The 282,320-nt window shown below is 51.6% G+C and overlaps 8 protein-coding genes and 1 non-coding gene across 16 annotated transcripts; 4 read left to right on the plus strand and 5 right to left on the minus strand.

Annotated features, from left to right (window-relative positions):
• The first annotated feature begins 4,122 nt into the window (after positions 1-4,122).
• On the plus strand, positions 4,123-12,622 carry Snai3 (snail family transcriptional repressor 3). Its single transcript, XM_005073127.4, has 3 exons — positions 4,123-4,282; positions 8,186-8,776; positions 9,848-12,622. Exons 1-3 carry the CDS (start codon positions 4,207-4,209, stop codon positions 10,027-10,029), a joined length of 849 nt encoding a protein of 282 aa, XP_005073184.1. The 5' UTR covers positions 4,123-4,206; the 3' UTR covers positions 10,030-12,622.
• An 11,419-nt stretch (positions 12,623-24,041) lies between these two features.
• Positions 24,042-33,333, plus strand: Mvd (mevalonate diphosphate decarboxylase). Its single transcript, XM_005073203.4, has 10 exons — positions 24,042-24,321; positions 27,490-27,560; positions 28,015-28,129; positions 28,366-28,512; positions 29,346-29,545; positions 29,867-29,941; positions 30,119-30,337; positions 30,760-30,875; positions 31,788-31,896; positions 32,703-33,333. The coding sequence occupies exons 1-10, from the start codon at positions 24,249-24,251 to the stop codon at positions 32,781-32,783; spliced, it is 1,206 nt and encodes a 401-aa protein (XP_005073260.1). The 5' UTR covers positions 24,042-24,248; the 3' UTR covers positions 32,784-33,333.
• A 619-nt stretch (positions 33,334-33,952) lies between these two features.
• LOC101822574 (cytochrome b-245 light chain) lies at positions 33,953-42,751 on the plus strand. The gene is made up of 6 exons (XM_005073125.4): positions 33,953-34,109; positions 39,464-39,533; positions 39,923-39,997; positions 40,170-40,253; positions 40,760-40,841; positions 42,447-42,751. Exons 1-6 carry the CDS (start codon positions 34,052-34,054, stop codon positions 42,654-42,656), a joined length of 579 nt encoding a protein of 192 aa, XP_005073182.2. The 5' UTR covers positions 33,953-34,051; the 3' UTR covers positions 42,657-42,751.
• Positions 42,752-43,419: 668 nt separating this feature from the next.
• On the minus strand, positions 43,420-45,272 carry Il17c (interleukin 17C). Its single transcript, XM_005073124.4, has 3 exons — positions 45,204-45,272; positions 44,658-44,977; positions 43,420-44,225 (listed from the first exon to the last, which is right to left on the minus strand). The coding sequence occupies exons 1-3, from the start codon at positions 45,240-45,242 to the stop codon at positions 43,964-43,966; spliced, it is 621 nt and encodes a 206-aa protein (XP_005073181.2). The 5' UTR covers positions 45,243-45,272; the 3' UTR covers positions 43,420-43,963.
• Positions 45,273-49,354: 4,082 nt separating this feature from the next.
• On the minus strand, positions 49,355-91,045 carry Zc3h18 (zinc finger CCCH-type containing 18). Of its 4 annotated transcripts, XM_021229002.2 has the most exons (20): positions 90,902-91,038; positions 89,956-90,021; positions 84,483-85,087; positions 82,654-82,738; positions 81,641-81,712; positions 69,959-70,107; positions 69,400-69,492; positions 68,542-68,699; positions 66,060-66,177; positions 64,379-64,647; positions 60,385-60,576; positions 59,217-59,342; positions 56,500-56,604; positions 56,052-56,195; positions 55,757-55,822; positions 54,002-54,162; positions 53,515-53,714; positions 52,949-53,042; positions 50,579-50,675; positions 49,355-50,272 (listed from the first exon to the last, which is right to left on the minus strand). In XM_021229002.2, the coding sequence occupies exons 3-20, from the start codon at positions 85,071-85,073 to the stop codon at positions 50,074-50,076; spliced, it is 2,919 nt and encodes a 972-aa protein (XP_021084661.1). In that variant the 5' UTR covers positions 85,074-85,087; positions 89,956-90,021; positions 90,902-91,038; the 3' UTR covers positions 49,355-50,073. The 4 variants fall into 4 exon arrangements, with proteins under 4 accessions (XP_021084661.1, XP_005073179.1, XP_040591466.1 ...); XM_005073122.4 differs by lacking the exon at positions 89,956-90,021 and having other exon boundaries at positions 90,902-91,044; XM_040735532.1 differs by lacking the exons at positions 56,500-56,604; positions 89,956-90,021 and having other exon boundaries at positions 90,902-91,045.
• A 55-nt stretch (positions 91,046-91,100) lies between these two features.
• On the plus strand, positions 91,101-110,144 carry LOC101844194 (thyrotropin-releasing hormone receptor). 2 transcript variants are annotated; one of them, XM_040735540.1, is made up of 6 exons: positions 91,101-91,481; positions 95,493-95,661; positions 99,412-99,556; positions 103,726-104,116; positions 105,547-105,940; positions 106,527-110,143. In XM_040735540.1, exons 1-6 carry the CDS (start codon positions 91,279-91,281, stop codon positions 106,920-106,922), a joined length of 1,698 nt encoding a protein of 565 aa, XP_040591474.1. In that variant the 5' UTR covers positions 91,101-91,278; the 3' UTR covers positions 106,923-110,143. The 2 variants fall into 2 exon arrangements, with proteins under 2 accessions (XP_040591474.1, XP_021084590.2); XM_021228931.2 differs by lacking the exons at positions 91,101-91,481; positions 95,493-95,661; positions 99,412-99,556 and adding an exon at positions 100,694-100,811 and having other exon boundaries at positions 106,527-110,144.
• Positions 110,145-128,721: 18,577 nt separating this feature from the next.
• Zfpm1 (zinc finger protein, FOG family member 1) lies at positions 128,722-186,916 on the minus strand. 4 transcript variants are annotated; one of them, XM_040735563.1, is made up of 10 exons: positions 186,761-186,916; positions 162,639-162,761; positions 159,567-159,716; positions 142,830-142,963; positions 134,009-134,108; positions 132,129-132,335; positions 131,339-131,569; positions 130,950-131,045; positions 130,718-130,864; positions 128,722-130,551 (listed from the first exon to the last, which is right to left on the minus strand). In XM_040735563.1, exons 2-10 carry the CDS (start codon positions 162,745-162,747, stop codon positions 128,786-128,788), a joined length of 2,940 nt encoding a protein of 979 aa, XP_040591497.1. In that variant the 5' UTR covers positions 162,748-162,761; positions 186,761-186,916; the 3' UTR covers positions 128,722-128,785. The 4 variants fall into 4 exon arrangements, with proteins under 4 accessions (XP_040591497.1, XP_012971177.1, XP_012971176.1 ...); XM_013115723.3 differs by lacking the exon at positions 186,761-186,916 and adding an exon at positions 186,089-186,181; XM_013115722.3 differs by lacking the exon at positions 186,761-186,916 and adding an exon at positions 185,511-185,709 and having other exon boundaries at positions 128,722-130,470.
• Positions 186,917-191,784: 4,868 nt separating this feature from the next.
• LOC121136670 lies at positions 191,785-191,851 on the minus strand. Its single transcript, XR_005873726.1, has one exon. It is a non-coding gene; the product is annotated as a small nucleolar RNA SNORD65 (small nucleolar RNA).
• A 4,315-nt stretch (positions 191,852-196,166) lies between these two features.
• Positions 196,167-237,840, minus strand: Znf469 (zinc finger protein 469). The gene is made up of 3 exons (XM_040735581.1): positions 237,672-237,840; positions 210,213-210,275; positions 196,167-208,952 (listed from the first exon to the last, which is right to left on the minus strand). The coding sequence occupies exon 3, from the start codon at positions 208,823-208,825 to the stop codon at positions 197,432-197,434; it is 11,394 nt and encodes a 3,797-aa protein (XP_040591515.1). The 5' UTR covers positions 208,826-208,952; positions 210,213-210,275; positions 237,672-237,840; the 3' UTR covers positions 196,167-197,431.
• Between the last annotated feature and the right edge of the window lie 44,480 nt (positions 237,841-282,320).

Below are 282,320 nucleotides of genomic sequence, written 5' to 3' on the forward strand. Positions count from 1 at the left end.
GTGTGGGCTCATTTAGCCCCTTGTACACTGTGGCATCTGGTCTTGTCCCCCAAGAGGCTTGTGGGAGAGGGAAAGGAAGAGCCACCTCCATCTACTGCTGTTGCTAGGAGCAGGAGCAAGGGGCAGGAAGGGATGGATCCCTTTCCTGTGTCCCATATGACTAGCTACTTTTTGAGTGCATGGTTCCCATTCTCTTGGATAGATGACATTTAAACCTACCACAGATTAGCAAGGTATGGTGGCCCACACCTTTACTTTCAGCACTTAAGAGGCAGAGGCAAGTAGATCCCTGTGAGTTTGAGGTCAGCCTGGTCTACAAAGTGAGTTCCAGAACAGCCAGGGGTATTACACAGAGAAACCCTGTCTCTAAAAACCAAAACCAACAACAAAAACCTAACCTACCACAGGCAGAGCAGTCCCTGAGTGAAAAGAAACAATAAAAAGTAGGTGTCAATCTCATCATTTGCACACACCTCCCCAAATGTGTCCATTTTTTCTAGAATATTCAACCCCATGATGAAGTTTAGCCCACATCCTCTTTTTCTGGACTTGTAGAACTCCTGATTCCTTTCTTTGATTTGGTTCATGGAAGCCCTAAAGTTTACCCTTCAAGGCTGTAGGATATGATGTGACAGCCACCTCCTGTGCCCAGAAGGACCTATACCCTTCTCAGCTCAGGGTTTTTAGGGTAGTTACCCCCTTAGCAAAGTCATGAAGTATCATCCACATGAAGATACTACCTCAGTCTTTTCCCCCCATTTGAGGTGAAGCAGTCTTAGATTCAGGAAGCAACCAACCATTCCCTTGTATTTTCTGAAGGAAAAAAAATAACTCTTTGGAGACAAGTAGCTAGAATCTGCAATACTAGTGGGGTACCCCTTAGAACAGAGGGGCCACAACCCTTCTTGAGAGTATTACAAACCTACTGCTGTATAGTCTGCCAGAGGGAGGGACGGAATAGTCTCCCCAGGCTAGGAGCAAAACTAGTGAGCACAATGTCTGCAAGCAGGTACCCTCGTCCTCTAGGCTGGAATTTCAGCAAGCTAGGGTCTTTCCCCACCTTGGACTGTTCTAGGAATAGTAGGAAGCCACCTGGGTCTCCCTTCACCCCCCGAAACACACACACACACACACATACACACACACACACACACACACACACACTCAACCATCCTCCCTCAGCCCATGCTGCTGTGCCCTGCAGCATCTAGGGCGTCAGAAGCCTGGGCGGGCAACAACATGCCCTTAGTTTCATGTTATGCAACAGCACCAGAAGCTAGCACCCTGCTTCCTAGAAAGCACCCTGATCACAGGTTCTGGACCTTCCCCTTAGGAAAGGGTCAGTTGGCCAACTAGAGGCAAAAATCAGAGCATGGGGAACCTCAGCCTCAGGCCTCTGAGGGACTGTCAGTGATCCCCACACCTGGGTCTTAGGAGATCTGTGTGCTCCCCCACAGCACCGGAACAAACACAGTGCTGTATGATTTTCAAGGCTCTAGCACTGTATGCCCCAGAACCTCACTTCTTAACCAAACAACCAGTGCTCCACCTACCTGGCTGCAGGAGTCTTGACTTCCCAGGACTGTTCAAGCACATCTGTATGGTGTGCTTGGCGCTCACCTACTTAGTGTAGGAACACCCTGATTTGAGCTCATGAGGCCTTGAAGAAACAATCAGAAACAACCATTGGATGAAAAGATTTTGGAGACCCTGTACCAAGCTTGTCCAGGAGAGGACGGAGTGAAGCCTTCCTGCTTCCTACTCAGCTCGCCTGGAAACCAAGGCATTGCAGAGGCCCCAGACCCTCAGCTGAGGACGTCATGCCTGGAGGGGATTGAGAAGGCTCCCTGTACATGAAACACCTGGGTGGGCCAGATCTGGGTGAGGGAGAGTAGCACAAAATCTGTCACTGAGTTGCCCTCCTCTTGGGCCCTCCTCTGCGAGATGCCAGCCCTCTCTGCCTTCTTTCCGAACATTGAAAACGCTGGAGAAAAAGGCTTCATCCACATGTGGTAGGTGTGGTTCAAGGCCAAAGAACGTCCCCAACTGGGATCTTTGGTAGTAAGTGACAAGACTGAGCCAACTCCCAACCCTCAGGCAAGAGCAAGGAGAAGAAGGGCTGGTGAGGCTGTACCTGGCACACCACACCTCCCTCGTGTAATCAATCCAGTTCTGAATGCCAGGAATGCTGGGAGACCACAGGGGAGGCTGTACCTGGGAGGATGAGGCACAGAGCAGGGAGCAGTAACAGCACTGCGTCCCCCACAAGCTCTCAGCAATGCACTGTGGAACTGAGGACTGCGATGTGCTCATCCACAGATCTGCCATGTGGCTGCAGGGCAGACCCAGCCTGCTGCTCCAACTTTTTCAGGATACCGTCTGTGCAAGTATCATGGGATGCTGGAACGGAATTCCACAAAGTGTATCAGTAACATCTGCAAAGACAGCATTTGAATCAAACCACACAGTTGTAGCCCATTTTACTGACAGTTCAACCCATAACACCCTCTATCGGCTCAGTCAATACATCAGAGACCAAGGCATGGACAAACCCTGACTTGTGGGCATGTTAGTGGGAGGCCCCAGTGAGGTAGCATTTGGAGTTAGTTGTCACTGTGATAAGGGGGTGAATGCCTCACTGTTGTCAGGGCTGCTGGTTTTCCTGTGACCTGTTCCACACATACTTCTTGGGGTTGCTGGGAGCTGTATGTGGACTTACAGAGCATGCTGAAGCCTGGGAGTTGGTTCCCAAACCTGGATCTCTGCTAAAGGAGGCAAATGACCAGCACAGCATGTAGACAATAGGTAAGGCCCAGATATCTAACCAGCATGCCTTGCTGAAGAGGCTTGTGCTGACTGAGGCAAGCTTCTCTCCCACTGGGGAGGCTTCCCACTGCAAGAGGCTTAGAATTTTAAACCTTAGTAATGGAGACAACTACTCCTTCTTCCTGGGGCTGCATGGGGCCCTGTGATTGTAACTGTGAGTCACAGCTGAAGAATGAGCTCGCACAGCTGTAAGGTGAGGGGACCTGTGAAGTGAGGGTCTCCAACTTCCTTCAGGGCAATGGCTCCTGAATGCCCAAAGCCCATTGACCCCACCTCAAAGGTGGGCTCAGAACTCTTCATGAGACTGGCAGTTCCCCTCAGATGGACCAGGTCATCCCTCACTAAGGGGGTTAGGAGATGCGCTTGGAGGATTGACCAAAGACCACACAATGGGTGGGTGGAAGCTGGTTCAGGAATCATGAGCCTTATCTATGCCTGGGAGGAGAGAGGTACAGAAGACTACAAATAAACTCTTACAAGTCCAAAGAACAGGCGAGTGGGCAGCCAGCAGGCACGTGTCCTCAGAGAGCCTCCCTACAGATGCCCTGTTTTCACACTTCCTTACAGAAGGACAAATGAGTACTCACAGCCACATCTAACCAGACAGAAGTGTGGGCCAGTCTCGGTTCTGTTGTCCACAGATGTCTCAGGAACTTGGTTTGCTCCTGTGTGAAGAAGAATGGAATGACTCCCTCCACCTACTGTGCCCTGAAATCCAGGGTGACTCAGTCCTATTTCCTCACTGTCTCCTACTCTGCAGACTCACCTTCTCATCCCCCATCAGCCCACAGATGCCAGGGAATGGTGTGTTACAGGGTAAAGCTCATTTCTGGCCAAACAGCCCTGCTACTCAGCCACAGGCACCCCCAAGTGGTGCTATGTCCACTACCCCACAGACTGTCCCACCGGACCCCTAAAGTCGTAAACATCCTCATAGACAATCTAAACAATCAGGGTTGTTCCAGTTGTCCGGGGCATGGATTAGAGGATGCTGCAAAGAATAGGGACTAGGCTTGTCCCAGTAGTTGGCTAGTCGCTGTCACCCAACCCTGAACTCTGCTCTTTCATCCATGGCAGGCCGATGGACAGCCCCCGCGGGGTCGGTGCGTGACCGCGGCCCGGGTCAGCCAAGTCCCGTGGGGCAGACACTGCCGACCACGCGGCGGGTTCCCCGCCCGCGCACCTGTCCCGGGAGTGGCTTCTCGGCCCCGCCCCGCCGTGCTCCGTTCTGGTTGGTCGAGGTAGTGCGCTATGCTAATGAACCTGACCCTTCTCGCACCTGCCGCCTGTGCTGCTCCCGGGCACAGTGCGGACGCTACAGCCCCTACAGCCCCTACCCCGCTGCAGGCTCCAGATCCTGCCACCTCTAGGGAGGAGACCATGCCGCGCTCCTTCCTGGTGAAAACGCACTCCAGTCACAGGGTCCCCAACTACGGGCAACTGGAGACACAGAGAGGTAGGGGCTGGCCGGATCTCCGTCTCCAGCTCTCTGTGCTGCGGGACAGGAGGCAACTGGGAAGTCCTTGGGAGCTGGGTCACACCTCTCCCAGGTGAGAGGGGAAGGGGTAAAGTTTTCCAGCATGATAGGGAACCAGGTTCCCTTCTGGGCTAAGACTGGAACTCCAAGTGGGATGTGCTTAGGGCAGCTTCTCTGTTTTCGGGAGACTTGGACCTTGAGGCTCTTCTCCTCCCTTGGAAGTTTCCTGAGCCCTGTGTCTCCCTGGAGCTCTCCCTGTGTACTGCCAACATTACAGCTCCAGCTAAGGAGACCCTGAAGGCCTCTCCGTGTAGGCCTGGAAGGGTCTAAATTTAAACATACGTTCCAGGCGCTGTATACACCCACCCAGGGAAGACCTCACTGACCACAAGCCATGAAATTTGTCCTACCCCCAGAGGGTGGCTGGTGAAAAAAGGCAGGACTCCCCCAGAGCATCCTACCTAGAGGTGGTGAGCTCACTGATAGAGCAAGCAGAACCTCTGGCGGCCTTCCCTCCTCCCAGAAACCCCCTTTCTCTCTCCTGGAGAAGTGATCAAGGCAGAGCCTCCACACACAGGCTCAGGTGTCCAACATTTCTGCTAGACTCAAGAGCTTGAGGTTTGAAGCATCTGGGACGAGAACCCTTAATCCTCAGAGGCAGTCTGCTGCCGTAGGTCAGAATCATCCCTACCCAGGAAAGACTCACTGGGGACTTGCCCAGTGCCTGGGGTACCTTGGGTCTCAGGGCTCAGGCCAGCACCCCTGACATATGTGAGTCTTACCCAGAACCCCAGTTGTAGGGAGAGGGGAGTTTCTTGAATCAGGCCCTATCACCCATGCTGCCACTAGAGGGTGCTACGTAGGACCCTGCTCTTCAGGGAACATTTTTAATTCAATTTAATGAGTCACCACCAGAAACTACTAGAGTGCCGTAAAAGCTTTCTTTTAGTTGGGTGGTGGGTCTCTTTACAGATGAGGTAAAACGTTCTATTTACAGTGAATGTAGTGTTTCTCTTGTACTGAGGATGCAATCAGTGCCCAATACGAGGCTTGACTACTGAACTGCTCATCTGGCCCCAAGCCATGGTTTTGCAAGTTTAAAACCTTAGGGTGCCCTCCTTCAGCACACCCCAGCTTAAAAGAGCAAACCAGGTGCCCTGCAGGGCTCTGGAAGGGGTTGCTCAGAACAGAACAGCCTTGATGCCCCTTAGAATTCCCTCTTGGTTTTCCCAGGACCCCATGGCCCCAGTGACTCTCTTCCTATCAGGATGTCACCCTAGAGTAGGACCTGAGGTGCTGAGGTTTGGGGCCCAGCCCTCCTCTTAAGTAAGTGCCTTTTGGGGGCCTCAGATTCCTTGAGCCAGGGTGCACTGAGGACCTCATCTCCCAGGACACCCCCGCCCCTCCAAATGGGTCCCTGTCCTCTGCTTGGGTCTCAGATTTGCCTGCAGACAGGACTCCAGTGAAACTTCCCAGGACGGTGGCCTCATTCTATTGTCCGGAACTCTATTGACAGTCTCTTAGCTCTCCCGCTCTCCTCCCCCAGCCAGAGTATTGTGGATTGTATATGCCGGCTATATAGTTAGGGAGAAATGTGTGAAAGAGCTCGGGTAGGGAGAGAGTAAATGGGTTTAGCTTTCTGGTTCTCCACATTCTTGTAGTATGGGGGGGGGTCTTAACATGGTTTTAGTTTACATTTTCTACTGTTCTAATGATACTGGGGTATTTTCTTGTGTGCTTATTGCCCACTTGTATATCCCTTTTAAAATGTTAGTCTTAAGCGCGGGGGTGGGGGGGTGGGGGGGGTTGGGGGTGTAGTGGCGCACAACTTTAATCCCAGCACTCGGGAGGTAGAGGCCAGCCTGGTCTACAGAGAGAGTTCCAGGACAGCCTCCAAAACAATACAGAGAAAACCTGTCTCCGAAAAAAAATATTAGTCTTTTGTTTTGTTTTTGTTTTTCAAGACAGGGTTTCTCTGTAGCTTTGGAGGCTGTCCTGGAACTCACTTTGTAGACCAGGCTGGCCTTGAACTCACAGAGATCCGCCTGCCTCTACCTCCCGAGTGCTGGGATTAAAGGTGTGCGCCACCAACGCCCGGCTAATATTAGTCTTTTTTAAATTAAGAAAACTATATTATTTATGGGTGGGTGTGGACGGGGGGGGGGTATCATGCAAGAGCTAGCTTTCCCCTTTTATCATATGGATTGGGGACAAAACTCAGGTTGTCAGAGTTGGCTGCAAGCGTGTTTACTTGCTGAGCCATCTTGTCAACCTCACTGTGTATTGTCTTTGGAAAAATAGATATTCCTATATCCCTCCCACTATTTTTAAGGGGGGATGTCCCATTATCCCAGGCTAACTTTGAACTCTGTGTAGCTGAGGATTACTTTCCCCTTCCGATCATCTTGCCTCCACTCCCCTAATTAGGATTACAAGTGTACAATGCACACCCAGTTTGGAGAAGGAGCCCAGAGTGCTAGGCAAGCACTCTACCACCGGAGCTATGGTCCCACCCTTCTGTACCTATTTTAAATTGTGCTACCAGACTTTTCGTCATGAAGCTGTAAGAACTTCTTTGTACATATACTAGTTTCTTTTTTTTTTTAATTTCATGTACTTTGGTTTGCCTGTATGAGGGTATTGGGTCCTTGGAACTGGAGTTACAGACAGTTGTGAGCTTCCATGTAGGTGCTGGAAATTGAACCCAGGTCCTCTGGAAGAGTAGCCAGTGCTCTTAAACACTGAGCCATCTCTCCAGCCCCCATATACTAGTTTCTAATTGAGTGTTTCATTTGGGAATATTCCCTCCCAACCCATGAACTGCCACTTCTGCCCAACACCTCGTCATCAAGGCAGAAACAAGGCTAGAGATTTGCCTGGCACATGTGGAAGAGGTGGCTGGAGGGCTGATTGGTGCTTCTGTCTTTGGGAATCCAAATTTTGCCTGGTCTCTTTGTGTGTGGGGAGAGATACGGCATTATTTGATTAACACATGAAATTCTGACCACAAATACAGGAGCCACAATCAAAAGACACACAAAGCCAGGACTAGATCTTATGCTGCCTGTTGGGCAGCTGCCAGCAGCTCCAGCCACTTTCCTGGCTGGTTGGACATGTTTGTGCATGTTGACAAGTAGCAAGTGCGTGCTGTCCCGTGGCCAGGGATGTGGCTGAGCACAGAGCATCATGACACACTCAAGGAGACGCCACAGGAGTGGGTGACCCTGTGGTGACTGGAGGCTAATTGCTGTGGGGGTGGGTGGCTGTTTTACCTTTTGTTCTGAGTTAATACTTCTGTGTAGGAGCCCAAGGGTGCTAACCCCAATTGCTGCCCACTATCCAGACATAGGACCAGCGCTCCTTAGACAAGCTTCCCAGACACAGACTCAGAGCAAGGACTCCTGTGAGGAGCTGATTCTTGGGGTGTCTTATGTAGCCTAGGCTGGCTCAGACTTGAAATCCTCCTGACTTAGTCTCCTGAGTGCTATGTTTGCAGGTGTGTACCGCCATGCCTGGCTATGCAGCTGCTTGTGTTCCTAAGCACTGGCGGCCCTGGAAGATACTTCCCTTTCCTCCTTTTAGACAAGGAAAGCCAGTCCACTTTCTAATGTGAGGACTTGTGTAGTTCATGCATTCCTCAGCTTCCACCTCCCATCATCACCACCTCGTAAAGGACCAGAACAGTGGGTGAAGATGAGAAAGCCTGACTGCTGTAGGTATGATGGGCTCACAGTAGGCGTTTGTAGCTCTGACTTCCTGCTGCCTGCTGATGACCTGTAAGATTGGCCAGACTGCAGTTAGATAAGTGAGCAGAGGTTTGTAAACCCAAGCATTGTGCCCTGATTCCTCACTATGTGTTCTCTCTCCCTTCCGCCCTTCTAGAAGCTGATGGGTCCTGCTCTGCCTGTGAGGAGCTGGCGGGATCCTGCCAGCGGCCTTTCTCTGCCAGTGACCCTCTGCAGCCCTGGGACAGCACCTCTGCCGTCACCTGCATCTCTCTGCCACTTCTGCCACGTCGTGAGGATGCTCTGGGAGCCTCTGGGCCAGAACCCCAGGAAACCAGCTGCACGGGCCCTCGGGCTGGCCAGGCCCCCAGTGTTCCCCTCAAAGACAGCTTCAATCTGCCCCCGCTGTTGGTGCTGCCCACACGGTGGCCGCCAATCCTGGGCCCAGATGGAGCTCTAGATAAACAACTAAGGGCTGAGGGAACATCTCGAGTCCCAGGTAGTTTTGAGTGCATCCACTGCCACAGACCCTACCATACACTGGCCGGCCTGGCCAGGCACCAGCAGCTGCACTGTCACCTGCCGGCTGGGCCCACCTTCACCTGCAGGTACTGTGACAAGGAGTATGCCAGCCTGGGTGCCCTCAAGATGCACATCCGCACCCACACACTGCCCTGCATCTGCAAGGTATGCGGCAAGGCCTTCTCCAGGCCCTGGCTGCTCCAGGGCCACATCCGCACCCATACAGGTAGGATGGGCAGGGCTGCAATCCCAGAAAAGGATCCAGGTTGGGGGAGGGGCTGGACCATGGGCAGAAGAAAGGAGAGGCTGGTCTCCACATTGGCAGGGTCCTGGCCTCTCCTGCAACTGCTGACAGACAGCCCCACAGATGGAGAGCACCACAGATATGTGCCCTCAAGGTCCTGAGGCCAGAAACCTGAAATTCAGGCGTGGCCAGGCCATATTCTTCCAGAAGACTGTAGGAATGACACTTCTTGCCTCTCTTATCTATCTCCTGGAAGCCACCCTACTCGTTGGCAATTGGCCACATATGTGTCTACCTCTGTCCTTCTAACACCTCCTCCCCATGTATCTGTATCTCCACTGTAAGGGGAGGGAGACCCCTGTAAGTCATAAAAATAGGCTCCACACAAATGACCTCAGCTTAACTCTGTCATCTTTGCAAAGGCCTCATTTCTGAGTAGGGTATCTGTCCGGAAGCATTTCTCTCTTGAAAGACCAGACTGAGGCCTGCAGGTCTCTAGTCGGGCCTATCTACCCACCTTTGGTGGCTTCAGGGCCAGCAAAGTGCTTGACGGTGAGGAAGCCTGGCCACTGTGGAGACCCCAGCAGAAAGGGCAGACTGTGGATCTGGAGAACCGTAACCAGATAGGATACAAATGCCCCTTGTGGACTACAGAACGAGGCAGACAACACTCAATGACCCCATCGCCTTCCATTTGGGAGGATTATCCTGGAAGCCAAGGTCCCAGCAGAAAGATTTTGTCCCAATCCTTAGTGGCCCTCATGGGCCAATATTATGGTAGCTCAATATTATGCTGGTCAGTGGCCAGGAAAGGCTGCCAGAGGCTCCCAGTACTTCTCCTGGTCACTGCCTTTGCCTCAGAAAGTCTCTGATACTGTGATCTTGCCCAGAGTGACATTCTGACTGTCCAAAGGGTTCTGACCTTGGGTGGTAGGACTGTGATGAGCCAGGGGCAAGTTATTCATTGACAGAAAGGACATTTCACCTTTGGCCACAGTCTGGGGTTTGTCCTAGCTGTGGTCCCTCACCTGACTTCTCATCTTCCCCCCTCAGGTGAGAAGCCCTACACTTGTCCTCACTGCAGCAGGGCCTTTGCTGACCGCTCTAACCTACGGGCTCATCTGCAGACCCACGCTGGTACCAAGAAGTACCGCTGTACTGTCTGCTCCAAAGCCTTCTCCCGAATGTCTCTCTTGGCGCGGCATGAGGAAGCTGGCTGCTGTCCTGGCCCCTAGAGGCACAGCAGTGTGGAGGGGCCAAGCCTGACAGTATTCTCAGTGGTTCTGTGTCATCCAGGGCAATCAGAGGAGGCAGGGGCCTAGCCCACTCTTGCCTGTGCCCATCAGAAGCAAGAAGCCCTGTGGAGCCTTTGGGCATCTTTCCCCAAGCCTACATTCAGTAGATTCACCACAAGACTCACCAAAACAAGAACCAACAGTTCTGTTTTCATCTTGGCCTGTCTGCTGGACCTATTCCAAAACAAGAGACACTACTGGGAAGTGACTGACACTGGACAAACCCCACCACAACACCAATGAGCCTAGCCAGCTGGGTTCCTTTGTGTGCAACTTGAAATGACCACTTTCACTTGAGGAGAGAGCCCTACGTGTGTATTACCTTGAGAAGCACAGCTACCCCTCGGCCAGTCTCACTTGCCTTTGCCCTGGGGTTGGAGACGCATTTTCTTCTGCCCCTGAGTGCACATGCATGTACAAACATGAACACACACACACCCTGGATCCTCCCCCAAAGATGAGGCAGGGTGGGGGAAGACTGGGCTGAAGCCAGGTCCTGCCGTGTCTGTGCCTCATCTCTGTCGTCCTGCTTGGAACTGGCCTCAGCAGCTCTTAACATCTCAGGAGAGCAGCTGTGGGGGTGACAAAGTCCTCCTGTCTTGAGCCTTGAAGTCTTGAGTCTTTACCAATACCCTGGATCTATGGAGAGGGAGACTTCTCTAGGGGCAATGGGATTCTGGATAAGCTGGGCCCTTCTGGGCATAAAGTAGACAGGACACCAAGTGAGGGCATTTTGCCAGAGCGTTTCAGAGCCCTGTGAGCAGGTGAGCCTGGGGCCTCCACTGGAAGAAATGGAACCTGAGAGAGGAGCTGCACGAGGTGGCTTGACCGGGAGAAATGAAGATGAGGGTACAAGTAACACCAGGGTTAAGGGCCCATGGAGGATGTGTGCATGGGACCAAGGCTGACAGCTGGGGCGTGACTGTGCAGCTGAGCAGTGTCCCGAGCACAGGACAGGACAGGATTGCTTCTTCCAGTATATATGACTGACTCTAGTTGGCATTTGGACAGAGAAAAGAGACTCACACAGTCCAGAGAGAAAATCCTTAGGAGCTTTTCTCTTTTTTCTTTTCTTTTTTTTTTTCATTTTTCAAGACAGGGTTTCTCTGTATTGCTTTGGAGCCTGTCCTGGCACTCACCTTATAGACCAGGGTAGCTTCGAACTTACAGAGATCCACCTGCTTCTGCCTCCCAACTGCTGGGATTAAAGGCATACACCACCACCGCCTGGCTAGAATTCTTGATGCATTTAGGTAAGAGGCCCAGGACAAGGGACATGACTCAGTATCCTTTGTCCAGGCCCAGTAGCAAAGGTTCCCAGCTTCTCCTGAGCTTCTGGAAGTCTTCTTGAAAGCCTATGAGTCATGCAAGTACCTTAGCCTCTGGTTTTGCAGCTGCTTCAGTCCAGACTGGTAGTGAGCATCTTGCTGTTGTTTGCTGGTGTGAGGATAGCTCTCTAAGAGGCCTTAGGGACTCCCAGAGGAAGCTTGACCTATTTGGAGAAAGTCTCAAACCGTCTCAGTCTATAACTCACACTGGCCTTGAGCTCATAGCAGTCTTCCTGCCTCAGTCTCCCAAGTGCTGGGATTATAGGCATCAGCACCATTCCTGGCTTAGAAACTTGACCTTGAGGTTTGGCTACTAGACCAGGAATAACCGCAAATGCATAAATACCACTCTAACTCCCATGAGCGAAATGGCTGCAGACGGACTGCACCAGACCTATGCCAGCGGGTGGAGGGACACACTTTTGAGACAGACATACTCATGTTTTCAGACCAAGACCACTGCCTCCCAGGGGAGTGGGGTGAGAACTGGACACAAGGGTGCCCTCTAATGGAAACGCACACACCAAAGGTTCTGGAGGCCAGAAGTCCCAGCTCAAAGGGACCTTCAAGGCAGGAGGTAGATGTTGTCCTTGGCTTGTAGGAGGAGTTCCTCCATTTCTGCCTCAGCCATCACACTGCCCCGTCCTTTGGGTCTCTCCAGAGTGACCTCATCTTCACATCTGCAAAGACCCACTTCTAAGATTGCATTCTAAAGTTCTAGGGGTTAGGACTTCAACATCCGAGAACATGTGTTTTGGCAAGTCACCTTCCCTGTGACTTGTCCTCACTCTTAGAGCAAGGCAAAGGGGTCTAAATGGTCCCTTCTCAAAATCTACACAGGACCATGGGATAGTCAATTACCTGAAATAGCCTCAAAGATTGGGTAGGAAACCCTTCTACCCACGCCTCTTCATTTCTCTGTCAAAGCAAAGGAAGGACTCTTGTCCCCAAATGTGTGGCCCTTCTGGAAGCAGGTCAAGACCCCCCAGGCAGAGGGACCCTCAGAACCCCAACCGACATGAGCCTGGATTCCTCACAGGAGTGTTCTTTTAAAATAGCATCCAGATGCCCAAAGGAAGCTATATTGTAGATTGTGTTCTATTTCTGGTTCCTCATGTCTAAATGGGGCTGTCGCACCTGTTGGATATGAAGCAGGGAATCTCACAGCCTAAAATAAAGTGGAATGTTTTCCCCCTTTGGTTCCAGCCCATGGAAAATGCTCTTGTATTTATATCTGGGCTGGTGGAAGGCTGAGGTAGCAGAGGGTGGGGTTGGCAGAAGGAGCACGAGGAGGGAACCTGCCAGGGGACTGATAGGGAATGAATGGAGGACACTTTCCACTTGGCAGGCCAGGCTGAAGTCAGGTCACAGTGGCTGAGCAGCCCTGCCTGCAGACACCTGTGCCTGCCCAACCAGCCTGGCACCCCATGGCTTCCTCCTTCGCTGTCCCTCCTTATTTCACACAGCAGAGCAAAGGGACTGGGGGTGTTTACTTCTCACTTGATTTCTGGGCCCAGTCCATTACCTGCAAAACGAGGGGCAGGAAGGGGGGTCCCATAACATGCTTGGCCAGCCTGTTTTCTGGGGGTTGTTTGCCTTTCCTGTCTGTTCCTCTTCAAAGTCCCCTTTCCTCCTCCTAAGGAGGGTCTTTTGAGAAAACTTCCAGGCATTGCATTTGAAGCCCTCTCCAAATCAGGAGACTTGGGCCCAGGAGAGTTGGAAAACAGGTGACTTAGTCAAGGCCCATTTGTGTCTATTGCAAGCAGAGGCTTGAAAGCTCAGTGATGGACAAGATAAATATATAAGCTATCACATCTATAAGCTGGCTGTTCTTCCAGGAGGGTGGGGCTTCTCCCAGGACAGGTACCTGCAGAGAGAACATCTCGGTCTGAGGGCCTCCACTGTTCTCCCACTCAGGCTTGGAAGCAAAGGCCATCCCTGGCTTTCTGGAAGCAGGTGTGTGGGGATAGCAGGCCTTTGGGTGACCCAGTGCTCCTCCCCACAGCCTGTTGAAGGAACCCTCTTCAGAAAGCCAAAGAGGCACTAAGGTTATGGCTTTTGCTTCCAAAAGCCCAGTGGATTCTATAAATATCATATTGGCCTGCAATATTCTAGGGGGTTCTCTAGATGCTTGAAATAGCCCACTTGTTACTATCTATACTCAGAGCATCCACTCCTGGCCACACCCACATGGCTAAGTATAGCTCACTGGCGGTGCTCGATGGAACACAAGTTTCCAGGCTGCCGTGACTGTGGAACATCCAAGGAGAGTGCATGGCTGCTGAGGCAAGCAGCCACACCCTTGCAGCCCAGTTCTGATCATCTGCTGAGTTAATCATATAGCTGCCTCCTCCATGTCTACAAGAACTGCTGGCGCTGGAGAGATGGCTTAACGGTTAAGACTGATACATCAGGCAACTTACAGCGTCTGTAACTCCAACTCCAGGGCTCCAATGCCCTCTTCTGGTCTCCATGAACACCCACACACATGTGGCATATAGACACACATGCATAAAAAAGTATCCTTAAAAAGAGAACCACGCGAAGTTCTATGTCAGAAGTAAGAGCACCAGGCATAAAGATCTTCAGCTACAGAATACATCTAAGGCCTGGGTTTAGTCTTGATTCTGAACTTTATATCTTATGTATGTGTCTCTGAACTGGGGACATGGTTTAGTGGTAGGAAACAGGCCTAGCATAACTGAAGACCCAGGGAAATAAAAGAAAGGGAAGTAAGAGAGGGAGGATAAATGGATTCTTAGGGCATTTAAAACACAGTATGACTGTACCTTAAACTGTTAGAATACAGTCCTGCCCCTTAAAGACAGTGGTCACTCTAACAGGCCAGATCCCATACCCGGAATAAATCAGGCTACATCCCCTGCAGCTCTCTTTGGGACAGAGTTAAGAAGTAGTCTGTTAGCTGGCACCAAATCTGCAAACACTCAGAGCTTAGCATCCTGTCATCTACGTGATAAAGCCTTTTTCCAGATGATGATCAAGCTAACACCCCAATGCAATGTCCTGGACCACTGTCCCATAATGATTAGTGGGGTTACAAAGATAACCCTGGTGAAGCACTCTGAAAGCCCATTGCAAGCGCTGGGTCATCATAGAAGTTCACGATTACTAAGATAGTAAGGTAAAACTTGAGCAAGGTCTAACAGCATGGTGACACTCCACCCATTAGACTCAGTCGCTTCCTCCATAGATCAAGGTTGGGTACAATTGCATGGATAGGAGGCACTAACTTCTTAGCTCTCCACAGTCCTCAGGCATTGTCTGAGCCCTTCTGCCTCTATTTGCTGAAACCATTCTGTGTGGCCTCCCTGTATTTCTCCACCCCTGATGAACTCAGTGGGGCTCAGCTCTAACCTGGGCTGAGTGGCCCTACCCACGCATTGCTCTCCCACGCATTGTTCTCTCCTGCTGCTCCTTCTGGGTCTAGAGGTTCTGCACCAGCACTGTGGCTGTAGCTGCAGCTGTTGCCTCCACCCACCACACCTGGCTACTGGAGGAGGTTGTGGCCTGGTAGACAGCCTTGACCCTTGTTCTGACTCTTTGCAGGAGAGATGTATACCCTGCTTAGTCAGGGGATAGAGAAATACCCACCCCTGGGATGGGCTTGCTCTTCTTCACCTGAACGGTTTTACCACGATGCTTCTATAAACTGCTCCTCATGTTCCAAAGCCTTCCAGTGGCTCCTTAGTACAGAATTTGTCTTTTTGTCAGTTTTTTTCCTTAGAACTCAGACAAATCTTGACTCATTTGCTCCGATTAATTCAGACCTCTCTCTCTCTCTCTCACACACACACACACACACTCACACACACACACACACTCACGCACACACACACACACACACACACACACACACACACACCTACCTCCTCTAGGCCACTCTCCCACTTGACTAACACCCTCTAGCCTAAGGGTTAGTTCATAACGATTCTATCTCATCAAGGGACCAGCAAAGCTCCAAGCCAGATTCAAGGTCCCTGCTGAATCCAGGTCTTCCTTAAGAATCAGTGAACACTCTCCTCTCAGGCCCTGTGTTCTGGATACCATACATTGCTTCCCTCATACCTGGTTCCCTAAGCTCTACCTAGCTCTATTCTCTATTGTCCTCTAGCCCTGATATCCACGAGGACCTCCATACTGATGACCAAGTGTCTTAGTTAGGGTTTCTATTGCTGCGATAAAACACTATGACCTGAAGCACCTTGGGAAGTAAAGGTTTTATTTGGCTTCAGAAGCCAAGGCAGGAACTCAAACCAGGCAGGCATTTGGAGGTTGGAACTGATTCAGAGGCCATGCCATGGAGGAGTGCAGCTTACTGGTTTTCCCCTTGTGATGGGGATGCCCCTCTGTGTGCTGTGAATATGTTTTATTACCATTGGTTAATAAAGAAGCTGATTTGCCCAAAGGCTAGGCAGAATTGAGCCAGGTGGGAAATCCAAACAGAGATAGGGAGAGAAAGAAGGGTGAGTTGGGGAGACACCATGAAGCCACCAGAGAAGCAAGATGTGAGGTAACAAGCCATGAGCATTGTGATAAAAAATAGACTAAGTGGGTTAATTTAATTGTGAGAGCTTGTCAGTAATCTGCCTGAACCATTGGCCAAATAATTATAGTTAATATTAAGCCTCTGAATGTTTATTCGGGACCTGGCAGGCAGGAGAGAAACCTCCATTTACATCCTTGTAGCTTGCTCAGCTTGCCTTCTAATAAAACCCAGGACCACCAGCCCAGGGGTGGCTCCACCCACAATGGAATTGCCCCTGCCCCCACCATCAATTGCTAATTAAGAAAATGTCCATAATTGGGTGTGTTAGCACACACCTTGAATCCCAGCACTCTGGAGGCAAAGGCAAACCAATCTCTGTGAGTTCAAGGCTAGCCTGGTCTACAGAGCAAGTTCCAGGACAGCCAGGGCTACAGAGAGAAGCCCTGTCTCGGAAAAAGAAGAGGAGGAGGTGAAAATACTGTAATGTTCTACAAGCTTGCCTGCCTTCAGCTCAATGGCTATAGCTCCCTCTTTTCATATGACTCTAGCTTGCGTCAGGTTGACACAAAACTATCTCTAACGTCTCCTATGAGTCAGTCCATCAGGGACAGAGTCCTCATGTGCAGCCTCGGGCATGCAGCTGGGTTTCGGGGATGAATGCGTGCTTACACTCTCACTTTCCTGCTTCTTCTTCTCACACTGATCCCACCTGCCCCGTAGCCCACAGCCTCACAAGCAGACTGCGAGATTCTTCTGTTACCTGTTTAAAGCTGTCCCCTAATGCAGCAGTCCCCGCACTGAATACTCTCTCATTACCGTGACCTCCCACATCAGACCTTTGCTAAGACCCTGTGTCTGTGCACACTGGATAGGAGCCTTTCCCTTTCTTTATGGAAGGTAGTGCTTGAAGGGCATCTTCTGTGGTCTCTATTTCCCTCTTCCTCTTCATCACCTGACTCCTCCGGTGAGTCCAGGCTGCAGGGTCCCAGGAGGGGCTTTTTATTGCAGTCTTCGAGTTAGGTTTCCTTTTCCCTTCGGCCTTCAAGCTCTGAGAAAAGGCCAGCTAACCCTGCATCTCCCCTCTCTTTTATCCAGCTTACTTTCTAGATTAGAGGCCAACACAGAGGGCGTGAGCTGGCCGTGACTTACTCCCTTTGCCCTGCAGTCTCCCTGCCTCTGGGCTGCCACCACAGCCTCAGATAGACCTTGTGTTACCCATAGCAGTGGCCAGGCTGCATCTGCAGCTGCTCCCTGACATCCCTGCCCCGGGGTTTGGGACGTCTGCTCCAGAACTTCGGCTGTTCTCAAAGCATCTCTATACTCCCTGGCAAACTCCATCCGTCAAACACTCATGCCACTTCATACCACCTAGATAAAACTGCTGTCACCACATTTCTCCCACAGATGCCCCCACTTAGGTGGCGTCACCTTATATGTCTCACTGCCCTCTGCACTGTACCGAAAGGCATATAACCACATGCCACATGGGATTGAAGGTCATGTCAGAATTTCCTCTTCACATGATCTGGTTTTGTTTTGGTTTTTGGGAGAGCGGGGTTCAAGACAAGGTTTCTCTGTGTAGCCCTGGCTTTCCTGAAACTCACTCTGTAGACCAGGCTGGCCTGGAACTCACAGAGATCCTCCTGCCTCTGCCTCTGAAGTGCTGGGATTAAAGGCACGCCATGTCGTCACCCCCACCCCACCGTGCAATGCTCTACCCTTCAGCACAGCTTCAACTGTCTCATTACCCATCTGAGAGACGATACCCCTGCTCTTCCTGCCTCGTCCTTGGTTTCCCTGTACCCTGCCTGCTGTGACTGTATGGATAGAGCCCCCACCCCTAGTCTTCCCCTCCATATACTCCAGCCCCTCTCCAAGAGGTAAAGCTACAGGCAAACTTGGCAGAATTGCATACAACTGGTTGGAAGGAGTGGTTGGGTACACGGATGAAGGCTCCACAATCTTTGGGAAGAAGGTCAGGTCTATCTCCTCAATATGGGGGAAGTTTGACTTAGAAGACAGTCCTTTATAACCAAAGGTCATGGCTAGACATGATGTGGCTGTGTCCAGTATAACTTGTTTCGTATATAAAAGAGCCATGGCAATTAATTTTATGCTTTGTAATTTGTATTTCAATTATCCCAGGTTGGCTTCCAATTTGCTATATAGTTGAGAATGACCTTGAACTCTTTTGTCTTAAAGATTTATTTATTGCCGGGCGTTGATGGCGCACGCCTTTAATCCCAGCACTCGGGAGGCAGAGGCAGGCGGATCTCTGTGAGTTCGAGGCCAGCCTGGTCTACAAAGTGAGTTCTAGGACGGCCTCCAAAGCCACAGAGAAACCCTGTCTCGAAAAACCAAAAAAAAAAAAAAAAAAAAAAAGATTTATTTATTATGTGTATAGTGTTCTGCCTGAATTAATGCTGCATGCCAGAAGAGGGCACCAGATCTCATTATGGATGGTTGTGAACCACTGTGTGGTTTCTGGGAATTGAACTCAGGAACTCTGGAAGAGCAGCTAGTGCCCTTAACCTCTGAACCTTCTCTTCAGCCTGACCTTGGACTCTTAATTCTCCTGTCTCCACCCCTGAAGTGCGGGGATTACAGATGTGTGCCAACACACCTTGTTTATCCAGTGCTGAGGATGGCATGTTAGGCAAGTGCTCTCTAGTAACCTAACCTGGTGTACGTATTTGGCCACAATTTAAAAAATTGAAGGAAGCCTTTGTGATGCCTGGGACAGACATGAGATTCACTCCAGGGTGTCAATGTAGGTGTATTGGAACAAGCTACTTCTGTTTTATTTGCTTCTTGTCTGAGGTTGCTGGCATTTCCTGCACACACAAATAGCATTTGCTCACTGGTCCCTTACAGGAAGAGTGGCGTGTTCTAAACGTAATGTTGGCTGTGGTCAGAGTTCAAACAAAGAAGAGCCTTTCGTGCAGGGGCCTGATTTGTCAGGGGCAAGGCTAGTGGCAGGGTACCAACACAGAACACAGGAGGGCCTGGTGACTAATCTGGCCTGGGCTAGTAAAGGCATTTTCTTCTTAAGGGAGAGTAAGGAAATTCCAGCCTGGGGCGTCCCCAACGTGTCTCCTTCCTTCTTTCCTTCATTGCTGCTCATTGCAACCCAACCTTTCTTCCTCCCGTGGTACTGTGCAGGCTCCGCCTCTACTCTAGGTCCCTTCCTACTTTAGCTCCTCCTAAGCACAATGATCGACTCCTGGCAACCTAGAGCCACCTGCCTGATTGTCTGCATGTGTTCAATCCTGCACTGTGCTGGTTTTCACAAGGCCCAGAAGCCCTGGATGAAACCGGCCTCTCTGCTAGTCTCTCCATTGCACAGGCCAAATGCTCTGGGAAGACTTTGACCTCTGAAGACTTCCCTGGGACCCGAGTTCAAAGGGACAAGGGGCAGGTACACAGAAGTCCACAAACAGAATCCTCCCCTTTTAGGTCACTTTCAGAGTTTTTGTTCCCATTGCCTGACCTGGAGAAAGGCCTGTCTGAAAATCACAGCCGCACTTTGGTCCCCTCTGCTGGCCTGTCCAGGCCAGCTCCAAGCTACAGATGGAGCTCAGCCTTGGGTGGGCTTGCCTCCCAGCCCAGTACTGGGCCGGACTCCCTCCCTTCTCTTTCTCTCCCCAAAGGACCTTCTTTCCTGTGTCTCATACATGTGTATCCCTGACCTAATAATGAACTTCACATATATGACAGACATTTTATAACATTTGATGAATAGAGAGATCACTTCTCATGAACTCTTAGCTTTAAGGCACACAGAGTTCCAGGATGATATCAAGTACTGGGGTCCTTCAGCCTATGAGGTGATCTTGGCCTCTGTGTCTGATGACAACATACAAGGCTTCCCTTGGGTGAAACTGTTCCTTCTGGAGTGAAGCATTCTCGTGTCTGTTTAACAAATACTTCCATTTTGTAGACAGGGTCTCACTGTATAGCCCTGGCTGGCCTTGAATTTGCTCTGTAGCCCTGGCTGGTCTTGAACTCACAGAGATCTACCTGTCCCTCCTATTCTTTTTATGGTTATTTTTTAGTTTATTTACTTACTTGTTTGTTTGTTTGTTTGTTTTAGTTTTTCGAGGCAGGATTTTTCTGTGGCTTTAGAGGATGTCCTGGAACTAACTCTTGTAGACCAGCTCAAACTCACAGAGATCCGCCTGCCTCTGTCTTCTGAGTGCTGGAATTAAAGGCTTGCACCATCGCTGCCTGGCTTGCTTGTTTTGAGACAGGCTTTCTCTGTGTAACCCTGGCTGTCCTGGAACTCACTCTATAGACCAGGCTGGCCTTGAACTCACAGATCTGACTGCCTCTGCCTCCCAAGTTCTGAGATTAAAGACAGCTGGAACTGGAGTTACAGACAGGTATGAATTACCTTGTGGGTGCTGAAAATCAAACCCAGGTCCTCTGCAAGAGCACTCTTTACTACTGAGCCATTTCTCCAGCCCATGGTGCAAGCCTTTAATCCTGGCCTTTGAGAGACAGAAGCAGGTGGATCTCTGTGAGTTCAAGACCAGCCAGGTCAACATCAAAAATTGCAGGCCAGACATGGTTATGTAACACCAAAACCCCAGAATAAAAAACAAGAGTTTTAGCTAGGTAGTAGTGGCACACACCTTTAATCCTAGCACTCAGGAGGCAGAGGCAGGTAGATCCTTGAGTTCATAGACCACCCTGGTCTACAGAGCGAGTTCCAGGACAGCTAGGGCTGTTACACAGAGAAACCCTGCTGTCTCAAAAAACAAAAAGGAGGAAGAGGAGAGGAAGAAGAAGAAGAAGAAGAAGAAGAAGAAGAAGAAGAAGAAGAAGAAGAAGAAGAAGAAGAAGAAGAGGTTTTTTTTTTTTTTGCATGCTAGGCAATCACACTATCAGCTGAACTACATCCCTAACCCCACAGGAGAGTTGCACACCAGCTCAACATTTTGTGATGATTTTAGACAGAAGGCAGACTTGGGGAAAGTGGCAGGCAGGATTAAAAGTGCACCACCACCACCCAGCAAGTAATTTGTGTGTGTGTGTGTGTATGTGTGTGTGCACATGCACATTCACATAGGTGCACATGTGTACACATGAGTACAGGTGCCCACAGCATCCAGAAGAGGTCATTAGATACTACTTGTGAGCCACCACATGTGGGTGCTAAGAACTGAACTCAGGTCCTTTGCAAAGGCAGTACATGCTCTTATTCACTGAGCCACCTCTACAACCAGAAATATTCTCTTCTGTCCAGGGGTGGTGATGCAGGCTATATAGTGAGTTCAAAGTCAACAGCGGGGTTATAGTCAACAGTTGACTTTGTGTTAAAATGCAAAGACGGGGGCTGGATAAATGGTTTCCTGTGTGTCCGATGTATACAAGTCAAAGGGAAGTATTCTGGGGTCTTGATGTTATATACTCATATCTGGCCTGCAACTTGAGACATTGACTAGACTAGTCTTGAACTCACAGAGATCCATCTGCTTCTGTCTCTCAAATGTTGGGACTAAAGGCTTGCACCGTGGGCTGGAGAGATAACTCAGTAGTAAAGAGTGCTTAGTACTCTTGCAGAGGGCCTGGGTTTGAGTCCCAGTGCCCATAAGGTGTCTCACATCTGTCTGCAATTCCAGTTCCAAGAGATCCATACATACAATATGTATGTATTTTGTTTGTGTGGGCATGCACATGCTGCGGCATACATGTGTAGATCAGAGGACAGCTTACAGGAGGCAGCTCTCTCTTTTTTTCTTTTGGTTTATTTGAGACAGGGTTTCTCTGTGTAACAGGCTTGGCTGTCCTGGAACTCATTCTTTAGACCAGGCTGGCCTCAAACTCAGAAATCTGCCTGCCTCTGCCTCCCGAGTGCTAGGATTAAAGGCATGGGCCACCACTGCCTGGCTGTGTTCACTAGCTTTACATCATGTAATACTATAATTCTAAACAGATGAGATACCCAGGGTCCCAGGTGTTCTCCTAGCTCAGTGTCTAACACAGAGGCTCGGTAGAAGTCTTCACTTCCTCACCACAAGCAGGCAAGGTGCATGGGTGTCCTCTCCATCCCTGCCACCAGGTAGCTCAGTGAAGGCACTGAGACTGGTGTCCCTCTGGAGCAACCAGACAGCACCTTTGGAGAAGTCTTAGGGGCTTTTTGTTTGTGTGTGAAGCAGAAAAGTGATTGCAATAGAAATTGAAAATAAGGTCGTCTGACGCACATCCAGGAAACAACAGGGAGACCCCACTGGTTAGCTGCAGCCTGAGTGACAGGCTGTCATCCACGGTGCTTCTCAAGGCCTGCTCACTCTCATACTCTGGTGGAGAGAGTCGAGCAATGGATCCAGCTTCCAAGATGGCAGCATGCCAGTGGCTATCAGCATTGCCTCAGGCACGTGTCTGCTTGGATGAGCCATTCACTTCCAGGAATCTTTCTACAGAAGCACACTTACACAAAATGCAAGGACAGCGTGGTCACGGCTTCAAAGGGGGACAGTCTGAACACATTTCAGATGATCTCGACAAACAAGCAAGCTGAAAATTGTTCAAGAAACAAACAGGAAAAGCAGGATATTAGAAAGAACAATTCCCTCCCACTGTGTATAAAATAGCAACCAAAGACTTTTAAAGAAGTGGTACCAGGGCTGGAGAGATGGCTCAGAGGTTAAGAGCACTGACTGCTCTTCCAGAGGTCCTGAGTTCAATTCCCAGCAACCACATGGTGATTCACAACCATCCATAATGAGATCTGGTGCCCTCTTCTGGCATGCAGACATACATGGAGGCAGAATGTTGTATTCATAATAAATAAATAAAATCTTAAAAAAAAAGAGTTTCTGTTGAAAAAAAGATATTTATATTTTAAAAAAAGAAGTGGTACCATCTATACACCTGGGAACAAAACTGGTGACCTGGGTATTTCATATCTCGCACTCTTGCATTTTCTGAAGCCTCAGCCATTTAAGAGCCACAAATTTTAAAAGAGATGATGGAACTGGGAAGTTGTATCTGTTTCTGTTGGAGAATGAATGAAAAGTTCTGGGAACTTTCCAGATGATGGTTATACCAAGGAAAGATACTAAGTATCACTCAACTGCAACTTAAAAAACAAAGGTTTGGGCTGGAGATATGCCTCAGCGGTTAAGAGCACTGACTGTTCTTCAGGAGGTCCTGAGTTCAATTCCTGGCAACCACATGCTGGCTCACAACCACTTTGAATGAAATCTGGTGCCCTCCACTGGCATGCAGGCAGAAGACTGTATATACGATAAACAAATAAAATATTTTTTTAAAAACTTAAAAAAACAAAACAAAGGTTTAACGCCAATTTTTTGCTATGAATATTTTGCCATAATAAAACTGGGTAGTAGCTGGGCGTTGGTGGCACAGGCCTTTAATCTCAGCACTCGGGAGGCAAGAGGCAGGCGGATCTCTGTGAGTTCAAGACCAGCCTGGTCTACCGAGCGAATTCCAGGGCAGGCTCCAAAACAATACAGAGAAAGCCTGCCTTGAAAAAACCAAACCAAACCAAACAAAAACTTGGTGGTAGTGGCACATGCCCTTAATCCCAGCACTCAGGAGCCAAAGGCAGGCAGATCTCTGAGTTTGAGGCCAGCCTGTTGTACAGAGTTCCAGGACATCCAGGGCTGTTACACGGAGAAACCCTCACTTGAAAAACCAAAATTAACAAATAAAAATGTGTTAATCCATTTCAGTTATGAAAAGTGACAAAATTCTGGCTTATGTAGAGCGTGGGAAAGAGGCATTTGAAAATGCCCATCTTGGATGCAGCATATCCAAGCTGGATGGCCCAGCAGGCTGTAGGACCCCAGATTGTGGGAGCAGAAGGATCCAGGATGCGGGTTCTGGCACGATCCTGAGTTGCGAATCAGGGGATCCTTCGCGATGCGCAATCCAGTGAGTTGTGTGCAGCGGAGAAGCCGGATGCACGCCCTTCATGAGCGCTGCTGTTCCAGCAGCAGGTGGCTCCACCGTGCTGACAGTCACTCTAGCGATCCTGAGGCGTGGCTGCCAGGAGGTCTTTCGCGCTTGCGCCGATTCCACCCACGCACAGGGCGCATGCGCATGTTCCACTCCCTGAGCAGACTCCGCCCCTCGCTGGAGGCCACGCGCTTGGGGCAGCGGAGGCGGGCTCAGTGTCGGCCGCACATCATTCGATTCTGTCCATAGGCTAAAAAGTGGATCATGGGCTCGGCCCACAGCCTATTGGACAGCACAGGAGCAGCCGGGTCCGTGGGCCAATCATATGGCAGCGCGTGAGATTGTGGACACCGGTCACCGGTGTTGGGCTCTGCATCTTTGACTACAGCCTTTCGGCCATGGCTTCGGAAAAGCCTCAGGACCTAGTCGTCACCTGCACCGCGCCGGTCAACATCGCGGTTATCAAGTACTGTGAGTGCTGGAGTCAGGGAAGTCACCCCGGCTGGGATCGGAGCGTAGGGCTGGAGGCCGGAGTTATCACGACTGGAATCAGGATCCCCTGGGCTGGAGGGCCGCGCTCCAGAGTAGCTGGGCTGGAGAACCGGGTCATCCCGGCTGGGGTGAGGGGTAGGCGAGGCACAGGGCTGGAGAGGAAGGTCACCACCTCTGGGATCGATGGGTACAATGCTAGAGGCGAGGGTTACTGCAACCGGGATTGGGGATCCTGAGGGGCTGGAGACAGGGGCCACAGCTGCCAGGATCGATGGGCAAAGGGCAGTAGATGAGGGTCACTATTCCCGCGATTAGGCTCCCAGGGCTGGAGGGGAAAGGCCCATGGCCCTGGTTTGGGCTAGAGACGGCTGAGAGGGGGCTCAGGGTTGAAGGGGGCGTCACCACGGCCGGGATCAGCCGGCGCTGAGCTAGGATCATCGCAACTGGGATCTCAGATCCCAGGGCTGGAGATGGGGAGTGTCATCACGGCGGGGATGGGGACTCGGGGTTGGAGGGTCATCGCGGCTGGGATTGGTTGGGCTCCGGGCTGGAGAGGGGCACACCACTGCGAGTTGGGGATGGAGAAATTAAGGCTTTTCGCTGCTAGGAAGAGGCGGGGCTCTCCGTGGACCAGCCTAGGCCTCACATGCTACGTATCTCAGGTCTGGTCTCTACTGTCACTCCTGAAGCTTTGCTGTTGACGGGTGCCACTGCACCTGCTGTTGAGAGGAGCAACCTCTTGCTCTTCCCCCTTCCCTGATGACCCTGTCAACTAGGGAGGAACCCCAGGGAGCAGCGCCCATCCCTCTAGCCTTACATCATTTAGAACTGGTGTAGGTGGATCCACACAGCCTGTAGATTCTTGAGTTTGACTCGTTTCACTCAGCATACCTTTCTGGAAGCTCATTCTGGTGGATGCAGCGAGGATTTATTGCCCACTGCCGCTGGGCCCTATGCCACAGCATAAGCAACCCCAGACTCTGCTGCCAGTGAAGCTGCTACCCCCGTTTATGGGCAGAAAGTTCATCCTTTAGAGGGAAAATGACCTGGAGCACCTTTGGGAGAATGAGTAGCAATTGTTCTTCATTCTGTTAAGGAACTGTGGGTTCTCCGGAGGTGGCTGCACCAGCACATATTCCTACTAGAGGTACACGGGCCATCATCTTGATTTCCATGTTCTGGTGCCCATGTCAGTGGAGTCCATTTTTCTTCACTTTAGTCTTTCTAACAGATAGGCCAACAGCTCAATGTAGTTTTAGCTTCCATTTCCCTGAGGGCCAGTGGTATGGCTCAAGAACGTCCACTGCCAACAGCCCCATCCTCTTACCTGATACAATGTTTTTCTCCCAACTGTAATCAGGCAAGAAAGGCAACCAAGGCACACAGATCCAAAGGAAGAAACTAAAGGAAGCTACTCCTAGTGGCAGAAGGCTTGTTTGTCTGCATAGACAATCTCAAAGAATCTACAAAAGTTCTCAGAAGGAAAGAGTGTGTTCAGTAACATTATAGAGCACAAGATCAGCACACACCTTCAATCCCAGCACTCGGGAGGCAGGGGCAGGCGGATCTCTGTGAGTTCGATACCAGCCTGGTCTACTGAGTGAGTTCCAGGACAGCCTCCAAAACAATACAGAGAAACCCTGTCTCAAAAAAAAAAAAAAAAAGAAAACAACAACAAAAGAAAGATACGTTGTATACATAAATGAAATTTTCAAAGAATAAATATCTTTTTAGATGCATGCTATTTTTCTTCTGCATGTAGCTGTGTGGGATGCTTTCCATTGACTGGTGTTTCTATGTCAGTCACCTTTCAGCTGGCTGCGTTTTTCCTGCCATCTGTTCATTTTAAGTTTGCCCCGAGCTTTCATTTCAGTTCCCGGCTCAACTCTCAGGTTTCCATTTCCTGCTTTATCATCTCTTTGCAGTTGTTTTCTTACTTGCTTCTGATCACTGGTGGCAGCATTTTCATGGTGGCTGCTTTAAAACCTTTGGCAGCAGTCATGGCATCTCTGACAATTGGTATGGCAAATGATTTTGGGTGAGATCTAATGGTTTTCTGTTGTGCTCTGAGACTCAAGTTCTGTGAAAACCTTTAGCTGGTGGAGGAGGGATGTTGTGTCTTTTCTGGCAGATAGAGAGCGTCCTCCCACATTGTATGGCACTTATTTTTGCTGGGGGGTCTGTAGGGTTCCTGCAGGAGCCGTTAGGCTTCCTCTGGAAACTTCCAGCAAGGCTAGAAGAAGCACGTGTTCAAGCAGCCCTGTGGATGTAGTCCAGGCTGCCAGCTGAGATGAAAGGGCAGCCTGCCACACTTTCAGGGCAGAAAGGATGGGGCCCCCATCTAGCCAGGCTCCCAGAGCTTTGGGAAGAGGGTGAGGCTGGAGCAAGCTGGAGCAAAAATTTTGTCTCACTCAGCTGCCCTTTGCTGGTCTCCTTGATGCTGGCCTGAGACCAGTGGGCAGAAAGAAACCCAGATGGTGCACCCTAGCCATGCCTTGAACCAAGGGCCCAGGGTCTTCCTTCCTCATTCAGTCTTAGAGGTTAGGACATCTGCTCCATCTTCCTCAAAGCGGTTCCATGACTCTAGGAGAGCTGTCTGTGTGCAGATGTCTGTAGATGGGGAAGGGTGGACAGGTCCACCCACCCAGTGCTAGTCTTTTGTTATCTTCTGCCCGAGCATCCCAAAATAATAGAGCATGTGCGGATGCTCAACAAAGACATGATACCGCCGGCTAAGTGTTGTGAGTGTTGTCGGTAGTGTTTCCTTTGGCTTTCTGGAGAGTCGACTGTGCTCTCTGTAATGGGTGGGACTTGGAGGACTGGGTAGAGAGGGGCCGTTCTATTGGCGCCATCTGAGACATGGTCAGGAACTGGGCTCCTGTGGGTGGACGAGCAGACCACTATCCACATGAGCACGTGGTACCTAGCAGACGCCCACGGCTGCTGGCTGTGGAGTGAAACAAAGATGGAGGAAGCATGAGGCAGGGGTGGGCTGGCCTCCAACTGTGCTGAGGTGTCCCTAGGGTGGTAGTACAGCCTGTGCAGTGAGAGCTGGGTGGAGATGGGGCTCTGCTACCGAGGGGTGAAGACAACTTTGGGGAGTGCCACTGGGGCACCAGGAACTCACTGTTTGGATTTTCGTTGCAGGGGGGAAGCGAGATGAAGCCCTGATCCTGCCCATCAACTCCTCTCTGAGTGTCACACTGCACCAGGACCAGGTGACTTTGCACCACGTAGACACTGAGCTCTGATGGATAGAATGGGGTGGGCTCTCCTGAGAGCCGGAGCTGACCTGTGTCCTAATTCCTTTCAGACTGCCCAGCACACAGTCTCTTTGTCTCCTCATCCACACACAAAGTCCCAATGCCACAGGGATAGATTTATACCTAGCTTCCTTACTCAAGAGGGACCAGGTACCCATGATCCAGCCGTGGGTGAAACAGATGTCACCTGCATAGTGAAGGCCAGGATAGTGTGGCCAGCCTGAGGGGCTTGCTGACTTCCTGCTGCCCAGCTAGGTCTGACCTTGGCAGCCCAGCCCCCTGACCTCCCACATGCTTGTCCCTGCCCAAGTGGGCCCCATGCTAACCATAGTTAGGAAAGGCCTCCTGGGCAGAAAGAGATGTTTTGTGGGCACCGGTCCTTAGCACTGGCCCCTGTTTTCCTTCCCAGCTAAAAACCATCACAACCGCTGCCATCAGCAAGGACTTCACAGAAGACCGCATCTGGCTCAATGGTCAAGAGGAGGATGTGGGGCAGCCACGGCTCCAGGCCTGCCTGAGGGAGAGTGAGTTGGGATGACAGCAACTCCTATTGTGCCCTTGTGGATGCTGAGTGCCTATAGGAAGCCTCTAGTAGCAGACAGAGAGGGGCTAGGGTGGGAGCACCCCAGGAGGAAGCCCATGTGGGAAGTCTGGGAGTCATTGCATCACAGATCTCAGCCCCAGGCAAATGAGGTGACAGAGGTAGATCCAGCGCATCTGCCACGTGGTAAGACCGCTCACTGTGCCCTCTCCCCTGCAGTTCGACGCCTGGCTCGGAAGCGGAGGAGCTCAGGAGACGGGGATGCTCTTCCCCTCAGCCTCAGCTATAAGGTGCATGTGGCCTCAGAGAACAACTTCCCCACTGCTGCAGGCTTGGCATCCTCAGCAGCGGGCTACGCCTGCCTAGGTGTGTGCTCACAGGGCCCAGGGGACCCAGGGTTCTGCTTTGTAGTAGGAGGGGTCCTCTGACTGTCAGCACCCAGGGCTCCCGTTGTCCAGCTCCCTGAGTTTGCCCTTTCCCAGAATGCAACTGACCACCAGACCCTCTCTGCACTTGTGCGAGGGCCCTCCATCTCCCAGGTGACACAAGTGACAGAAGCCACCTGAAGCTAGAAAATACCTGGAGGCGGGGGTGGGGGGGGTGGGGGGGTGGGGGGTGTTGTTCTTGGCTCCCTTGGGAATTGCCCAGCTTCAGGTCACTGTGTGTGTCATCCCCATCCCTGGCACAGGCAGTCCTCACAATGGTGAGCTCAGGCCACCCTTATCCCTTAGCTTCCTGGTCCAGCTGGTTCCTGCATCATCCCGAAGTGGAGGTGTAGGCAAGCCTGTCCTGGAGGCAGGATCACCTTCTTGAGATTGCTAGACTCAGAGAAGGCCCCAGGCTGACGCCTGCCATACGGTCTTCCCTCAGAGCCACCATTCTCTTCCTGGAGAAACATTACTCAGGCTTTCACCTTGGTCCCTGCTCCTGGTGACCTTCTGAATGCCACCCCTTCCCTTAATGCTCCACGTGGGTATAGCTCCTCAAGGAAACTTCCCCCAGCCCCGTCCGTCCCTAGGTGGGTTATGAGACTGAGGACATTTCCAAACTCAGTGGTGTGGAGCTGCTGGGCGATGCCGGAGCCCCTGCTCTGCCTCCTCAGAATCTCATTTCCTGTGCGGTGGGAACACCCAGCAGAGCTGAACTGTGTGGCACACTAACCCTCACGCTGCCTCCGTGTCTCTTTCCTGTACCTTCAGCCTATACCTTGGCGCGGGTTTACGGGGTTGAGGGGGATCTCTCGGAAGTGGCTCGGCGCGGCTCAGGCAGTGCCTGCCGCAGCCTTTATGGGGGCTTCGTGGAGTGGCAGATGGGGGAACAGGCAGATGGAAAGGACAGCATCGCCCGGCAGATAGCCCCAGAGTGGCACTGGCCTCAACTCCGAGTCCTCATCCTCGTGGTAAGTGGATGGGCAGCCAGCGGGAGGATGATTGCTTAGCCAGGGCTGGGCTAAGAATGGAAGGACCGTATTTATCTGGGATTCACCAGGTTCCTAGGCCAGTAGGGGCTAGAGAACAGACCAAGGCTGTTGGTGGTAGCTAGTAGGATCAGGAGTGTCCCCTGCACGGCAGGGCTGTGGCCCTTCCCCATGATAGACCCAGACCCACATCACCCCTCCCTAACCAGAAGCCCAGGGTTGATTTGACAGAGACCAGGGCCAAGTGATAGGGCTGTGCTGTGGGTTCCCTGTGGCCCGGGCCCAGTGCCGTCTCCCATTCAGGTGAGTGCCGAGAAGAAGCCGATGGGCAGCACCGTGGGCATGCAGACCAGTGTGGAGACCAGTACCCTGCTCAAGGTAGGACCTGCTGGGGAGGTAGAGACCAGAGCCCTGCTCTAGGTGAGTCTACTGGGGAGAGGGAAGTGTACTGCTCAAGTAGGGCTCCCCTGGTGGGGGAAGCTCTGGAGGTCCTATGCCAGACCTATCGGCAGAGAGTGTTGTATCCACTCACCCACTTGATCACTCACCTTGCAGTTCCGGGCTGAGTCCATTGTGCCTGAGCGCATGAAGGAGATGACCCGCTGCATCCAAGAGCGGGACTTCCAGGCCTTTGCACAGCTGACCATGAAGGACAGCAACCAGTTCCATGCCACCTGCCTGGATACCTTCCCACCCATCTCCTACCTCAATGACACCTCCAGGCGCATCATCCAACTAGTACACTGCTTTAACACACACCATGGGCAGACAAAGGTGACAGGGTGGGGGGGATGGAGTCAAGCAGAGGGTCCAGCCTCAGGGAGCATGGACAGATGACGGGGATGTGGTGTACATGGACAGACAAAGGTTATGGAGGTGGGTGGGGCTGTGAGTGGCCTCCCGGATGGGCCTGAAGACCATGGCAGACATGGCACAGACAAGCTCCACCCTGCAGTTCTGGGTTGTTCTGTGTTTTGTGTATTGCCTAATCCACACTGTGTGACCCTAGTAGCCTAGTAGCCTCTTCCTGAGCTCCAGACTGAGGTGACTTAACACCAGTGTGATTAGTTGCTACCTCTCCCTGGATTGGTTGCATGAGCCCTATTCAACTCTGGGAGACCCTAGGTCCCCCAGCAGGTAGAGGGTCAGAGCTCAGGGTACTGAGTGAACAGCTTGGGATACTCTCTGGGTTCCAGGTGGCATACACATTTGATGCGGGCCCCAATGCTGTGGTCTTCACCCTGGATGACACCGTGGCTGAGTTTGTGGCAGCCGTGAGGCACAGCTTCCCCCCTGCAACAAATGGAGACAAGTGAGTGTGTGTCCCTCTTCCCTGCCTTGAGATGTCCAGAGCACCATGCTAGGAACAAATGGTGGACCCAATACTAAGCCAGGAGATCAGAGACTCTGGCTGTCCTCCTGCAGGGACACAGCCACGGCACATGGCAGCATGGAAAGTCTCTCCTGATAGCCACACAGGTTGCAGATGTGTGAACAAATATCATATTCCTTTCTTAAGAAGGGATATCCCAGCTGGCCTAGGTGGCCTCACCTGGGATACCAGTGCTCAGGAGGCGAATTCAAACCCTATCTCAAACTATGATGGGTTTTTCAAAAGGAGAGAAATAATGTTCCTGGAAGGTCAGGGGCCCTCCCTCATCAAAACGTGTTATTTGTTTATTTAAAAATTTTTTTAGACTGAGTATTTTGCCTGTGTGAATGTCAGTACACCAGATTTGTGCAGTATCCTTGGAGGCCAGAAGAGGGCATCAGTTCTCTGGAACTGGAATTATAGATGGTTGTGAGGTGCTGTGTGGGTGCTGGGACCCTAACTCTAGTCCTCTGCAAGAGCAACAAGTGTTTTCAACCACTTAGCCACCTCTCCAGCCCAGATCTGAGTTTTATTTGGAAATGTATCAGTCATTCTGATGGGTGTGTTAAATACCTGATACTTTGAAGCATAGGATTCAAACAGGTTTGAGCCTATGCATGTGGTCCTTGGTCTCTTTGGGGCAGGTCTGCCTCCTGGACTGGTCTGACTGCTCTGTGCTGCTCTGCAAAATCTCTAATTTATAGTGTTTTCATCATCCCTAAAAGAAACCTCTTTCCTAGCAGGTCCCTGCCCTTCCCCCACCCTTGCTTCCGCAGCACCCCTGTCTCTGAAGAGGTGCCCACCTGGCCTTCTGCACTGGCGTAATGAAACCCTTCTGCTTCCTTTGCCTAGGTTCCTAAAGGGGCTGCCGGTGACGCCTGTTCTTCTCTCTGATGAGCTGAAAGCTGCGCTGGCTCTGGAGCCCAGCCCTGGTGCTGTCCAGTACATCATCGCCACTCAGGTGAGGCCCAGTACCTGGCAGGCACCTCTTTATCTGCTGGGGGTGCCCAGGCTCCCTCGTCCACTGTGTCTCAGGTAGGAAGCAGAAGCCAGCATCAACAGAAAGTAGTCACCTGCTGTTCTTTGGGCTCAGAGTCATCAGACACGGGCTACTCATTTCCTCTCAGTGGTCATTTAGGGACAGCTTGCACATAGAGGAGGAGAGTGGGGGCGTTTGGGATACAAAGGCTAGTAACTCTGGACCAAGAGAAACCAGGAAGACAAATAGTGGTCACTTTGCCAGGTGGTGGTGGTGCACACCTTTAATCCTAGCACTCAGGAGACAGAGGCAGGTGGATCTCTAGGTTCAAGGGCAGACTCATCTACAGAATGAGTTCCAGGACAGGCTCCAAAGCTACAGAGAAACCAAAAAAAAAAAAAAAAAAAGTGGTCACTTTTATCACCAGCATAGGTAGGTGTTGGGGTCCCCAATACTCTGCCCTCAGGGTGTTCCTAACCACAAGCAGGCCAGCATCCCTGTGTCTCCTGGTCCTGCTCAAAGTGGCTAACTCTAAATCGCTGCTTTCTATAGCAGTCATGTGCTGAGGGCCACAGAGATCCCCAGGATCTGGCCCAGCCAGCGTGAGGGGCACCTGGAAGCTCAGGTGGCTTAGCTTGGACAAGCTGGTGTGGATTTACCCGGAGGGACCCCTCCATCCCTCCCCCCCATTCTAATCCCACTTTAGAGTCACTGGCTTGTACGGTCCCTGGGGCAGTGGGTGGGGCTACTGCTGTTGCCCATCACTAGATGCTGATTTCCTCCCCCAGGTTGGACCAGGACCTCAAGTCCTAGACAACTCGCATGCTCATCTGCTAGGCCCAGATGGCCTGCCACAACAGGACCCCTGACCGCTTCCATGCCTGATGGATCCCTCGTGCTGATGTGGAAAGACTGGCTCACCGGGGCTACGGGAGCTGGTGTGCTGCCTGGCCACACCTGTGGGTTACTTGATGATGATGCTGTGTTGGGGGACATGGAATGGTGATGGGCAACTGTCTAGACAGCCAGGGGGTGGGGGGCGGGGTCCCCTCAAGTGCCTCACGTTCCCTGTGGTTTCCGAAGGGCTTGCTGAAACTCTCTGTGGACTTTCCTGTATTCCAGACAGGAGCTCATTAGGGAAGGGGTGTCTGTCTCTCCCACTGAAGAAGCTCCTAGGGCCTCAGTCCCCAGCTAAGCTTGGAGGATGGTGGCTACACAGCAGTGTCTCTACTGAGACTCAGGCTCCCAACTCAGGCCACACCGTGGACGGACTGTTTCTTTATAAAGACCTGTGACCCCTTCCCTTGAGGGTGGAGGCTGTTGAGCCCACAGGGTGGGGTCCATTGTGGGTGTGGGTGCATCATGAAGGTGCAGACGATGGACCCGATGACCCAGGAATAAAGTGTGCTGCTGCCTGCCTGCCTGCCTTGGCTGTGCGTTTTCCTCATAAACCATCTTTCTAGGGTTCATGATCGCCAGGTCAGTGACTGCTCAGGTCCCTACCTGCCATTGAGTTCAGTCTTGTTCATGTAGTAGAGAGGTGGGCCTGAAGTAGGTTCTGCTAGGATTGCGTCCCACTGCCCAGAAGCCAGCCCTCCTGTGAGTCTCCTGCCTCCATGTGAGCCTATGCCATACCCCAACATACATGCCACTGCTGCTGAGTTGATCCGGGCCAGAGGGGAGAGACAACAGAGCAGCAGTGTTCAGCCGCCCTGGCTTTTCTGGGTTTTCCCAGCCTTGCATATCATGTCCCCCTCCCTCCACTTAGTCATGTGATCCAGGCCACACCTGCCCCAGCTCACAGAGGGTCGGAAGTAACCTCATCCTTTAGGATCTGTCTGCCTTTGTCTGATAAGCATGGGGTGCTGTGTGAAATGACCTGCTCCAGTGGCACGAGTGTGTGTGGGGTAACCGTCACAAGTCACAGGCAATTCCTAAACAGCCGGGCACATTCCAGCTGGAGGTCGCCCATGGGGTGGCTGTTCCACCCACCAAGGCTCAAAGGGAAGGCGCAGAGGAGGCCTCTAGGGCACAGCCCGAAGGGGCGGAGCCTGAGCAGGGGGCGGGCCGATCCGTGAGGGTTTGTGGAGTGGGCTGCAAAGTTGAACCTGACGGCTGCGTGTTCAGGGTCCTCGCCATGGGGCAGATCGAGTGGGCCATGTGGGCCAATGAGCAGGCGCTGGCGTCTGGCCTGAGTGAGTGAGGCGGGCTGCGGGCGGAGGGCCGGTCAGGACCCTTGGGGCGCCGCGGGAGAAGCAGGGCTCCGGCTGGCGCTGCGGACCTCCCAGCGCGGGCTGCTGGGGCCCGGGGTGCGGAGCGGGCGGTGGCCGCTGCTGGCCTTGCCCTGCCGCCTGCTCTGCGACCCCGCCCTGCACCCTGCTCTGTCTGCCCTGGGACCTCCGAGGAGGAAGTTGCTCGCAGCTGGGGAAGAGGCATTCGCCTGGTGGTTTCCCGCCCGGTTAGGAAAACCCGCCGGAAGACCCTCTTCTATGCATAAACCACTTGGTCTGAAGTCGGGGCTCTAGGCTTGGGGGTAGCTAGGGCTCCGTCTTCTCCTGGATGGGCCTGGGATAGGAGCTGATCTCATCCTGGAGGAGCTGCGGGCTCCATCCTACAAGCGGTGTGTGCGCAGAAACAATTTCACAAGAGTCCAGACACCACTCTGAGTGATCTTAGCCCAGGGCTAAGGTGCTGGGCACTTAGCTTTGGTCAGAATGACGCTGGCTGTGCCTTGAACAATCCAGATAGCCTGGGAGCTCTGCCAAAGGGTAGTGGGATCCCTAGGTTTCACTGCACCAGGAAAGAAACCTAGTAGACCAGACCAGGAGCATCAGGCCTGAGACTATAGAAGAAACTGCAGACATGCTTCAAAGCCAAAACTAACCAGGAAAGACCTGCGAGGGCAGGGGTGACAGACTAGGCCCACCTCCACTCGCCTGAGAATAACGCATAGGGGAGGTGATGGAGAAATCTCCGCAGTCCACACTGGAAGCTCCATTCTGGGGTGGGAGGCTTTGCAGCTGAAGCCCTTTGAGAATGGTGAGCCAGACTCATCTCCCCTCCCCCCCTCCCCACCTGCCCGACAGTGGTGGACGGTGGACTGTGAACACTACTAGACCTCAGATTCCCTCCAGGAAGTGGAGGTGACAGAGACACAGCCCGGGGGGGGGAGACAGGGCCTCTACTCTGAGTGCCAGCGTGTCCTTACACGTGTGCTGTGTAAGGCCTCAGCTAATTGTCCACAGTCAGACTCTACTGTGTTGTTTAGAGACAATGGAGATCTAGAAAAGTCACCGGTGTGGCCACATTCCCCCATCAAGTGGGACTTCTCTGATGTTCCTTGTTTCTGGAAAGAACAGCTACCCTGGGAGGGTTCTGGATAATCTAGGTCTAACCTGCAGGAACACTTTTTTTTTTTTGGTTTTTTGAGACAGGGTGACAGGGTTTCTCTGTGGCTTTGGAGGTGTCCTGGAACTGGCTCTTGTAGACCAGGCTGGTCTCGAATTCGCAGAGATCCACTTGCCTCTGTCTCCCGAGTGCTGGGACTAAAGTCGTGTGCCACCAACCCCCGGTGAACACTTTTTTTTTTAACATTTTACTTTTCAAATTCTGTGAATGCGTGTATGTCTGTGTGGGGGCATGGTCGTGCAGACAGGCTAGCAGAGGGTGCTGGATCTCCTGGAGCTGGAGTTACAGGTGGTTCTAAGCTGCTGCTATGAATGCTGGGAATCAAACCCAGGGCCTCTGCAAGAGCAGTGAGCACTCTTAACCACTGAGCCATCTCTCTCCCAGCTTCTTTTTTTTTTTTTTTTTTTTTTTTTGGTTTTTCGAGACAGGGTTTCTCTGTGGCTTTGGAAGCTGTCCTGGAACTCACTTTGTAGACCAGGCTGGCCTCGAACTCACAGAGATCCGCCTGCCTCTGCCTCCCGAGTGCTGGGATTAAAGGCGTGCGCCACCAACGCCCGGCTCCCAGCTTCTTTTGTTTGTTGTTTGTTTTGCTTTTGAGACAGGGTTTCTCTGGTGTCCTGGAACTCACTCTATAGGCCAGGCTGGCCTCCCAAGTACTGGGATCAAAGGCATGTGCCACCACTGCCCGGCTGTTTTTTGTTGCTGTTGTTTGTTTTGTTTTTAAATCACAGGATATCTGGACACATCATCACCTGGCACTACATCAGGACCTATCTCTGTCTGCTGCCCCCCACCCGCTTGCCTCCTGGGCACTCTCCTGCCTCCTGTGCTGTACGGCTTCTTTTCTGCTTCTGAGTTTCCTGAATGTGCAACAGCTTTGCACAAACTGTTGCTACTGTAGCACCCAGAGCTAGCTGACACGTCCCTCCCCTGCTCTTCCCCTTAAGACTCGGATGCTGAGCTCAGAGGCATCCAACCGCATGTAGCCTGATTCCCTGGGGTGAGGACCCCTGTTAAAGTGTGTAACTGTCTTAAGTAAGCCAGGGGCTTTGGTCTTTATGTTATTTCAGGGTCCCGGTACACAGTAGTTGTTCTTGTTTGGGTTTAAGAATGAGTCTTTGGGTCTCCCTGGTGGATAAAGGGTGTCCCCTACCACTAATGGTGGCAGCAGAGCAGAAGCTCAGAATGACCATGACACCCTAAGGACCAGTGGATAGCAGACTGAGTGAATGTGTGACCAAAAGACCCTTCCCTCCTGCAGAGCACACCCTTAATGCTGACTGGCAGAACAGCAGAGTTAATATGTAGCTGAGCTACAAGCCAAACCTAAGAATAAACCAGTGCTATTTGAAGGTTGGGAGAGGAGCCTGAAGTCTGGGGATGTCTGGGACAATATGGCGGCTTTTCCTGAGGCCACTCTAGTGTCTCTGTGCTGGAGAAGGCAGGAGTCACCATCCAGGCAAGACTCACATAGGACATAAACTCGCAGCTGCCTTGAGCTGTTGTCGCCAGGGGGCAGATGGAGAAGATTATAACCAGTCAAAACCTGAGATCAGGGCCTGTGCAGGCTGCCGGAGTCAGGCTGCCTTCAGCCACCGATGCAGAGCTAGAGAAGCCCTCCGCTGGGCACACAGTACACTCTACTGGCACGAGCTCACTTTAGCTCACTGTTTGAGGAAGTGAACCCTGTGAGGAGTCAGCACCCATAGGGCAGGGCACCCATAGGGCAGGGATGCTGGTCCCACCGGAAAGAGAAAAAAGTGTATCTTGACTGCCAAAGGAGGTAAATGACCAACTGGATTTGAGAAAGTGAATTCCTGTGCGGTGTCTACAGATGCTCGCAGATCAAGTCTCAGTAGTGGACGCACTGAGGCTGCACAGCTCTGAAGAAGGAAACAGAAGGAAGTTGGGAGGAACCACACCAACATGGGGATTTCTACACAGAAGTTGTGTCATATGTTGTGCAGGAAGAGTAACATGTGAAACACTGAGGTTCCACAAGAGAGCATCCATAGTGTGGGGGAGGGTGATCTGCAGGCTGGGCAAACGTTTCCCAGAAATGACTTCAGGCTGAACGGGGTAAGAAGTTGTTTCCAGAACTAGTGAAAACAAATCCCTTCTTGATCATACCAAAATGAAGTTAGACAAGGAAAAAAATCTTGGGTTAATACCAGCTTATAAAGTTCTCAGATCAAACTATAGATGCCACAATAGTGTGTAGTGATGTTATAGATGCCAGAACAGTGTGTAATGATGTCATAGATGCCAGGAGACAGTGTGTAATGATGTCATAGATGCCAGGAGACAGTGTGTAATGATGTCATAGATGCCAGGAGGCAGTGTGTAATGATCTCAGGTGCTGAGAAAAGGACAAACCTCTCCACCTGCACTGTCCTGCTGAGTTTCGGTGCAAAGTGACTAGCGGATGTGCTTCAGCAAGAGGGAGGCCGAATCTGGAGAAGGGCTGGCACTGGAGAGAGAGGAAACTGCCGATGAACAACAAGTGAGGCAGTAAAAGTTCACCCGTGGCTAGGAAGAATTTTGCAGCAAGTAGCCACAAATATTTGGGAGAATTTATTTCCAAATGTCAGCACAGGAAATAGAATAAGTTGACCATGTGAATCTCAATTTGAAAAGTAGAAACTACACATCACTACTTTTGAAAAATGCTGGCTAGCTAGTTCCAGGACAGCTAGTACTGTTACAGAGAAACCCTGTCTCAATTCCCCCCCCCAAAATTTAAATGAGTAAAACTTACTACACACTTCTAGAATAGAGATAAAAAGAGAAAACTATTTTTTGAAATAGAGTCTTGACCTGAAGTCTATGATCCTTCTGTATAGCCCTGACTGTCCTGGAACTAGCTCTGTAGACCAGGCTGGCCTCGAACTCACAGAGATCCACCTGCTTCTGCCTCCTGAGTTAGTTCTGGGATTAAAAGCGAGCACCACCACCACCCAGCTATCCACAAAATATCTTTTATGTTTTGTTTTGTTTTTTGAGACAGTGTTTCTCTGTGGCTTTGGAGGCTGTCCTGGAACTAGCTCCTATAGACCAGGCTGGTCTCGAACTCACAGAGATCCACCTGCCTCTGCCTCCCTAGTGCTGGGATTAAAGGCGGGCGTCACCAACTCCCAGCCACAAAATATCTTAAATTCACTCTTACTATTGATTAAAAAAATAAAAACACAGCCACATAACCTTATCCATTGTAGCCATAGACTAGAAGACTCCAAATATCCCAAAAACAAAGATGAATTAGTAAATGCCAGCTGATTCAGAGACTAGCAAAGTAATCAATTAAAAAAAAAGAAAACAATAAAAAAAATTATGCCAGATGGTGGTGGCGCACACCTTTAGACCCAGCACTCCGAGGGAGAGGTGGGTGTGTCCCTGTGAGTTGGAGGTCAGCCTGTTCTACAGAGTGAGTTCCAGGACAGTCAGGGCTACACAGAGAAACCCTGTCTTGAAAAACCAAAAAGAAAAGCAGTAAGCAGTAGGGGTGTGGTGATCTGTGCTGCAACCCAAGTGCATGGGGACCAACATGTGTGTCCAGGCTTTCTCCAAACAACAACAACAAAAGAAGAGTGAGCTGCTAATCGCTTCATCTGAGCCAAAGACACAGACACAAGGACTTTCTGAAATGACGGGGGCTGTAAGTCATGTGATTCCTGGAGGAACTAAACTTCGCAGTTGTGTATTCTACTATAGTAAAGTCTTGAATGGGCTGGCTAGCTGAGATGACGGTGGGGCCATGGGATCGTGGCACAACCTTGTGCAGGTTTCTGGAGTTTTTGTTTGTTTTGTTTTTTCTGGGGATGGAACCCAGGTATGCACTACTTACAGACGGACCAAGAAGAAACAGCACAGCCGAAAAGAAGGGGCAGTAGCTGGCAGGCACACAGGATGCCAGCACTAGACAGCTGCCGTGGAGCTGAGGCAGGGCTGCCACCAGCGGGTTCAGCTCACCCTGGCCGTGTCTCTCTGCCCCATGCGCCCCCTGCAATACAGGCATTTCTTCCTGGGGCAGTGCCCTGCTCTAATGGGCAGAGAATGGAGGTGGTCCTAGCCCAGGGGCAAGCTCAAGTTGACTCACACCTACAGCAGGTGCCACCCCCTAACCACCTCCCTCCATCCTTAGTCCTTATCACAGGGGGCATCGTGGCTACTGCTGGACGCTTCACACAGTGGTACTTTGGTGCCTACTCTATGTATCCTTCTGCTGGGGACCAGGAAGGTGTGGTGATACAGCTGCTTCCAGGCCTAGCACTTCTACACACACCCTGTTTGGCCACAGCCTCAGGAAACAGGACCAGCTCTTGCTGCAGTTTTAGAAGTCAAGGCCCAGGGCTGGGGAACTACTTGCCAAAGGCCATAGAGAGGGTTCAGGCAAACATATAGCTGAGGCCCATGATCCCCGGGCTTGGATTGGAGTCCGCTGTCTCCTCCCTACCTGGCTGGACAATGGACCCTCTGGCCAGAACCTGAGGACAGATGAGGTAGCAGGCGGGTATGGGCCAGTGACTGTGCCTCCATTTACCTATCAGGAGAAGTGCACACTGGCTTAGGCCAAGCGTGGCTTTCCTTAACCACATGACAGCGCTGCAGGTGTGCTTATCTGTCTGCTGGAGTACCCCCGGGGGAAGAGGAAAAAGGGCTCTACCATGGAGCGGTGGTAAGTCCTTCCCACCTGAGTGACCAGGAGCCGGCTTGTTGGGAGCTTGCAGCCCAAGGCCTGCCAGCTGCTGGGCCCATGTGACCAGGGACAGGACCCTGGAAGGGGATGGATAGGGAGTCCTGGATGTGACTGGTGCTGACCCCCTGACCTGCCTTCCCTCTGCATCTAGTGGACAGAAGTACTTGACTACTGTGGTGAAGCTGTTTGGGCCCCTGACGAGAAATTACTATGTCCGGGCTGTCCTCCACTTCTTGTGAGTCCTCTGCTAATGCCCTGGGTAACAGGAGACTAGGAGATACCCCGTGGGTCTGTAGTCTAGACAGGAGGTTAGGGCTTAGCCCCTTCTTCATTGATGTTTGTCCGGAGAAGCCCAGCTTTTAGAGACGGCAGAAGGTCCTAAACCTGCACCTGCTGTCTGTTGTGAGACGCACACTGAACCTACCATCAAGATTCAGTTGTGCTGTTGGGTGGGTCTCCATGGGTCTGTTACACCTGTTGTTCTTCATGGTCTATGCTAAACCTGGATTGGGACACACCCATGTGGCCACACCCCAGCTCAAGCCTTTTCCCCAACCCGGTAGCTGGGGCTTGAATCAAAGGACACATCACTACAGAGAACAGTTTATAGCAAACCTAAGCTGGACCCAGGCAGAGCTCTTTCTAGGACCTTGGGAAGCAATCTCCAGTTGAGAGCTTGTGGCCAAGAGCTCAAGAGCCCCTCTAACTGTTGTCTATTCCCTTCCTCCTGTCACCCTCAAGGCTGTCAGTGCCTGCAGGCTTCCTTCTGGCCACTATCCTGGGGACAGTTTGCCTGGTCATTGCCAGTGTGATCTACCTGCTGGTAAGTGGCTGCCCTCTGTCCCAAGCCTCCTCCATCCCCTGCTCCCATGTTCTTGGTGCTCTGGGCCCTTGTGACAGCTGCGCTCACATCAGCTTCGTTAATGCCGTCTGGTGTGCACTGGACACTTCCCTGTTGAAGCTGCACTGTGGCTCTGTCGGGGAGGTGGCTGGCCCGGGTCCCACCTCCCAGCCTCAGTGTGGGGCCGTTGCTCATCAAAGCCTACCTGAGTTTGGGATGCTCATGACACAGATCTATCTTGTCTGTCTGTGTGTGTCTGTCTACCATCTACCCACCTACCTACCTATCTATTCTGAGAGGAAGAGAGGCTCTCAGGTAGCCCAGACTGGCCTCAAACTTGCTATGTAGTTAAATATGACCTTGAACTCCTGGTCCTCTCGCTTCCACCTTTGTGTGTGTGTGTGTGTGTGTGTGTGTGTGTGTGTGTGTGGTTTTTCTGTGTAACTTTAGAACCTGTCCTGGAACTCGCTTTGTAGACCACTGGACTCAAACTCAGAGATCCACCTGCCTCTGCCTTTGCCTCTGCCTCTGCCTCCCGAGTGCTGGAATTAAAGGAGTGAGCCACCACCACCCGGCTATTGCTTCCACCTCCTAATCTTAATGCTGGATGGCAGGCACTTGCTACTTCACCTAGCTTAGTTTGTGTTCATTAAAAGTCTTCCCCCACCCATTTTCTGAGGTCCTATGGATGTCTTTCTGATTCTCTTCTGCCAGCTCCATTCTTATCTTCTGTATACAATGTTCTAACTTATTAGTTAGAAGGTGTAGCCTCAGGTGTTTGAAGGTGTAGCCTCAGGTGTTTGAAGGTGTAGCCACAGGTGTTTGAAGGTGTAGCCCCAGGTGTTTGAAGGTGTAGCCACAAGTGTTTGAAGGTGTAGCCACAGGTGTCAGAGTTCCTCTCAATCATTGTGGGCTACTAACTTTATTTATAGCTTTTGTTTTTGTTTTTCGAGACAGGGTTTCTTTGCATAGCCTTGGCTGACCTGGAACTTCCTCTGTAAACCAGGCTGGCCTCCAACTCAGGGATATCCTCCTGCCTCTGCCTCCAGAATACTAGGATTAAAGGCGTGCATGGCTGCCACCATGGCTGCCGCCGCCGCCACCCTGCGGGATTACTAAATTTACATGCAGTTTCCAGATACACTGAGTCAGCGGCTGTGGGAGTGCATGTGGGGGTAGGGCTAGCAGCACTGTTTCCAGCAAGTACTCTGCTCTCATACTTTAGCACCCAGCCCACATGTTTTCTTTAGAATGCTTGACACCCCTGGGCAGGCCTTGTTGAAGATGGGTATCTCTTGGAGGGGACCTGGGAGTTGTGTGGATCATAGAATATGTACCTGGAAGTGTTTCTGGGAGTGTTATAGAAACCCAGGGCTCTATGCTCCCTCCATTGCAGGGCCCTCCTGGCATGGCCACATAGCTTGGGTTTGATGTCAGGCAGCACCAGATCCTGACTGTGTGGCCTTGGGCCAGTCAATTAATGTAAGCCATTCCCATTCTGCTTAGGGATTAAGACCCATGCCCACTTGGAGTCCCCTGTGACAGTAAGCAGCTTGAAGCATAACATAGTCCCTCTCTGCCCCTCAGGCAGCCATCCGGGGTGAGCAGTGGACCCCCATTGAGCCCAAACCCAAGGAGCGGCCACAGGTTGGAGGCACCATCAAGCAGCCACCCACCAACCCCCCGGCCCGGCCACCAGTGGAGGTCCGAAAGAAGCCAAGTGTGGATGAGGAGGAGGCAGCCTCGGCTGGAGGCCCCCAGGTCAACCCAATTCCAGTGACAGATGAGGTTGTGTGACCTTCAGTTGCTGTCTGCAGCTCCTGCTTGAGTTTTCCTGGAGCTGCCACCAGGGGGTGCTGATGCCCATTGTAATAAACATTGAATAGCTGGTATGGAGAGTGGCTCTTCCTGTGAGGCTGGGGGGAGGGGCTGTGATCGGCAGTAGATCTGACATGCACCCCATCCTGTGTGGTAACCTGAAGGTCAGTCAGGGAAGGCCTGGCAACTGCCCAATGGACCCTGGGTGGACTCATGCTTACAATTCCAGGTCTTCCCATAGTGGAAGCCACTGGCTCCCCTTTGCCAAAGGCACCCAATGGGTCCAGAGTACAGGATGCCATCCTGGTGGCTCCTGGACCTAGGCTGGAGTCTAGGTCTCCAGTTTGGCCTCACAGCCCTGGGTCTGGCTGGGTCATGCTGGAAAAGCCTGTTGTGGCAATGATTGCCTGCCTGTCTTGATGCAGAGGAGTGTTCCTGGGGGTTAACTTCAGACAGAGATAGTGTCCCCAAATGGCCAAAGTAATAATGAGGAGTGGAGAACACAATGTGAGCGTGAGAAGCCTATTCCCTGCCTAAGGCAGGAGCGCCCCCTGTAGGAAGGTGGAGACCCAGGCCTAATGGCTGTGTGTGTCCTGTTGAAGTCCCTCTGCACCCCAGCAGTACCTTCTCAACATGAACACCTTAGGAAAGGATTTTGGGGCTTTAGTAGCCTCTGAGCACCCACTGGGTGGACAGGGCCAAGAGGAAAAAAAGTAGACTTGCAGGAATAAATAGAGGAAGTGTTGAAATGTGTCCATTTAATAGCGGTTAGAATAAATAATTGTTTAAAAACAGCTGGAAGGGCTGCATTGGGCAAAACCAGGGCTCTGGGGTGACACAGAGCCAGCCCTTCATCTCCCCACCTGTCACTGTTGCTAGAGGTTCAGGGAGAGCTCCCCCCCCTCTCTTGAGACAGTCACTATTAGCCCTGGCTTTCCTGTCTGAGAACCTGAGGAGCCTCTGCGGAGGGCTGGGATTCCAGGTGTGGTTTATACCATGCCCAGTCTCCCCTCTGGTAACAGGGTAAGCTAAGGCTCGAGAGCCACTGGGAGTGACCCTTCTAGTCATGAGGATGCCTGGCCTCCCCAATCCTGAGACTAGCAGCCTGCATCTGGGCACTAGGCAGAGATTACTGGGCAAGGGCTGGGTAGAGCTCTGCTGCACTCTTGAGTCAATAAATAAGCAATAAATACACATAAATAAGAGGCATCCGCTGTGGGGATGCCTGGAATGTGTGGTCTCTCGAGAGGGCCTGCCGCATCACAGGGGGGCCACGACAGAAGCCGTCACTGTGCAGACCTGGGAAGGACGCAGGTGCAGCCAACAGGCACTCGGATGAACTCAGTGTGGAAGGTGAAGGATCCTGGTGTAGGGTCTGCTGTGCCGTCTTGGGAGCAGGGCTGTCGCCGCAGGACCAGCAGGCTCTGCAGCAGCTGCACGGAGTTCAGGGCTGCTGTCTCGCGGCCTGTCTTGGCGTTGATGCAGCCACGACACAAGCACTCTGCCACTGCCAACTTCTGTGGGTAGCGGTTCTTGTCTGTATCGACGCTGTGGGGACAGGAGCAGTGAATACTCACTCTGGTCCTATCGAGAGTTCATCTGAGCTTTCACGAGCAGCATGGTGGACACAGTATCGCTCCTCCCCTGCCTTGGAGCTCCACCCTCCCGTGGCTGCACCACTCGCTCTGGAATGGACAATTTGAGAGTTCAGGATTCGAACGCCACAGACAGAAAGGTGCAGGCACCAAGAAGACTGGCATTCAGCTGGTGCTCAATAAATGATGTTACCTACATTTAACCCATGCCCCCTGAGAACACAGAAGCAGGGACTTTATGGGGGCCCTGGTGCCACTTGGCCCAAGCTACAGCTTCTCAGGGAAGGAATGTGCTTTCAGAGAGTAGGTAGATGAAGACCTAGGGTTCCAGAGTGGGAATAAAGCCACCCAACCACCCCACCAGCGGGGACCCCATGACCCTCACCGATATTTCCATGGTGAGATGGAGCGCTGGTGGGTATCAGCTTCCAACACCTCCTCTGGCCGCAGCACGGGGCACTGTGTTCCTGCTTGAGGTCTTTCATGCTGTCTCCTGTGGCCTGTGGCCTCCAAAGTGGACACCAGGGCCACAGGGAGGGCCTGCTCCCACCTGGCACTTCGAGTTAGCAGGTGTGGGGGTGCCTGGCCATGAGACAGTTCCTCAGCAGAGTAGCACCTCTGGGTCCCATGGCTTCGGGTTTTACCCCGGAACTGGAGATCTTGGTGGGTCATCCCAGTAGGCAACCAGGCTAAAAGCAGGAGACACTGGGGAACAGACAGGTGTATGGTTAGGGGTAGCCCAGAGAACACCCCATTTCCTCCAAAGCTTGCCAGTTCTCACTGACAAGATGGGGTTAGACTTCCTTCCGTAGATGGGAAACAGGCTTAGCCTAAACGCATCCCAGTGCACCTATGCTCAGAGACAAGCCCCCAACATCCCCCCTGCTGGCACAGGCTGTCATTATAAGGCTGGGAAGTGGGCCAGGCTCACCATCACAATGGCTATGGCAGTGGCCATGGCAGCAGACATGGAGAGGCCTCACACCTGGCGATGGTCCCAGTGCTGCACCTGTGTGCTGTCTGTGTGCGTCTTTATACCTGGGGCCACACCTGGGGAAAATCCAGCACTGCTTCCTGCTCTGGGTCTGTCCCTTTACATCACGGATTTATCCCGGTAGGTCTGGAGCACAGCCACTGGGCCCTGTTCTGCCACACCCGCCCTGTCACAGATACTCAGGAGCCCCTTCCAGGCAACCTCTCTACCCAAGGGGACCCTACCCAGTGGAATGCCCATGAAAAGCCAGGGACTCTGACTGGTGGGTGGAACACTCTGGAACCACAGACTAGGAGTTTCAATCGAGCTGCTCAGAAGCTTGCTGGTTTAATTTGTGTCACTTTTGCTATTTGAGGTCACTGACTCTGCTGTTGGCACTGGGGTCTTAGTGTCACTTCCTGCCATGGGTCCATGAGGTCCAGACTCTGGTCCTGTGGATGGACTGAGGCTGTGCCTCTTGCCTATGGTGGTCACCATTTACCCATCCCCTGTAGAGGCAGGAGAGATGGTAGCTAGGGAATGTCCTTACATTTTAGCGAGGGTCCTACAGGTTTTTAATTGCTAAAAACTTTTATGTGGATGAATGTTTTGATTGCATGTGTGCCTGGTGCCCATGGAGGCCAGAAGAGGGCCTTGGATCGCCTGGATGGATCGATATAAGGCTGGTTGTAAGCCGCCATGTGGATGCTGGGAGCAGAACCTAGGTTTCCTTCAAGATTAGCCAGTGCTTTTAACTGCTGCGTCTTCTTTCCAGCCCCTCTCCTACAGCTTTATCCATGGTAAAAATCGTGGGACAGGGAAGGCAAGCCTAACAGAGAGGGGTGTAGTTATCGAAGGAAGCTTGTCTGAGCCGGCACCACTGAAGTGCCCCCTTCCCCAGCACAGCTGGCTAGGGTAGGCTGGGCACTGTGGGTACTTTTATCTGAAAAGAGGACACGTGGGAGCCAGATCTTGGGATGTTTTCAATGCCCAAGGTTTGGATGTCATCCTGGGAAGGCCCCTACCCTGGGGCCCCTTGGGGTTCTGGCCACCTCCAAAGCAGAAGGGCCTGTCCGTCCTGGTTTTTTCGGGAGTCTAGAATGTCCATCTGTGGGCAGGGCCAGGGAGTGTAGCCACAGATCCTTCTTCAGCCTCCACACTTGGAAGCAGCATCAAACTGAGGACAGGAGCTCAGGTGTGGCATCTGCTGTGGCTCAGTCCCAGAGCTGGGGCAGCACATCAGGATGCCCTGGGAGTGACATCCCAAAGGGATGGGGGGACAACTCTGCTCAGTGACTTAAAGGGCCTCCATGAGGGCAATGTCATGCTGCCAGCTGGAGGTCAGTTGAGCCACTAGAGGCTGTTGCTGTTACCAGATTCGAGGAGCACCAGGCTCCTGACCTGTTCCCAGGGCCTCTCGGAATCTGGTGTGGACATTCCCAGCCCCTCGCCTCACATATGACAATAGCAGAAGGGGGCTGAGACTGGTTAAGCACCCCAAGGAAGCCCTTTCTGAAATGTCCTTAAGGAGCCTGAAGCTGGGATTGAGATGTTTTGTGCAAAGCCCAGCCGTAGCCCCTCCCTCACCTGACCTGCTGACCTCGTTTCTCCCTGGTACATACATATGCCCAGCTACAAGCACAGAAACACCCACCTATCAGCTGTAGCTGCCGGGCTCCCGGCCCTGAAGAAGATCCTGGTGGACATGGGTGGGGATGCCCGGGCTACGAATTTTCGGCCTAACCAATGGGCACCCTGACATGATTCCCATGGCCTTTCTGCATTGTGAGTCTGTGAGTCACAAGACACAGGTGGGAAGGAGGTAGATTTAAGGTAAAGGGAGAGCTGGGCCAGCTACATCCTGGAAGAGAGGGCTAGTCAGTAGATTCCGGCCTCTGCTTGGGTTGGAGTCTTCTGTATATGATCTGCTTAACAGCACCCAGGATCCTGGGAAGAGCAGCAGCAGCAGAAAAGCCAGGGAAGGACAAGCAAGGTGTGTGTGTGTGTGAAGGGAGGGAGGGAGGGAACAAACGAGGAACATCAGGAAGGACCCACTTCAGAGTGCCCCACTCTAGACCAGCCATCTGCCCCTCCAGTGCTACCTCTCCCAGAGCAGAGCCCAGAGGGGCCACGTGACTCCTTAAGGAATGGTTTCTGTCAAGGCAGTACCCAGGAGGGATGCCCTCGCCTGCTACCTGTTCCACATTGTAGTCCAGGCCCAGGAGAAGACAGAGACATGAACAGTGGCTTTGGAGACATGTTCAACTACAGCCCTGTTTACATTCTTCAAGGAGCTTCAGCTTACCCCACTTCCCAAGCAGGAAAATTGAGGCCCAGGGTGGTAGCGATTTACCCCAGGCTGTACAGCAAATGGGTTTTAGCCATGATGGAATCAGCCTGCTCGGTGTCTGGTTTACTCTCGATGTACCTGTTTCCACCTCTGTTCTACTGGTGCAGATGAATTCTGAGGACAGTGGGAGGGAGGGCATTGTTGTGATTGGGTAGGGTCTGGGGTCGCAGGAGGCAAGAGTCCCATGTGCCTGCCAGGTACTTACTAGCCTGGGACTTCAAGGGGGCTGAGCTGGCCCAGCAGTTACTTCCAATGAGACTGTTCTACCTCCTCTGCCAGGTCCTAAGGCTGGGATCTGTGGACCTGTGTGCTATGACCATTTTCCAGATGGAACCCAGCAGAGTTTATTGGGGCTCCTGCCTTGACTGCTTGCTGGTCCTGTGCCCAGACAAGCCAATGCACAGATCCAGTCCATTCTGCCCAGCCCTTGAAATGCAGAGTACTCCTTGGCCAGGATGGCACCAGCATACTGGCCTCTGAGCTCCCATGTTCCATGGGTATACTGAGAGGGCAGCAGGACAAGCTTGGTCTCAGTGCCCAACTGTCTTCTCACGCAAAGCCTGTTTTGAATTTCATTTTAACCACTGGTGGCTGGATGGGCAGTCTGAGGGATCTGAACGCAGCTCTCCTGGGAGACACTGCCTAGGGCTTTATGAAGATGTGGGATGTGGAGGCCAGAACACATTCTGTAGGTGTTGGAGGCAGAAGGTAGGTAGCCTTGCTCCTGAGGTTCATTCGTAAGTCCCAGGTTAGGCAAGACTGGAAAAGCACCCAGGAAGGATGCTGAGCATGCCCTGGCTGGACAGGTCTGCCTGCCCACACCATGCTTCAGTGGCCCCTACACAGATCCTGCCTGCCCTGGCTATCTGTGTCAGGCAAGATCGGGAGGCCTGGAGATCTCAGGTTTCCAAGGGGACATAGGCAAGTGTTGCTGTTGGTCCATTTAGAGTTGCTAGGTGAGGCTGTACCTCCTGGTCTGGCTGTTCCTCTGACCCGGTGGTATTCCCAGTACTGGAATGTTTATACCGGACCATCCTGGGTTACTGAGATAGTGTAGCTGGAGGAGAGCTTGCCTTGCCAAGATGAAGAATCATAGAGTTCAGTACTCAGAATCCATGTAAAATGCTGCTTGTGCTGGGGAGGTAGAGACAGGCAGATCCCAAGGACTTAAGAGGACAGCCAGTACAGTCTAATCAGTGAGCTCCAGGCCAATGAGACCCTGTCTCAAAAGAGGTGGAAGGCATTACTGAGAAAGACACCTGAGGTTGTCCTTTACCCTCCTTTGGAGTTGGGGGCTTTGGAGCATTTTGCCTATCTGAAGCTGTCTGTACTGGGTAGGCCTTATGCTCTTATGAGAGTAGTAAATGCTATGGAGGACACTGGAATGTCCCAATCTTGTCTAGGCTTTGCATATCCTGGACCTAACACATGTGGGTCAGGGCCAGATGGTATGTTCAAACCAAGAGCAACAAGTACTTTATAGCTGGCCAGCCTGGGAGGTAGTTACCAACTCACTCCAAGAAGTCAGCCACAAGAGCTGGGCTGCTCTTCATTCAGCCACCGGACAGGACAACTGAGGCTTAACACTCCACTTAACACTACTGAAGATTCAAGTAGTTTGTGCCTGCTGGCTCCTGGTGGGTGACAGACATCATGTGCTCCAGGGCTAGGGTCTCTGCTGGAGTGCTTGATCCACTGAGCTAAAGAGGGGTGCCTAGTGGGGGAGGCAGCCCAGGCCCATGCAGACATCACCAGAAACTGCTTATCAAAATATTTTATTTTAGGAGATCGCTCAAAAAAGACCCTCCACATTGGACAGACACCCCAACAATACCCTTGGCCGTATTTTATTTTTTTGTCTTTTCTGCTTTTTCCTTTTTAATCAACTAAAACAATTTGATGCTTAAAATAAAAGACAGGAAATGTTTCCAATCAGACTTTAGTCAAGAATGAATGATATATATATATATATATATATATATATATATATATATATATATATAATTTCTGATCCAGGGGAGGGGAGGGACGGTGCTGCCTGTAGTCCAGTAAATATTCGGCTTTCCTGTTCCCAGAATAGAGTCTGCTGGAAACACGTAGCCCAGGAAACCACCTGGGAGAAATGAGGACGGAGGCAGAAGAGTTTGAGCCCAGCCCGGGTGCCTGAAGCTCTTAAGTTAAACAGAGCTGGTGCTCCCTGTCTCAGTGCTGACCTGTCCATCTGTCTGTCTGTCCGTGGAGACTATTCTGGAAGGAGCTGGTTCAGTCTGGTGGGAGGCTGGGATTCAGCGTCATCTTCATCTTGTGTGTGGCTTCTTTTCCAGCTGAGAAACTTTATTTTCTTTAATTTTTAAAAAGAATCACAGCCAAAATAAGACATTAACTGGAAAATCCAAAATGGCTGCGCTTACCCTATTTTTTTTTTTTTATATATATAAAAACATTTAAGAGTCTACTCCAGGGAGTGAGCTGGGCCCACTACACTTTCCCAGGGATCTTGGCCCGCTTGCGAGCGATGGCATCTTCAACAGCCTTGAGCTGTTTAAGGAGCTCCTCCCGTCGTGACAACGTGCTGGCTTTCCCTGACTTGGTGCCTGCGGCAGCAGTGTCAGTGGCTTTGCCAGGCACGCTGGTGACCTTGCTGGAGCTCTTAGACTGGGGTGACAGTGGACGCTTCCTGTAGGGTTGAAAAAATGTGAGGGAGTAGATGGGTAAAAGCCTATCCTGGTGTGAGCACCCAGGGATTCCCACTTCCTCTGTGGGAGCCCACAGTCTCTCCTAGTCACCCCACTATATGGCCGCCCTGAGACTCAGTGTCCCTTGTCTAGGGCTCTTTAACAAGGTGGATTGAGCATCGTGCTCAGGTTGAGCCTGAGGGCTCTTAAGAAGTGTGGGTTGGGACTGCTCTGTCTCCCATCTATTTGTCTCTTCTTCCCACGGTCTCCCATGTCTCCTACATTGTCCTGGACATAAGCAGACTTACCTGTCCGCTGGGGCAGCAGGGGCTTTAGCATTTTGACCTCTCTGCCTCTCTGGCTTTGGGGAGCCCATCTTTCCCCCTGATTTCCGGTCCCGAGAACCTGGCCAACAGGGCAGAGAGTTAAACCATTGTTCTGTACTTGGGGCCACCAGAGGACCCAGGTCCAAAGTGTCAAGGTGGCCAAGTATGATTTGCTATAATCATAACACCAGGCAGTATAGGAAGGAGGGTCAGGAGTTGAATATTGTTCTTAGTTACATAGTGAGTTTAAGGTTAGCCTGGGCCATCTTGGGCCTGCTCAAAAGGTCAAAGTGTCAGGTTGGCTGGTATACTTCTCCTTTATAAAAACAGGAAAAGCCCAGGAAACAGACAAGGTAAGCACTGCCTCAGAAAACAGAGCTCATGAAGCTGTGATGCAGGGCCTGTAGCTGGGTCCAGTTATTTTTGGGGGGGGGGTGGTATTCAAGACAGGGTTTCTCTGTGTAGACCTGGCTGTCCTGGAACTCACTTTGTAGACCAGGCTGGCTTCCAACTCAGAGAGGCCTCTGTCTTTCTTGACTGTTGGTATTAAGGCATGGGCCACTATCATTGGGTCCCGTTTCATGGAGTACATGGAAATGGGGTTACAGACAGTTTTGAGCTGCCATGTAGGTGCTGGGATTGAAACCAAATCTTCTGGAAAAGCAGTCAGTGCTCTTAACCTCTGAGCCCTGTCTCCAGTCCCCTGAAGTATACTTTCTAATGAGATGCTACTTATTTAGCACACAGGTCTGACAACATGGAAGAGCAGCAGAGCCTGACAGTTTACAATTGGAAGCCAACTCAAGAGTGGAATGCTCTATTCTACCAGTGGGAGACCGGCCCCAGACTTGGGTTAGTCAGCAGAGAGTGGAGAGCAGGGCCTAAGCATGCAAGGCAGGTGACCCAGTGTCCAAGACTCTGACGCTGGGCAAAGAAGTCCCTCCAGGGTGCAAAGACTTAGGGTCATGGGTACAGGGACCTGTCTGAAATGAGCCCCAGAACCCCAACTTTTAGGAACCAGCCTCCTTCAGAGAACATTGCTTTTTGTTCTTCCTATCAAAGATGGGATCCCCATCTTTCCTGTTGGACTTGAGATGGAGATCTAAGGTGGGGGTAGGGGTCTCTCCAATAAACAATGACTTGGAGATACTGTGCGCTTCTCAGATCCCAGTGACTTAAGATGTACAGAGACACAAGCTGATCAGTTTGGAGGTTTCACTGACTTTCGTTGCTGGGAATGCAGGCTAGTTTTTATGTCAACTTGATACAAACTAGAGTCCTCTGAGAGGTGAGAAAATGCCTAAGATTGTGCTGTTGGTAAGCCCATGGGGCATTTACTTAATAATTGATGGAGAGGGGCCCAGTCATTGTAGGTGGTGCTACAAGAAAGCAAATTCAGCAAGACAGTAAGCAGCAGCCCTCCACAGCCTCCACATCAGCTCCTGCCCATGATGAACAGCAATGTAGAAGTGTAAGCCAAATAAATAAGCTTTTTCCTTCCCAAGTTGCTTTTGGCCACGGTGTTTCATCCCAGCAGTGCAACCCTGACTAAGACTTTAGGTGTTAGCACTTGCCCAGAAAGAGCCAACACACTTGTATTCATTCGCTTGTTGCCCTGGACTTTTGTTTTGATGCTGTCTCATGTAATCCAGGATGTCTTGGAACTACATAAACCTCTCAAGTGCTGAGATTACAGATGTACACACCATACCATTTATGTGGTGCCTCCTGGAGATCTAATCCAGGGCTTTTGTGTAAGCACTCTACTAACTGAGCCACATACCCCCACCCTGACCCCCATTCTGTACTGGAAGGGTTGTTCACTATTAACAAATTGTGTGTGTCAACACAGAGGCTTACTATCAGTAACTTTTTTTTACGGTGCTCTACCACTGAGCTACTCCCTATACTATTATTTAAAATAAAGACTTAAAAACTTTCTTGGGCTGGAGAGGTGGCTCAGTGGTTAAGAGCACTGACTGCTCTTCCAGAGGACCCAGGTTCAATTCCCAGCACCCACATGGCAACTCACAACTGTCTGTAACTCCAGTATTCACTGCCCTCACATGCAGGCAAAACACACACACACACACACACACACACACACACACACACACACACACACACACACACACACACACACACACACACACACACACACACACACAAATCCTACAAATCCTAGCTGCAATCTCTAGTGCTATAGTATGGGTGTCAGAACACCTGCAGAGTTGTTCTTAGGGTCCTCCACAGTTTTCAGAGCAGATGTAGTGTCAAGGCCCTGCAGATGGGCCTTCTGACTTATTTGTGGCATCCAAGGTATGTCTCAGGCCCTGGACCTAGGAGGCTCACCTCGGTCTGGGGATAAGTTGGCCTTCTTGGCTGGAGGGCTCTGCCGGTCTTTGTCTGATGTCTCATAGCGCTTCCGGCTTCCTTTATCAGCCGCCTGAAACAGCACAGTACTGTGAGGGTGGTAGGGTCTGGGTAGTCATTAGGCAAGGACAAAGGTGATGGTGTATCTGAATGGTTCTTTGCTCCCATAGTCCTCATTCTGCCACTGCCACCGCTCCCCCCCAAAAGCAGTTCTGTGACCCTTGTGACCATGTGATGGGGTCCTTTGTGCTGCACAGGGAAGAGCCTTACAGGCACTCCAACATGTCAGGCCTTGGCCCTTCCAGACAGGTGTGGAGCTTTGAGGACAGAATCCAGGTTTGCCTGCTTGCTGTACCAGGGCTGCTGGGTGGGGAGCTAGACAGGCCGCAGGCACAGGCACATGAACCGTAACTCTGAGGCGCTAACCTTTGCACTGTACTGATGCATGCTTGAGGTCATCTGGGCCTCTCTCAGCCGAGGGCAGGGAGGAATCCCGAGCACCCAGGCCCCAGTGCAGCAATACTGGCCTGTCCCCTTGGTCTCACCTTATTCAGCAGTGTCAGCTTTATCTCCTTGTGGGCAACAAAGGAGCCCTGCTGAGGCTGCCCAGGGGCTGTCTGCTGAGGTGCCGCTGACTGCTGGGAGGACTTCCCACCTGCTGGAGCTTTGGAGGACTTGGGTGGCTGTGTGGACGGATCCCGTTTCCGCTTTTCCTCTCTCACTCCATCTTCTTTCCTAGATTTCCCTGTCAATGACAAACCCTCAGCCATGGGCTCCTGTGCACATGGACAGTGAAACAGTCTGTTCAAAGTTCACCCCCGGGGGCTGGAGAGATGGCTCAGCGGTTAAGAGCACTGACTGCTCTTCCAGAGGTCTTGAGTTCAAGTCCCAGCAACCACATGGTGGCTCACAACCTACTTCTGGCATGCAGGTATACATGCAGAGCACTCATTCATAAAACATAGAAATAAACTAAAAAAAAAAAAGCTCACGCCCCCAGCCTACAACCCCCAGGGCATGGGCCCTGCCTACCTCTCTCCTTCTTGGTTTGAGCAGGAGTGGGGGATCGAGAGCTGGCTGAGGACACAGGACTGGCCAGGTCTGCATACATGTCTTCTGAGTCCACACTGTGCACTGAGCTGCTACTTGAGGTGGCGCTGGACACCGAGGAGACGCTGCTCACACTCAGAGACCTAGACACACAAGCCCAGCTGTTCCCCTCAGCCCCATGCTGACTGCAAGATGGCTGGGCTGACAAGGGTTGTGGGGGAGGTTCATCTTTATCCAGTTTCCATGTTAATGGAATGCACATCAACAGAGTAAGAGATCTCGGAAGATTTTCAGAGGTACTATACAAGAAAGGGACAGCTATGTCATAAGCTGAGGTCTCTACTTCACTAACCCGGATGATAATATGGTGAGAAAGGAAATGTGACTGAGTCCTACCAATGGTGATAAGGATACTTTTTTTTTTTTTTTTTTAAAGAAAGGGTTTCTCTGTAGCTTTGGAGGCTGTCCTGGAACTAGCTCTGTAGACCAGGGTGGTCTTGAACTCAGAGATCCCCCTGCCTCTCTGCCTATCAAGTGCTGGGATTAAAGGAGTGTGCCACCACCACCCAGCTTAAAGACAGGCTTTTAAACTAGTTTTTGGTGCACAACAGCTACAATCCATATTCCCAGTAACTGGGGAGGGGAAGGCATATCTGTGGGTTTCAGGGTAGCCAGGGCTTAATAGTGAGACCCTATCTTAAAACACCAAAAACTGCACAAAAAAGTGACTGACAGCTGGCAGGTGTGCTGGGGCCCCTATGGCCCAGCTTCCTGGGAAAACTGATTAAGCCCAGGAGTTCAAGCTCATCTAGGCAACACAGGGAGTCTCCCAACCCAAAACCAAAACCCTGGAACTCAGTGGTAGAGCACTTGAGCAAAATGCAAAGCTCTGGGTTTCACGTTTAGTGCCACCACTACCAAAAAGAATTTGGATGACAGTAATTAAACAAATAGTGACAGTTTCACTGTCAGGGACAGTGAACATAGGGCGGGGTTGTGGCCAGGGGGTGGGGTAGGATGGAGAGAGTAGATGGGGATTCAGTTTTGGCAAAGTGCAGCACCATGACAGGCCTATCACAAACACCAAACAGCTTTTCCTAAGGTCATCAGAGGCAGGGTAAAGACAGAAGAGTCAAACATTTCCTAGCTTTAAAAACAAAGGGGGCTGGAGAGATGGCTCAGCGGTTAAGAGCACTGGCTGCTCTTCCAGAGGACCTGGTTTCAATTCCCAGCACGTACATGGCAGCTCACAACTGTCTGTAACTCCAGTTCCAGGGTGCCCAACATTTTCATACAGATATACATGCAGCCAAAGCACCAATGTGCATAAATAAAAATTAAAAAAAAAAAACAACAACAAAACCAAAAACCCCATAGACTGCTGAAGAGCTAAAATCCTGAAGCCTGAGGGGAGGGAAAATTGGGCAACAAGATTCCAAGAACACCAAGCTGACCTTATCTTCTAAATCCTTTCTGGTCTTTAAGGGCTTCTCCAATCTGTGTAGGAATCAGCAGGCCCACTGTCTATCCACAGAAGACGTGGACAGAGAACCTGGAACTGCCTTCATTTTGTCCAGCTGGGCTGTACCAGCCTAGGCCTCTTCCCCTAAGGTTCGATGCTCTTGTGCTGAGGGAGGCTACAGTCACTCTGAGTGGTATGTCCTTGGACACTGAGGAGCCCCTAACATGGTGGGTGAGAGAAAAAGGGTCAACATGGAGCAGGACCAAGCAACTGACCTGGATCGGGAACTGGAGCCACTGTAGCTGCTGCCGCTGCCGCTGCCACTGCCGCTGAGTGTCCGCCTGCAACACAAGCAGCACAATTCACCTCAGAGACAGTCCTTGCTGACACAGAACCTTTCTACACTAGGCTGGCCATGGGCCTGAGATGTGTTCTAGATTGGGCTTCTGCTCCCTAATGCTTCCCTGGTGATACACGCACCTCCTAGGCTCTAGTTTTCATCAGCATCTATTCCCTGGCAGCACCAAGGATAAGAACTGTACTAGGATTACTATAAGCCCATATGCTCACCTCCTTGGAGGAGTCCTCGTTTGCCGCTCCTTCCTCCTGGCTTCTCGAAGATCTCCTGGTTTGGCAGGCTCAGGTGCAGGAGCAGTAGTTTTGGTGGCCTGCGGTGGGGCTGGAGGTGGGGCTGGCTTCTTGACTGACTTCTCCCTGTGAGGCAAAGGCAGGGTCAAGGCAGGATAGGGCCAGGGTCCCTGCTCAATGCACCCATATCTCAGGGCTCTGCAGTTCAGACATGGCACATGACTGCCAAGGTCCATGCCACAGGGACCCAAGACTAGGTGCTGAGCCCGTGCCTCCGCCCACCTCCTGGGAGCCTTCTCTGCCGCCCTTTGGAGGCTGCTTCACCTCTAGTCCAAGCATGGGATGGGAAGAGATAGTAGAAGAGGCTGGAAGCCTTGGAGACCCAACCGAAGTGGAGCACCATAGCGACCTGAGGGGGCTCAGGACTCACCCTGCTTTCCCGGGAGGCGGGGCCGGCTCCCCCTTGGTTCTGACTGGAGGTCTGTGTGGGGAAGGTGTGGGAGACGGGGATGGGGACGAGGAGAAGGACCGGGACCTGGGGAACAAAGAGAGTGTGAGGAGGAAGTCTGGTGCTTGGTAGATTCCCTTACTGGCTGGAGCTGGCACATTCCTTGGACATGGTCCTGATCCACAGAGAACTTAGGCTCAAGCTCAGCTGCTCCACCATCTGATAAAACACACTCAAGAGGAAACAGGGAAGGGCAGCGTGCAGTCTCAGGAAAGAGTAGGTGCTTGTTGCAGGAGTGGGTGCTTGTATGCAAGAGAAGGCACACGGTTCAGTCTTAGCCAGGGGCCAAATGGGTGAATATGGCTGTGGCTAAGTGTGGGATCTGAGACACCTAGTATGTGGGAGGTGGCAGAACTGGTGAGGGTCCCAAGCACTGGGTGGCAGGCAAAGGCACAGGAACAGAGATCCCCAAGCAGTGACAGCATCACATAAGCAGGGAATGTACAGCTGGGAGGAGATTACGACCAGATATTTCCACACAAGTATTGGGTGTCAGCAAGGTAGACAAAGAGCCCGGGGAAAGGGGGCTGGGTCCAGGCGGAGTTTCCAGGATGGAGTTCTGACAGTGAGGTCACACTTCCGTCAAGAAGATGAAAAGGACTGGGTTGGCCCATGTTGCCTATTCAAAACTATCACACAGGATGCCCATTACTTCCAGCTGGGTGGTGTAAGCAGTGGGTAAGGTTCCTGTAGTTCTTCCTGCTTCCATGTTCAAAGGCAGGTAACCAGGAAACCTAGCGTTCACTTTTATGGCCGTACATTTGCTGCCTCGCCTCGTGGGCAACTACTATGGGAGAACCAGAAAAAGTACAACCCAAGGACCCTCTAGGACTGTCTGCCAGACTCCTCTCCCCTCTCAGCCTACTCTCCTGAGTGCAGCTTTGGGAGGGGATCCACTCACTTCAAAGGAGGACACCTAGACCTAAAGGTTAAAGGTCTCTAGGATAGTGCCAGGGGAGGCTAAGCTACTGAGAAACGCATGCCTACTGTAGTTTCTTTTAAAGAAGTTTATGGTCAATGGTGAGAAAATGATGAAGCTTTTGAGCAATTGGTGGGGTGGTGGAGCATCCCCAATGGTACCTCCCTGTAATGTCACCTCATACTTCCTGGGTTGACCTGAAAGACCCTCCCGTGTCCTGCCTGCTATGGGACCCACTCAACAACCCGCCTCCTGTGCTGGATTTACCAGTAAGAGTCAGAAACACAGGCAAAGTGAAACCTAGAGTCTTTTTCCCTCTCTATCCTGTTCCAGCTGCCTCCTTGACCTGAGTACTCCAACCTTAGGGCATGGGATAGGCACAGAGCTTTAAAAAAAAAAAAAAATCTCCTGTTACCTTCTGCCATATTGTCAGCTGCTTGCTCAGAGCAAAGATCACTTTTTCTCCACAGAGCCCAAAATTTCCAAAGGCCCAAATTGTATTCTCTAGTCTCATATTTTATATAGTGCCCTATATGACCTTTATCTGTCACAGAGGCCCCACCCTGAGTCCCATGGCCACTCCCCGTCCCCCCACTGGCAGAAGGAACCTGCCAATGTTTGTGCTCTTGGGCTGTGCCAGTAGCACACATATGGATGGCCTACACATACCTACAGAGAAAGGATACTTTTTTTATTTTTTTTGATACTTTTTTTCATCCTGGCTGCCTGCTATACTACAAGAGTTTCAATTTCCATGAAAATAGATCTACATGCAATTTATTCCACATCCCACAAAAGCATTAGTGAGCATCACATGAGACAGCATCAGCGACTTCTCAGAACTGCTGTCTAATCCCCTCTATCATCACATCTAAAGCAACATCAGTTGGATGTGATAGCATACTTCTTTATTCCCAGCACTTGGGAATCAGAGACAGGGGAGTTTAAGACCAGTCTGGTTTGATACATACATAGCAAGTTCCAGGTTAGCTATGGCTATATAGTAAGACCCTGTCCTCCAAAAGAGAATAAATCTCAAAATTTCCTTAAAAAATAAAAGCAAGACCATATGGGTTGCATATCTTTATGTGCACTAATTAATGACTAGGATGAAGATACTTCCACCCACACATGACCAGCTTTACTGAATGCCATGCCAAAGTTTTGACCCTTCTCAAGAACTTACAATGATGTCAATGCTGGGAGGGTCCACAATGCAGCATCAACTCAGTTCAGAGCTGGACCACTGAGCACTCCCCTGCCCCTCAAGCCAGTCTGACTGAGGAAAAGGGCACTTTTCATTGGCAGAGAGACCAAGCCATCATGTTTCCATGGGGCAGGTCAAGGTGAATGCAGAGTGAGTGTTATGTGCTGGTAGACTTTTGTCTATAAAGTTCTGGAAGTATCAATTTTCAATGGAGAAAATTCAACAAAAGCTTGCTTGACCCTCCTAGGGCTTTCCAGGACGATGGAATTGTGACATATTCACACCTGGACTCAGAGACACCTTATAAATGTTGGTCTTATGTCCAATACTTGCAGTGCATGCTGACTGGCATCTCAGTCCAAATTGCTTCGCAGTGTGCAATTTACCAAAACCAGTTTGGAAGAAGACACCCGGAAACCCTACCATGTTTTACAGAGAGAAACAGGTCCACTTGATCTGTCCAGAATCCTGTCCTCACTGTACCTGCTAGGAGCTAAGTAGGCTAGGACATACCTGGATCGGCTTCCTGAGAACGAGCTGTGTCTGGAAGAGCGGCTGGAATAGGAGCTGTAGGATGAGGATCGGGACCGGGACCGGGATGAGCCAGAGCCAGAGTAGGATGAAGACCGTGAAGATGATCTGTGGGCCAATGAACAGAGTAGAGGCAGTGAAAAGCTGACTTTCACTACTACCCACTGGGATGTGCCGAGCTACTGTTCTTTTAATTAATTAGCTAATTAATTAATTAATTAATCTATTTATTTTTTGTTTTTTTGAAAAAGGGCTTCTCTGTACAGCTCTGGAGCTTGTCCTGGAACTAGCTCTGTAGACCAGACTGGCCTCGAACTCACACAGATCTGCCTGCCTCTGCCACCATTGCCCGGCTGCCACTGTTCTTTTAGTGCAGTGAGATAGCACAGCTACACAGAGACATGGGCACATTCACAAACATGCACAGCAACACAGTAAGACACAGATGATCATGAGATATCTTTAGACACACTATAGAACCATCACCCCAGAGTGGAATGTTGTAGACACCAGGACTTGAAGGGGAAGGGATGGGCTGGGTATACCCATGGTTACTGGGTAAGCCTGAGACTAGTTTAAGTGTTAGACATGGCCACAGTGTGAGTTTTCAAGCTGACCCTACTGTATCTGTCTACATATACATAATCTGGTTTTTATGACCACCTCAGGTTCCTCAGGCAGGGAGATACAGCTCTTATCACCCACCACTTACTTCCTCATGCATTCACACTAGAGTTCAGAGCCACTAAACAAAATTCTGAGAAGCTGGGTGATCAGTTAATAGAGTGTGCCCTTTCCACAGGATATGAGAGGCTTCTCCCCTCCCTGAGTGAATGTATGACTCTGGTATCTAGCCAGAATAGTCTCTACACCATTTTGGGTCACCCATTCTATTTCCTTTTATATGTTCTGGGGGATGTGACATCTTACCAAAATTCTTGCTATCAGTCCCACATAATATCCTATTGACTTTGACTCACGCACGCACGCGCACTCGCACACACACACACACACACACACACACACACACACACACACACACACACACACACACACACACACACACACACACACACACACACGGAGGGAGGGAGGACTGGTAGCCAGTGGGCATCAACAAGCCACTTGTCTTTATAGGACCCCTCTGTACCTGGAGGAATTGGAAGCAGAAGCTGATGAGGCAGAGGTTTTGCGACGCCTTCGTGCCCGGCTTGGGGAGACTGACACACCAAGTTTCTTCTTGGGAGACTTGGATCGGCGCCAAGGATCCTTCCATTCATCGGCTCGCTTCACCTGTGGCCCCACAGAGGCGGTCTCTTTCTTTGGTGGCTCAGCTTGACGGCTGGAATCACAGAGGGGTTCTCAATGCTCTGGCTGCCACCCTTCCCTAGCAATGCCACTTCAAGAGACTAGAAAGTCAGAAAATTCAGTGACAGTTTATTTTAGGTATCTGAAAAAAAGCATCAGATAAAGAGGCAACACAGCACACCTTTTAATCTCAGTTCCCTCCAGAAATTGTCTTAACCTTAGTGCCATTTTTTTTCTGGGAACAACCCCATTTTCTGTTAAGTCTAATAGTAACACTTTTAGGGAGTACCACTATTTATTTCTATCTTTCTGACTGTACTGTTAGACAGGGATGGAGTCTACCTGGTTCAAACATGCTTATTTCTAGTGTTGGTACACAGTAGGTATGCAATATTCATGAAATTAAAGCAACAAAAACCACTGTTTTCAAGTACCTGTTAACAAGTGTGTGCCTTAAGCATTTTCTTTTTTCTTCTTCTTCTTTTTTTTTTTTTTTTTTTTTTTGGTTTTTCGAGACAGGGCTTCTCTGTATTGTTTTGGAGGCTGTCCTGGAACTCGCTCTGTAGACCAGGCTGGCCTCGAACTCACAGAGATCCGCCTGCCTCTGCCTCCCGAGTGCTGGGATTAAAGGCGTGCGCCACCAACGCCCGGCTTTTCTTTACATTTAAAGAGCCTGGTTCAACTGCAGCCAGGGAATTTCTTGATTAATAAGAATGAGTATTCCAGGCTCTCTTCCCTAACAGCACTGGTGTAAAGTCATCAGAGAGGTTACAGAAAAGGGCATCACAGAAGGCTGCACTACCACCAGGGAAATAAAAACCCTGTCTAGTTAGTCACCAGCCAATGGCAGGTATCAGGACTATTACCTGCTGAGGGGCCCACCCAGTGCTAAAGCCTATCCACAAGACACAAGAAATTCAGATTATACCACTGTTATCTGTCCTAACCCCTGAAGCTAATGTCCCAGGTATATCCGGTGCTGACTATAAGGCAAGGCAGGCAGGCAGGCAGGCAGGCAGGCCCTAACACAGCAGTTCCCTATCAGGGCTTTCATCTTTACACTTCTTAGATGGTCTCATTCTAAAAACTAAGACGAGGGGCTGGAGAGACTGTCAGCAGTTAAGAGCACTGGCGGCTCACAACTGTCTGTGACTCCAGTTCCAGAGTATTTGGTTGCTACAGCCACTGCACACATGTATTACACAGACATACATGCAGGCAAAATACCACACACATGAAATAAAATACAAAACAAAAAATCCAAACTGAGAGGGAAACATCACGGTAACCAGTCTCTCCACTGGTCGTCTGCCAGTGCAGCCTTTCCACACAGGAAGGAAACAGGAGGAACACCCTGGTAAGTGTAGAGTTCCTTCTTCAGATGCAACCAACTAAGTATTCAAATCCTCTCTGCAGGAAGAGTCCTTCACTATCTCTAGAGATAGACACTGGGTCCCACTGAGAACGGGTAGGCACCCTTCAGCAAGTGAAGGACAGAGCTGTGAATGGCCTCTGTAGTGTAAGCATCTGAACCTAGGCATTAGTGGTACCATCTTCATCTGAGCGGTTGGCTCAAGGCTCTCCAAGGAGGAGCGCCGTCCACCATGTCCATGTGTGAGAGGATGGTAATAGCATGCTGAGATCTGTTACTATAGACACCAACTATAGATATTATTATTCCAGTGACTCCATGAAGGACATGTTCTGTATTTGTTTTACAGCAATGATGTAAAACTTCCTTTTAAAGATATTTAAGAAGTTAGAGATGTAGCTTAGCTGTAGAGTACTTTCCTAGCATGTGTGTACCATGAGTTCAAGTGCCAGTAAAGGTATCGGAAGTTTAAAAAGCCAGAGTATGTAGGTAAGTAATACATGATTATCTGGACTAAATTATGGGGAAGGATGGAGGTGAAGTGAGGGCTTTTTATCCTCTGTCAGGGCTACAAATAATCAAGGTCAAATGAGAGGCTATGGGGATGAAACCATAGGAAATGCTAATGGCTTTAGACAGAAGTAAATAAGCCTCTTATTTACTGGTAGATCTTTGCAAGGAATGATTGGATGAACCATCATTAATCATTAAAGAATTCATTACTAAATTCACCCAAGAAAAATGCTCATATGACATTTAGAGGAAAAAGCTGCAAGACTGACAAGTTCATGCAGCAAGGTAGTCAAGCTTTTGAGCTGATAGGTCAACACCACCCAGATCGCTTATGAGTTGTACGGGTTCACACCTGGAATCTGCAGTATGCACCAAAGGGAGGAATGCTGATCAAGTTGCTGGACAAGGACAAACTTGCCATTTACAGATATTTCTAAAGAGGGGAAAAAATAACGGCAAAGGTGACCTCTGACCTTGACCTTCTGTGCAGCTCAGCACCCTCTTATCTCCCTGCAGCACATGACACACTCAAAGCTGCTGGAGCTTCTGCAGGGTAAGGGTCAGCTGTGCTGCCCCAGTCAAAGCTCAGGCTGGCAGCACACGAGTCAAGGGTGGCACAAGGAAGTAAACTACTGATGAGAAAAGTAGCCACCCGATGTGTCTGGAAACTCCAACCTGGACAACTGCCAAGTCTGGGGTCAAAGAATAAAGAGCAATGGATGGAAAGTCACTTCTAAAATCAGGAGGGATAAACATCTAATAAAGGCAGGAAGAGTGAACTCACAGCATGTGGGTTCTTCCCTTCATTCTTCCCTCCTACCTCAATCTGCCAACACCCAAGGAGCATGCACGTTGGCATATCTCCCAGGAAACTGTACAGATTTCCCCAGGGCTGTCCCATCTGGTCACAGTGCATACACTGTGCCCTCATCTCAGTGGGTGGTACCCACTGCACCTCTTCATGCCCACATATCATGTGAGTGTTTTCCACTACACATGGACTACTTCTATTGGCTTAAACAACACTCTAAACTCAGTAATTCCTTCTTCCCTCTGGAAGGTCCCAGGAATGGAAGTCCTATGTATTCTCCACCCCAGTTTACCATTACTTCTTATGGTATAGCCCTCTTCCCAATGTTGAATCTTGCTGTCTGGTCCTCAAAACACCAGACACCAGGGATGTAAATATTTCTTACTGACATTTCTCCACCCTGTGTTTTAAAGACAGGGAAGGCCAACACATGCCAATTGAATGAGACATCAACAAAGCCCAGGGCAGGTAGGGCATGGGGGCACATGCCTTTAACCCCAGCATTCTGGAGGCAGAGGCAGGCAGATCAGGCCAGCCTGGTCTACATACCTAGTTCCAGGACAGCCAGAGCCACACATTGAAGCACTATCTCAAAAAACCAAAACCAAAATAAAACAATGCTCTCCAAGCTGCCTTTGACTTTTCACCTTTCTACTCCCCACCCCTGCTGCCTTGCAGAGAACACAGAAGGGGAAGATACACCTTGATGTGACAGCACTATTGGCTGAGGGGCCAGGAAAAACAGAGAAAGTGGCTTGTTTGGAAAATGGTCTGGCAGATCCTCAGTTACTAAATGACCTAGCAGCTCCTTCCATAAGTAACCAAGAAGGAGGAAAACACCAATATTCACACACAAAAGTGCTCACAAATGTTCACACCTACAACTGCCAAAAAGTGCCAACAACCCAATGTCCACCAACAGACAGACAGGAAAAGCAACTAAGGCACAGTCATAGTGCTTTCTGCAAATATAATTTAAGAGAAAAAAATGGGACACAAAGCCCATAGCGTATGGTTCTACACCCACACTAAGTCCTACACAGACAGGCTGATTCAGGAAAGCAAGGAGCTGCTGCCTCAAGAGCTTAGGAAGAAGCCACAGGCCAGATGTGCTGATAGATGGGAACTGGGGTGGTCTACCTTGGTGGCTGTGGGGACCGCGGTTTCGGCTTCTCCTTGTCCTTTTCGCGGTCTTTGTCCCTGTCACGGTCTCGGTGCTGCCGGTCCTTCTCATCGCGCTTGGCTCGCTCTCTCTCCCACTCTTCTTTCCTCCGCTGCCGCTCCTTGTCTCGCTCTCGCTCCCGTTCTCGCTCACGCTCCCTCTGTCTGCGCTCACGCTCTCGGTCACGCTCCCGTTCCCGCTCCCGTTCTCGTTGTCTGTTCTCTCGTTCTCGTTCCCTTTCCCGTTCCTGGGTTAAAAAGCCAAATATAGATGCCCGAATTACACACTATTTGGTGGAAGTGCAGAGAAAACAGGGATCAGGAGGAGGACGCTCAGGAAGCCATTTTACTCCCAAGTATCTCCTTAAAACAAGTTAGCTGTGTCTGACAGCAAAGGCCTGCAACTAGGAGACCTAGGCAGGAGGATCTGAAATTCAAGGCAAGCCTGGGTCAAGCGAGAGAGAGCCTATCTGAACGCCACCAACCTAGTATGTCCAAAGGTTTAATTCCCAGTACAAGATACAATCAACACTAACACACTAGAAAATACATATTTAAAACAGGAATGCATTCAACTTGAGAGTGAGGTTACCTCAACCAAATAAATCCAGAACTTTGCCAACACCAGCCTGGTGTGAAGTCTACCACAGGCCCTCCCTAAGCTCATTCTTAGGATGGCAGGCCCACAACACAGTGCTTCATGAACAATGCCTCGAAGCAAGTGTGTACCTCCTAATGCAATACCCCACTGCTGACTTGTTTTCCTGCCTCAGTAGTCAACATTAAAACCTAAGAAGTTCAATCCTAGCACAGCCGACAGGCTCTGGGCCTTTGGGGATCTCAGGAGACACCATGCATACTCCTGTGCCTATTTCTACTACCTGTGTCACTAGACACAACAGAGAACAAGTACCTGTACCCTGATTTCTACCTCCAGGAGGATGCTGTACAGTTATGGTTCTGGGCTATGGGGTGGTCTGCACACCTATGGGCTTCTGGGGCTGCCACCTGCCTTTGATACTGTGACAGCTCAGGGCTGATATGTGAGTCACAGCACCGAACTGCTCAAGGGCTCCTAATAAGCCTTTCCTAGAGTAGACTTTCCAAGCAGGAAGTGAAGATGGAAAGGGCAGTCTGGAGCACACAGATCTTTATACACACTAGGTTCTAGGAAGTCTTCATCAGACCAATATGGCAAGGCCAGCCAAAGGCACGTCCTTAACCAGCAGGCTAGATGGGCAAGAATGGTGCTACAAATGAGGGCATTACTCTGGAAATTTTTAAGAGCAACACACTCACAAAGGTGATATAGTCACCTGAAAACTGACATTCATACCTTACAAGCAAATCTTACAAAACCATGGCAAAAACAGTAATTCCAAGAAAGGCCACTAGACGTCAGACCATCACGAACTTAGCCAGTGGCTCCCTACACGAACAACGTGGGCTCAAATTCAGGACTGTGGCTCAATACATTTTGTTAATTGAGTAAGCTCATAGGAAATACACCACAGGAAGGGTTGACTGCTGCCAGGTGAGGAGGCACACACCATTGCTTGTATGGCTAAGGCAGGAGGATTATGAACTTGAGTCTAGCCTAAGTTACATAGTTAGACCCCATCTAAGGGAAGAGGAGTTTTAACATGTGGATCATACTTACGCGATAGTTATGATATGGCTCTGCCTCTGTATACTGCACCCTGAAATTCTCGTACTGTCCACCACGCCAAAAACGCTCTATATCATAGTCATAATAAGGATCTGCATAAGGCTCAAGGCTGAAAAAAGAGCCAAAAAGAAGGAAATCATATCATTTAAGAATGCAAGAGCAAAAATTCTACATAAAAGAAAAGCTAATAGAATCCAACCCCACATGATGAAAATAACACACCATGACCAAGTGATATCTACAGCTGAGAACATCAGCATGAGGACACCTATTATCACTGCACATATCAGTTAATCCGGAGAGAAAAAGCCCTGGGATTATCATATGTGAAAACAAAGACAAACCTTCTGTACCCATTTCTGGAGAAAACAATCAACAAAATAGGAATTTGAATTTGTATTTCCTCGATGTGATAAAAACATATTCTTAAAAGTACTTTAAGGACTGTCAGGATGGCTGCATAAGCCTGATGATTTGAGTTTGGTCCAAGGAAACCATAAACATAAATTCCATAAAGCTGTCCTCTGAACCCCACACGTGTGCTATGGCACTCTAGCCCACACACCATACATCATTGCACACACACACAAAACAAAAACACAACAACAAGAGCAAAGCTGGAAAGAAGCAGCTCAGGATTCCCTGAGCATTAGGATACTGTGGGACCCATGACCAACTGCCAGTGTGTGCAGGTACTGATGGCAAGATTGGCAAGAGGAGTCCAGAGAAGTGAGAACACAGCAAAACTGTCTCCATTTGCCATCGGGTAACACTACACCTAAACAGCCCACGACGCCAATTCACACAGCTCCCTCCAGCTAATAAGGAGAAAGTATGCATAGAAGCCATTGACGACAGCAGAAGAAAGGTGCTTGGGAATGAACACATACTCAACCAGAAATGCAGATCTCACTCCAGAAAGTCACAAAGAGGCAACTAAGTGAGAAGCATGACAGGGTACTACTCCTCATCACCAGGCAGGTTCATCCTGAACTGGGATATAACCATACTCCAAATAAAAACCAATGGGTATATTCATGAGCTAGATAGATAATGATGACAGCCTGGTTCACACGAGAAAGAGACACAAGCCTAGCCAAGGAAACTCCACAACTATATGTTTCATTTAGTGCGGGAGGAAAACAGGCCTGGGGACACATATAGGGTGGCATCTCTCAGTGTCCCATTGAACAATGTGGATACCTGACTACTCTTACTTCAAAATCCTGCCACTATACTGGTGAGAAAGTTTACAAACTAGGTAAGGTATGCAACTAACTAAAAGTAAAATAAATGTAAAAATATAACTAAAGTCACCAAAATTTATAAGCTGCTTACTTTTAGAATTCTCATTCAGTATTTCTGAACTTGGTGACCCAAACCACAGACTTACAAACCTATGTCATACACCAAAATTTACCTCTTCACCCTCTAGAGATTCCCATGAGGAAACACATGGACCCAGCACCTGCCTTACCCAATGAAGAAAGAGTTCCAGGGTAGGCGGTGTGTGTGTGTGTGTGTGTGTGTGTGTGTGTGTGTGTGTTGGGGAGTAGGCAGTAGGCAGCTGTGGCTAGGCAATTGTGCTGATGCACAACTACTTATCCTTCTTTTCATACATCTTACCACCAAATAGCCAGAAATTGCAGATAAGGACTGAGAGAAGTGCTCCTACAAGACTAAGACATGATTCGACTGAATCACAACATGGATTATAACTCATCTTCATGTCCTAAGGCCCCACCTTATACCCTCAGAGGACAGAAATGTGGCTGGCCCATCACCTTCCCAATAAAGCTGGGAGTCCCCTGTGAAGAATCAGAGGAGTAGCCCCTCAGTTCCCCTGGATCTGACATTAGTCCTCAGCATCACATAACTCCTCTATTGAGGGTTTTTTGTTTCCTTTTTTTGAGATGGGGTTTCTCTGTGTAGCCCTAGCTGTCCTGGAACTCTCTCTGTAGACCAGGCTAGCCTCAAATTCAAGAGATCCATCTGCCTTTGCCTCCCTAGTGCTGGGATTAAAGGTGTGCACCACCACTCCCAGTTGTGTTGAGATTTTTAAAAGACCAGCATTAAATGTCTGAGGAGGGGACTGAAGAGGTAGCTCAGTGGTTTCAGAGCACTTGCTTGCTTTCTCCCAGAGGACATGAGTTTCTCAGCTCTCATGTTGGGCGGCTCTTAACAGCATGTAACTCCAGCTCTAGATCCAATACCCAATTCTGGCCTCCATGATACATACACATGGATCTTTTTAGAACCCTCATTCCCCAAGTAATCAAGGAAGAGGTGAGGAGACAAAGGCATAGACCGAGCCTGTAGGGACGTTGGGAGTGCACCCCAGAGGTAGTTTCCCAGCATGGAACTTAAGCATCTCCTCCACAGGAGTCAGAGTGATGGAGACAGTGCCCTAGGCACCTGTGTATGACTACTCCTGACAGAGCATGAATGGCCAGGGCAAGCAGAGGATCCTTACGTTGTGTCTCTGACGTCTCTTGGGACCCTAGAATTCCAATCTCGGAAAACTTCATTTTCCTTGTCAAACTCCCGGTCGTCTTCACCAATGGTTACTGTGAACCTTTTTTCTTCAAAGTCAGGTTCCTGCTCTTTCCGAATGGTTGCTTTTTTTAAAACCTAGCCCCAAAAGAAGATAGATATGAGTGTGAAATAAAGACCCCCAAAGTCACTAGGAGGAACACAGGGAACCTAAGACCTGAAGCAAAGCATAACACCAGTCCCAAAGAGTGTGGGCAAACACAGACTCCAGTCTTCTGCAGGCCTCAGAGGAGGCTGGTCTACACAGGTCTGCTGTGACTTATTTGCACAAGTGAACATCTGGGACTAGCAGGCCCCAGAAGGCATTAAGCAAAGCCTTTATTTCAATCTCCCTGAAGAGAGAACAACTTGGGTACCGATAAAACAAGGCTGGGTGTCAGCAGACACTGGTGCAAGGTGTGTATTGGGAGTCACGGTGGGCCTGAGAAAGCTAGTAAGAGCAGATACTGGGTCTCGAGGGGGCAGGGAGAAGGTCCTACAGGATGGCAGGGCTGTCTCACTGCCTGGGGTAATGGTCAGAGACATTTCAGTTTTTTGGGCTGTGTCCAGGGAGGGTCTCTGGTCTACTGAGATTTGCCTGTGACTGGGGCCTGACATGTAGAGATGGCTAAATATTATTTCTCCTTTCCTATTAAAGGAAGCCCAGAAATGTTCTCATAGCTTCTGAGGCTTCACAGAATTTCCACACTCTCTCTGAATCAAAGCTATGCTAGTTCTGCCAGGCCCCCTAGAGAGGCTACCACTATGCTTTTCCTCCCAGAGTGCAATGAACTCTTACCTCCTTTGCGTGTCTGAGTCCGCGTTCCCAGGCACTCTCTGTTGGGGGTTCTGGAGGGGGTGGAGGCAAAATTTCATCAACTACCGGTGCACCCTATTAAAAAGTGAGAAGGGAAATATTAAAGGAGTACTTAAAGACCTATTAAGATATAGGGCAAATTCAACTAGATGATGGGGCAGACTTAGTAGACTTCCTAGGGGAGGTCTTACCCTCTCAGTAGAGTAGATGAGGGAAGGGGGGGGGGTGGGAGGAGAGAAGGGAGGGGGAACTGGGATTGGGAATGTAAGAAAACAAATTAATAAAAAAACTGAAAACAAATAAAGACATAGGGCAAAACATTTAAAAGACAAACCAGCCAGCTACACACAACTGGCTCTCCTGCCCAACCACCTACATGCCCTAGAACATCCAAGGCTATTTCTACACAAGCACAAGAAGCCCTGAACAGCTCCTTGACTCTTAGGTACAAGATGCCTTTTCTATAAGGAGCACATTTGTCTTCGGCCTGAGATTCAGAACTCAGGTACCCCATCTGGTAGCAACTAAAGAGCTAACTCACCCAAGGGTTGGCAGGCATCAATGGGTGAGGTCCAAGAGGCGGGGCACCATTAGGTGGAAAAGGTTCAGTTTTGGTGATGAGGGAGTAGTTCCCCTTGTCATTCACTCCAGGGTGTATAAACCTACAGTTCATTCCCCAGGTGCAGTTCCCTAGGGAAACAAAAGTCCACTGAGAAAAGTCGTCAAGAGCCCAACTGTTGGAGCGCAGCAGCTGGGTGCTTACTGACAACTTAGGAAGCACCCACCAACCTATTCCTGCTCCCACAGGTCACTGGGCCTCTGTCTGGAGAGCCTGCAGCCAGTAACAGCCCAGTTTACCTCTCCTTCTGTGTACACAAGTGTCCCACAGTCCTACAGAGGTGAGCAGGGCAGGTCTGGGTCAATGGGTCAGCTAGGCACTTCCATGAGGTAACCATTCCCTTGATGAGAGCCCCTGCCTGGACTCCCAGGACCTATTCATAGTTACTTTGCTGATTCTATATTCATGGATTCACCACCCACAGATCAAAAATACTCTTTGTGTTGCACTGAACATGTAGACATTTTTGTGTCTCCACTTCTTAAATAATACAGTATAAAAAAAGATTTATTTACACTGTGTCAAGGATTATAAATCACCTAGAAAAGGTTTAAATTACAGGAGGATATATTACACCATCTTGTAATAGGGACTTGGATACCTTCAGATTTGGCACCCACGGACATTCTCTGGATCCAATCTCCCATGGATACCACGGGACAACTGGGCACATCAACCTTCTGAGCACTGATTAAAGCAAAGAAGCTGGAGTCTCTGGAGCGAAGGGCAGAGGCAACACTAGAGCCTTTAGGGAGCTTCAGCAGGTGCCTTAACATTTATTTTGACTCATGCTGAGGTAACAATCAATGGGAGGCACAAAAATATTATCAGATCTCTGTTGATTCTGTCCCAGGGTGGCCCTCTCCAAACCACTTCAGATTATTTCTGGTTCTTAAAAAAAATGTGTGCTAAAGGGGGCCTAGAGAGATGGCTCAGTGGTTAAGAGCCACTGACTGTTCTTCCAAAGGACCTGCGCTCAATTCCCAGCACTCACATGGCAGCTCAAAACTGTCTGTAACCCCATTTCCAGAGGATCTGACAACCTCACACAGACACACCACAGAATGCCAATGCACATAAAATAAAAATAAATCATTTAAAACAAAAATGTGTGATAAATTACTTATTGTATCAAATCAACCAAAATACAATCGAGCTTTTACACATACACAGAGTCCTATGTATACACCACTAGAAGCATCTAAGATTTAAATACACTTCTTAGCTTAACATATATACTCTTAAATAAAGACTATATTCAATCTGAAACATATTTCAGTTGAACATTTTTGCTAACAAATCTTTTATGTAGTTAAGTAGAAATAATCATTTAATACTTAGAAAAAAGGCAAGTTTCATCTTTAAATACCATGACTACTGAAGCCTGAGTTAAAACCAACTCAACATAAAGAGCATGCTGATATAAAGCACAAAATACACTCAAAATGTTTCTTTTTTCATTCCTGAAAGTATTTAATGATTCACATGTAAGCTAAATGAGGTTGGAGGCTTCACTGTACAGGAATCTGGACCTTTGAGCCCTGGAGCTTTAGGGAATGACTACTACAGCCAGGCATTTGAAGACAAAATGTAAACACCACCCACTTCTTCACGACCAATTCTCCACATCATGCACTTCTCAACCGTGTTTATGTAATTAAAATGTAACAAAAGGGGAACTGGGGAGATGGCTCAGCTATTAAGAGCACTGACTGCTCTTCCAGAGGTCCTGAGTTCAATTCCCAACAACCACATGATGGCTCACAATCATCTGTAAAGAGATCTGGCGCCCTCTTCTGGCATGCAGGCACACATGCAGGCAGAACACTATATACATAATAAATAAATCTTTAAAAAAGGAACAAAACCTCATAGAAAAGTCAGAAAATACAAAAAAGTATTAAATATATGGTTTATACCTAAAATGTATTTCAATTTAATAGATAAATAGGCATTTATTATTTGTTTTAAAATGTCAAAACAAAACAAATGCAAATCCAAAACCCAACCCTACTGTCAAATCTTTGGGCAGGAAGAAGAGTACATGCGTGGCAGGGAGAAACAAACAAGAGGAAAGGTAAGGAAGGGGGTGTAGAGTGCCATCCCCCAAAGTATCAGGATTTCAGAACCCAGCTCTCAAGGAGCTAAGTTAGGTCCCTGCTGAGAATGCTCTTAAACCTAGACCACCTAAGTAATGAGGAACATGACTCTAAAAACAGCCACCCCACCACACAGCCTGGGCAGATACCCTATAAAAGCTGGACAAATGATCCCATTTACTCAAGTAAACTACTTCCATGGGGGTGAGGCACATATACTATTACTGATGGACTGTGAAGAAATGCCTTCAAGGTACACTGTCCTCACCTGGTGCATGGAACTCAGGGCCTTGTACATACTAGGGAACTACATCCCTAGCCCTGTCCTTCACTTGCTCTACTGTCAGTAACTATTACAATGAAAGGAAGGAAGGAAGGAAGGAAGGAAAAGAAAACATGCCAGTGAGATGGCTTAGCAGGTTAAGTGCCCTGTCCACTTATCCTGATGATGAGTTTGGTCCCATAGTCCATGGCTATCGACTGTCCTGAGCTCCACATACAAGAGTTCTGCCCCCTACAAATTTAATTTTTTATTCTTTCTATCTTTCTTTTCTCTCTCTCTTTTTTTCATTTTGGTTTTTTTGAGACAGGGTTTCTCTGTGTAACAGCCCTAGCTGTCTTGGAACTAGCTCTAATAGACCAGGCTGGCCTTGAACTTACAGAGATCTGCCTGCCTCTGCCTCCTGAGTGCTGGGAATAAAGGTGTGTATCACCACTGCCCACCCAAACTTAATTTCTTAATTAGAAAACATGAAATAGAAGCAGAAATAAAGGTATTTTAGATTAGTTTGGTCACTTGCTTCTGAGTGTGCTAAGAAATAGAAGTGTGGAGACTCAGAGGCTGTGTGAGACAGTATAACTCCTGGGTTTTTTGTTTGTTTTGAGACAAGTTTTCACTATGCTGCCTTGACTGGCCTAGAACTTACTCTGTGTAGACAAGGCTGGCCTCAAACTCAGAGAGATAAACCTGCTTCTGTTTCTTGAATGCTGAGATAAAAGGTGTAGGCCATCCACACCCAGCTATTTCTGGGTTTCAGAGAGCTATCTGCACATGGGTTTTCAAAGGAAAGAAATGTTCTTTTTCTTAGCTAGATGGTCCATATCTCAGCAATTCTTTATGCTTGTATAGATTTAACATGAAAAATACTTTATAGTAAAACAAAAGTGGGAGTATATGTAAATAAAGAGTATGTTCTCTGAAGGACATATATGATGGGGGAAGTCCTGCGTATATGTCAATAAAGCTCTGTTGACCAATAGGGAAGCAAGATAGGTGGAACTAGGAGTCCAGGAGGACTCTGGGAAGGAGAAACACAGGGAGTCAAGATGTAACTGCCATAAGGATAAGAAGCCCGGAAACTTCTCCGGTAAGAGAAATACTTAGATTAACAATTATGGGATAAATACTTAAGTCAGAACTAGCCAGTAAGAAACAAGCAAGGCCAACAGCTTCATAATTAATACAGTGTCTTGTGTGTTATTTGGGACTACAACACGGCAGAGCCCAGGCGACTGGTGGGGAAAAAAACCAAAGCTGCTGGCAAGGAAAAGTCTTCTCTCTACAAATGGTGTCAGGAAAGGGATTGAGTTTCCACGTAGAATGACAAAAGCTTTAAAGGAATTTTAGAAACAAAAGAACAGAGAAAAGCATGAGTTCTTGGTAGCAGCATTTTCTCAGGTGAACTCTGTTTTGCTAGCGACAAGCAGAGACTCACGAGGCTCGCTTAAGAGAGTCTTCCTGACTCAGCATAAAATAAAAAACCAAAAACCAACAAGGTTCTTTTAAGAGGCTCTACTAACGATTGAAAGGTGTGTATGTACAGCTGGAAGTGGCAGTGACCACATCTCTAGGCCGGCAGCTTTTGCTGGATCTCAGCATAGACTGAGACAATGAGCTGGAATCACACTTACGCCCGCCATCTTGGAAAAACTGCAGTTTAAACAGCTGCAGTTGTACAGAAAACAAAGATTTACAGTAAAGTCAGACTTGGATGAAGAAAAACCTCTGAATGTTTACAGTGTGTTTAAAAATATATGTAAGGTTGAGAGAGAAAAAGAAACAACATAGTGGTAAATAAATAGAGAAGCTGGCTGTGGTGGCACATGCTGGTAGAAATTGCTCCAGAGGTAGAGGCAGGCGGATTTCCAAAGAGAAACCCTGTCCAGAGAAAAATAAATAAAAGTAAAAGAAATAAAGTAATAATAGATAAATAAATATGCCACATAAAGATGGAAAATACACAGAGAGTCTGGATACTGTACGCTATTGTGTTTTTCAGTTTTTTGATTGCTCAGGAAGAACAACTGGTAAAGTACACTTGATTATAAATGCTGCTAAATTAATCCAACTTCTATCTTTTAAAAATGCCTTGACTTCAAAATTTAAGTATAAGCATATGTTACTTTGGAAAAGAGTTTTTGTTTATGTTTCTACAGAAAATGAAAAGCTGAGGATTTCTTCTAGGCTTCTGTGGTTTGATGAACCAAGACCCCCAGAAGCAGTGGCCCAAGTGATTCAACATCTAAAACAGCTAAGATGATACAGCCTTAAAGACCATGAAAGTAAGGACTTATACATGTTTCTGAGTTTTGTCATGATCCCCATGGTATGAACAGCGCCCCCATCCAGCACGAAGCAGTTTGGAATAAGCAATGTCCAAATCCCCATATTGTTTATAAATCTTTGTTTTCATTTAAATGGGGTTGCTTAGAATTGGTTAATGATCACAACCAATCTCTTTTTAAAGGAAAAAGGGGATTATGGTATGGAAACAAGTACTTTGTATTGGTATGGTCTTTCATTTATTGATACAAATTCAAGGTCAATTTTGTGATGTGTATATTTCTCCACTTGATTAAGTATTGTGCTTATATTGAGCTTTAAAAACATAATGCATAATTAAATACAGACTATAGATAGTTACTCATAATAGTCAGAACTTATAGTTAGGTTAGTTAGGTTTTCTAGATATACAGAGATATATTTGAGATAGATAGACAGTCTTCAAACCTTTCAAAGACCTTCAGAAAATGGCATTTAAAATGGTTTAGGGTTTTTCTTGACAATGAGAAATGTCTGCTCCTGGCAGCACCAATTACGTCTGAAAGGAAGATGGGCATCGAAGAAACTCGTTATGGAATTTGCTTTCAACATGGCAAGATTAGCCATTTGGGCAAGAAACTGCTCTTGCCTAGACTGCTTGACTGTTGCTGTATAAAATGGACATGCAGGACCCACAGGAAATTGACTGCTGAACTCAAATAGTCTTACAGGGTTCCTGCTTCATGGAAGAGTCTATGAGACTTTCTGCAGGACACAGAAAAATGACTGACAGACTGCTGATGCAGATGGACAGTTTGAAATTTCCTGCTTTACTGAGAAGTCTTCTGGACACGCTGTGGTCTATGGGCTGAAGATGGATGCCCCAACATTACAGAGAAACTTCGGGTGACTGTCTAGGCAGCAAGATGTCTCTGTCAGTCCTAGTGTTTATATATTATCCTTCTGTGGTCTTTGATGGAGCTGAAGACAGATAGTTATAATTATAGTTTTTGGACTCACAAGGATGGGATGGATGATATTTTCTTTAAATTTTTCTAAATGTTCAAAATACTATAACTGTGTTCTTGCTTGATAACTGTTCTGTATATATATATCTGTTATATATAATTTGACTATGTTAAAGTTAAGACCTTTCTTTTTGTTTAAACAGAAAGAGGAGATGATGGGGGAAGTCCTGTGTATATGTCAATAAAGCTCTGTTGACCAATAGGGAAGCAAGATAGGTGGGACTAGGAGTCCAGGACGACTCTGGGAAGGAGAAACACAGGGAGTCAAGATGTAACCGCCTCCCAGCACTCAGGAGGCAGAGGCAGGCGGATCTTGTGAGTTTGCGGCCGGGCTGGACCGACAGCCTCCAAAACAATACAGAGAAACCCTGTCTCGTAAAACCAAAAAGATGTAACCGCCATAGGGATAAGAAGCCCGGAAACTTCTCCGGTAAGAGAAATACTTAGATTAACAATTATGGGATAAATACTTAAGTCAGAGCTAGCCAGTAAGAAACAAGCAAGGCCAACAGCTTCATGATTAATACAGCATCTTGTGCGTTATTTGGGGACTACAACACGGCAGGCGACTGGCGGGGGGGGGGACGACGACACGGGACGGGACACGGACACGACCAAGCTGCTGGCAAGGAAAAGGCTTCTCTCTACACATACAGCGGAGTGGGGAGTAACAGTGCAGACCTTTAATCACTCAAGAGAGTGGCATATAAAAGCTAACCTGGCTACACAGTACCCTATCTCTCCTACCCTATACCTCCAGAACCTTCTGTCAGAGGTGGTTACCAACTTAGGGGTGGTTGATAGTATAGTCATCAATCGTACACCCCCATTTTTTGTGACTATATTTATGATCTCTGCTACTCCCATCCCTAAACAACTTAAGAAAAAAAACGAACCTGTGTGATTAATAGCAGATCTAAACCCGCATTAGCAATACTGATACACGACCACCACAGATCTCTTAGCAGCACTCAAGGAAGCTAAACAGATGGCAGGAGGCGGCTGCCTCGTCACCTGCTGGCCATAGTCCCCATGTCCAATAGCCAAGGTTCAGCTCTGCTAACATGTGCAGACACCAGCAAGAGACTGGCTGTGGGCATGAACAAATTCATGTGTCTGTTAGGTTCAGAAATGAGCAGACTTTTAAGCTTGTGATTTGTTGGTTGGATTGGTTATCATCAGCTGCACAATCAGCACCACAGGCAAGACACCTGTCACAACGGCAAAGAAAATTTTACAATGTCCACTTTTTAAGCAAAACACTTGTTTCAGTCTAGAGCACACTTCTGACAAAGTGGCCCTCTCTCAGTATGCCTTGGTTTCCTTTTCAAGTAGTCTACGCAGCTGCAAACTGGCAACAAATACAGCCTGTGAATAAAAGTCAAAGTGCTTCACTGGTTTAAAAATCTTCCTTGAAGCCAGGCAATGGTGGCACATGCTTTTAATCCCAGCACCCAGGAGGCAGAGGCAGATAGATCTCTGTGAGTTCAAGGCCAGCCTGGTCTGCAGAGTGAGTTCCAGGACAGGCAGAAATACACAGAGAAACCCTGTCTTGAAAAAACAAAACTATCCTAGGTCACTCAAAAATACACAGCAATCAAGATTTTCTGGTCATCTAGCATTAGTGCAGAGGAAGGAATACCAAAGGGAATTTTTAAGTAGTCAGTCCTGCCAGGTGGTTGTGGCCTTTAATCTCAACACGGGGGTGGGAAGGGGTGCAGGTAGGCAGACAGATCTCTGTGAGTTCAAGGCCAGCTCGGTCTACAGAGTGAGTTCCAGGACAGCCAGGGCTACACAAAGAAACCTTTCTCGAAAAACCAGAAACAACAATGACAACAAAACCCAAACCCAACCTGTCAAAGCCAGGAATGGTGGTGCACATCTTTAACCCAGCACCTGGGGTATGTGTGTAGGTGTGACAGAGGCAGGCAGAGAACTGTGAGTTTGAGGTCAGCCTGGTCTACATGGTGAGACTGTCTCAAAAACAAGACAACAACAACAAAATCTGTCAAATTTAAGCTATTTCTTACTGACATAGGCAAGGCTAGCCTTTGCTTATGCATGCCACAGGAGTGTCTTACTTACCAATAGTTGTATGTAACTATGAAAACTGCCCTAATTTCAGAGTCCCTGAATGGTCTTTGGACTCCCAAAGACTATAGGCTACTCTGACGCATGATACTTCATAAACACAAAGAACATAGAGATCCAAAAGTGAGCAAACATAGCTAAGACATACAAATGGCTACAATAAGCAAATGAAAAGGATTCCCATCACCAAACATTAGAGAACCCAATGACTCAGACACCATCAGATACTGCTAGAAATGATACGAATAAAATGGCACAGCCACAGTAGAGCTCCTTAAAGAGTTTAGCTCAGTGGTCTTGTGCTGGGTGGTGGTGGCGGCAGTGGTGGCAGAGGCAGCGGCTCACACCTTTTAATCCCAGCACTATGGGAGGCAGAGGCAGGCAGATCTCTGAGTTTGAGGCCAGCCTGTTCTAAGAGCCAGTTCCAGGACAGCCAGAGCTACACAGAGAAACCCTGTCTTGAACTCCACCTCTTCCCTCAAAGAAATACAAAATGCAGTTTGAGGAGAAAAAGAACTTCAGGAAATTTAACATAAGAGCCAAGAGATAAGGAGAATGGGAATAAAGGATCTGTGCCCTCAGAGATCCCACAACCTGTGAAAAGAAAAGGCCTAAGGAGCTGGGCGTTGGTGGCACAGGCCTTTAATCCTAGCACTCGGGAGGCAGAGGCAGGCGGACCTCTGAGACCATCCTGGTCTACAAGAGCTAGTTACAGAACAGCCTCCAAAGCCACAGAGAAAACTCTGTCTCGAAAAACAAAAACAAACAAACAAACAAACAAACAAAACAACAAAAAGGCCTAAGGAATTATGTGTTCCTAAAGAGCAACAAATCAAAGTTTATGCAAATGTAACTCAAGGAGGGGACCAGGTTCCACCCCAAGCAGGCAATCAAACTTGACAGCATGGATTCTGGCTTTTAGAGTTAGGGAAGAGTGACTGAAGCCAGGCATGTGGTAGGTGAGCCTCTGCATGGAGGTTGGGAGAGGCCATTAAATGAAGCTATCAAAGTGAAGCCTGGATTGTGTTGGAGATCCCAGGATGCTGGAGGTACCAAAGCCTTGGGGCATCTGCCAAGGAGAGCTGACGCAGTCCGCATATCTGGAAGGACACAGCCAACTAAGCTCTTTGACTCAGACATACACTATGCAGTGGTTCTCAACCTTTCTAATGCTATAACCCCTTAAAACAGTTCCTCATGTTGTGGCGATCCCCAACCATAAGATTATTTTCATTGTTACTTAACTGTAATTTTGCTACTGTTATGAATTATGAATCATAATGTGAATATCTGTGTTTTCCTATGGTATTAGACAAACCCCAAGAAAGGGTTGTTTGACCCCAGGGGTCAAAACCCACAGGGTGAAAACTGCTGCTTTTAGACTGTTGAGACTATGAAAGACTACTGGGAACTTTTAAAATGGAAGTAAATGCATTTTGCATTATGATATGGCCACAAATCACGTAGGGCCAGATAGTGGACTGAATGAGGTGGTTTGAATAAGAATGACCCCCAAAGGCATGATACATTTGAATGCTTGGTCTCCAGTTAGTAGAACTGCTTGGGAAAGGTTAGGTGGTATGTCACTGTAACATTCCTGGTTAATGCCTTTCTCTTTTTCTGCCTTCTACTTGCAGATCAAGATGTAAACTCTTAGTTACTGTGATGGGGGATATCCTTCTGTATGCTGTGAATATGTTTCTCTTATTGGTTGATGAATGAAGCTATTTTGGCCAATGGATAGACAGGATGTAGCCAGGCAAGAAGTATAGGCAGGGCTACCAGACTAGGAGAAGGATGGAAAGAGGAGCACAGAGGAGTCTCAAGGGAGACGCCATATAGCCACTGAAGGAGTAACACGCTAGAGCATTACTGGTAAGACATAGCCTCATGGCAACAGTTTAATAGGAATGGGTTAATAATTAAAAGAGGCCTAGCAAATAGGAAGCCTGAGCCATTGGCCAAACAGTTTATAATTAATATAAGTTTCTGTGTGTTTATTTAGGACTAAAGGGATGCGGGACCAGAAGGAACAGAAACCTCTGACTACTTTACTGCTCCACAGCTATGCCTGTCTGCTGCCATTCTCTCTGCCATTAAGTTCATGGACTCATCCTCTCAAACTGTGAGCCCCAACAGACTCTTTTCTTCTATAAGCTGCCTTGGTCATGATATCTCATCACAGCAACTTAAAATTAACCAGGACACTTGCTGAGCTATACAGCCATTCTATTCGTTACCTTTTGAGGAACAGCTAAACTGTCTTACTTTCCTACCAGCAGCATGCAAGGGTTCTAGTACGTCCACATCCTTGCTAATACAGCAAGCTTTATATTTTATTTCTAAAGTAACTTATCTCATTACAGACAGGGTCTTTCTTTCTTGAGTCAGTATCTGTAGCTCTGGATGTCCTGGCATTCAACCAATCTGCCTGCTTGGCTTTCCAAGTGCTGGGATTAAGGGGGTACATCACCATGTCCAGCTAAAGATTTTGTGGGGTGGTGATGGGTGGTGCATATGTATGTGCATGCCAACATGTGAATGAAATACCTGCAGAGTCCAAAAGAGGGCATCAGATCCTCCTAAAGCTGGATTTATAGGCAGTTGTCAACTGTCTGACATGGGTGCTGGGGACTAAACCTGGGTCCTCCAAGAACCCCACCTGCTGTTAACCAACGATCTCTTTAGTCCTGCCATAAGTATGATAAATCAACTGATTTCAACTGAACACCAAGCTTATAACTTGTAGACAAACACAAAAATGTATCCAGATAAATTTCTTACAATGATGACAAAGACATCCCAGAGCAAGTTCCATCATTTTTTTTCCATTTGTATACCATAAACAGGATGAGAGAAAGGGAAGCACTGAAATGCTACTACCTCCAGGTTCCTACCCTTACTTCATTCAATAATGGACTATGAAGCAGAACCCCAAAACAGTGTAATCACAGGGTGCCCACTCAGTGTGATGATTAAGGCAACAATCCTATCTCAGTGTATGCAGATTCCTGAAGAGCTGGTTTGCATTTCCAATACATTTCATCTGTTCTGTGTTTGATAAATTCTGAGAACTAGGTCAGGGTGTGAGCCACTCTTGCTCCAGAGACTCCATGCTGATGTTGCCAGCTTCTGAGCTGCAAAGGTATTGTGCAGCATAGTCTGAGAGCAGTACTAATGAGAACCAAGTACAGATACATATTGTACGCAGATTTCTGTTGCCGTAATTTACACATCTGCAGGGAATGACTGCATTTAATCCTCATGCCATCGCTTCAAAAGGGTCTCCTGCTTGTACTTGTATTCTTGAAATACTAGCACTTTAAATATCAAAGTTTTTGAAGAACTAAGAATATAGTGCCACAGCCTTTCATTCTTAGGGTGCTTGGGTCAATGTCAAGTGAAAGTCACCTGCACACTGCCTTGCACCCCACCCCCAATATACAAGACTGTTTAACTTAGATCAGCCAACTATGTTCAGTTGGCATTCCAAGAGCATAATCCCAGAGAAGTGAGCCTACGTGGATTTTCACAAACGTCCCATCACCAGGGTATCTCTTGGCCTTACGGACAGGATTGTTTGTGGACCACTCTTGGACACAGGATTCCACTGCCCACCTGTGGAAGGAAGTTCCTGTTCTTCAAGTGCAGTGCCATGGCCTTAATCTGCATCTTCCCCCCAGCTCTAATGACACTAAGGAGGAAAGGGCCACAGCAGCTCTGCCCCTCAAGCCTCCTCCCTGTTGGCGTCCCAGCTGTGCTCTGAATCCAGGAGAAAGAAGTCTGGCCTCTGGCGCAGGGGACTTTAAGGCACAACAGAGAGTGAACACAGGATATTTTGTACCTTTAACCTGGCCTCTGAGTGGTATGGAATTTGGTATTGGTGGAAGAAGAGTGGATAATGGTGTCACAACATCTGGAAAAGAAGTACAGGAAGCTCTTGTGAACTTAGACTGCACACACAGGCTGGCCAGCGAGCAAAGACATCCACGCGCAAGAGAAAACACCTTCCTATCTGTTCAAGGAAACTGCTCAACAAGAAATATACTCAAAGCACTGAGGCACATCCAACCAAGCAAGTCTTGCAGATTGGAGACTCTTAATTCCATTTCTTTCTTTTTTTTTTTTTGTGGGGGGTGGTGGTCTGAGATAGGGTTTCTCTGTGTAATCACCCTAGCTGTCCAGGAACTCCCTCTACAGATCAGGCCTTGAACTCAGAGATCTGCCTGTCCCTAACTCCAGACCAAAGGCATACATATGTCACCACAGCCTGGCCTTAATTCCATTTCTAAATCCCTCCCAGGCTTTACAAAATCAGAGCATCACATTACTTGTAATATGGTCAGCCCAAATCAGTAAGCAAGACTCAAATGGCCCTGCTGAAGCTACTTAACTGCAACAGTCCTTTGTAGGAATGCCCCTCAGAGGCTCTCCCTTGCCTTTTCAATACCACCTCCCAAGAAGGACCTGCTTCTGAGCCCTCTTGTTAAAAGCGGTTCTTTCTTATAGAGGTGGGGAATGTTAACATTGGAACAGTTGGCCTTATAAAAGGACCACTCAGAAACTGCCACTGTCTGTTGCAGCCTTGGGTCTGTTGTGAACAGTGGGCCTGAAACCTGCAGGGTAAAAAATACCAGGTGGCTCTCCTCTAAGGCAGTTTTTAAAGTGAGGACAGGACCAAAAGGGTCTATTGCTTATCACCGATACCATCATCACTACCACCAACTCTTGCAGTCTAGTCCCATGAAGCCTCTCTGACATGAACAGTCTGCCCAGATGAGGATGAATTGCCACCATGGTCCCAGGAATGCAGAGGCTACATAGATGGCTGCAAAAAGGCTGGAGGCAAACAATTACCTTTCATGAAGAATCGGCAGGTGGGGCGAGGCCTCACCTTCCGATCACTGGGGTCTTTCACTTCGCCTTCCTCCAAGTCATCATCCTGGAACAGAGGACAGTCATCTGGAGGTGAACCAACCCACTCTTCCCCACACCTCTTCACCAAGCCAGAAGCACAGAACTGGGTGTGTCCTCACCAGCTCATCTCCAGTTTCCCAATCTTAAATACTCAGCTACACAACAGATGGTCTCCTGATCAACTACAACTTCAGAACAGTACTGTGGAAATGGTGGGCTCCACCAGACACTTCAGGGCAGATCTTTGGTCTGTTTCTATCAACTGTGAGCAGGCAATGGGCACTCTTTGGTCTTTACAATACTTTGTACACTAACAGCGCATAAACCTAGTACTCCATGCCCTTTGCAACTGAACACTACTTGCCTCTCATGAGGGAAGTTAGGTATACCTGATGGGCTTATGGCTCATTCTTCACCTCACCATCACTTTAGAGTGACCTAGAAACTTTACAGAGTTCAGAATCCAAGTTGGATTCCCAGGGTTCTCACAGACAGCCAAGATCTGACCACTGCTCTAGGTTCTCCCCAGCCACCCGTGCGCAGCAGCACCTGTCCCAACAGCCTTGTAGCTGAGACCCCTTGTAGTTACTGTTCTGTGTTCTCTGGGTACTCCTGGCATTAGGGGAAGAGGGAGAAAACTTGCTTCCTGCCTTGGCCTGCTGACCCCATAACACAAAAGCAGAACAAAGTCATGAACCAAGAATTGAAGGAGTAACCCCAAGTCAAATACCTATGGGTTTTTCCTAGTATTCTTCAGGTGAAATTAACCAGGGTGTCTGTCTCTGGGACACAAAAGCACTTTACAGGTCAGAGGGATCAGTAAGGATGCCCTTGTTTTCCTGAGGTGGCAGGGGAATGCTGTGCCACACCTGCTCTGCAGGACCCACTGTTCACTAAAGGCCAGCTGCCAGAAACATCAATGCCAACACATACCAATAAGCAAGTATCAGATGCAGTTGGCCCAGTCTAAATGCATGCATCCTGAACAGTTATATAGGGGCACTGTCTGAGAAATGCTCATCCTACAGGGAAGTCTGAAGATAAGTAGGCCTTTGGCTTAGGAGACTGTTCCCGAGGAGGGAGTCTGGTGATGCAGCAATTATCTGAGACTATGATAAGAACAATGCATGTACTAAGCAAGAATCACAGTGGAGGTCCATGAGCCTACAGAGGCAGCAACAAAGGCCAACATGCAAACAATATCATGGAGTAGGAGACAGAGATGGGTCCAGGAGAGGAGTTTCCAGGTAAAATGACTGCTGGCCTGGAGTCACTGTGTTCTCGTAGGCCCAAACTATCATTCACAGTGCCCACTGGCCTTCCTGCCCTGTTTTATCTTCAGCATGTTATTGTAAGCCTACTACATGTCTGGGAATTAGGGAATCCCCAGGTGGCTCATCTGTTCTGCCTCTCCCTCACCTGCTTTGAAGGCAACTGCTCTGAACTTTGGGCAAAATCTCTGATTCAACCTTATAACAGAATCATACGCAAAGAAAACTGGACATCCCCCACACACACTCATGATCCCACATGAAGGCCAGATTTAAAGAAGGCATCTTCTGGGGGCCACAGAAACTCTGCAGTCTACCAAGAAAAGCTTTCTAGTCTGAGGTTTTCTGTACAAGTCTACTTTCCATCCTCCACTGTGAGCATTTCCTTTCCTACATGTCTGGCCCAGCCCACCACTGACCATCTTTCTAGGAAGGAGCCTGAAAACCCTGCTGAGCCTGCTTCTCCTGAATCAGGTGTGTTTGCACTACCATACTCACATCTATCTCCCCATCATCAATCTCTCCATCGTCATCCTCCTTCTTCTTCTCCTTGGCAGCCTCTGTGGGTTCTTTTTCTCCCACACTTTGAACATCAGGTTTCCCTTCCTCTCCGGGAACACCTTCCCCCTTCTCTTCCTCATCCTCTGCCCCAGCTTTCTCAGCTTCCTCCTCCTGGGCAGCAGGAGCTGGCTCCTCGGGGACCTCCTCATCATAGTCTAGCTCGTGCTCATCCAGTTCCCGGGTTACTGAGGAGGCTTCATCCCTGAGGTCACTTGTCCGGTCTTCTTCAACATCATCCCCCTCCTCACACAGAGAGCCCGCTGGGCCCCTGCTCAGCTCATGAGCCTCTGAGTCCTGATCCTGGGACTTGGGCTCACTGGCACGGTCTTCCTCATCCGAGTGAGTCTCCTCCTGGCTTTGTACCCTAGTTGCATTTTCCTCATCCTCCAAATCAGAAGCCCTTTCCCCAGCTCCATCCAAATCTTGTTCAGAACCATTTTCCCTCAAAATGTCATCATCTGAGAGGGTCGGCTGCTCTTCATCCTCTGGAGAGCGAGGATCCAGTTCAGGGCTCTCAGCCACATCCATCAGGACCCGCGGATCTGCAAAAGACAGAGCACAGACTCAGCACGGGCATATCTTCCTAGCCTACAATGCCTTCTGCGCTGGGAAGGAGGAAAGACCCATTCTGCCCTTGCTCCATGCAGCCCCTCCAAAACCTACACAACTCCCTGTGGAGTGCCAGAACATAACTCCACTGGGTATGTCTGGCCTCCACTCAGTCCTTCCTCTTGCCGGCAGCCAGCACAGGTGAAGAGAAGTGAACAATAATAAGCCATGGACTGCAAAGGACAGCTACTGGGATTCATGGGAACTGACTTCTGAAGATAAGGTTTCTCTTGTGGAATGAGGTAGCACCCTAGGCCAGCAGAGGTTTTCAACTGAGTCTTTTTCTCTTACTCTGCCTCTCAAGCACAGTTTTTTGTCACCTCTTCAATCTCTCTCCTGTACTCTAAGATTCAAACTCCAAGACCTTGTTCAGACCTTCCACCCAGCCCCCAGCATGTTCTTCAAAGGCACTGCTCTGGGACCAGCGCCACCAGAGCACAACCAACCAAAGCTATCCAGTACAAATGGACTATGACAGCATTTTTAGATGTTTAAGTCAAATACTTATATAAAAGACCTTTTTCTTTTTAGAAGACTCACTTCTATTTCTACAAATCCAGATTTAATCACAGCAAATATTTTCTGGTTTTTCCACCTCCACAACTCATAGAAAGCATTTTGCTCTGCTGTGTGTAGAGGCACATGCCTGTAATCACAGCACTTGGGAGCTGGAGGTTATCCCACAATACATAGCAAAACCCCGACTCAATAAAAAAAAACACTGCTGCACTTGGTTTAAAATCTGGCCACCTAAGCTGGTATTAGAGAACACGTGCAGACGCCACATATAGCACTTAGTGGCCAGTACTTCTATCATACCAATAACCAATACCAACTTACAACATAAAGGAAAAAGAGTTTAAAATTTATCTGAGTCTATATTCTGAGGCTGGGAAGAAACACAGGCTGTTTGGTACCTAGCAAATACATTTATTCATTTTAGAATCACTATGTGTTTAGAGGTACCAAGCCATATACATTTATGTTCTTTATATATTGCATTTACATAACTTTATATTTATCTATTAAAAATGTATGTTTCAACTTATGTTGAGGGAGTACAGTGCTGAAGATTGAATTCAGGACCTTACACATGCCATGTAAGTACCCTATCATCAAGCTTCAGCTCAGACCCCAAATTTTACTTTTAAAAACCAGGCAGTGGTGGCACAAGCCTTTAATCCCAGTACCTTGGAGGCAGAGGCAGGCAGATCTCTGTGAGTTTAAGGCCAACCTGGTGGGGGCAAGTTCCAAGACAGCCTTCAAAGCTACAGAGTAACCTTGTCTCAAAAAACAAAACAAAACAAGTCAGTACTACCTGGGCATAGTAAACACATATCAGTTTGGAATCCTGGGATTTGTGAGATGAGTCAGAGAACTGTCCAAAGTTTGAGACCAACCTGGACTTCATAGTGAACTGCAACCCATCTGGGTTAAAAAGAGTGAGGCCAAAAAGCAGTAAGAACAAGTTCAGAAGCTATATGCACAGCCTCTGTGGAGCACTGTGAGGGTTCTGCAGTGCACAAAAGTGAATATCAATGTATGACAACAGCCAGATGGGGGTTTTGTGCTTTTCCACTGCCTAACAGAAAGTTGGTGCAAAACTCTAGTATGTGTGGTAGGTAGGGTTTTAGCAATTAAGTCAAGCTAATGCCAAAGACAACACCCCCAATATACCAACATTAAGGAACACATGAATTCCTTAGTGTGTAACATCTGATCCTTAGCTTTGCAGTTTTTATTACATTGTATATTTTTAAGAGGCCCAGGAACTTTTCATCTCTCCAGCTACCTAGGGGGTAGCACCTGGTACCCATAGAAGTCAGTCACACTGAACTGTTACCAAGTCTCATATGCCCTACTTGAAACCTGACAAATTCCTATTCTAGTATTTTATAGTTAAAGGTAACCTTGTAAACAAAGTTATCTTTTAAATCAATTGTTATGCAAAACCAAATGTCTTGTCTAATTTGGAAGTCATATAACCAATACAACAGAAAACAAAGCCCAAGCTCTAAAATATTACTGTCCTTGTAACATACTATCTTGTATATGGTTCACAAGACCTTCTTTTTTTTTTTTTTTTTTTTTTTTGGTTTTTCGACACAAGGTTTTTCTGTAGCTTTGGAGGCTGTCCTGGAACTCACTCTGTAGACCAGGCTGGCCTCGAACTCACAGAGATCTGCCTGCCTCTGCCTCCCGAGTGCTGGGATTAAAGGCGTGCACCACCAAAGCCCGGCTCACAAGACCTTCTTAACCTGAGTCAGAATTCTTTTCTGGGACCCTGCTGCAAGTTGGTTTGCTTTTGGTTTCAGTCAAAATTAGGTCTTACTGAGTTGTTTTTTTTTACATTCTCGAAAATCTTGAAATGAAATCCTAGTAAGAAGTAGAGACAGAGTGCCTAACTAAACATCTGAACTATAGCAAGAAGCAGGTTAATGAAATAGAGAAGGCTGTCTTTTATCTGACTACTATGTATGTCTCAGGACTGTCATTCAGACATTCTGAACTTGTGTTCCCAGGCCATAGATGGAATTAGTTCTATGCCCCAGCCACTGAAGTTTCTACTATACATTCTTTTTGGTATAGACCACAAGTAAACTATGGCCTCTACAAACCTGTGGGTTGTCCATTTCTTTTTTCCTCCCTCCAAATATCAATGCATTAGACACTTACCACAGGTATATCATTTTTACAAAAAGACACAGCCAGACTGACTAACTTGAGAAATCTGAAGGGCTGATGTGCAGTGTACATGCCCACTAGGTGAATTTAGTTACTTTAACTGCAAGGATTAAGTAGACTTCTGACTTGTGAAGACAGCCTTTGGCACATGTCATAAAGTAGTAGGGTGTAGCCGGGAGTTGATGGCGCACACCTTTAGTCTCAGCACTTGGGAGGCAGAAGCAGGCGGATCTCTGTGAGATGAGGCCAGCCTGCTCTGCGAAGCTACACAGAGACACCAGTCTCAGAAAACAAAACAAAACAAAACATCTTGGTCCCCAGAGATACACTACTAAAAGATACAGGAATCTTGGTGCAAGAATTTTTAACAGGTAAGGCCTAGTAGGAGTCCAGTCTTCTTTGCTCTCTGGCATTCAATGAGAGGTTAAGTGGTTTTCTACAATATACCAAACTGAGAGCCAAAATATACCTTTTCTTCTCACCCCCTTTTTCTTTCTTTTTGAGAGAGGATTTCTCTATGTATCCCTGGCTGTCTGGAACTCTCTATGTAGACCAGCTTATCCTCAAACTCAAGAGATCTGCCTCCTGTCTCCCGATTGTTGTGATTAAAGCTGTTTACCACTAAATCAACTTAAACCCTTTCTCTGTATGAGTTCATTACCTTAGGTATTTGTCACAGTGATGGAAAACATATACTCTTTCCAATCCTACAGAGAAAGGATGGAGACTCTCAAAGGGCTGGCACTCAGCAGCCTATACACCACACACTGTACTATCTGGCTGGGACACTTACTTCTGAGACTACAGTGGCCACAATTAGCATCCACAGGAGGCATAGCCAGGGATGCCATGGTGCAGAGTTACCTTGCAGAGGCCCTGAAAGGTTTTCTGAGGAAAGGCACTGCACTGTCTTCCTTCCCACGGGACCTCCTGGGATTGTACTACTGAAGGCCACATTCAGGTTAACATCTTTCAGAGACAACCACATATCTGTGTTTTTTAAAAAGCACTCTAAATACCGTTAGAGCAGGAAATCACACTAGTAATCAGGAGATGGCTTGATCTCCAGCCCTGCTCTAGGCAGGATCACTCTCTCTAGGAGCAAGTGTTCTGTTTTGAGGCAAATTTAGTGTGGTACCCTATGCTAGATGAAAGGAAATACATGGCTTATTAAGTGTAAACAATGAATTGAGGGTCCTTCAGTCCAGCTCAATACAATTCCATGTTTACAATCTTTGACCAACAGGTCTTAGCCAATTACTTAGTAATCTTTAGCCCTCCAATCCATAGTGGTGAACCTGTTCAGGGGATGGAATAACACAAGTCTTTCACTGTCGTGTCGTCCGTCCGTGCCCGTGCCCCTGCCCCCCCCCCAACTTGACATACATGAAAAATGCTTGTTAAATAATTGACAAAAAATCTCATTAAGCAAAGAACTACCTGTTGCATACTAGGAACAAAAAAGTTGCCTAATTTGTAAAAACACTATAACCAGAGCTCCAGAGCCGTGTATCTGCTCATCTCAGCAGCAGTTCTGGGAGGCAAACTGACTCCAAACACACTACTAATGGCAGAATAGTAATGTCATGTTCTCCTCACAGTTGGGTCACATTGAGGAGAGCCTGACCTGGTGAACTGCCAACCCAGATAAAACAACTCAATCTACATGCTTACTACTGAGAAAGGTGTTCCAAGTGGGCTTCAGCAAAGGTGGATCGGTAACAAGCACAGCTTCTGGGAAACTGCTTTCTCTAGAGACAGAGTCTCACAATGTAGTCCCGGCTGCCCTGGAACTCACTATGTATACTCAGCCAGCCTCCAATTCAGAGATCCTCTAGCCCCTGCTTCCCAAATGGGAGGATTAAAGGTGTGGTGTCCCATGCCCAGCTATGGGGAAACTACTTTTAGCAAAGCAGATCCTATGTTGATGTCTAAGTTCTATTATGCCTGCTTAAAATCCTCATTCATGGCTTCAATTATATAGCAAAAAATGTCAGCATTATTGATAAACACCACTCCAAAGTGACTTAAGCTCAACCCAAAACTCTGATAGGACCTTGAGATGGTCCGTAGATGACAAGTTATCTCTTTAAAAATGAGCAAGGCAAGAGCTTACCTGTTGAGTGTTCTGAAGTGAGTCCACAAAGTTCTCTTTAAATGTTTTAGTATTCCCCACCTACAACTGGAGAGAAGTTTCAGGCTTTGGGACATATTGAACTGGTTCCAGAACTGGCTGGGATTCATAAGTGCTCAGATCAAACGCATTCTCCTCTCAGGGGCTGGGAAACGGGAATTAGCCTAGGGGTTGAGAATCTCCACCCCTGCCTTGGGATAGGTTATGTGGAGATGAACCAAATGCCCTCTTTCATTATCCCCAAATAGGTCTGAAGAATTACCTACTCTTACAAGTAAGTGCTAAACAGAACTCATTTAAAGTTACTATTGTGTCCGGTAAACTCAGCTGTCAATGTATACGGGGAAAACTACATTTCCAGCAGTAGCGAGACTGTCTTAGTTTAACTTCTTTCCAGCACTACAATTGTTTGGCTATTTTACGCTAAAGACTCGGTGTCTCTGAGCTCACAGTTCAAGAGGTGAGGAGGTTATACTTCCTAAGAGATCGAGGCCTCTCGGGGCACAGTGGGTACGTCCAACCTGTGCATACTTGAAGTTGCGAGAGCATGTTGCAGGAGGCTCCAAAGAGCTCAAAGTTCCCCGTAGAGCCCGTCGACAGACAGTTCAGGCGAGCCTCCTTCCGAGCCAACCTGCGTACTTCACTCCCCTTTGTAGGCGGCGAACATGTGCCACGCCGAGTGGCCCGGAAGAGAAATGACAGCTTCAGAAAACCAACTTCACCGAGGCAGACCGCGGCGCGCTAAGGCGCCAGGACGTCCCAGGCCGCAGCGGGCTCGTGCCTGCCCGCTGTCCCGGGCCGCGCTTCGACCCGCGGCTGCGCACAGCCGGGGGCGCGCCCGAGCTCGGGAGGCGGCGCCGGGCTCCCGGGCCTCGCTCCCGCCGCCGCTGGGGCGGCCTCCTTCTTACCGCCCGCCGGCCCCGCTTACCTCAGCGCGAGGACGGGAGGCGGCCACGGCTCCGCTGGGATGGGAGCAGCGTGGACAGGACGTTCCTCGACCTTTCCGCTTCTCACTGGCTCTGGCTTCAGGCACGACGCGGGCGGAACAAACGGGCTCCACTACCCGCGGGGGCCGGCCATTGTGCGACGTCATCAGGTCGCGACGGCCGTACTGCGGGCCGGCGGGCTTCCCTCGCTAGCCCCGCCCTCCTCGCGCTTCCTTCCGGACTCTGGAGCTCCGCCTCCGTGGCGCGCGCTCACAAGTCTCCGCTACTGCGCACGCTCACCGAGGTCGGCCGACCTCCTAACGAGCCATCTAGCGGCGCGTGCGCAGACTCTCTGGATTTCTGGTGGTGGTTTCCCGGGATGGGGATAGGCTGGCAGCGGGCGGATCGTGACCCGAGTAGGGAAAGCCCTTTGAGGCTCTTGGTCTGCGCGTGTAGACACTCTAGTGCCTCAAAACTTGGGATACGTCTTTGTCAGGCGAGAATCTCCTGTCTTACTAACTGTCAGTGCTTGACCAAAAGTGTTTTGGAGTGTAGCTCTGAAGTAGAAACAGCACCTGGCAAGTATGCTCGAGGTCCTGGTATTCCCCCCACCCCTTCCCAAGGAATATTTGAAGATATCTGTAGAGTTTAGAGTGGCGCTAAATATTCTTGATTTCGTTAAACATGATTAACATGACCCAGTGGAATCCCCCTAGGGCGGATTTAAGCTGTTGAAACGTTTTTACTGTCCTCTACCTCCTTACTCAGCAGGGCTCTGTTGCTGCTGCTGGCTGAAACCCCCTCATCACTACTGACAAAGGGTAGCGAGGTCATTGAGTGCTGGCCCCCTGCAAATTTTGGAGCTGTTCTTGGGTTTACATGCTTGGGGGCTGCATGTCTTCCTCTGACAACCTCAAGGTGAAAACAGCCCAGATGCTCATAAAGAAACTGTTCTAACAGCGGAACATTAATTCAGCCACAGAAAGCAGTGAAGGTCTGACACATGCTATAAGCACAGAACCTTTAAAAGGTGCTTGAGAAAAGCCAGTCATGAAACCCAAGCGGCAGAGTGCTTGTGAGGGATTTTTCTTGATTGAATCATTTGAAGTGGGAAGACCCACCTTTAATCTGGGTCTTTTGAGATGAAAGGACCCGCCTTTAATCTGGATCTTTTGAGGTGAGGAGACCCACCTTTAATCTGGGTCTTTTGAGGTGAGGAGACCCACCTTTAATCTGAATCTTTTGAGGTGAAAGGACCCACCTTCAATATGGTTTTTTTTTTTTTTTTTTTTTTTTTTTTACACGAGACAGGGTTTCTCTGTATTGTTTTGGAGGCTGTCGGTCCAGCCCGGCCTCGAATTCACAGAGATCCGCCTGCCTCTGCCTCCCGAGTGCTGGGATTAAAGGCGTGCGCCACCACTGCCCAGCCTCAATCTGGGTTTTTTGAAGTGAGGAGACCCACCCTTCATCTGGGCCACACCTTTTGGTGGCAGCCTATGTAAAGGACATGGAGGAAGGAAGCCTGCTTGCCCTCACTCTGGCAAGTCCATTTGTTCACTGGCATTAGGGCCTACTTCAGGATTTCAGTGAATACTGACGACCAGTTGAGACATCCAGCCTTGTGGACTGAATCCAGCGCACTGGATTCTTGGACTTTCCATTGGTAGATAGCCATTGTTGAATTAGCTGGGCCACAGCATGCATGCATATATAGATCCAGATAGATCTTGAATTTCCCTACTGTTCTCTATGTTCACCCCACTTCTTGCCTGAATTAATACTAAAGATCCTCCTTCTCACTCCTGGGGACTGTCCTATGCAGTCAGAGCCACATTTTATAACTCAATTTCAGTCACCTCCTTGATGGCTTGAGACTTCTCCAGTGACTTCTTTAGCCATCAGATAAAACCTAAAGTAATGCACTACCTTTCCTATGACCCAGTGCTCCCAACCCATCTCTCTGGCACTCATGTCTTCTTTCCTGGCCCTTCAATTTGCAATCTAAATTTCTCTGTCCCCAGGTGTGCAGGACAGTTTTATGTCAACTTGACACAAGCTAGAGTCATCAGAGAGGAAGGAACCTCAACTGAGAAAATTCTACCATAAGACCCAGCTTCTCCTGGTGTTGGTGGCACAACCCTTTAATCCCAGCACTGGGGAGGCAGAGGCAGGAGGATCTCTGTGAATTTGAGGCCAGCCTGGTCTGGGGAGGGCCCAGCCCATGGTGAACAGTGCCATCACTGGGCTTATGGTCCTGGGTTCTATAAGAAATTCAGGCTGAGCAAGCCATGAGGAGCAAGCTAGCAACCAGCGCTCCTCCATGGCCTCTGCATCAGCTCCTGCCTCTGGTTTCCTGGTGTGTTTGAGTTCCTGTCCTGACTTCCTTCGATTGTGAATAGCAATATGGAAGTGTAAGTCAAATAAACCCTTTCCTCCCCACTTTGCTTTGGTCATGGCGTTTCTCTCAGCAATAGAAACCCTAAGACACCAAGTCTTTACATGGGCCTCTCTAACTACCTGAATTTCCTTTGCCTGATTGACATTTATTCATCCTTAGGTCTTAGTAAGACTGGTTTTCTTTCCAGACACACTGGGTCTAAGTGCCACCTGCATGTGCCTACCACTTAGTCCTGCCAATCAGGGTATGTGCTTGGCAGTGTGTTCCATGCCAGAAATACTGGAGGTCTCTGTTTAACAGGCCCAGGTGATTCTGATGTTCAGAGCATGTGAGGCTCCAATAGGCATGGACAAGAGTAGTCAGAGATCTTACATTCACAACTGGAAAAATAAAGGAAAAATCCTGGAAATGACCCAAGTATTTATCAAAAGACATTGCAATATTGTATCTAACATTATACACTACTTACAATGTTGCAATGATTAAAAATTATATGAATCTTGAATACATAAAGGTAATATTTGGAAGTAGGGGTGAGGCTCAAAAATGATATTGAACAGGAAAGAGCAGAAGCAGAGCCACTGGAGGTGCCACTTACTGGCTTGTTCCTATGGTCTGCTCATCCTCCTTCCTTATAGCACCCAAGACCACCTGCACAGGGTGGCACCTGTCTTGGTGAAATGAGCCCTCTCGAGTCAGCCATTAATCAAGAAAACCCAATACAAACTTGTCTACAATCTGATGGAGGCATTTTTTCAGCTGAAGTTCTTCTCAGATAACTCAAGCTTGTGTCAAGTTCACAAAAACAAAACCAATTAACTAGGACAATCATGTTCACATAAGATTAGAATCATGAATATTTTTGGAGTTGTGGAGCAAGTGAAACACACATACTGCCACTAGGGGTTAAATGGTCTAGCCATTTTGGAAGGCAAGAAACATCAGTATGAACAGGAACAGTGGTGCATGCCTATGATCCAAGTACTTGGGAGACTTCAGGAGGAAGATGAGTTCAAAGCCAGCCAGGAGTGAATCTCTTGCAAACAACACAGGAAAAATATCATAATGAATGCCAAGAAAAATGCCTGAAGCCAGGCGGTAGTGGCACACACTTTAATCCCAGCACTCTAGGCAGAGGCAGGTGGATCTCGGTGAGGTGGAGGCCAACCCGGTCTACATAATGAGTTCCAGGACAGCCAGGACTGTTACACAGAGAAACCCTTGGCCCCCCCCCCAGAAAGAAAGAAAGAGAAGGAAGGAAGGAGGGAAGAAAGGAAGATAGATGCCTGAAAAGGCAAAAGTGCTGACATAGTTGCCTCTTGAGAGTGGGAAGGAAGAGAGAGATATTGGTTTTTTTAAATTGTGGCCTATACTGTGACAATGTACAAGTGTATGAAGTGTACATTTTGAGTTTTGTCAATTGTACACCAAACAATCCCACCTGGCTGAAAATTGTTCAGCCTGTTGCCACGTGTGGCACACGTCTCAGGACATGAGGCATGGAGTCGGGAGCCTGGGTCTTGCCGGTCTAACAACATAGACTCAGCCACTCCCTCCTAACGGCCCAATTCAACAGACAGATGATAGTGAAGAGCAGAGAAAAAGATTTGTTTAATGTGGTTTGGAGTTCTACCTGTTGTCTACCTGAACCCCAAAGGAGGGAATGTTGGGAACTGTAGGACTCACTTCCTGCTCCCCTCACTCCAGGGTCATGGGCTCCCAGGCCTAAAATGTTTCTCTGTACATTCTCAAGACATGCATGGACATATCCATGAATGTTTGCCCAGCCCTTACTGAGTCTGTAATGTTAAGGGTATGTGAAAAGCATTTTTGTCAGAAGGTAGCATTTGAGAAATGACAGCTTTGCTGATTCTTCATATGGCCACCAGAGCGCACCAGAGTAGTACAATTCTGGTTATAGGGTTCTTGCCGGCCAGCTTGTTAAAAGGACTTACTCAGAATATGTGGGACCTCCACTTCTGAGGTAATGAGTAAGAGTCAGGCTGGATTAGCAGGGGGCCTGCTCTCTGAAGTGGATGGGTTTATCAGCTGTTAGCTTTAGGGCTTGGTCATCCTCTATGCCCAGCTGTGATCCCACCTACCCTTTACAAGGGTCTAACCCCAGGGAGGTTGGACAGAAGATTCCCCAGACCTCTAAGCTTCTGCTGACCTTTTCTCTCGCTTCTGCATTGCAGGGCTTCAGCCACTGGCTTGTGTGAGCCACTGACTGAGCAAAAGGACCTATGTTGGGCGACCTCCTACCCATATTCAGAAGTTTATCTATGCGGGTTTGCATGTAACGTAGCACATGCTGGCCTTGAACTCACCATGTTGCCAAACCTTAACAAGTTTCTGGGATTACAGGTATGTGCCAGCATACCTGTTCTTTTTTTATATAACGTATTTTTTTTTATTTTACTTGCATTGGTGTTTTGCCTGCATGCATATCTCTGTGAGGGTGTTAGACCTAGGAGTTACAAACAGTTGTGAGCTGCCATGTGGGTGCTGGGGCTTGAACCCAAATCCTCTGGAAGAACAGTCAGTGCTCCTAACTACTGAGCCACCTCTCCATCCCCCCAACATGCCTGTTCTAAATGGTCCTGGAGATTGAACTCAAGGCGTCAAGCATTCACTAGGCAAGCACTCTACCAAACTTAGCTGCATTCCCCCAGCTCCAAATAATTTCATAAAAATAAACTTGAGATTATCAGGAAATTACCTATATGTATATTTTTGTACCTACAAACCTGCGTCATATAAAATTTTCTTGTTCTGTCAGAAATCACAAGCAGAGTTTTAAAAGTTCCCTCTCCACCTCTCCATAGGCCCAAGACAAAGGGCTAGTGTCTGTCCCATAGCTCTGAGCGTTATGGCTGAGTCAGTGGCTATTTTCTGGGTAACAACTGTGAACATCTTCCCGGTCCATTTGGAAGTATGTTGTTGGAGGCTCCAGGTCAAATGCAGAAAGTGAATTGTAAGGATGTACTCACCAAGGCTCCAGTGATGGGCTACATAAGACAGATGCACACGGGGAAATAAAGTTGTCAGCATAGACACAAGGCAGACTGGCATGCTTAGAAACTTACATTTGGAGCCGGGTGGTGGTGGTTTACACCTTTTAATCCCAGCACCCGGGAGGCAGAGGCAGGTGGATCTCTATGAGTTTGAGGTCAGCCTGGTCTACTGAGAGAGTTCCAGGACAACCTCCAAAGCTACAAAGAAACCCTGTCTCGAAAAACAAACAAAAGAAACTTATATTTGGGTGGTGGCCGTATTAACAGAGATTGGGCTGACTTGTGGAGGAAGAATCTGTTGAAGACTCTGCAGTCAGCTGTAAACTGGTTTTGTGCTGTGTGTGGCCAGCTTCCCCAAAACACATCCCTGTTTCTCATTTTACTGTGGGCTGCTGGGCTCAGCAGGTGGCTCTTCTCCACATGATAAAGCCAGGATGTCTGTATGGGCCTTGGCCTGTCTGCGTGGCCTCTGCAGCAGAGTAGCTAGGCTCATAACGGCTCTTCTGGGTTCCAGAGAACACAGAAAGCTGCCAGGCTTTGAGGCTTATTACCATTTCCCCTACATTCGGGTGTTCTTGTGGAAGGGTGTGAGCACCACGGATAGGTTCACTGGACACCTATTGTTAAAATTCCTTCCTGGGAGAGATGTAAACAATGCTAGCCCCTCCCGCTAAGCTCTCAACATACTGAGTTATGATTACATTAAAGATCATTCTGGGGAACCAGTGAATTTACTAGGCTTCCTTTGAGAGCATAGATGACAGGCTATTTACTGGCATGTTAGTGCTTTTCCCTGTAAAAGGCCATGGCAGAAAGTCTGTCTAGCAGGGATGATGGATTTCCCATAGCTGCATTGATGGAGCACTCTCAGTCTTCACGCTGACAAACTCTAGTTTCTCCCTGAGGCCACATGCAATTTAGGGCAAAATTGCATATAATAGGCAGCATGGAGTGGCTGGACATTCAGGTGAGGGTCCCATGACCCTCCCTATAGGGAGAGATCACATACCTGCAGCACTGACCACACCCCTTTGGGTGTGGTCACAGGTACGGGGAGGGGGGAAATCAGGGATAAAAGAAGGTACAGGAGTGCCCCCACCCCTTGGATCCCAGCCGAGGTTCGGAGACCATGGAGCGCTGACCTGGTTCTCAGCTTCTCATGTAAGTGATTTCTCTCTCTCTCTCTAATAAAGCTTCTTAGACCTGTAGCCTGAGCTTCTGTCTCGCCAGGTCCTGCGGCCCTTCCGCCCCCAATAAGCACACAGAGACATATTAATTATTAAACTGCTTGGCCGTTGGCTAAAGCTTTTTACTGGCTAGCTGTCTCTTAATTATTAACCAATTTCTATTAATCTATGTATTTCTACCTGCTCTTGGCTTACCTGGTAATGCCCCGGGAATGTTACTCCTGCTCTACATGGCACCCCCTGGCAGCCTCTCTCTGCATCCTCTCTCCTGCACTCTCCTCATCTGGTAACCCCACCTATACTTTCTGTCTGGCTACTGGCCAATCAGTGTTTTATTCATCAACTAATATGAGAAACATACAGAAGGACATCCCCCATCATCTCCTCTTTTCTGTCTAAATAAAAAGAAAGGTTTTAACTTTAACATAGTAAAATTTTATATAACAAAACAGTTATCAAGTAAAAACTATAGTTAATAATATTTAGTTCATTAACATTTGGCAAAATTTAAAGAAAATATTCTATCTCATCTTTGTGAGTCTAATTTTTTGTTTGTTTTTTCTGAGACAGGGTTTCTCTGTGGCTTTGGAGGCTGTCCTGGAACTAGCTCTGCAGACAAGGCTGGTCTCCACTGCTACCAATGCTCCATACCATCCTCACAGTCCTTGCTGAATCCATTTCTTTCTTAGGTCTCCCGTGAGATAGTCTTGTCAGAGCCTGTGAACTGGGCACCCAGCACCACTTCCCCCATGCCCGGGTCCCTTAGAGGGGCATGGCCTTTCACTGTTTCCCAGTCCCTGACATTCAGGCAGACCGTAGATACCGAAAGATAACCAGACATCCCCAGTGGCTCCTATGAGTCAGTCCACCGGGGACTGATCCCCTCACATTGCCCTATATTGTGAAGCTTTTGTCTCAAGGAGGGATGGGTGGTCACCTTGCTCAGCTTCTGCTTCGGCAGCACTCAGGCTGATCTGTCTGCCCCATGTCCCACAGCCTCACAAAGCCACGTGACAAGGGGTTCCTGCATTGTTTGTTTGGAAGTCTCCCCTAGTTCCCACAGCTTGCTGTGGAATATTATTGTAACTAGGCAAAGACGTGTTACACTTGCTTGTGAAGCAGAATATTACTTTAACTATGTAAAGGTGTGTTACTTTTGTCTATGCTGCATTTGTTTAACTATGAAAAGAGGTGTTACGTTTGCTTTACCTTGCCTGCCTAAGAACCCTGATTGGTCTGATAAAAAGCCGAACGGCCAATAGCTAGGCAGGAGGATCAGCGGGGCTGCCAGGCAGAGAGCATAAACAGGAGAAGAACAAGAAGGAGACAATGAGGGACATGCCTGGGGCCAGAAGCCAGGCAGCCATCACCCAGCCAGCCAGACACAGAGACAGTAAGAAAGTAAGAAAAGGTGAGTCCTGAGACAAAGGGGGCTTTATATAAAGAGAAACAGGTTAATTTAAGTTGAAAGACATAGCCAGAAATGTGCCTAAGCTAGGCCGAGCATTCAAAACCAGTCTAGTGAGTGTCTATGTCAAGATTTTGGAGCTGGTTGGTAGCCCCCCCAGAAAAAGCCTGGTACAGTCATTCACTATTCTGATTCCCTTAGTCTTCCACATCTGACCATTGTTAAGGCTTCTGCACACCGGAGCACAGATTTTTTTCCTTTCGCTATATTGGGGGTTGGACCCAAGGAACGTCTTCTATCACTGTTAGGTTGTTCCCTCCCCACAGGTTCCAGGTTCCAGAGTTCCAGGAGAGGCACTGTATTGCTGGTTTAATATGGGCCTCTTCCCTCTGGCCCCTAACCATAAACACAAGGGACCAATATTATCCTTCTCTTTCATCTAACTTACTTGATAAGTCTCTGACCAACACTGCAGGGCCAGCCTCTTATCCCTTTCTCCCTCCAGGCTGCCACCTCAGCTTTGAGTAGATCTATGGGAGAGGCCAGGCTGCCTCTGCAGCTGTCTGCTGATATCTCCGTTCTTCATGGGCTTGTAATGCCTGTCCTCAGACCATCTCCACACTTCCTAGGTGACCCCCACCATCAAGCAGGTATGCCATTCCATACCACCTAGAAGACTACCGTCCTGAGATTTTCCCCACAGAACTCTCCATCACTTACACGGTTTCACCTTAGATGTCTCAATCTCCACCTTGTTGCCACTATCCTGCAAACCCTATATGGATATCTAACATGTCAAAATTTCCTGTGTAAACAACCTCTCCTCTCCTCCACATAACTTCATTTTTTTAGTTTGTCTCTTTCTCCTTCCCAGGGAGGAGAGGTAAACACTCCCCTCCTCTGAGGGTCCAGAGGATAAACTGAAGCACAATTCCACCAAAGCTCACTCTGGAGATCCAGTTTATTGGGCCTCCTTACAGAGCATAGGTGACTGGGTTATTTACTGGAATGTGGGTACTTTCTCCACCCCCAAGAGATTGTACTAGAAAGTCCTTACTCAGTTGGGATAATGGCTTTCTCAAAGTCATATAGATGGAGTCCTGCTCCTCCCACGGTCCCCCCAGGCCTATATACTCTAGCCCCTTCCCAGTCCACTTTCTCACAGACACTGCAGTTCATCCATGGGGCTCAGGTAGGAGCTGCAGTCCTATCTAGCCACTCCCCAGGTTCCTCTCTGGGCTCTTTGTCTTCTTCCTGTCAAATAGAGGATTGCTCTGCTGGCTAGTGGAGGTTTCTTGCCAGCCAGATAAATTCCTGGGACCACTCCCACCCAAGCTGAGCAGGAGACTGCATCCCTGCTTCCTCCTCCTGGGCCCCCTGCTGGAGAGGTCTAGGATGCTGATGTTGATGTAAACTGGCATTGGGGCTCTCAGCTCTGCAAAGGGAGGGTGAGAGGAGAGCTGAGGAGCCAGGAGAAGTTGGTAGAGCTGTGTGTGTGTGTGTGTGTGTGTGTGTGTGTGTGTGTGTGTGTGTGGTGCAGACCCGCATAATGTGTGATACTGCAGTCGGCAGAACATAAAACCTCCTTCCATGGAATGACTGAAGCTCAGGCATTCTCTCTCTCTCTCTCTCTCTCTCTCTCTCTCTCTCTCTCTCTCTCTCTCTCTCTCTCTCTCTCTCTCTCTCTCCTTCCTTCCTCCCTCTCTCTCCCCCTCCCTCCCTCCTTCCCTCTTTCCCTCCCTCTCCCTGTCTCTCCTCTCTCTCCATCTCTCCCTCTCTCTCTCTCTCCTTTCCCTCATTCTATGCTTCCTTCCTTTCCCTCTCCTCTCCTCCCTTTCTCCTTTCCCTCCTCCTCCCCATCCCTTCCTGACGTGAAAGAAGGAGAATGCATTGAGTCTTCGCTGGGTAAGTTCTCTGACCTTAGAAGTTTTCTTGGGGTGTAAGGGCTGCTGGAGGGGGCAGGGTCTGGCTGGGAGATGGCATACAGTGGCTCCCACGGAGGTTTCTGCAGAACAGGCATAGCAGTAGGTGACAGTCCTTGGAGACAAGGTGTCAGGAATGGACCTCTGCAGCTCTGGCTTCCACATCTGGAGGAGCTCTGTGAGGTCTCTGGATTCGGTCCTGGTTACCCGCTTCCTGATGACTGCAGAGAAAGAAGGATGCTGGGGTTGAAGCAGCTGCTAGGTCCTGCAGATCGTGTAGTGCTCTGCTTCAGCTAACAGGAAAGGGCTGGCTTTCAGTTTCCCAGCCATGTGGGGTAGACATGTCATGTATGTTTCCATGTGAGCATGTGAGAGTGAACAGTATATATGCCTAGACTGTGAAAAGTCAGCCTGTGGGGTGTGTGTGTGTGTGTGTGTGTGTGTGTCTGTCTGTCTGTCTGTCTGTCCTGTAATATGGGCACAGGGCATGCATGTCAGGGCTGAATGTCAAGTGTGTACACAGAGTGTGTATTGCACACACGTGTAAGGTTTGTAATGTCTGTATGGGCAGTCATTGTGGGTCAGGTACAATTTTTGGTTTGTATTTTTGTGTGTGCATGTGTATACCTGGATGTATGCTCAGCACAGGTGCATTGCATATGTGTGGGCACAGGAGCGTTGTGTGTGCATATGTATTGTGTGGGTACTGTGTGTATAGCTGTGTGTGACCTGCATCCCGTGTACAGCTGTGTATTGTGTGTGGGTAGCATCTGTGGAGGCACAGCTTCTTCATGAGTCCTGCCTTGTTCTGATGGGCTGGTCCCTGTCCTGGGGGTTGTCCCTGTCCTGGGGGCTGTAGTAGTGTTGTGGGGCTGTGCATCATGCTGAGCAGAAGTGGATAAGCACCTGGGTGAGGTGATCTGTTGCCTGCTCCAGGTCATTTCAGGGTTTATGCCATGCTGAGCTTTGCATGTGTTTGTATATCAATCACACTGAAAGGGAACAAGCGCTGAGGTGTGTGGGTGTGTAGGACTGAGTATGGTGCGTGATGTGTGTATATGTGTATCTGTTGAGTATGTTGTATTTTGTATACTGTGTGTGTAAGATGTGTTGTATATTATAAGGTGTGTGTGTCTGTTGTAGCTTGCCTTCTATTTGTATGTAGTGTGGTATTTGCCTGGAGTTTGCACTGTGTGTCACATGTGGCATGTATGTGTATGTGCACTCCAAGCTGAACCACATTTTGCTCCTGGGTTGGTGCCCACCCTATCTGGATCCCAGCACAACTCCTTTGTAGTCATCCCCAGGGAGCTGGTACTCCATGGTTCTCAGAACTCATACCACTTCCTCCACTTGGCCCTCTATGTCCTCAGCCTTAGACACTTGCATATCTGCAGGCAAACAGAGGTTCAAGGGCTGGTACAGCTGCTCTGGGCTTCAGGCTGGGCAGCTGAGCCCTCCCACACTCAATCGTAGGCTGGGACCACATCATGCGTTTTGGAACATTATAGAACTGCAGCAGCAGCAGCTGTACCCCAAGACAATTCTCCACATGGTGGCAGAACCATCCATCTCCCCATGCTGATGGCTGCTGTATTTCCACCTCCAGCCCTGACTCTGGAGCTGTCCTCGATGCTTCCCCATTCTGCACTGCAGTGGAGGGCAGTGCCTTAAACCCAGCCTCTAAATATGCATCCGCCTGACCCCTACATTGACTCCTTTCTTGGTTTTCCCATCTGAGCCCTGTTACAGCATCTCCCCACTCCCTATAGTCTGCCCTGATGCTATCTAACGCCCTGTCATGCTGTCTCCTGAGACCCTGATTTGTCCTTATCTCCTCCCCAGCTACTGCCTGGCTGAGCCCTGATCCCTCTTACCTGACTGTCAGCCTGCCTCCTCACCTCTGCCTGTGCCTCTACTGACTTTGCTGGGATCTGTGGGTCCTCTGAAACCCTTTTCAATCTGCATATTAGAGCACATTACTCCTTTGCTTAAAACCATTGGCAACTCCTACAAACAAACAAACCCTGGGCCTGTGAGACTCATGGGACTGTAGCTGGCCTTTTCCCTGCTTCCTCACTCAGCAGTGGTCACATAGTATTTATCCTGTAGCCATAATGCAATACATGCAACACTCTTCCCTGGAAAGAAGCTGCTGTTACCACCCACTAGACTGATGGGGAAACTGAGACTTAAGAGTTCTACACTATTTTTAAAGAGGGTTGGAAAAATGACTCAGCAGTTAAGAGCACTGGCTGCTCTTCCAGAGGACCAGGGTTCAATTCCAAGTACCCATATGACAGCTTAAAATTGTCTGTAACTCTAGTCCAGGGGATGTGATGCCCTCTTACAGCTTCCATGGGTATTAGGTACATGGTCATACATTCAGGGAAAACACACATGCACATAAAAAATAAAAAGGAAAAACTGAAATAATATTAAATAATAGACACAGATCATTTGCCAAGGTCAAGGCCGGGGACATTTTAGGCTTCACTGTTTCTACGCTCCTAGCATCCCTGAGAAGTAGGTGTCTGTCCTTCCTATCCACGGGTGGGTGTGCTGAGGCTTAGGGATGCTGCAGACTCAGCAGCGAAGCCTCCAGTTTTCTCAGCAGAGAGCCTGGCAGCGCATATAGTCCCCTCCAACTTCCATGGTGGGCTGTTTCCTGCATCCACACAGGAGAGGAAGCCTCATGGTGGCACCATTTACTGTTATTGGAGGAATGGCAACATACCATGCACACTCTATGACCTGCTCCAGTGAAGTTTCCATGCTACACAGCACCAGGTCTCTGAATGCAGTGTCCTGGACTGGTAGCTACAGATTCACAGATGCTATATAGTCCAGCCCAACCTCTGGCTGCCTCTCAGAGCTTCCTCTTCCTACCCCTCCAGGGCTGCAGGGCATCACAGAAAACGCCAGCAAGATGGACGGTCCCATTAATGTCTCACTGGTTCACGGGGATTCCACGCTGGGTCTGCCAGAGTACAAGGTGGTCTCAGTCTTCCTAGTGCTCCTAGTGTGCACTACGGGCATTGTGGGCAATGCCATGGTGGTCCTGGTGGTGCTGACCTCACGAGACATGCACACGCCCACCAACTGCTACCTGGTCAGCTTAGCTCTAGCTGACCTAATTGTGCTGGTGGCTGCGGGGCTGCCCAATGTCTCTGACAGCCTGGTAGGGCACTGGATCTATGGACATGCTGGCTGCTTGGGTATCACCTACTTCCAGTATCTAGGCATCAATGTCTCCTCCTGCTCCATCCTGGCATTTACTGTGGAGAGGTAAGTACCCACAGGTTACCCCATGTCTTCGTCCTTCCCATTGTCTTCCTGGATTCAAGCAGGGACTCCTGGTAAATTGAGGCTCCACTGAACATAAGGGGAGCTAAGCCAGTGTGGGGTTCCAGAAGAGCCAGCACACTGCTTCTGCCCTGCTTCTAGATTACTGTAGGGCACCAGGGAAAGTCTCTGACTTCCTCTGAGTCTGAATTTCCCATCTGGAACACAGGCACTTGGAAGGTCTTTCTCACCATCCCCCACTACTGGGCACTGAACCCTGGGTCTTCCACCCACTAGGCAAGCCATAGATCCAATCTTTTTTTTTTTTTTTTTTGGGTTTTCGAGGCAGGGTTTCTCTGTGGCTTTGGAGGCTGTCCTGGAACTAACTATTGTAGACCAGGCTGGTCTCGAACTCACAGAGATCCGCCTGCCTCTGCCTCCCAAGTGCTGGGATTAAAGGCGTTAGCCACCAACGCCCGGCCATAGCTCCAATCTTTAAAAAAAAAGTTAAACTTGAGACAGACTTGTTAAGGTTGACTATAAACTTGTGATCCTCCTGTCTCTGCCTCTCAAGAAACTGAAATAACAGGCCTGTGCTACTGTGCTCAGCAATGGTGTGTCTTTTGAGTCTTCTCCAGCTTGAATTTTTATTTGTTTGTTTGCTTGTTTGTTCATTTAATGAGACAGTGTTACACTATGAATACATACTTGGAATAGATACTTGAACTCTCTTTGTAGCTGAGGCTGACTCAAACTCATTGCAATCCTACTGCTTCGGCCTCCTGGGTTCTGGAATTCCAAGTGTGTACCACTATGTCTGGCTTAGCTCTGCTTGTAACACCCCAGAGACATGTTGATCCAAAGCCTGAATTTGGCATCAAACTCAGCTGCACCCATGGTAGGAGTTGAGGCTTTGGTTTCAGTAACTTGTTAGGGATAGCCAGAATCTGGACAGACCCCAGGTTTGTCATATCCAAACACTAGGTCTACTTCTACAATCCCCATCTGTGCTTGTTTGGGGATAAGTCAGCATGGGGATGTCTCATCTACACCATGTGATAGTCTCCCGGGGCCTAAGTATGAGCAATAAGGAGATCTGCCTGGAGAGCTGTATGGTATAACTCCTGCCTTTGGTAGAGCGTAGCAGAAAACACTTTGATAGCATGTGGTGGTCAAAGGCACCTTTGAGAGGCATGGAGTCACAGGACAGTACATTTCCAGGCTGCTTTCTGTTCCTCTTGGAAGGCTGACTTTCTTCTGCCTGTCCTTGAATTTTCCTCACCTTAAACCTTTGCAGTCTTCTACATCCATCCTTGTAAAGTACAGCTCAGCCACCATTACTCAGACAGGGCTCAGCTTGGGTCGGTGTCTCAGACATAAGAGAAGCAGTCCCATGACCTCTCGAACCAACATACCTTGCCTGTGCTCCTCAGGTATATCGCCATTTGCCACCCAATGAAAGCACAGACTGTGTGTACCGTGGCCCGGGCCAAACGGATCATCGCAGGCATTTGGGGGGTTACATCCCTCTATTGCCTACTCTGGTTCTTCTTGGTGGACCTCAACATCCATGACAATCAGCGCCTGGAATGTGGCTACAAGGTGTCCAGAGGCCTCTACCTGCCCATCTACCTGCTGGATTTTGCTGTCTTCTTCATCGCACCCTTGCTGGTGACCATTGTGCTGTATGGGTTCATTGGGAGGATCTTATTTCAGAGCCCATTGTCCCAGGAGGCCTGGCAAAAGGCAAGACACCCCGATGGGCAGGGCGAGGGTGCACCAGGCAGCTGCTCTAGGTCCAAGAGCTCCACGTCCTCCCGGAAGCAGGTTAGGAGTCCCCGTGGGTGCAGGTGGGGGTTGCATGTGGGGAGAATAATAGAGAGAGGCAAACATAAAACACATAGGACATGACCGGCAAAGCAGGTAAATGGAGCAGTCACTTGATCTTTCATTTGCCAGTCCATCCATACATCCCTACATCCACATATATCCATGCATCTATGCAATGCCTGCCCAGCCTTACATATGCCAGGTGGGTGCTAGGGCGCAGGGAGAACATGGAAACTCAGTCAGATGCCCTCCTTGAACTACAACAGTGGAACAAGTAAACACAACCCTGCCCAAGAACAGGAAGGAAGGAAACATAGGAACAAATGATGCTGCAGAGCAGGGGTTCAGGAGGCCTTGCTAAGAGGTGACGAATGGGCAGAGCTCTGATGTTGGCAGGGGAGAAAGTCAGGCTGGTGCAGGGAAGCATTCCAGGAAGAGGAACAGCCAAGCTTGAGGCTGAGGTGGCAACCTGAGTTCTGAGAGATGCCCCAAGTTGCTGGTCTTGGCATCCCTCCTGTCAGCTTGTCCCCATGCTTGGTGAGTGTGTCTCACAGCCATGCCCTCCTGCCTTTCCTCTCCACAGGCCACCAGGATGCTGGCAGTGGTTGTGTTCCTTTTTGCAGTGCTGTGGACCCCCTACCGCACACTGGTGCTGCTCAACTCTTTCTTGGCCCAGCCTTTTCTGGACCCCTGGGTCCTGCTATTCTGCCGCACCTGTGTCTATACCAACAGTGCCATCAACCCTGTCATCTACAGTCTTATGTCCCAGAAGTTCCGGGCAGCCTTCCTGAAGCTGTGCTGGTGCAAGGCAGCCGGGCCACAGAGGCGTGCAGCATGCGTCACTGCCAGCAGCTACAGTGATGTCCAGGAGACCCCACGAGGACCTGAGAAGATGCAGCTGGGCTCTGACGAGGTCTCACATCCCTCAGCAGCTGGGTCCCTGCATTGCCAGCAAGAGCCCCATTTCAGTGTGCTGTGAGGACCCCTGCCTGGCCCCTGGCTCCACTCTCTGTGTTGACTGGCTCACTGGTCTGGTTGATAACTGCTCTGAGCCCTGGTGGAGCGCCAGGAGAGGGACAGATAGCTCATTGTTTATGAGTCATCAGAGGTCCCTTTACCATGAAGGAGGACACTGGAATGTCCTCAGCTGGGTCCTGTGTGAGTAGTTCTCCACTCTGAGTGAGGCTGGTGGGAACAGGGAGGGGGCTGGAGGCTGGAGGTTCAGTCTCACCCCCCTGTATGCTCAAAACTTTTCATCTGTTTTCACTCAGTACTTTGTATCTTTTGGAGTTTATTTTGAAGGAATGTCCTTCCAAGCTTTGATCACTTCTGCCCCTTGGTGAATCCATGTGTACAGGTTTCACATGTGGTCACTGGACAGTGAGGGTTACATAGGATGGGTGTCCCACCCAGTCACACTGGAATCCAGGGCTGTTCCATGATGCTCATCACTGGCCCCGGTTCCCCTTCCAGTCTTCCGTTACAGTGGGAAGCCCTGTAAGAGAACCCGCCAAGCAAGCTCACCCACCACAGATGTTCTTGAAGGACACCATTTGTCTTCAGAACCAGCACCAAGAAACCACCTCTACCTCCTTGGCCCCAGATGTGCAAGCTTGGCTCTCTGGACCCACTCTGCCAGCTGCTGTCCCGCATGCTATGTCTCAAGAGATGTCAGAAAAAGCCTTGGCTGGGAGTCAGTCCCATCACTGCCTACAGGACTGGTGGCTGAGTCTGAGGACAGCAGGCCTCCATTCCCTACACTGTAAATGGGATCAGTGACCCTAACTTGGTCCTGGGACCCCAAAGCTGAGAGACACAGTAGCAAACATGTTTCAACAAGCAAGGGTGGCCACTCTGTGACTGGAGACCTCAATAAGACAAGAATTGGGGGATGCGTGTTGTGTGTGTGTGTGTGTGTCTCTGTGTGTGTGTAGAGTATGTAGTTGGACCAGGTGTGGTCCTAGTGACTCATTCTGCTCTGGGGACCTGGGGTACTCCAAAATAGATGTGGCTTTTTTAGGGGCTCTGATTGCTGAGTCTGATCTGGTGGGGTAGGACATTTAGAGACTCAGGGAGATGAAAGGGCCTTACTGGGGGAAAGCCAACACAATGGTTGGGGGCCACCCAGGGCATCTGGAGCCCTGCCTGAGGCCTCCCCTTGCCATGGCCTCCAGCCTGAGAGGCATGGGTTCTCTAGAAGCTCACACCAAGTTTGCTGCCCCAGGGCAGGACTTGCTCCGCCCTCTTCCTGAGCCAGCTGTTCCTGCCATCCTTTGAGTCCCTTTACCCTGTGTCTTAAGACCATGATGCCCTTTCTTACCACACCCATGTGACATGCAGGTGTCCCCTAGATGATGTGGCCAGACAAACATGATTCCCAGCTCTATTCTGTCTCCTGCACCATTGTCTGAGATCAGAGCTTATGTTCACTGCAAGAAGTCAAATGAGGGAACAAACATGGAGGGATGGCAGGTCAGGTCCAGCCATGGTCTCCCATGCTGCCCGGTCTGCCTGTGTGAGCTGCAGTCACTGCACAGCCCAGATGTGTGACCTCTTTCTATGACTATGGCCTGTACAAAACCTTGCTGGCATCAGACACACCAAACTCACCGTTCCTAGTTAACTGCTCCCTTGAAACGCAGCATTGTCACCAGCCTGGCTGCATGGCATCTGTTGCAGGGTGGAACAGCCATCGCCTCCCGTCACTACAGCTCACACTGGCCTGCACTTGAGTTAAGCCCACGATGCTGACAGCAGGTGGTGGGATCCGCAGGTGTGGCCAATGCCTGCTGACTCAACTCTGTACACTGTCCTTACCCCCATGCCTCCCAATGGCACCTGAGCACTGCCTCTGGCCCTTCCTGAAAACCTCTCTCCCCTAGTGTCACAGCAAGAGTTGGGCCCTTAATGCTTGTACCACCTCAGGAAAGAATTCAAGCAGCTCATGAATAGTAGTAGCAGAAGCTAAACCGAGCTGCGATCCCAGGCCCAGTGAAATTTCACCGAAAGAATGGAAAGCAGTCTAGACAGGAGTCATGAGGAGGGCATTTCCATTGTCCTAAACTTTTTCCTCCCAACCCTAAGGTGAAGTTCTGAAATTTGAAAACCCCAAGAGCCACGTGACTTGCTGTACATTGCACATGTCTCTGACTAGAAGTTACCTGCAAAGTCCATCAGGGGTCAGAGTGGCAATGCCGATGACATAGCTTAGAGGGCTGCAGTTCACTGGGGATAGGGTCTGTCTGGTTGAATCTAGTTCTTTCCTTGTTGTATGCATCAGAGGCAGTTGAAACATCCTTACTCATGAAGCTGTAAGTATAAAATGCTACAATCCCAGAATCCTGAATGTTAACTCCTTGTCCACTCTTGTCTAGCTAATCACTAACGTCACTGTGATTACGTACTTAATGTCACTGTGCATGGGGAAAGAACAGAGTTCCCATCATCTCCAAGTATGGGCAGAGCCACTGGCCATCAGTCTGTTGATGCCTAGTGCTGTGATTAAATGCATGTGTGCCACCATCACTCATCTCTTTTGTAGAGCATGAGATCAGTGGCCACTCCCACTCTTGGCTTGGAATGCTTTGTTTGGCACAATTGCTGGTTGATTGGTGAGTGCTGCCTAGGTGTATGGTGTCCTATTATACTGGGTTTTCTCTGTTAAGTAATGACCTCAGCTCTGATATGGGATGAAGCGGGCCAGCAGCCCCAGGATTGCACTCGTCATGTTTTTTGTTTTGTTTTGGTTTTTTGAAACAGGATTTCTCTGTGTAACTTTGGAGCCTGTCCTGGCACTCGCTCTGTAGACCAGGCTGGCCTTGAACTCACAGAGATCCACTTGCCTCTGTCTCCCGAGTGCTGGGATTAAAGGCATGTGCCCCAGGGTTGCACTGGTCTTATAAAGAATGTGTAGGTGTTTGGCCACTGTGGCCTCCTGCCTCAGAAACAGGCTGCCCAGGATATACTGAACACCCTGGAGAATAAAAACATGGAGTAGACTTCAAGGGTCTAATTGGCCCTGAATCAGAGTTTGCTTTATGCTCACAGCAAGAGCTCTGTCCTGGGAGGCAGCTGAGAACCCATGAATGGAAAGACTGCAGAGAAGGATACGGGAGACGTGAGCCTTCTTCAAGACTGCCTAATGACACACTGACATTTATAACTATATGTTTGCTCATGTGTAATATAAAGTCTTTTACATAAACTGAGCTATGCTTGTAACAAGATTGGACAACCTGTCTTAGGCATGCTTTCCCTGGGATGCCTGTTCCCAAATGTGGGCTCTGGAAGCTTCTCAGGTAACAGCATACTACAGACACCTTGTGTCTCTCCCATGCGACCCAGTCAGGTACATCTATTCAGTCACTAGTCACTCAGGGTCAGCCCTGAAAAATGCTGGTCAATTCTATGACATGATGGCCTTCTCCCCTGAGGAGACTAGGTGCTTGCTCTTCAGAACCATGGTCAAAAGCAGTGTCTGGCAAGAGCAGCTCATGAGTGGAACAGGGAGGGGCAGATGTTGAGGGCTGGAGTCAAGCACAGGAAATATACAAAGCTGAGGGCACCCAACCAGGTGGCCACCTGTGATCTAGTTTGCTGTCTCGGGGGGACGGGGACAGGAAGCCCAGTGCAGCTTGTGGAACATTGCTGGGACAGTGAAGATGACAGCTAAAGGCAGCCAAGGAAGGATACCCCAGGATGAAGCCCAGGGTAGAGGCTCACGGAGGAGAGGGCAGCAGCCCTGTACCAGCCACTAATATCGAAAGCAGATGGTGGTGTCTGGTTTGACTCCTCTAAAACCAACTGGAACGGAAGACAGAAACAGCTGCTGTTCTGGGAAGGTGATGATTTGATTTGGGAGGCAGGGAAGGAAGAAAAGTGAATAAAAGGTACAATACGGAGACAGTCACACCTGACTTGGTACCACTGGGGACCTTATGTACAGCTGTGAGGTTTGTCCTCTGCATCCTCCTCCCAAGGACAGATGCCATTTGCCATGATTCCCATTGGTTGATGACTGCCCTGGGTATCAAACCTCTATTCTTGTGACCTCCATCCTGTGGCAGAGAAGAACCAAGTGACTTAAGTTCTGGGCACCCACACATAGCAATGGGTTGGAGTGGGGTGGGGTAGGTGGTGGGGCACACAGAGAATCCACCACAGACATGGCATCATTGAGGCCCTCAGAGCACACTGTCCTTGATCTTCAGTGCAAGAGACAGGGAACTATGTGGACAAGACACCATGTTAGAACAGAAACTGTCCAGGTGGTGTCAGTGTGATGATGGCTGCTCAGGGAGTGAGGCCCTTAATGGGTGTCCCCTAAGCAGCTTGTGAGTTACGTGGATGCACCAGGAATAGAGGTTCAGCTCCCCTATACGGAGTATAGAAAGCTGGGCTCACATAAGTCAGGCCCACTAGAGGAGACCTACTGCATTGAAGACCGGCAGATCAAAGCTCCCATTTCTTTACTGGGAAACCCAGACCCCAGGAAGGGAGAGAACTTGCCTCTCTCTAATATATATAAATATAAATAATATAATACAAATTTAAATTAGAAACAATCTTGTTTTACATATCAATCCCAGTTCCCTCTCTCATCTTATTCCCCATCCACTCCCCAGGGAGGGTGAGGCCTCCCATGAGGGATCATTAAAGTCTGTCTCGTCATTTGGGGGAGGGCCTAGGCTCTCCTGTGTTGCTAGGCTGAGAGAGTATCCCTAATGGGAATGGGCTCCCAAAGTTCATTCGTGCACTAGGGATAAATACTGGTTCCACTGCCAGAGGTCTCATAGACTGCCCAGGCCTCCCAACACCCACCTTCAGGGGGCCTGGTTCAGTCCCACGCTGGTTCCCTAGCTGTCAGACTGGGGTCCGTGAGCTCCCACTTGCTCAGGTCAGCTGTTTCTGTGGGCTTTCCCAGCATGGTCCCAAACCCTCTGCACATCACTCCTCCCTCTCCACAACTGGACTCCAGGAGTTCAACTCAGTGCCCAGCTGTGGGTCTCTGCTTCTGCTTCCATCAGCCACTGGGTGAAGGCTATAGGATGACTTGCCTGTCTCTTAGCAATGCTGTCCTGGTTCCCATTGTTTGAAGCTTGGAAGAGTAACAGTCCATCATGGCCAGATCCCCAAGGGGCACAGAGGCTTCTCTGCTGGTCAAGTTGAAACTGCATCTACACAGCACTGTGGCAGGTTTTGTAACTCCTGAAAGTGATCAGGGTTCCCAGTCTCTGTAGGTGGTTACGGGAAAGATTCCACATCCTGTCCTGGCCCTGAAGGTGCCCTTGACCCAGGATGCAAAGGTCAAGGTGGGAGGAGCCCAAGGGTTCAGACACAGGATACCAGGAAGTACACTTCTAGTTCAAGTGAAAACCAGAAGTCAGACTGAGTGCGAGTTGCTCGTGCTGTCCTGCTGACTGGATTCAACACTGAAAAAGCCACTTAGGGGAGGCAGTGACCAGGGGACCCCACTTTAAAATAATAAGGAGGGGATGAGAAGAGGTGGGAAGGAGGGAGATGAACCAGGGATCCTCCAATAGGTTGAGGGATCAGGAGGTTGTGAGAAGCAGGAGTGACTGAGGGAGAAGGAGCCCTGCACACACACACACACACACACACACACACACACACACACACACACACACACACACACACATACACACACGGTACTGAAGAGCCACAGGCCTGGCATGTAAGCGTCCTCAGTTCTCACTTGTGTTCCTACCAACTGCTTGAGACACCAGCTGCCTGCCACCTCTAGACGCTGCTTTCATGTCTTTTTTATTAAGGATCTCTCACACAGTCCAGATAAAGGACAAAGAAACCACTTCTCACTTCCCACTGGGTGTTTGGTCCCCACCTACCTCCAATTGAGGCTTGAGTTTGTAGACTCTACTCTGCAGACCCCCCCCACTGACTCTGCCACACAACCTCTGCCTAAGCTACGGCCCAGCCCGCTGTTTCTCTGTTCCTCACAGCATTCCATTTCACATGCGCATAAATTATCTTTTAATTGAAAGTTTATAAGCTCTTTAATCTTGCTTATTGTAGCTGAGATGATGTGTGTTTGTACAGCTTTATTGAATAATGAATGTCCTTGCCTCTCAAATGCCCATTTAGTTTGCTTTGCAGTGGCTGTGTGGGAGGTGGGGTGGGGGTGGGGGTAAAAACTCTACATCTGCAATGCTTAAAAATTGTGGCTTTAGGGGCTAGGAGGATGGCTTAGTTGGTAAGATGCTTACCACACAAGCACAAGAAGCTCAGTTCAGATCCTCAGCACCCATGAAAAAGCTGGGCATGTTGGTGCATATCTGTAATCCCAGTTTTGGGGAGGGAGAGGCAGGAGGATTGCTGGAACTCACTGGCCAGCCAGCCTAGCTGAATCTGGGAACTCTAGATCTCAGTGAGAGTCTTTGTCACACACACACAAATAAGTCGGGGAGATCTGGAGAGCTAGCCCAGCCATGAAGAGCATTTATTGTTCTTGTAGAGGCTCTGGGTTCAGTTCCCAGCACTTGCAGAGAGGCTTGCTACCACTTATAACTTCAGTTCCAGAGAGTCTGATGCCCTCCTCTGACCTATGTGGGTATTGCATACACACATGCTCAGAAAAACATGTAGACAAAGCATTCATACATATAAAATAAAAATAAATCTTTTTTGTTTGTTTTTTGAGACAGGGTTTCTCTGTGTAGCTCTGGCTGTCCTGGAACTTGCTCTGTAGACCAGGTTGGCCTCAAATTCAAGGATCCACCTGCTTCTGCATCCTGAGTGCTAGGATTAAAGGTGTAGGCTACCACCACCCAGCAAAAAGAAATAAATCTTAAAGAAGAAAAAAAAAAAAGACTGGTTATGATGCAGGTAATGGTGGCGCACACCTTTAATCCCAGCTCTCAGGAGGCAGAGGCAGGCAAATCTCTGTGAGTCTATAGAGAGAGTTCCAGGACAGACTTCAAAGCTAGACAGAGAAACCTTGCCTTGAACAACAACAGCAACAAAAAAGTGGTTAATCCAGAATTTGCTTAAAATAAAAAAAACCCCACAAAACCCAGCAGGTGAGTAGTGATCATGGAAGACATCAGACTCCAGCTTCCACATGCAAACAACACAAAAGCAGTGATGACATTGTGAACATTCAGGGTTTGTCAAGATATTCTCTCACTCTCTGTTCTATGGGGTCTGCGGTAATCTACAGAGCTTGTCTGGACTGTCCTCCAGTGTTCTGTCTCTGGGAGCTCTGCCTCTGACACACAAGACAACGGCTCCACATGAACAACGGCAGTGCATGGTAGAAAACTCCAAAAACAAGACAAACAAACAAAAAAACCAGGAAAAAGCCAGATGGTGTGGCGCACATCTTTAATCCCAGCTCTCAGGAGGCAGAGGCAGATGGATCTCTGTGAGTTTGAGGCCAGCCTGGTCTTCAACGTGAGTGCCAGGATAGGCTCCAAAGCTACACAGAGAAACCCTGTTTTGAAAAACAAAACAAAACAACAAAGAACAAGGTGTACCAAGAGACAGCTGAGGTACATGGACTGGGTGATTCTCCTCTCACATTTCCCTGGTAGGACACTCCAGTGACCTTGGCTTACATTGCAGCTCTGGTTTCCAACCCTCTTTGGTAGGCTCAGGACTGAGGCCAGTTCTTTTGCCCCCTGTGGTGGTGTTTGGTGACCTCTGTTGGCACTTTGCCTCACTGAGACAAAATTGTGACAATGTGACTAGGACTTGTAAGATAATGGGTTGAAACATTAGCAATGTAGCAAATACTTCAGTTACTTTGTTTTACAGTGCTGGGGAGGAAACCCTGGGCCTTTGTGCTGTGTGGCAAGCACTGTAGCACTGAGTCACAAGGCAGCCCCCAGAAAACTTTGCAGAGGAAACCTCAGCTCATGAGCCGCTACCTAGGCAGCCTCTCTCATCTAAGCCGCACTCCCTGTTGTGCCAGGTATGAACAAGAGTGGTCACTTGACTGGGACCCAGCCTGTGAGAAATCCAGGTGTAGGATGCCAGCCCTGCTGTGTGGCTGTTCTCCTGGCTGAGCTCAATGTCACATGACTCTGGGCTGTCAGCAAGCTAAACAGGATAGGAGATGAATCCCAGGACCGCCTCTGAAGGTTACACCGGCTCTGAGAGGGCCAGCTCAGCTTTTTGCTGACCATTGCTAAGGACCACTGTCCCCTGCCTACCTTGTCCCAGGAATGAGCCGGAGGCCCTGCCCACTGCCTTTCAGGTAGGGTCAGAACTCCTGGCCCTGGGCCAACCTGAGCTGCTCTAAGGCATCATTGTCTGTGGATGTCAAGTGTGGGAGGTCAGATGGCTCTGAGAGACAGAGGAAGAAGCTGTCCACATCTGTGTCTAAGGTATAGAGATACTGAGCAAGGCTGTGCCTCAAGAGACTCGGTTGTGGTTCAGATAAAGCTTGGAGGGGGCAAGGAGTCTGGCCTCCAAGGAGCTACAGGTGAGATCATAGTGGTCAGTGTTGTGATAAAAGCTTTGGCCAGGGGTTGGTAGGGGACAGGTGAGGAGGGGAGGGAGAGGGAACTAGCATTGACATGTAAAAGAAGCTTGTTTTTAATTTAAATAAAAAAATCTGAAAGAAAAAAAGATTTGGCTGGGCATTGGCAAACCTTTAATCCCAGCCCTGGGGAGGCAGAGGCAGGTGGATCTCTGTGAGTTTGAGACCAGACTGGTTCCAGGACAGGACAGTCTCCAAAGCCACAAAGAAACCCTGTCTCAAAAAAAAAAAAAAAAAAAAAAAAAAAAAGCTTTGTCCCAGTCGCTGGCGTTCATATACACAAAGAGTCTAGGATGTTATGGTGGAAGTTCCACCCAAGCCCCCCTCCCCCATCTCCCTCCAAACCATGCTACATCTCACAAAGCTCACCAAATGATGACCCCTCCCCCAGAGATACTCAAGACCACTCTCACAGGGCATTTAAACTGCCCTTCAGAAACCAGACTTGTGGTTTTTCTGGTCTCCCTTTCCCGTCTCTTCTCTGGGGGGGCTGGAAGACCATCCAGGAGCATTGAATCCATTAAACATGGGCCTTTTCTTTCTTTTTTTCTGTTTTTTTTTTTTTTTTGGTTTTTACGAGACAGGGTTTCTCTGTTTTGGAGGCTGTCAGTCCAGCCTGGCCTCGAACTCACAGAGATTCGCCTGCCTCTGCCTCCCGAGTGCTGGGATTAAAGGCGTGCGCCACCAACGCCCGGCTAAACATGGGCCTTTTCTAATTTGGCTTGATTTGGTCCGATTTGGATTGCTGCATCAGTGGAGAGGCTTATCGAGGTGTAGAAATTTTTCACTCAGGGCTCCAAAGGCATGTGCACTTGCTTTCCTGGCATTCTGAGATTTTGGAGAGACCACAGGGTAGGTATGTATGAAAGTTCTTTGCCTTCTAATAGTGGGGTAGGGACTAGGAATCCAGGAACAGCAGCACAAGTTTGAGTGCACCAAGACTTGCAGTTATGTGTAAGGTGGTGGGCTGGCTCGGCCTTATCCCAGGTCCCCACTGAAGACTATCTTTGTGTCTAAAGGGGATAGGTCTCAACACCTCCAATATTCCCGGGTGGTGAAGGTTTCAGTCTTGCTATTTATTTTACTTATTTATATTTTTGTTTCTAGTGTGTGTGTGTGTGTGTGTGAGAGAGAGAGAGAGAGAGAGAGAGAGAGAGAGAGAGAGAGAGAGAGAGAGAGAGAGAGAGAGGGAGAGATCCTCCCGTCTCTGTCTCACTGCTGGCCTGGAACTCCTCATCCTCTGGTCTTCATCTCCCAAGTTCTGGATTATAGGTGTGGGCCACCATGCATAGCTAGTGTTGCCATTTAAGTGACTGCTCCCTGGGGACTAACCTACTGACACACACAGTAGTGACTTGCTTACTTAGGGAATCTCAGCAAAAAAGTTCAGACACTAGCTACTGAAGGGATCAGACCCTCACCCAGCCCCCTGCTTTGGCAGCTATGACAGGCTGCAGAAAAGACCCAGCAAGATGTAGGCCTCTGACTCAGCAGCATGTGCTGAGCTTCCTGACCTTGCCTGTTCTCCCAGTCACTAGGAGATCAGGTACCCTCCACGTGGCAAGGAACCAATCAGAAGTCAGCTGGCAGGTTCTGGATGTGCTTTAAGAAAAGTGGTTTAACAGTGACCTGCAGAGCATAGCAACCACCCTGGGAGGGCCTATAGGCCATAGCAATCAGTTGACCAATCAACACAGGACAGGTTGACCAAGCCCTAGACACTCCCCTTACTCTGCCCAATAAATCCCCTCCCCAGGTTCCCCTGGATCCTTCTCACTCCACCCCTCTTGATGAACAGAAGAAGGGACTGCATTAAGGCAGTTAACTTGTTAAGCAATAAAAGACTCTTTGCTTTTGCAAACGACCAAGATCCCAGAGCAGAATGCTGTTCACTCACGAACTGGAAGCACTGAGACCTGCCACAGCAGGCATGACCAGAGCTTCTGGTGCTCAGTCAAAGAAACCAGACCCAAGAGACCATTGTGTGTGTGCAGCAAGAGTCCCGATCCCCAAATTTGCAGAGCTAGAAGATTGGCTCACAGATGTTTAGAAAGATGTGTGGAGATCGTCAGTGCCATGTTTCTTTTGGGGGTGATGACATTGTTCTAAAGTTGAACATGGGGACCCATGTGCTGCTGTGAGTCCACTAGTAGCCAATGAACTGTGTGAATGCTGGGGGTGGCTGCATGTGTGAGAGCTTTGACCGAGTTCAGCTTCCTGGGACCTGGGGTGGCTGAGGCTCTGGGAAGGTTTGAGGTGCAGCCAGGTGTTTAGGGTGCAGCTCTTTTGTTCTACAGGTGATCGCAGAGTGGGGAACCTGCAGCCCCTGTCCTTCCCAGGTGTACCACATCCTACTCTACCCCACTGTGTGCAGGGGAGAAGGATCCCATTTTCCTTCACATAGGCAGCTATCCAGCCTGTCTCCCTCACTCTCTGCCTCCTACTGAGCACAGGGGTGGCTGGCAGATGACATAAGATGGTACAAGTGGAAGAAGCAACTCAGGTGACCTGTTTGCCCTGTGTAGGCAGGGGTCACTGTCCTCTGGGGACAGAGCTAAGAATAGAGCTCCAGGGAGCAGCTTTAATTATGGCGTGTGCACCCGCTTTCCCTTCTCTCTCCCCGCCCCTCCCTCCACCCCCTACCTTCTTCACCCCATAGCTCCTTTCTCTTTCTTCCCCCAATCTCTTCACAGGTCCTCCTGTTTTTGGAACCCTTTCTATTTTTCCCTTCCAAACCTGGGAAATGAGGACTAAACAAGTCAAGGTTAGTTCTAACAGAGGGTTCTGCTTGCTGGGTGTCTCTGCAGTCTTGTGAGGAGGGTGGGTGTGCACTGTGAGGTTCATAGGGATGTGGTGCTCATATACTCACAGGGACAAACCTGGATTCACTAGGTAGTGACCCCTTTACCCTGACGAGGCTGAGGACATAATCTTGTCACCTCACATCTACACCAGTAGCCCACCCGATCTGGTCTAGCCATCCCTTGAGCAGCTGGGGAGCACAGCATCTGGTGAGACTTCACGGATGCCCACTGCCATGTGGAGTAGACATAGTAGGGCTAATCTTGTTACTGGGGACATCCCCTGAGCTGCCTCTCCCATCCTGACCCCACAATCCATTGCACCTCCAGGGACCTCAGGGAACATTTGAAGACCTGGTATGATGCACACAGTGCTCCCGGGTTCTCATCACTGTTGTGGGGCTCTGTCCCACAAGGGATCTTTGTGATAGAGAAATTAATGTCTGTGTCCCTGTTTGGGATCTTGGGCCTGGAGTGGAGAATGTCCAACCCCAGCAGGTCTTGTGATCGTCCAGCTCTTAGCTTGGTCACGCTGTGAGCTGGGCTGACTTGGCCCAGTGTCCATTTGCAAAGGACATGTAGTCCTGCCGTGCAGAAAGAAGGCCTTTCTCGCCCAAAGCCTGTGAAGCTGGGCAGTGTACCCCAGGCACCACTTTCATCTACATCCCCAGGCTATTGCCTTTTTGACATTAAGGGCTTAGCAGGTAACTAAGGCAAGAGTGGATGTGGAGCGAAGACGGTGGGTTCTGTATCCTGAGGCTGTCAGGAGGCACCAGAGGGAGAATGAGGCGGGTAGAGACAGACAGTCCACACATATGGCGCTCCAAGAGTTGGGGGCAGGGACAGATTTTCTCTCAGGAACTGAGTCTCTGCAGAAGCCATAAGGTTAAGGGCATTGCAAGGGTGAACCTAATTCAGTTACTGATGTCCCTATAAAGAAGAGATTTGGAAAAATGGAGAGGTAGATACTCACAGGGAGAGATGACCATGTGTGAAGGAGACAGAGACAGGAGTGATGTGGCCACAGACCAAAGAAACTGGGTCTTCTGGGAGCTGGGAGAGGCAGGATGGAGGCCCCACTCCAGGGGGCACTCAAGGTGCACAGCTCTGACATACTTAGATTTTTCATTTCTGGTCTGCAGAGAAGCAGCCCAGTTTTCAGTCATTGGTTATAGGTATCTCAGGAAACTCATTGAGGGGGCTGAGTCTAGAGGGGCTGGTCTGTGACTCTAAGCCTGCACCACCTCCCTCAGTGTTTCTGTTGCTAATGGAGTCTCCAGCTTGTTCTCCACTCAGAGCAACTTCTGTCCCAAGGAAGCAGAGTCCCTGCTGTGTTGGCCATAAGTGCCAAGGGATACTTTTCTCCACCCAGACCCTCTGGTTTTTTGTGCCCACTACGAGTTTCCTGAATGACAGTGACTCCTTTTAGTAGTCCCTGCCAAACATGCTGATTTCATGCATGTTCACAGGGAGTCCCTGGCTTGATGGAACCACAGGAACAGGACACCTCAGCTAGGCCCCTTCCCAGGATGATGTTACTCCTGCCAACTCAACAGGATCCAGAGCCATGGAGGAGAGTTTCTCGGTTGCATTAACTGAGGTGAGGACATACACCCTAACAGCGCACCATGCACAGCTGGAGTCCTGGACTGAGTTTAAAGAAGAAAGTGAGCTGAGGACCAGTGTTTATCTCCTCCTGCTTCCTGTGACCAGCCACCTCACGTTTCCATCCCTATTCCTTCCTTATCAAATGGACTGCATTCCTTCTTAATTCATGGCTGATCTAGTTACCTTTGTCAACTTGGAAACAATCTAGAGTCATGTGAGAAGAAAACCTTAGTTAAGAAATTGGTAGATCAGATTGTCCTATGGGCATGTCTGTGGGGGGATTGTTTTGATTATTAATCAATGCTGTAGGGCCCAGCCTACCGTGGGTGGCACCGTTCCTAGGCAGGTGATCTTGGATTGTATAAGAATGTTAGCTAAATGAGCCAGAAAGTGAGCTAGCAAGCAGTGTTCCTGGTCTCCGGGTACCTGCCTTGGGTTCCTCAATGCTAGAAGTATAAGATGACTAAACCCTTTCCCCCCTAAGTAGCTTTTGTCCGTGGTGTTTATCACAGCAACAGAAAGGAAACTAGAATAGTGTCACAACATGTCTGTAATCCCAGAATTTGGGAGATATATGCAGAAGGTTTAAGAACTCAAGGCTAGCTTTGATTACACAGCAAGTTTGAGGCCAACCTGGGTTATATGAGACCCTTCCTCAGTGCCCAACCAAAACCAAAACTAAAACCCACTGTGAGCTAAAATAAGTACTTTGTCCCTCAAGTTGCTTTCCATCAAGTTTGCAGTTATAAAAATGACCAAAATCTCAAAAATATGGGAGCTTCAGATAGTTGTCAGCACATGACAACAGACCCAGTGCTCGTCTTTCTATGGTTAGATATGCAGATCTATGGATTTCACATTAGAATTCTTCAATGGAAAGAGGGAGTGTGGGGATGTGCGAGTAGCCACTTCTCCAAGTGCATGCTGTGTCAGGATGCTGCCTGAGAGTCAGATCTTGGGTATCTGAGTCAAATTGAGTCCTTTGTACAACACTGACACACTGGACTGATGTTCTCAGCTCTCTGGGAAGCTTTAGATGCTGGCTAATTTCTGGAAAATGCTAAAAATAATATTTGAACACAACGACTGTTAGGATTTTGGAGTGGTGTGTGTGTGTGACAGAACCCCATGCAACTGGGAGAATAGAGTTCTCAGAACCCTGCACAGTTGGGAGACGGGAGCGCCCAAGACTCCACGCAATTGGGAGAGTAGGGCTCCCAGGACCCTGTGCAGATGGAAGGATGGTGCACCTAGGACTTCATGTAGCTTGGAGACTGGTGCACCCGAGACCCCACCCAACTGGGAGATGTGCTCTCAGTACCCTGTGCAGATGGCAGGATGGTGCTCCTAGGCTCCATGTAGCTGGGAGGATGGGGCTCCCAGGACCCTGTTTACCTCAGAGAGTGGGGCTTCATCTGGAAGCTTCACAGTGCAGATGGAGAGTGGTAGGGCAGATGAGGTGTGGCAGAGCTGGAGAATCAGTATCCATCTCTGCTTGCATGGCTGTGAGGTGAGCCTCAGTCTTGAAAGAGGAGTTAGGGAGTGTGACAGGATCTCTCCCAGGAAGTATGGGTGGAACCCTGGTGACGGGGAGGGCGGGACTCTCAGTGCCAGTGGGGGCTCTGCTAGGGAAGCGGATTCCCGAGGCAGTCTTTCAGAACTGGAGTGGGCATCTGGGGTAACAGTGGGCATGGAAGGGCTGGGATTCAGGTCCTGTGCTATGGTACAAGCCAGCTCTGACTCAGGAACAGGAAGAGCAGGAGGCAGGTCTGTCTCTGCAGGGTCAGGCTCTTTGACTCCTTTTCTTACCTACCACCCATATGCATAGTCAGAGACCTGTTCACCCCAACGGATGCTCACAATACATCCCAACAAAGACCAGGATGACACAGCAACAAGCATGAGGCCCAGCCCTCACTTCAAGGGGCCATGTGTATCCACCACCCAGGCCCTGGAGTTTGGGGAGAGGTCTGTCTTTAGACAGCCAGTAATTTTCTCATGGAAACCCCCAGTTGCCTCCTAAGCCTAAGTCTTAGGATTCTGTTACTAATATATTTGATTAGACCGTAGGAAAATGCAGTTGTCCTCATTGACTCTGAATACTGAGGTGCTGTTTAAGGTGAGCTCAGCCTTGCTGCTGGCACTGCCTGGATGTGCTCAGATTCTCCGCCTCCAGCTCTCTGCAGAGAGAAGAGGGTGTTCCAGAAACACAATGTGGCTCCCTGTCCAGGGAGCATTCTTAGAGGGCTGAAGAGAGCCACGAATCTCTGTGATAGAACAGGCCAGGGGGAGCAGAGACACCCAGCTAGGTACACAGAGCTCTCTGGGGCTGTGTCCTGTGTGTTCAGATGGAAAGTCACCTTCCATAGTAAGCCAGCCATACCACAGTCCACTCCTGGGAGGTGCTTTCTGGACGAGTCTGACCTCATGTTGGGTAGGAAGGGAGCTGTCAGTACATACACAGTACATCATGCCTACACGTAGGCTGTGTTGGACACAGGGCTTGCCCCTGGGGAAGGGAATGGGGACTCCGTATGTTGGTTGCAGCACTCTCCAGTGGAGTGGGTGAAGTGGGTGTGCAGTCATCTGATAGGGTGCCTGGGCTTCACGGGGTGCCTCAGTTCAACCCTGCTGCCCCTGTGTAGCTGAGACTGTAACCCTGTGGCTGGGCTGGATTTTTTTTTTGGTTTCCAAGATGTGACCTTCACATTGCTTAGGGGCCTATGAGTCCAATGACAGGAGTTGGAAAGCAAATTTCTAATGTAACGAAGTAAAAGACTCTGAAGTCATTCTCCAGGTACCCTGCTGCAGCCCAGCTCCCGCAGCTGACGTGAATGCCATTTGTCATCCTGTACAAGGCAAGGTGGTGTTAGGCTCTGCATGAAACAGTCATTTGTGCTCCAGACAAGAACAGGAGAGCCATGAGTCAGCATTGGGAACTGTAGCAACAACACTGTTCGGGCCATGTGGGTGCCCAAATGCCCATTCTGCAGGGACTCAGACACAGCAGCAAACGTGTGTGTGGCAGAATGATCTCAAAGATGTCCATAACCCATCTTGGGTAAGAACTGGGTTGAACAGGAATAGATGTTCCTCCTTAGCTGACATGGGGATAACTGTCTTAGGCTTGTGGGTGTAACATGGTTCTTATCAGTAGGACAGGGAGACAGGAGAAATAACAGTCTTGGCTCTGAAGAGGGAGGGGATGATAGTTTAGTAATGTAGAAGCTTCTAGAGGCTGGAGAACTCAGGGAGAGGATTCTCCTTGGAGTCTTTGACAGGAACTGCTCTGCAGACCCTTTTTCTTCACTGTGACAGCATTGGGTCCCTGCACACCCCGACTATGACAGAATCCACATGTGCTGTCCAAGCCGCTAGCCTGGGGCCTCTGCCAAAGGAACCTCCCACAGAATTCCCATGCCACACGGGGGACAGAGGGCCTCCAGCAGCCAGGCTACAGGCACACAGGTCTGTGAGGGCTGCAGGAGTGTATGAGCGGGAGGTAGGCCTGTGCCTGCCCATACTGTCATCCGTTTTTTCCTGCAACCTTGTGAACAACAGTAGTAAAAATAAAATAACCATTCAGAACAGACTGAGAGAAATCTACATGGGGTGCTTTGCTACATGGGGAGCCAACCCGAGAAAATAATAGTTACGAAAGGGAAACAGACAAGACTAGGGAAGTCAGACCAATGACAGAGAGAAAACGGAGATGATACAGCTCGTCCGTGCAAAGCTCCACACGACATTAAAGCAGAGTTGGAGTGACATTGTGAGGTAAGCAGCTCTGCCAGTAGGGGGCAGGGTAGAGAAATGTTTCCTGTAGCAGCAAGAGGTCACAGAACCTGAGAGCCATCACAGTTCCCTAAATAGAAAGTGCAGATTGGCTGAGACAGGGCTGGGCTACTTGGAGGACGCAGCTCCATTGAGATTGAGATGGTAAAATAGCAATAAAGGATCTAACAGCAAAGCCAGCCCTCAGGAGGCTGAGGCAGCATTGTGAGTTCCAGGCCAGCCTGAGCGATGTAACAAGACTGCATTGTCTCAAAACAACACGAACACTATCAGCAGCAGTGAAAGAACATGCAGCTTATAGAGTCCAACCATCTATACCAACCACACCACAGTGTCGCTCACGCTGGAGATGTTCAGAGTCCTGTTCCAAAGGGGGTAGGCATTTAGGCTTTAGGATATAGTATCATGCAGCCAGAGTGTTAAAATGACCCCTACAGTAAAAAAAAAAAAATGGGACACAAAAATCCTAAATTAAACTGGCCATGGTGGCTCATGCCTTTAGTCCTATGACTAAGGAGCAGAGGCAGGCAGATAGATCTCTGTGAGTTTGAGGCCAGCCTGGTCTACAGAGCAAGTTCCAGGCTAACCAGGACTACATAATTATATCCTGTTCAAGAAAACAACAACAAAAACAACAAAACAGCATCTGGGGAGATGACTTAGTATTAAGATCACTGGCTGCTCTTTCAGAGGACACAGGTTTAGTTCTCAGCATTAAATAAACACTTAAAATCCAAGGAAGATGGTGGGGGAGAGGGAGAGGGGAGACCTAATGAGTCCCAAGAGAAATAGGAAAGTAAAACAGAGGTGCAAATAAGATAGGGTGTAAATAAAACAAGATGGTAGGAACTGAGTGGAGGTGGCGCACGCCTTTAATCCCAGCACTGGGAAGACAGAGGCAGAGACTCTCTGAGTTCAAGGCCAGCCTAGTCTATAAAGTTACTCAGAGAAACCTTGTCTCGAAAAACCAGCCAAACAAACAAAAAATAAAAAACCAAGATGGTAGGAACCACTTAACATGTGTCAATAGCTGACAAGCACCTAGCTCTAAAATGGACACCGGACACACTGAAGACAGGCAGATAGACACTGGGCCCGAGGCCTCACTACCCATACCTATGGGACCCATGGGGCTCCAAGGCGAAAGGAGTCTATGGAGTGGAAGTGAGGATGCAGGAAGAACACCCTGAAACACCTGGGAGCCCCACTATGGGTGGGAGAAGCAGGGCTCTGCCCCAGAATGGTTGCATGTGCCCTAGAATAGACCATTTGACTTTTGGGGAAGCCGGCTCTGCTAGTAGAGTCCAGAGTTTCAGAACGAAGTTGGGGTACAAGGTCTGCTCCAGTCCCTATTGACTGATTGCCTGGGGTTCAACCTGGAGCGATCGGAATGTACAGGCCACTCCCAGGACATCCAGGCTGTGACTCCCCCCTCCACCAATCTCTAGCCAACACACTCTGATCAGTTCCAGGACAAACCTTGTCCAGCTGTCCTCTGGTGTGCCTTAGTGGACCTGCTGCCTGGCTGCTCCGTGCAGGGTGTCCTGGGCTTGGCAAGCTTCTGGTACTCACACCCAGGATGAGTGAATGGCAGAACAGGCCAGAGTGGAGCTGCCACGTAAGGGGTCAGGTTTGCTTGGATGAAGTTTGTGTCTGCTCCACCTTCCCCAGGGGCTGAGGAAGTCTCTTCAGCAGCTGGGCCCCAGAACCTCCCATGAGGTTTTCAAGGAAGGTGCTAACACTGCACCTGTGCAGCTGTCAAGCCATGTGAACGCGGTCCCTGAGCAGGTCTGAATCCCTGTGTCTAGAAGCCCTGTGGCATGTGTGTGCTTAGGTGAACTGAGGCAGGCCGTGCAGAAGTGTGCTCTGGGGAATCTGCCCACCTCTGCCCCTCCCTCCTCTTCCTCAGCGGTCGTACATTTCATGATGGACAGGCAGCGCTAGCTAAGCATGGTGGCAGGCCAGCCAGATGCTTGCACGAGCCATCACTGCCCTCTACTGTCCTGAGTCTCCACTCGTGTTGAAATCAAAAGCAGGACTGGGGTGGGTAGGAGTGGTCTGCTGGGCGTGGGAGAAGGATCTAGATGGGATTCCTAGCAGATCCAATGGACGGTACATGAGGTCTTTGGAAGGGAAACATGCCAACACGACCTTTCCTGGTTAGCTGGGTGGACTTCTGCAGGGCTGAGCTCCATACAGGTCCTCTGGCAGGGGCTCAGCACCACTGAACCTTGGTGTCCCTACCCACGGAATAATCCCAGTGCATGGGGAATACAAGGGGTTGTACACCTGGCAGAGATGAGAGACTGGGAACAGTGCAGCTTCCTGTGTTGTCTCATAGACGTTCATGTGCCAAGTGTCGTGAGGTGGTGCAAGGACAGACGGACCCCAGCAAGCCTCAGTGACAGCACCTGGCCAGCACAGGCCTACAGCAGAGTGGAGCGTTGCGCAGGGAGCACAGAGGAGGTGGTGGAAGTCTGTCTTGCCTGCAGGGCACTGAGAGACGGATCATGGTGGTATGAGGCTGTCTCGAAGGCAGGAATGAAACAGGCAGGACTGAAGCCATCATGGCTTAGCAAACAGGCTCCCAGGCACTCAGTGGTGATCATTGTGGTGGCTATGATGTTGGTTGCACATACAACTATGTTTATGGTGGGTAGAGATGGCAGGCTGGGAACATGTTTGGTTAGAGGGTAACATGGGTGGTTTACTGGGGGGGGGCAGTAGACACAGGCAGACTAGTTGGGAGACTGATGGTAACCGACCTCGGGGTCTGTGATTGGGGACCAACTACTGGGTATGGAAAAAGGTGGCTAGTGAGTTTGCCTGGTGGCTATGAACTCAATGTATATGGGCCTCCTCTCAGGAACAGAGCAGACATCCAGGGTCAGGAGGGCTAGCAAAGAGCTGGTGATCTTGAGTAAACCAAGCTCATGAGGATGGGAGTCCTGTGGAGGCACTATGCAGAACAGGGCAGACTGAGCAGGCTTGGGCTTCTGACAGTGGGACCAGAGAAAGTCCCTGCTCCTCCTGCATTGGACCCCTACATGGTGAAAACTGGGGAGGGGAATCTACTCTTCAGGGGTGGAGAACGGGTTTATAGGGCAACTGAAGCCAGAGGCCAGACCTTGGAAGGTGAGAGTAAGAGAGGTCTGCTGGGGAGGTGTGTGAATGAGTCCCTTAAGAGAGACCTGGAGGAATGTTCCAGACTGGAAGTATGGGATGTAGATTGGGCCAACATTGAGTTACATCTACAGAAAGTGGGGCAGGTGGAGCTGGTCCCTTCACTGTAGCATGAGGGGCAGAGGTTCATGTGTGGGAGTGGAATATGCCCCAGGGAAACCTCATGGGTAATATCCCGGGGCAGGAAGTCAAGAATCTGAGGGAAGAGGCATGGCCAGACCCATGGCAAACTCGGGGAGGGGGCTTCCCAGCGCCCCCAGGCCCTGAAAATCTTTAAAGGGAGGCTGGGACAGGTCCCAGGTCTTGACTTTCCTGTAGACTCCAGCCCTCCAGGGAGCAGGGGACAGACACCCAGAGGAGGCATGTGATGTGTCAGATGGCCATCTTGCTATGGCAACTATCCCTGTAAGGGGCAGAGGCCTTGGAGCAGGTGCTGGGAAACCAAAGGGATCTCAGGGGGAGGAGGATGGGATATACACGAGGGTACACAGGCATTGTGGGCATCTGTGGAAGTATGCTAGGACTGAGTGAGTTCTAAGCATAGGCGTGGGTGGACTGAGCACGGGGTGAGGGTGAATAGCTGGTTCCTGTTTGTGGCCATAAACAGTGCAGGGTCCTGCATCCCACTGCAGGAGCCGTGTGAAGCCCACACTTCTGCTCAAAAGCCCCTTACCAGGCCACGGTAACACTCTCTTATAGCCCAAGGTGGGGACAGAGGATGGCAGGAGGGACCACCAGATGATGGTAAAGCCTGATGTGCAGCTCAGCCTGGGTGAGGTTCACAGGGTCCCCTCACTGAGTTCTCAGAAGGGATCGTAATCCTATCTTACAGGCATGGAAACTGAGGCAGGCCCAGATGATACAGTGAGCCTGTGGTACAGGACCTTGTTTATAGCTGTGTATGGGATATGGCTTAAGGGGAGGCCAGGGGCCACCTTGGGCCTTCTGTCATTCAAGCATCAATTACCCACCCATCCATCTTCCTGATGTTCCCCATAACCTTTAAATAACTTCAGGTACACACTGTAAAACTATATTCACACTGCTAGAGAGCAGTGTGTATAGACTTGGGAGGCATTTGTCTTCTATCAGGCTTTGAATGGAAACCAGAGCCTTTCATGTAAATTCACACCGGCTGCCTTTTGTGAAAAGGAGGCCCAAGAAAGACGCTGGCTGATTTCTCAGGTCCCTTTGCCAGCCAAATCCTGGGCTCCAGTTGACCTGGTGGTGTGTGGCAACTCTTACTGGAAAGGTGCAGCTTTTACGTACCCCAGTGGTAAGTTGGGTAGAGCTTGTGCATGACTCTCAGGAACATTTATTTTTGTGCAAACCCAGGCCCATTAGCAGATCACCTTAGAGGGCTGGGTGAGAAGCAAACCAGGCTAGGTTCTCAGAGTTACTTCCAGCCTCCATAGCTGCCACTTAAGACTTACAGGCATGTTTGCCATCTCAGGGGATCAAGTAAAGAAGAGGCCAAGGCAATGGCTAGGCCGAGGTTGTATGTGCTCTGCCAGGCATACTCCACAGCCAGTCAGTACAGACTACAGGTGGTGCCCCCAGTGCCAACTCAGTAGTCATAGGGACCCACCCAGGTTGTGACGGGAGGGGCCCTTTGGCACTTGGTGCCTTTCCTTGCAGACTCAGCAAGTACAAGGTTTCATCCTCCCTAGGGGCCGGCAGTTGGACACGCATGGTGGCAGGGCTGAGGGTGAGCTAGAAAGAGAGGAAACGAGCTCTGTATCGGGTGGGTTAGCCTTTGGAATGGGCTAGGTCCTGTAGGAAACGGTGGGGTACCCATTGCAGGGCTGCACAGGCTGGGGTATGGAATGAGGCCCACTGAATCTAAGACAACACGCCGGCCCATCAGCGAGTTTGTCACACCGAACGTTCTTTATTATTAAGTGCCAAGGGTCCAGGCGGTGCGGCCCCGCAGACTCACTTCACGTGCTCGGCGGCGTGAGAGGAGCAGTAATACTTCTTGTGTGCGATGAAGGTGGACAGGCTGCTGAACTTGATGTTGCACAGGCGGCAGTAGCGGTGGCCACCACCACCACCTGATGCAGGAGCAGACGCGGGCAGGCCCTTGGAGGGCGTCCGCACGCCTTGGTCTGCGGGGTCAGAAGGCGTGTTGTCGGGAACTGGGGATGGGGTACGTGGCGCCCGACTGTCGGGGCTGTCACGCGGAGCACGTTCGACCGGCGTGCGGGGCTCAACGCCTGGGTTGGCTGCCGGCTTGGCTACCTGCAGGCCGTGCGCCAGGCGCAAGTGCTCCACCAGGTCTCCGCGCACGTGCCCGTTGGGTGGGCAGTAGGGGCAGAGGGCGGCAGTGCGCAAAGGCGCAGCGGGGCACGAGTATTTCTTGTGAGCCAGGTAAGCTTCGAGGCTGTGGAAGCTTACGCGACATGCGGTACACTCATGGTAGTCGGCCAGCGCAGGCAGAGTGGCAGGTGCATCCGGAGTCTGGCGACGGGGCCTTTTGCTCAAGTCTATGGGCCCATCTGGCACCGGGCCTGGAGAGGGCGTGGGGGCGGGGCCGGCACTTGCGCTCGCGGGTCTCGGAGAGGCGGGCAGCTCAGCCGTGGGGGCGGGGACAACAGGCACAGGGGCGGGGCCTACTGCAGGAGGCGGAGCACCGGCTCCTGGCAGCTCATAGAGCTTGCGTCGCCTGCGCGTGCGCACAGGAGGAGCTGTCAGAGCAGGAACCGCCGATCCCGGAGCCGGCGTGGGTGCCGATGGCCGGCGCGGTGGCGGGTCGTGGCGCGAGGCGCAGTAGTAGCGCTTGTGTACAGTGTAGGTCTCGTGGCGGCTGAACCGGATGTTGCAGGCCTCGCACAGCGTGCGGCTGGGATCGTCCTCCGCGTCGTCCACCGAACTGCCTGGGCTCTGGCTGCCCTCGCTGCCCCGGCCAGCGGCCTCGGCCTCTGGAGTGGTCGCGCCACCCGCCTCTTCCTCTCGCGCCCCAGGCCCCGGCGACAAGCGCTGCAGATCTGCCTCTGCAGCTGCTCCTGCGGTCGCGCGGGCCGGCCCCGGGACCGCCTTGGGTCTGCGCACAGCAGGCGTGTCCTCTGGCACGCGGCGACCAGAGCAGTAAAGGCGCTTGTGCACATAAAAGTTGTTGATGTTATTGAAGGTGATCTCACACTCAAAGCACGTGGCGCCCTTAGTTCCTGGGAAGAGGCCGGTGGGCGTTCCCACTGCCCCGGAGCTCCCAGCACCCTGCTGCAGCCGGCTGTGCACCAACTCTGACATCTTGGCCAGGATCTCTGAGGCCTGTGGCGCTGCAGGGCCGGTGTTCGTGCCCGCGTCCGGACCAAACACATACTGTGGCAGGAAGAGCGTTCCTGCCATTGCTAGCTCTCCAGGACCCGGACTGGAGCCTGGTGTGGGGCTGGACAGTTCTGTCTTCACTCTGACTGGAGTGGGGCTGTGCGGTGAAGGTGTCCGAGAAGGAGCCTGGGGACCCGGCTCTCCCAGACCTGAGGCACGAGTCGCTTCAGGCTCTTCATCAGCCTCCACCTTGATGGTCCTGGGGGCTGCTGGGGATTCGCTGCTGCCCCCATTTTGGGGGGGCACCCTGGACTCTCCATTGGTGACTTCGGCCAAGGCCTTACTGTCCAGTCCTGAGGATGGGGTGGGTGCCTTGTCAGCCGGAGCCAGGGGCCCGTGCATCAGTGAGTGCTGTTGGAAGCCTGCCAGGCTGTCTAAAGAACACAGGACTGCAAGTCAGGCCTGAGACAGGCCCTATGTAGGATGGATTAGGCAGGATTTAGGACAAAGGCTGACAAAGACACCATGTGTTGTCTATGGACAAGCCCCCTCCCTTTCCACTTTTCAGAGGGTCAGTGAGGCCCCAGTATGGCTGCTTACCTGGAGGAAGTTTGGCTGCTGGGTGTCCAGCCCCTGGCGAGTAGATCTCACCTTTGGAGCCTGGCTGGCACACCATGTGGTTTGTCACCAGGTGGCTGTAGAGGATGTCCCTTGTGGTAGATATGAAGCCACAGTTGTGACAGACACCTGTAGGCCATGCTGTTGTGGTCAGGGTTCTGGAGCTGAGGTGTGGCCCCAGAGACCCCATCCCGACCCTCTCCAGCCCACCTACCGCTGAGCGTGTCCGTGTGCACCTTGAGGTGGCGCTCACAGTTGGCCTTGGTGGTGAAGGCGGACAGGCAGATGAGGCACACGAAGGGGCGCTCTCCTGAGACATGGAGATAAGAACTGTCTTAGATCCCAGTGACAAGAAAGGGATACTGGATGCTGGTCCTTTTTAGTTTCTTATCAGCCACATGTCTCCCAAGGTCCAGGCATAAATAAACCTAGCCCTGTATTACGTGTGCAGGTAGCCACAGGTAAGCCTTGTGTTAGGCTGTGGAGAGGGGCAGGAGAGCTGCCTGGGCGCACGGTAGCAGAGAGAGTTTCCCTAAGCACCTGTCTGGTGTGTAGTGCTTGGGCATGTCAGAGCAGTGAGGCCGGAAGGCACGGGGCACTTACCACTGTGGCTGCGCATGTGGATCTCCAGCGAGCTGGCACTGGGGCAGCTCTTCCGGCACTGGGGGAAGGGGCAGACACGCTCATTGGGGTAGGTCTCCTTGGGCTTTTCCTCAGTCGCCGAGGCAGGGGAGCCTGCACGCTGGCGGCTGGCGCAGTAGTAGAGCAGGTGGGCTTGCAGGTTCCGCTCACTACGGTACCAGATCCCGCAGTCTTTGCAGGGGAAGACGTCCTCTGGTGGGGGTGAAAGTGGGGATGAGGTGCAGACTGACAGTGGGTACCTGATAGTGGGGGCTGGCCTGTGACGCCAGCTTTTCATGACTCCAAGTTGAGGTGCTGGCTTTTGGTAAACCTGATGCCTAGGGTCCTACCAGGAATGGAGTCTCTAAGAGATTCCCAAAGGTCCCCCGCCCCACACAGTGACCTATTCATGAGACTTTTCCCACTGTAGGACTCACTCAGGTTCCTGTCCCTGCACTCGGAACTCGGCTCCCACTGTTGCCTTAGGGCAAACACACCCTCCCTTCTACTGCATGTTTCTCGTGGGACATGCACCCAGATCCCCTGGGGTTGAGCCCTCCTACCTTAGCAGGCCATGTGCAGCCTTCTAGCACTCAGGTCACCCTGCATTAGCTGAGTACTGTCCTTCCTCAGCTCAGTGTCTTACCGGGAGCATAATTCACCCCACACACAGTGTGTGTGTGTGTGTGTGTGTGTGCGTGTGTGCATGTGCCCCAGCCTTGATCTTTGACTTGTGTGTCACCAAGTTTGTCCCAAGGTGTCGTATACTTACTGTTGATGACTGCAGTAGCGAGGATGGATGCCATGCCAGCCTGCTGGGGCAGCAGCTGGATGTCTGTGTGTGCTGGGGCTGGGCCTCCAGGTTCTACTGGTTCCTTCACAGGGTGTCTGGGAGTACTGTGGGGCTCAGTCACAAGGAGCACATGTAGTAGTCCACCAGAAGGCACCACCTTGGTGACCCTGCACCAGAGGGCGTCATCTGTAGGGTACAGACATTTATGATGCTGGGATCAGTGATGCTGGGCTTACAGTGGGTCCTTCCCTTTGTCCCCCACATTGGGGCCCACTGTACTGCCCAGGATAAGTGAGGCCAGGCAAATGGCAGGAAGTGGCTTTGTTCAGGTTCAGGCTGGATTTGTGGGATGTTATCCTGCGTCTGAGCAAGGATTGGGGACATTCCATTTCCAGCAAAAGGCTGGGTATGGAACTGGCAGCAATAACTGAGGGGATCTTGTGTAGCCACTTGGTTGGAGTGGAGGGGTTTTCTGATGTAGGTTCTTCATCCTGTTGGGAATTGGCCAGCTGCTGTTCCTGTAGTGGCCTGTAGAGAGCAGCCTCAATCAACAAAAAACCTTTGTGTGCTGGGCCGGCATTTCTACCTCCTGGCCTGGAACCCTGAGGCTGTGCTTCCCTGAGCTGTGGGCAGGGTCACTGCTGGCCTCTGTCCCAAGCCTATGGCCACTCCAAGCAGAAAATGGGGGGGGGGGGAAAGGGGCCTATGTCTGTCCTAAGGCAGCAGTAGGAGCTGAGTTGCAGTGTAGAACCTGGGTAAGTCCCAATTTGGGGGCAAAGGTGATATAGGAAAAAAAAATCACTCATTAAAGACCATAGGATTTCTGGGGTCATTATGAACCTGTCTGCTTGGCTTCTGTTTCCCAAAGTGCAGGCCCTGCCCAGATCATGTCACTTTTTACCATCATCAGCCCTATAAGGAGCCTTGTCTTTTGTGGCTAGCACACTTGGGCAGACCTGTCATAGAAACCTATGGGCAGGGCAGACTTAGTGGTACAAACACATGACTGGCGATCTGATGTTGGGGCATATTCCTTTCTAGTACAGGCTGCATTCTGGCTACTCCCTTTGGTAGGGTGGGGAACATGGTCCCCTCTGCCCTGCAGATAGGGAACCTGAACACACACACACACACACACACACACACACACACACACACACACACACACACACACACACGGGATGAAGTGTTGGCACAGGTCCCACATAATTGACCCCGACTCTTACTACCTTTGGACCTTGGGAAGGGTGCTCTGCTTCTCCTGAGGGCCTACTCAGGAGTTGACTTCAAGGACAAAGCTTCCAGAACATTTTAGCTGAGGGAAGAGCCCCTTTGTGTCCCCCCCCCTACTTTTAGAAGGCTGGAGAGACGGGGGTGGGGGTCAAGTAGGATAAAATTATTTGACCACAGCCTTTTCCTGTTTTCTAGATGGAGCAACAACCTGGAAGGCCAGGGACTTAGCCAAGGTCCTACAGCTAGCAAGGGGTGGGTCTGAGTATGAACACAGTCAGTCTAACAGAACCCGGCTGGGCCTCAGGTTGCTGCCCTTCAGTGACCCCCAGAATCCCTCAGCAGTCAGTTTCTACCTAAGCCCAGGCGGAGAGGCAACAATCTCAGTGACTACAGAGGCTCAGTGCAGCTCATCTAAGTCATCAGTAGATATGATTTGCTCAGGACTTCAGCTCCTAAGATTGTCCATCGTCCTCTCAGATGGGGTTCTGGGTGCTCTCCCAAGCAGTTTGACTGTCGCTCTCACCCAGATAGGCTGGTGTCCCTTTAAGAGCTGGACCAGACACAGCCAAGTGGCCCCACCTTCTGAAAAACCTTAGAGGGGAGGGAGGCAGGCATGTGAGACAGACCCTTCCAGTAGATCTCAGAGTTGGCTTCAGCTTCAGTCTGGGCCTGGGGTAGCATCCTTAGCCAGCAGGCCTCATCCACCAGCAGGGTCACAGCTGGGCCCTAGGGAAGAGCAGGGACAGGAAAGGATCAGCCTACATAGGAATGCTGTGCAATGGTGGTCAGTGGCTGGGTAGCTGATATGGCTGGGATGTGGAGTCCAAACACTATGATTTGGAGGCACAGCAGGAAGCTGCTTTTTCCAAGGTTAGGCATTAGTCTCTCTTGGAAACAAAGGTCTAGAGAGATCAAGGTGCCCAAGGGCACACAGCTAGTGAGTCTAGAGCCTGTAGATCTGCTGTTCCCTCCCTTCGACAGTGGATGCCTGCAGGGAGTTACATGATACCAGTTCCTCCTGAGGGAGGGAGGGAGGTTGGTTCTGTGTCCCCCTACAATGGAGCTTTCCTCTCTAGTGCAGGGCAGAACTTTTATCCCTGTCTATTCATTGGCAGCACTGTCACTTCACTGTGGTAGGCCACCCCAGCCCAAGACCAGCTGTGTCGCTGAGGCTGAGTGTGTGTGGGGGTAGCTGCAGCCCTATGCCCTCTTCACCATCCTAAAGGCAAGGACGCTGAGGCCGAGTAAAGCACTGGGAGAAGAAGTTCCAGCCTAGGGCTGTGCCACACACTTCCTCTGCAGCTTGGTCTAGGCCTGGAAGGAAAGAGCTCTGGGATCAGCCCCCAGGCCACCAAAGCGGCTTGTTTCCTGCCCCTACACCCTGGCTCTCAGCCCAGCAGCAAAGGAAGTATACGTGGCCATGTCTCAGTGCAGCCCAGGCTGGAAGGCTGGGCTGGGATTTAGTCTCACATGAGACACAGCCCGTGACAGGCAGGCAGGGCAACAGAAGCCCTGTCCTGTTTGTCCTTGGAGGGTGTGTGACTTCTGCCACCCAGGGCATCCCCCCACTGTGGGGCTGAATCTCAGAGCCCCTGGACCTAGCCACCTGGGCCCATGCATTATTGTCAGCCACTCACTGTTTTATTCAAATACACGCCTTTTAACCAGAAACCTGTACCTCAGGAACTTTTAACTGAAGGTCCAGAGCCACTTCTCACTCTGCGGGTCTTAAGAACCCTGTGGTGTTCATGGCAGCTGGATCATTGGGTAGGAAAGATAAACAACTGGCCGGAGTAGGAGAAACAGGCTGCTGATTGGGTGGGGCACCACCCAGCTAGGGCTGTGCTTGGCTTGCCTTGTGTGTGGCGCTCATATAGACTCCAGAGACAAATATCAGGGTCTAATTCAGGCTTGACCTTCCTTGCGACTCCTGTGGACCCACTCTTCAGAGACCCCATTCACATGGCATACACAGAGCCAGCAAGGTAAGGCCTAGTAGCTGGGAACTCCCAGTGAGGTCAGGACAGCTTAACCGGGTGGCTTCCACGTCACCTACTTGCTGCCACGTGGCCTGTCATGGAGCAGAGAGTGGAGATAAGCTGGCTCTGAAGGGGAACCCTAGAGTCTCGGTAGGTGATACTTACTACACCTCTGGCCTCAGCAGAGTGAGGCCCACATGCTGTGAAGCTAGGTTGCTGAAAGCTCCTGCTGGCTGTGAACTCCTCCTTGTCCTGCCACCAGCTCTCAGGGGGGTTACAGGCAGGCAGTTCCACTCTCTATGGCACTTTCCTCCCTGGACCCTGATGAGTAATGGTATACAGAAAGCCCACGGAGCTGCACACACTGGCCACGGCTGCCTTAGCCTTTGCTTGAAGGATTACGTGAATAGGTATCTCTGGGCCCAGATACGAGCCTTAAAGGGTCCTGGACCAGGCTGGCAATCGCCAGATGTCCATTGAGGGAGTGTATTTTACCCAAAAGCCTGCTTCAGCTCTATTGGTGTCGGGGGGTGGCTCATTCTTAATGGGCACCTGGCTGACTCCCAGGAATGCAGTGGATAGGTATGGCTTCAAGGTCACAGTTGGGTAGCTTGGAGCATACCCGAGAGATAATGCAGTGCATGGGGTGTGGCACCCACATTGGGGACCTGTGACTCCCATAGCCTAGCTGTTCCAGGCCGGAGCAGATGGCTGTCAGTGAGGTGGCTGGGTCTGGCCCTCCCTGCCTCAGCCTTCCACATCTCTAATGAATATTAATGAGCAGAGGAGGGTAAGAAAATTAATCTGCCTGATCCTTTGATGGGTGCTGCGGTAACGATATGAAATCTAATTATTCGTCCCAATATTTCTAAACCCTCAAACTGAGACTGACAGCCTTGCGGTCGGTTTAACGCTTATCGCTCTCTGGAGCAGCATGTTCACGGCATGATAAAAACACGCGCGCACCACTTTGCTGACGCTGCACAAGCCACTCTTTCTGTGGAGGTCCCAGTGCAGGGAACACCATACCGCATCCCCCTCCTGCAGCACTGCGGCATGTGGTGCAACTTTGGGGAGCTAGGGCTGCCGTTCATAATCACATCAGCTCCCCAGGGAAACAGGTCATGAGACCCTGGCTGCCCCCAAACAGATGTCCTAGGCCTCCATCCATGGTCCTCCTCTGCTTCCAGGGGGCCGGTCTTCCCACTGTGTCAGGACAGGTTGCGGTTGGAGACGGGGATTGCATTCCCTCTTCTTCCTGTCTGGTCAGCTCCCACGTTGGCCCAGAACCTCCATGTCAGCCAGGGCCACTCTTTGATCTACTCTGGTGGTGGCTGGGGTGGCAGGACAGGTTAAGGTCCCTGTGTGTGGCTTGTTTCTTTCCTTTCTTTTAGTCTCTTATTTCTGAGCAGTTCTGGAATAGAAGCTCCTCTCTAGTGTTAAAGGCACCAGCCAAAGCCCCACAGGGTCCTGCCCCACCCATGGGCAGCAAAGAACAGGCCTGAAAAGGGTCTATTTTATTTTTCAGATGGGAGAGCTACCAGACAGGTTCTTCTGTAATCCAGGCTGGCCTTGAACTTGCTACATAGTCAAAGATGATTGTGAACTTCAACCTCTCGCTTCTACCCCTTGATTCCTGGGCTGACAGGTGTACCACCATGATTGGTTTATGTAATACTGGGGATTGAACCCAGGGCTTTGTGCATATTAGGCAAGTACTGTACCAGTCAAGCTGTATCTTCAGTATGGGGCTTATGTTTGATTCTCATAGCCTGGTCTTTTTGCAGAGACCAACAGAGGCATGATGCAACCATCTCTCTCCCTGGGCTCAGTGCCTCGCCCACTTGATCTGTATAGATGTGTCCAAGGTCAGAGAAGGGCCCTGGCATTCATTCCACTTGCTACCCCTCAAGTCACCATTTGTCTCTTCCTCCTGGCTCTAACTCATTCCCAGCCCACAGCCTAGGATGATGTCAACCACTTTAAATTCTCCCATGGATCTGAGCCTGCTACCACTCCCTCCAACAAAGAGGTCAGTGTCTCGACTCCATGGGCCAATAGCCATCAGAAACCATATCTGTGCACCATCTGCTACGACCACTTTATCTGAGGCTGCTCCCAAACCTTGCTGTCAAACTGTAAAGCCATTTATAGGGAAAACAAGCCCTTTCAGGTGGGCAGCTTGGCCCAGAAATGGCATCTCACACTGCTGCCGAGACTCTAGGTCTCTGTGGGCTGGAGAACCAGGGCTGAGACTGGGAGACTCCAATTCTAACTCCTCTCCTGATCCATCTGCCTGTGCTAAGAATTTACTGATCCACTCATCTTCCACAGTAGCGGCAGCCCAGGGCTCCTTTCTTTTCCCCCAGATGCCCGTTGCCCACTTCACATGTACAGGGCTAGAGTCTACCAAGGTGGCTATGCACACAGGATTAGAACCAAGGTCTGAGAAGCTCTGCCCCATCCCAGTCACCTTTCAGTCCTGTATTCACTCACTCATTCATTCATTCACCCCTCAGATAGTTGCTGAAATCCAGCTGTGTGCCAGGTGCTAGGGGCAGAGTAAACAGGAAGGAGGAAGGACTAGGGCCTGTTAAGGGTCAAGGACAATAGGAGACAAGGGACCAGAAATTGTCAGGTCTGGGCTTGCTGTTAACTGGGCTTTGTGTTAGAAGGCTAGACCGGGAGGGTGCTGGGCCATCACAGGCAGAGAAATGCAGTGACTCTGACCCAGGAGAGCAGTGATCACCTACAGGGAAGGTCCCAGGTGTATGGTTGATACCATCCTTGCCAGCTATCCCTCTGTTGGAATATCCCGCTGCTCACCTCCTGGTCACCAGCCTTTTATCTCAGGTGGCTTTGGGGCCCACAGATGAGGTAGCTGCAGGTGGGCCTGAGGCTATAGCTGCTCTAGCTCAGGAGCAGGTGGGAGAGCCTGAGCAGAGCCTGGAGCTGGTTATTTCCTAAGTTCCTACCACAGCAAAAGGTAAACTGAAGCATGGAGAAGAAGGCTGCCCAGGCCCCCACAAGGTCAGCAGAAAGCCTACACTAGAAGTTCACTTTCGCTTCTGCCTGGTGACCCAGCAAAATGATACTCCTGACTATGCCAGTCTCTGTGGAGTGGGCACAATGGTGGCTTCATAGATGTCACCAGAATTGTGAGAGTGATCTCACTTAGAGAAAGAGTCTTGCAAATCTGAGTTTAAAAATCTCAAAATGGAAATCTGAAGGTACCTGAAGCACAGCAGTCCTCGGCCCAATAACAAGTGGCCTAAAAAGGAGAAGAGGCAAGGGGAAATGGGAGCCACATGAAGTCAGCAGCAAACAGAGTGATGGCCAAGGGCCCTGGGGCCACCAGAGGCCTCAGGCAGACTCTGCCTCAGAGACTCACAGGGCCACCTCTGCCCCCTAGGATAGTGACCACTGTCTTCAAACATGACAGATGTAACTGAGACACCAAGACACCAGGTTGTAGCACTCAGGGGGCATCTATGGGGGGATCTGCCTGCTGTCAGAGTACACCAGACAGCTGTTTCAGGTCCCTGAGGCTGGAATACTGTCTCTTCTGAGCACTAGATGTTGAGATGGGGCTTGGAATGCCCTGGCAGGTCAGCGAAGCAGGACACAAACATAGTATATCCCTGTCTGGGTAAAGCAGCAGGAACACAGCTGGGCTGCATGTCCTGGAAAGGAGGCCTCTCCTTCCAGTTACACAGAGATGTGGCTGAAAACCAAGCTGTCTCAGCACTCTTAAAGTCCCCAGCTAGGATAGGGCCTGAGGTGAGCCTGGGCTTTGCTATGCTAACCTAGCTCAGTCGTCAGGTGATCGGTCGCCAGACCATTAGGGGTTGACCTAAAAGCCATTCCACATTTAAGTGAACACTTGCCCAAAGCCACATGGGAGGCTGGACCCAGATGGTCCCACTTCAGTCTCTCTAGCATCTTTCCCTGCTTAGCAGTCATGGGTCCTCCCCTGGCTTCACTGGTGTTATGGTGGGCTCCTGGCCAAAGTAAGTACGCTGAGGGAACAATGACAGGCAGAACTAGTAAGGCCAGGCTGGGGTGCATGGTTATGCACTCACCATTCATCTATCCATCCACTTAAATACCCATTCCTGTGTCTGTTCATCCACTCTTCCACCCTCCATTCACCCACCTATCTGTCCATCCACTTACCAACCATCTATCCACTTGTCTGTCCTTTCAATCTATCCATCTGTCCACCCACACATGTGCCCGTTTATAAATACATGTCTACACATTCACTTATCGATTGACCCACCCACTATTCGTTCCCCTACCCACCTATAATCCATCTACTCATCTATCCATCCATCTAAATAACCATGTATGCATCCATATCCACTCATCCATCCATCCATCCATCCACTTATCTCCACGTACTCTCATTTACCATCCACTCACCCACCCATCCATCGCCTTACATTCATCAACACACCCATCCACTTAGCACCCTCATCTCCTCCCTCTCCACTAACCCACCCTGAGCATTTGGGGAGTGGCGTACATTGTGGGGTTGGGACCCTAAGAAGCATTTTCAACTGTCCTCTTTTACAGGCAATGGAAACCACAGCTAGCCATAGATTCAAGACTACCAACCCCAGTCAGGGCTGTGTGACTCAGTTTCCTTCCTGGATACTAACCTTGGATATCTGGTGTGGGTGGGAGTGCTGGGGGGAATTTCCCTTTCAACATATCCCCATGGTGAGCAGCCCCCAGCCTAAGAGAAGCCCGGGAAAGGGGCCCCATATCTTCAGGCACTCCCTCCTCCTTCTCTAAGGGGAGAGGAGGAACTGCCTGGCGGCTGATAGGGCCATGGGGCAGGAGGTGACTTCTTCCTCAGGCTGTGGGGAGAACTGGGACCCATCAGCTGAACTTGATAAGAGCCCGCTGAATGTTAGCAAAAATATTTAGACAATAAACGAAGTATCGCAAAGGCACCCATATCTTTCAGAAATCAATCATCTGTACCGTGTGTCTGGACGCTTGGCGCCAAGGCGGAGATAGTGCCTTGCTGGGGAGATAAGGGTTAATCAAGGATTTAATTCTGTGAGATAGAGGGGGGTGAGGGAGGGGCTTCCTCCCTCTTCTAGGAGCCACAGAGGCACTGTGACTGCACTCCATTGGCCAGCATCTCACACCTGGGTGGGGAGTCCACATTCTTGCCACCTTCCCAGGCTGAGCTATTCCAGAAGACAAACTGGGAACAAAGGGTGGTAGGGACAGAGGCTCTTGTGAGGAGGGGTGGCTTGAGATGGCAGGAGAAGAGTCTGAGCACAGTTGGGCTAGGTTCTAGCTCACCCTCAGCTCTCTGGATCTTGGTGATTTAGGTAACAGCCCCAGAACCTTCTTAGCTTTGTCATCTATAAAATGGGGACATTTGGGGCTAAGGAGATGGGACAGTGGGCAAAGAGGTTTGCCTCTAAGGCTGGCAATATGGGTTCATTCTCCAGGACCCAAAACGTAGAAAGAACAAATTAACTCCTATAATCTGTGCCCCAACCTCCATATGTTATATGTTGGGATGTGTGGAAGGGACAGATGGACACAGAGAGAGGAGGGAGAGAATAAATTTTAAAAATTGGGGACAGTGGCCTTCCCTCTAGGGTTTGGGGAGGATGCCATGTAGAGTGTTCCTGGGGACATACTTATTTGTTCTAGCTTGGGTTGACCACCCCAAGGAATACAGAGGAGACTGACACAAGCACACCAGGACCTGGGTGCCAGTTCCTAGGCAAAGCTCCTGTTGCTACATAAGGGTTTTCCTGACTACAGTGTGGAGACAGGGGCCACCAGCTTCCTGGTTGCACACTGACTCCTTTTTGACTAACCTGTGCCAGAGGTCTCCAAGCCACTTGCTGTCTACTGCACACAATGATATGCTTACCCTGTAGAGCCACTCTGAATGCCCTGGCTTCCTTCCTACTGGACCTCAGTAAGCTGTGGTGTGCATCATGACATCCCTGGACCTTAGGCTAGTCTCCTTCCTCAGGCTGTACTGAATGTGTACAGGGTCAAGTACCACTCTAGGCCTATCTCGCTTACTCCTCGCAGCCGCCAGCAGGCAAGGGGATCGACTCCTACTTCACACAGCACAGCCTGACCTTATCTTCTATGCAGGCCTAGGCCTAAAGAAAGCCTCTAGGTTTCATGTGACCTGCCTGTGGTCCCAAGGGCTGAAGAAACTGTGGCTCTGAGCAGGAAGGGATCTGCCTGGGACATAGTAAACAGAAAACCCCAGGTGGACATGCTTAGTCCAGGACCAACTCCTTCCTGCTCTCACTGGATAGCTTGGGGCAAGTATACCTATCTTGGTGGCTGAAAGGTTATGTGACCAGGCCACAAGCCTCTGGAGGTAGATTATTTGAACCCAGTGAGCCTTTTCCAACATGAGAAAGGCTGTCCCAACATAGAGATTCTGAGTCACCACATAGGATGAGTGCAGAAGGGGCTGAGTGGTGATCTGTGCTAGGGACCTGCTTGCTGCTTCCCACCTGCCTATGGTCACTGTATCGGCAGTCTGTGCTTCTGTGATGTTTTTGAAGATGAGATTGTGCGTGCACATGTGTGTGCAGCATCCTGACCTCCAGATGCTGAGGAAATACAGCCCGCAGTCTCAGCCTCACCTGCAAAGGGCACTAAGAAGGCAGTCTTCAGACCGAGGGACCCAGCAGCATGCGGCACTGGCCGGCCAGTGAACATCTTGGATCAAGACACACCCAAATGTCCCATTATGAGACAGAGGGCCTACACCACAGTGCTGGCATAAAGACACCTTATCCTAGGCTTGACAGGGCTAGTCTAGGAGCTGTTGGGCCTCCCAGGCCTTTGCCACCGTATGTCTCTGAACACTGCACAAGCCCCTCCAGTTCCTGCTCATCAGTTGCCTACGCAGCTGCCCTGTGTTTGTACTCAGGCCTCTGTGTCCTGGTGTCCTTTTCCATCTTCAATGGCTTCAAAAGGAACCCACACATCCCAGCAGGAGGAAGCCAGGCCGACTTGCCACAACAGAAGCGGCCTCAGAAGCAAGTCCAAGACAAACGGCAGTGTAGCTGTGTGTCGGGAAGAAGGCTGCCTTACGAAATGTCTGCCCAGGCAGGGCTGCTACCGTGAGCAAGCTGAGTCAGTGCCGGAGAGCCATGCCTACCCCAGCACCTGTTTCTGTGTCAGAAGGAACTTATCTTCTGCAGCCGCCCCGTCACCCAAGCTACCTCTCCCTCCCAGCCTGATGGGCACCCTGTTCCTTGATGCTCACTCCCTTTGGACACCCTTCCTTTTCTCTACTCCTCTAGGAGGTCACCCTAGGGTCCCCAAATGCACAGTATCACCCCCTCAGAGGTCTCCCAGGAAGTCCCTCCTTTTTCCCCTTGGCTCTTTGGGTTCCACCAAAATTCCCCACGGGTAAAGGCAAGAGGTTTGACTGGCCAATTGGGGTTCAGCTCCTTACCGGTTCTTCCTGCTCAGGGGATAAGGCTCTGGTCTGGATGCTCCCATGGAATGGGCCCCAGGACAGGCCCTCAGTGAGGCTCAGTCGGGCCCGCACACACCTCTGCCCGTCTTGCAGTGCCAGCTCCAGTTCCTCTGAAGGGAAACATGGTGGGGTGAGGTGGCTGCTTGGTGACCCCCCAGCCCACTTCTGTCCCATAGGCCCCACTCCTGGCCTGGTCCTAGGGCCAGGCCATTGCCCTTTCTGAGGACACATTGAGTTGCAAAAACACCACAGAGAGGTGGACAGGCAGGTCACACCATGGCCTTGGTCACAGTCTGCAGAACCTGTGTGCCACACGCTACATGCAGAACCTTGTGCACGAGGTCAAATGGTAGCCCTTTACAAGACATCACCCGTAACCATGGATGTCCTGTGCATGTAGAGAAGGTCTGCAGGTGTGACTAAATTAAAGATCAAGAGATAAGATTGTCCTGGATTAGTAGGCGTTCTAAATAAAAGGCAGTGTCTTTAAGAAAGGCAGATGGAGAATACAGAGCCAGAGGGTGTGCCACATGAGGCTTCTAGAACTTCTGATGGATTGTGGCCTGCAGGATGGGACAAGGAGACCCTGGGTTGTACTAATTGGTGTTAGCTGTGGGACACATGGACACCTGGTCAGCCACCTGCCCTACTTTGAGCTTCTGTTTCTTTAAAGGAGGCAGGGGTGTGGTCATTCCCTCAAAGGACAGTACTTCCCTAGGCCACACACCCTCTGCCCTGTCTACCTGCTACCCAGGCTGCCAGCCTGTGGAGGCCTCACATGGCCTGGCCTGGTCCCCTGGCCAGAGTGCTGTGGCGGCCCCACTTCCTGGAGCCCCATCAGGCAGGCTGTGGCCTTAATGGGCTTGATCATCAGATAACTGGCCAGCTAATGGTGGAGATAAGGTGTAAATACGCCAGGAGGCCCCATGGAGAGCTGTAACTGGGCCTTTGTCTTCCCTGGGGCTGATAAGATGGCAGTGGACCAGGGCTGGAGGCCAAGGAGGCCCACACCCCTTTATCAGCCTGGGAGTGGGAGAGGGGCTGAGGGGCCAGAAGGCAGGCTCTACCCTTCATAAAAGCAACCAGTCCTCTGCAGCTCACCTGGGACACCGTTCTGGTACAGGGCTGTCCTACTGGCTCCCCCTCCCTCACCTTCCCTTGTCCCACAGGGCATGGCTCAAAGCTGACACCGGGATGGCCAGTACCATTTATAGGAGCAGGGACAAGGCCTGGGTAGCACTGTCCTAAGGGGGATACCGAGACTACTTCCTGTGAAGTTTATTTCCAGCCTAGATGAGGAAACTGACTACAGGGCTGGTTATCTGTTGTTGTGACAGGGACCTATCAGCTTCCCCTGTTTTTGGTACTTAAGTCTTTGGTCCCCACATAATGGCTGTCAGGACAGAAATGGAATTAGAGCAGAGAATTCTTTTGAGAGTCTGTGCTTAAAGCTTGGCCAACCAGGATCCCACCTAGGTGTCAGGAAGGGGGCAGAGGAATTCTCTCCTGAGAAGGGTGTACCTGGATCTTGAGACAGACAGCTGTCATCTACCCCACATGACTCCTATTCTGTCTTTAGAACATTCCTCAGGAGATGTGGCCTAGCCCCTGTGTCAGACAGGGATACCTTCATCTGAGGCTGTGTCCTCACGAATTGGGGCACAAGGTAGGGAGGCAGTTGATACAGGTCACCCTGAGGGTGTGGCATGGGCAGTCCCACAGCCACACCCATCCATGCTGCTACCTGTGGGAGCCCAGGCCCTCTTGGACAGCCCTGGGCTCCAGCTTGCCTCCAGCCCCCATGGGGAAGGAGGCAGTCGGTGCTACCCCCTCACTCACCCACCGACAAACGGCCCCACACCCTAATCAGAGTTCATGGCCATGGCTCAGCCTTCCAGATAAGAACATGGCTGGCATTTCCCACAGCAGCCACCCTATCCTCTGGGTATCACACTTTGCCAGAGAGGGCTGGTTGGTGATAAGGACTGTGGTCCCTATCCCGGGGACAGCAGCACCACTCTGTACTCAGGGACTGGGGGGGGGGGATGCACAACAATCACTATGGTAACACACCTCTCTGGTCCAGGGTCCAGGCCAGCCAGTCTGGGGCTGCCTTTTGAGGCAGATAGGTAAGGGCAAAGCAGCTGATCTCAGCTCACCCCAGCACCTTATACAATTGGGCTGCTATGCGAGAAGACCTAGTTCCTGCCCCAACCGCTTACAGCAAAAAAATGAGCTAGCACCCAGCAGAGATGCTCTCTTCGGAACTAAAACAGCAGCAGAAAAGTGGGGCTTGGAGAAGTGGTTCCTCTTCCAAGGACCCTGAGACCGAGAGCAAGAAAGCAAGCCCAGGGCCTAGGGATTGGACGCCACACTGGGGAGACTTGGCAGGTGAGGGGCTGGAAAGACGGCATTCTAGAAAAACTGGTGGTGACAGGAAACCTGGGCCAGATGTGGCTATGATCTACTCTCTGGGTTTGTGGCACACGCTCATTATCAGAGCCCTGAGGGGTTTCTGGGGGCAGGGTTTGGACCATAGCTTCTATTCTGGGAATTCTAGGAACAAGGTGCTGTCCAGATGCCCTCATGGGCACAGGCAGCTCTTATGGAGGGCTGCTATGGTGGGTCCCAGCCTGGTTCAGGCCTTGGTCACCTGTTCCCTCAGTTGAAGAAAGGAGAACACGCCTTTTGTCTCTTAAACTCTGCAATTGTAACATGAACTCTGGCCCCGTCTTCTGTGTGCCTTAGCCCAGCACCAGACAGGACTTAAGGGATTCCTCCTGACATACCTGGGAGACTGAGGCTCGAAGACGGTCAACAACCAGCTGCAGTGTGCATAGCAGACAGGCTGAGTTTGAGCCAGAGTCATCACACTTACAACCTCAGTACCCTTTTGAGGGATGACGTAGGAGGGAGAAGCTGGCTTCTTCCAGGGCTGAAATATTCTGGCTCTGGTCTCAGTTTCCCCAATGTTCTCTGGTGGACCCTTAACAGGAGCCAGGCTATCACTACAGGTCCAGCACTAGGCCAAGGGCTAATGTATTCAGGTAAACAACTATACACATTGCTTCTAGAACACGTGCTAGGACGTAATTGCATTCCCCAGAAGCATCATCGAGGAACCTAATGCATATTTATCTGTTTGCAATGTTAGTCATGTATGGCCCTCAGGGCACTCAGCCCCCAGGAACAGAAGCTCTGGATCCACCTCCTCAGCTGGAGCCTGGCTGGGGGTGGGGGTGGGGGTGGGAGTAGATCTGGCTATCCCCGGGGTGCTCTGAGTGGCAGAATTGTGTTCAAACCAACAGGCCAAGTCCTGACACTGCCCTAGTGGCCATATCCTGTCCTGCTGGAGCCACAGGTCACTGCTGTAGAAGAGGTGTCACAAGTCATCCTAAAGAGCCTGTGAGTGTAAGGCAAAAGGGCCATGTTTATTGCAGTGCTGAGAGTGGCCTCACAGGTGATGCCCTTGGCCGGGGAGCTCCTCAGACCTCACTTGAGGCCTCAGTTCCAGCTCTGCCATGAAATCTAAATGGCTTTCCTCAACAGCAAGCACAGCACTGCCCAGCACTGGCGTTGGCCTCCTCTTTGTGTATGTGACGGAGGCCCAGAGATCTTACATAAATTCCTCAAGGTCCCAAGTCGACCACTCCTTTTTCTTTCTTCCTTTCTTAATGTTTTATTTATAGTGTGTGTGAGTCTGTGTATAAGTATATCATGTGTGTATATAGGCTCACGCAGGCCAGGAGAAGGTGTCAGATCCCCTTGGAGTTGGAGCTTCCTGGTATGAGGATTGAAAACCAAACCTGGATCCCTGAAATAGCAACAAGTGCTCTTAATCACTGAACTATTTTTCTGGCTTCCCAAGTATGACCACTCTTTTTTTTTTTTTTCTTTTTTGAGACATGGTTTCAGGGTTTCTCTGTGTAACAGTCCTAGCTATCCTGGAGTTCACTTTGTAGACCAGGTTGGCCTCAAACTCACAGAGATCCACCTACCTCTGTCTCCCGAGTGCTGGGATTAAAGGTTACCACTGCCTGGCCCAAGTGTGGTCATTCTTAAGCCCTGATCTCAGAGTGACCATCTGATGAGATCCACGCCACCCCAGTTTCCCATGTGAGTAATGCCCCATCTGCTGGCATGCAACTCTAAAACAGAAGGCTGTGATGTATGGGAGTATCAGCAAGAGGCTTCCTCACCTCAAATGGGGCCAGACCCCCTTATGCCAATGGCCAGGGCCTCTAGAGTATCAAACCAACCACTCAAAGCCCCCACCATGCCCCGTGGAGTCTGTGGTTGGTATGTGGGTGCCCACCAGCTCACCACCAGTACCTACTTATCTAATCAGCCCATCGTTCCCTCTAACCCGCCCTGGGCTCCTACAGGGCAGCTGGGGAGCGGCCCCTATCACAAGGATCACCCTGTTTGCTTTTGATAAAAGTCACAGTAAAGGAAAGAAAAAGCACGAGCAAGAGGGAGGGAAGCCCCAGTCTGGTGGGGTCTAGAAGATTCGGCAGGTGAATATAAAACAGGGTAGGCAAACTGTATGGCCCAGAAGACATCTGCTCCTGTTAAAACCAAGGCCCAGAAAGGGCAAGTGACCCCCCCAAAGTCACAGAGCAGATGAAGGAGGGGTGACAGAGCATCTGGAACATGTTCTCTGGACCAAGCCACACTGAAAGACATTGTAAAAAGGGGCCTGTGAGTTATGCCTGCCCTTGCTTGGCTGTTGAGGCCTCAGATTCCCTGTCTGCTAAACAATTTTTAGGGAAGATGGGTGTGGGGGGGTCTAGGGAAGTTGGGGGCAGGAGGGGCACTGAAAGCAAGCTTGAACAGGTCAAGGAACTTTCCCAAGGCCATATTGCCAGTAGGGAAAGTTCAGCCAGTTCCCTCTGACCCCAAACTCATGACTCCAACTTGGGTGATGCTGACTCATTCATACCAAATCCCCTATATCAGGTAGCTGGGTATGCCAGCCTTAGCCACAAGATTTCCCATTGACAGATAGGAGTGTGAGCCGCAATAGGGGCAAAGAATGATCCTGAAAGCCCAATATGGTCCCAGTGCTCACTCGCAGGGACCTGGACAGGGAATCTCAAGCCTGTAGCCATTGGCACAGCCAAGATGGAAGGATTTTCTGCTAGGTATCTTACAGAGGGAGATGATGGCACCAAGCAGGTAAGCTTCAGAGTACCAAATACCGTGGACACAAGTTTGAGCACTATCTTCGGAAGCAGAGGCACCAAAGGCCAGGATGAGTTCCATGGGAAACGGCAGGGTCTCTGCCTTGCCCCTCAGGAGGCAGGGTATGACCTCGAAGAGCATCTGGGGCTGCTAGCCACCAGGGAAATCAGTCAGTTGGCTTCCTTAAAGTCTGATTTCTGACACAATTTCTGGTCAGGCTGGGGTGACAGGGGGCCACCAGAAAGCTGGGGTCAAGTCCTGGAAGGACGTGATCCACTCATGCCAAGAAGTGGTTCTTCTCTGAACCACATGTGTCCACCCTTGTGAAGACAGCAAAGGACATACGGATGCAGAGCAGTGTCTACAGCAGGTTAGGGTGGGCTGGTCCACGGGGCACTGCACCAGGACCCTGGGAAGCCTCATGCTGTATTCCCGAGGCCCCTCCCTCTCACCTCACTGTTCTCAGGGGCTCAAACCTCAGAGGAAACAGGTGTCTAGCTCCCTAGACTGCCAGCCCTCAGGGATAGTCCAGACATCATGTGTCCCAGACTCAGGAAGGTATTGTGCCTGGGAGAAGGGGCAGCTGGTCCCAGGGGGTGGAAGGGCACCACTGCTTCTGTCCCCTACTTCTGTGAGCTTTTTTGCCTGCCATCCAGTCTCCTCCTCAGGTCCTGTCACCACTCTGGTGGCCCTGGGGAGAAAAAGGTCAACCTCAAGCTTCCTGTCTACAAAAACCGTGCAGGGTGGTGTGTGTGTGTGTGTGTGTGTGTGTGTGTGTGTGTGTGTGTGTGTGTGTGTGGTTAGTTTGGCCTAGGGTCGGGGTCACTGGGAACCATGGCACAGAGTTGGAGGGCTGGTCCAGAGTGTCGAAGCCCGGCCCCTCCCAGCTAGCCCATGGCCCCTCCCTGGTCTCTGGGACTGTGCTTGTTGAGTATTGATTTTTTGACACGGAGCAACAGCCAGCCTTTATCGGCTGAACCCTGGCCCTTGCTAATGGCAGATCTGGGTTCACCTGGAAAGAGCAGGCTATGCAGGGTGGGGCTTTTCCTTTCTGGGATCTGTGGGGGCCTCTCACCACCTGGGGTAACTGAGCTTGTTCTGGGGAAGGGTTAGCTCTTGCAGAAGGTACATCTATTTATAGGTTGCAATGGAGCAAGGGATGCCTTCCTCCTCGACAGTGACCAGGTGGCTGTAACTTGCTCCTCCTAGGCCGCTGTATGGCTCAGAGCCAGGATTTTAGCTCTGATCACCCCTACTGAAAGGAGACAGGACTTCTTGAAGAGGGACACTACTTCAGGGCATAGCCAAAGCAGCCAGACCAGCAGGAAGTACCGTGGCAGCAGTGGCTTGAGTCCCCACTCCCCTGTCAACAGACAAACATATCCCTTTGTAGCTTGTGCCCCACACCCAGGCGAGGAGCTCTTTCTTTCCTGCCTACCCTCACATGCCTGAGGAGGCTGAGAGTCATGGCTTCCAGGTTGCCTTGAAGTGCAGATATGTCTTTACTAGGTTTCTTTAAGAGCCCCATGCTAGATGCTCCACCACCTTCCTCCAAGGATGAGAACAGAGGAAGGCCCATCAGTGTAGCCCCCACCCCCACCCCAAGACAGTGTTTCTCTGTAGTCCTGGTTGTCCTAGAACTTGCTTTGTAGACCAGACTGGCCTTGAACTCCCAGAGATCCACCTGCCTCTGCCTCCCAAGTGCTGTGATTAAAGGCGTGCGCCACCACTGCCTGGCTCTTGTAGATAGTTTTTTAAGGGTCAAATGCTCTCTGGCTTGACTACAATAGCCATCCTCATTGCCCTTCAGTTCTCATGCATGATCTTTCTGGATAAATTCCCAGGGCTCCATCAAGTCCCTGCTTGTGCAGCAAAGAGCCGTGGCAGGCCTTGGTTAGAGCGTTCCAATACACCCCACAGCACCACTCTTATGGGGGGGACACGGAGGTTCAGTGGATTAAAGAACGAATTCAAGGGCCATGGTGACTCTAGGGGACATGGATAGTCCAGCTGGGGGCAGGGCCGAGTGGGTAGGGCCCCCACGAGACACAATAAGGTGTGATAGCATCTCGCCTCATCTCAGGCCGCGCTGGGCCCTTGCGTGCAGGATATGACCAGCCCTCGAGCCGACGGCGGCCCCTTTGTCCCATCTCTAGGGACCGATCTTATCGGCTGCGTCCACCGCCTCTATAATGGAAAAAAATGCAGTGAGGAAATCAAAAGTTACGCATAGAGATAGAGGGGAAATAAATAAATAAATAAATAAATAAATAAATAAATAAATAAATAAATAGCCATCGTGGCTATGGGGAAGGGGCGCCTCTCAAAGAACAGTGATCTGTCACAGGGCTCACAGGGAGTGGGTGGGGGTTGCTTCCTGGCTCCCATCTTGGGTCTGGGTAAGTCTTAGCAGCATGCTGGGTCTCACAGGGATGGGGGTGGGGTCTCATAAATGCTGCTCATATGAGGGCAGTGCCACCCACAACTAAGCAGAGCTGTCTCAGTTTCCCTACTAGGGCAGGATAAGACGAAAGAGGAAGGAACATGTCCCAGTACCCGTGAGTCACAGTAGTGTGCCTTGGACCCTGGACCTGTGTGGACTCCAGTCGTGGGTATAGGGAGCACAAATTTGCCACACTTCTGCTTCTTTGCTCTATCCTGTCCATATCCTAGAGAGAAAGGACAGCTTTGTGGATGAGGCCATCACTGCTACCAGTAAAAAACGAGAGGAATGAGGACGGAGACCCAAGGTCACCTCATGTTCCCGGCTTATTTCTACCAGGTCCTTGTGGTCATGGTAGAAACAGCTGTTGCCGATGTGGCTCTGGCCAGGATGGAACATGACAGCCAGAGGAGAGAGAGAGCTAACTGGCAGTCACTGGCTTACTTCTGTGGTTATGGTGCTAGCAAGAGTGATTTGTCAGTGATGGTCACAGTGCTAGGGGCACTGCTATTCAGGGCACCTGTGGCTGGTAAGCCAGTGGGGGTGCTAAAGACAGTAGCAACACCGGGGTTCAGAGCAACAGCAGTGCCCACACAGGTGCCACCATCAACCATGGACCAGTAACAACAGCTGTCCCCTGCCACACACACCGCTTACCAAGAGCAGTCTATCCTTCATGAGTCCCGAGGCAGACCTGTGGCCACCATTCTAAAGAGACCAGGACTCTTAGGGTTGAAATGACATGTAGACCCTATAACCAATGAGGGAACAGGAGGGAAATTGCTGGAAGGCAGCAGGTGAAGCTTCCCTGGAAGGCTAGGACCTGCCTTGCTGATGTCTAGGCTAGCTGTGGGGCTGCTAGCTGGGCAGGAAGCCGGTGGGAGGGTGGAGAAGGAAGCGACTTGATTAGCGCCGCCACTGAGATAGCTTGCCCTGGCCACAGACAGCAGGTCCCGGAAGGGGGTGAGGTCAGTAGGCCACATGCAGTGGGCAGCCAGGCCTGAGGCTCCTTCTAGGACTCTACCTGTATTTCCCACTGGATGTCCTGTTGTCTGTCCACCTACCCTCTGCTTCCAGTGCCTACTGAGATCCCCTTGTGCTGAGACATCATGGTAGGTAATAGACACTCCCAAGAGTTCTTCCCAGAACTACCCATCTTGCTTGTATGCCTCAGTTTCTGCATCTGTAATGGGGTACCACAGTGCCTCCTGCTGCCTGGATAGTGTACTCTTATTTTGTTTGAAGTCTTTTTGGGGCTCTGTTTCTAACAATATAGCAGCCAGAGGGATCTTCTCCTAGAGCAGATCTACCTGATATGCTTGGTCCCCTACTGCTCCTGATGCCATTATACAAGCTGTACCTTAGGGGCCATCCATTAGATGTCATAAAGAGCTCTGTAAGAATCGTGGACCCTGGAGTGCATAGCCACTGGCCCTGCCCCCATGTCTCAGCTACATTTCTGTCCCTTGGTGACTGGCTGCCACTCTAGCTGCTGTTCAGATGGAGTCCTCAACCCTGAGATCTGTAACAGGTTAGCATGTACCCAATGCCCAGTGTATGGGAATCAATGAGGGAATGGGAGGCAGCATGGGGAGAAGGACAGTTTGATGGGTCCCCAGTGTAGTACTGTTAGTGAGACCCACCCCTCCTCTGCAGTTTGTAGGGTCCAATGCCTCAGAACAGGTCTCAAGGTGGAATCTGAGTCACAGCTGTCTCAAGACTCATGTGGGCAGGGCCAGCAGGCAGCCAAGGTGTCCATCTCCATATGTCAGCCATCCTCCCAAGGCCCATGCTGACCCAAGGCTATGACCTCTGAACCCTGTTTCCAGGACAACCATGTGCTTCCCACCATGGTCCCACCTTGGTGGGTCCTCTGCTACTGAGCCTCCTTTTCCTCACCCTGCATTTAGATTTAGCTGTGTACATTCAGCTCGGGCCTTTTACCATGGCTTCTGCCCCAACACACTGTTTTTGGGTAGCTGATGATTTATTGGCTCAGAAAGCCCCACTGTGACACCATTTAGAATCATCTCTGGCCTTAGACAAGGGGGTAGCAGTGTCGCCAATACATCCCAGGAGGGCAAGGCCCTCTCTGTGTCTTTCCAGTCCCTGAGAGTGTCTGCCCATGGAGGTACTCGGTAACTATGCAGGAAGAATATGTCTGACTGTAGAGACACAATTTCCTTAGGTCTTTTCATCCATATCCTAGCCTCAGATTGTTCATAGCAACCCTGGGGTCTCAGAAAAACATGAGTCTCCAAAGGGGCTCCAAACTGCCGGGCTGGTCTCTGAAGCTGACCCCAGAGTGACCCCTGTATCTACTAGTGCCCCCTCCCCCGCTGGCTAATCTAAGACAAATAGGCCTATCACCCGCCACGCCAGGCTCCATGATAACACAAAATAGCTGGAATGATTTTTCCCACCCACACATGCCAGCCAGTCAGTCGTGGGGAGGGGAGCATGGCCAGCTATCGGCCCATCTCCCAGGCTGTCCATCAGGACGAGCCGTCCTGCCTCAGCCACCAGATAACAGGCCTTGAGGTTCACACAGAAACCCCGCGCCTACGAGATTAGTTAGCCGGACACAGTCTAGATAACAAGCTACCGCTCCATGGGAGGGAGGGGCCCCCATCTCCTGCTTCCCTGGGACCCTGGGCAGATCTGACTGGGGCCTCCAACAGGAAATGGCCAACAACACCTCCTGTGGCCCCTTCCACCCTGAGACTGTGGGATGCTTTCACTCTGATCTATTCTTCCAGGCAGCTGATCAAATGTCTCCCAATGTCTTCCAGCATCTTTACTATGCGGCCAAAAAATTTTGGGATTGGGTGTGGCTCAGAGGTGGAGTGCTTTCCTAGTGTGTTTGAGGGCTGGGAATTTATCCCTAGTCCCATGACAAGAAAGGATGTGAGGGCTGTTCTCAAAGTCTATGGCTCATAACCTGGACCCTGACTCATCTGTGCCCAGCACTCTACCCATGCGCACCCTAGCCCTAAGGCTCCATGGTGCCACGCCCCCAATGTCTCAGGACCTTTGCCTATTCCAGCTCCTTGCCTGAATACCGCCCTCCACCCTAGTTTGCCTTTCCATCATCAGCCTAGAGACGGGGTCCTTCTCTAGTGCTGCCGTCTGCTCTCCACCTGGCCTTGACACTCAGGCACCCCCTTTGTTGATTGGCAGCGCTCAGGGACACGGCCAGCCTTCCTGGCCCTGCCTCAAGGAGCTGGGATGGGCTGCCTGGCTCTCACTCAGTTCACAGAAGCTCCTGGAAAGAGTTCTGGGCTCCAAGAAACTCTTGGTGGAAGAGACACAGTACTTTTTGACTTCTCTTTCCTTCACACTCTGCCCTAGTGGGGCAACCTGGCTTTGGGGCCTCAGCACACAGCTGGGCTTCCTCAGGCCAGAACGGTGGGGTCAGCTGAGCTCTATGATCTCAGCTGTAAGAAACCACAGGACTTCCCTTCCCTGCTCTATTTTGTCTTTTGAGTCTGGGGTGGGTTAACAGGTCTTAATCCTTCCCAAGGGTCATGTGCTCCAGTAAGAATTCTACAGTTACCTCCTTTCCAAACATGTTCATGGGAAGGTGCTGACCACGGTGCTGCCTCATTCCAGCCTGTGCTCTCCTCTTCCACATCCTCCCTGGGGCCTCAGGGTGCTGCCAGACCTCGACCTAGCACCTTGACCCTGTATGGGGAAGCTGCCCGACCCCCATGGCATATCTACTAATTCTCTCCATCCCTGGACCCCACCCCTGCTGACCTGTCTCTCTGTATAGACCCTCCCAGAAGGTCAGCCTGGGCCCCCATCCAATGTGTATTATTCTCACATGAACTCAGGGCAGTGAGCCTGTAGGAGCTCAGGAGGCTCTCCTGCTGCTTCTCCTTCATTCTAGGAGTTTCCAGAACTGAGAACTGGGTCCTCTGGGGATGGTTGAAGGGGTGGTCCTGGGTCACCTAGCATGTTTACCTAGCACCTAGCACACCTAGCATGGTGTGCTTGGTGTAGCCTTCCCAAGCCACCCTGAGGTCCTCTTGCCCTTCCCTTTATGGGCTGCCTCAACTTCAGGATCTGCCCCTGGATCCTGCTCTCAAGCAGTGGTGACCAGAATAAGCTCCAGACTCAAGCCACCCACAGGGCAGAACACTGCTGAAGTCCTGGTGGTTCCTGACCCCCAGCCACTGACAGCGGGTGCAACTCTCTGGGCCTCTACACTCACTTTACAGGAAAGCAGACTTCAGGTCATGGTTTGGGACCCCCACAGTGACTCAGTTTGCCTCCCATCCTAGTACTTGCTGGCCTCCAGACATTCAGATCAAGTGGGAGACTCATTGAGATGGAGTGCCACTCTGCTGGCACGGGCAGACATCGCACAGCTGGTGTACTAATGGCATGTATGCAGCCTTTGGGGAGCCTGGAAACGTCATGGTCCCTCTGGGTCCCAGATTCCCCCAGTTCTATGGAGTCTTGTGGAAGGAACTGGGTAGGCTATCAATTCCTTTGATGGAGGCATCCCAAGGAAGAGGACCCCACACCATGCTACCTGACTGACAGGAGCTTCTGAGCCTGTTTAGTTCTGCTCTTCTTCCAGACACTTGTTCAAGACTATGTCAGATAGGCCATGGGCACTAGGGCAGGGGGCAGACAGAGTTGGGTGGGACTTGTATCCTGACGGGGTTGGTATGTCTGCAAGCTACATCCTCCTGACTTTAAGGTAAGTGATAGGAGGAATGTGACACTGAAGGGCACCAGACACTGGGGACAAGTCTCCACATCCCACAGTAAGGCAGCTGTGCAAGGTTACAAACCTACTTTCAAGCCTTCTGCATACCTGGATTTGAAACAGCCATCATTCCTACAAACAAGGTGATTTCAAAGATGACAACTCAGACTCTCTCCCTTTCCATTCTTCTTCCCAATTAGAACTCAGCTGAGGACCACAGGAAGCCAGGGCTGGGTCTCAGCAAGGGTATCCCGAGCCCTGTACACAACTTCCCAGAGCTCTGGGTCCACATTATGATCTGTGGCCCCTTAGACCCAGAGTGTGTCCCTGCTAAGCCACAGGGACATGTAAGCTCTCTTGCTCTAATTCTCCGTGTTTTCCCCTCACCTGTTGGACTCAGGCCCAAATCTACAGGGCCCTGGACTGCAACCCCTGAGTCCACTCTTCCTTGGCTCATGGACTGCTAAGGCTACAAGTTCTCTGGGCCTTTGCATAGCCATTCCTTTCTTGTAAGCGCCCCTCTCTGGCATATACAAACCCCTCAGACAGCAAGACACAGCGTGGCTTAGAAGAACCATCTAGGCCACTCTCATTCTACAGAGCACCATCTGGTTTATTGGAGCACTGAGAGCAGGGCTTCCCTGTTTTGTGCATGTCTACCATGTGTGTCTGAAGGCACCTTCTTGGCATTTTCCTTGGGTCTTATAGTCTACATAGGACTACACCATCCCCATGGTTCAGAGAGGGTGCTGAGACCACACTGTGGGGTCAGTACAAAGTAGGACCCTGGGCAGTGTGCGGCCATCAGATCTGCGACAAAACATTACCAATTGTGTTGCTCAAGTGCAAATGTAATGCAAAATCAGCTGCTGGAGGGGTTTCTGAACCTGCTTGCACCCCGTGTGAGGGAAACCAGGGCATCTAGTAGGTGACAAGCTGGAGGGCCACAACTCTCCCCAACTCCAATACACAGAGGATGGAACTGAGGTCCAGAAGTCAGCAGCCTGCCCACAGACACTCAGCAAAGCTGGGCTCCTGCCTCTCACAGCAGCAGCATGGAAGAACTGAGTGGCCAGTGCCAGTATCTGACAAGACACAGAACTCTTGGCAAAAATGCCATTGTGCACTACCCAGACTGTGGAGTACTACAATCATTAAGTACCAGGCAGGGGCAGGAGGGAGCTAGGCGCAGTGACAGAACCAGGAGAAGATAGGGAATCATGACAGTGATGGTGATTTACACAACCTTGGGGCTGCACTCCAGTGTGTATAAAGCTCTTGAGCAAGTAAAACTATACTTGGGTCTGCAGCAGTCCAGTGACTGCTCCTGGGTATCACTGGCAGCATGGAAACGAGGAGGCCATATGGGGGTTTCCTCCGTGTGTGTGTGTGTGTGTGTGTGCGCGCGCGCGAGCGCGCGCTCGCGGGCCCAAGGTTGATGCTGGGAGTCATCCTTGATGACTCTTATTCTACCTTATTCACTGATGCAGGGACTCTCAAGCAGACAGAGGTCACTAATGGCCAGTACTGTTAACTAGCTTGCTCTGGGGATCCTCTGTCTCCGTCCAGAACTACAACATGTAGGCTGCCATGTCTACTTGGCATTTATGTGAAACACCATCTTCATGCTTATGTGGCAACCACTTTAATTGCTAAGTCATTTGCCAGTTTTTCCTGGAGGTCTTCTTTTCATCTGCTCCAGGCCTGGGCCATCACGAGATGAGCTGTCCCACACATGTATATCAGCTGTGAAGAAGCAGTAAGACCAGGGTCTGGGACAGCCACTTTCTGGGGCCTGTGTAAGTCCTATCTCATCTAGAGAGGAATCTGATGGGTGGCTCTGATACTTACACACATGTCACAACATCAGAAGGTGTCCAGTATGGGCACAGCCCTCTGGAGATCTCAGTTCTGACTGTCAGCTCTGTCTTAGGTCCAGTGACCACCTCACTTCAGATAGAGCAGATGGGAATGGGCTCAGGTCTAGGCACTTCTCTGAGCCAGACAGAGCCAGAGGAAGACTTAAGAGTCTAAGCCAGCTCTATATCTTCTCTCCAGAGAGGAACAGTAGAAGATGCCTCTCAGGCAGTGTCCCTAGCACAGGTTCCCAGATCTTCTGCAGTGGGGCTACAGCCCAGAGGTCAGAAAAAGTCAAAGGCAACCAGCAAGGCAAAAGTGGCCACTTGGTCTGTCACCAGACTGGGCACTGCCTTCAGGCCTTAACCCTACAACCCCATCACAGACTTGGGCAGCCCTGGAGATAAGAGCCCCCTGGGCCTCTTCAGCAGCTTCCCCACTGGGTGATAAGCAGGGCCTGTGTGGGAGCTGATAGGCAATAGCTATCATGGCGGTTGGCCAGCGGCCACTTATCAACCCCATCGCTGCCCACTATACAGAATTCCTATCTGTGGGAGCCGATAGGGTACTGCCTGGCCTCTGAGGATGCAAATAACTCGGGAAGCTGGGGTGCACCCTGACCCCAAACCACAGCCCAGGATCATGGCCTTCACAGGGGGCAGGGCAGGCTGAAAACTACAAGGGCCTTGCTTCTCTATCTAAAAAAATGAAGTAATAACACTTATGTGGATCAGGACAGTGAGTTCAACATTGATGTTGATGACTTGGCCTCCATAGCAAGACACAGTTCCCACCCAGTGATGTGACCTGCCCTTCCCTGGCCTGCACTGAAGAGGGTATGACACTGTGCTGGCCCCATGGGGCTGATGTAAGGATCATCTATGCCTTCTACAGGCTCAGTGGCCACTGAAGTCCATAGACACACATGGCCTTTGACATCCCCAGAAGGCATTGCCCACTTTATGCTTGTGAGCATGGAACAGGGACACACAGGGACTCCTGGTGCTAAGTCAGTACTCATAGACACCCTTCTAGCTGGAGAAACTGAGTCAGCACAGGGCTGGTTAGAAGCTGGGCAATATGAACACAAGCCTCTGCCCAGTTCCATTGCTTTGGGCATGTCAGTAGAAAAGGCTGACCTGTGAGTGGAAAAGCTCCTGGCACCCAGGTGATCAAGGATGAAATGCAATTACTCCCATCATGGTACTGTGATCTGGGGACACTGGCCTCAACTGAGATAGGACCCTAGGTCAGTGATCAACTCCCATCATGTACCTCCAGAGAAGTAGACATCTTTGCCATACATTTCTGCTAGGTCATCCAGAGCCTCGAGAGGTGCTAAGCATCAATATACTAAGGAGTGGCAGAGGGGAGTGCTCCAGGACACTAGCCATGGGGCATTCTGTGAGTAGACTTAATTTCCATACACCATATGGGTCCCCATTCTGGCTGTGGCCTTTTGGGTCAACCTTCCCTCTCTGGTCTCAGGCTGTTATTCCTTGTACATCCCTCAGCCACACCTGTCACTCATCTTCCTTTGTACTGGTGGCAGACATCACCAACTGACTCCTGCACCCATATGTTCAGTTATGAATCCAGCTAAAAGTCTACCGTTTTCTAATTTGGATCCCAAGGTCCCTGGGAGGAGGAACAGGGTCTCCGCCCTGGGAAAGCCTTCTCTGATCCCTTAGCAAGACAAGACCCTTGGCATGCCTTCTATCCACTGATAGGAATCTGGTTGTGATAATACCTACACAGTTGACACTCAATAACTGCACACATATGTTGTCCACCCACATGCTTGGCCTACAAACTCCTCCATCATGGATATACAACTTATACATAGAACACTTATCTGACTTCACCTACTTGCCCTGCACAGTGGTTCTCAGCCCTCAATAAGAACCCTGGGAATCACTGACACCATCACTGTGATCCTGGACCATGGCATCTGTTTATCAGAAACAAGGGTGCCATGACTGCCACATTCTGTGAGAGCTGAGATCCAGCTGCCAATTCTAGCTTAGCATGTGGCCAGCAGCACTCATTGTCTGAAGATGTGCAAAGGTACAGGCCTGATTGGCTTGTGGAGCAGATGGCAACTAGGAAGCTCAAACGGCTGCAACCCCCAGGAAGAGTAGGTGCTCTCCTTCCCACACAAGCCTGAGCCCACCTGGGCACCAGCCAGCTTAGAATCCCAACCATCTGCTGTTTGGAAGACCCCAGATTGGCAGCTCTAGTCACATCCTCTAGACACCTCTCCAGGTGCCTGTCCCTACTGTCATCTCTCAGTCCTCATTCTCCAAATGCTTCTGCCTGCACCACAGGCTCAGGGTGTGGGCACTCTGAAGACCAACTCAGACCATATTGCTTGGGCCAGCTGCATAGACCTGGGCACCAGTGGTCTCCAAGAATCCAAGATAGCCTAGGCCCCAACTGGCACAGAAAACTGTAACAAGGCTACCGTGGGGACATAGTAATGCTGTACTGGGCTAGTCAGCTTGCTTACCGGGTCCACTCCAGGGACTGGCAATGGCTGCCTCTTCTTCCTCTTCCTCTTTCTCTTCATCCTGGGGCCCCATCTCCAACTCCTGCCCCTCCACATCCTCGGGACCTTCTGGGGACCCAGGGGGTGCTGGCACTGTGGATGGATTCATATCTGTAGAGAGAAAACACTGTCACATTCTTGCTGGGCTAGCCTGTGACCAGGAGGGAAACTGAGGCGGGGGGGGGGGGCATACAGTCACCTGTCCTCCTGCCTTATTTAACACTTCAGGTTTCCTCTTGGCCTTGTAAAGCCCTCAGCCCCTGCTGATCACAGCAATAATAATTATTCCTTAGCTGCTGTCTGTCATAGCCCAGTGCCCACCCAGTGTACCTAGGCCTGTGGCCTCTGGCTCACTGGTCTTTGTAACAGCTGGGCCCCTTCACTAGCCCCGCACCCAATTCCAGCCCAAAGGGCATGTTTGCCTTCCTGGCGAGCCAGATAACCAGTGTGGCCCCCGATCGATGCGCTTCTGTAGAGCCCCCTGGGTGACGTCATGGGAACAGCAGATTATTAATACCACGATAAGGACTGTGATTAACATCAAATAAATCAATCCCATGGTATAAAAGTCCTATTATTTTTGGCTATAAATCAAAGTGGCTGGCATCTGAGCTCCAGCCACCGCGAGGAGCCGTGCTGGACCCGCCTGAATGTCAGATATGCTCTTGCGCCGTTATCGCGCCCATCACTGCGTTATCACAGCCGCCGGTGCCAGGTGCAGGCCTGGCTGTTTGTCCCAGATCCTTCCCGGCCCCACCCGCCTACCCCCTCAGCAGCCCCAGCTCCCCAATCAGATAAAGGCCAGCTCCCCGGGAAGCCACGGGTCAAAGTCCAGTAGCCGCCAACCACTTGCCCTTTGGCAGCTGGGCCACAGCTGCCTTAGTGCAGCTCCTGATGGTAACCCTGATGGTGAAGGAGATAAGGTGACAAGCCTATGACCATGGCACCTGCTCTCCTGGAGGTCATCTGGTAGAAACTGAGGCTGAGAGGTGGTCTAGGGCCAGGCATCAGTACTGGATGCTGGCAAAAGCAAAGAAAACAGTCACAGTGACTAAGGTCCTGACTGGAGATTGGCCTGGCACAGGCCACCTCACTCCTGGGCAGGTGTCCCTGGAGAGCTGAGGGTGATGGAGTTAGGGCTTGACCCTGAGGGCTGTTGCCAAGGAAGGGCCAGAGCCTCAGGCTGGGTGCTGGGCCTGGTAAAAAGGAGGGAGATGGGAGGGTTCCTGGTCTGCAGCTGTTCAGTAAGGGACTCTGAGACACTGGCGGGGAGCACATGAGGAGTTCCCAGGGATGAAGGTCTGCAATTTCTGTTCCCTATTCAGACCCCTGAGTATCTCTCTGATGTCCCTTCTGCCCTCTGTGTCATCCCCTTTCTGTCATCTTATTGTCCTGTCATCATAGTACTTCTCCTTTCTCCTTGTTCTGTCCCACACTCCAACTCTACCCCGGCCCACCCCTCTCACTGTGTGCATGCGTGTGCGTGCGTGCGTGCGTGCGTGCGTGCGTGTGTGTGTGTGTGTGTACACGTGCGTGCCTTTCATGTGTGGTGCCCAGAGAACCACCTTGGAGGTCCTTCCTTAGTTGCTCTCTACCTGGTTTTTTGAGATATTGTCTGTCATTAGCCTAAGACCCACCCAATCTGTCTAGGCTGGCTGGCTAGTGAACCCCAGGGTCACACCTGTGTTCACTTTCCCAATGTTGAGATTTTAGAGATGCTGAGGTCCTCCAGCCTGTGTGCAAGCGTGTTATTGGCTGAGCCATTTCCCCAGGTCTTTGTCTTCTTTGTGGTGCCCCCTCTCCCCTCCCTGTTGTCCATCCCTGTGTTCCCTTATACACTTGCTGGCACTGCTGCCAGAGTACCAGCCCTCTTTGCATATGGTACAGGTGTTTCCTTGCGGATCTCTGCTTAAGGCCACTACCTGTCTCTCCTTTACTTCGGTCACATCACCAGTTGATTACCCTCCCAGTGGCACAGTAGCTACATTGTCCAATCAGAGGCTGGTGTGTGTCACAGTGGTACAGTGCTTACCTAACATACTTGAAGCCCTGGGCTTAATCTCTGGCACTGGGGTTGAGGTGGGAAGAGGCTATTGGAGGCTAATTCAGACTCTGCAAAGAGTAGTAGATATGGAATGGTATACCCTTGCGACTTGGGGCTGCAGGTGGAAAAAGGTTCACGGGTATGGAGTGAAGTGCTTCTGAAGCTCAGAGCTGGAGATAGACATGTCAAGGCTTTAGATCACAGTCAGGATACTGAGTCAGGATGCAAGTATCCCTTAGGTGCCTCTCTACCATCCCTCTAGAACTCAGTGGCCTCCAAAATGCAAGCAAAGTGCTGATCTCTCGAATACTCTGCCTCTGTGAGGTCCCTCTTCCCAGGACTTCAAGTCTCACTGTCCTACATCCAGCACCTAGCCTGAACCGGTCTCCTAGAGTTTGGGTGGTGTGGGTGTCTGTGGGGTTTCCTTCCATGGCCTGTCTTCAGCTTCAGAAATGCACTGACCGGGAAAACTGCAGCCAGGAGGCCCAGTAGCGTCTGAGGAGGTCAAGAGGGTGTGACTGTGGGATGATTCTAAACCCAGACTTAGGTCAGATCCTTGCTGGAGTATGAGCTGTGACCCCCAGACAAGCTTCTTAACCTCTCTGGGCCTCAAATCCTTCAGTTCAGCATATAAAGTATGTGTTTTGCCTCCTAAGAGCCTCACAGCTCTTCCTGGGTGCAGTTTGATGCTGTATATGGACCCCAAGCCACAGTCCTGCAGATCCTGTGGACACTGTTTCACAGTGTTAAACAGGCTGGGAGGGGCATGGCTTTCCTGAGGTCTAGCTCTGAACAGGATTTTCCCCACCCATGTCTCAATTATCTTAGCATGAGGTTGAACCTCCAACTCATGCCCAGCAGATACCCCTCTCCCCGATCTCTTTAGGTCCTGGGGACAACCACTGGAGGACACTAGGCATCAGCTACCTGCTGAGGCCCGCTCTCTGACCTCTCTGAGCTCTAGGCAGGACACTGATCTGCACACTTACCTTCTCTGGGTGGGCTTGGGGGCTCCTCTATGGCTGGGGCCTCAGGGGATGTGGCCTCTCGCTCCATGGGGCTGATGTCCATGGCCTGGGTTTCTTCTCTAGCCTCCATATCTCTGAGGGAACCTGTGGACATAAGCCCCAGAAAAATCATGAGGTGCTTCTGGGTAAGGCCACCAAAGCCTGCGTAGAGTGGCTGGCAGGACAAGGGCAAGGTCAGCCATCCTCTGAGGCAGAGGCTGTGACTCCTGGGTCTCCTGGCATCTAGTATGCTCATGATTTGTTTACCTCCCACCCTGCAACAATTCGTAAGCTATGGTGTCACTTGATGTATTTTCTATTCTTTTCCTTCATGTTGTCTGTCCTTCCTTAGGTACCCAACCACACAGCCCCAATAGAAGCCAACATGGGATCCTTTGGGGCTCAGATTGTGTCAGGTCATCCTGCCTCGCAGGCTCACACATAGACTCACAGGCTCACACACAGACTCACAGGCTCATACACAGACTCACAGGCTCACACACAGACTCACAGGTTCACTCACAGACTCATAGGCACACACACAGACTCCCAGGCACACACACAGACTCACAGGCACACACACAGACTCACAGGCTTACTCACAGACTCGCAGGCTCATACACAGACTCACAGGCTCACTCACAGACTCACAGGCTCACACACAGACTCACAGGCTCATACACAGACTCACAGGCTCACACACAGACTCACAGGCTCATACACAGACTCACAGGCTCACACACAGACTCACAGGCTCATACACAGACTCACAGGCTCATACACAGACTCACAGGCTCATACACAGACTCACAGGCTCACTCACAGACTCACAGGCTCACACACAGACTCACAGGCTCATACACAGACTCACAGGCTCACTCACAGACTCACAGGCTCACACACAGACTCACAGGCTCATACACAGACTCACAGGCACACACACACAGACTCACAGGCTCACACACAGACTCACCAGGTCACACAGACCGAGTCACACAGCAGACCTGTCTACTGTTTGCTTATGGCCTCCTGCAGGAAAACTCTCAGGTCCCGTATGTCAAGCCACCGCACACTTGGGGTTTGGTCCAGGGCTCCCTAATGGTGAGTTCTTGTGCTCACTACATTGGGCAAACACATGATGGACACAAACATAGCAGATGCTGGACTGGGTGAGGACACAGGTATCATTCACAGTGGGTGCTGGGCATCTTTGCTCTTCTCCCTCCAGATCAGTTGGGGGGCACCCACCTTGACGTGATAGATGGCAGGCTGGAATAAACACCCAAGATTCTACAATGACTCCCAGAGGACACCAAGTACAGGCCAGGAAGGATGCAACCTCTGAAGTCACCCCAGGGTATCAGTAACAGGAACAGAATTGAGGCCCAACTGAAACCCTTGCCCAGCCTTGCTCCAGTTCATGCTCTTAAGCCACAGCTTATAGGGAATACTTGTCCTGTTATTTTGCGGTCACTGAGGAGGGGAAGAGCCTGTGTCTTGGGCACACCCACTGGCATGGGAGGGGCCTTGAGTCTTAGAGCAGTGAAGCCTGAAGACACTAGAGAAAATAACCCAAAAGGCCATGTGTCACAGGGCCTGAGGATACTTGAGGGTGAGGTGTCTTCCTTAGGGTAGAGGGAGGGGCAGAAGGCATGTGTGAGCCATCTTTGGTTTTGTTTTGTTTTTCAGACAGGGCCTTGAACTTACTATGTCAGCGGTTCTCACACTGGGGATCACTCCTAAGACCATTGGAAAACACAGATATTTACATTAGGATTCATTACAGTAGCAAATCTACAGTTATGAAGTAGCAACATAGCAATTTCATGTTTGGAGGTCACCACAACAGGAGGAATTACTTATATTAAAGAGTTGCAGCATTAGGAAGGTTGAAAACCACTGTACTATGTGGTAGAGGTTCCTGAGTGCTGGGATTACACCTGGTATATGCACTGTGGGGCTCTAACCCAGGGCTTTGTGTATGGTAGACTAGTGCTCTACCAACTGAGCAATGGTCTTGCCACTTCAGAGCCATTTCTGGGGGTAGGCCAGTGTCTTCAGGCAGGGGCATGGTCTAGGATGCACCCCTTTGACACTTGGGGGCCCCCAGCCTTTCACAGCTAACGAAACCTGCTGCTTTCCAGGACAGCAGCTCAGGGCTGCTGCTTTTCAGGAGGGATGGGGGGTTCTGTGGAAGACCTGCAGGCCTATGGCAGGGTCATCAATACCAACACATGTTAACACACACCCAATACCTAAGCCACCGTGGAACCCATGGTACTGGGCATGTCAGTGGCATGGGGGCCTATGAAAATGGAATAGAGAGCCGGGCATTGGTGGCGCACGCCTTTAATCCCAGCACTCGGGAGGCAGAGGCAGGTGAATCTCTGTGAGTTCGAGGCCAGCCTGGTCTACAAAGTGAGTTCCAGGACAGCCTCCAAAGCCACAGAGAAACCCTGTCTCGAAAAACCAAAAAGAAAAAAAAGAAAAAAAAGAAAATGGAATAGAGGCCAGGCTGGGACCAGGTTTTTAAAACGATCTTTCAGACGGAATGGGGGACAGATTTCTGTGTCTGAAGGACTATGGTGGCTGTAATCCAGACCAGGCCATACTACTGGGGTAAGTGCCATCCTATTCACATGGGCCTCGAATGGCCAGCCACCATTCCAGAATGCAGGGGCCTTATGACATTGCATGTGGCTCCTGGGGGCAAGAAAAACCAAAGAACCACAGTGGGAGGGCCAGGAATGAGGGAGGGCAAGCGCGGGTGAGACCAGATGTGGTGTGTGCAAGAAGGCAGTTGCACCTGCAACAGAGTGTAGTGGGTGGAGTGAAAGCAGAGCCCCACCACATTGGCCTCTGAGATCTGGAAAGCAGGGACTCCATCTTCAGCCTGGGACACTGCAGTGACATCACAAGTCCCAGGAAGGGGGAATGAGACAAGTTTCCTAGCTGCAGTCCTGTGGGTGCTAGATCTGGACCCAGCCTCCCAGAGACAGGGCTGAGGCCCACAGTGGCAGCAGACACATGCCTTGACCCATATGGCCTTGAACTAGGGATGGAAAACACTGCTGTAATGGAGGGCCACCCTGAGCAGAGCCACCCTTCAGGACACTGGAGACAGCTCTGCTGAGGCTCAGCACCCATGCCTCTGTAGGAGCTCCATGCCTCTCCAGGGGCTGGAAGGCACCTGGAGTCTCAGTTGTCTGTTCCTGCAATGGGATGAAGCCTGCTGTCAGGGACTCTGGGACTGGCATTGAGCTGGGTCAATGAGAAGGCACAAGCAGAAACACCCTTCCCTAGTAGTGTCATGGAGCCCAGCCCAGTGCCCACCCAGGTGGATCCCCCACACCCAGGCGCCTGGAGCTGGGATGTTCCTCCATTTACAAGAACAAAGGCGAGCGCTCCTCACAAAGCCTGTGGATGAGCGTGAAGAAGAAGCCGGGCTGCGAGGCTGTTCATTCTGATGTTGTTAATTCAGTTCCAGAACAATTAAAATGGCTATGATAATGCAGGAGACAATCACCACTGGCAAACAGAGAGCCCATGGATGTGCTGTGGCACTTCTGCCTGGGGCTGCTATAGCTTTCTGAGCCCTCAGTTGGCTTCAACGGAGCCTAAGCTGGCACTGGGCCCTCTGGTGCACCTAGACCCACGAGGGCTGTAGAGAGTAGGAAAGGGGGAAATTGGCCTTGTATGTCAGGGGTATCCGTGAACCGTGGCTGGACATTGTCCCTCTCCAGGATGCCCTATGCTAGGGTCTCTCTGGGGACCTTCACTGTCTCCAACCAGGCAGAGTGACAGTTAAAACTGTGCCCTTGCTCTTTGACCTTGGGCAAGTCCTTGTACCTCTCTGTACTCCACCTCCTCAGCTATGAATGGAAACTCTCACAGCTGTAGCCTCCCAGGACAGCTTGCTGGCACTATTAAAGTGCAGCTTAGGGTGCTGGGGCTCAGTGCTTTGCAAACACCAGCTGTCACTGGTTACTGACACCAATGGCCCAGCAGGACCAGGAGACGGGGAAAACAGTCATTAAGCACAAGCTGTGTACAAGGGGCCTTGGCTCCCCACTTCACAAATGCCCTTCCTTAACCTCTCTCACTTTCACAGTCCAGTGAGGTCATCTTACAGTCCTGTCTCAGATGGGGAAACTAAGGCAAAGAAGGTTCATGCTGGGTTAGATGTTGGGAAGCCTGGGTTGCACCCACTTTATGAATGAGTAAATTGAGGCCCATCCAACTGAGGCAGAACAGCTTGCCCATGATCCTCAAGGAAAAGGCAAGGGGATGGTGCATGGAGAGAAAGGGACTTGGACAACATTATGACCTGACCAGATAGGCTGCATCTTCAGCACTGTCTTGAACCACACCTCCCATTGCCCATAGTGAGGCTGATGCTAGCCCTGTTGCTTGGCTACTGCCCAGGTTGGAGATGTCTGGGTACAAGACCGCATTTCTGCTAAGTGGCATCCACAGGCCACCATGGTGGTCACCCACAGCCAGAACAGCACTGGGAGCAGCCCCCATAGTGCCCCAAGCCCCTTGGTTATCACAAGGAGCAGATGCCCAAGCGCCCATCCGTCTCCTGCTCATTAAGCCGGACGCCGCTTGGGAATGAAAACATAATAGCTATTTGATTGGGGGTGAGATATTTTGCATATTGGCTCAGAGCTGATAGCGGAATTTCATCAACTCCCTTTTTCATGCTTTAAAACTGAATTATGGAGACAGGCTCTGTGTGGCAGGCTGATGCCCACTTCCTTCTAGGTCCCTGTGTATGTGAGGATGAGTACAGCTCTCTCTCAGCTTTGATGAGTTGCACTGAAGGGTGGTGGTGGTGATTTTGAAATCACCATGTGGAGGTCACTGCAGGTTCTGAGAGAGGGACAAAGTTCCCCAGTCTGTATCCCCCAGGCAGCAAGGTCATGGGTGAGACCCCTGCAGACCATCACATGGGTATGTGAACCACTGTAAGAACCAGAGCAGTAGAATTCACAGACCAAGGCCCACTGGAGCCTGCCTGGCACAGGGTCCTTTCTTTAGGATCACCCAGATAGTCTTTCCTCCCTTCCTATAGATGGAACAAAGATAATTGTGATAGCTGCCTGTACATCCTTGGGCAACAGAGCTCAGAAATGGATCCCAGATAATGACCCCCAGGGACCAGGCAGCCTCATCCCTAACAGCAGTTGTTTCATCTACTTACATACTCATTTATTCACTCATCAAACCTTTCCCATGCCTTTGTTGTGCCAGATTCAGGACCAGGAGCTAGAGACAAACCGGTGACCACATTTTTTTCCCCAAATGAAAAAAAGGTGCCAGCGTGCATGGCATGAGGGAGAGCAGAGGCGTTGTGAGGGGAGGATTCCTGGAGGAGGTGGCAAGGACTGACAAGAGAAGAGGCTCCCTGCCAGCGGGCCAGGGAAAAGGTAGTGGGGTAGAGGGACAACGTACACCAGGCGAAGTAGGGCCAGTCCCTCGTGGAAAATGAGGGGCAGCCACTTGTGGAGGCCGGAGTGCACACAGCCATGTGGGACAGTGGCTGGGGACACAGTCTGGGGCTATTGTGACAATTGATGTTCCTTTCAGGGCCAGGGAGGGCCATCAGGAGGAACAGGAAGCCCCCCCCACCTTGGCTGGTAGAGGCCTAGCCTCTTCACCTCAGTGGAATGGCTTGGCACTGCCAGGAAGGAGACCCTGGCCTCCAGTGGGACCCAGCTGCCAGATAAGGCCCCGATAGCAGAGAGAAAATAGCAACAGATACAGACTTTCCCACCACTGGGCAGCAGGCAACTAGGGCCATGGTGGGGATAGACAGGCGGCAAGATAGCCCTGCCCTCCCCGAGGAGCCGAATTTAGGGAGCTTAGCGTCGCAGGGCTCAGCCCAGTGGGGGACTGTGTCCAGACAGTCCAAGGACCTGCGTCTCAAGTCTAAGGTCTAAAGCCTTACTTCTTGGCTGGCAGACACCATGGCCTATGACAATGGGTCCTGGTCAGCAGGAGTAGGTGGAGTCGAGGCCCCATCTAAGTAGGGAATCTGATCCAGTCAATGCTGGGGCATGGAAACTGAGGCACATGGCATCCCAGAGCTACAGCCTGCTACACACTCCAGGCTCTTCAGACACACTTGAATTTTCTTTCAGTTCTAACAGAATGAGGATACCCCTATCAAAAAGCATTGATGGGGATGTGTTGAGGAACCTTGGAGATGTCTCTGACCCCATGGCCTCCAGTCCTCAGGATGGATTACCTCAGGCCATATTATGCACAGTGCATTGGGGGCAGGGCTCTCACAGTAGGGTCCCTGTCACCTCCAGCCATACTCCTTGGACATGGCCCAAAACCGCCTTGCCAGTAAGGGAAGGTCCAGGCCCCTCAGCATGTGCCCACCTTGTAGGCTTTCCATGTAGGTCATCTGTCCCCAAACCTGTCCTTGAGAGGCTGCTGCCCTCCCTCTGACACTCCTTAGCATATTTAAGGACTTTCCTCCTTCAGAGTCCCCACACCCAGTGGGGTTGTCTGTCTCCTCTGGCACCACCAACTTATTAGGTTGCACACTGTAAGGTCAGAGACCTGTGTGGCCCTCAAGGCTTAGTGGATGTTCAGCGTGCCTGGGAAGGGTGAAGGGCCACTTGAAGCTCAGTGTCTGTCTCAACCTTGACCTCAGATTCAACTCAGGATGGCCCTGGGGAGGTGCTGAAGAGAGAGCACAACAGTGGTGTTTGAGATGAGGATGCTGTTGGAGGTTCAGCATCACACAGAGCCCAGATGGGGCACTGCCCCTTGGGCAGTTGGTCAGATAGCATAGCTTGTTCACTGGAGTACAAACCCTGCTCCAGAAAGGGGGAGCATGTCTGCCTCCTGGGGCTCCCAAGATCACAGTCAGGCTGGGGCTTCAGCCAGAGTCCACCATCTTTGAGCGTGTGACCTGGACATTGACACTGTTCACTACATGGGTAGCATAGGGGTTGAACAGATATGGGATGGGACAGGTGGACTTTCTTACCCAGCATATCCCAGAGAGCACTCCCACAGACCCTGGGATGGGGGAGTACACAGGTCTTTCTGAGAAGTCTGAGCCCTATGACCTTCTGGGTCCTGCCTGATTCTCTCTATCCTGTTGTGGTTTTAGGTGGCTGGCCTGCTGACTGCTTCTGTGCACGGCCTACACCAACTGGCATGGACTTGAAGCTCAGGCCATTCTGGAAGGTGATATATACCTTCCTTATTCACTGGGCAGTCTTACAGAGGCACCAAGTAGGGGGTCTGATGGAGAGCCAGGACCCACATTCTAGTAAACACAGGTCCAGACAGACCTCAGCATTCAAACACTAAAAAGATCCTACTGAGATATCATTCACACACAATAAAATACAGGCTTTTCCTGCTGCTTGGCTTTTAAAGGCATAGATCTTTACTGGAAAAAAAAAACGGGTGTGTGGGGGCAACACACAGCCTAGATAAAATACAGGGCTCTATGTGACCCTGACTTGTGAAAAGAAACACACTCTGGTGACCTGAGGTCAAGTTGGTTCCAAAAACTTTAAAAGGAGTCACTGAAAATCTCTGACGTCAGTCACCTTCCCTTGCCTGTCCCCAGAGGACCCAGAGCTTCATGCAGCTGTGAAACACCTCCCTCCCTCCCCCCAGGGCATGGCTGGCCCAGTGGTCTCCACTCCTGGGAATCTTTTCCACTCCTGTTTCCAATACTCTAAGTAGACAGTTCTGACTTAATAGACAGAATGTGGTAGGCTTCACTACCCCAAGTCTTGGCCTGTTGCTGTTCTGGCTAGTCTGTGTGGGACCCAGGCACCCCAGGCATGTGCTGCCAGTGGCTTCACACAGTAACAGTAACTAGAGACAGTGCCAGGGACTCTGGTCAGGCCCTTGGGCTAAGGAAGGGCTGCTGGAGCTCTGAACATTCCAACTCCAGTGGCACTTGACTCTCCAGTTTGCTGTTACCCTGTCTTAAGTGTGGGAAACTGAGGCACAGAGTGACAGGGTCTCTCAACCAGAAGAACAGCAGCACCTGGTAAGGCCCTCAGAGTCCTGCCCTCCCCAATCCTGGTTTACAGTGAAGAGAAGCAGGGATGGCCTTGTCTAGAGTTACTGAGTAGGATTCCGATACAGGTTCATGAGAATCTCAGGACTGAGTCTTGCTTCTTCCTTTGTTTGGCTCAGTTTCCCTCATGATCCCACATCTTCCCGCTCATCTCTGCTTCTGTCCATCCCTGGTCCCTATGTCTGTTCCTGGAACCAGAGCCTGGGCTCTGTTAGCTGCTACTAGCATAGCTAGAGTGAACACCCTGTTTTGTGGGGATGCCCTCTGGCCACTCCTTGGTTGTCTGTAATCTTTAGAAGCTTTGGCTCCTTTATTCCAGATTCCTGTAGATTGCTCTCAATAGCTTCCTTGGGTCTTACCAGCACCACCTTGCAGGAATGTTGATTCCAAGGGCAGATGAGGAAACTGAGGCAGGAGGCAATCATCCTAGCCACCACTTGGCCTTAGGGTAGCTGCTTATACTGCTATTTGGGGACTTACATAATGAAAGGCTCTGGAGGGATCAGGAAGTTCCAGGCAGGTCCATCCCAGGCTGGGGACTGACTGTGCAGACAAGAGGGGGCATTCAGTCTGGAATGGCGACGGGGATATAGGCCTCTGTATTTCAGAGGATTGGTTCAGTCCAGAGGGGATGTGGAGGTACTGAGGCTTTAAGTTACGACTGAGAACACCCCAGGGAAGGCACTTAGGCAGTGTGTGCAGGAAGGCCTAGGGCCAGGAGGGGGCACAGAAAGTCCCAGTTGAACTCCGAGGGCTAAAAGCCTGGAAGAGAGCTAAGGTTTAATCTGGGTACTGTGAGCGGCACTGCTAGATGCCAAGCTTGAGGAGGCAGGGCCTGGTGGGTTGTGTACCGGGCCCTTGCTCCCGGAGGTTTCAACAGCTGCCTCTGTGGGCTCCCTCAGGATCTTCCCCTTGGCCTGAGCCTGGTTCCTCTCTTAGGCCAGGTCTAACTGGCAAGTTGGTCTCCTATCCTGTCCCCAGGGACAGGACAGGAGCCTGGGTGGGGCAAGGCTGAGAGAAAGGGAGGCTAGGAGGAGGGAAGAGGGCCGGGGGCCTGAGAAAGCCCAGCCGGGCTGATAGAGAGAGATTGGTTTCAGCCGGAGCCTCAGGCCTGCCAAGTCCACATCCTATCTACGGCCTGCGCTTACTCAACATTCATCACAGCTGAACTCAGAAACTTTATCAACGCTAAAGGTTGGCGCCATCTCTAGGCCCAGCCACTCCTGTCCCTCCCCTCGATGGGCCTGATAGCCACTGATAGATTACACAAGATTGTTTCCCTCCGGGAACCCATGGCCTATGCTTCTGGGGGAGGGGCTGCATGAGGGAGGGCCCAGGACACCTCAGGGGCTGGATTTGTGCATCCTGAGGATGGTCAGTGAGAGCACTGGGGGCCTTGTGCCAGGATGGGGCCTGGGGCTGTGGAGGCCACGTGCCAGGCAGGGGCGGCCAAGGCCACAGCTCAGAGCCTGGAGCAAGAGAGGAGGAAACAAAACGGTGAAGATGGGCGCCGAGGCCTGGGGCGATAGGAGCTGAGCATGCGAGCACACTTCACTAAAGGAGCCATCGCTGCATGGTACGCGTCAGAGGGATGAAGGAAGACGGCTGCTCGGGAGGAGGTGGCCCCTGTGTGACGAGCCGTCCACTCAGTAGGCTGCGTTGTGCCAGTCAGGCAGAGCACAGTGCCCTGTTCACCCATGAGACCCTGTGCTCCGTGTCTGTCACATCCTCACCAACACCATCAGTGCCCACGCCCCCCTCCCAAACCCAACCCAGCCCAACCCAACCCCACTCAGCATCCGCTCCTCCATCTCTGATTCAAGAATGCTCTCAACACTGTGGGGCTTCCACATCAGTGTCCCAGTCACGCTCCCTTCCCTGTCTCTATCAGGGACTCCTCAGTCTCCTTGTCTGTGGTAATGCCAGCATCTCAGGCTGACTGGACCCCTAGTTCCTCTCCTTCCTTTTCCTCCCAAGACAGACAAGGCTGATCTAGAAACCAAGCAGGTAGCCCTTATCCAGTAATAGACACCCTGTAATCCTGGGGGAAGGAGGTCCTTCAGCAGAGGCCGTGGCCGGTCCTGGAAGGCCTTGTGATGGTATAGGACAGGCATGTGCTCCCGACCCTCAAACCCATTTTATAAAAACAGATGACAGAGAGCCAGAGTGTGGGGGCCAAGACTGAGATCGTGAGGTCACTACTGACGCTACCTCCCTTGGGTCTCAGCCCAAGTGCTCTTGTGGACCTTATGTCACCACTATTTTGTACTTCCACATTTAAAAAGACAGCGCCACACCTGTGGCTTGACGGTGCAGTGGGAGTCAACACCAGACTCCCGCCTCCATGGGCTTTGAAAATAAACAGGTACAGAATGAGCAACTCTAGACACTGCTGCATCCAGAATAGCCTCGTCATGTGGGTGGGGGAAAATGAGGCCTGGGGCAGGGTAGAGGTCCAGAAACTATCCTGGCAGGGTGAGGGACTATGTTTCTTTCCCATTTTACAGATTAGGAGGCTGAGGTATGACAAATAGGAATCCCTGTCCTCACCAGAGCTTGGGGCCATAGAGGCCTAGACACAAGGTTCCTAGTGAATCACTGGGTAGCGGGGGGGGGTTGGGAGGGTGGGGTTGGGGGGTGGGGGTGAGGACAATAACATGCACAGGGCCTGGAGGAGACTGGGGGAGCTACCAGCCTTTGCTGCCTGTCTTTGCCCCACTTCTCACCTCCCCATTCCTATTTGGCACAGGAGCTGAATACACTGTTTGTGGAATGCCCAGGTCCTGGTGCCCAAGGGTGTGGCCTAGGCTTTGAGGTCAGCAGAGGTTACTCAAAGGCCAGCCTGTCCAAGGCAAACACAAGGATCCCCAAGAAGGATCAGAAGCCTGGAGGACTTCCACCCTGTGGGTCTAGGCTGAACAGGTGCAAACTCTTGTTTTAAGGTGAAGCTCCACCCCCTCCATGGAACTTCAGTCAATGCCTGAGCCTCAAGTCTGCTTATTTGCACTCTATTTTCATTGGCTGCTAGCATGGGTTGGACAGCGGTGGGAGGAACCTATGTTCTGTTCTGAGGGCAGGGGCTCAGTAGTGCTGTTCTTAGGAGCCCAGGAAGTTGAGACATCGAGAGGGCTTTGGGGTTTGTAGGGGTTAAGGAGCGGGAGGCAGAGGTAGGACTGAGTCTAGGGGGTGTTCTGGAAAGTGTTAGATTCTGTGTGACCCAAGGAAGACTCAGGCAGAAAGAAACTTTATGGGAAGGCTGGTTCATTCAGGCCCCACTATAACTATCCTGGGAACTTAAACCCATCCTGGGTACCTTAGAGGAAGATACTGACTCAAGGTCACACAGCCAATATGCAAGGGGTACCATGGGGACCTCTCCCAAATGGCACCCAGTCCAGGACACTCGACCCCTGCTGCCATGTCTCAGAATGGGCCATTTGTGTCTTCCCTTTGCAAAATGATGAGGGCGAGGAGCCCAACTTTTCCTTTAGATTTAGGGGCCATCTCTCCTGGTTGGGCCATGGGCTTGGCAGTATGTGTAAGTCTGCACCGCTTTTGTTCCTGGCATTTGGAGGGGTGAGATAAGGGAAAAGAACCGTGAGTGAGCAGGCAGATAGATGGGGCGATAGCGCTCCTCCACGCATGGTGCCTATCGCTCTTTTTATCAAGGTTCCCTTTCTTTCTTCTTTTTGTTGGGGGCCTGGGAGGGTGGAACACACCCACCCCATTCCCTCCCACACCCGTGGAGCTTAGGGAGCAGGCCTCCCTCTTTCAGGCACCAGCCAGAAAGGGAGACACAGGCCTAGAGGAGCACCTGGGAGGGTAGGGGACCTAAGGCACCTGTCTGCCAGGATTCCAGGCTTCCCTAGCTCTGTCTCATCAGCTCCTCACAAGGACCTGCAAGGACACTCACTGTCTTGTTTAATGGGTGAGGTAGCCATGCCTAGTGAAGTGAAGTGTCTGGCCAAGGCCATACAGCCAGGGCAGATGGAGCTGAGAGCCCAGCTACACCTCTCCGGCCTGGAGGCTAGCAACCTGGTTAAGATCTGGTGGTCAGTTAAGGGGCCCTGGGGTCCATGGGGTGGCCAGTGAACATGGCTAGAGGTTCTGCAGAGCAGGTCCAGGGCCTGTAGGATGTAATCTTAGCATTTTTAGCATCCACAGCCCTGTTCACAGATATAGAAACTGAGGCTCAGGATAGGGAGATACCCGAAGGATGAAGGGCAGGCTGGACCCTAACCCCCTCGTGTCCCTGGGTTGGCTGATTCTGTGCGTGACTCTTGTGACACTCCAGGTATGAAATTCTGGTGATTGGTGGTGGTGCTGGTGATAATGACCCAGGCTGACAAAGACAAACATTCTAGAAACATCTAGGTGGTGGTGATCAGAAACCCTAAGCCTGACACCTCAGCTCGGAGTCCTGTGGGAGCTATCTGTCCTAGAGGGCTATAGCAGCTCCCAGAGGCAGCGTATCTCAGCCTGGGAGCTACAGGTGCACACTACCATACCGGGCTCTTTTGTATGGGGCTATGGATCTGAACTCTGATCCCTGCACTTGTGCGGAGAGCACTTTGCTGACCGAGCTGCCTCTCCAGCCCCTCAAACCAACTTTCTCACCAAAGGAGCCTGTGGAGCAAATGACATGACTATAAGCAATAAGATATGCTAATTTAGCCAGGCATGGTGGTGCATGTCTTCAATCCCGGCACTCAGGAGGCAGACAGGAGGGTCTCTGACTTCAAGGTCAGCCAGACCAATTTGCACAGATTCAGGCATGGGGCTGGATAGTGCTGAGCATTTGTCTTCTCTGTGCCCACTCCTTCCCTTTAAAGTGGAGGGGCCTGGCCCCTTTACAGAGGTGAGCAGCTATAACTGCAAATACCCCAGAACCTCCAGGTAGATGGAGACTCAGATTGGGACAGAGCATCTGGGTCAGAGTGCCTCCTGTGCTGTGCAACCTTGGGCAATTTACTCAACCTCTCTGAGCCTGAGTCATTAGAAGAAAAAAGAGGGATAATGGGAGGACTCAATGTCATAGGCAGGATAAGCCCAAGGGTGTATACACAACTCAATCAAGATAGCTATCCTCAGTATGGCCACTATAGGGATCATCATACCTGGGAAGACCAGGACCTGTAGGAAAGCTCCTCCCTCCTCAGGCCTTCCCATCTCTGAGAGTCCAGTGTTTCAGTTCTCACGGCTGAGTTTATACACACAGGAGCGGGGCAGAGCTGAGTGCCCCATCACACTGGACCCAGCTGGGCTCCGCAGGGCTTTCTGGCCCCCACCCCAGGAGGTGTTGGGGCTGCAGGGCCTCGGTTGCTCTTCTCACGCAGCAGGTGCCTCACTCCTCCAAGGCTGCCTCACCTGTCCCTCACCAGGAGGATTAGCCTGGCGCAGCCCTAATCTTGGCGCATCACACCATCAGCGAGGATCTTGGATCAGCTGAAGGAGGCGGCTTTATCCAGACAAGCTTGCAGCGGCACCTGAGTCCCATCTGGGTGCCGCCCGTCACAAGTGGCAGCTGGGCCGAGCTGGGAGGCAGGATGGCTGAGGACAAACCTGGAGCCAACTGGGCCTCTGAGCTGCAGCGCAGAGCCCTCACAGCTGGTGGGCGTGGCTTTGCATGGGCACCTTGACTGAACTACCGACTGTCTAACCAGGCACTGCAGGGCAGCAGGGCACCCAGGCAAAGTTGCCTGGTGAGGCTGCAGAGGCAAACAGGCCACATTGGTGCAGAGATCTGCCCAAGGCTGTGTGTGTGCTGGGGGCTGCCATCGGTCTTCAAGGCTAGACCCTGTGGCCTGGAAGTCTGTGTACCAGCGTCTTCTCTGAGTGGGGCCTGCTGGACCTAACTGAGTCTGGCCACAGTTTCAGTAACTGGACATTTGGTGGCTAACAGCCTGGCCTAGAGGCTGGGAGAGCCATCTCCTTAGAGTCTGCCAAGGGCTCCCCTCTGGGGCCCCTTTCTCTCCACCCTCCTCCCTACCTTCCTTTTCAAAAACATAATTTATCTGTGTATTATCAAGAAATCCAGACACTTTAATCAGCGAGCTATGAAGTCAGAATTTCCATTCTTATCTGCGGGAGGAGTGGAAGGAGAGGAGATAGCGCGGATCGCTGGTGGGGAATGTTAATGGGCGGGAGCCCAGGCCGCTGGCCACCGAGACGTGGGTATCTCCTCCATTATCGAGCCGTATCTTGCCAACCATCTCAGTGCAGTAATGGGGCCAGTTCAACTTTCCGAGTTATCACAGGAGCTGAAACCTGCGCCGGAGGAGGCTGGGACCAGAGACAGTGCAGGGAGGACCAGGTTGCGGCTGCTCCAGGAGAGGGCTAGCTGGCCAACTGAGTAAAGGCCTGGTGTCCATGGACTGTTCAGGCTGCCCTGTCCCTGGGCAACTGTACTTGGTCAAGCTGGGTGTGGGACTCAATAGGGGAGACCAAGGAGGAGGTGCTGCGGTGGTCCAGGAAGCAGAAAGAGGCAAGTGGCATAAAGGCGGCAGAGGAGAGAAGCCTGATGAGTCTATGCAGCTCTGATCATTGCTAAAACCCTGGCCCAAAGTCATACAGTGGGGGGCAATGTTGACACCAGAGCTAGCTGTGGTTGAGACCCATTTGAGAGCCTCAGACTCTGGGCTTGAAAATGGGTGTGACTGCCCCCTCTTGACTAGCAACCAGTGGCCATTGCTCTCTCCCACCCCATACATCCAGAGAGTGGCTCTCCCAGGGATCTGATCTGCAGACTTTCTAAGCCTTTGTTTCCCCATGTGGGCCTGGAGCCCAGGTCTGTTCAGGCTGGTGGGAGCAGACATAAAGTTGGTCTGGGGCACACTCAGCATGTGCTTGCAGTGATCGCCGAAAGTTGAACTGAGCGTGGGAAGACTTGGTAGGTCAGCTGAGCCTCAGTTTCCCCTCCCACCACAAGTCTCTGTGTGGCAGAAACCAGAGGGGTCCTAGAGGGGTAGCTGTAGGCCCTGATCACCACTGGAGGCCAGTCCAGCAAGGTAGGGATAGAATCCTTGTCCCTAAACAGCAGAGGAAGTTCTGCAGGAAGGAGCTGGCCTCCTTCCTTCCTCCTGGGGTGAGTGTGGCAAGTGTAAGCCTAAGGGCAGATGGGAAAGCTATAGGGCTTGAAGTCAGATGTCAGGAGGAACTGGAAAGAAGATGTCTTAGGGAAGACAGAATTGCAGATACCTGGGAGCTGGCCATCAGCATAGGGGAAGAGACAATGACCCCCTTTCCCTCTTTACATGACTCCTCTGTCAGTTCTCTTTAATCCTTGTCTCCCACAAGGTAGACATCATAGTGCTATGTGTAGTAGGGAAACTGAGGCTCAGAGGGTTGGGACTCACATGAGGGCCCCAAAGGCCCTATAGTACACAACCTGTATGGTAGGAGGAGACAGGGGTGTGCATAGCATCCCAGGCAGACTATAGTAAGAACATCGTGCAGAGATGTGAAGGTACTGAGTACACAGGAGCACTCAGTGTGATGGGTGGCACCAGCTAGGTCTACTGCAGCCCTTGATCAAGGCATGGGAACCAGCCTGTCTATATCTCATTGGCTCAGATAGACTGCAGAGCACTGCAACCAACACTCATTTCACAGATGGAAAAGCTGAGGCTTAGAGGTCACTGCCATTTGGAGCAGGGAAAGGACAAGGGGTGCCTGAGATATGCGTGGGGGTTGCTGATGTGCCTACCCAATTCTGCATAAGGTCAGTGCCACATTCTTGCCTAGAGGGCTGCTGAGGAAGATGGGAAAAGTCAGCCTGCAGAGGCCCCAGAGAAATGCAAGATGGTGGGGTTGACACTGGTTTACAGATCTCTGCTCAGAAAATCTCCACTCTGGCCACAGACCCAGCTTCTGTGTTAGTTGGCCTTGAGCAAGGCCTTGATGTTCTCACCCAAAACAGTGGTGGGAAAAGGCCACCAGGGTGGTGTGCAACACATGGCACTCAGGCTTTTGGCATATGCCAACACCAAAGCCAGCAGGACCGGCAGTGTCCACAAGTCACCTGGTACTTCAGTGTGTACCTCCAAGCTCCCCCTATGGCCACAACAAGGAGGTGATCTTATTAGGGTCCTACTCTGCAAGTAGAAACTGAGACAAGAGAGGCCACTTACACACAGGTCTCCTGAGAAGCCAGGCTGAGCCTCTCTCCATGGGGGACCCATCTGTGGCTGTCTGGCTCTGGGCAAGGGCTTGCTTGTAGTCCAGAGTTCACAGGCAAGGGGAGTTATACCACCAAGGGTCCATTTGATTGAGTATACTCTGAATGGCACTGTTCCTCAAATACCCACTGTATACCACCCCGCCTAAGTGGTGACCACCACTGGACAGGGTAGGATCTGCTGTTTCCATTCCTCAGGTGAAAGAATTCAGACTGTCTGAGCATCGCGATGACACTGAACGAGGCCCCTGGGAAGAAGCTGGATCTGGGAGATGATTATCCTAAAGTGAGGGCCAAATACTAAGGATAAATGCACGACTGGAATGGGAAGGGTGGAGAAGGGTGATCACTGGCCTCTTGGAGACAGACCTCCCAGGGCTGACATGGGGACAGCCCTAGCCAGCACTGCAGACATCACCAACACCAACGCAGGCTGCTTCTGTTTGCCTAGGGTCTCAGCAGCTCCTGCGGTTTGTTGGTCAGGGCAGGTCTGAGCTCCTGGGGCTACACATCCTCACGTGAAGTTGAACAGGGGTGTTTTCCTGTTAGACCACATGACCTTGGCAAGTCCCATCCCTGTGGCTCACCATGCTCACGTGTCATTAGTGGGAAAGCCAGCTAATAGGTAAGAGCTCAGCTTCTGGCAAGTTATAAGTGTGTACACGGCCCCTCCATGGGGCAGCGGTGGCCAGCTGAGACATGGAGGGCTCGGCTCAGGCAGCTCTACGCACTGTGGACAGCTCCTTGACCTTCTCTATGCTGGTACCCACCCTCCCCCATTCTGCCCAAGCCTTCTCTTCATCACCAGACTACCAGCTCTTTTGCAGATGGGCACTAACCTGGGAGATCCCAGCGCATCCATTGGCTGCCTACAGAGCACAGAGGGAAGAAGGGGACAGAGGTATGTGAAGGAAGACCCTGGAAGGATCCACCCTTGTCCTCTCTGACAAGGGATCACTAGCTCACAGAAGGCAGTCACACAACAGGCTGTGCACAGTCCAGGTGTCCCTGTGACAAACCAGTGCCAATATGCAGGAGGGAGAGGCTGGTTGGTAATAAAGCAGGTACCAGGACCCCACGTCTATTCCACATCTATGTGTAAACATGCTGAGGTCTCATGGGAGCGAGCTTAGGAACAGGGATGTCCCATCTCAGACGGGCTGACCTGATCTGACCACTGAGCTGACCTGATCGTGAAGAGACTGGGGAAGAGCAGGGGAGGGCTACAGATGCTTTGGGAGACAGGCACTGTCTCCCCTACATTGTGGATGGGAAAGCGAGGTTCCTGCTCTTCTAAGAGGCCTTTCCCATGGTCCTATGGGCAATAAGGAGCGGGGGGGGGGCGGGGGCGGGCAGAATCTCCTAGACAATATCTGACTTTGGGGGGCCCAAGGAGTGGTACATGACTGAGTCAGGCTCCTCCTCAGAAGCCTGAGGAGCTGAGTGGCCGCAAAGATGTTCCAGAATGTGAAAGGCTGGGCGCTGGAGCAACCCTGTAAAAGCACTGAGGCTGAAGATGCTTGAATGCCCCCATGTCTCTGCTGGAACCCAGGCCCACTGTGCTGCCTCTGTCCCATTGAAGGGCCATACATATACTTGTATCTTACCTATGGGCTGGCTCCCCCACTAATAACACATGGTGAACATGGCAAGCCACACAGGGATAGGGCTTGCCAAGGTCACATGGCCTGACAATGGGAGTCGGAAGGTATGGATTACGTGATTCCTGAAGACCAGTGATGCTGCTGCCCCACACATGCCACACCTTCAGCCAGAAGAGGTCTGCAAGGCAATGTGTAGTTGTGTCAGTTTCCCCATCTGTGAAATGGGAACAGGGACCATAGGCACGTCCAGGAAGCCTCAGTGGGATGGTGGGCAGATGGACAGGAACCAGCCAGGGCCTGAGTATGGCAAGGCATTTCCATGTGGGCTGGGTCCATGGGTTTTGTGATATCAATCGGGAGGCAACAGCTGCCTCCATGAGGCCTGTCGATGGCAGATAGGCCAGCCTAGAGTATTATTCACGAGCCGTCAAGCCCCGGGACCGTCTGGTTGGCATAGAAACAGGAGATAAGGGGCACAATTAATGGCATCACATTCCTCCTCCTTTCTCCCCAACTGACCCACTTAAATCGGTGCCATACTGGGTTCCTGTGACCTCCGGGGAGGGGCCTGGGCCAGAGGGACTGGGTCTGGGGCTCAGGCCAGGGTAGGGCTGGGTGAGCTCCCCCAGGGCCTGCCCTTGAGTTGAAGCATCTCAAAGAGGGGCACCAGGATGGCAAGGGCAGCTACAAAAGACCGCTGAGGCCTCTACTCCTCCTATAGGCCCACTGTACAGATGTGAAAATTAAGGACTATTACTGAGAGCAGGCAAAAGCCAAAGGATGGTGAGATACTTTGATGGAGTTCCTGGTCCCAACAAAAAGGGGCAGCACCTATTTCATACTTCCAACTCTGGCTTCACTACTTTGTGGGATACAAAGTTCATTTTTTAGGACTCATTTCCCTGGAGGTACAACAATGTGAGCCCTGGGTCTGTGTTAGTTCATTCAGGCCTGGCACAGGTTAAGCACTTGGTTATCACCCATGACCAGTGATGCTGCTGTCTTCTGCCCATGCGGTCCATCTACTGTCCTATCAGGCTCCAGGGAGGTAGGAAACCCATGGGCAGGTGAGATCAGAAGGCCCAACAAGAACTGAGACCTCATGTGGGCTCCAGAGAGTCAGGAAGGGTTTCCCACAGAGTCCCTCCTCCCATGGACCTGCTCTGCACAGGCTCCAAGCTCTCGAGGACCATCAAGTACCAGGCCAGAGCGAATGACCAGGGTTTGGGATAGTTGGATCAAGGCTAGAGGAGACGGCTCACACTCATTGAGCCCTGGATGACAGACATTGTCACAAAGGGAAGACAAGGAGGCAGAGGAATCTCCAGGTGTCATGGGCCTGAGGGTCCTGACACAGGCACCAGCTAACTTACAAGGGGAGTAGGAAATACTCTCTGTAAACAGTCCCTCTGTGTCCATACAGTATAGCTAAACACCTAGCTCCTACTGGGGCTTCACCCTGGCTTTCCTGGGAATGGAGCTGTCCCCTGCTGTCAGCACCACTGTCCCTGTAGGTGGGTGTTAGGGGTTAGAGGGAGTTGGCAGATGGCTGTTGAGCATGGAGCAAATTAGTCATCCTGTGGCTACCAATAATTTGCTTAACTGAACTGTAAGAATGTGTGAAAACACCTCCTCAGAGACAGAGGGAGGCTGCACCAGGTGGATTCCTCCACCAAGCCTGTCCCCAGTGACTTAGGTCTTTTAGCATCTGGGATCATTAACTCCTGCCCTATTTTTCAAAGAGGGAAACTGAGGCCAGCCCTGTATGTCTGTACCTTCCTGATTTCATTCTCACTTACTAGCATTCGCCTTTCAGCTCTTCACAACCCCAAACAGACCAATTTTCCAAAGGAGAAAACTGATGCCAAGTTACTATCCATCAGAGTGCAACCATGGCTGGCCTATTCTTGGCAGTCTAGAGGCAGCTACTGAGAACTGACCCTGACCCCAGACTTCTCGCCCGCCTGTGCCTCCCCACTGCTCTCCCTTCCACATATTGTGAAGAGAGCTGAGTCAGCGCTTGTATACAGCAGGTACTCAATAAATACAGAACGGCGTACAACAGGAGCACAAAAACACTCCACTGCACACAGCATGCAATGAGCTCTCACAATAAACACTTTTCTGCTCAGGCAGATCTATACAGATCTCTCCTGGTGCGTACCTGCTGGTCTTCCCAAAGCAGTCAGGTCAGTGGAAACCACCTCGAGTTTTTAATAAAACTCCACTCGAGTCACACCTAAGACTTGCCAGGAACCAAGAGCAACCCAGCATGATTCAGGGGAAACCACCCTTCACAGGTGACAAACCGCCCCTGGCCTCTGAGTGCAACCTATTTGGAATGAGGGGAGGAGTGTCCTCTCTCTCTGTCTCTGTCTCTCTCTGTCTCTCTGTCTCTCTGTCTCTCTCTCTCTCTGTCTCTGTCTCTGTCTCTCTCTCTCTCTCTCTCTCCCCCCCCCCTCCCTCCTCCCCTCAGGCAGCACGAAGTCAGTTTTCTTTCATTTTGATGGACTGTACCACTGGCCACAGGGGGAAGATCAACTTCTTGCCAATTAAGAGTGTTTGGGGAAAGTGTCCCAGATGGACGCCCCCCCGTTGTTCCCTCTTTTGCTGCCTAGGCCCCCTGCTGCTGCCGGACGCCCCCACACTGCTATTGCTTCGAACACGGCAGGGCCTGGTGGCCGTAGATAAGGCCTCTTATCATTCTTGGCAATCGCCATTGGGCGGACTGGCCCGTGCTTAGGCCCCCACTTATCACAGCTTACATCGACTGGGCAGGGGGAGAACTGGCGGGCCGGGGCACCAGGGGTCCCGAGCTACACCCTGCCCCTCGCCCCCTCCAGGGGCCTGGTCTATCAAGTCAGCCATCTGGTCCGCTAAGGCCGCGCTCCTGCCTCGCCCTCCCCCATCTCCCACGTTTGAAGTTAATAAATGGAAGCGCTATCGCGACTGCCATCGGTTGCAAGCCTTATCAGCGCGGCACATCTATCTTTGCGCAGAACAAAAGGCGCACGGAGGCGCGGGCAGCTGCAACCCGGCTTTGGTGGGGGCGTGGAGGGTGGCGGTCCCTAGAGCTCACCCAGCTTTCCCTCCGCACCCTGAGATCCGCCACAGGTGAGGCCAGCGCAGCGGGCGTGCAGCTGCGAGGGCCTCACGCACGGCACGGCCTTGGGCAGAGAGCAAGCGGGCAGGCGCCGCCGCTTGGTGACAATCAACGTTCGCATCTTAACGCGTTCAGATCTGCTAGGGGAGAGGAGGAGCCCAGGCCACGAGTTGCACAGAGGGCTCCGGGCCCCGCCCCCGCCCCCCCAGGCCTGCTCTCTTCCTCTGCTCCAGTCATGGGGTACTGTGAGGGGGTCGGAGGGGTTCTTCTGCACAGTCCTGGTCCCAGTTCCCAGAGTGCGGGGTTTCGCTGACCCAAGTGGGTTGGGCTCTGTTGGGCTCCAGCGACCTTATCAGCGCTGGCGATCGGTTCCCAACCTGAGATCTCCCTGCCCTAGTTATCTGCATTTCTCATCAAGCTGAAACACACACACGCTCACGCACGCACACATACACGCGAGAACAGAACCCGGCAGAGGCGCACAGGGGAGGAGGGGAAAAAGAAACCAGAGAACCAGCACAGATCGGGACCTGTGGGTGGCTTTAATACTTGAGTTGACATGATAGGAGACTTTCGGAAAACAGGTCCGGCTCGAATTTGGGGAGTCAGATTACAGAACCCAGATTCCTGCCTTCGTCCCCCTCTCCCGAGACCTTAGTGGTGGGGACACTCTCACAGACTAGAATGCACATTGGGTCCTGGTGGCAGCGTCATGTGGGCAGAGGAGGCAGTCAGGCGTCTGGAGCTGGGAAGCCGGATGCCCCCCTCCCTTGTCACCTCGTGGGCAGCCCAGATGACTTGTTTCTCCCGCCAGGGGGAAGCTCCAGGGAGGAAGCCCCGCGCCCTGCCAGGAGAAGCGTGAAGTTATTATTGGTGTGGTGTGAGGAGGAGCTCTTCCTGTATGCTTACTCGTTCCAAGTGCAGCTAAGTGGCCCCGCAACCTAGTGGCCCAGAGAGCACAAGCCACTCCTATTGTAGGGGCATGGGTGATGTAAAAGTAGAGGGCCTGCCCTTCTGGGGAAAGTGCCCACAGGAGGACCTGCGAGAAACTTGGAAGCACCCAAGAACGACGCTCGAGTCCCTGAGGTCCCTGGCTGGTTCAGAATACCCCCTCGGATGCGGGGGTGAAAGCAGAGGTGTCCCTGGGCACACGGCACTATTTGCCCGCGTAGCGTTGTTAAGGAGCTGTGGGTGGGTCAGACCTCCATATATCCCCAAGCAGGCAGAGGTTAGATCGAAAACTCCAGAGTTGAGACAGATAAAGGGGGTTTGGTCAGCCAGTGCCGAGTGCCTGGGCTGCAGCAGCCTCCACTACCTCACCCCCGCAGCCACGCCGCTCTGCAGCCAACGGGCTGCGGTGGTGGGCGCCGACCCGGCTCGGCCCGGCTCGCCCCGCAGCCCTAGGTACCCCTTACTCCCAGGTCTTTCTCTTTCTGCCTCTAGATACAAAGCCTGGGAGAGTCAAGCGCGCCAGATAAGATCACAATTTCAGCCCGTCCCGACAGAGCGATCTTATCAGGATGGGACTTGCAGAATGGAATATTTTAAACTTTATCTGAGCCCAGATCAGGGCCGCCCTATCGCCGCACCATCTCTGAGATGCGGGGGAGGTGCAGGCCGCGAGGTGGCCGGGCTAAGCCGGAGCCGCGCCCCCAGCCACTCTCCTTCCGGCTCTCGGGACCCTCCACCCTCTGGGGCCCGGACCCCCTGGGTGCCCAAGTCGAGACGCGGGGGCCCTGCCCGCCGGCAGAGATTAGATTACGGCGCTCTTGGCACTCCGCGCGGGGGGCGCGGCGCGGGGTGAAGGTCGCGGGCGCAGCGGGGCTGGGCGACCGCACAGGGGTGGCGCAGAGAGGCCAGGCACTAGCGGGGGTCCGGCGGGCACCGCGGGCAAAGTTTGACTCACGCTTGATCTGCCGGGGATTGCTCTGTTTCCTCCTGGACATGTCTCCGGCACCGCGCACCCTCGCGGCGGCCGCCTCTAGCCCCTGGCGGGCGGCGGCGGGCGGCAGGGGCGCGGCGGGGCGACTCATGCCCCCGGTCCGTGGGCTCCACGGCTGCCTCGGCCCGCGCCCCCAGCCCGCCGCGCCGCGCGTGGGCCGCCGGCGCCGCCGCGGAGGCCAGAGGCCACGGCCCTGCGCTGGGGCGCGCGGACTGCCCGGCGGGCGGCGGGCTGGTGGCGGCTTCTCTGCTCCGGCGCAGACGCCGCCGCCGCCGCCGCTCGGCTTTTCTCAATGGAACCTGCGAGCCGCGAGCGGCGATCCCGCGGCCGCCGCCAGGGCGCTCCCGGCAGGCTGGCCATGAGGGCGGGGCCTTCGCGTAGCTGGAGGCCGCCCCGCCTCTCGCCACTCCCCGGACCGTCCTCCGCGGTCGCGGATTCCCGCCCCCGCTGGCCCCACCCCCAGACCGTCCTTCCCGCTAGCCCCGCCCCAAACCAGTGTGCATCCCTTTTCTGCTGGCTTGCCCCGGCTTCCGCGTACTCACCAAGCCTCCGCCTGTCTGTCTTTTCTCGCGCTGGCTCCACCACTCATCCGTCCTCTTCGCGTTGTCCCCGCCCCTCAGCCAATGCTTCACGCATTGATCCCACCCCGTCAGCGCGTCCTCCTCACCCTAGCCCCGCCCCCAGCCCATCCTCCTCGCTGTCCCTCAGCTATCTTATAACACTGACCCCGCCCATCAGCCGTCCTCCTCACATTGACCCTGTCCCTGAACCCGTCCTCCTAATGCTCTTGCCCCTCAGCTGTTCCCGCTCATTAGGCCGTCCTCCTCACATTGACCCTGTCCCGCATTCTGATCTCTTCACATTGACCCTGCCCCTCTGCTACTCTACTCACATTGACCCCGCCCCTCAGCGAGTCCACTTCACCAGAACACAGCCTCTGCTGTCCTCAAATTGACCCCGCCCCTTTGCTCGTCCTTCCCACCGGCCCCGCCCCTATGTTCCCCACCACCCCGTGCTGGCCCGGCCCCCAGCCCTTCCTTTCCTGTGCTGGCTCCGCCCATGTCTCGTCCTTCCTCGCCCTCGCCCCGCCTCAGCAGGCCCGCCCTTCTCCTTAGCCCCGCCCCTGCCCTGTAGTCCTTCGCTCAAGTCCGGTCCTTCCCCGCCCCCCACCCCAGCTTTGCCCACGTCTGCCCAGTCCTCAGCCCTGTCCTCACCTCCTGTGGGCTGGCCCCAGGTCGTGCTGGCCCTGTCCAGAATTCCCACCTTCGGTTCTTGGTAGACCTCTAGCCTCCTTCGCTAGTTCCAGTTCCCCGAGGCTATGTCCGCAGGCCTGCTTAGGACTTAGAGACCTGTTTTGTCCAGCAACCCCGTAGCACAGGCCCCGGGCTTGTCTGGCCCTACCTCTCCGCTCTGGAGCTCCGCCCCCATGGCCTGAGTTGTGCTGGTCTTTGCAGCTCTGCGTTGTAGGCAGCCTGCAGTGGGGTGCGAATGCCTGAGGCTTGGACACAGAATTTGTGTTGTTCAGGACTTGGAATGTGGCAGAGGTTGTGGTCTGGAAGGAGACTTCAGTATAACACTCCTGGAAGCCGCAACCCTGTGTTCTGCAGCTTCTGATGGTTCTGGTCTCCAGGGGTTCAGTCTTATGCCTAATGGGCTGGGGAACCTCAGGTCTTTCCCTCTTGAACTCACACCTGTCTAGAAATCCCGGAGGAGCCAGAGGTCAGTGGCCTTCTTGCTTAATTACAGCCGAGGTCACAGAGGACATCTGCCAAGGAGGTGCACCCACCCCAAACCTTCCCTTCGTACAACCCCAAGCAGGCAAGTTTGCAGTGCCCACACAGTCAAGATCATACCTCTTGTTCTTTGAGGACCTTGAGACGTGAGACATGCTCAAGATCACACAGCTGGGGATGGGATTCATGTCTTCATCCACACGAAACATCCAAATGGGTGTCGTTGATGTCTACTACCCCTCTTCCCAGCACACAGGGAAGCAGAAAGGTCTCCACAGAGCAGACACCTGGCCCCCACCAGGTAGACAGTCTTCAGCTGGCACAGCTGGCACCATTCATGTCCCCTTGGAAGTTGCCAGATGCCAGGTATCCGGTGTTCTAGGTATGAGACCTGCTTCCCTACAGTTTGTTACTGAGGCCCTTGAAAAGAAGGAGGGGAGTGGCTACCTTTTCCCTGCCACCGCTCTCACTCGGTGAAGGCCACTGTGCAAGGCTGCCCAGTGGGACAGGATGCTGTCCCCTCTCTATTGGTAACACAGGAACACCAAGGCCAGGATCCAAGATCTGCACATGGTTGCCCAGCTTCCCACCCCTTCCCAGAAGGAGCTGTCCGTCTACAGCTAGGAACCCCACATCTGCTAGGTCTCCTCAATCTAGGGGCCCCAAGATGTTCCAGCACTGGACAAGGCATTCATTCCTCTCATCTGTTTTCTTGGGTACTGCCCTTCTCAAGAAAGGGTGCTTTACAGGAAGAGGCTTAGGAGCTGGGAGTCCTGGGAGGTAGCGAGGGGCCTGCAGTGGTGAGAAGCTGGGTACTCAGTAAGAAACACCTAGGCTGGAGCTGCTGGACAAGATCTGTGGTAGAGCTGGGATCTGAGAATCATGAGAGAAAACTTGTTTTCGATTAGTAATGTCTGCCTGGGATGCAGGAGAGCTGGCATGTCTTGACCTGCTTTACTTGTATGATGCTATGCATACAGAGTCCAGGCTGGGAGAGAAGAAGGACATACTTAGGTCACTAGGCAACACAGAGTCTGTCGGCCAGGACGGGCAATATCATTTGTGGGGGCCAAAGAGAAATGAAAATATGGGATTCCTGTTTAAAAATGAAGAGTCCCAGTATGGTGATACCAGAGTGCTGAAGTCCTGCCACTGCCTAGGTTTGCAGCTTTCTGAGTGCTGTCCTCCCCTCTGTCTTCCATAGGCTCCCACTGTGGGCCCAATTTCCCATGCTTCTGAGTGTCTACTACTGGGAGTGGCAAGTTCGCAGCCAGAGTTAGCAGGGAAACAGGATTGCTTCAGCCAAGGGTTTTGTGGTCAACTCCCTGTAGAACAGGGGGACTCTGTCCAGAGCAAGGAAGTTCTGCTGTGGTTGCAAGAACTCCTGCTCTCCCGGGGACCTAAGGCTTAGTAATAGGTCCCCAGAAGCTTTGCTGAGCATCCACTATGGGCACACAGGACAGGGAGAAGGCTTTGGGACTGTCAGTATTCTCTGAGCCCCCTTTGGAGATGGGCTTGGGTTTTCTCCTGGGACCCTGTGTAGGTATCGAAGGGCTATGCCACGGAGGAGGGATCCAGGCAGAAAGCAGCAGAGTGGTCCTAGAACATAACGCTGCTGCTTTGATGATGGCCTGGGGATGTCACAGGTGCAGAAACTGAGGCTCCAACAGGCCCATATCCTTTCTAAGAACCCAGCTCAAGATACAGAGAGCCGGGATGTCACCTCAGGAAGCAACTTCAGAGTCCTCTGCCGAATTTTGAACTGGACACAGGTCCCACTGCCTTGGATCCTCTTCTGTTGTTTTGAAGGGTGGGACCCTGGCAAGGACTGTGGTTTCCTCCTGGTAGATAGAAGCGGGTTACAATTGCCTAGGGCTCCTCAGACCTCAGTCCCCATCCCCCACTCCTGAAGGTCTAGGTTTATGTCTTGTCTGGCCATGGTCCTCTACTCTATGTCTGGCTCCTCTGACTGGAGGGCATATTCTGTGCAGATTCACACACACACACACACACACACCCCGCACTGGCATTTGAACTATAACCATGAGACCAAGAGCATGCTGTAGAACCCTCTGCTAGACCTTGAAGGATAAAGAGGATGCTCAAAACAGAATCATGAGTGGCGTTAACACAGAAGCTGGGAGGCATGAGCATGTGCCCCACTATCTGAGGCCAAAATGGATGCGGGCAATGAGGCCTTTGGCCAGAGGTCAGTTTGCGCCGGTTCCTCCGTCTCTTCCCAAAACTCACTTGCTACTGCAGTCATCCAGGCTCTGTGGCTTCGTCTCCCGGTGGCTCAGATTCTCTAAGACTTAGCTTTCTCCCCATCTCCTCTAGACCCCTTTACTGTCATCCTGACCACACTCTCCGGCTCCAGCTGTTCCCTACAGTCACTCGCATCCCCATCAGAGACTGAAGCCAATAGAAGTCATGATGCCTTAACTTGTAAAGGTCCTTCGTGTGGGTCCCAAAGTCTTGCGGCCACAGGGTCTTTGTATTAGTTGTTTGGGTGCTGTGTACATACACCCTTCCCTCCTATTTCCTGGTTCATCCTGCTTACCTTTCCAGAAGGAATCCCTGTTCCTCTCTGTTCAAACTTGTAAGGCAGCTGCAGGTAGCCTTCAGCACTAGGCACTTAGTCATCTCTCACTAGCAATTGCAAAGCGAGGTATCATGGTATCAGCCTCCAAGCTGAGCACTGCCTTGCCCATGTATTGATCATAACAACTTTCTGAAGGAGGAACTAGTAGAATTACCATTTTCCAGGTGGATAAATGGAGGCTCAGAGAGGTGAAGTCACTTGCCTGGAGCCACACAGCGGTTAAGGACAGAGCTGGATTCCCCTGGAAAATGCCTACACTCTGCCTTAGAATGGATGCTGTGTGCTGCATTGGGGGAGAGGCCCAGACCTTCCCCCCATCCCTCGCCTGGGTCAGGCCTCTCTTCCTCTACTGCCAGTCATCCTGGGCCCTGGAGACACCAGGCAGCCGTGCCAAGGGCCCATCCCGACATTTGTCAGCGCCAGCTCCGTGAAGGGTTTAATTAACTTCCTGTTTCAATGGAGGATAATGAGTTTTAAACACCACGTGACTCCCTAAGGAGGTCAAATGGCAGCCAGGATGTCAAAATAAATTAAGTTAGGAACTGGGAGGCCACTGAAGGAGGCAAGTCTAGTGGTGCTGGCTCCCCAGTCCGGCAGTCCGTCTAGGCAGTGTGGGATGTTGCTCTGTTTTCCCTGGCTCTGACTGGCTCTGGGGCCAGGGCTCAGGCAGTCCTTGTCCCTGTTCGTGGCCACTGCAGAGGCCAGAAGACAGCAGAGGGATAAAGAGCTGGTTTGGGCTACCTGCATCACCTCCTCCAGGGTCATGTATACAGCTGAGGTCTCTAACTAGCCATGCCATCTGACAGCCAGGGGCCACAGGCGTATGCCTAGATGCTGTCATTGGATATTGTGAGCGTAAGCCAAGGCCCACCCTTCATGTTCCTCCTCCTGTGACTTCTATTCCCCCTCCAGGCAGGGGTGTGGGCAGAAACACAGCCTTCCCTGGACATCGCCTATGCCTGAGCTGGAGGTCAGGAGAACATGCCACTGGCAGGACCTGCTGCCTTCTGCATATTTACTGCTCCTGTTTGGTCCCTCCTTCCTCTCTCTCACTCTCACTTCCGTCTTTCCTTCCTTCTCTCCACGAAGGTGATGGGCCAAGTTGAGGCACTGGGATTAGGCAGTGAACACAGACATCCCTACCGTAGGGGAACAGGTTAGAGAAAGAGGGGGACAATAGACAGGAATAATCGGTGGTTTGGACCACATGGGAAGGTTAGACACAGTGGGGGGCAGAGGAGAGAAAGGGAGACTGTAATGTGGCGACGGAGGTAGACGGTGCTGGAAGGGCAGGTGTCTACTTCCATGAGAGCTCTTGAAGACTAAATGCAACGGGTGGGATATGTGTCCTGCTGGGAATCCGCTGTATCTGGGGTCCCATGGGGGTGCTGGAGTGCCGAGTCTCTCACCAATTCCTATATTGGAGTTTTTCTTATGTGGCAATGTTCAGGGGTGCTGAGACCTTACAAATTGTGTTTCAGTATAGGCCCTTTGGTTACTGGGATCTGCACTCAAGCAGACAGGGAGTCCCTATCTCCTCTTGATCTCTTTCTGCTCCTAATCAACAATGGAATTTTGTTTCTTCTATGATCTCTGGCCAGGGGTGTCCCCCCTACCCATTATCTTCCAGAAATGGGTGGATGCAGGTGCTTGCCCTGAACTCTGGAGCTATGAGCGAATTGGAGCCTTTCTTTCTTTTTCTTTTTTCTTTTTCTTTTTGTTTTGTTTTGTTCTTTTTTTTTTTTTTTTGCTTTTTGAGACAGGGTTTCTCTGTGGCTTTGGAGGCTGTCCTGGAACTAGCTCTTGTAGACCAGGTTGGTCTCGAACTCACAGAGATCTGCTCTGCCTCCCGAGTTCTGGGATTAAAGGCGTGCGCCACCTACGTCCCGATTCTTCTTTTTTTTTTAACCATAGGCTCACCACTACCAATCTGCCAGTAATTCCAGCTATTTTAGGTGATCTGATCACTTGATCTTTCTTTCTTTTTTTTGACTGCATGGTTGCCTCAGGTATTTTGTTGTAGTAAGGCAAAGCTGACTCACAGGCTTTCCTTAGCATAGCTGTGGCTAGAGGAGGCTAGTGATAAATTGACCAGAATAAAGACAGGAGGTAAGGGAGGAGCTGGATACCTAGGGGAGGCCAGGTGTAGGCTGAGCAGGCCACACTTACCAGCCCTCCTAGTTGCACTCACATTCTGGCCACAAGATCTGCTTTAGCCAATGGAAAGTCGGCAAGGATGATGACTGTGCAGGCTTCTCAACCCCTGGGGCAATGGACTGGCCTGAGGTAGACGTCGATAGGAAGGCTGCTTCGGTTTTCATCCCCCTCATCTGACTGCAGCTGCTGGCGTGAGGCCAGGGGAGGCAGAAGCAGGACCTGCTTAGTCAGTGCCCAGAGCCAACATCCATGTTGAATCCTTCCTGATCAGCATTGACTACTAGGGCCATAGTTAAGGGCAGCAATCACGTATTGAGTGGGGCACTCGGCACCAGCCATGGGCCAGCTGCAGATGAGGGCTGTGACGTGGCCTGGCTGGATATCCAGGGTCTTCAGCCATATTTTACACATGGGGACCTTGGGACACAAGGTGCCAAGGAACTCAAGTCACGGCCAGCTATAACCAGGTTGGATGTTAATATGCAGTGGCTCCTATATATGCTTATGACAAGAAGTCCAAGGAAGGCTGTGTATCTGCCTGTACCCCTTAGCAGAACTAAGGCAATACACAAGAACCCTGCTAGGCTAGGTTGGAAGATTGCCAGGTGCCAGAATATGCCACTCAAAGAGATGCCTTCACAACTGGTGTGACCATGAGGTCCTTTGAACAGTCCTTGGTGAAAATGAGAGCCAAGATTCTTGGGGTGGCTTCAGACATGGACAGAGGCCCCGTGTCCTCAGGGACTCTTGTAACCCTCAGTTGTGTTCAGATAGAGGGGAGGGAGGTCTGCCTGACACAGATGTCCTAGAGAAGCAGTGGACAGTCCATTTGGGATAGGACCTCAAGTGCAAAGCTGGACCCAGCCACCCCCATGTGGCTTAGTAGGGCTGGAAGAAGTTCAGTATCACCTGGCTGGATCTCAAAACTGCTCTTGGCTTGCTGCCTCTGTGTACTCTAGCCACCCCAGACTCCATAGAGGATCATCAGTGGCCTTTGTCTTATGTCCTGTTCCACAGCAAGGGCGGGGCCCCATCCTGGCCAGCTGGGGACTGTGGAAGCTACAGCGATGTCACTCTGGGGCCTGCAATAGGAGCAGTGTGGAGAACCCCAGCGGTGGTGTCTGCTTTCTCTTTGCAGTGAGTTCTTGTCATGGGGGCGAGCCCCGAACTCACAAACACCATTTCCTCCCAGCGACAGTCTCTCAGGAGATCTTACGGAGCCCATCTAAGCCCAGGACCTGGTCGTGAGCTCCCCATGTTCTGTGCCAGCCAGCCTTCCATCTGGGGTTGGGCTGAGGACAGAGCTGCTGAGTCCCAGGGCTCCAGGATGTGTGTTGAGCATGATACCCATTTAGGGCTGGAGGAAACAGGCAAATCTTGCTGTTCTCATCACCGCGGCAGTCACATGCTCTCTTCCTGGGGCCCCAGAAACAGCACTGGGGCTCTTGGACAATGGAGACCGAGGGGATGTTTATCCATTCTCAGTGAAACCCTGGGCCAAGGTGGACTACTCCCGCCTCTTCTCCCTGCCTTCACGGGACTGGAGACCGAGGTCTTGGGCTTCTTCACTCAAGGCCATGCCAGCAGCTTGGGAGGCAGACAGTGCTCTATGTGAAAGTGGCCTGTGACCTTGGGTTCCCTTGCATACCGGGAGGACAACAGTACAGGTCTTATTGTGTCTGCCTGACTATGATGTCCCACCCCCAGGGTATTGGGGATTGTGGCTTGGAGCAGGTCCCGTTTCACTCACCTCAGCTGCTGGAAGTTGGGAGAATCTGTAGGCTCCAACTGGGTCTGCCTGGCCCAAATGGACAAGTGTAGGTTTCCTGCAGCCTCTGGAACCTACAAGCCCCAATGCCTCATGGGAACACCACAAGGAACCCAGCCACAGGCACATAGCATTATACTGCACCCTCCCATACCTGGGCAGCTTCTATTCCCCTAAAGGAGAATTCCGGATCCTGTCCTCCCTCCCTCCCTCCCTCCCTCCCTCCCTCCCTCCCTCCCTCCCTCCCTCCCTCCCTCCCTCTCTCCTTCCTTTTTATTGTTGTCTGACAGTGCACGTGTGTGCAGGTCAGAGAACACCAGAGACACCAGAGTCGGCTCTCCTTCCACCTTTATGTGGACTCTGGGGACTGAACACAGGTCACCAGGCTTGCACAGTAGGTGCCTTTGTCGACAGAGCCAACTTCCTGGCTCAGTCCTGCCCTTCCCACAGGAGCACAGATTCTGCAAGGCCCCACAGCAAGTCAAGCAAAGGCGGTATTCAAAGCAGCCTGTGGGAAAGCAGGGGAAGGCCCGAGTGTTGTTGACATGGGCACATCCATGTCAAGACCTGAGGGAAACACAGAGCCTCCTCTTCCTGGCCACCTGTGGACATTGACAGTGTGTGTAGAAAATGGCCACCGTAGCTTTCTCCCCGTGGATGTTCAGTCTGAAGACTGTTTTCCTACAGAGACCACTTCTCCTGAGACTATCCTGCCTCCTCCATCCTGCTGTGCGCAATAAACCCCGCCCCTTTGTTCAGCTGTGTGCAGAAACCCTGCCTCTCTGTCCACCTCTATACAACAAGACACACTGAGCTTCCGGGGTGCTGTGTTTCTCCATCCGAGAATCTAGGCCACCAGAACCCAGTTCTTTCTGTGTCTGCCTTTTCTTCATTTCTTCATTGCCCCAGTCAGGTCCTTCCCTGGAGCCATGATAGACACGACAGCTGACATCTCCATGAACCTCCAGCCTCCACTCCCCAGAGATAATGGGCTCAACCCATAGAAATGCCACGTGCTACTCTCTATGCTGCTAGTGGCTCTCTTGAACCTCTGGCCCCCAGTTGAGACTCAAAGGTCCCACCTGTTGCCTGTCCTCCATCTGATCCTGGACATAGTCATCTCTCCTACCCTCCTCCCTAGGCAGGCTGAGATAGACTTAGGGACTTATAATAGATACTGTGGAAAGCTATAGTCTGTATACACCTCCCCTTGAGGCAGCTCCTGGGGGAGGGCATGGCAGCCAGGAGGGGCCTCAAAGCCTCGGGGGTGAAGTGGCCCTGCCTGACGACAAGGGAAAGGTTTTTTTGATAGTGGTTCTGATAATTCCCAGGGCTGGGGCTCTCTGCAGTCCCCCTTCAGGGTAGCTCACTGTTCCTTGACACTTATCTCAATGTATTCTTCAGGGAATCCTACCCAGGGCTCCTCTAGAGCCAGCTCCCTGACTGCCAGATGCATCCTAAATCATATACATCAGGGTATTTGCTGGGCAGGCAGTGGGCACCTGGATGTGTCCTAGAGGCTGAGCAGGTGCGCTTTCAGAGAGTGTCTGTACATATGTGAAAACGCATGTGTGGGGCCATGTGTGCAGTGTGTGCCCGTTGGTACAGACAGGGTACCTGTTGCCTGAATGCATTGGCATTTGGTAATCCCTAGCTCTGTCCACAGCACTTTGAGGCCCACTAGGTTCCTGAGGGCTGCCTTTGTGCTCTGGTGGCAAGTCAGGCTCCCTAGTTGGGTGCATGCTGCCACCTGGTGGTCAGGCTAGGGTTATACCCTCTGTGCGTCTATGGGTCACAGGATGGCATGCTCATGTCAAGCTTTGAGTACAACCTATGTCTCCAAGGAACTGCCCTTAAAGTCAGCTCTTGAGGGTGTGTGAGAGGGCAGAGTTCCACCAGTCTGTGACACTCAACCCTAACCCTAGGCTGCTGCTAACTAGGGTGTCCCTGAACCCTCCTGAGATGAAGGACAGGCCAGGCCAGGGGATCTTGTTGGTCTACTGGGTCTCCACTTGGGACCCTTCAAACCTTTTCAAAGATCCAAACCAGACAAGCCACTCCCCTGAGCACTGCTGGCCCAAACAATACTAGCAATGACCCTGTTTGGTCAAATCCCTTCCCTGCCCCTCCCTGGGCCTCTTTATGCCATTTATCCACTTCTCTGCTTTCCTAAATCCACCTTAGAGGATTCCTATTCCCCTTCAGTCCCTCTTGGGTCCTACCTTAAGTGTCCCCAACTCTGGCTTGGTTCATAGCACACAGTGGCCCCGGGGAATGACCATCAAAGCAAATGCTTCCTGAGCCACATATGGGCTCCAATGAGAAGCAGGAGCTACGAAAGATGCCACAGAGCCAAGAGATTTCTGCGAAAATAGTGGGATATATTTGAAAAGACGAGTTAGCTGTGGCTTTTACAGTATGACCTCAGGGGCCCCCTGCCCACGTCTGTATCCATGTGAAAGAGGCACTCTGAAAGACCCCAGCACCTTCTACAGAGGCAATTTGGGCCTGATTTGGTCTTGTTTAAAATGTCAAAATAAAACCTTTTGACACTCACATTGCACCCAAGCTAAGAACTACACAACAAAACAAGCCAGGAATCTCTGAGACTCCCTAGCAGAAATGGGAAGCGTCTCCTCCTGCCCATTTTGATACACAACGCTATCTTGGCAGGTGTGCAGCTGGCAGTCATGCCAGTGGACAAACCACACCCACAGCCCAGCCTTGAGGGTCCCTTCACTGCTAGGACCCTGGGACTGGAACTCAACTGGGGAGACCTGTGAGGCTCAAGGCCTGGGCTATAGCCTCCCTGGCTAGGTCTCCCCAATCTAATTATCCCATGGTTCAAATAAGACCAGGGAGCCTGTATTCACATTACAGCGTGGGAATAGCACCAGAACCTTTGGATCAGGCTTTCTGGGGCCTAAAGACAGAGCCCCATGGGGGAGGAAGGCACTAGGAATGGGCCATAGGGCTGAGGGATCCATTGGGCACTGGCCAAGGTGCGTCTTTCTCTGCATTCCTATAGGAACCCAGTCCCTGCGGGCAAGGTGCTGGGAACATCAGCAGTACAGTTGGAGGCCAGCATGACTTTGTGGTGGTGGGGGGAGGGGGATGGTCCTGTCGTGCTCTCAAGGACCAGATGGCTCAGAAATGGCCCAAGTAGAGAGCATGGTCCTCTCCCATGTGACTTCTAAGGTCATTTTGGAATCTTAGCAACAGCAGCAAGACGAGGCAGCTGCTACTGTCAGGCTGACTGTCTTGATGTGCTGGCCTGCTAGGAGATGGGGGACCCTGTGCAAACCTTTAAACACAAGTTTTACAGCACGAGGCACCCGGCACCAGGGCATGGTGGCAGTGATGGAATGTGAACTGTTTTCTCTAAGGACTTAGTGCCAAGGAAGGTGAACGATTTCAGGGGGGTTCAGGCTGGCCCTTCCCTCAACCCCAGTCTTCCAGCCCAGAGCCCTGCTTCCAGGAACACACTCAGTCCTCTAATCTGCTGGATAGTCTGTGGGAAGCCAGGCGCAGAGGAACAGAAGAGTGGTCTCAAACCGAGCTGCCTGGAACTCTGAAGGCCAGACAGGAGTCTATCAACTGGCCCCCAGGCACCCTCTCTTGTGGGTTACTGGGAATTGTCTTTCTTTAGAGGGATTTTGAAGCTGGTCAGTTTCTGTCCAAACAACTGGCTGAGGAGGTCGCTCTGGGCCTCTGCAGTCCGGTGGTCTCGGGGCTCCATGTGTTCAACACCATAGACAGCTCTGATCCTTTTATATGGCCTGGACAGGGGTCTTGCCTGGGGGAAGGAGCCCTTTTCGGAAGTGTGGCCCAGGTCCCCTTTCTTCTGTGCTGATGGCTGTGGCCTTGTCCTGCCACTCTGGTTACTGGGTCTGGACTTGACAGGGGGAACTCGGCTGGGAGTTGCTTGCTTTCGAGGGGCCCTAGATGACTTGTCAGGGGCTAGGGGGACCCTCCCCATGCTCCCCATGCTTCCATGCCTAGCCAGTCCCAGGGCCTTTCTCTTTTTTTCACTGTTTTCTCTTTTCTCCCTGGGACTTGAATGCACTTGGACCCCCTGATGTTCAGCTTCTCTGCCCCCCCTGATGCTGCCCTTGGTGTGGACTTGTGGTGGGGGCTGGTCAGGGGTGGAGCTCCCCCAGCTAGGACAGCTGGGCTCATTGGGGGTGGAGGCCATCTCACTTTGGAGCTGTCCACTGGTTGGCTGGGGTTGGCTGCCACCTCCTGTCTGAGTACCAGGCTGTAGACTTCCACTGACCTGAGAACTGGGTCTCAGTTTAGCTTTAGAAGTGTTGGGCTTTACCCTGTCCTCAGGACTCTGGCCCAGCTCTCCAGATGCTGGGGTCCCCATCCCTATAGGTTTTCTAGGTGGTGCTGGCAGCTTCAGCACTTTGCTGGGGGGCACTGCTGATCCGTGCTTGGAAAAACTCAAGCAGGCCCCTGGTTTGGTGGTACTTCCTTTCTGGGAGGGAACCTCTATTTTCCCCTCAGGTACCATGTGGTGTGTGGTCACTAGCCTCTCCTTCTGGAGCTGGGAGGGGTCTCCTGGGGAACAGCCAGGGGCACACTTGCCTCCGGTACCCAGGCTCCTATGTTTTCCTGAGAACAGGTGAAGAGACCTCTTTTCTCCTGGGGGAGTTTGCCACTTGCATGACTCAAGGCTGCCCGAGGAAGCCTCATTTTCTGATTTCTCCAAGGCTCTGTCAAGCTTGCAGTCACCTGTACCTTCAGCTGAGGCGGCCGGGAAAGGAGACAGAGACGGAGGTGGAAGGGCTTGTCCGGTCAACGGTGGGTTGTTCCCCTTGAGTGAGTGGTCTGTCTGGTCCACAGGCCTCTCTTGAGAACTGGGTTGGTCCAGGACGGGGCTAGGAGCTGTCTCTGAATGGATCAGGGGTAGAGCAGGGGGGCAGCCCTCAGTTGGAGCCGGGCTGCCTGTGGACAGGGCTCTGTCGGTGCTGGCGGGCACCACCACCCCATGCCGCTTGCTGGATAGCATATCCTGGGGGACCTGGGTCTTCTTCCCAGGAGCCCCTGGCCTCCTAACACTTCGGAGCGTGAAGGGCTGCTGGCCACTCCTCAGGTGCTTGTCCATGTGTCTGTCAAACTGCTCCTTTTTGGCAAAGGTGTAGTTGCAGGAGCTGCAGACAAAGGACCTCCTGATGACATGCATGACATTGGCACAGAGCTCACAGGCATAGAGAGGCATGTGTGGTAGTTCCCTCTCCTCTTTCACTCCATGGGTCAGGCCCAGGTGTACCCTCAGCTCCCAGTGCTCAGGGTAGACCTGTGGGCACTGGGGACACAGGTAGACACGCTGTGGGCTGTGCACCGCCAGGTGGCGCTGCAGCTTGAAGGGCTTGGGGAACTGCTTTCCACAGTGGTGGCAGTCACGGGAGGGGTCCTTGCAATCCTCGTGCACTGGGACCGCTTGGAGCGGGGACTCACTGTGGGACCAAGGGTCTGGGGAGGGAGTTGGGGGCGTCTTGGCAGAGAGAGAGCAGGTGGTCAGAACGGACGGGCTGCCTGCTTCCGTTGACGGGCTGAGTGATAGCGAAGCACCGTCTTGGCCGGAAGTGACCGTGGTGGGCACCTTTTGCTTCACCCTTCTCCTTGGGATTTTCTTCCCTGCTTCTCCTTGCTCCAGTGCCTCCCTGCCAGCCTTGACACCTGAGTGCTCAGTCCCCTGGGGTTTGGATGCTTGTTCCACAATGCTGTTCAGGAAGTGTGTGAGAGTACTCTCCCGTTCCGAGCACCCCGGCAGGTCTCCCAGGCCTCTCCGTGCCTGTCCGTTTCTGGCAAAGCGGGCTGCATGCTCCCGCAGATGCTGGTTGTACATCCAGACATCGGCCACCTCCTTCAGGCACATGCCGCAGGCCCACGGCCCTGCTTTGCCCTGCACGTGCTTCTCCCACAGGTGCTCCCGGAGAAGCTCCCGGGAGCTGAACCTGCGCTCCACACACATGTAGCAAGTAGGGGGTGGTGAGGGGCTGTGTGCCAGCTTGTGTAGATCCAGCTCACCCAGGCTGTGGAAGCGCTGGAAACACACCCTGCACTTGTAGGAGGCCCGCCTTCCCTTTACTGGCCGGTCTCTGCCTTTGCCTCCTTTGGCCCTGGCAGCTTGCTCTATCCTTTTGTTTGGAGGCCCCTGTGAATTTGCTGTGGCCTGGAAGTCTAAGATGCCTGGGCTGGGGAGGTCAGCAAGGTCATCACAGGGTCCTAGAAAGCACAGGTCTTGTATCTCTAGTTGGGTGCTGAGCACCTCAAAGTCTTTAATGTAAAGCGGGGGCAGGCTGGCATTACCGGAAAGCCTAACATCATGCTCTCTTTCCAGGTTAGGGGGCTCCGGGCTCATGTCTCCAAGGGAAGAGGGTGTTTCACAGGCAGGGCTACACAGTTCCAGGTCTCGCCAGGCTGCTGGGACCATGTGCAGCTGGGGGATGGCCTCCGACCACTCGTCCTGGTTCTCGGTAAAGCAGGAGGGCTCTTCCTCCATATAGCTGGCCTCCCTGTTGGATTCTGGGGCCCACAGGGTGAAGCTGGGGGCCCAGGGGTCAAGGCCAGGTGCCTTACTGCTTAGGAGCCCATCTAGGAGGAGGGACTCAGGCAAACTCAGGGCTTCATCATCCCACAGGTCCTCTTCCTCACGGGACAGGCACAGAGAGCCCGAGTCACTGAGATCTGTGGGCAAGCGTGTGGAGAAGAGCGGGGCATTGTCTACCACCTCCATGCTGGGTTCCTCCGGCGGTGGGCGCTCTGGCTTTTTGCAACGCTTCCCATAGACACGCAGGTTCTTCTTCCGAGTGAGGCGGCCATCCAGGGGGAAGAGCTGAGAGAAGGATACCTCGTCATCGAATAAGTCCAGAGGTTCCCTTGGACCTGGGCTGGAGGCTTCAGGAGTGGTGCCCTTGGGCTCCAGAACTCCACTCTGGGCTTCTGGGTCACTGATAGGACTCCGGGAGCAGCTGCTGACGGTGCTGTCCACTTCAAGACTGTGTGTGCTATCAGGGGAGTCAGATGTCCCCTTCCCAGTGCCTCCGTCTGACCTACCTTTGGCTCCTCTGCTGTCCTCTGCAGGCTGGCTCTCAACAGCCTGTGGCTGTTCTCCGCTGATGTCCAATGCCCTGGCCTTTCCTGGTCCCCAGAACCACTGTGCCCAGGCTGCCTTCTGTTCTTCTGAAAGTTCCCTTTCTATCGCCCCTTGGCAGACTCGCCACTCTGGGGAGGCCTTGAGTGCTGGCATCTCATCTGTACACAGAGCCTCTGTGCCCATGTCTGCAGCATCCTCCAGAGTTCTGGGTGCTTCTGTGGGAGATAGATCTGGTGGCCCGAGAGAGGTCCTGCATTCTCCCTCAGGCGAGAGGTTCATGTGGATGAGATGGTAGTCATATGTGGCTGGTGGGTCTGAGAGGTCCCTCTCTGAAGTCACATGGGCAGTGTCTCCAGGACCATGCCTCTCCCTCCTCTCTCTCAGCGTCCCCCCTTTCCTGTCTGACTTCCTCTCTGAGTGGCTGGGGGAATCAGCTGGCTCTCCATCTGGTCTCTGGCTCCCCATTTCTCCCTGGTTGGGGTGGAGCTGTTCTGCTTGCCACCCATCCAGTCTTCTTGGCTTTGAGGTCGGAACCTTTGTATCCTTTTTCTGCTGTATCAGGCCTGGGCTGTGTGGTTGCTGGTTGAGAGGATTGTTTGGTGCCTTGGGTCCCTCAGATTTCTCACTAGTCACCTTCAACATCTCAGGACCCATGGTGTCCTCTGGTGGTGTAGAGGCCTGGAGGGGAGGTGGCCCAGAAGAGTGGCCAGGGCCTGGGGGTGAGTGACTTGGTCTCCCTTTCCCAAGCACCTTACAGCTTTTCTTCCCAGGTGTCTGGCACGCTTGGATCATGGAATCTGGAGGTTGGCAAGCTGACAGGATCATGGGGCTCAGCTGGGAGCTAGCCTCCCTGTGTGGCCGGTGCTTCCTGGCTTTGTGCCTGCTTAGGCCTGCTCTGGAGAGGAAAGAGGCTGAGCAGAGTTCGCAGGTTATGAGTGGCCCGGCTAGGGTCTTCTCTGTCGGCTCTGGCTTTTTTGTCAAGCCTCGGGGCCTCCGTTTAGACTCTTGAGGGCTGAAAGGGTCCTTCTGGGGAGAATGATGAGAGATACTGATATGATGTTGAGGGGACTCAGACCTAAAGCCAGTGGCTGTGCAGCTCAGAGAGGCTGCTAGAGCCAAGCGGAGCCCTGTGGGCACGCCTTGCTTGTTGGTTCTGGGTACCTTTGGCACATTACGGTGTCTTGCCCCAAGTGTTTCTGGGTTGTCCTGCTCCTCCATACTGGTTGCTGCCTCATCCTGGCAGATCTGAGGGTCTGGTTCTGTAGTCCCCAGTGTGGAAAAGTCTGTGGGCACAGCTATGATGCTGTGGCTTTCCCTGTGGCCAGGGCAGGGTGTGCTGCTCTGGGGCCTTAAGGAAGGGTCCTTGCAGTATGTCCTTTCTGGGCTGCTGAGGGGTGGAACTACCATGCGGTGGGGGTCTGGCATCTCAAGTCTCTCATCCAAACCTAGGTCATCTTTGGTGGGAATGCCAGTCAGAGGGCCGGCTTTGATGGTTATTTTGGGGGAGCTGGGACCCCCTGGAGGAGGAGCAGTGGCATGGGCAGGAGATGTCCTCAGCTCCTCTTTCCCAGAATCTTCTAATGTTCTTACTGTGATGCCTTTGGGGCTGTCCCTGTCAAGTATTACAGGGTCTGAGAAACAGGTGGGGCCAAGTGGGCCCGAGAGAGGGTCTTTGGGACTGCTGGTCCCCAGGAGCGAATGGTGGGATAAAGTCTCTTCAGAGCCACAGTGACTTGTTATCAGTGATGTAGGGGTTGTTAGGGACCCAGCATCTTTGGTGGCTTGGCCACAACTAGCCATTCCCAGAGGTGCCAAGACAGCACAGGGTGGCTGATGGCAGGGCATGGGTAGGTCTCTGTAGGAGGAAGGTGCTGGTATCCCAGCAGTCTTGACTCTGGCCCCAGAGTCTTCCTGGGGCAGGGGCTCAAGGTCATTGGGAGTAGGTGTGGCTGGGGAGGTGGCTGAGAGGACACAAGTGCCCAGACCCCTACTGGAGGGAGCTGGGCTCGCCCGGCTAAACAGCAGTTGTGGGCTGGCTGCCTTCTCTGGGCTTCTCTCTGCAGGCTCCATCTGGAGAGGGAATGCTGTCAGGATGGAAATGGAGGATGTGCCACCAGGGTGGGTGGGACTTGTGCAGGGCAGTGCTTGTTTCCTATAGCCCCGGGCTGCTCTGTTCGCCTGATGATGTGCCCCTCTGCTCCTGACCGGCCTACCTTCCAAATGGGTCCTGACCTTGGTGCGTGTGTCTGGGTTCCCCAGGCTCCTCCAGTTATTTGGCCGAAGTCTGTTAGCGTGACCTCGGCTCTTGGTCTTTTTAGACTGACCTGGTGCACCCAGATGTCCATCTGCCTTGGATCCCAGCTGCTTTTGGATGTCTGTAGTTAGAGCTGACATCTTTACAGCCTCCGAGGAGCCCCCATTTACACTGGTCTCTGAGGGGTCCCCAGGCTGAAAGCCCTGGGTATTGTCTTCACTCTCGGCTCTAGCATCCAGGACCTGGAGCAGAGGAAAGGAGTTGCAGGCTGGTTCCTGGGGAGCACAAGTCACCCAGGAAGGGTCTGGCATGGGATGGGACCAAGCCTTGCCACTCTGGAGGGTGGATAGTGGAGAGGCCCCTGCAAGGACAGACTCACCCTTAAAGTCAGGGTCCTTTGCAGTGGGAGTGGTAAGCATAGTTCCCATGGGACTTCCTGCTTGGCCATCGAGGTGTCCCTTAGAGTCATGGCTGGGACTAACACTTGGAGGGGAGGTGACACCCTCATCACCCTTAAGCATCAAGTTGGGCTCTAGGTCCAGATAGGCACTGGGGCTGTTGAACCCTTCTAGTGCAGAGGAACTCGGGCAGGGCTCCTGGGCCTCACAAGGGTCTGGAGAATGCCCTCTTGTATGTTTATCAGGAAGCAGCAATGGGGCATTCTCCTGTGTTACAGAAGCTTCATTAGTTTTAGGAAACAAAAGCTCAGAGCTTGGGCTGTATTTGACTGAACTCTCAGCGTGGAGCAAGGGTGCCTGTTGCTTGTTGGAGTCAGGTAAACGGTCACTTACAGGGACCTGACAGTCTGTGCTGGAGATGCTGGCCTCCTGCAGCTGCCCAAAACTGAGGCAGAAACCTGCAGGACTGAGAGGAGTCCCGGAACCAGGGTCTTCCTGGGCACCTGCAGGAGGTGCTGCTTTGCCTGTGTGGCAAGAGGCTAGGTGGGACCATTGTTTTTGGGGGTTCCTGAGGGCCCCTTCCTGCTGTGAACTTGATCCCTCCAGGCCTGTGGGGTTGGCTGCTGAGAGGATGTCTCCGTGAGGTGAGGTGGCCTGAGGTGTAGGCAGCAGGGAGGCCTGCCTTGGACTTGCATCCATTCTGCCTTCATTTGCAACTTCCTGGGGCTCTCCCAAGGCCCCCTGTGTACTCCCTTTCCCTTGCAGTTGGCTTTCTAATTCAGTTACCAATCTTTTGATCTCTAGTTCATCTTCACATAGATTGCTCATAAGGGTAACACTACAGTCACTTCCCTTTTCAGACACAGGAGGAGAGCTGGGAGGTACCATCTGTTCAAAGGGACACTTCTTGCTGGGTGCTTTTCCCTGGGAGAGACCAGGAAAGGGGCCAGGAAGCACCGGAGAAGCTTCTTCCAGCAGCAAGAATGGTGGATACAGGGGATCTGTCAGAGGTTTCTTAGGGAGAGGATCAGTACACACCAGTGGTGCATGGGTGACCCTGTTTGCAGATAAGCTCTCATACAGTGGTGGGTCAAATCCATCCTCAGGCAGCTCTGCAAACAGGGATGTGGATTCCAAGGTCAGTGGTGAATGCACCTTGCCTGGGTCTGTTTCAACTGGGTAGGGTGAATTCTTTGGTGGTGTTGACTCAAGATTCTCCATACTATCCTGGCCAAGGTAGCAGCTGCTGGCAGGCACTGTGTCCCTAGCTAAAGGCTTGGAGCATGAATCTTCAGGGAAACAGTTAGCTAGGTCCTTGGATACAAGGAACAATTCACAGGGGGTATCACTGTTAGGCAGGGGACCTCTTTTGGCAGTTGGACACCCTATAGAGTTTCTGTCACAGTGGTCAGGTTCACAACCAGAACCAGAGTTCTTGAAAACCAGGATTCCAGATTCAGTGTAGAAAGCATCTGGTACCTTATCAATGGGTGCCAGGCACCCTCCAGGCTGGGGAACAGAGGAGTCCTCTCTGGTATGCAAACTGGGGGGCTTAATGCATTCAGGAGTACCCAGCAGACAGCCTGCATCTGTTGCGGGCATGCTTTTTCCTGATAGTGTTTCAGGGTGGCTTCCCAATGGCCTGGGGCTGCCAACCTGTGCTGGCACTGGAGCAGCAGGTCTGGGGCCTTCTCCACCGCAGCTAGCTGGACAACCAGACCTCTCTTTGAGTTCTGTGATGTCAGGGTGTAACTCAGCAACAGCTTCGGGCTCCTTGACCTCCTGGGGAAAGCTCAGGGCTGCTTCCTCTTGGGTCTTGGTGGTGGTGAGGACCTGTGGAGGATGTTCTGGGGCTACTGTGGGGTGATCAGTATGCTCAGGGCCTCTTTCCACAGGAACTTCTCCAGCATCCAAGCTCTGCAACAGGCTGTGTGTCCTCTTTGGAGTCAGGAAGCCTCTGTTTTCACCAGCCTCCTGCTTCATGACCTTTCTTGGGTCCTGGGCCAAATCTTCTTTCTTTCTCTTCTTGCCTTGGCGCCACCGTTGGCAGCTGTGGCGGGAACAGTCTTGGACAGGACCCCCTGAATCCCGCTGCTGCACACCGCCCTTCTCAGATTCGGAGGCACAGCCTTGCCCCTTGAGTCTACCCTTCTGGGTGCTAGGTGGTCTTGCAGGCAACAGAGAAGCATGGGAGACCTGGCCACTTGGTGCCTGCCGCCTGTGGCACCTGTTTTTCTGCTGTACTATCTTGTGGATGAGCTCCTTGCTCCAGGAGCCACCTCGCCCCCTCCTTTTTCTGGGGTCCTTCCCAGAGGGCAGTTGCAGGTGCTTGGAGCTCCTGGTCTCTTTAGAGGTGGCTCTGGGGATGCTGTGGTCTGCATGAGCATGGCCCTTGCGAGCCCGACTTCTACGGTTCTGGGGCCGGGACCGCTCAGCACTGTTACCTTTCTTCCTTGGCCTTAGGCAGATGGCTCTGGCAGGGTTGTTAGTGTCCTTGGTCACACCTGGCTCTTTCCGAAACAACTTGAATTGCTTCCCTCTCCTCTGCTGCCTGACCAGGGTGGTTGTATCTGCTTCTGCAGATGCCAAGCCTAGGGAGCGGGTTTTGGGCCTGTTTCGGGCTGGGCAACCTCTGTCTCCAGTGGAGGGCACTTGGGGTTCTGGCATGACAACTCTGGATGGAAGCTGGGGCTGGGTACCATTCTTGGGAGTTGTGCCCACCTGGGTGTTGAGGGACTGCCCAGCACTGGGCCCCCTGGAGCCTGAAGGTTCCTCATCAGCAAAGACATCAATGAAGCTGCTGTCTATCTCAGGGTTGTCTGATTGGTACTCCATGCCATTGAGTGCCTCGGTGATGAGCCTGTCCAGCTTGGCATCATCTTCCATGTCAAGATCCGAGGTAGGGAGTGGGAAGGGGGTGACAGCCAGGCCGGCAGGCAGAAAGCTTGTTCTCAGGGAGTCATCTTTACTGTCCCCCTGATCATCTCTGGTTAGCAGGAAGGGGGCAGCCTGGTTGTGTTCAGGCAAGCCTGAGTGTGCATCAGTGGCTGCCTTTGAGGTGGCAGTGGGTGCAGGGAGACCTGGGGGCTGCAGGGAGCCATCCTTGGCCTTGGCTAGCAGCAGGCTGCAGAATGGCCTGTGTTCCAGGAAGGCTCCTAGGCTGCTATAGTTGCGATCACACTGTCTGCAGGTTAGCAGTACATCTAGCTGGTCCAGGCTGGCGCTGCTCAGGGAGAAGTGCTGGGCAGAGTATGCCTGTGGCTCTGGGGGAAAGCCCTGCAAACTGTCTCTGCCCAATGAGGGGCTCTTGTGGGGGAATGGGACTCCCTCCAGGCTCTTGAAGGCATCCTCAGTTCCTGGCCCCTCTGTAGGGAGAGGGAAGGCTTTGGCCGACTCTGACTGGTAGCATGTGGGGAGAGTGTGTGAGGGCTCTGGGGAAGGGAAGGGGTTGCTGGTCTCCTGGGAGTGGGTGGTAGGCAGGAAGAAGGCTGAGGTCCTGAGGGGTCCAGGTTGCTGGCTATCCTCAGAGCTGGGGTTGGCTGGGCTACTGGATGGTGGTGACAGGGATGAACAGGTACTGCTGCTGGCTGTGTTGGTTGCAGGTGAGGGAAGAGGGGACTCACTGGGAGAGGCTCCCATCACCCTAGCTGGGGGCAGGCTGAGAGCCCCTTGGGGTGACATCTGGGGTTGGGTTCCCCCAAAGAACAGGGACTGGGTCCCAGGGTCCTTCAGCCCACCATAGACTAGCAGCTGCGGGGAACTGCTTGGCTGGCCTGGGCTGCTCTTGAGAGCTGACGGTGTCTCTCCAGGTCTGGAGATTGTATTTAAAGCATTCAGGCCCCCCTGGTTGTCCCCCTGCCACTCAGAAGTCCCCCCAGGGAATGCCAGTTGGCTCAGTAACCCCATTTGGTGGGAACTTGGCCTAGGATCCGTAAGCACGGGAGACCAGGGCAGGGAGGGACTCTGTGTAAGGCAGAGCTGCTGGTCTTCGAAGAAGGCCGTTCTGGCAGCAACTTCAGGACCCAGGGTGGATCTGGGGTAAGAAGCTGCTGAGGAATCCCACAGCTGGGGCAGATGGGTGGGTGGTGGCCCAGGGGTGGGCAGTTCTGTGTCCAGAGGCACTGGGCTGGTACCTGTCCCATTAGCTCCATACCCCTGCCCTGGAAAGTGCCTCTGAGGTGGAGGGTTTGGGGGACCCCTGGGGTTTCCCAGTCCATCATGAATAGGAGGGGGGCCTTCAGGAAGGCCTTTGGTCAGGCTCTTGTGCAAACTGTCATGGAAGGGGCTTGGGACCAAGTGAGCAGCTCCAGGAGGGGAGAGAGCACTTCCAAGATCACTGGGAGTGCTGGCTCCCCCAGACTGGCCTGGGTTGCAGGGCAGGGATGGGTAGGCAGGGTTTGTACCCAGGGCCTCCTCAGACCATGCTACCAGGGGCTGGTGGAAGGTATACAACACTGTCCTAGCTGCTTGCTCATGTTGGGCTGTTTCTACAGGGAAGGGGTAGCGGACAGAGACCCCCTGGGGGCTGCTAGGCTTGCTACCTTCAGGGAAGGGCTTGGGCTCTCCAGAGGGGACCCCAAAATTAGCACCTGGGAAGCTGTTTTCAGCAGCAGGAGGCCAGGGGTTGGTCCCAATGGCCTGGACGTTAGGGCCAGAAGCAGGCCTATGGGGGCTGGTGCCACTGCTCTGGGGGGTCCTCTGTGGCAAGGTCCCAGGGGTGGCACTTGGTGAGGTACAGTTGGTGGAGGTAAAGCTGGAAGGGGCCTCCTGAAAGCACCTTTGGGAGCCATTCTCTTCTGGGGAAGGCAGGGCCTCGCCCCTTGGAATGCTGGGTCTGCAGTGGGCTCTGGTCTTTTGAAGCCGAGGAGCCTTGGTCTCTGACACTTGGGGGGCTTCATGTTGTAGGTCCTTAGGTGGCTCACCCAGGATGCATCTGATCCTCGAAGTGCTTAGGTTGTGCAGCTGTGGGTGACTGCTCTCCATCCTGCTGGCCAGCCATGAGTAAGCTTGTACACAGCTCTGTCCCGCTGGGGCCTCCCTTCTCAGTAGCAGGTCCTCTGGCTTCACCTCTTTCGCCTGACTCAGCTGGGCTTCAGGGGAACCTTGGGCCTGGGCCTTGTTGCCTTCATCTCTCATGCCCTGCGTGGTCCTGCTGGCAGAGCTGTGGTCCTTGAGAGGGTGCTGAGAGGGCCCCCCTAGGCTGCTGGCAACTTGGCAGGGCTGCAAGTCTCTGGGCAGAGTTGGGGGCCGCTCTCCTGGCATGGCCCCACCGTCCCGAGTGCTAGGAGGATGCCGTGGTTGGCGGAGGAGCCCGGGTAATGGGCTGGGTGGCCATCCTCACCCCCTGGCGGGGCTCAGGGAAGCCTATACTCATTGTCCTGTGTGGAGCCTGCAAGTAAAGGGCACACATGAGTTGCAGATTTACTGTGACTGAATCTTGGGCCAGAAGCAGCAACCATTTGTGTGGCTATCACAGAAGTCCTTGTCTCAGAAAAGAGTGTGACTGTCTTGGACAGCAGGATCTCTGACAAAGAGAGCCAGGGATACTAGGGAGGTGTGGTGAAAAGGGAGGGAGAAAGTGGGAAAGGGGAGGGATTTGAACATCAGAGAAGACCACATCTCTCTGCAGAGGAGTCCCAATAGCTACCTGCTGGGCATGAAAAGCAGGCCCGTCCCAGAGCTTCAGGGTAGGAAAAGTTCCAGTGTTCACCAGCAGTGGGCAGCATACCATGCGTGCTGGGAAGCAACCACAGAAGACTAGAGATCTGGCTGACTTGGTTGGGGTGAGGGGGCAGGCAGGGGCAACGTGGGACTTCGTCTGCCACATCTAGTTTCCTCTCCAGCCTAACCACGTGGAGGAGGGCCTCCTTCCCTTCTCTGGTCCCCACTGTGATGGGCAACTGGATCCTTGGGGAAGACTTGTTTGTTGACTGATTATGTAATGGGGCTGATGGTGTTAATTCCAGCACCGAACTGCTGAATGTGACTCCTCTGTCCTCATGGGCTCAGACACTCAGAATTGCTTCTGTCACCTCTGATTATGAGTTAGGAACCCCAGCAACTTTCCCAAGGACTCCCTGCTAGTGAATGGAGTTGGCCCTCCAGAGGGGCACCTCCCAGTCTCTTGCAGAACTCAGCCATATCACATTGGGTCCAGAAGCTCTCAGGGACTAGGTGGCAGGGAACATAAACATCCAGGGTCCCCCATGAAGCCCCTACCTGGTGAGTGACACTACTGCATAAGAACAGGGGCCCTCGCTGAGGGCTGAGGAGGATGTGGGGCTCCTGATGAACTTCTTGGCTTCAGGAAGGCACCCTAGGGCAGAACTGAGCTCCCCTGGTGGGTGGGTGGTGCAGGTCAGTCTACTACAGCTGTGCCCTAGCCACTACAGACTGTAGGAGCTGTCAGAGCTGATGGTCTGTTAGGTCCCAGGTGAAGCTGCCATTTACCCTGCTCACAGCTACGGTTTCAAACTGCCTGTCAGATGGCCTGGCTCAGGAGAAGGCTAGCCAGCTGGCATCCCCAATTACTGTCTGAGGAGGGGACAAGAGCAGTATGCTGGGGTGGAGGGAGCCTGAGGGACAAGGCACCTCCTCCAGTCAGTGGTAGTGGCTCCCCATATGCATTCTAGCTGTACACATCACATACCTGGGGACCTGGAGCCCCTCACTGGGTTTCTGACCAATTGCTTAAGGAACAGGACCTTCTTGGCTGCAAAGAGAGAGGACAGTATGTTAAAATCTGGGGTGATGTTTCCCCCGGAGGATCTTTGGTGCATGAGAGAAGAGCCCTAAGAGAGTTACTGCCTCTCTCCAACGTGTCTCGAAGCAGAGACAGTAAGTGACAGCCACTGTGGGGTGGGAGGTGCAAGACACTCTGCCACAGCTGCGCTCTAGCTTCTACTGCACACCCCAGGAGCTGCCAGTCCCCAGGCTTCAAGCCTGCCCAGTGCCATGGTTTCAAACGACCTCGAGATCAGCATTCCCCCCTGTGTGCTCTGCTCCTGAGGGTGCCCCTGCTTGGCGTTTTGCTCCTCATTTGCTGTCACTGCACGTGAGCGCTGGTACACACTTACTCCAGGGCACTCCACATAAAGATCTCATTAGTCTACTCCTAAGTACCCCAACATGGCTGCCTCCAGGTCACGATCCCTCAGAGATGCTGGGCAGCCTCTTACTCAGGCTTCTGCACATGGCGAAGGTGACCTGAAGGGGCATCTTTCAGGATTCCTAATTTGGAGAGATGTTGTCTGTGTAGTTTTAAATATAGACAGGGACTGCCAAGATGGCTGATCAAGTAAGGGCATTGCCACCATGCCTGCTAACTCAAGTTTGATTCCTGTGACCCACATGGTGGAAGGAGAGAACTAACTCCTATAAAAGTTGTCCTCTGACCTTCACATATGTACTGTGGCATGTACTCCTCCCCAAACAAACAAACTAAATACATAAATGTAAAAAAAAACATGTAATAGTCATGTATCATTTGACCTCATCACTGCAGCCTAAACATTGCAACTTGCTAAGGGACAAATCCTGGTGGCAGTGAGTGTACTGGACTCTCCTGCACAGGCCATACCCCAGACTCTGACTGCACACTTGGGGAATGACATAGAGAGACCACCTGGAAAGAAAACATGGCAAGGAGCTGAGGCCTGCCATGTGAGCAACCACCTAGGTGGTGGGTTTGGCCTCAGCTGAGCCTCTAATGAGATTGTGACCACCAAGGACATTGGGTTGCAACCTGTGGGACACCAGATGCACCTACACTCCTGATTCTTGAGATAACCAGGCCCTAGGAACCTATCTCAGGCTGCTGTTGCTGAAGTGCCAACTGATGGCTGCTTGATGGTGCATGCCCAAGAGGGACACATGCCTCCTCACAGCTGCAGACTTGAGGGGATTGGCTGAGGCCTTTTTCTGAGAAGGGCAACAGAGGCTAGAAGAGGTGGAGACTGGCTGGGGGCCATGCAGAACTCTATTTACCCACCCAATATCCATCACCTATCATTCACCCACCTACCATTGATCCGCCCGTCTACCCACCATCCATCCACCCACCCACCCATCCATCCATCCATCCACCCATCCATCCATCTATTCACCCATCATCCTTCACCCATCCATCCATCCTCCTTCATCCTCCTTCATCCACTAGTCTGTCCCTGCATCAGATGCTGTGCCAGGCAGGCTTGAGGTGTGGCTGATTAGGGGCTTCCAGATTACTATAAAAATAGGAAGCAAACAGCTATAGATGGCAGAAATCAGGGCTCAGAGAGGTCTGTGACTTGCCTAAGATGACACAGTGGAAACACTATCAAGCAGTCATATAAATGCAGGCAGAATGTATCCTTCCTTTACTGTTTCTTACACCCAACAAAGCCTGGAGTCCCTGTCTCAGCACCTGATCCTTTCCCATCCTGGCTGGTCCCAGATTTTTTTTTTGTTTGTTTGTTTTACAAATTTTTAAAGATTTATTTATGTGTACAGTGTTCTGCCCACATGTTTGCTTGCATACCAGAAGAAGGCACCATATCTCATTACAGATGGTTGTGAGCCACCATGTGGTTGCTGGGAATTGAACTCAGGACCTCTGGAAGAGGAACCAGTGCTTCTAACCACTGAGCCACCTTTCCAAAACATGGTCCCAGGTCCACTTGTTCAGCCAGTGGCAAAACTCAATCTACACTGTCCTTGGTCTTTGTACCTATATTCTGCCATCAGCACCCTAGGGCTAGAGCACCAACCCTGACTCCCAAGTCCAGGTGCAAGAACCATAGGCAGCATGAGGATGGGTCTCCCCTGCCTGGGCTCCTGGCAAAGCCTCTGGGTGCTGTAGTGTTGGTGTGAGTTTCAGCAGACCAGGACCCTTTTGAACCAGAGGAGAGATTCAAGCCCCAGATCCCCAGCTGGCCCCAGCATCCCTGGAGGGGTGGGGCATTCCTTTTCTCTCAGCTGCCTGGGCTGCCCAGTGTCGGGGAGGGGGGGGGAGAGGGACTGTAGATGCAGTGCCTTGATGTTTCTTTCAGCGATTCCCCTTTCCTGTTTCTTCAAACGCTGCCGCTTTCCTTACAAACTGTTACCCGAGCACTCAGATAAACCTCTGCAGGTAAAATTATATCTGAGATGTGGCCCAGAGGGTATGCTTAAGAGTACGGTGCACATTATCGGCTGCATTTATCTTAATTACTCTGGGGAAAGTAGAGGCCTGCATTGGGAAGGGGCTGGGAAGCAGGGTCTGTGCTGCCTTATCAGGGTGCATATTTGAGATCCTTTAGCAGGAGGGAGATAAGGGAGTGTGTGAGGGGGACACAATAATGTTGTCCAAGATGACAAGGAGGAGCAGTGGGGAAGGCAAGATTCCTGCTTGAAGGCAGGACCACACTGCTGCCCAAATAGCTGAGAGCTGGCATAGGGCAAGGCCAGGTACCAGCCACCCTCTCCTCATCCCTTTGTGCTACACAGGCATGATGCTGGTCCTGAGAGTGGATGCTTTGCCCACCCAGAAGCCACACATCAGCTGTGCACCAGCCTGCTGGAACCTTACTCAGTGACTCTGCACCCAGGCTCCTCAGCTAACCACACAGCTTCCCAGGACCAGCCTTCAGATCAGGCACCAACATCTCTAGGAAGCCCTCTCTGACCAGAGTGAGCGCTGCAACAGCTTAAGGTCATGATTTGGCTCTCCAAGGCGCATGCCAGTCACTTATACTTCTTAGGCACCAGGAGCATAGGGTTAACCCTGTGTCTAGACGTACCCAATGGCAAGGAGCATGTGATTTGGCACACAGCTCACTTCTTACTGTCAATACCAAGCTTAGCCCCAACACCATTTCCCACTGCCATCTTGAAGATTCTCTGCCATGCAGAGGTGAGGTTGGGCTCAGTGGTCCCGGGAACTCCAAGTGAGGATCCTATAGTGGATCCTGCTCTAGGACAGCTGCTCATAGGGTCTGGTGTGGACATCTGTTCACTGAGGAGGCTACACCTGCCTTCCACAAGTCCAGCACCTGGTGTGACAGCCCAGGGTGCCTTCATACTGGCTGTGCTGCCTGGCTCTCCCAGTTGTCTTATCTGTGGTGATGAGACTAGAGCCCTAGGCTGGCTCTGGGAATGCAGTAGGAAGCCTGAATGATGCCACACACAGTCTCAGGATTTGGCGTGAGACACGGTGAAGAAGTGGGCATGGGGTGACCTGGGCTGTCTTCCCTCCTTCCTGGAGGCTTGAGACTTTATCCAAGCCAGGATAAAGGGGGCTGAGGGTACCTATGACAAATAACAGGGGACAGTATTTTCAGTCTCTAAGAGTCACCCCTCTGGAACAATGTAACCAGGTGATCATCTGTGCCTGTATACTTCCCGAGGTTCCCACTGGCAGTGTTTGGGCAAGGAAATGTGTCCCAAGGAATGAAGTTGACGTTCTCCCTGGGGATTGCCTATGGTTCTCCTGCTGCATCTCATTCCTGATCCTACCTACCACTTTCCGACTAAAAGTGATATAATTTTGTTGCCTGAGGATACGAGGGTCAGCAAGGGCTGGAAAAGGCTGAGTGGAGGCCAGGTTGGGGGGGGGCTGGCACTGCTTAGGGCTACATGCTTGCCCCAGCTCCAGGAAGGAAGCCCCTGAGTGCTGACTGTGTGAGGACAAACCCTCTCCAGGCAATCAGTCCAGGGAGCGACATGGTGTCCCTGTTGCAGCCACACTCCTGGAAGTAGGTGTCCATTCCTCAAGTACGGATAAGGAATCGAGGCACGGTAAGTGTGGGTTCCAGGTCATGAGGCTGTCACATGGGTTGTGCTCTCTCCAGCTGAATTCACTCTCAGGCTGCCATTGCTGCCTCTTGCTAGCCTGGTCTCAGAGGCTACCTGGACTGTGGCTGTGATCCCAGGGACTGTCTGCCCAGTGAGACCGAGGGGCTGGGAACACGAGGAAGGCCCTGATCTCCCATAGGAGACACGTCTGCACCCCTCCTCACAGCAGCATCCCAGCAAGCTCTGTGGTGCAGGCCCAGCTTAGGGGTCTTGGCCTCACTGTACTCAGCTCTAAAATGGGTCTGGTACCTCCCATGGCACAAGGTCCTCTGTATGGGAAGCTCTGAGCCACACCTATCTGCTACCCCTCTGTCCTCTGGGGCTGGCCCTGGCTGAGGTTTGAGAGGCCAAAGTGGGTGGGCCTAGGTTTGGCTGCCAACAGGAATTGTCCCTGTTCTTTGTCAAGGCTTTTGCCCAGCTGTAGCCACCAATGGCCCCAGGATATCTCTGGGCAGCTACCACACCCATTTTCTCTAACATTCTGCTGTTCCTCACTACTCAGGTGAGGAACAGGCTCAGGGCAAGTGACTCTTCCAAGGCCATAGAGCAGAGAATGAAGGCATCTGGGGACATGAACTTCCTCGTGGCTCAGAGTAGAAGCCTTCTCAATGGTAGCTATCTTCAAGGTTGTGAAGTCTCACTCAATCACTGGACAGCTGGAATCTAGAAGCCTGGATTGTTCCTCTAGACTGGCTGATCAATGACTAATGGGGACATCTAAGAGTGCCATTCTCAGCCAGGCATGGTGGCCCATGCCTTTAATCCCAGTACTTAGGAGACAGAGATAGACGGATGGATCTCTGTGAGTTCATCTCTGTGAGTTCAAGGCCAGCCTGGTCTACATAGTGAGTTCCAGGACAACCAGAGCTACATAGTGAGACTCTGTCTCCAGATAAACAAACAGAACAAAAATGGTCTCAAAAGACCATTTTGGTAGATGGAGGATGGTCAGAGGTAGCCCAGGCTTGGTCCCTGCCCTTTGCCAAGGCTTCTGCTCAGCTGTAACCAGCACTCATCTCAAGGCCCAGTAAGTCACACGTGCCCTCTTACTACAGTAGCCTGGGGAGGGGTGGCCCAGCACACCCTGACTCTGAATCACCTGCTCAGAGCTCCCAGAACGTCCTCCCAGATGGCCCACAACAGTGACAGGAGGCCACATTCTGGGAGAGCAAAGGAAGCCTTCTGGGCTCCCACAATGGTTGCTATTGCAGGGCCTGCCCATTGTCCTCTCCTAGTGGCCTCCTTGACTTCTGATCCTGCTGAGTCACATGGGTTTGTTCCTCATAGTCATAAGTGCTCCTGCCTACTGGCTATCAGATCCTCTCTTTGCTGTGTTCTTCCCGGCTCCTCCGGCTGCTCCGCTGTCTTCGATGGCCCACACTCACGTGCAGGAATCCATACCATGTGCTCTTATGGCTTCTTCTGCTGGGGTCTGAGGTCCCAGGGACCCCTCCCTCTCATAGACAGGGCTTTCCTAACTGCACAACAAATGCAGGCTGCCCTCTGCTCCCAGATACACTCCTCAGCTGAGTTGCTGACCCCGAGCCCCTTTCCTTATCCCAAATCCCCTCCACATCAGGTGCCACTACTGTGACCATAGCCTTGAGACTGCTCCTAATGCCATAGCCTGTTAACTGACCAAATGCTCACATACCTACAAATCTACCCCACCACTTCAGGATACCCCAAGACTTTGCCCCTAATATATGATTTTGCAGAGGCCTGGGCCTACAGGTGGATGGGGTGAGTTGTCACCATGTCATTTTCCCCAGGCCTAAGCAGGCTTCACAGTCTGGAGCTTCCTCTGTAAGCTTTTCTGGTCTACCACAGCCCTTCCCAGTGCTGCTGCCCCACCCAGCCTGTAATTTGCTGTCTGTGTGGCTCCTCTGCAACCTGGGGCTTGGAACCCTGAGCAGGCTAGATATCCCAGCAACCAAGGCTTGTAATGCCAAGAGCTACTGAGGGGCTGCAGTGGGGGAGATGGGTCTGTGTGGCTGGCTGTACACCGTCTCTTCCCATCCTTTGGGTCCCTATGTGAAAGTCACCTACTAAGCCCGCCCATCTCCAGGGACCCTCGCCTCCCTGGCACTGACCTTTTCTGGGTGACAGACATTTGCGGTCCCTTTCTTTCCGACTTAGAATTGTTTGTCTGTCTACCTGTTTTTCCACTGTGTTCTGAGGAATGGCATTTCTGTGTAGTATGCACAGCTGTGTCCTCCATTGCCAGGGACACTACTTGGGACAAAGGGATGTCCCACCTACCCCTGGGACTATGGAAGTGTCCAGGGTAGGCTCTCTGCATCTCTGGGTTTTCCCTTCCCAGGCCCTGCTTGGTCAGTGGGCACTGTGGCACCCAGGCTGCTGGTAGTTGTCAGGAAACTAAGGACAGGGCAGGCATCCTGATTGTTCAGGAAAAGTCTGAAATCCAAGTTTTAAAGTGAAATCTTCCCATTTTAAAACCTGGCAAAAGATTCACCTAAAACAAAGTAACCACTGTGTGGGCCGAAGCTGTCGTCTGGATTCAGCTTGTGGTTTGCTTAGTATGACCTTCCTTTGGGCACACAGGTCCAGCTGTCCTCACCTGAGCCGATTCAGACACATACATCCTCACTCACTCATTTATTCACACACCTACTCATTCACTTGTTCACACACTCACTCACTTATTCATTCATTCATTTACATATTCACATACCTATTCACTCACATACTCACGTACTCATTCATTCACATACTCACATACTCACCCATTCATTCATTCACATACTCACATACTCATTCACTCACATATTCATTCATTCATTCATTCATTCACATACTCACATACTCACCCATTCATCCATTCATTCACATACACACTCATTCATTCACATACTCACATACTCACCCATTCATTCACATACTCACATACCTGTGCTTTCTCACTTACTCACTCATTCATGCACCTAATCATTCACTCATTCATTCATTCACCTATACAATACACCCTCTTCAGGAATGGGACATTGTTGTGACTGGTCCCACTGGCCCAGCTGGGATACCCTCAGAGGTCTCCTGGCTTTTAAAGGGATGTCATATCCCGAAAAGTTCTAGTGACATTCACACCACTACTGGGGCAGGAAGTTCTTTACTGGGAAATCACTTTGTAGGCTGTCCATGCATTGGAGCTCAGAGGGACTCAGCATACAGAGAAGGCTGTAGAAAGGGCCCTTGAGGGTAAGCTCTGGGGATGTGACAGGGACTTGGGGTGGGGAGGCTGTGCAGACTTATAAGCCTGGATTTGGCCAAGCTGCCAGGAACTCAGGCTAAGCCTTTCACACAGCCAGTTAGCACCGAAGTCTGTGACTGCAGCCACGCAACCTGTGTATGCTCCTCCTGTTTCAACCAGCTCCGTCTCCAGGGCACTGGCTTCCTCCCCGTACCAAGGGATCGTATGCAAGACATGGGCGCATGACACATGTGCACGCAGCACACATGAAACCTAAAGCATATCATCTCCTGTACCCTGCTATGGTCGTCCACATGCTAAGCAGTGAGTACCCCCACACACACTGTGGGGTTTCCCTATTCCTTCTTCAGAGTTTCCATCTCCCTTCCCACCATGGGGTTTTCCTATTCCTACTATAAGGTCACTCCTCCCTATTGGGGTCTCCCCGCTGCCCCAGGATGGATGGGTCTCCAGCCTGCATCCTTGCCATGGGTCCTGCCAGAGTCACAGATTGTACAGCTGAGACCCGATCTTGCATGCCCACTCTGGTTCTGCTCTTCAAGACTCTGTCACCACCCCACTTTTGTAGATAAAGAAACTGAGGCACAATGAGGCCAGGAATGTCCTCACCCAGCACACTGACCTGAGTCTTCAGTCATGGGCCATGTGGCTCACTTATGCAGAGGGGCCTAGCAGGGATGCCCTTACTGGGCTCAGCCCCAGCTCCCAGCAGCCGGCTACAGAGGGGCCCATTTGAGGGAAATGGGGTGCTGCTGAATAAGGCTAACATTCATCTTACAGGCAGCTCCGTGGCCTATAGGCTTGTGTTGGCTGGGGCCAGCGGATCTCTTTCTTCCTCCTCCCTTTTCCCTCCTGTTCTGCCCCCTTTCTTCTCTGTGGTGTTTTCTTCTTCTAATGGGAGGGTGTTTGCTGAGCTGGGGTGCACAGAGGCCTGGGAGCTGGGTGAAGATGGTGGATCCCAGCTTGATCCCCCCACAGAAGGACCCAGGTAAGAGGGCAGGGCAGTCTCAGAAGCCCACAAGATTACGAGTAAGCTGAAAAGAGAGAGGGTTCTAGAAGGAGTGAGTTTATAGTTTAGTTCCATGCAGATGCCAGTGCTTTATTAATAACTGCAGGATGGATTTCTAGTCATCTGGCAATTTCGAGGCTTGTCTCCACAGTGGCCCACTGTGGCAGCTTTCCCCATGCTCCCTAATCCTCTCACCCCAACTCCATTTCTTCAAAAGCTCTCACACTCTCTGCCCAAAAGGTATCAAAGCAAGCTTAGTGCAGATGATCACAAGGTGCTCACAACACAAATGGGAAGAATACACCTTGGGAGGAGCTTCCTAACGACCAGGGCAAAAAGGGAATAAGTCACAGTGAACTTGTCTCTTCCATTTTCTGTCCAAAGGGAAGTGAGTACTGGAGAGAACTCTTCTAACCAATCTTGTCCTCACAGCACGTGGTGATCTAGAAGAGACACAGTGCATCGCACACGCACCAACACCAGGCACGCATGCTCAGTGGATCCCATGTCACAGGTGCAATAACAAATAGCCTGAGGCCTTCTCCTTTCCATGGTGCTGCCACATCTGACTAGATGCCCAGCTACCATGAGCCAAGGCATGACAAGTCACTCAGCTCAGACCCCTCCACAAACCTAGTGGGTAACCATAGAACTGTGGGAGGCCTCACCTGCCTGGATCCCTGGGACATCATACCCCAAGGCATGAGAGTCCAATGTAAGCAGTGGGGTAGGCACCTTGGGTAAAGGTGATCCCAGGGTGGTCTGTGCACCTATAGCCTTCAGGGCTTGCAGCCCTGGGGATCCAGAGCCGATCATGCTGGAGGGTAAGCCCCACTGGCCAAGAGGGCAGCCCTGGTAGCACATGTTCATGAACCCAGTCCCTGGAAGGTCTGGGATGCCATGTATTGACACAGACAGACACAGACCTGCCTGCAACTGACAGGTATGGTGCTGATGTCAGCCACGGCACTAAGTATAGGATAACCCAGAGAAGAGGGTTCTGGACCCATGCACTTGTGCCACTAATCTTTGGAAGGTGCTGGTTAAAGAACAGGCTCTGCACTTCCTGGCTGTGTGACCATAGACAACCGACTCAGCTTCTCTGAGCTTCATGTGCCTCCTGCAAACAGGTCTGAAAACTGTTCTGCTTCCTAGAGTTTGTGGGAGCACACTGTCCAGCAGGGGTGACACTTCTCAGTGATACTGGCTGTGGCTTCACCACTATATATTTATCTGCCCCAATTTGCACTAGGGTGGCAGAAATGGGTCACTTAAAAAGTGGATGTGGTGCGGGTGCTGGTGGTGTATGCCTTTAATCCCAGCACTCGGGAGACAGAGCAGGCAGATCTCTATGAGTTCGAGGCCAGCCTGGTCTACAGAGTAAGTTCCAGGACAGCCTCCAAAACAATACAGAGAAACCCTGTCTCAAAAAATAAAAAGTGGATGTGGTTACTTAAAAAGTAATTTGGGGGCCAGGGTGTAACCAGATAGTAAACTGTTTGCTTTGCATGATTGATGACCTGGGTTCCATCCCTAGAACTGGAGGGAAATTAAAGGGGGCGATTTAAAAACAGTTAAAGCCTGGGGCTGTAGCTCAGTTGGTAGAGTGCTTGCCTTTTGTGCATGAAGCCCTGGGCTTGATTCTCAGAACCTCATTAAAAAGCAAGCAAGCAAGCAAACAAACAAACAACAATAATAAAACCCAAAGCAAACCTCATGTGTGGGTTGGTGCATACCTGTGATGCCAGCACTCAATGGGTGAAGCTGGATCAGAAGTTCGAGGGAATTCTCAGATACATGAAACTCCCCCCCACTACACAGACACACATACAGACACACACACACACACACACACACACACACACACACACACACACACACACGAGTTTTCACTAAGTTCTGGAGCTGATCTGAACCTCCCTCTGCCTCAGTCTCCTGAGTGCTGGAATTATAGGTGTGTGTGCTGCCACATCCAGCTCCAATGAAAACATCCTTCCAAGACTCCCCTTTGCCATCAGAAAATATGGGTATGACAGCTTTCCTCAGCCCTGGCCATTCTGGACCTGGCTATGAAGCTGAGGCCTGGTCAGTGCTGCCTTTCTTAGACCTGGGGTTCCAGGGAGGCAGTCAAAGCCTCCTCTTGGCTCGGTGGGCATACGGCATTGCAATAAGAAAAGGGGAGACCCAGCTGGGTTGACACAGACAGAAGCTGCTGTGGTTAGGACCCTAAACACCACCATAGACTCGTGCTCTGAATGCTTGGTTCAGCTTTTTGAGAGGCTCTAGGAACTGCAAGAGTCAGGGCCTGGCTGGGTGGATTACTGATGCAGGCCGTGCAAGGCTGTACCTGCCACTGGTTCCTATTGTGCGCTCTGCTTCCTGGCTCGTGGTGATGTAAACAGCCTCTGCCACACACTCGCACTGCCATGAATGGAGTGGCCCGCCAGGCTCTCCCCACCACAAAGGGAGGGAGCCAACCATTTGCAAGGGCGAGTCAAAATAAGCCCTTCCTTTCTTTCTTTCTTTCTTCTTCCTTCCTTCCTTCCTTCCTTCCTTCCTTCCTTCCTTCCTCCTTTCCTCCCTCCCTCCTTTCCTCCCTCCCTCCTTTCCTCCCTCCTCCTCCCTCCCTCCCTCCCTTCCTTCCTTCTTTCCTTCTGCTCTCCCTCCTTCCCTCCCTCCCTCCATTTTTTTTCTTGTCAGATACTGTGGTCAGTGAAATGGGAAAGTAACCAACACAGACATCACTTCTGACGCCACAAAGACCAATCAGAACCCTCTGCTACCCAGGTGTGCACAGTTGGAGGCGATAGCGCCCATAGACCTGGAGGTCTTCTCACTACATTACACTCTCCGGGTGTAAGGGACACAGCAAGGGATCGCTTTAATAATGTCAAGACTCCCAAAGAGTCCTGTATGTTCTGCTGAACACCGCACTGGCTGACCAGGCTGACCAGGCTGGCCCTGACCCTGCGGGCAGCCATTCAGAGAAGGCTCCTGAATGGGAAGGAGGGTAGTACCCAACTGAGCAAATGCTGCAGGACACCCTTGGATAGAGGGTAAACTGAGGCACACACACAGGACCACCCTTAGAGTCACACATCCTATGAGTACACTTGTAAAGGGTCATGTGAGACACATGTACACACACATGCACACATGGACCTTAGGACATACCACACTGCTGCCCATTTCCTGTAGTCAGCCCCCTACTTGAGGAGGGCAATCCCTGCCAGTTTTACCTCTAGCTACGAGGCCTTTGTACCCTCCACATCCTGTGGAAAGGCCCCTGGCTCCCCACCTCCCAGTTCCCACATCTCAGCTGGTTTTCATTAATTTCCTTCAAAGTCCCCCAAAGCCATTCAGCCACGTTAGCCCGCTCCAGCTGCCAAGAGTTCTGGGGTGTGTCAGGGTGGGGGTCAGGAACACAGGGCCACATGGAGCTGCAGGGCTTCTCTGCTTCTGGGGCCAATAGCAGAGGGCAGGACTGGCCTGGGCAGTGGTGGAGTGGGGGAAGGGCTGGAAGGAAGGGCCTGGGACAGGTCAGATGAGGCAGTCCCCCACCATGGAGGTGCAGAGGGGCTGTCTTTGGGGTTGGTATTTCCTGGAGAGGGGACACTCTAAATTCCCCTGGAGTCTGCAGGCCCAGCTGTGCCTTGATCATGGTCAACAGTCTCATGTGCCTCAGTGCAGACGTCTGCACCCACTCCCTGGAAGCCATCTCTAGCAAGGTTCACTGGGCCATGATCCCTGGGTTCTGGGTGAGAGGGTAAATGAGGCAGGTCAGAAACAAGCAGTGCTGGAGACTCAGGACAATACGAGAACAGCTATCACACAGGTATCAGTGCCTAGTCCCACCCCATAGTTGCTCCCAAGCTCAGCCTGGACACTTCTCTCCTTCTACAAAAGACTGGGCAGTCTTGTGGGCTTGCAAGCATGTGCTGGGTGGGTGTGGTCCAGGCCACCAGTCTGCAGTCAGGGGCCTGAACTGGGGTCTTCTTACACTACCTTCTTTCCTCCCTGGCATATTCTCATGGCTGTAAAAGGCCCTATGTTGTGTCCATCCATCCCTTGTTCCCTCTCCCATGTCCTTGTTGCTTGGCAGCAATACTTCAAGTTTCCTCCTGGGAGTTGCCCAATCCCTCCTCTCAGTCCATGTTTGAGCACCTGGATTTAGCTACACCTGAAGGACTCCTCCATAGCCAGTCAGTTTGAGTCAATGGTATACTTTCTGCTAAGCTTACTTTGAGTTGTATGACTTTTTTCCCTGTGTCTAACTAACCTGAACTCATGTGGGGACTCACAGGGTGTCCTGCAGGGGACTCACTGCTGTGTCATGGGTCTATCACACATCCTCGGCTGTCATGGGGATTAAGCCTCCCGACCACACTAGACCTCATTTAACACCTGTTTGTCCCACCTTGGTTATCTGTACCTCCTTTCCATAGTGTCCCTTGGTGTCCATGCCCCACACCCACATTCACAAGGCCAGAAGGCTTAAGCGTTTGGTTATGCTTGGACCATGTGAGAGTGCTCAGGAACTCTTGTCTAGAAGATTCTAGGTAGTCACAGGGCCTGTCTTATAGCTGGGGCAGGGTCTCCTTGTGGTCCTCCCTCTCTCCAAGAGGCTGAGGAAAGGACACTAGGACACAGTCACCATGACACTGAGCTAGTTGAAACTGCACAGATGACCAACTCACACTGGTGGCTTGTCAACACTCCTGTCTCTCGTGCCTGTCACACCCTGAAGGGCACCTGCTGTTTTGGCAGAAGAATCTACAGTGATATGGCCTCCCTATAGCAGTATAGTCTGGCCTTGCTAATGTTCCTTAACCGTACAGAATGAGTGAGGAGCACAAGCAGATGGAGCCAGATGTCCCAGGGTTGCACTACCTATCTGACTGGTGGCTGGGTGTGAGGCATGTAATACCTCTATGGCTGCTTCTGTGAAAGGTTAAAAACAATCTACAGTAAAAACATGAGAACAACCATCACCGGGGATTCTGGCTGTTTCTGGAAGCAGTCAGAATTGCCTCAATCAAAAGCTACAGGTATGAAGGTGTAGACAGATCTCCCTGTCTCCCACTGCTCTTGAGACAGCAGCAGGTCTGCAGTTTGTGGGACAGGGGTCACCATGACCAGCCTGTCTGATTTCACTTCAGTTAAGATGTTCATGTGTAAGACCTGCCCAGAGGGTTTAGAGGCCATTGAACTGACTTAAAACAGGAAAGACGTAGCCAGCTAGGATGGGGCATCAGCGACTGTTCTAGGGCAACCATGACACACACTCACCCCATTGGGATACAGAGGAAAGCATCCACTTCAAATACAGGAGTGAACCCTTGGCTTACAATAGACTAGGGTGAATCTATACCAGGCCTGAAACTCTGGCGACAGGACCTTGTAGAGGGTCACCAGCTTGACCCTCAATTATGTTTTGGCCTCCTTTATCCTGTTGTCCCGCCTTGCCCCTCTCCTCTGTGAGCAAACTCAGCTTTTGTAGACTCTTATCTTCCCGGCTTTGTGTTCTCATATATGTGGCTGGTAGTTTCTGCTGCCATCTCCCTGGCGGGCAGTGCTTCCTGTTCTCAGCCACAGACAGCCACTGGTAAGCAGAGCCCTGGGATAGCTTAATAGAATCAGTGTCCCTGCAGCCTCAGTTTCCCCTCTGGTAAAACGAAGTGGTTAAGGGAGCCAGCCCATGGGGAGATGAAGCCGGCATGGTGCAGGCATAGACTCCATCAACTGCAAAGGAGTCAAAGCCGGGGTAAACATAAACCCACACAGGGTAAACTGAGACAGGGACACATCCATCTCTCTGGGGCTCTTCAGATGCAGCACAGCCATGTAGCACCCTCTCCCCACAGGCCCCTCCTCCCCAAAAGTCCTTCCTTGTACATTTGTGAATTTGTAGTCTGGCTGAAGTGTCTGCTCAGAATGCAAAGACCTCAGCATGGATAGGAGCAAGTCCTTAGCCCAAGAAGACCAGAGTGAATTTGCATCAGCAAGAAGCTCCAAGAGATAGGGCCTGGGACAGGGTCACTGCTATGCTGCTGGTGTTTGGTACAGTGCCCAGCAGATGGTTCTCACCTATCCACACATTCTTTACACACACACACACACACACACATATACCACACCACATATACACTTTTTTTTCTGTTTTAAAAGAGGTTGTGTGGAGTTGGTGACACCTACCCTCCTGATGCCAATGCTGTTTTCACAGCTAAGAGAAAGGGCTGCTCCAAAACAACCTGATCTCAGGCTCCCTGGCCTGGAGGTTCCATGACCCACAGCAGCCCAGATGGAGCTCCTTCCTGGCCTGGCTGGCAGGCAGGAGGATGATCCCAGGGAGACAGAGGCTGAGCCTGGGCCCTGGCCTGTCTGTGGGTCCATCTCTCTCACCCTTCCATCTGGAAGAGCAGCTGCTGTCCCTGCTGGCTAGTCCCTTAGCCTGGCTGTGAGCTGCTGGTCTGGGCGTGCACAGTTTTTTCTGGACTCCTGGTGGTGGGGTCATATAAATGTTAGGGCTCAGATGCTATGTCTCAGGACCACTCATTCATTATCCATCCATCGTATCACAGGATGGAAGTTCAGGGTCAACCCTTGGGTTGGGGTAGAACTAGAACCCAACTCAGGTCTGCAATCCCAGAAGGCTTTCTGTGGACTCTGGGCCTCAGCAATGGCTCTGGAACAAACGGATGGAAGTGTTTCCCCAGATGCTACCTGACCCCACATAAAGATGCCTCCTTGATGCCACCCTGACTCCAAGATCTGACTTTTGTATTAATTCTGGGGCAGCAATGATAAAAATCCCTGGGTTCCTGGAAAAGAATCTGGGTCCAGAGAAGTATAGGAGTAAGTTATGTAGTACACAGGTCACTGAGGCAGGGCCACCACGCTTCTGCCACCTGAAGCCAAAGCAGGGATGGAAGGTGTTCTCCCCACCACATCATTGTGTCCCAGACTCCTGTTTATCTGCTGAGCTCAGCATGGCAGAGTCCTGGGGAGGGGCGTGGAGAGAGGGGCTGCCGCCTAGGCTCCTGGCTCCGGCTTACCCATCCTGAGACTTCAGTGGGAGCAGCTGCTGTAGTTATCAGCACCCCCCCCCTGCCCTCACCAAGGCACTGAGTGGTAGATGCATAGATTCTGGGCAGTGTAGACATCATGGATGATTCAGACATCAGGTTCCTGTGTCCATGGAGCTCACTGGAGGGCAACCATCTCTGGCATGCCATGTCCCCTCACATATGCTCATGTATGCACGCACTCCCTGGTCATGTGTGGCTCCCAGACACCCACCGTAGGGAGCTTGTTTCAGTCTCTAGTGCTGCCATCTCCGAGGAACTGTCCTTGAAGTCTACTACAGGGGCTCTGTACCCACATCTGTCCCACTCCCAGATCCTTTGTCTCGGGTGCGAGAGCAGGGCTAGTGCTGAGGAGGACCCAGCGCCCGTTACCACTTCAGAGAGCTGGAGGCTACAGAGCTAGACCCCGAGTGCAGGATCACACACAGGTGTCAGAGCTAGGCCAAGCTGAGCACGGGGCCCTGCTCCTGTGTGTTCTTCCTAGACAAAGAGCGTCTGGCTCCTGTTTCATCTTTTCTCACAGGCTTTGTGCAGCTGCCTAATGAATGCCTCTGCCCACTCAGCTGCTGGGCACCCTGTGGACCTGCAACAGCCTCTGGCAGGGTGCATGAGGGAAGGTACAAAATTCTGATCTCCAGGGGCCTGTGCCCAATGGGAGGTGTGCACAGGCATCTGTACCACTGTTGATTTGGTGACAGTGCCCACACGCAGCTCCAACTGGTCTGTGGCACAGAGTCCCAGGCCTCTCCAGTGGGGTCCCTCAACTCTAAGGCCATGAAACCTTTGTTCAAATCTCTTAGGTCATAGAGTAGTACCCACCACAAAATGATTGTTTAAATCACCTATCCCTTTGTCATCTGTACATCTGTCAACGCTGTCTGTCTGTCTCTCTATGTACGCATCTATCTATCCATACATCTGTGTGATGTATGCCCCTGATGTCTCCCTCCCTACCACCTGCCTTCCTCATTGCTGTCCTTCAATTTGTCTACCTCACACACTGAAGACACACATTCCCATGTGTATGAATGCTAAATTCATGTCCACAGGATGCCAATATTGCTAGTTTAGCAGAGGCATGCCAAGAGACTGAAATTTACCACCCAGCCTCTCTTTGCTACCATTGTGTCTTCCATGGCAGCCATCTCAGTCAAGGCGACAGCCTTAGAGATTGTGGGACAAAGGGGTGCAGGGTGGGGAGGAAGGGCACTTGCACCCCGGAGCCCTGGGAGAACTACCGTACTGCAGGACTCAGGAATAGATGGCGCCTGGAGCTGGCTGCAGAAGAGCTTTATATAACAGATCAGGGCAATTGCTTGAGGTGTGTGGTCTCCGAGCTACCCTGAAGAGAGTCTCTAGAGACTGGAGCTAGAGTAGGTACACGCAGAGTCAAAGGACACAGCTGATTTTGACGGCACTGCTAAGGAACCTGGATACACCTCAGTCCAAACCCACTCAGTGCATGGATCTTGGGCTCACAAGATGGCAACTTCCCTTCTGTGGTGTCTGAATTGTATTTCTATTGTTCATACTTGAGTCCTGAATACAAGGACAGCCAACTAAAGAGCAGGATCATGGAGAGAAAGGAGACAGGGTCAAACGTACAGCAGGTCCTAGAAATGACAGATGAGCTTGGCGCTTGCTGAGAACCTCTGCCTACTGAGTGTGGGAACCTGAGGTCATGCCGCAGATGACCTCACTTGTCACTGCCATTTGAACAGTGTCAGCGGAGGGCCTCACTCTTCCCTGCCATTTGAACACTGTCAGTGGAGGGTCTCACTCTTCCCTGCCACGGTTAGCGGAGGGCCTCACTCTTCCCTGCCATTTGAACTCAGTCAGTGGAGGGCCTCACTCTTCCCTGCCATTTGAACTCAGTCAGTGGAGGGCCTCACTCTTCCCTGCCATTTGAACTCAGTCAGCGGAGGGCCTCACTCTTCCCTGCCATGGTCATCGGAGGGCCTCACTCTTCCCTGCCAAGGTCACCTGCACAGCCAGGGCTACAGCATTTGGGCACAGGTGCTGAAGACAAAGCAAGAGCTCTATGGATATGGCACCTGCTTCTAACTGATCCAAGCCAAGGACACCAGCTGACACATACTTTCGATCCGCCCCAGGTGTCAAGTACCTGTAGTTTCCCTGGGTTGTTGATGACCCGTGCAGAGTGCAGGAGACTGGCTTTAGAGCTTATGCATTGGTAGTCATCCTGAATGTCTGCGGGTTATGCAACCTGGAACATCTCACTTCAGTCTCTGATTCCCAAGTGGGAAGTGACATATTATTGTCACCTGCCACAGGACAGGCACCAAAAATCAGGGCAAAGTCCCACACAATGTATGATATAGTCAAGAATGGCATACTTAAACTCAATAACCCAAGTAATACATAAAAATATATAGTACACATACATGACAGTATGTATAGTTACATGTTATTTATGTAATAACATGCATAACATACAGCTATGTAAGTATACATGTTCAAAAGGATATATGAAATGTATGTATTTGCCTGCCCATTGGGCCCCCAATGGGCTCCCTATAGTCATAAGAGAAACTTTCTATTTGAAGCTCCCTCCAGGTGAAAGGTTGCTATAGACAACTCATTCCTGGGGGAACCATGGGAGGGATCCCAAAGCTGCAGGAGGCAAGCAGGCAGTAAAGTCTGGATCCTAGCCGGAATAGAAAGCTGGTACTAATAAAGATGCCGAGAGGTTGAGACGTAGTAAAGGTGCCTGTGGAATGGGAGGGAGGAAAGGCTGCTGAGAGGGTCGTGGCGGGTGCAGCAGACATGGGTGTCTGCAGGGATCACAGGCTGAGAGGCTCGTGGGTGCAGTAGACACAGATGTCTGCAGCGATCACAGGTTGCAAGAGGGGCTACACTGAACAGACTCTAGCATGTTCAGTGGGATTTAGGATCCTCTGACTCTGAACAACTGCTGTTTGCTGGTCTTTAGAACCAAGTTAATGACAATTCACAGCCAGCATCCTGGGAAACCACCCAGTGACAACGGTCCAAAGGGCCAGGGTTGGGCTATCTGTCCTGCGTCTTCCCAGGTCTGCCCCTCATTGCTCCCTGCCATGTGTGGCTCCCAAGATGCAACACACACAAACAGACCCTTGCCTCAAAGCTGGGAGTTCGTAGCTCAGATACTTAAAAATATAGATTCCATGTGGAATATAAGTGGTTTATTATAAATCTCACCCACCAAGGCCCTGCCACCCATCTCTTTCCTCATGTGGCCACTACAATTTCTGAAAGGACACTGGGTGTCACACCCATCTTGCACAGCTGGTGCAGGTGAGGATGTGGCCCCTCCTGCCTGAGGCCAACACTGCTCATGCTTTGGGAGCCCTGGTGATCTTGGCTAGACCCATGTCTCTATGACGCCCCTGAGAGAGTCTGGTGACATAGTAGAAGCTCTGCTTTTTGTGGGGTGCTAGTGTGAGCCTGCAGTGTGTAAATGCTGTTAGATCAGCTGCCAGCCTGAGCCTGTTCAAAAAAAGGCTGGGCCTGAGGTTCCAAGAGGTAATGTACTTCAACAAAGCTCACGGCTTTAGGGCTGACCCTACTCCAAGTCCCCTCCTGCCGAATGCTGACTGCTCAGCCTGGGCCAAACATACCTTCCCCCTTTCCCCAAGAGGGTCCCTGGCTCTGCCAGCACTGGTGCCCAGACCCTGGCCACCCAGGGCAGGCAGGCCCCTTGGAGACTTTAATTACTCCCCAGGCTCCAGCCTGGCATAAACACAGCCTAGACATCCAAGAAAAGCAGGCTGCCGGCACGGGAGCCTTTCCCCAAGCTAAATGCAGACGCCGGTGCTGGGCAGGCTGTGGGTACTCAGATAACAATCGGATGCTGTGAGCCCTGAGCTGACCCCAGGGTGGACATATTCCCACTCACCAGGAGTGACTGCCTGGCCAGGCACAAGGCCCCTGGCGGCCTGTCTTCCGCTGGGAGGGCACTTGGGGTGCGGAGGCAGGAATGAATGTGGGCTGGTTCAGTTCAGAATATATTTATAGACTGGTCACAGCTGCAGCCGAGTGGTGCCCACAAGGTCAGGTTCCTGCCGGGCCCTGTGGCCAGATGTTTACTGAGATTGTAGGGACCAACTTGTCCACCCACATCCCGACTCATCACACGTCCACACCCAGAGGCTCCTTTGTACCAGGTCCCCATTGGATCTGTAACTCGGAAGGGTGACAGCTCTTAACTGGTGTCATGGTCCAGGAATGTGAGAAAGAGGGCCAGTGTGAAAATCAAAAGGATCAACAAAGACATCAGCTACTCCTGTCATGTCCATTTGTTACCCACAGCTCTGTCTTTGGGTCACCTTAGCATACTATCCTGTGTTTTGAGCAGCTCTGACCAGAGCCTTCAGAGTGTTTGGACATTCTCAGAATTCCCAGATCAGCTGCCCATGCTCCAAAATGAGAGATTTCTCAGGGAAGCCTAGAGGTTGCTGTGATGCCCCTCCTACAAGGATGCAGACTCTTGGTTCTCTGCAGGCCCAGAAGCCTTCTCTCCAGTAAGTAGTGTCAGTCAGCCTGAAAAGCAGATCCTGGCCTCCTTCATGATCATGATGTCCCTAGGACAGCAATGGAGACAACACAATCTGGGAGGCTTCTCTTGGTCCACAGATACCTGGGCATGCTGTCCTAAGAGCTTTACCCAGACCAGGAATGCCAGAGCTGAGAGACATGGATGACTACATTCCCAGCACATGAATAAATCTAGAGCATCCTAAATTCCCATGGAATGACTTGGTGACTTTGACCGACAATACTTCTGATCCCCTTCATTGGTGCTAGGATGTCCCCTTGGGTCTCAGCATACACTCTGGACATCTTAGTTCTCCAAAAGTTGCTCCATCCTTCCTCTCTATTGAGAAGTTAAGGAAATAGGCTCTCAACAAGTGGGGCTTTGCTGGGGCTTCAGAGATAGTGGTAAAATGGGGTCCACAGCTCCATTCCATTCCATTTGCTAATTCCTGACAGCGACCCAGAGAAGAGATGGTGTGGACTGAGTTCTTGGGCAGTGGTGTGGGTACAGACAGGAGCTGCGCATGAATAGCTGTGGACAAGAAACACCAAGAGTTCAGGACGACCCATAGAGATGTATCTCTGGGTCTTTGCACAAGCTGCTTCCTTTGTTTGGATTCCTCCGTCCTATTACGAATGCTTCATGAACTTTCGTCATCCTTCAAAATGCAGCTCAGAGACCTATAGCTCCAGGGAACCTCTCCTGGGTACTCAGGCACTGAACTGTCTTCTTGGTCTCTGTTAGCTACCTGCTCCAAAGGGAATGGCAGTGTTACACCTCACCCTGCAGCAGGCCAACCAGCAGCTCAGGCGATTCCTGAGCAAAAACACGAAGAGGCAGACCCCTGGATGTTAGTCAGCAGGTGAAGGCACTGGAAACTCTCAGCACAAAGCCATGAGCCAACCAGGTATAACGACAAGTGGAGTCACAGATTTATAAGGAGAATGTATCATCCAGCACCAACACACAGAAAAGTAAAACTCTTTATCTATGTACAGCAGCCAAGATGAATGGCCAGGGCTGGGGCGATGACTTAGTCAAAAAGGTGCTCACGGTGTATGAGAACCTGACTTCCATCCTCAGGACACACAAGAAGTCAGGCATGGTTGTGCGTGCTGGTAAACCCAGCACTGGCGAGGCAGTGACAGGTGGAGTCCCTGTCAGCAAGCCCAGCTGAATCGGCCAATTCTGGGCCAGTAAGGGACCCTGTCTCAAAATAGCAAGGTGGATTGTAGCTGAGGAATAATACCTGAGGTTGACCTCTCTCTCTCTCTCTCTCTCTCTCTCTCTCTCTCTCTCTCTCTCTCTCTCTCTCTCTCTCTCTCTCTCTCTCTCTCTCTCTCTCTACACACACACACACACACCCCTACCTGCCATAGTAAGTAGACATTCATGCTTTTTGGATGAAGTATGTCCTGGCCACACAGTGTTCCGTTCTCAGGTTGGAACAGAGTAGGTATCACGGGCCTGGGCTGACACCCACAGAACAAGCCCTGGGTGACAAAGCGCAGCATGGATCTGGTGGCCTCACACTAGATCAGTTCCTACTGGAGCAGCACTTTACAGAGAAACTTTTTGTGCGAGCTTCTAAGAGCACCTGGGCCTTCCAGCTGCGCACACATGCACAGGTCCTGGGCTCCTGATGGCAGGCATCATGAATCTGTCTTGGCAAGTCCCTTCACCTTCCGTTCCTCAGTTTCCTCGCCTATAAAACAGGGCAATAGCAGCCTGCTCCTGGGGAGATGACCAACTCGTGTAGAGTCCCAGCGTCCCTGCAGGCCCTGGTCTCGGCACCTCCCCCTGGCCACTCTCTAGACCCTCAAGGTAGGGAAGCCCCTGCACTGGATCAGGCTCCAAAGGCTGTCATGTTCTTCCTGTATTTCCTAGAACTCCCTTGGAGTCTTTCTCCTCATCTTCCCCACTGAGGTGCTGGTTCCGTGCCTCCTCCCCAACCAACCTGTGTTCCTGTCACAGCACTTGTCTCAACAGTGCAGCCTGGCTTCCCGGCTCTCCCTAGATCGGTGCTTGGCACCAGCATTAGGGCTCTGTCATGTAAGCCTCAGACCTCTCCCTATCAAGCCCATATCCGCCTGGCATGGCTGCCCAGGCTATGTCAGCAGGAACACGTGGTGCAGTGCCAGTCTCCTGTCTGAGGCCCACAGGGTTTAGGCAGCCTGGCCTAGTCCCCTTGACCATCACTACTTATCACTGGGTAGCTTGGGGCAAATATCTCACCAAGAGCTGTGTGTATCCTGCCCACTTGGTCTGCCTCTCCTGAGTGCATTATCCAGGGCCAGGCCAAGATCTGCAAGATGGATCAAGGACCCGCTGGGATTGAGACAGGCTTGAACAGTCCACCTGACCTCTGACAGTCCCTGTCTAGGTGCAGTGCAAGCTCTTCCACACTCAATGGCAGTTCAGAGTGTCCCCCCCTCCGTCTGATAGCCGCTGTCTGTGACACACAGTGACCCTCGTCAGCTGTCAGGTCCCTTGAAGGAGGCTGCAAGAAGGATTGACAGGATGTGGTTTCTGATCATGTTCTAGTATCCCTCCTCAAGGCCCAGGCTCCTGGGTAGCTTGGGGTCTCATGAGAAAGTGGAGGCTCCAGCCTCTTAGGAGGGACAGGGTAGAGCCTCTTACAGGACAGAACTGTCTCTTAGATATGGCTCAGAGTTCTCTGAGTGCCTTAATGTCTCCATCTGGAGCTGACTGGGAATCCAACCCTGAACAATGCATTATTCACTAGAGTCCATGGCCCTCATCCTTAGAAAGGAGTAAATGGTTCCTACTGTTCACTGACTCGTGGGGATGTGACCAGGCACAGGCATGCTGGGAAACAAAGTTTGGTGGCTCTTCATGAGCAACCATGGGCCCAGTACCTTCACTAGGGACGACTCAAGAGAAATGAAAACATACGCCTACACAAACATCTGAACACAAATGTCCATAGCAATAGGATGCACAATGACCATGCATTTATTTACTGCAGTGACAGGCACATGCTACCCAAAGCAAGACACTGTCCAGCCGGACCCAGGCAGAAGCTCCGAGGGAGCCTCTCCAGCTCTCCATGAACACATGACATTCAATGAGGGAAGCCAGACACAGAAAGCCGCAGAGTACGAGTGTACGTACATGAAATGTCCAGAATAAGCAAATCCATAGAGTTAGAGAGATTAGCAATTGCTGGAGGCCGGGAGGAGTTGGGGGAGGGGATAGAATGTTCTAGAACTAGATCGTGATTGCACAGCTCTGTGAGCATACTAAAGTCCACAGAACTTTACACTCTGTGTGTTAAGTGAGGGGGTAAAAACCCTGCTTTGTAGGCTGCCCTGGACAGTGATGGTACCCATCACAGCTTGCACCCTACCCTCTGACAAAAGGGCTGTTTCTTCCAGGACCAGACCAGCAGCCTGGCTCCTGGCCTGGACAGCCACAGTCTCAGCACTCCAAGCTCCTGCTCCTGTGGTGCTCAGTGGCCACATCCAGGTCCTGCAGAGCAGCCTGTTTACACAAGGCCAATTGGCCCAGTGGCCCCCGAGGAATGTGGAAAATGCCGCTCAGGGGCGCTCCTAACGGTCACATTTTGCAGGGGCTGCAGTGCCCCAGCTGGTTGGGGCCTTGACTGCTGCTCATGAATGTTGACTCTGTTAGGTGGCTGGCTGAGATGCCAGCCCTGGAGCAGCCAAAGACAGGACAGACACTGTGAGAGGCAGCCAGGGGACGGAATGTCCCCCATTCTGCCATTGGCACTGGCACCAGCAGGAGGGGCTGGGATGGGGGAGCTTCCTCAGCCTGTCTCCTGGGCATCATCTCCAGCCACTCACATGTGAGGCCATTTACCATAGCTCTTACCTGCCTTTGGTCTCTCACAGTCAGTTAAACAGTCTGTTCAGTAAGGTAGCGTCCTAGGTCAGGGAGGGGGTAGGCAGAGTGGCCTCCCATTCCTGGCCACTTTTATGGAGTCCATGGCTCCAAGCTGTCCTGGTCTTGCATACTGCAAGGGCCAGGAGAAATGAAACTAGGCCTGGAGCTTGGAGGCCCCCAAGCTCAAATTCTTCTCACCCATGGGGCTTGCTCCTCTGATCTGGAAGAAACAGGACTGAGCAGGGTGGGGTGGAGGTGAGAGTCACCTAGAGGAAAAGAGGAGAACTGTGTTCCCAGTCCCAGCAGACAGACCCCTTTTCCTTTAAATGGAGGGTGATGGGGAGGTTTAGAATGGCTGGGTGTTGGGTGCATGGCCAATGTCTGTAGACAAGCCTCCCTGTAGCCTCTCCATGCTCATAAGAGAGCTTAGCTTGGGCGTTGCCTCCCTAGAGCAGGCTCCATTTAAACAACAGTGTAATTCCCAGAGACCACTTCAATCCTGCCAGGCTGGACATGGAAGCATAAGGTTTAAAGACAAGTCACAGCCCCCAGCTCCACTCTGCCAGGCACACTTGCTCCAGTTTGGACTCAGTACAAGCTTCTGCAGCAGCAGCAGAGACGGGCAGAGATCAGCTCTGAAGAGCATCTGGAGCAGGAACTCCTTGCTGACCACAGCCAGTCCAGGTCTGCAGCACCTCTGGCTGGGTGTGGGGAGCCTCACTGCCTGCCTCTCACCCTTCCCCACACCATGGGGAAAGAGATGTACACTAAAGACAACACCCAAGGAAGGAATCCCAAGGCGGAAATGATGGCTGCCTTGACTCTTTGGGTCTCTGGGAAGGGATGTCATTTCCCAATATGCACAATCGACTAGGCTGAGTGCAGTCCTTGGAAGCAAACACAGCCCCTCACATACAGCACAGACATCCCTGGGCCAACGTGGGGATTGGACATATAAGATGAAATACTCCTCTGGGAGGAAACAGTCTGGGGTGTGTAGAGTCTTGGTGACCAAAGCATCCTAGTGCAGTGAACAACCACGCAGTTGTACTTTTACCTTTCTGCCATTGAAGGTGGTAGACTGTTGGCAGACTTCATGATGGGACTGGAGGATTACACTAGACAGCTTCTACTGCCCCAGCCCCAGCCCCAGGGTGAATGAATGACAAGCATAAACAGAAAGCGGGAGGCCAAAGAAACCTCACCTCAACACAAAGCCCAGATCCCACTTGGTATCCCCTTCCTGCTATGCTTGGGTCAGAGTATGCTGGGTCAGCTCCACAAAGAATGGGGCTGGGGGTGTTGGTCATAGTCAGAGGGAGCAGAACATTATTTGGAAATGAGCTGGACCACGTTGGGAGTGTTGTTCCTTTGGGGGAGGGGACACCACTTCACCTGCTCTGGTGATGGTCAGTGCGGACAAGGACAGAATGGGAGTTGACCCAGGTAGGAAGGGAAATGAATGCCCTGAGGTTGGACCCCATGGCAGATGTGGGGGGTGGGGTCTGCACTGAGGGCGAGCTCACTGTCACCATTCTCTTTCACCCAGGAGTTCTGGAGGAAACGAGGTGAAGGTGGGCAGATGGAAGGCCGGTGATGAAGAGAAGACGCCGATACTGTTGTGTGTCCCTGGCTACTGGCCTCCATGTAGACCATCAGCTGGAACCTTACACCCTCACTGGTCTTTCCCATCATCCTTCTATCCAGGCCCAGAGAGGTTTGGTGACTTGCCCAAGGCCACACAACCTGTCACTAATGTTCCCATCCTGGGCACTCTTCTGAAGATATGCCCCTCCCCCGCCCCCACACTCGGTTACAGCTCTAAAGGAGGAAGCAGACACAGAAATGAAATTCTCAAGGGGTGTGGGAGGGCTCGGAAGCACAGGCTGCAGATGAGTGTCAGTAAGTGTGTGACTTGGCCTCTGCTTCCAGGCCACCCTGGTATTTAGCAAGGGTGAGGGGCATGCAGAGACCGAGGGCATGTCTCCTGAGGGCAGGTGGCAGGATGCTTCCTGGCCTGCAGTGCCAAGTCAGGAAAGTTACACATTCCAAAGACTTGGTAGGAAGTGACATACTATTAACTTCTTTCTCCAAGGGCAGCCCTGTGAATTAGCTTAATGTGCTGCCTGTCACTCCAGATGATTGACAGCTAGGAGCTCTGGACCAAACTTAAACAGATCCCCAACCAGTGGCAGGCCGGCGGACCCACACTGCAATGAGGAGTGAGATTCCATCACTGCAGGCCAATGACCTGGAGGGTGAGGTCTGGAGGAGACTAGAGCACTGATGAGGTCTGTAAGTTCATGACCCTAGAGTCCTCTTTGGCTTTGAAGTCCTGGGACTTGCTGACCTGCATAAGGCCCTGGGACACTGCCAGCTGGGAGTCCACTCACTGGCTCTCACCCGGGCCCCACCTCACAATGACCCTGGGCTGTTCTTCTCCCATTCACAATTCGGAAGACACACTCTGTTGGCTCTGTACAGTAGTCTGGGACCTGTCAGGCCAAGCTCCTGGCAGAAGAAGGCTGGCATCTTAAAGGAACTCTTGCCCAGCTCCTGCTCTCCCCAACTATCCCTGTCAATACGTCCAGGCATTTTACTTGCTTGTCTTGTTATTTTCCGGACTTGGGTGTTGGCTGAGCCAAGACAGTTGGAACAGTGCAGGAAGCAGAGGCCTCAACACACCTTTGTCCCTCTAACAGGCAGAACTGAACCAGAGTCAACTGGCAGTGTGGGTAGGCACTGTCAGCACCGCTGCTGCGTTCCAGCTGTGCGACACGGGCCACTCCGGCCCTCACTTTCTTCATCTAGAGCATGGGGTCCCACCCATCTCATGACTGAAGATTAAATGCAGTAGTAACACGTGGCATAGTCCCCATACAGTCCGGTCAGTCCAGCGGGCAGGGAAGCAGCCAATTGCCTCAGCTGGAGCCCGAGTCCCACTCCGCAGCCCAGCTGCCCCGTTTCCACCGTCTCCCGTGTGCATCTCTGTCTCCACCCCGGCCGGGATCCGGGGTACAGGACAGGGTCTGAGCGGCCACTGAAGTCGGGATGAATCCCGATACCCTCCCCTTCCCGCCATCGCCACGAGGGGCGCAGTGTCCCCGCGGTCGGCTTAGCTTAACTCTGTGGACTTCACTAGCGGAGCTGCCCCAAAGTAAAGGGTGGGTGGGGGCGCGATGGGCCTCCAGGCGGAAGCAACAGCGTGGCGACCCTCCAGTCCCCTAACAGGACCCCATCCCGCCCGCGGCATCGGACCTTAGGATGTCCCGAGCTGGCGGCGGTGGGGTCGCCGATGAACGGCTCCAGGGTGCAATGAATGAGCCACCGCATCACCTCCCATAGCCCCGTGGCTCCGACCCTCCAGGGCGCTGGCGACTCTGGCTCTGCGCTTCGCAACGCGCCGGCGACATTGTCAACCGCTCTCCCAGGGCCCCAGTCAGGCCGCCCCGTGTTCGGTGCTCGGCGCAAGCAGTCTCACTGCGAGTGGGGACCCGAGGCCGGCCGTGCGCCTTCAGCGCAGCGCGGTGACCGCGCCCGTCCCCGCAACTCCAGCGCCGCGGACTCACCTCCGCCAGGGCCACACGCAGCTCCAGCTCCCGGGACGCGCGGGGCGCCCGCGCCCGGCCCGCGCAGCCCTAGCGCTCATCTCCGCCCGCAGCGCCCCGGTCGCCCGCCCGCCCGCCGGGCACCGAGCCGCCGCGCTGCGCCTGGGGCGGGGTGCGAGGAGAGGGCCGCCTCCCGGGCCGGTCCGCGGGCAGCGCTCGCGCGGAGGCCGGACGCGTAGCCCGACAGCAGCGCCCCGGCTTGGGTTACACGCTTGCCCCCCGCCCCGCCCCGGCTATTTTTAGCGCGGCTTTTCCTAGGTGTTGGTTTCATGGGATCCACCTAGCCACGCCGGCCTGGTGGGAAACTCTCCGGCCACCAAACCCCCTCCACTCTCCTTGGCCAGTTCTACAGCTGGCACGACGCTGGGAGGAAAGCCTGGCTTCGGCGGCGCAACTTTGGCAACAGCTGCCACCATTCCACCGTGTGGCTTCCAGTGGCAGCTTTATCTGTCCCTCTGTCGTCCCAGTTCCTGGGCCACCAAAAGCAACTAAACCTCCTCCTCTGGCTTCTGGCTGGAAAGGTCAGGAGGTAGGGTCACAACTGACACCTGTTTAAGGGAAACTTCAGCTTGAGCAACCTCCGATCCCCCCACCCCCAAGTCTGGCACTCCACGGCGGCGCTGCTGGAGTAGATGTCCGGGGCTCTAGTCATGAAAATGGAGCTTGCAGTCCCCAATCCTGGTGGCTTCCTGCTGGGCCCTCATCCAGCCTTGGGCTGGGCACTTTGAAACAGCGGGGAGGGAAGGAACCATTTAGGTCCCTAGAGAGGGAGGGGTCCCTTTAAGACCATCTGACATCTAACACATGAACCTAAGCGTCACAGATCAGGGGCCTGACAGAGGCCACAAAGCTGGAAGACGTTATGTTAAGATGTTGAGCTCAGCATGAGGACGAAAGTTCGATGCCTCAGCAAGGTGTGATGCGTGTTTGTAATTCCAGTGCAGGGGAAGCAGAGCCAGGCAGAACCGTGGGGTTTGCTGGTCAGGCAGCCTAGTTTAATTGGTGAGCTCCAGGACAACAAGAAATGCTATCTCCCAAAACAAAGTGGACAGCATTTGACAAATGCCACGTGAGGCCCATCTCTGGTTTCCATAGGCAAGCACACACATACAAGATGTGAGCTCACAAACAAGGTGCAGAGAGAGACAGAACCATTGAGGTCACTCCCCACTTTAGATGATCCAGGTCGCTGGCGGTGGATTTGTGGGCTTCTAAATGGTAAATGACCAGCTGAAGGCTCTTCACAGAAAGAGACCCTGTTAGAGGAGGCCCTCCAACAGCCCCACCCCCACCCACACAGTGGGTCTAGCTGCCACTCAGAAGTTCCGGTTTCACGCCTCCTGGGAGCACCTTTATCATGCAAAGCAAGGCTCTGCACAGGCTTCCAGGCTGCTTCCTGGGAAACTCCTGGCCTTGGGCAGGTCCCAAGGCCTGTACTGAACAACTAACTCACCTGTGATATGCTATGAGCTCTAGTGAGCTGCAGAGCAAAGTCGATCTTCCTGGGACTTTTCGGCACGGCACCTGACAGAGAGCCAAAACTGGCTGCAAATGTGAATGGAACCTGAACTGGGGCTGAGAGGCTCCCACACTGCCCTGTACCCCAGGCCTGGGGCTCCCACACTGCCCTGTACCCCAGGCCTTGGGCTCCCCACACTGCCCTGTACCCCAGGCCTGGGGCTCCCACACTGCCCTGTACCCCAGGCCTGGGGCTCCCACACTACCCTGTACCCCAGGCCTGGGGCTCCCACACTGCCCTGTACCCCAGGCCTGGGGCTCCCCACACTGCCCTGTACCCCAGGCCTGGGGCTCCCACACTGCCCTGTACCCCAGGCCTGGGGCTCCCACACTGCCCTGTACCCCAGGCCTGGGGCTCCCACACTGCCCTGTACCCCAGGCCTGGGACTCCCACACTGCCCTGTACCCCAGGCCTGGGGCTCCCACACTGCCCTGTACCCCAGGCCTGGGGCTCCCACACTGCCCTGTACCCCAGGCCTGGGGCTCCGATCACATTTCTGCAGCATCATTCTGGGTCTGAGGACCCAGGATCCCCTGCTCCTCAGAAAACACCCGGAAAGGGTCTGAGCAACTGTGAGTGCAGGGGTGCCTCAGCAACAGAACTTCCTAGCTGCTACTGCTGGAGTCCCCACCCCAGAGACTTTGGATATTACCTTCTTTTCCTTTTGGTGTCTTTTTGGACTTTAAGAAAGGTCAGGATTTCAAAATACACCAGTGTGCTTGTGTGTGCACATGTATCTGTGCATATATATGCATGTATATGTGTACACATATATGTGTGTGCATATGTGTACATGTATTCATGCATGTATATGTATATGTGTGCATGCATGTAGTGTATGTATGTGTTTCTCTAGCTGTGTGCCTCTGGACACTGCCCAAGCTACAGACACAATAGACATAGTCATCGGTGTCCAAACCTGTTGCCATAGCCTTAACAGTGAATGGACCCTGTGCTTTCTGGGGCCAGGCAGGTATGAGGCCTACAACCCTACTCTGCTGCTCAGGAGGCCACAAGCATGGTTGGCCTCCTCTGTTCTGTGAGCTTCTGACCCTTTTCCAGGCTCCTGTGCTGCGTTCAGGCCTGTTTGGAGGTAGCCCATACCCTTTTCCACATCTGCCTGTGACTGACCAGTGATGTTAAGTCTGACACAAGTGGGACCAATGTGATGCTGTGAAGCCTCAGTGTGCTTGGGATGGCTGGGGCAAGGTCTCCTCCCACTATAGACATCAGTCGTGTGAGCACAATACTGTTATGTGGCTTTTCTGGGTGACAGGGTCCTCATGGATGCCTTGGGCTTACTTCCTCCTCAGTCCTGAACATGGGCCAGAGTTCCTGACAGTGTGACCTGTTTACCCTGGGAGGAGCTGCTGGGGGGTGGGTTGTGGTGGTGTTGGGAGAAAAAGAGGTTCCTGGGGATCATGGGACTCTCTGCTCCCACCTTTCACCACAGCATCAACTGGGAAGAGCTGAGAGCCCTGAACTTCCGCTCTCCAGGGCAATTATGGCCCAGCGATAGTGGCTAACTTGATTCTTCCAGTCACTTTGCTGGAGTTCAGGTCTCTTGACCAAGCCCATCTCAACCTAGCACTCAAGGCTGGTGCTGGCCACCCTTTGGCAGAGGCTTCCTGGCTCTGGGACAGTCAGGGAGCCAGCAGCGCTCCTGAGTCATTGCCTTAACTTCTGCCTGAAGCAGAAACAAACCACACCACCAGCACCAGAGGAGGGTAGGAGGGGCAGAAGCCTATGGCAGATTCCAGGACCACATTGTCACACTCCAGCAAGCTTGACCCCAGCTACCTCAGCCTGTGGTTGCAAGTCATACACACACACACACACACACACACACACACACACACACACTTTGACCCTGCTCCAGATGCCTACACCAGACACATCTGGGGCATCAGGACACTTACCCGAGTAAGTGATGAGAGGGTGATGCTCCACCCCATAGACCAGCCTCAATCAGAGGCCTGAGCAAGTGTATGCTGCTTGGATACCTTTGGGTACTTTCAAAGTCATTTGCTACAGTGGAGAAACTGAGGCTGGAAGGCCAGAGAAGCTCACCCAGACAGAGGCATGGGCGGTTGGTGGAGCACACCCGGCACAACCATCACACTACTTCGCTCAGCTTGCCTCCTCACTGAGGCTTTGGTAGAGTGGGAACAACCTGGGCTCCCCTTCCCTGACCAACTCAGCACCTCCTGTAAAAAGCACCTCATGAGAAGCCAAAGGGATGGTGGTGTTCCCACCAGGGGGTCCTGTGCCCGTTCCTCATCAGGATGCTCTGACAACTCTAGAGACCTCTCCAGGAGCCGCCATCAGGCCAGTGCAGAGTGGAGCATCTGTGGGGCTGGTGGGAAATGGAGCCATGTGTTCCACTAGGAGCACAGCCAGGATCTGTGGATCCCACTGGTCAGTTCAGAAGTTCAGGTCTGTTACCATCCAAGGAGTTCACTAGATGTCCTGGCTCCACCCTCTCCCATGCTTCCTGCCAGCTCTGTGTCCTTGGGTAAGTGAGCAACCTCTCTGAGTTTCCACTTGCTGTGGTTGGCAGCCATCTCAACATCCCCTGGTCAGGAGGGCCGAGCACAGGGCCTCGGTGCCTTTGTCCTCACATGCCTGCCACAGGCACGGCCCTGGGGTCAAGCACCTAGCAACTGCTGTCCAAGGCAGGAGGAACGTGTGGGCCTCTTAAAGATGTTGGGTACGGGACCTGGTAACAGTTTTCTGAGATCCCCAAGGTTACCCTGCTCCTGAGTGTCTGGTCAGAACTGGGGCCAAGTTTTCCCCTGGCATCAGAAAACAAAATACAGGCTCTGAGGTAGAGGAAGGAAATCAAATAGGAATGAATAGACCACAGTGCTGTTCTCAGCTCATCTCTCAACTCTGCACATTATAAGGGGCCCTGTTGTACCTCGAGTGGGAGCAGAGAGAGGGGAGGGAGGAGAAAAAGAGGATGTGGGGGGGCAGAGGGAATGATGGGAAGAGAGGAAGGAGAGGACAGTAGTGGAAAGGTTGAAGGGAAGGGAAGAGGGAGGGAGGGAGGGATGGGGAGGGAGGGATGGGGAGGGGACACAGAAAGGAGGGATGGGGAGGGGACACAGAAAGGAGGGATGGGGAGGGGACACAGAAAGGAGGGATGGGGAGGGGACACAGAAAGGAGGGATGGGGAGGGACACAGAAAGGAGGGATGGGGAGGGACACAGAAAGGAGGGTCTGTGGTCAAACCACCCTGACCTCATGATGTGGGAAGCTGCACTGGTCAGGCCCAGTTAGGGCGGGCTGAGTGTTGAGTGAATAGCTGCAGGGCTCTGCAGGGCCAGGAGACATTCCAGACAGACGGTGGCGCATGACTCAGAGCCCTGAGCCTGACTTTTTTCTGCTTAGCTTCCAAGTGGTCCCATTTTTTTTTTAAAAGAGGGATCAGGCAAAGATGTCCTTTCTGAGAGGGCTCACCCACCCACACCACTCAGCTGGTCAAGGTCACTGACCTTCGTTGGCAGAGGGTCTTCTGTGTGTGAGGCCCAGCAGCCTTTTTACCCCAACTCAAAGGGCCCCTCAGCTGACACCTCCTTCATGAAGCCCTCCCTCTTTGGTCCCATAGAGCTTCTCATGGGCACTGCTCCCTTGGGATTCAGGAAGACCTAATAGAAGTAGGTGTGGGAAGGTCCTGAACACCTGTCTGAGCCCCTGGAAAGTCCTCCTTAGGATTGGCTGAAGCTACATTGCTGTGAGCCAGGCCTGAGGCAGGCCCTCCATTCTCCCATCCCTGGTAAACATCACTCTTCCTGTGTGTAGGATGGGAGGCTGTGTCCCTAGAGGCTCTGGGCATGTCTGAAAGAAACCAGAGTCCTGTTGGGTGTGAGCATTCTTCTCATCAGGGTTCCCTGCCTTCTGGCTGCCTCTGAGCATCTCTGAGTGTCTGAGGTGCCATGGCAGATGGTGGCTTAAGCCTAAACCACTGCTACACCCTGAGGCCATGTGGCCTCAGTTTCCTCATCTGCCATCCAGTGAATGTGCTGGGATCTGTGGGTGGCTCTGTCGAGACATCCTCTCTGGAGCATCCCTGACTCAGCCAAGCATGGACCTTCAGGACTGGAGTTCTAATGAAAAGAAAACAGAGGCAGTGGGGAGCAGCGGCTGCAGTAACCCAAGCCAGCAGCCAGGGCATGAATGGGCCCTTTCATGAGTCACAACCAAGAGGGAGGCCAGGCTGAGGCACCAGGCTGGGTCCAAGGAGTGGCAGTTCCTTGGACAGGGAGGAGAGGGACAGCAGTCTGGGGCCAGCCTCCGTCCTTCCTCTGTATCCCGACCTGGCTTGTGAAGGAACTTGGATGTCCTCTTCCAAATCTTTAAGTTTTTATTTTAATATAATCCTGTCGATTGGCATGTCCTGGTCCATCATGCACTCGGGGTGCCAGGGAAGGTTTTCGAGAAAGGTTTGTGTAAAAGGCACTTTGAGGAGTGTTTTTGTTCATCTGCAGGATGCCCACTGAGTGTGCAGACAACTGGGCCTTTGAGGGTCTGTGGTGAGCAGCAGTGTCCTTCTCTCTGCCACCTGGGTCTGCGTCAGCACCCTGAATGGTCTCAGTGTGCCCAAGCTGTCTTTTTCATACCTGGCCACTGAGACTTCCAACATTCTTTTAGAAAAAAATGTGGCAAGGCTCCTGGGATCTTTCTCCAGATAACTAGGCCAGCTAGACTCAAGCCAGTGCCTCTTCCCTTTGGCGACACTAAAGAAAAAACCAAGCTTCCGTTTTGCCACCTGCTGCTGTGGCCTGAACAATGGTCCCCTCTGACTTTACACAGACAGGATAGCAGTCAGCAGACTTCCCTCTGTGTCACAGTGAGGGTTGATGGCCCCAGTCCAGCTAGTGGCAGTGACTACAGGACCCTGAGCATCCCTAGCATGTAGAATAGTTTGTATTTGATGAGCGAACACGTGAACAGAAACACAAAAATAGGCAGAAGGAAACCTGTGAGGAACAAATTGATCTTCAGGTAGGACGCATGGACTCCACTGAGGTAATAGTGTAACATGGTCCTTAGTGAGTTTTCAGAGACCTGGACTTGGGAGCTTGTACACCTCACTGCCAAAGGGCCACGAGTTTGAGAGACTCCAGGTTTAAATTTTAACACTGTCATGCCTCCCCTTGCCTCAGTTTCCCCAACCTTATCTCTGTGGGAACTAAGAGAAATCTGCTTTAAGCGTGCAGAGACTCCCACGGAAGGGTCTCATGGATGCTAACTCTTACTAGTCTTGGTGGCTTTCTGTGTATGGTGAGTGAGTGAGTGTGTGTGTGTGTGTGTGTGTGTGTGTGTGTGTGTGTGTGTTGTGTGTGCAGAGGTTGACATTGTGCGTCCTCTACTACATATAGTTTTATTTTAGGCAAGGCTTTTCAGTGAACCTGGGACTTGCCAGCTGAGTTAGACAGTCTGGCTGGAGCCCCAAGACTGAGAAGACCTGCACTGTGCCAGTATTTTCTCATGGGTGCTGGGGATCCAAACTCAAGTCCTCAGATTACTCAGTAAGTGTTTTACTGACTAAGCCATCTCTGTAGCTCTTTTGGTGGCTTTTGTAGGTGACTTGTTTTCTCTTCCACTGTCCCACATTTCTACACTGACCACAAATTATACTTCATTATCAATTAGAAGTCTAACGATGTCAATCACACACCACACGTCAGAGCCAGTTACAACACCAAGTCTGTTCTCACCATGCTGCCTGTCTGTGCACATAGCCCTGTTACTGTGGCAGATACAAGGTTCAATGCATGAGGCCACGCCTGCATCTGTGCTGTCAGGGTGTGGACTCCATGCAGTCTACAGGTGTCACTCGAGTGGTGTGAGTCTCGTGCTGGAGCAGCCCGCAGCTCATGCCATCAACACTCGAGCCGTGCTTTAATTGCTAATGGGGGCCACCGTCAATCAGACATTTGCAGGAATGTTTGATTCCATGGGCAAACTTTCTAAACCACAGACTGTGGTGCCATGTACCTCTCTGACGTACCATGTGGCTTTCTGGACCCCATAGCAAGGAATCCTATTCAGCTAAAGCCTCATGCCCTTAATGTGGCCTCAGGATCACTCTCCCTCACCCCAACTCATGCTGTCTGTCATCCCAGCCCTCCTTTGTCCCTTACCCCTCTACCACTCTGTATTTGATGTTCCTCTTTGTTGGAAAATTCCTTCATCCTGCAACCTCTGCCAGCTGGGAAAACTCTTACTCTTCAAGACCCACACAGGTCACTGTCTCATGCTGTGGTCTGTAACTGTCTATATAGCCGCCTCCTCTGCTGGAGCCCAGGTGGTGGGCCCTACTGTCTACCCCACTGCAGGGACGTGAGCCTGAGCGATGCTTGACTCATCCACGGCAGACAGGGTCCATCCCTCCACTCCATCACACTACTTACTCCCCAACATGGAATGCTCTCATCTTTGACACTAGAAGCTCTTTCTGTCCTTTCAGACCTTCTCAGAAAATCTGCACCTCTAGAAACCCCTCGTGCAGTCATGAGGAGACCAGGGCCAGAAGCTCCGGGGACACAGCTTGCTCTCAGCTTTTCAGAGACACAGGGACTGAGGTGAGGGAAGAAGAGATGTCACAGGGGCACAGGCAGGGTTCAGTCCCTGAAGGGGCTTTGTGCACTCTTTAGGCCAGAAGCCCAAAAATGCCACTTGCATGTCACCTGTCTGCCCCATAGAGGTAGTTCAGCATCCTGTCTTGATGACAACTCTGACACTCTGTTCCTTTTTGCTGGTTACCCTGCGCCCTCACTTATCTTACCACCTGAGCCAGCTTCCGTAGTCTCACTGCAAGAGGAAACACCCCCGAAGGTGGTCTGTGCAATGGTGGTCAGGGAGGAAGGTGACCCTGCCTGCTGCAGCTGTGGAACCTGGACAAGTTGCATCCTCCCTTCCCCCATAGGAATTTTTTTCATTTGAAAAGTAGAATTAATGAAATATAGAACATGCTTAAGAGGTACCTGGCCCAGAGTCATCAGACAATGTTGTCACCCCAATACAATGAGGGTGGTGAGGGGTGGAGATGATACTAGTGCTGACAGTAACAATGATGGTGAGGATAATGATGATCGTGATGATGATGATGATGATGTATTATAGTGGTGATGCGACGGTGATGGCAACAATGACAGTGATGCTGATGGGGGTGGTGACGACAGTTCTGATAGGGATGGGGATGATAGTGATTATGAGGACTGGGATCATGGTGATCATGCTGATTGATTATGGTAATGACAACAGTAACAATGCGATGGGATGATGGTGATGATGCTGTTACTGCTGGTAGTGGTGAGGATGATAGTGAGGAGGATCATAGAGATGCTGCAGTGATTGACAGTGACGATGTGATGGTGATGACAATGTTGCTGATGATAGTAGTGGTTAGGGTGAGGATAATGGCAGTGATGATGGCACTGATGATGATAGTGGTGATGTAATGATGCTGGTGATGATGGGGTTGAGGATGGTGTGAGGAGAACAGAAGTGAAGGGGATAGCAGTGATGAAAATGTTACAGAACAAGGCACCGAGATTTCCAGGATCCCAAACTGAGCATTGCAAATACAGAACAAGCAACAAGGAGCGTTCAGTCACCAGTGATGTCACTGAGAAAGAGCTGCACCAGCCACACATGCTCAGAGAATGAGTTTCAACGTGTTTTGTTGGCAGCATGGTGCTTTAACTTACTTGTGGGAGACCTGAGCTTGAGTCCTGCCTCTGCAGAGCACAGTGTGGGGGCCCAGAAGATCACCTCCCCTTGCAGGGATCATTTCACTGATGATCAGACCTAAAGGGCTTCTGTCAAGAGGTCTATGAACGTGTGCCAAGCTCGTTGTCAATCATCATGTTCTATATTGATGAGAGGAATGGGCACTTGGTTGTGTGAGGATCCTAGGGTGAGTCTGTGTCTCTGTGTTGGTCTTTCCTTCCCTGAAGAATAGAACCTGTTAAGTCCTTGTCTTGTATTCCTGCCTCAGGGGAAGACCAAGCAGCTCAGTCTCAGGACAGAAAAGTAATATCTGTATCTGATGCTGTAGCGGTTAGTCTTTGCTGCATAACAATCAATCCCACAAATGGCTAAAATACTGGCACTGAAGATTCACAAGGCACTGCTGTTCTTAGGTGTGGGCTGGCTAGGCTGCCTGGTGCCATCTTGGTGGGCCTGGGCTGTCCATGGCTGTCTTACATCAGTTGGGTATAGATGTTGCTGGACCCCAGGGATAAACGAGGTGAATTCGAACATTGCCTGCACTTGTGAGCACACGAGGCTGGCACACAGAGATGTGAGTAGGGCAGAGGGATGTCTGTGTTAAGTATGTTGCCCCCTGGAAGGAAAGGTTGACTTGTAGGTGGGGCCAGAGGAATCTCTGGTTTGAGGGTCCAGGAGAATTCACAGTGCCACACCCTGCCCAGAAGTCTCCACTTGCAGAGACCACTGCTCAGACCCCCTTCAGGGAACGAGGAACAATTGCAGCAGAGCCACAGTGGAGGCCACGCCCATATTATCTCCTTTTCCAAGACCACGCCTGCATCAATATCCTCCCTCCACACCAAGCCCTCTAGGTCTACACCTGCCGCCACACCTCCTTCCGGGCTGCTTGCAAGATTCAGCCAGGTGCTCAAGGAAAGAGGGCTGCACCGACCAGCTCTGCCTTCCTCAGAGGAGGCAAATCCTGTACTCAAGGTCAGGGCCATGTCCAAGCCCAGGAGGATCCCTAACATTGTCCAGCATGTGCTGGATTTTTTTTTTTTTTTGTCTATCCCTTGTTCCTCTTACCATGCATTCACATGGTTGTGACCTATTCTTGATCTATCCAGAAAGGTACTGCTCCTCGATGCCCAGCTCCCTTCCTGGGCAGAATTGGGGCTGTCAGCTGAGGGAACGGCTTGTTTGTGTTTGACATAAGCCCTGGATTGTTCTCTGCTCTCCGCGGCTATTATGCAAAGGCAAGTCCTAAAATAATATTGAATTTCCTCTCATAATTTGGAGGGAGGATAGTCATCCGGAATTAAGCTAGGATGGGGGATGCTTTCATCTGTGGGCACAGGGGACTTCTGCACGGACTCTGGCTAGGGGTAAGAATGCAGGTCTGTTTGCACCAGTCCAGGTCTACTGAGTTCATCGGAGTGGAGCTGCTTGGGAGAGCTGTGCTCTTGTTTTTTCATAACTATGTGTCTTGGAAAGCTAGACTCTTCATTGCATTGTTCTGAATTCCAGATGAGGACATGAGCCCTGGACCCCAGAGACCAGAGTCAGAGCCCAGCTGGTGGCCAGTGAGCTGTGTGTCAAGCCCAGGAAGGTGCCCCTGGGACCAGTAGTGCCTGCTGCATAGTGGGTGGTCGATGTGCTCCTATCAACCCCAACACAAAGAATGCTCACACAGCCTTCCATTGGTGACTGGGGCCACTTGCCCTGCGTTAGAAATGCCTGCTTGAGTTTACCATGCACGTTCCCTTCTGAAGCCATCCTAGATTTCCTGTCCCTTAGTATACAGATGTTACAGAGCAGAGGGCCTTCTCTCTAGACTTCTTCGGGAGACATGGCCAGGCTTCAGAGACAGCCAGAGCATGCTCAAATCCCAACACCATCACTAAATTTGGGAGCTTGAGCTTAAGCTCTCCAATGCCTTAATTTTTTTCTCATCCTTAAAGTGAACTTGAATACTCACTTTGAGAGTTCAGCATCTAACACATTTTTCCTATTATTAAAATACAGAACATGGAATTATTCCATTTATTTAAAAAACCTTAGCTAAGCACTCACATGCTTGTCTCTATGACAAGTTCTGAGGGAACAGAAGGGAGATGACATAGGTCTGGGCTTTGCTGGTGGTGGTGGTGGTGGTGGTGGTGGTGGTGGTGGTGGTAGTATTGATGGTGGGGATGATGGAAATGATGAAGGTGATGACAGTTATGATGAAGGTGATGATGGTGATGATGCTGATGGTGACAGTGACACATACAACTTGAATAACTTCATAGGATCTTTTGGTAGGCATGAATAAACTAATTTAAAATTGAGAGAGGAATGTAAAGAACCAAAAATATCTAAAGTGATATTGAAAAACAAGAACAGAGCTGTGGGCTCACCTCAGTGAGTTCAAGGCTTCATCTGAAGCTGCAGGAAGCAGATGTAGTGTTTTATCTATTCAGCAGTGTAACATACTTGGACAATCAACTCATTCTTTAAAAACTGTTCTACTTTCAGGGCAGGTGTAGCAGCACTCACTTTTATTTTTTTTTGTGATTGTAATTGCAAATTATTTGTTTATTTTGCACAAAGAGCCTGACTAAAATTAAGTATGTAAAATACTATCAGGAGAAAATAACATTGAAATGAAAAGACTTGATTATTAATAAAACAGTACCATCTGTACATATTGATAAGAGAAGACATGATATAAGACCCTACAAGGTAAGCAGTGGAGGACTGTGGAGCACAGAGTTGACATTGGGTTTCACAGATGCAGGAGAGTCCTAGGCTCACCACTCACTATATTTATGCCTTTCGTCAAGTGACCTGATTATATCGATTGCCTATCTTTTCACCTATAAAGTCTGGAGGGGATTTATCTCACAAGTTACACCATTTGAAAGTGACTTATGCAAATTGTGGCACTCACCTTTAATCCCAGAATTTGGGAAGCAGAGTCAAGTGCATCTCTGTGAGTTCAAGGCCAGCCAGGCCTACATAGTGAGTCCCAGGACATCCAGGGCTACACAAAGAAACCCTGTCTCAAAAAATCAAATCCAAACCAAAACAAACAAGAAAATCTACCTGCCACAAGAGGCTAGAACCGCTACATTTTGAACAATGAATTTTTATAAAAGGTGGATTCGTTTTGGCTCCCAGTTCCAGTCCACGGCTGGTAGTTCCACCACTTCCAGGCCCCAAGGCCAATGTAGCAACATGCAGGGGTGTGAAGTGTGTAGTATAGCTTAACTACTAAACTGATGCCAATGTAGCAACATGCAGGGGTGTGAAGTGTATAGTATAGCTTAACTATTAAACTGATGCCCAGGAAGCAAAAGACAGAGGAAGGACCTGGGCCCTACTTTCCCCTTCAGAGCATGGTCACCTGAAGCTCACCCTCTAGGCTTCACCTACTAAGGTTGCATGGCTTCCTAGTGGTGCCCAGCTATGACCAGGCCCCTTACACCTGGGCCTGAGGGATACTTTAGGTCCAGGTACAGAGCTGCACTAACAGAGGGGTTAGTAAGCAGATGGACAGGTGGACAACCTGGGATCACACTCACTTCTGGGATATTGATTTTCAAAAAGAAGTGCCCAAACCACCCAATGGGTAGATAGCTTTTCAGCAAATGGTGCTGGTACCACAGGGTTCCCCACACTCCAAAGAGAATGCAGATGGCTACGTTTCCCAGACCTAAAATCATGACACTTCTGGGGAGACAGCAATGCTTTCTTCCTTAGTAGAGCTAGGCTCATATTGGTCAGAATTCACCAAGGGCATTCAAATTTCTGATGAATTCCTCGGGTGTTATTCATCTTTTGTTTTTCTGAGACAGGGTCTCTCTCATTGTGCTGGAGCTCACTGCTTGTGGTTGGCTGGATGGCCGTCAAGTTCCAGTGATTCTCCTGTCTCCATGCCTCCCTCCCAAGAATAGCATGTACCACAATGCCCAGCTTTTTCATGTAGGTTTTGGGGCTCATGCTTCAGTGGACACTCAAGTCCTCATGCTTGAACAATAAGAGTTTTACTGAAGAGCTTTCTCTGCAGCATCTCCATCTTTCTTGTGAGAAATGGTCTCACTCTATACCCCAGGCTGGCCACAAACTCCTGACAATTCTCTTACCTTAGACTCTCAAGTGTTGAGAACTAAATCTCACTATGCAGTATTAGTGAAATCTGTTCATTGCATTTCACTGGAGAAAAACCAAGAACCAATGACAACAGCAACCTAGGGATATGTCAACGCTTTTATCCTTGTGTGCTGATACCTGCCACTATTGTTTATACATACATACATACATACATACATACATACATACATACATCATACACACACACACACACACACACACACACACACACACATTTTTTGAGGCAGGGTCTTATGTAGCCCAGGCTGGCCTAAAATTTGCTTTTATACCAAGTATAACCTTGAACTTCTGGTTCTCCTGTCTCCATCTCCTCTGTTCTGGGATCACAGATGTGAGACCCCAGGCCTGGGTTTATGCAGAACAGGGATGGAATCCAGGGTTTTTCATGTGTACTAGGCAAGCACTCTACCAACTGAGTTACATCTCCAGCTCTTACTACTTGCTTTAAAATGCATCCAAGGATTGTTGGACACACTGAAGGATCCAGAAGCCACAAAACAAGCATACTTGTGGTCAATTATGAAATCCAGGTGTCAGGCATGTAGGAGGCTAGTGTCAAATGCTTCCAAGCATTTTATATGCTTGAACATTTCACGATCAAATATTGGAGGCACACATGAACAATATTTAAGAAAATATTTGCAACATTTTTCTCCCACCCAAGGATGGTATCTAGATGGTTTTTAGATACTTCTAAAATTAACAGGAAAAAGCTCTCTTAGGCACATGAGCAAACACTTGGATTAGGTGATGTGGCACACTTCTATAATCCCATCACTCAGGGAGCTGAGGCAGGAGGTTCACACATTTGAGGTTATCCTGAGCTACATATCAGAACCCTATTCCACCAAACACACACACACACACACACACACACACACACACACACAGAGAGAGAGAGAGAGAGAGAGAGACAGAGACAGAGACAGAGACAGAGACAGAGGTGCACACATGTGCTCAATACACACACCCTACCTCAAAAAACTAAAAATGCTTGATATTCCAATAGCCAATAATATTTGAACAAGTTTGCAATGGCACAGTGTGAACTGAAACACAGTGCAGTTCCTTTCTGTACAGATTAGATTGACCTTCCTGAAAACATTGAAAACAGGAGACAGACCAAGACAATACTGAGTGTCTGTGCTGGGCTGTGGATGTCCCTGTGTTGGTGGTTAGATCTGTGTAGGTTAGTCTTGTGGAGCTTTCTGTAGATAAAGGACCTCATAGTCTTGGAGAATCTTGGCCCACAGGGATGCCCCGAGGCTAGGCAGGAAGGCCCTGTGGCCCTTCCAGCTGGGGAACCCCAGGATACAAGGTCAGAGCCCTTGGCACAAGGGAATGTCAGCCTCCGGGCCATCTGCTTGCCTAGCTGGCTCTCACAATGCTGCCTCTGTGCTCCCAGGATCTGAGGTCACATGCTGTGACGCACAGGGGAGAGCTATAGATGCGGAGGGGTGGTCCTGGGGGCAGCTCAGCATGATGGAATGTGTGCTTCAACGATCCCAGGTTGCCAGTTGGGGCTCCTTGACTCCCTATGTACACAGGTGATCTTGGTCACTCCACCTACTCCATGGCTTAGTTTCCCCTCTGTTGCCCTAGTGGGGGTGACAAGGTGACTTGTAGGGAAAAGGCTATTTGCTTCTGCCTCATTCATTCCAGTAGGCTCTGTTCTCACTGCTTGCTCCCCTCAGATCCCTGTCCATGTGTCACGGTCTGCAGAGTTCTTTATGGGCTACTGAAGGTGATGGGAATGCTCACCCTGGAGACAGTTGGCCCTGCTTGTGGTGACTTCCAAGGCTTTTTATGATATCTCTGTGGGGTTTTTATTATTCCCATTGTACAGGGACACACACACACACACACACAGGAGAGAGAGAGAGAGAGAGAGAGAGAGAGAGAGAGAGAGAGAGAGAGAGGAGAGAGAGGGAGGGAGGGAGGGAGGGAGGGAGGGAGAGAGGGAGGGAGGGAGGGAGGGAGGGAGGGAGAGAGAGAGGGAGGGAGGGAGGGAGAGGGAGAGAGAGGGAGGGAGGGAGAGAGAGAGAGAGAGAGAGAGAGAGAGAGCACACAAGAGAGACAGACACAGAGAGAGAGAGAGAGAACGAGAGAGCACATAAGTACCTGCAGGGACAGTAGCTGTGTCTTGGGGTCTGAAGAAGCAGGGGCCTGTCCTTGGTGTTCCTTCAGTGCTGTGGACCTCCCAGGCCCAGCCCTGAACCGTACAGCACATCACTAAGACCCACAGCTCCATTCTCTCTTCAGAGCAGAACACACCCAGAGTCTAGAAGCTTCTCCAAGGTTCCACAGCTATCAGCATGAGACCCAGGCCTCCATGAAATCCTGATGATCCTAGCTCATGCATCTTGCACTGCTTGTGTTTCCTATCCAAGGAGCTTCCTAAGAGCTACAAGCACCTGGCTGAGGTAGGGCCCCACATGCCAGGACCCCACGAGATGCTTCCTGTGTTTCCTTGCTTGTCCCACCCCAGTGGAAGGGAGCCTGGGGTGACAATGTCCCTGGTTAACCATGGACATAGTTTTGGATATATTTCTGTCAACACTGGGCAATGATGTCATAGCTGCTAGTTTATGTGAGTACACAGTCACATCGCAACCCCAAAATCATGTAATAATGCGCTCTCAGATGTCCAGTCTTTATGTGACTATGGTCTACATGTGCCCAGTCACACACTACAGGTAAACTGCCAACACAGACGCATTGACACAGGCACACTCCAGCAGTCACATGCCATCTCTGCTACCCGCAGGTACAAGTGTGTGTGCACACTCATGCATGCTTACACACACATTCACTAGGAGAAGCAGGCCCTCCCAGGGTCAGAGGTCAGACCTGGTTTGTGCACTGAACTGTGGGGTGGACAGGTCACTCCTGCGGAGGCCAGTGAGTGCACTGACAGCAGAGGGTACGGCTGGTGAGACGGAGGATGGAGCGAGGTTGGAATCTGACCCCAAAGCTTTGGATCCAGCTACTCCTCCGTGACTTCTCACTTCAACCACCAGCTCCCAAGGTTGGTTCCCTGCAACCAGGGGCATCGGTGCCATGTCCCGAGACCCTGGTCTTCCCTACCCTAACAGATGTGTCTGCTGGGAGCCGAGCAGTGCTAGGTTTATGAGGGTCAAACATTCAGACATGACTTTCATGGAAAGACAAAGAGTGGGGGAAACAGGGTCAGACACTCAGCTTTGAAAATGGCTGAGGAAGGACATGAGGGGCATTTGCTGGCTCCGGGGCCTCTGTCCTGAAAGTGGCATAGGTAATGAGGATCTCATCAGAAATATGCCAGCCAGGGCTCTTCCTGGCTTCTGCCTTTGTGAGAGTTGCTTGGGCTTGGAGTGGCCTAGAGGCAGGCTGGAAGGTATATTGGCAGCCACAGCCTGGCTGTATTTGCTGTGACTGTTCATGTGCCCCTTAGGCCCAGGCTGACATGCCTTTTGCACATCTCCTCAGCACCTGGGTAGCACTGTGGCCCAGCTCCATCTGGTGTCAGGGAATGAGATAGAAAGACTCTCTCCCCATGTGTACTGGGGCAATCTGCCCCAGGGCCTTGGCTTCCCATGGCTCTGGACACACCAGCAACATACAGGCAGCCTTCTGCTTATAGGCTGTGGCCAGCTGACATGAAGACCAACCTGAACCCTGGGACCTCACTTCAACTCCCCAGGAGCCTGGGGCCTGTGGCAGATCCACGCCAAGTTGGTTCAGGTTGGGCAGCTTGTATGTTTGTGGTTGGGGCAGTGGCTGGGGTGGGCAGGAGCTCTAGGCTCTAGGCTGTGTTTTCAGGGTTTTATCTAGCCAGGCAGGGAAGCACTAAAGAGCATCTGAGGCCATGACATTCAGGAATCACTTACAGTCCCCTGCTGGAGTCACCTGAGAAACCACTTTGTTGGTTCTCTGGGGGAGTTTCTGGCCCTCAGGAGGGTCCTGGCCTTGTTTAGAACAGAGAAGGGAAGGCAGGGGTGCAGATGGGGGTGGGCAGCTCAGCATGTGGCCCAGCCTCCACATCCGATGCCCTGTCCACACTCACCTGGAGCCTTATCCCTCTCATGACTATGGGCAAAGCACTGCGGTCCCTGCCCGGTGTAGACAGAAGCCCAGAGGGGATAAGCCAAGCTGGATGTAGCTCTCTGGTGGCTTCTACAAGGGCTCTGTGGACACAGCCAACCCAGTTTTCCCAGTGACTTCTCACTTTCACTCTGATGCCCACTGAATGCCAATCAGGCCCTTTAAGCCAAGGTTGTCTAGGGAGGACGGAAGAAAGTCTGCATACTGAAAGGAGGAACTTCTGGATCATGCTCTCCACCAAAGACTGGCCTGAGCAAGGAGATACCTATGAGGATGGGGCAGACAGACCTGTGCATGGTAACAACAGGTGCTCTGTATCTGTGTCTGTGCCAGGCCTGGGGCAAAGCGCTTCCACACTGGTCTCTGAGTCCTGGACACAGTGCTCTCGTCCCTGTTGGACAGGCAGGGAAACCAGAGTTGGCCAGTTTAGGCTGCTTGGCTGAGGTTGCATGGCTGGTGAGGGATCTTTGGAACCTGAGGTCATCACTGTTATGTACAGGCACGCCACGGCTGCATAGCCTCCATTACTGACCCCATACTCCAGTTTCAGAGAGCAGCCAGAGAACCAAGCACCAACTATCCTACAAGGAAGCCTGGGGACACGGTCCTACACACAGCTGTGTTCTGTGCTGGCAGTGGGCAGCAGACCGGGACGCGAGGCTTCGTCCCTGGCTTGCTATTGAACACAGGGGCTATCACATGGTTTGAATGCTGACTTCTGGCATTGAGTCTCTACTGAGAGGAGAACTTGGGTGAACAAGTAAGCACCTCAGGGATTCGGGTACTTTCACTGAGTTCTTTCAAGTGACTCTGACTGAGTGCCCAGTGTGTGCTGAATGGCATTCCTCCTGTCAGGACTGCTGCTCTGCTCTGCTGCCTGCCAACCTGCATCTGCCTCAGTGCCCACTGGAGCAGAGCTAGCCCTTGGCCCCATCTTCCTTCTCTTCAGACAGGGCCTGCCATGGGCAAGAGCTGAGAGGGTGGCTCTCTGTGGGAGGTGCCCAGGGGGTGGGCATACAGTGGGGTGGGGCATAAGCTGAGTTTGGCAGATCCCTGTGGTAAGAAGCTGCCTCAGAGGAAGAAGGGGAGAGAAGATGCTTAGAGATTCTTTCTGCCTTCTGGATTGCCACCACCTAGGGAGCAGTTGGGCTCTTTCCCATGGGAGGATCTATACCCAACCATCCCACGGCAGAGTCTTACAGACACACAACAGCCTCCATCTCTCTCCATAATACCACAAATGAAGTCAGCTGGAAGCTTGTAATCACTGGACACTCAGAGAAACCGAGGCTGGGTGGCTGCCTTGGACGGCACTCAGCCACAGTGCCCGGCCTGCTGGCACACGTGGGCACACAGGTTCGTGAGTGGGAGACCCTGAGCCACCCCTCAATGCTCCCACTGGGCCCTCTAATTTTCACTAATTTGTTTGTTTACTCACTTTTTAAACAGGGTCTCATGAAGCCCAGCTGGCTTTGAACACGCTATGTAGCTGAGGATGGCTCTGAACTCCTCACCGTCCTGTCTGTATCTCCTGAGTTCTGGGATTACAGGTTTGGGCCACCATGCTGGGTTTATACAGTGCAGGGATCAAACCTGTTTGTTTTGTTTTCTGCATGCTAGGCAAATACTCTGCCAACTGAGCTACATCCACCGGCTACTAAATTACTTGTAGAAAATGTGGTACACACCTATCATTCTAGCACTCAAAGGCCAAACCAGGAAAATCACAATCTGAAGTCGGCTTGGACTATACAGCGAGACCATATCTCAAAATTTTTGTTTATACAATGGTGGCGAAAGGTAGATGACAAAGAAGAGTCCCAAGTCCAGGGTTAGGCTTGCGGGAACTTCTAAATTGCCTGAGATTTACCGTGGGGTGGATGTTAAAGATCTGGGTTATGACGGACACATCAGTGATGGACACTTATCACCTCTACCAGCTCTGAGGAGTTTTAGTTCCCATTGGCAGCCACCTATGCCACACAGCCCCAGAAACAGTGGTCTATTCTCTCTCTGTGGGGTTGTCCCCTAACAGACATGTGACTGTGTGTCTGTGATGGCCTGTCATCGGCACCATGATCCAGGGTCCAAGCATGCTGTGGTAGGTCAGCACCTCTGTCCTCCAGTGCCATTTCACACGGGACACATGTTTATTAATGCCTCAATTGGAATGTCTGATTTTGAAACCCACTGAGCATGCCCAAATGAGACAGCACATGAAAGCCACATCACTCTGTCACCGTGCATCAGGGACAGCAGGGAAGAAGGGTAGGTGGAGGAAGAATGGGCTAGACCTGAGTCGGGAGTTCACTGGGACCTTTGGCTGGGATATCCACAGAAGTTACTCTGAGCATCCATAGAAGCTCCTGATAGCTTCTGGTGGGGGGAGTCCGGGGGGGGGGTGTTACAGATCCAGCAGAGGGCTGCCTGGATCCCAACCCTATAGTCCCATGAAGCCACCAGAATTCACTGGACTCTATAAACAGAAGTATGGGCCAACAGCTCCAGGGACTTTCTTGAGAGCAGTGGGGACATCATAGGTACTTCTGCTATTTGAGGACCCACAGGACTCCAGCTCCTAGAGGCCAGAGCCCTTTACAACAGTCCCAAAGCCAGGAGGAGTTGGATGGAGGAAGATCTTGGAAGAGTCACCATGTCTAATATCCTTCTTTTAGGTGACTATGGCCTAGGGTAGTCTGGCAACTTACTAACAGGCATCCTGTGTCACAGCAGGTAGATACATCCAAGTCTTTGACTGTCTCCCATGAGATCCAATCAGGGACAAGCTGCATACCACAGGACTTATCACTATGGCCCCAGTTTCCTAGAGTGAGTGCTGAGCACAATCTTTAGCCATCTGTTGATGACAAGGACACACCCTAGCAAGGTCATGACACTTGTATAAGGTCACACAGTCTCATCTGGGGGTGTTCAGGCACCTGTGGTTGATGCAGCAAACTGCCACACTCAATGACTTTAAAAACATGTTCATGGCTGGGTTATGTCTCAGTGGTAAGGGTTTGCTCAGCATGCCTAAGGCCCTGGGTCTGTCTCCAGTACTCCCACAAAAGAGGAAAAGCAAAACAAGCACATCCACTCTGGAAGCTTATGCTCAAGGTCATTCACTGACCTTCTACCTTCAGAGTCACCTCCTCTGGATGCCTCAGAGGTTATGATGGTTGTTATCTCTTGGTTTCTGTGGCAACCATATCCCTGGACTTGGGACTCTCCCTCCACCTTCAGAGCTATCAGGGTAGCCTCTGGGACTCCATGTCCATCCTCGTGGCTCCAGTTGACCAGAGGGGCAGCATTCTCACCTCAAAGGACCCTGTGATGACTTCTGGCTTCCTGGATGATCCTGGACATGCTCCCAAGTCAAGACCCGAACTAGGGCCTGAGCCTACCAGCAAAGTCCCTTTCACCATGGTAGGTCACAGGTTCATTTGTGTCACAATAGGGACAGTGACAGTGACTTTTCTATCTTTATTTCTTTGAGCCCCACCCACTGCAAAAGGCTGGGATTAAAGACATGGACCACCAACCAGCTTCACAGCGACTTTTCTATTGTTGTGACTAAACACTGTAGTCAAGGCAACTTATAAAAGAAAGCATTTAATTTGGGGTTTACAGTTCCAGAAACTAGAGTTCATGACTGTCATGGCAGAGAACACGGCAGCAGGTGTGCAGGCCTGACAGTGGAGCAGGAGCTGAGAGCTCACATCTGATCTACAAGCCTGAGGCAGAGAGAGAGCGCTAACTTGGAATGGCATGGCCTTTTGAGGTGTGTCCACCCCCAGTGACACACCTCCTCCAGCAAGGCCGCACCTCCTGATCATATATGAGCCTATAGGAGCCATTCACTTTCAAACCACCACACATAGGTTCCCTTTCGTCAAGGCAGATGTCACAGGACTGGGAAGTGGGCATCTTGAGGACGACTGTTCTGTCAAGCACAGGATACTCAGTCTTTCTCATTCTTAATTACATCTTACAGAAGGGGGACCAGGCTCAGGGAGGGGAGCTGATGAGGGACGTGGTGAGGTCAGGCTGTCTGCCCCTCCCTGGTGTTCTCTGTCAGAGCCTGCAGGTATCGGTGCTGGGACGCAGGCAAGCCGAGTCAACGCCGGATCCGGGCAGGTCCTTATGTGGCTGGAGATGAGAGGATGCTGCAGAAGAGGGCTGTGAGAGCCTAGAAGTGAGCTGCCTGGGGCATCTTCAGACATTAGCAACTCTGTGTTGAGGCCATCAACCCCTATGGGGATGGACAAGAAGGAATGTTACAGAATGTGGAGCTTGCCTGTGGTGAAGCTGCCTAGAAGATAGGTTGTTGGTAGCTGCTACCAGCTGTGGTCCATAGCTGAAATGGATGGGGGCATGTTTGAGTGCATGGTATGTACTCTGTGTGATGTATGGGTTGTGTATGAGATGCTTGTGAATATTCCTCTGTGTGTCACTAACATGGTGGACGGTATACATGTGTGCTTGTGTAGCATGTATGGTGTGGATTAGTACGCAGTGTATGCACCGTGTATGTGTATCATGCATACACATGCTGTGTGTGGTATGAGCACACATAGTATATGTGCCATATATGTTTGTGTGATGTGTGGATACAGCATGCATGAGTGTGCATGAGTGTAGCTGACTGGTATATGGGTACAACATGCATGTGTATATGTGTAGTGTACATGCTATCAACTTTCATGTGAGTATAGTGTGTGTGTGTGTGTGTGTGTGTGTGTGTGTGTGTGGTGTGCTACCAGCTGCTATGTGGGTACAGCATGCATGTGTGTAGTGTGTGTTGGCTGCTTTGTGGAAGAATGCTGGAAGTGAGACTTCTGTGGCTTCAAAGACTTGTCTCCTCTGTGGGCTTCAGCCCCCTCTATGTGGAGCTGCACTGCTTGCAGCCTGGGAATCTGAGTCGATTTGCTGGCAACAGGGAACATGCTGCTCACTGCTTCTCCACACTGCTGGAACCCTCTGCCTCCTGGCCAGAACTGTGCTGGCCTGTAGATCTTTCCGAGTGAAGCGATGGAAACTGGGGTTAGAGAACTGCATATACCCAGCCCACACAGCAGACAGGGTTACAGATTTACACAATGTTCTGCATGAGTCTATGCCAAGTCCTGACCTGAGCTCTCAGAGTTGTACACACACACACACACACACACACACACACACACACACGCACACACACTCGCACACCCGGATCTGCGATGGTGTGACCAGGTAAGAGGTCACGATGAGAAGGGTGTCCCAAGTCATGTGCCTGAGGGACACCTAAGGAGGAAAAAAGAGACTTGGAAAAAAACACAGAGCAAAGCCACATGAAAACAGAACAGAGATAGGATGGCATGGCCTAGCTAAGGCCACCAAGCCCTGCTGGTTCTCCAGGAGCCAACCAGCCACCAGGTTGGCCTGTAACGTGACAGTAAGCATGTCTGCTGTGCTGAGGCTGAGCTCGCAGACAGAGGACAGACTTAGCATACACAAAGCCCTGGATTCCATTCTCAGCCACATGAAACAGGATATAGTGGTATCCTGGCACTCCAGAGGTGGAAGCAGGAGGATCAGGAGTTCAAAGTCATCCTCAGCTACATAGTGAGCTTGATGCTAGCCCCCGTCTTAAAACAGCAAGCACAAAGCACCTCTGCTGTCTGAGACCCCAGACTGGGGTCCTTTGTCAGGGCCACTTGGGCATTCATGCAGATGAAGGGTGTCTTGAAAATGAACTTCTAGCCCCCATTCTGGGGCCAGAGGTCCCTCTGGGGCTTCCCAAGCCATGCCCAGTCCAGGCCAAAGGACAGAGGGGCAGGGCTGAGGACAAGGTAGGGACAGAGCCAGCTCCTTTGAGACTGAAGGGAGTGTTGGGTCCCAGGCTTTCTTCTTGTCCTGACTCCCTCTGTATGGGCCTGTGTCCCAGTCCAATTTCCCCCTTTAAAAGGACACCAGGCTCTGGCCTTGGGCCCATCCTCCTGACCGCATCCTTACTAGCTCTTCCCCCAAGGCCCTATTTACAAGAGTGGCCCTCACAGGTATATGAGAGGGACATTGACGCTGCCAACGTTACTGTGGGGGCTCATCCAGAGGATCAGAGGCCCCTGGACACTGCTTTGGAAGCTGGGGTGGAGCACAGGTTGCTGGTAGGCAGGAGACTGGGTGGGAGCAGGGCTTGTACCACAAAATATGAGCCAGACCCAGTGAGAACACCCCAAATCTGGACAGAACTCAGCCACATTGCCTGTTCACATGTGGACATGTTTGCATTTTCCCATGAATATATTTTACTTTTTTTTTTAGAACCAGGAAGAATCAGAATGTTTCTCCCGGTTCATGAGCTCACCCCTCAGAGAACCGAGGAGCAGCTTGGCAGCCACAGTGGTGGGAACTCCATGCCACCCTCACAGTGGGATGCCCTCTACTGCTGTGCCCCACCCTGTGGTCCCATGGACAGTCTGACAGTAGCTGGGACAGCATGAACACAACAGGGACAGGAGAGCTAAAAGCTGGTTTCTGGCTTGGGGCCAGCTGTCCGTCAAGGTGGCCATGGGACCTCGGACATGTAGCTGTCTGTCTTGTCACTTCTTAAAAGTGGACACAAAGGCCTCTGATTGGAAGGTGAGTTCTGTGGCTTCTAGTTATTCCATGTGAAGGTTCAAGCCAGAGTTCACAGGGAGGGGCTCTGAGGGAGCTGGCACTGTGTCCCTGAGAGGTCTGCCAGAGCTCAGCATCTCTGACCTGGAGATCAGTGAGCAAGGACAATGGGGTCCCACCCTCCATGGCCACAGCCTCTCTGGAGGCACCCTATAAATGATGAAACCAGAGCCCATGCACCGCCCTTTGCCCAGCTCCTGAAGCTGGCCTGTCCCTGCATTCAGAAGGCCAACTGGATGAAACCAAGAATTCTGGTCCCTGGAGATGTCAGCCTGGGCACCAACAAAGAAAGTAGAAATGGAATAAAAATTCTTTTTTAATGGTCTCGGCTGCTAAGTTCAGCATTTCAGCCAGAAATCTGAGTGGAGAGCCTACAACATAGCCTTCCAAAACTCCACCTCACACACCGCACTTCATCCAAGAATAATGGAAGCAGATGGAGTTGTTTTCCTGTACTCCGTCCAGGATGATGTGGAGCCAATCACCAGAGCGATGCTGGGCTGGGGGCAGATCAATGGGCGAATGGACCAGCGGAAGAAGGAGAAGGTCGGGAGAAGCAGGCCAGGGCACCTCTGTGACACAGATGCAGAGTCTAGTGAAACAGACGCTGGGCCTCAGGGGTCCTGCCGGCTGATGCTCCCCACTGAGATGACTGAGCATCCTGTGCAGCCCACTGTCCTTCCTTCCAGATCTCAGTGTCATCAATGTGAAAGGCCACCGGAGAAAGGTATTCGAAGAGGACTCTGTCATAATCTGTGAGGTTCCCTATAGAATGCACATGACACTAGAGTGTCCCCATGTGACTGAAGAAGGCAGCCTGCCCAGACCTAAGACACTCCATGGTCAGTCCTGAGAACTCATCTTGCTCTGATATAGAGCCTGAAGCCAAGAGGGACATGATGTGCCTAAGGACCATGCGAGTAGATGCACAGTCCTCCACTCAGCAATTCTTACCCCTAAGCCCTCGTCTCCTACAGCTGCACCCCCACGTCCTCCACTAACACAGGATTGCATGCAAGACACAAGCTTTCAGCAAGAAATCGCCTTTTTCTCATTGGCCCCTACAGAGTGATAGCACATCCTTGCCTAAGGAGGAGGATGACCTTAGTGAAAAGAATGTAGGTGGATGGGCTGGGCATGGTGGTACATGACTTTAATCCCAGCACTCGGGAGGCAGAGGCAGGAGGCTCTCTGTGAGTTCAAGACCACCTGGTCTACAAGAGCGAGTTCCAGGACAGCCTCCAAAGCCACAGAGAAACCCTGTCTCGAGAAACCAAAACCAAAACCAAAACCAAAACCAAACAAACAAAAAAGCAAAATGTAGGTGGATGGACAATGGAGTCTGCAGGACCTGGGCAGTGGCTGTGTTTCCACTGGGGGATCCTGAGCTTGCCATGAGAGAAGCAAGCCCTGGGATCGCCTCAGACTGAGAAGAATGAGACTTGTGGGGTAAAGCTGAAGAAGGCCGTGTTTGCAGCCTGCTCAGCTGAGTGCAGATCTATCTAACAATACTACCTGACCCAAAGGTAAGTGAATGAGAAACAAATGCCCATCACTGTGTGCCACTGATTTCTGTGGCTATTTGTTACGCAGCAGTAGTTGACTGACACAGTTTGAAATCTAGATGAGGACAAAAGATGAAAAGGGGGGAGACGGTAGTAAAATGAATGTCAACTGTCTCATGATGGCTCATGTATTTGAACACTTGGTTCCCAGATGATGCCACTGTTCTGTGAGACTGTAGAATCTTCAGGGGTTGGGGCCTCATCTGAGGAAGTGGGTCACTGTGGGAGGGCCTCACTTTTTGTCTACTGCCTGCTTCCTGTCTAAGATCTATGGAGAAGTGGGGAGTCCCAGCCATTCTTGCCATCATGAGCTCCACCATGACAGACTCCTAGACTATTCTTGTTACATGGCACCCATAGTCATTTTGAGGAGTGTGGCTCAGGAGCTCTGCAGTGTCTGGATGCTTTCCTCAAGATTTAATTGGGTAAGGAGTATTGTGGAATATTAGTTTAAGATGTCTAACATTTGTTTATACTGTGGGATATTTGTTTAATGATGCAAAGATGTGTTGCATTCTTTTATGTTGCATTTGTTTAACTCTGTAAAACTTTGCCTGTCTAAAACACCTGGCTGGTCTATAAAGAGCTGAACTGCCAATAGTTAGTCAGGAGAGGGATAGGCAGGGTTGCCAGGCAGAGAGAATAAATAATAAGAGAAATCTTGGCTAGAGGAACAAGAAAAGGAGGAGAAGAGGACACCAGGGGCCAGTCACCCAGCAACACAGCCAGCCACAGAGTAAGAAGGAAAGAACGGGATGTAGAATAGAGAAAGGTAAAAGCTCAGAGGCAAAAGGTTTAAGAGATAAGTTAAGTTAGAAAAGCTGGCAAGAAACAAGCCAAACTGAGGCCAGGCATTCATAAGTAAGAGTAAGTCTCGTGTAATTATTTGGGAACTGGGTGTCAGACCCCCCAAAGAGTACAAACAAATCAAAGCAGCAACAACAACAACAAAACAATTACAAAGGGGTCATCTGGAAGAAGATCCAGAGTGAGCGACCTTCTCGTCACATCATGCTAGGGCCCATACCAGCAGTGTGCCTGTCCATGACAATGGTCTTGTCACCTGGCTGAGCCCTCCCAACCTGTCACTGTCCTCTCACCCTCTACTACCCAGCATGGCTCCCACTTGGCACAGGATCCTCTTCCTTTCTGGTGGGATGAATTTCTTATAGTGTCTGGGAACCATTTACTGTCCTGTGCTTATTATTTATTCATTTGGAAGTTTGTTTAGACTATTATGGACTTGTGGGTATTTATTTTATGCTTTGGGTTATGACCCTACACTGTTATTTATTTTCTTGTTCCAGTGGCTCCAATCTTGGGTACTGGAAATCATTCAGTTGGCACCTGTGCCCCTCTGACACCATAGCATCCGTGTGTGTACACACACACACACACACACACACACACACACACACACACACACACACACACACACCATTTCCCTGCTTTTGACACTAAGCGATAGTCTATGATCCTGTGGCTTGTCCCTTGGGAATTCCCCAGATGGGCAGTTCCCCAAGAGTGTGCTGGGCATTGCTTGGAATCAAGCGAGAACTCCAGACCTGAGCTGGGAGCATGCCCATGGCTGCTAGGGAGTCAAGGCCTCCAGGTGTCCTGGAGTACAGCCAAGGTGCAAGTGCATTGTACAGGTATACACAGGCATTTACCCACCTGCCCAGCTGAGGGTGGCTTTGTATGATGTCTTCAGCTTACAAGTGACCATGGGGGCGGGGCTCCAGCTCCCTTACTGTTTGACACACTGTCAGCACACACTTCCACTTGCCTATTGTTCAACCTGTGACAAGTGAGGCGGCTTCAGAACACAGCACACTGCTTCCTCAGAGTCTTGTAGAGCCTCAGGAGAGTGCGGCTCCAGGATCAGGTCAGACCTCCTCCCACACCAGGAGCCTCTTTGAGGATGAAGGCTGACCCTCCTTCCTGCCCTCCCACACTGATGGGAGGTTCAGTTTCCGGTTTCCAAGAGTTCTGGATCTCTCAGCCCAGTCCTCCCTTGGTCTGGAGAAGTAAGCCTCTAGCCACTGCCTTCGCCTAGGGAGATAGCTCCAGCCCACACATGTGGATGGGTGGGCAGACATTGTCTATGTGGCATCTACCCCATCTATGTTGATCAGTTTTTTTTTTTTTGAGATGACTAGAGACATCTGAGAAGGAGGAACCCAGCTGAGAAAATGCCTCCATCAGACTAGGTTGTGGGCGAAACTGTGAACTGTTTTCTTGATTCATGATTTCTTTAGGAGGCCCCAGGACTGATTTATTGCCCCTTGGCATGTGGTTCTGGGCGTATACAAAGTAAAGTGACCAATCCAGGGGGAGCAGGGGGAGCAAGCCACCAGGCAACACTCCTCCACGAATGACATCAGTGCTTTCCCTGACTTCCCTCAGTGATGGAATGTGACCTGCGAGTTTTAAGATGAAATAAAACTCTTTCTTCCCCAAGTTACTTTTGGTCATGGTGGTTTTGTTTGCTAAAAAAAGAAAAGAAATCTTAAGATACCATCTCTCCTGTCCTCTGTGCAGAGCGTGAGGCCCCTGGCAGGCCTATGAGCCTGGGTATGTGCTCAGCACAAAGTTTACCCAGCCAGCGCAGCAAAACTCATGCAGGGCACATCGGGCTATCCGATGCCCATCCTGGAGCTGTGGGTGGAGGCTTGAGAGAAGATACATGCAGTGCTACCAAGAACTGTGAGAGTCATAGAACAGAAAGCCCTCTTGCTGAGCCCGGCATCCACACTAGCCCCTGTGATGAGCACACCAAAGACAGGATGTGCCCAAGTGGTGGGGACACAGAAGCTGCCTGCTGAGCCCAGCCTTGATGTCATCATCACCCTCTAAGGACTGAGGGACAGCTTGCCTCAGGCCTGCTACCTACCCACATATCCTCCAGCTGCATGGACAAAGGTTTGGAGGCTGCTGGCAGCATGTGGCCCAGGCAGCTCAGTGTCACCAGGAGGCCAACACTCTTCTTATACATCCTTGCAGTCCCCTCATCCAATACAGGTACCAGCATAAAGAGAAGCAGGCCGCACTCCTGCTTGCCACTCCATCCTGTCCAGGTCTGTCCCTTAGCATGTGCAAAGGGCTCCTTCCTCTGCCTTCCTCACAGACCTCCAGAGGCTGCAGGGGGCAGGGGTGGGGTGGGGGGCAAAAACCTTGTCCTAAGCAGAGAAGTGTCAGGTGTGGGGACCAGAGACAGTGGAGTCAACACAGGCCTCACTTCAGCTCTGGGCACTGAGTTGAAGGTACCACTTTGGGGTGTAGGAAGCTACTCACACCTCACACCTGCCTCATTGACTCCCACCAGTGGGAGGAGGAGGGCTAGAACAAGATCCCCAGGCTCTACCCAGATTCAGTGGAGTGTGCTTGTGATTGATTAGTAATGCCTGCTCAGTGTATAAGGTTGGTAGATCACTAATTCTCCCTTCTGACAAGAGTTGGAGGATGGGATGTGGGGTTGGGGGCAAGAGTCTGTGAAATACAAGTAGGATGAGACCTCAAACCCCTCCCCCCACCTTCCCCATATAGCCAGCACCCCTGAGCTGTCCCTGCCCCTGCTGTGTCATGACCTTGACCACTGCCAAGTGTCCTCTGAGTTACCTGCCCACAGCCCCCAACAGCCTTCCCACCCACATACCCTCCTCCCCCCACCCCTGGCCATTGTGAACCCAGAAGCCACTGGAGGAACAGGCCGGGCAGCTACCCTGCTTCATAAAGGAAAGTCTGAGTCCTTCCACAGATGGTCAGGCTGGTGTCACCTCACTGGCCTCTCCTCTCCTGGCCCAATGAGGTGGGAGGGAGGGAGGCCTTGGGACAAAGGCATCTGCCTTCAGGGTGAGGGATGCAAGGGCTGTGAAAGGAAGTGGGATGGAGATGATGTCAGAGACCCCAAGTGAGGCCCAGAGTAGATCAGGGAAGCAGTACCCCTCTCAAAGCCCATCTCTGCCTTCTCCAAAGTCTCTCCTTTAACCTCCTAAGCTGTGTGCCACAGAACCCTCTGACTCTTCCATTGAGCAGGGCCACAAAACCAAAGGCAGAATCCCGTCCCAGTACATTCCTGGTCCATTTGATGCTAGGAGCTTCCAGGTCCCAGCTATTTGAGTGAACTGCCCTCAGCTCTCAAAGCAGCGCTGTGGAGGCTGGAGGCTCTGAGTAGCCCATTCCCTCTGGGGTAGAGACAGGGTGACCTCTGGGGCTTCCAGAGCCAACTCAAGGCCAGCTCCCTGGTCTGAGGGAGGTCATTCCCTCTGACCTTTCAGCTCAGTGTCAAGGTGCCATGACACTGCTTATGGTTAGTTCTGGGACAGGAAGGGCTCATTTTAGCTCACAGTGACTTAGCTTCCTGACATGTGGCCCTTGGCTGTGGTGGATGGACTCCTGGTGGTCCCTTCCTCGGAGTTGTGGATTTGGAACCCAGGGGTTTTGTATGCCTCTAGACGGAGTGCATACATTGGGGTGTCCTAGCTCCTGAGTGTCCCCAGTCCAGAGTGTCCAACACCATGTGGGGTCCTCATCAGCCCAAACAAAGCCTCCCCAAGGGAGGCTCCCCTCCCAGCTTCACGCCCACAAGGCAAAGAACTGTTGGCAGTGGGGTGTGGAGAATTAACAGGCTCAGCCAGGCCCATGCTATATAGCTCAGCACGACTTTCACGTTTTCAGTTTTTTTTAAAGATTATAAAAAAATAATAAAATGGACCTCGTAACAGAGACCATATGTAGCCAGCCAAGCTGCAAGGTTTGCTATCTGTGCTTTACACGCAAAGCTGCATCTTGGGGACTAAAGGACAGGCACCAAGCAGCATGTGGGGGCAATGGGACTCTGCAGCTGGGTTCTCAGCCTGACCTGCCTAGGCCCATTTCCTCTCTGGAAGCCCCTGCCCTCTCACGGTCCCTCGACGCTCTGCCCCCCAGCAGATTCTGCTCCCAGTGAGACCTCCTCTTGCACACCCGCCTCCTCTGAGCTCTGTGGCACAGAGCCCATTGCCCTGCCCCCAGCCTCAGTTTCCTGATGTGTGCAGTAAGGAGTCCAGACTCATCTCCCTGGGGCCTTCAGATCCCAGCACTGCCCACCCCCACAATGCTTGCGGACCACCCAGAGGTTGCTGATGGCAGATGGGCACCTATGGGACCCTGTGGATGTGGCCTGTGACACCTGGCTCATTCCTATCGCTATTGCTCGTGCCCCTCCTATATACTGTTGCCCTGCCAGCATGCAGGTCTGGATTGCGTGCTGGGAAGGGGCCTCCTGGTGGGTGAGCAGGGATGAGGGTGGAGAATATGCTGACCCCCCCAGGGCCAGTGTCCTGGGCTCGGATCCCGGTATTCTGCTTAACACCACACAGACCGCTGTACCCTCAGAAGAGAATCCAAGTTCTTGTCTTGGGGCCCAGGGCCCCTGCTCCCTCTGCACTGCCTGCTCCACCCCTGACCACACATCTGGGGCCCGCCTCACCCAGGCTCATGCCTGCCCTCCTACTCCTGTTCCTACTAGCCTGTTCTGTCCTAGGGCTGGACAAATGCCCTGTAACCTGAGGGTTAGCCTGATCCGGTGGCCTTGGCTAGTACTGCTTCTGTTCTATTGCTAACACCAGTGGGGGGCTAGTGGGGCCCAGCAGAGTGGCATGCTTGGGTATACCCCATTGCACTCTGAGGCTCCCTGGGGGCTGCCATCTACAAAGAGAGGTCAGGACTGAGTTCTAAGCACCGCTTGTGGGCATCCAGGGGAGTCCCCAGGGTGACTGGTGATAGGCGATCTGGATGCTGAAGGGTTGCACTCTGGGTCTGATCAGGTAACCTCAGACAGATGGCCATTCTTAGCCTCGATTCCTTTGTCTGTTAAATGTCCCAGAAGAAGAGAAGCCTCAGCTTGTAGGGAGTGGAGGAGTGACACATGGAGACCCACGCGCTGTGACCCCACCTCGTGTCCTCTCCTCACAAGGCACACTGTATAAGGCTGTGAGGCCATTCCCTTTAAGTAGAGAGCAGAAACATGGGCCAATCCCCACAACAAAGAGAGGCTGTGGAGACAGAGCCCACACAGGGGAGGCTGCCCAGAGTCATGCTAGATGTCACCGTGGGGTGGAGGCCCAGGATTCCAGGTGATAGTGCCAACCCTCTGTTCTGTAGCGTCTCCTGAGCTGTTTTCTCACTCCACACCTCCGCTCTATCTGAACAGTGAAAACATGGAAGCAGCTGGGAGGGTTGGGAGGACCCACAGACACTGCCTGAAACCCAGGTGTGGCGGCCGCGTTTCCTCCTCAGACTCCAGGGCAGATTCCTCCGGCCCATTTCTGATGTCACTGGCTTATGATAACACGATCCCAGGCTCTGCCTTTCCCTCTTTCTGATAGGAGTATAGTCACCATCTCATTATAACTGGTCACATCTGCAAAAAACCGTATTTCCAAATCAAGGTGCTCACTCAGTTCAGAGGTCAGCCTACATTTGATTTGGTTCTCCTTGGGCCCTTGTGTTCCTTCTATGATAGCTAAATTGTACTTGGGCACTCTGCAGCACATTTAAAATCACAGTCAAGGAAGACATAAACGTCCCCGATGGGGGTAGAGACACAGCTATTAGCAAGACAGCCTTTCCTTGTCCACACAGCTGGAGCACAGTGACAGCCCATCTGGCAGGAGAATCAGGTGCAAGTTAAGCTCTAGGTTGCTGAAGCAAATATCACCAGTCAATCACAGAGCTCCTCCCACCAGAATGGACCCAACACAGGGCCTTGTAGCAGCATGTCTGTGGGTAGGGCATCAGCACTAGGCCCCAGAAACTCTGCCTGCCTAGAGGTGAGGTCTCTCTCTGACTACTCAGAGGTACCAATGGGCCACCTGCAGTATTGAAAGGGAGTTTGGCCATGGTCCATGGGATATCTTGGGGCTCAGAGAGGATTATAATCAGAGCAGCGTGATAGCCAGAAGCAGAATGCTCACCACCCCTCACCTAGACACTCCACATAGGGGACTATTCCTCCGTCACAGGAGAGAACAAAGTTCCGACACCAGCAACATATATGGAGTGAAAGACACCAGATACAAACAACATGCAATTCCACTCACTAGAGAGGAAAATCCTAAAAGATTACCAGAGACAGGGAGTGGAGTGAGGGCTGCTGGGGTAGAGTGCCCATGCATCAGGGTCGGCCTTCGAGAGGATAAGGTACTCCAGAGTTACAGGGTGGTGGTGGCGGCCCGGCCATGTGACTGCACAAATACTAGCATCTTGGAATTCTGAACCAGGGCATCTGTCCACTGAGCGCCACCAAGTGACTGTGACTGACCCCATGTGGAACTGCAGCTGGCAGCCAGCTGGCCTTGTCCCTGACACCAGCATCAGGTGCTAAAGTGGCCCAGGGTGTTTGAAGCACAAAGCGGTGGCAGGAGACAATGTGGCCTGCATCTGACCCACAGCCCTGTCCCTCCCCTGCACACGGAGGCACAGGTAACAGATCACGCTCTCAGCACTCCAGCATTGACCTCACACAGGCGTCTTCAAATTCAGAGTACTATGCAACATCTAAAATCTTGTTAGCTCCATAAACATTTCCCAGGACACCAGAGGACAGGGCCAAAGACATCCAGCTGCGTTACCCGAGGGTCTACCTGCAACCAATGCGAAGGCTGGTGCCAGCCCATCATGCCAAGGCAAAGGGCACAGCCCAAGGCTGAGTGGAGCTCTGTGCAGGTTGTGTTTAATCCAGCCTTGGCTCCTCATGCTTCCCTTTCTTTGGAGGTTAACTATGAGAATGAGGGTGTCCACTCAGTCTATCCACAGTCTGGAGGGTTATCAACTTCAATGGCAGGGACCGAATGTAAAGCCAAAGGTACAGAGGCCAGAGCATGACTGCCTTGCTTGGGGGAGGAAGGAAAGAGCCTGGACCTGGTCAACTGGTCCAGGTGTGGGACTCCCTGGGTCTGGACCAGGGAAGGAGCCGGAAGCCTTGGAGGAAGTTCTCATGATAGGTCTCCTCCCTCACTAGTAGGGACTCTGGAGCTGTCTGTTGCTGAGCACGGTGTGCACAGGATAGGGCTGGGAAATCACTTTGGGAAGGACCTCACCACAGCAGGCATCATCATTAGCAGAGGCGGCAGAGCCCATTTGACAACTTTGCCAGGATGGTTCTGATTGCTGCTCCAGATGAACCTCGGCCTCACAGGAGAGACTTGGGTGGTGGGAGATACAGGGAGCAACTGTGATCCCAGCAGGACATGCTACACCATAAAAACAAGCATCACCTAGCACTCCCTGTGCCTTGCTGAAGCCCACCAGTGTCTTGGGTGACTGGGTCACTGGCCAGTATGGAGGAGGCAAAGAATGAATTGGAAGGTCTAAGCCTGGGCTTGTTGCTAGAGTTTAGCTTGGCCCTGATTTGGAGAAGAACCCCGTCTTGGCTGTGGGTGACTGCCCTCTATTTGCCTCCAAACCTGTAGAATTTGTCCCTCAAACTCAAGGCTCCTGGGGCCTGAAAAGAAGGTCTTTGCTGACGTGATCAGCTTAAATTGAGATCATGTTACATTAGGGTTGGCCCAAATCCACCAAGACTGACTTCTTTGTTAGAGGAGTAGAGGTCTCCATACAGAGGACAGATGGGGTCATGGGACCATGAAGGCGGATGGAGTGACACAACCAACTGGGACAACCAGTGGCCAGAAAGCAGCAGAGGTGGGAAGGATCCTTGCTAGAGCTGCTGGAGGGAACTCAGGCCTGTTCCCATCTGAGCCCAGCATGGCCTCCACAGCAGGAATGAAGGATCCTTGCTAGAGCTGCTGGAGGGAACTCAGGCCTGTTCCCATCTGAGCCCAACATGGCCTCCACAGCAGGAATGAAGGATCCTTGCTAGAGCTGCTGGAGGAACACAGGCCTGTTCCCATCTGAGCCCAGCATGGCCTCCACATCAGGAATGAAGCTGATGAGGTACCTAAGCCGCAGCAGGAAGAGGCAAGGCTGGGGGCTCAGAGCACCATGACTGAGCCACAGAGTCAGGCTGAACCCATACCACTCAGAAACAACCGTGAGGCTCCAGAGCCTGCCACACACAGATATGACAACAGTGTTTCAGACACTCACCTGGTGGTTCCCCCCACCCCCAATAGGACTAGCTCCATGGAAAGGTGCTGATGGCTTTAGGTGTCTCCGTTCAAGGGAGCCTGGCAGCTTAGCACCAAAGGGAAGGATAGACTAGCCCTGAAAAGGCATATACTAGCCATGGAACACATCCTGAAGCATGCTAGCCAGGGAACATGCCTGGGGAGAGGGAAGGGGAGAGGGAGAGAAGTAGGGAGCGAAGGAGGGAGGTAGGGAGGGGGGAGAAGAGAGAGAGATGTGGGAGGAACATACCTGAGACAGAGAACACATTTGAGGTAGTTATCTCCAGGAGCAAGGGAGGCAAGAGACAGGAGACAGGCTCCCCTTGGAGCCATCATAAAGCAACCAGCCTTACCAATGGTATGAGGTGTCATAGTACCAGACTGGCAATCCAGTAAGTGGCTTTCAGCCATTATACTGCAGTCACTGGCTACTCAGTAGAGGATGTTCCAATACTTGGCTTCAGGTGAGCAGAGCAGAAGGTGAGTCTCGAGTATGGATGCATAATTGTTCCTTGGTCTGGATGGTGTTGATGGCATCCCCTACCAAAAGCATTTCTCACGGATTTCTAACGACTGGTATTACTATTACAAAGGAAAAGATCCTGACTGGGAGAGCACAGGCAGAGGAGGGCAGATTGTCTACGATCTCCTTTTCTTTTCTCTGTAAGGACACTAACCACTGGATAGAGGGTCCATCCTGACCCAGGATGACCTCGTCTTGAGAGCTTTGCTTTAATTGCATCTGCAAAGACCGTTATTACACGAGGTTCCAACCACTGGCTCATGGGAGATGTATACTCAGGGATGACGATTCACTCAGCACCGTCCAGGCCACTGCTCCAGGTTGTGAGACACATACATGCCCAATCTGATACTGGAATCCATGCTCTGTCACCTCCTTGGTGACTTTATTCACCATTGTGGTCCTAGATCTTTTTCTGGTGGGAAGTGTCTAGAGGGTCATGCTGTGTAGGTTCTAGTCCACCCTCCGTATATGTCAGGCAGCCGTCTGGGGTGGTCTGGACTCTTCAGTGATAGAAATGTAGTGTGAACACGCTCAAACCCCAGACCACAGCTATGGAGTGTGTGGGTCTCTGACGTGAAGCTGGGGCCATAGGCATTGGAGGAAGCTCTGCTTGTGTGTAGAAAAGCTGGGGACAGTGTGAAACTTCATTGTCTTTAGAAAAGGAGTGACATCTGTCACACAGGGCCAAACTTCTTAAGATTTTTTCCTGTCTCCCTTTATACATGCACAAACACACATGGACTGTGCTGCAGAGTCTCCATTGTCTCCCTGGTCCTCCAACATCATACTCTGGTTCATGCTTAGTGAGGATGTGCTTAGCTTCCTTGCCAGTCTTTCTCTTCCTCTGAGGTCCCCCAAGCAAGACTTGTTACTGAGGTCATGAAGTCCCACCTCAGAGTACAGACAGATGTTCCTTCCTCAGAGGTAGGACACAGGCTGGGTAAAGTGACAAGGCTTCATTCTCTTTGTATTGGTCTCTCTCTCTCTCTCTCTCTCTCTCTCTCTCTCTCTCTCTCTCTCTCTCTCTCTCTCTCTCTCTCTCTCTGGCTTTCTCTCTCTCTATCAAAAGGAAGGAATGCCTCGTGTTTTTAACTGTGACTCAATTGGGGACCTGCTTCTTCTGCCACGACCCAGCAAATCTAGAGAGTTCTATCATCTGTGTGCCTGTTAGGCTCGGGGGGGGGGTTGTTTGTGTTCTGGGAAGTGGGGAGCTCCAGAGTGAGTACTAACAGTGGGTTCCTTTGGTAGGAGTGGTTGTTTTACCCACAAAGATAGCACTGTAACCAGTGAAGACAGGTTCTCAGCTGGGAGTTTGCTGCCAGGTTCACCCAAATGCCAAGCAGCAGCCACGGCCTGATGGGGTGTATCCCATGTCAGGGACAGGAATTCCAGGTACCACAGGAGGCTTGGCTAAGATATTATTGGCTGGAATGTAACTTAATATCTCTGTATACAGGCAGGAAGGGTGACAGGCAGGAGCTGAACCCTAGGATCAGGACACCTCAGAGCCTTCATCTTCCTTCGCTGAAATTAGTGCTAAGCCCTACCTCTGGGCTTCTACATGGCCCTGAAGGCTGTGCTCTGCAGCTCATTGAGGCTAGGTGGTTCTGAGCTGGCACTGAGGTGATCCAGCTATGCTTCCAGCGTGTTTACCTGAAGCCATCCCTTTCTCAGCCTGGAACCCCGTGTATCAGGACTTGTTTTATTCCTTCAGACAGTGCCATCATACCCTATCAACAATGGTACCTGAGCATCCATAGGTACACAGAAAGGTCTGTCTCACTGACATGGTCCCAAAACTGTAGTTCAGATTCAGAACTAAACTAGGACCCAATTCCCAGCAGCCCCTGCAAGGACCTTGCTCGCGGTCAGTGCCAGCTGCCAGGCTGTGCTCATGTGTAGAGGTGCCCAGCACAGCTGTGGGTGCCAGTGGGGTGGGGCTTGGCACGGGACACACGCTGAGGGAGGGTCAGAGTTCCCACGGAGTGTTTCCAGGCCTCCGGCCCCCACGCCAGCTTCCCCATAGATGGCGTCATCCCCTTGTACCAAGCCACAGCATTCTTGGCCATGCTGCTGAAACCTGACTCACTTCATACCTAACGGGACAGTGTACTTGGAGTGCTTATTTCCTATGAGTCAGTTTCCATCCTCTGTCAAAAATGCAACTTGTTTATTTCTGAGATCCTCTCAGTGGTTTTGCTGATGGTAACTGAACACAGAGTGAGTGCCTCCTCATCCAAAGCCTGTCCCAGACAGTGAGAACATCTCTCTACTGGGGGACAATGGAGGTCCAGAGACCCGCGCAAGGTGCCAGGGCAGACTACCTCTGCTCACAGTTCAGTGGCCTTGGGTCAGCTGCTAATGCTCTGGGCCTCGTTCTTTCTGTGCAGAAAGAGGAAATTGGCCTTGGGGTTAGCATCTGAGCTTATAGGACTATAGTGTCTCCACAGAGGAAAACAAGCAATGGGAGTGATGGAGATGATAGTGATGATGATGACGGTGACAAAGAAGATGATGGTGATGGAGATAATGGCGGTAATGGTGATGATGATGATGATGATAGTAATATTGGTTAAGATGGTAATGGTGGTAATGGTGATGATGATGATGATAGTAATATTGGTTAAGATGGTAATGGTGGTAATGGTGATGATGATGGTGATGTAGCTGCTGTCTAACACTTAATAAGCATCTACTGTATACCAGTTACTTTTGCAGGCATGACCTGAGTATTCGTAAGCCCTCTGCAACGTAGAGAATACTGATCCCCTTTTTTGTGGATGAGGCCCACGTGAGTGAAATGGTGAATACAAAGTCACAGAGCAGGTGGCATAATGGTGTAGTGAACCTATTAGTCACTTAGCATGCAACCTCAGCCCAGGAGATAAAGGTAGACGCATGAATGGAAGCTGCCCTTTGCGTCTCCATTCTAAGGGATGGTATGTGAGCCACAGCTCTGCCCTAGAAGTGGAAATACAGACAAAAGTTTTGTTTTGTCTTGTCTTGTCCCACTGCTCACTAAGTGGAGGCCATAGTCCGGGCCAACTCAGGCCACTTCTATCACTGTCATCATTATCCTCACCATCATGACCAAAGGAACATGGAGCAGAACCTGGAATCATTCTCCCTGTGGGTTTCTGCATCTCTGGCTCTCCCTTTGAGACAGCTTGTTTACACAGGAGCCGTCGTCTTCCTGTGCCTCCTGGTCCAGAGTCTGAGCCTGGCAGAAGCTCCAGCACCAGTGGGATGGGGTGGTCCTGAGAGAGGAGAGCACCACAGCTTGCCACAGCCTCAGTTTCCCATCTAGGAAGCTTGCCTCTGTGGACTGCCGTGAGAGGTGGGGTCAGTCACCAGGGAGGCTGATCTTGAACACTGCTGAGTCCTGCCTCCTCCTTGGTTTGGCCAACTCTGCTTGGGGACCAGGGATGAGGGCAGAAATTATGGTTGGAGACAAGATGGAGAATGGCCACAAATCAAAGGGCAGGCTGAGGGCTCCCCACAGGCTGGGCCTCATCCCAGTGTCCCCTCCCTGAGGCCGGTGGTGAATTCCTAAGTGGGTACATCAGTCCCCGGCCCCCTCCAGCAAGGGGCTGGCCAACGCTACATGGAGACACACGGGGCTATGGAGGGTGGCAGCTAGGGAGTCCTGGGTTCCCAGGGGCAGGGTACAATGGCATTCCTGAGACTGTGAGGGTGTGACAGTGTTCCTGTGGCTAGAAGCTCTTGAATGAGAGAGATGTCTGCCCACTGAGAGCTTTGGGTGCCTGGGGGAGCCAGGCTCAGACTGGGTCCAGTTCACAATCCAGTTCCTGAATCCCAGCTTGGGGCTTCTTGGGATGCTGCCCTCTTGTTGGTTCAATTACCTGTGACCTCTGAGGTCAGCTATTGGCTGAGAGGAGGACTACCTTACAGTGACCTCTGGGTTCTATTCTAACACTATGAGACTGGCCTGGGGTACACAGCAAGAAGACACCCCAGACCTTCCACTGTAGCTCGGGACTCAGAGGTGGCCAAGAGGTGAACCCAGGGGAAGAGAGTGATCACCCCAGTAGATAAGTTCTTCATGGGACATTGTGAGGAGCAGACAATCCCAAACCAGACAGGGCTAGTTTCTGAAAGGTTGCCTCTGCCAGGGCCTGGGGAAGATTTGGAGCTGTAGGTTCAGGAGGTGCACCGAGGACCACACTATACCCTGCCACTCAAATTGCCAACACCTGCTATACAGCCTTCCCTCATTTACCACACCCAAAGTCTCCTCCTTCCTTTGAGATGAGGAGAGGCCAGTCTAGGTCTCTGCAAAGCTCCTGCAGGGACAGGACAGCAGAGAGATTCCAGGGGATCCCAGCAGCAGAACTAGGAAAGGATACATTCACAAAGAGTGAAAGGATATGCGTCTGCAGGAGGTGTGGACAAGGTGGGACACCTCTTTATTGCAATGGTGAAGCCAAAGCTGATACAGCCTAGGAGTGGCTTGTGGGTGCCAGCTTGGCTCAAGTGTCGATGTGACAGGGGCCCAAGGAGGCCAGGCCCCAAGGTGGGAGATCTGAGAGGTGCAGCCTACAGACTTTAGAAATGGCACTTGGGACAGTGTCTCAAGAGCTGAGGGAAAGAATGATCTATGTATAAATTCAGTGTGAACTTTGCACCCCACAGAGCTCCCCTAGGACAGGTGGACCGACTCCACACACACTCAGGCTTACCAGTCCATCCTGGCTCTTCCCTGGGCCCTGAGGAGTCAGAGGCAACTGTGTGGGAGAGGACTGGTGGGCAGCTCTGGCACTGCCCAGAGGGCAGAGAGAAGCATGTGCTGGTCATGGGAGACTTAACACCTGGTCCTGGGATTTGAACTCACTGTTGGAGAAGTCTCTATGTCCCTAAGAACTCCTAAAACATCAAGTGGTTTGGGGATGTAACCCTGATTTGGCATAGTCCCTGTCACAATGCTAGCTGGCTTTCTTGTCAGCTGGTCTGGTCTTGAATTCTGCATAAATCCAAGGGACCCCAAGAAGGCAAAGCAACATATGGGCAAAGAAGTACACAGTCGGAGACTCACACACCCCTACCTCAGAGCTAACTTTAACTCTACAAGAGAAGGGTGTGTGTTGGTCCAGGAAAGGGCATGGTGGAAGAGACTGAGGGCTCAGAAATCAGCCCTCATATGTGGGATGCCAGCTTCAGCGAGGCAAAGGGCAGCCCCCCAGCAGAAGGTGCTGGGTCAACTGGCTGTCCACATGTGACAGAATGAAGTGGAACTCCTACCCCAAGCCATTTGCAAATGGTAACTGAAAATGGACTGAAGGCCTGACTACAAGGGCTAAACTCTAACAGACTTAGAAAAAGTCAGGAGTGAGTCTTTGCAACCTTGATTTTTAGCAATGGGCTCTTATATAAGGGCTCAAAAACACACAGGGCCACAGGAAAAGCAGGGCTCCTTCAAAGCAAAACCTTTTGTAGCAAATGATAATGTCAAGAAAGCATGCGAGAAGTGCACAGAATGGAAGAAAAAGGTTTGCCAATCATCTGACAAGGGTTGAGCCTAGAATATACCGCCCCACACCCCTCTCTCCCTCCTTTCTTTTTTTAGACAGGGGTTCACTACCTACCTCTGGCTAGCTGGAACTCACTGTGTAGACCAGGCTGGCCTCAACTTTACAGACTTGCCTGCCTCTCCCTCCCAAGTACAGGATTAGAGACATGCCTCCCACCCACCCGCTCTTAAGACAATAATGAAAGACAAAATCCAATTAGAAAATTGGCAAAGGCTTTCATTGTGATCTGAGCATGAAATGTCTCCCACAGGCTCATGGGTATGAATACCTGGTCCCCAGCTGGTGACACAGTTGTTGAAGGTGGTGGAACCTGGAGCCTTAATGTAGGAAGTGCGTCACTAGGGGCAGTCTCTGGAGTTTTGTTATCCATCATCCATCCATCCATCCATCCATCCATCCATCCATCCATCCATCCATCCATCCATGACAGTGTTTTGCCTGTCTGTACACCACGTGTATGCCCGGTGCTCTTGGAGGTTAGAAGAAGATATCCAATCCCTTGGAACTGGAGCTGCAGAGAGTTGTGAGTCACCCTGTAGGTGCTGGGAATCGAACCTAGGCCCTCAGCAAGAAAAAGTACTCTTATCTGCTCAGCCAATTCTCCAGCCTCCACGGGCCTTGAAGTTTTATACTTGGCCTTATTCCCTGTCTGCTCCAGCTTCCTGACTGCAGATGTCATGTGACCAGCTGCCACACACCCCTCCCACCATGACCTCCTTACTGTAGTCAACTATATCCCTCCTTAAACTGGGAGTCAGAAAAGCCATTTCCTTCTGTAAGAGGCTTCTACTAGGGATTTTGTCACAGCAACAAGAAAGGTAATCAACACAGATCTGAACGGACATTTTTCCAGGGATGGTGACTGGAAAGCACACGCAAAGTCAACAGCGACACGAGGCAGCAAGAAATGCAAACTGAAACCGTTTCACACCCACAAGGTCAGCAATCGTGAGACAGACAATCACAGGGGATGGTGATGTGGGAAAGCCGCAGCCCTCCGTGCTGCCGGCAGGAATGAAAAGTTGGGTCACCCGGTACACCACTCTGGCCATCCCTCAGAATGCTGAACCTATAGTAGCCATGTGACCCAGTGACTGCACCAGCAGATCCACACTCAAGAAAAATGAAAACTTCCATCCACGTAGAAACTCCTACACAAATGTCCGCTACTTACAATAGCAACAGTGGAACTGTCAAAACTTCCAACAGTGGAAGAGAACAGCCAGCAGTGTGGTCTCTCACGCAGCACCATCATCCAGCCGTAAGAACAAATGCAGAGTTGACTCACCACACAGCACTTTGAAGCTTGCTGAGTGAAAGAAGCCAGGCCCACAAGACCACATGCCGCATGGTTCCGTTATATAAGATGTCAAAAAAGACAAATGTATGGAGACAGAGAGGAAATTAGCAGCTGCAGGGGGGAGAGACTACGGGTGTGATGAGAGCAATGGGGTTTCTTCCCCAGGGTGGAAGGGACACTTTGCAATGAGATAGTAGAATGGCTGTATAACTCTGTGAATACGTCCAGCTTTTGGAGGGTGGGTTTTACAGTGCAACAGTTACAGCTAAATATAGATGTTCTGAAGAGTTCCCCGCCTCACCTCCCTGGTTGAGGTAGAAATGGAGTGGAATGTATGTTAAAACAGAACCTGTTCAAACCTAGTTCTAAGAGCAAAATCCTGGGTCACTCTGTCTCCGTGGCATAGAGGTGTCAGAGCTCACAGCCAGTTGAGTAACGCTGTGTTTCACCTCCTAGGCAACTTGGCCAAGTAGGATGTTAGGGCTACCCAATGCCTACAGATTCTGTGAATAGGGGGCATGTGGTGGCTGACCCCAGAGAGGGTATTTTACCTGGTATAGGCAGGAGTATGGGCAGATCCCTCAGACCCTTAGGGGCCTAGTCAGCAAAGGACACTCACGCAGTACCTGCTGGACAGAGTCATGCACACGGAATGCAGAGTGCATGGGTCACAGCACCTGGTAACGCTGGTGACTGGGCAGGAGGCTCACTTTGTGTGTCTCCTTCATCCAATGACAGAATCCTAGTTCTACATGTTGGGGTACTGCAGGGAGGCTGGCAACAGTAGTATTATCTTCTTTGTGTAAGTGTGCATGTGTGTATGGGGGCATTGTATGGGGGAGTGTGAAGGGTGTATGTGCATGTGTAAACACACACATTGTATACTTGTGTGAGCACGGACATTGTGTACAGGTGTGGGAATGGGCATGGTGTGCAAGCATGCGTACATGTGTGAGTGTGCATGCCCTCACATTTCCTGATGTGCAGAAGTCCTCCAGTGTGGCCTGCCAGGCAAGTACTCACAGAAGGACTAGGAGATACCAGTGCCCAGGTGTGTTCACTCAGCGTGGTTGTCACAGACAGTTCTGTTCTCAGTATGGCTCATACTACCTTACAGTGTGAGGAGCGCAGAGGGCTTCTAAACCATCCAGCTCCTTGAGGAACAGGAGTGTGGTTTGTAGGGTCCTGAGCTAATAATCTGAAGCAGAGGAATAGAATTACTACTCAAATCCAAGCAGGAGTCCTAGTCAATCCACTTGCTGGGACTGGCAGCACCCTGGTCTCAGTAACTTGTGATCTCTATCTTAGCAGAGGAACAGAGTCCAGGAATTGGTTTGCAGCTTCTGGCTACAGACACTCCTGGGGAAGGACAGGGTGCCAACAGGATGGTGAGGATTAGGCTGGCACCTTTCCTAGCGGTTGCTTGGCTTCTACACTCTGTGCGATGGGGGTGTATGATTGTGTGTGTGTGTGTGTGTGTGTGTGTGTGTGTGTGTGTGTGTGTGTGCGCGCGCAGGAGCTCACTGTGAGTATGTGAAGGACAGAGTTGGCATCAGATGTCCTACTTTAACAGTCTCTGCTTTTTGTTTGTTGCTTGGATGGACATTTTGAGATAAGCTCTCTCACTGAAGTTGGATCTTGGTTTTGGTAGGCTGGCCATCCAGGGAACCCTCAGGATCTTCCTGTCTCTGCCGGCCACTCCTGCAGATGTACATCGCTGAACCTGACCTTTATGTGGGTTTGGGGGACCCACACTCAGGCCCTCATGCTTACATGCAAGTGCTTTACTCATCCCCCCCCCCCAGCCTGGCTCCTATACTCCTGAAGCCAAAGGTGCCATGGAGACCAGAAATAATTCCAGAGCTGAATGGACGAGTGTGGGAACATGCTGCTCCTGCTCATGGTCCCCTGGGGTGATGGGTGACTCAGTCATTGTGAGTCAAAATGGTTCCTAGCACATCCTTGCTGGCCCCTCCATCCTGGCCTCTTGTTATTTCCCATCTCCAGATGTTTGGGGTTGCTGGCACTGGCCCTGTAAACTCAGCCATGGTGTGGGAGGGACTGCAGTGCATAGAGACAATATGGATTTCTTCAGGTTTCCTGTCCTAGCCAGTCCCAGATAAGATAAGTGGCTGTAAATCAATGGCCTCACTCCCTTCCCAGGCCTCTCCTTACACACTGAGATGACTTCCTGGAAGAATTCTTCAGGAAAATCTCAAACTTCTCCCAGAGTCATTGGAAAGAGAGTCTGAACAGGCACTGAATGTGGGCTCAGCAGCCCCAAGGCAGGCACTGAGTATCAGCTCAGTAGTCCCAGAGCCTCCTGGTTCCTTAGGAAGTAGGCAGGGCTAGGCAGCAGCAACATCTTTCCCAGAGAGCAAAGTCTGAGGTGAGTGGGACTGCCTGGGGCCTGGAGTATGCATGCCC

This window comes from Mesocricetus auratus, unplaced genomic scaffold (genome assembly GCF_017639785.1).
Source record: "Mesocricetus auratus isolate SY011 unplaced genomic scaffold, BCM_Maur_2.0 Super-Scaffold_6723, whole genome shotgun sequence".
Taxonomy (NCBI): Eukaryota; Metazoa; Chordata; class Mammalia; order Rodentia; family Cricetidae; genus Mesocricetus; species Mesocricetus auratus.

What these genes read in the sequence shown, in the direction of transcription:
- Snai3 (XM_005073127.4), top strand. Translation starts at nt 4,207, where the DNA reads ATGCCGCGCTCCTTCCTGGTGAAAACGCACTCCAGTCACAGGGTCCCC. An exon ending in GCAACTGGAGACACAGAGAG is followed by an intron (nt 4,283 to 8,185) that starts GTAGGGGCTGGC and finishes CCGCCCTTCTAG; the next exon opens with AAGCTGATGGGTCCTGCTCT. An exon ending in CCACATCCGCACCCATACAG is followed by an intron (nt 8,777 to 9,847) that starts GTAGGATGGGCA and finishes TTCCCCCCTCAG; the next exon opens with GTGAGAAGCCCTACACTTGT.
- Mvd (XM_005073203.4), top strand. Translation starts at nt 24,249, where the DNA reads ATGGCTTCGGAAAAGCCTCAGGACCTAGTCGTCACCTGCACCGCGCCG. An exon ending in AGACCAGTACCCTGCTCAAG is followed by an intron (nt 29,942 to 30,118) that starts GTAGGACCTGCT and finishes CTCACCTTGCAG; the next exon opens with TTCCGGGCTGAGTCCATTGT. An exon ending in CCTGCAACAAATGGAGACAA is followed by an intron (nt 30,876 to 31,787) that starts GTGAGTGTGTGT and finishes TCCTTTGCCTAG; the next exon opens with GTTCCTAAAGGGGCTGCCGG.
- LOC101822574 (XM_005073125.4), top strand. Translation starts at nt 34,052, where the DNA reads ATGGGGCAGATCGAGTGGGCCATGTGGGCCAATGAGCAGGCGCTGGCG. An exon ending in TACTTTGGTGCCTACTCTAT is followed by an intron (nt 39,534 to 39,922) that starts GTATCCTTCTGC and finishes ACCACATGACAG; the next exon opens with CGCTGCAGGTGTGCTTATCT. An exon ending in CCAGTGTGATCTACCTGCTG is followed by an intron (nt 40,842 to 42,446) that starts GTAAGTGGCTGC and finishes TCTGCCCCTCAG; the next exon opens with GCAGCCATCCGGGGTGAGCA.
- Il17c (XM_005073124.4), bottom strand. Translation starts at nt 45,242, where the DNA reads ATGTCTGCTGCCATGGCCACTGCCATAGCCATTGTGATG. An exon ending in CTGCCATAGCCATTGTGATG is followed by an intron (nt 44,978 to 45,203) that starts GTGAGCCTGGCC and finishes TCTGTTCCCCAG; the next exon opens with TGTCTCCTGCTTTTAGCCTG. An exon ending in ATCTCACCATGGAAATATCG is followed by an intron (nt 44,226 to 44,657) that starts GTGAGGGTCATG and finishes CTGTCCCCACAG; the next exon opens with CGTCGATACAGACAAGAACC.
- Zc3h18 (XM_005073122.4), bottom strand. Translation starts at nt 85,073, where the DNA reads ATGGATGTGGCTGAGAGCCCTGAACTGGATCCTCGCTCTCCAGAGGAT. An exon ending in ACTCAGAGGCCAGGTTAAAG is followed by an intron (nt 70,108 to 81,640) that starts GTACAAAATATC and finishes TTGTTTCCCTAG; the next exon opens with GGAACTGCACCTGGGGAATG. An exon ending in CCTGCTGCCCCAGCGGACAG is followed by an intron (nt 50,273 to 50,578) that starts GTAAGTCTGCTT and finishes TCAACCCTACAG; the next exon opens with GAAGCGTCCACTGTCACCCC.
- LOC101844194 (XM_040735540.1), top strand. Translation starts at nt 91,279, where the DNA reads ATGGGGATAGGCTGGCAGCGGGCGGATCGTGACCCGAGTAGGGAAAGC. An exon ending in TGACCCCCACCATCAAGCAG is followed by an intron (nt 99,557 to 103,725) that starts GTATGCCATTCC and finishes CTACCCCTCCAG; the next exon opens with GGCTGCAGGGCATCACAGAA. An exon ending in CCACGTCCTCCCGGAAGCAG is followed by an intron (nt 105,941 to 106,526) that starts GTTAGGAGTCCC and finishes TCCTCTCCACAG; the next exon opens with GCCACCAGGATGCTGGCAGT.
- Zfpm1 (XM_013115721.3), bottom strand. Translation starts at nt 185,637, where the DNA reads ATGAGTCGCCCCGCCGCGCCCCTGCCGCCCGCCGCCGCCCGCCAGGGG. An exon ending in CTCTGAGATCTACTGGAAGG is followed by an intron (nt 132,336 to 134,008) that starts GTCTGTCTCACA and finishes TGTACCCTACAG; the next exon opens with ATGACGCCCTCTGGTGCAGG. An exon ending in AGCAGCCAAACTTCCTCCAG is followed by an intron (nt 130,552 to 130,717) that starts GTAAGCAGCCAT and finishes TGTGTTCTTTAG; the next exon opens with ACAGCCTGGCAGGCTTCCAA.
- Znf469 (XM_040735581.1), bottom strand. Translation starts at nt 208,825, where the DNA reads ATGCCAGGAGAGCGGCCCCCAACTCTGCCCAGAGACTTGCAGCCCTGC.